The 287,348-nt window shown below is 46.5% G+C and overlaps 4 protein-coding genes and 2 long non-coding RNA genes across 14 annotated transcripts; 3 read left to right on the top strand and 3 right to left on the bottom strand.

Moving 5' to 3' along the window:
* Positions 1-10,064: 10,064 nt before the first annotated feature.
* On the top strand, positions 10,065-15,364 carry LOC123384410. 2 transcript variants are annotated; one of them, XR_006595457.1, is made up of 4 exons: positions 10,065-10,697; positions 11,140-12,035; positions 14,461-14,685; positions 15,229-15,364. It is a non-coding gene; the product is annotated as an uncharacterized LOC123384410 (long non-coding RNA). The 2 variants fall into 2 exon arrangements; XR_006595456.1 differs by having other exon boundaries at positions 10,065-12,035.
* A 53,935-nt stretch (positions 15,365-69,299) lies between these two features.
* On the top strand, positions 69,300-70,829 carry GPR45 (G protein-coupled receptor 45). Its single transcript, XM_023250916.2, has one exon. It carries the CDS (start codon positions 69,334-69,336, stop codon positions 70,618-70,620), a length of 1,287 nt encoding a protein of 428 aa, XP_023106684.1. The 5' UTR covers positions 69,300-69,333; the 3' UTR covers positions 70,621-70,829.
* Positions 70,830-85,104: 14,275 nt separating this feature from the next.
* Positions 85,105-153,838, bottom strand: TGFBRAP1 (transforming growth factor beta receptor associated protein 1). Of its 3 annotated transcripts, none has more exons than XM_045053986.1 (12): positions 153,653-153,838; positions 126,984-127,685; positions 116,566-116,760; positions 114,099-114,253; positions 102,894-102,976; positions 99,498-99,839; positions 97,716-97,773; positions 95,741-95,884; positions 93,661-93,804; positions 92,918-93,077; positions 89,417-89,850; positions 85,105-87,751 (listed from the first exon to the last, which is right to left on the bottom strand). In XM_045053986.1, exons 2-12 carry the CDS (start codon positions 127,669-127,671, stop codon positions 87,575-87,577), a joined length of 2,580 nt encoding a protein of 859 aa, XP_044909921.1. In that variant the 5' UTR covers positions 127,672-127,685; positions 153,653-153,838; the 3' UTR covers positions 85,105-87,574. The 3 variants fall into 3 exon arrangements, with proteins under 3 accessions (XP_044909921.1, XP_003983927.2, XP_023107315.1); XM_003983878.6 differs by lacking the exon at positions 153,653-153,838 and adding an exon at positions 146,795-146,817; XM_023251547.2 differs by lacking the exon at positions 153,653-153,838 and adding an exon at positions 146,494-146,638.
* Positions 153,839-153,922: 84 nt separating this feature from the next.
* On the top strand, positions 153,923-169,031 carry CA3H2orf49 (chromosome A3 C2orf49 homolog). Of its 3 annotated transcripts, none has more exons than XM_006930029.5 (5): positions 153,923-154,206; positions 156,695-156,861; positions 159,650-159,776; positions 159,903-160,025; positions 163,697-166,846. In XM_006930029.5, the coding sequence occupies exons 1-5, from the start codon at positions 154,108-154,110 to the stop codon at positions 163,751-163,753; spliced, it is 573 nt and encodes a 190-aa protein (XP_006930091.1). In that variant the 5' UTR covers positions 153,923-154,107; the 3' UTR covers positions 163,754-166,846. The 3 variants fall into 3 exon arrangements, with proteins under 3 accessions (XP_006930091.1, XP_044909923.1, XP_044909922.1); XM_045053988.1 differs by adding an exon at positions 168,884-169,031 and having other exon boundaries at positions 153,931-154,206; positions 159,650-160,025; positions 163,697-163,771; XM_045053987.1 differs by having other exon boundaries at positions 153,932-154,206; positions 159,650-160,025.
* Positions 169,032-179,877: 10,846 nt separating this feature from the next.
* FHL2 (four and a half LIM domains 2) lies at positions 179,878-246,699 on the bottom strand. 4 transcript variants are annotated; one of them, XM_045053984.1, is made up of 7 exons: positions 246,559-246,658; positions 211,731-211,942; positions 202,888-203,067; positions 193,844-194,018; positions 188,204-188,373; positions 185,086-185,272; positions 179,878-180,490 (listed from the first exon to the last, which is right to left on the bottom strand). In XM_045053984.1, the coding sequence occupies exons 3-7, from the start codon at positions 203,044-203,046 to the stop codon at positions 180,339-180,341; spliced, it is 843 nt and encodes a 280-aa protein (XP_044909919.1). In that variant the 5' UTR covers positions 203,047-203,067; positions 211,731-211,942; positions 246,559-246,658; the 3' UTR covers positions 179,878-180,338. The 4 variants fall into 4 exon arrangements, with proteins under 4 accessions (XP_044909919.1, XP_019682516.1, XP_023107314.1 ...); XM_019826957.3 differs by lacking the exon at positions 211,731-211,942 and having other exon boundaries at positions 246,559-246,699; XM_023251546.2 differs by lacking the exons at positions 211,731-211,942; positions 246,559-246,658 and adding an exon at positions 215,204-215,339.
* Positions 191,630-193,167, bottom strand: LOC123384409. Its single transcript, XR_006595455.1, has 2 exons — positions 191,931-193,167; positions 191,630-191,859 (listed from the first exon to the last, which is right to left on the bottom strand). It is a non-coding gene; the product is annotated as an uncharacterized LOC123384409 (long non-coding RNA).
* Positions 246,700-287,348: the final 40,649 nt, after the last annotated feature.

Here is a 287,348-nt window from a genome sequence, read left to right as displayed (position 1 = left end):
GAGGGAGAGAAAGAAAGCACAATGATTTATGCCTAAGGAAATAAACCTGGCCACAATCTGTAGAACAGTAGACACTGGAAGAAAGGGAGAGACTGTCGGTTTAGAGACCAATTGGGGAGCCATTTAAATAATTCCAGCAAGAGCTAGTGAACAGTTTCTGAACAAGACAAAGGCGTGGAACATGGAAAGGGACATACTTTTAACTCCAGGAGTATTGAGGGGGTGGAATCTTCAAATGTTGTTCCAAAATCAGGAATGGAGAGAAATGAAGGAGCCAGATATGACTCCTAAAACAAGGGGAAATATGGTTTAATTAAAAGAAAAATGAATTTCTGCTTCCAGAAAGATAGAGTGTAAGTAATTATCTTTGTCTTTTCTGCTAAGTAGAGCTAAAACTCACTGGGAGTTGGGTATAAAACAAACATAAAACTCTGAAAAGTGGAGAGATGGAGGGAGATCCACTAGAAACCTCAAAGCTTGAAGAAGGACGTGGTGGTGAGTTCCCTGAATTTTATCTTGCCTTTTGTATCCCAGAGCCTCATAGCATAACACTCAAAACATCTAGGCTTCAATCAAAACTCACTCATAACGAGAAGAATCAAAAAAATCTCAACTTGAGTGAAAGAAATCAAGCCAACAGATGCCAACACTAAGATGATACGTATCTTAGAATCACCTGACGAGGATTTTCAACCAGTCCTCATAACAATGGTCTGAACAATTCTGAACACATTTGATACAAATGGAGGAGAGAATCTCAAGGGAGAAATAGAAGATATAAATAAAAATGAAATGGAAATTTTAGAACTAAAAAACACGAGAAGTAAAAGACAAATCTCAGTGGATACACTTAACATCGAAATGAAGGAAAGGGAGGAGAAAATCAGTGAACTTGAAATAGGTTAATAGATATTACCCAGTCTGAATAGTGGAGAAAATAGAGAAGAAAGGAAGAAAAGCAAGCAAGCAAGCAAGAAAGAAAGAAAGAAAGAAAAGAAAGAGAAAGAACAAAAGGAAGGAAGGAAGGAAGGAAGGAAGGAAGGAAAGAGAGAAAGAAAGAAAGAAAGAAAGAAAGAAAGAAAGAAAGAAAGAAAGAAAAGAAGGAAGAGAGAGGAAGGAGGGGAGACTTAGACACAAATATATTCCAGAAAACAGAAGAGAAAGGAACATTTCCCAATTATTTTTATAAATTTATTATTACCCCGATATCAAAACCAGAAAACAGCAGTACAAAAAGGAAAGACAAACCTGATGAATACAGGTGCGTAATCCCTTTATGAAGTATTAGCAAATAGAAATCCACTATATATAAAGAGCATTGTATCATCTCTAAGTGGGTTTATACCAGGTATGCAAAGCTAGTTCACTATATGAAAACCAGTCAGTGTAATCTGCCATATTAACAGGTTAAAGAAGAAAAATCGCATAATGGTATCGATTAATGCAGAAAAGGTGTTTGACGAAGTCTAATACCCATTCACAATTAAAACTCTCAGAAAACAAGCAGTAGAAGAGAACTTCTTCAACCTGACAAAGACATCTACAAAAACTCTACAGCTAACATTGAACTTAATGGTGAAAGTGCTTTTGCCCTAAGAATGGGAGCAAGGACGTCCACTTTCATCACCCCTGTTCAACACAGTAGTGAGAGTTCCAGCCAATGTAACAGGGAAAGAAAGGGAAATACAAGACACACAGATCATAGAGGAAGGAATAAAATTGTCCTTATTTGCAGATGACATCAATGTTCCACGTAAAAAATCCCAAGGTATTCCCAAAAACTTTTCTGGGACTAATAAGTGACATCACAGGACATAAAATTAACAAACCAAAGTCATTTACCTTTCTAGACATTAGTGAAGAACATTTGGAAACTAAAACAAAAAATAGAACACTATAGTCACTAAAAAAATAAAATACTTAGGTATAAATCTTAAAAATGTATACACAACAGTTACATGCTAAAAACTGCAAAACCCATGAAAGAAATAAAAGAAAATCTAATAACTGGAGAGACGTACTGGGTTAGACTGGAAGATACAACTTCGTAACAATGTCTATTTTTTCCAAATTGATATGCGTGTTTAATACAATTTCTGTCAAAACCCCAGGAAGATTTTTTGTGGATATAGACAGAATTATTCTAAAATTTATACAGAAAAGAAAAGGAACTACAATAACTAAAACAATTTTGGGGGAAAAAAGACAATAAAATGGGTAGAATTAGCTTACCCAATTTGAAGATAGTATACAGGTGTGACTATTTAAGTCTTTGTGGTATTCACAGAAGAATGGATACACAGATCAGTGGTACAGAATAGAACCCCCGGAAAGTGTGACACAAGTCTAGCACTGATTTTTGACAGAGATTCAAAATTAATTCAATGAAGGATAGTCCTTTCAGCAAATGGTGCTAAGGCAATTGAGTATCTACAGGTTAAAAAAAAAAAAGAGAGAGAGAGAGAAAGAGAGAGAGCCTTGGCTTAAAACTCATACCTTATCCAAAATTTATCTCGGGGCGCCTGGGTGGCTCAGTTGGTTAAGCGTCCAACTTCGGCTCAGGTCATGATCTCGCGGTCCGTGGGTTCGAGCCCCGTGTCGGGCGCTGTGCTGACAGCTCAGAGCCTGGAGCCTGTTTCAGATTCTGCGTCTCCCTCTTTCTCTGACCCTCCCCTGTTCATGCTCTCTCTCTCTGCCTCAAAAATAAATAAATGTTAAAAAAAAAAATTTTTTTAAACCAAAAAAACAAAATTTATCTCAATATGGATCACAGATTTCAATGTGAAACACCAAACTATATAAAACTTTTAGAGGAAAACATAGGAGCGCTTGGTGAAGCATTCTTAGACATGACACCAAAAGCATAATTCATAAGACAAAAATCAATAAATTGGACTACATCAAACTTTGAAATGTTTGCTTTGTAAAAGACCTTGTTGAAAAGTTAAAAAGACAGGATACAGACAGGAAAAAAAAATATTTGCAACCACATATTTGACAAAGGACTCTTATCTAGAATGCATAAAGATCTCTCAAAAGTCAACAGTATAAAAACAATCTTGCTAAGAAACAAGTTGCCTGAAGAGACATTTCACTGAAGAGGCTATATTTATGGCAGATAAGCACATGAAAAAATATTCAGCATCACAAACCATCAAGGAAATGCAAATTAAGACCCTGATGAGCTATCACCACACACTTATCAAAACAGATAAATAAAATATATGAACAGTATCAAATTCTAGCAAGAGGTGGAAAAAAATGTATCTCTCATACATTGCAGATGGGAATGTGAAATGTTACACTCAGGAAAATAGTTTTGCAGTCTGTGTAACAACTAAATGTAAATGGAATAAACCAGAGAAAGACTATGAAAAGAAATACTGTATGATCTAACATATGGATGGATAGATAGATAATAGATAGATATTTTTTGTATATTTTCATATATACACCAGAAAAAAGATCAGATTTGTGATTATCAGAGGTAGGGGTTTGAAGCGTGAGGGAACTGGATGAGGTGGTCAAAATGTACCAACTTCCAGTTATAAGATAAATAACTACAAAGAATGTAATGTACAAAATGATGACTATAGTTAACACTTCTGTTTGGTATAATTGAAAGTTGCTAAGAGAATAAATCCTAAGAGTTCTCATCACAAGGAAAACACTTGGTGTTTTTTTTTTAATCTATATTAGATGAAGAATTTTTTTTAAATTCATTTATCTGAGAGAGAAAGAGAGAATGAGTGGAGGAAGGGCAGAGAGAGAAAAGAAGAGAGAGAATCCTAAGTAGGCTCCATGCTGTCAGTATAGAGCCTGATACAGGGCTCAGTCTCACAAATCGTGAGATCATGACCTGAGCCGAAATCAAGAGTCCGATGCTCAACCAACTGAGCCACCCAGGCACCCCAAAGAATGTTAACTAAATTTATCGTGAGAATTATTTCATGATACATGTAAGTTAAGTCATTATGCTGTACACCTTAAACTTACACAGTGCTGTAGGACAATTATATCTCAATAAAACTGAAAGAAAAAAATTTTAATGTTTCTTTATTTTTGAGAGACAGAGAGACAGACGTGGTGGGGGGGGGGTGGGGGCAGAGACAGAGGGAGACATGGAATCCGAAGCAGGCTCTAGGCTCTGAGCGGTCAGCACAGAGCCTGATCCGGGGCTTGAACTCACAAACCATGATATCATGACCTGAGCACCTTTCAAGGTGCTCCTTGAAAGAAAAAAAAAAACAAAAAAACAAACAAAAAAAATTAAACATATGCTTAACATATATCCCAGCAATCTCATCCTGGGCCTTTATCTCAGAGTGATGAAAACCTGTCCACACAAAAACCTGTACACCGTTGTTCATAGCAGCTTTGTTTGCAACCGTCTAAAACTGGAAACAAAATGTCTTACAATAGGTGAATAGTTAAATACACTGAGGTATGTCCATACCATGGAATACTAGTCAGCAATAATAAGAAATGAACTAATGATGCAAAAAACAAATTGGATGGACGCCAAGGGCATTGTTCTAGGTGACTTGTATGGCAAAAACAAAAAAAAATCCAACCTCCAAAGATCATGTAATACATGATTTCGTTTGAATACTATTCTCAACAAATTACAGAAATGGGAATCATTTAATGGCTGCCAGGTTAGGGATGGAGGGAAGGGAGGAAGACGGGTGTGATTATAAAGGAGGAACACGGGGCAGAGCTTTGTGCTGGCGGAATAGCTCTTTATCTTGATTGTGGTAGTGGTTACATGAATCCACACATGTGACAAAATGACACGGAACTATATACATCCACCGTTCCAATGTCAGTTTCCTGAGTCTGACACCAGCCACACAAGATGTAACCACCTGGGTAAAGGGTACAAAGGAATTCTCTGGGCTCTCTTTGTAACTTCTTGCGAACCTATACTTAATTACTTCAAAAGTAAAAAGCGAAAAAATATCGTAAAGAAATGTACAAGTCTGGAGAAGAGCCGTTTGGGGAAGAAGACGGCATCTGATGGGAAGACACAGAACTGGGAGAGCTGGCGTGATCACTGGATGGATATGTGAACAGACAGCCTGCAATACTGGTCTGAATTTTGAGAGCATCTGAACCCGAGATGAGGCTAAATTAAGCCGCAGGCCGTAGTGTGGTTGCTAAGGGAGGGAGGGGAAAGAAAGGAGAAAATAAGGATATTTATGAGGTAGGAAGAGGAGGACGAATTGTTGGCAGGAAGAATGCGGACTCTGGGTTGTCAATGGAGCAGAACTGATATTAACATACAGCTCCCCGGAGTCTTTTTATTTCACCAGAGAAAACAAGCGTTTTCAGACTATTGGGAGGCACATCAAGGCTACTGGATTCTAGAACGAGATCTTCCATTAATTAGTTAGACATGTTATGTTCGATAAACCGCTTCATTTCTGAGCCTCGTTTCTGTAGCAGAACAGCATAAAGTCAATGTTCTTAATCAGGTCATTTGGGGTTTGGATCTGCCCCACCTGTGTTCATCGGGGGGGCCCAGGCTGAGGGCCGTAGGTGCTTAGGCCACATCTCAAGACAGATTTCCAGAGCATTTTTTTCCAGACTCTGCTTGCTCAGATCAGCTAACATTCCCTCCCAAAGCGAAAGAATAACACAGAGGTTGGGGAGGAATGCCCCACCCATAGTGAATGGGGATAGAAAATGAATACTTGCTGAACAGTCCAATCTCGATGCGGTTTGAGCTTTGTGTTCGGCCAAAGTTTGGTTCAGGGTACCTGAAACTATGTAACGCTGCCTGCTCAGACAGATACTAAAACCGTGTTGGTCTCTTCATCAGATCTCAGCTGAGCTTGATTTCCTGCGGTGGCTTCAAGCTGGGAAAATTCCCAGATTCCCCTTGGGCCGGCATGGCCCGCTTCCCAGGAGACTGCCTGGCCTGGCGTTAGCTTTCGGGAGCTGAGGCCCAGGTTGGTCACCAACCTTGTTTTCTTCACAGCTTAGAATACCTTTTGTCTGCCCGTCCGGACCCCCCCTCCCCATTTGCTGAGTTTGGACTCTACAGAAAAGGGTTCTCGTGCATTGTGTCGTCTGCTTGGGTTTAGCCCCTTAAGGAACTAGCAGGGGATGAGAGTAGAGAGGAGAGTGAGGTTGAGTATTTACTCCCTGTAGGATAGTCTTGGAGCAACTGTGGGTACTCTTGGGCTGACAATGGGTTAGCCTTGGGGAACTGTGGATAGCCTGGGACTAACATAGCCCTGAACTAACTGCGGGGTGGCTTCGGGTGACCGTACGGTAGCCTTGGGTGACTGTGGGATAGTCTTGAGTAACGGTGGGGTAGCCTTGGGTGACTGTGGGATAGTCTTGGGTAACAATGGGGTAGCCTTGGGTGACCGTGGAGTAGTCTTGGGTGACTGTGGAATAGTCTTAGGTGACTGTGGGATAGTCTTAGGTAACCATGGGGTAGCCTTGGGTGGCCGTGGGGTAGCCTTGGGTGACTGTGTCCCTCCACCAAATTCACTGTTGCTCCCATGACAGCCTTTCTTACCGTTTTCTTCCCCTCTTGAGTTCCAGTATCCACTTTCTCCTCCCTTCTGCTATTCTGCCTGTAAGTGGAAACTAGAGGTCTATGATTTCTGGGCTTCTGAACCTTCCCCGTGTGGTTTCCCTATATCTGTGCATATCATTGGAAAGAGATAACCCCAGTGCCTAGAAAAGCACCCGGCACATAGAAGGTGCTCAAAAAATATTCAGATAATTCTTGAATGAATGAAGATAAATGAACGCTACATCTCTCACAGAATTTGTTTGCCTTTGTTTATCTAAATGAGAAAAGAATGCTGTGCTCTTCAATGGGAGAAAGGGGAAAATAACTCAGAAGGGTACTATCTCGGACATGAAGAGTCTTTTCTAATTTTTTAAATTGTGGCAGAACAGGGGTGCCTGGGTGGCTCAGTCAGGTTAAGCACCTGACTTCAGTTCAGGTCATGATCTCACAGTTCATGAGTTCGAGCCCCGCACAGGGATCTCTGCTGTCAGTGTAGAGCCTGCTTCAGATCCTCTGTCCCCCCACCCCCTCTCTCTGCCCCTCCCCTGCTTGTTTTCTCTCTCAAAAATAAATAAATATTAAAAAAATATTTTAAGGGGCGCCTGGGTGGCTAAGTTCATTGAGCATCCGACTTCAGCTCAGGTCATGATCTCATGGTTCATGAGTTTGAGCCCTGCATCGGGCTCTGTACTGATAGCTCGGAGCCTGGATCCTGCCTCGGATTCTGTGTCTCCCTCTCCCTCTGCCCCTCCCCTGCTCATTCTCTGTCTCTCTCTGTCTCTTATAAACAAATAAATGTTAAAAATTTTTCTTTAATGTATTTAAAAAAATAAATTGTGGCAAAACATAAAATTTAGCAGAAAACACAAAAGATAAAATTTAGCAGTCTAACTGTTTTGAAGTCTACAGTTCAGTGGCACTGAGTACACTCACATTGTTGTGCAACCATCATCACCATCCATCACTAGGACTATTGTATCTTCTCGGCCTGAACCTGTACCTATTAAACACCAATTCCCCATTCTACAGCCTTTGCCAACCATCATTCAACTTTTTTGCCTCAATGACCTAGACTACTTCAGGGATCTCATAGGTAAATTCAGATGATTTTTTTCTTTTGTCTGACTTATTTCGCTTAGCATAATGCGCCCAAGGTTCACCCATGTTGTAGCACGTGTCAGAACCCCCTTCCTTTTTCAGGCCGAGTAATATTCCGTTGTATGGATATGCCACATTTTGCTTGTCTGCTCATGCACCAGTGGACACTTGGCTTCTTCCACCTTTGGGCTACTGTGCATAATGCTGCCATGAATGTGGGTTTCTGCTCTCAAATTTTGGGGATCTCTACCTACAAGTGGAATTGCCAAATCATATAATTCTAGGTTTAACTCTTTGCAGAACCACCGTACGGCTTTCCACAGCGGCTGTAACCTTTTCATGTCCTATCAGCCATGCACAAGTTTCCGTTCTCTCCACATCCTTCCCAAAACTTGCTCTGTTCATTCGTTCTTTCTCTCTCTTTTCTCCTTTCCCTTCCTTCCTTACTTCCCTCCCTTCTTTCCTTTCTTCTTTCTTTTCTTTTTCTTTCTTTCTTGATCATAGCCATCCTAATGGGTGTGAGGTGGCATCTCATTGTGGTTTTTATTTTCATGTTGCTAATGGTTAGTGACGTTGAGCACATTTTCATAGGCTTGTTGTCCATTTGTGTACCTTCTTTAGAGAAATGTCTATTCAAGTCCATGGCCTATTTTTGAATCAGGTTGCTTGTTTTTATGGTTGAGTTGTGGGAGTTCTTTACATATTCAAGATATTAATTCCTCGTTTGATATATGTTTTACAAATGTTTTCCATCGGTGGCCTTTTCACTCTGTTGATAGGGTCCTTTTAAATTTTGATGAAGTCCAATCTATCTGTTTTTCTTTTGTTGCTGGTGTGAAATCTTGAGATTTGGGGGAGCATCACTACTATGTGGAAATAGGACCTCTTTTCTCAATGAGATGACACTCTTTTGTGCCCCTCCCCCCCCCTGCACTCTTAACCCACTTAGCAGAGCCTGGGGGGCACAGTGTTGTGCAAATTCTCTTTACCACTCTTGTATCCCACCAGACTACAGAATTCCTGATGGTAGGATGTTTCTATTCATCCTGGAACCAAGTAAAGTACTACACAGCACAGTGAGGGGCTGAAAGAATGCTGGATAAGTAAATATCGAGGTAACTGAATAAATGGCTGTAGGAAGGAAGAAATTGGCTTCTCAGCAGGACGACAGAGCCTCAGACCTGACTGTTTTCAAAAGCTCTTTATTTCTTTTCTTTCTTATTGTCCTGGGAGGTTGCTTCTCAGTGGGACCTGGCTTTTATACAATTGTTTGCAGCATAACAATACTGTTATATAGCTGTAAGGCAATGGCCTAATTTCCCTCCTTCTTTAATGAAAGAGACATGTCTTCTGCGGGGAAATCGGTGATTTATTGAGTGACCGAAGACTCTTTCTGTTCCTAATAGAAACCGGTGTAGATAAGCGACTTGCTGAAGGTGAGGAAGGAACACGACCAGCTATTTTTGACTAGGAAATTAATTTCATCGCCCCTGGTGTGTCCTTGCTAATTTGGAGCTGGGTTCATCCTGATGTTCTCCCTCAGATGGACAGCCCTCCTCGGGACATCCAATCCAAACACCTTCTTAATGAACTTTGTGCATGTAACTCTCCCGTGTGCCCCCAAGGCCCTTGGAACACAAATTCAATATAAAATCAAAATTGGGAGAATGCATTCCAAATTAAAAGAAAACCCACCGAATGAAGCATGAATAGTTGTTAATTATCCTTTTCTAATTTTTTATTCCTTTTAGGACTGCTGATGCCATTCTCAGATAAGGGGGTATAAGCAGGCACCCAAGCTTGGGAAATTAGTAGGAGAAAAACACGGAATTAAGAAAATTCTCTCAATTAGCTTTTTATGCAAATTGCAAAAAGGCTATCATTATAAATTATTATTATTGTTTTGTTTTGTTTTGTTTTGTTTTTCAGCGAAACATCCCAGTCAAGCTTAGGCCTTTCTTGTCCTGCTGCAGCACGTTTGAAAAGTCATGACATTCTAGAAAGAGCAGGGCTTTGAACTCAGACCATTATGTAACCAGTTTTAGCCTCTATCTGCTCATCTGTAGAAGAGGGAAAAAACGGAGAGTGCCTTACAGAGCTGCTAGAAGATTAAATGAAACAGCATGTGTAAAACACGTAGCATGTTCTCAATAAATAACCCCTTCCGTCCCCCTCCTACTGTATGAGACATTTGCTGTGGACAGAGCAGTTTCAAGGGTGGGGTTACTTGTTAGGAGGTTACTAATTTATTTTTTTTATAATTTTTTTTTCAACGTTTTTATTTATTTTTGGGACAGAGAGAGACAGAGCATGAACGGGGGAGGGGCAGAGAGAGAGGGAGACACAGAATCGGAAACAGGCTCCAGGCTCCGAGCCATCAGCCCAGAGCCTGACGCGGGGCTCGAACTCACGGACCGCGAGATCGTGACCTGGCTGAACTCGGAGGCTTAACCGACTGCGCCACCCAGGCACCCCAGGAGGTTACTAATTTAAACAACAGACTAGTGGTAGACCACATGGCCATGACCCCGTGGACAGAAAAAACCACTTCTGCTTTTTGTACGACATCACCCGCGTTCTCCACGTCTTTTTTCGTCAAACACGCACGTGCACCTTGAGAAAGGAGCTGGTGGCAGGGCAGGACTGAAAACCGGGCTTGTTTGTCCTTGGAAGCTCGGCCCGATTTGTAGTTTGCCTTTTCTTCCATGACTTATTTCCAAATGTCACAGCGTGAGGGGCCGTTTTTCGATGCACCGGAAGCGGAACACTGACACCGGTTCTGCCTCCCGGAGGATAAGGGGGAAGGAGAGTATTTATGGGATTTTACGAGGGGGGCGGGGAGCTGGAAGGTGGATGGAGGTGATTGGAAGTTGGGAAGTGGGGAGGTACAGGGGAGGCCCTCACCGCTTCTGCGCAGGCGCCGCCCAGCGACCCAGGCTTTTATTTCCTATGTGCCAAGGGTGGAGGCGCTGGCGTGACCTTGGTGGGGAGGTCTCGCCTGTGTGGTCGCAGAGGTTACTTTTGTTCCCTCTCGGTCCCTTCTGCGCAGCTGCCAGACTTCTTCCCGGTTGGTTCCTGTCTTCCTTGGTCTTGTGACCATCGGTCAAGTTTCTGCAAAACAGGCTCCTAAGTCAATTAGGTTGAACAGAGTGTGCTTGGGGTCGAACGGTCAGGCGCGTGTTCATGTGTCGGTTTCACAGATCGTCCCCAGATCCCGGGGTCGGTCTGGGAGAGCTGTTGTAGCCACATTGGCCAGTGCCTGTATTCCCCGTGTTACTCTGAGCTCCAAGGAGTTTCCGTGGGTTTCTTTGAGGGCTGCGTCCCAGCGCCCAGGGCGCCACCAAGAGAGCCCTCGCCAGTCACAACTGGCCACTGACCTGCCTCCAGGAAATAACGTTTTTGCCTCATCTGATTCGATATAATCTCCTCTTTCTCAAGTCCCGAATCTGAGAAGAGAGTGAGGCAAGACCTGGCACGTTTGGTCACTTAGTTTTTCTCTTGCCTTTCAGTTGGTCAGGAAGTGAATGGAGTGGCTTCCTCTGGGTGCTGTTTCCACCCCGCATGAAAGGGCAGCGGCTCGTGGCAACATATGTGGGAGGAACTTTGCAGACTTAAAGGATTTATGGGAAATTACAAACAGACTGGCCCGTGGAGCCCAGAGGCAAGTGAGGATAATTGGAATCCTGTTCACCGAAGAGATATGAGGCGCTTCCATATTTGTTAATCACAAATTTCTCCCTTTTTATTCCCCACAGAGCAATCTGTCTCCATAGATATTTATAGTTCAGACTCCCAGAGGGTGCTAGCCTCCCATCCTTGCTGCTGGGTAGTTTTCTTCTGCTGACGGAACAGACTAGAGGTGCTAACCCCTGTCCGGAGGGCTCCCGTTAGAGAGGGCAGACAGGCCACCTGCCTGTTAGGTGGCCCAGAGCCACCTGGGGCTTCCAGGAGGAGGGGAAGCGTCTAGTCTCCGTGTTGGAAAAAGCAAATTCGTAGCAGAGACGTTTTCCCGGTCTGCTCTCCTCACTTTGGAAGAAGCTTGGCAACCCAGGTTAGTGTCTTTTTTAAAACGATGCCGTCCCCACTGTTAAAACCCCCAATTCAACTAAGTGAAAGTTAAAGGGTCTTATTGGCTTCCTGGGACAATTCATGAAGAGGGCAGCATTCCACCCAGCGGACAGAAAGAAGATCTGAGGGCCTCTACAGTTTGAAGGACGTTTACAGGCAGAAGGGGGCAGGAACAAGGACGTTATGCTAGCAAAAACAGATTGGCTGTGCCAAGTCATTTTCCTGTAGGGGACAACCGTGGTCTATCAGGCAGATAACCTCACCAGTGGTGACCAGATGATTCCCGATGGACCGGTTTCAGATCACACTTCTGGAAGAGGCTGAGACCATAACGAAGGTAAATCCTGGTTTGGTGACGTGGAGCTTAGCGTGAGTGACTCCATTCGGGGCCTGTTGTCTTCTTTTTAAAGCCAGGTTGGAACTCTTCCCCCTACTTTGGGATGACCAGAGGTGGTTCACTTACAACCAGGAAGCCCTCCTCTAGCTTGTTGCCCTGCATTTCTTCACGGGCGCTTACCCGTGGTCGAAGTGACGGCTCACTTGGCTTAGCCTTTTCCCCCTGAGCTCATTCTGTTCCTGCCCTGAACACCCGGCGTACTCTGAGACAGTGTTAGCCCTCTGGGGACACTCTTCAGAGGTCATAATTGCCACCTCCAAGGAACTGCAGCTGTAGAAAGAGAGACAGCAGAAAGCAAAGGGACTCAGAACTGTGTGGAGGGGGTTGCCTTTGAGGTGTTGTTGGGCCACTCTGGGAGGAGAGGATGGGGCCCTAAACAATGTGGAGGTGATGGGGGTGGGGTGGGGTGGGGCGTGGAAAGGCACACAGAGCCCAACAGAGCCATTGAGGGAGCAGGGGAGAGCAGACAGGAAAGAATGTTTCTAGTAGGTACGAGAATGTTTGCAAAGTCCTGGGAGAAGCAGTGGGCTCCGCAAGGCTGGAGGCCCAGATGGGTAGGGGGAGTGACGGGCGTCCGGACGGCAGAGGTTAGGGATGAGGACTGGCAGCCTGCAACGCTTGCAGGGCACCCTCAGTACTTGACCGTGAAGGCGGTCGATTTCATTGCACACTTGCTTTTTTAATTTCAAAAATGTACTATGGAAATGTTAAAACACGTGAAAAATAGAATAGTATAACGAACCATCCTCATAGCCCTTGCTGACATTGAACTGTATCAATATATAGCCAGTCTTGCCTCGTTGATATTTTTCCAGTGCCCCCTCCCCCACCCCCCCGGATTATTTTCAACCAAACCCCAGATATATCGTTTGGGTCAGTATTCAGTATGTATCTCTAAGAGAAAAGACTCTTTTTGAACATGCCATCATACCATTATTACAATTGAAAAATTAACACGAACTCCAAATATCATCGAATATTCAGCCAGGTTTCAAGTTTGCCCAGTTGCCTCAGAGACATCTTTTAACAGCGGTGTGTTGGGTCCAAACAGAACCTACCCATGGCACTTAGTTGATATGCCCTTGGGTCTCGTTAAATCAGTAAGAGTTGCTCCTCTCTCGTCTTGCCACCCCCCACCCCCCCCCCCCACCCCGGCGCTCATTTGTCGAGAACAGGTGATTTGTCCTGCAAAATGGGTTTGGTCATTGAGGGGATTTGAGCGGAGGTGAGTCATGGCCCGGGTGCCTACCCACATGAAACACACACATACACAGCGACGGGATTCAGGACATACTACCCCCAAAATATGGCTCCTTGACATACTGCACATTTCAAGCATAAATTAAGTTGAGAAATGACGTGTGCAAGGGCTGTCTGACCTTTCCCTGAAACGCATCATAAAACCCTCGTGTGAGAAGTGCCCTCCCTATGCTCAGAGAAAAAGAGCATCTTATCTTGGACAGCCCCAGGAATCGGAATGAACGGGCCTTGCTAAGTGTCCCCCAGTTTAGCACACTTGGCTCATACCCTTCATCCGATCATATTTTTTTCCCCGACCTTCCACTCTTCGTCAAACCCAGCATAAAAACACTCAGAGTTAACCATTTCTTTGGGTCTTCTTTTCCCCGTGAAAGCTCCGTGTCATGTAAAACTTAGGTTAAATAAATTTGTATGCTCGTCTCTTGTCAACCTGTCTTTCGTTTTAGGAGTCCCGGTCAAGAGCTTAGAAGGGTTGGGGAAAAAAAAAAAAAAAGATATTTCCCACCCCTACAAGACACAGACGAAATGACTTAGAAGGGAAGCTTATTTATTTTCCACGTAGATGTGGAAGCGTTAGCAGTTTAGCACTAATATGGTAGCTCCATTGTGTTGGGACACAGGCTCCTTCTCCCTTGTTCTGTCATCTACGTGATCCACAATGGCTCACCACCAAAGTCCACCTGGCTCCAGTGAAATAGGAGAGAGCATACCTCTTTCCTGAAGGCCATGACCCCAGAGTTCCCAGATCCCTTTTGCTCACATCTTTTTGGCTAGACCTGAGTCCCATGGCTGTACCTCACTGCAGGGAAAATGGGAAATGTTGTCTCGTGCCCAGCTAACACTCCGCGGACAAAAAAAAATGGGGCAATGGATAGGGTGAAGGGAATGTTTGCCGTGGGAGGTGTGGTTCGGTTTGAGGCATATTGAGTTTTGGGTGCCCGTGGATGAATGCCAGGGGACATACCTGCTACCCAGAAGAGAGGTCTCAGGGGAAAATGAGACTTAGGATTCGTGATTTTCATTAGGAAGCCATAGGCCCTTGAGCGAGGGAGGAACCCATCAGACCCAGCCATTTGGGAGGGCAAACATTGCATGTCATTTGCAGGATCAGTCGGAGAGAAACGAGGCCGAGAGTGGGTCGCATGGGAGCCGTTACATTGATCTAGAAGACTTTGCAAGGGGATAGTCACAGAACTCAGAAAGTGATTACACGGGATGGAGGAGGCAGGGAGAGAGCCAAAGACGAATCAAGGTGACAAGTCAAAGTGGCGGAGAGAGTAAAGATGCCATTGTACAGAGAAGACAGAAAGAGGGACAGATCTCTGATAGGGTGAGTGGATGAGAGGAGAAAGAAGAGCTTGCTTTTAGGCACTTTAATATTTTAATATGGGATGCCCAGGGCCATCCAGGTGGCCATGGAATGGAGGGTAGTCCAGGGCCCAGACTTGGTATCAGAGCTCAGAGTTCAAATCTGGATTCTGCTACTTCTAAGTCTTGTGACAAAGATCAAGTCGTGTAAAAACTTGCACTTTAGTGTCCTCAAAAATGGGGCGCCGGGGCGGCTCAGTCGGTTGAGTGTCCGACTTCGGCTCAGGTCATGATCTCACAGTTCGTGAGTTCGAGCCCCACGTCAGGCTCTGTGCTGACAGCTCGGAGCCTGGAGCCTGCTTCGGATTCTGGGTCTCCCTGTCTCTCTGCCCCTCCCCCGCTCATGCTCTGTCTCTGTCTCTCTCTCTCAAAAGTAAACATTCAAAAAAAATTTTTTTAAATAAAATAAGTAAAACGAACAAGAGGACTTATAAGAATTGCATAAATATATGTAAAACATGCACATAGGAAATGCTTGATACCTGTTTGATTTTATTATTACAAGGGATTGGAAAATGCAAGCTGGGGGTCGCCTCGGTGGCTCAAGTCGGTTAAAGTGTCCAACTCTTGATTTCGGCTCTGGTCAGGATCTCACGGTTGGTGAGTTCAAGCTCCACATCAGGCTCTGCTTGGGATTCTGTCTCCCCCTCTCTCTGCCCCCCTCCTTGCTCTCTCTCTCTCTCTCTCTCTTTCTAAATAAATAAATAACAACTTACAAAAGAAAATGCAAGCCGGAAGCTCCGATAGGAGTTAGGGGTAAAGATTTGGGAATCCTTGCAACAAGGTGGGAATGTGTAAGATCCCCAGGGGAGAAGCGGGCAAGTGTAAGCACACGCTTGGAGAACATGCACGTGGGGAGAGGGAGCCCTCCCCTGACCCCACCGCACGCCCGTGCAGCTGTGGTCTCTGCACCATAGATATCACTTTCTCAGGTCTTACCATCCTTGTCACTTTTCATTAGTTAACTGACTGTTCCATTAAAAGTCTGTTTCCCATCATCCTCTGTGAGGGTAGACCCCATGCTGCACCCTAGCACCTAATAACAGAGCCCAGCGCAAAGTAGGTGCTCAGTAATTACTTGTTGTTTGAAGGAATCATGTGCGGGAGTAAGATCTGTTGGGGGAGGAGTCTGCAAATATTTGTGTTGCCATGGAAGAACGCTTGATGGAGAAGAAAACGCTACAAAGGGGTTGAAGGAAGGGTCAAGTTTAACTTGGCTTCTTACGATTTACAGCAGCCATCCTCTCCCCTTAGGCTTATTAAATGGCAGACCGGTTTTAGTGAGAATGAAGCTTTAAAATGCAGTCAGCCAAGCAGATCTAATCACATAAAGCAAGTGAAAAATAAACAGCCAATGTCTGGAATGGTTAATCAGAAGCCGGAAAAAAAAAAAAAATGAACGTATGCGATTTCCTCCGAGGTCTGCCAGTCACCTTCTGGGTGCATATCCATGAAGCTTCATGGGGACATCCAACGATTCTGAGTACTTATTTATTTGTGAGGGACTGCCGACTGTTTTATGAACATAATAAATGATTCTCAGGGCAGAGAAACAATCCTATCTCTCTTCCAAGAAGGAAAAAGGCACGGGTGGGCACTTGGTGCCCTCCTCCAAATAATCCATCATTGTCATGACAAATCCAGTGTCAGACTCTACAATGTGACTGTATAAAAGTCTTTCAGTCTATCATAGAACGGGAGCAGGAGCAGCCCTTGGAGACCATCCAGTCCAAACTCATGACCTCATTTTAATGATGAAGAAACCAAGGCCTTGGAGGGAACCAGCACGTCAGAGAATGTTTTCACTGGGCACCTACTATGTGCTTCCCCATATGCCTTTCATTGAAGCCTCATAAATATTTTCTATAGCTTATTGGAAGCGTGATATGTACATCTTACTCAGCGAGGGCAACTAACTTGCTCAAACCCCCAGTTGGTGGTAGAGGTTTGGCCCTGAGTCCACGTCTGCTGGTGGGGCAAGGTTCTGCTGTGGCTAACAACCCCCTAGAGCAACAAAGCGTTACTGCTGTTCATCCCCAATGTTGGCCATGGACTGGCCAGGGGTCTTCCTTTTATCACGTTCATCCAGGGATGAATGAGAGACCCAGACTGTGGGAGGCTCCACTGCCAAGGGCCAAGGGGGAAGGAGGAGTATATCAACCCACATTGCCCTTCAAATCAGCCCAGCAGGGTACAACTCACAGTCCGCTGGCCAACACAAGTTGCTTGCCATTCGCAACCTCAAGGGAGCAGAGAAGGCAGTCTTATAGTGCACTGGAGACCCACAGAAAATACCTGGTGGGCTCCACCAATAACCATCACCCATTCTCTGTCCACAAACCCTCTCTGCCCCACCCAGGGAAGCACTGAAGGGTTCCCTGGATGGCAAAGCCCCTTCATGGAAGAGTCTTCCCATTCATGTCTTGCACACCTCACTTTCTGCTTCCCCAGGCTGCCTCCCTCCACCTGGCTAAGAAGGAGCAAGATGTTCATTCTTTCTTCTGTGGCGGTTTAAGCATGCTGGCAAACATTACCAGACCCCAGGGCAGGAAGATGATAGGCAAAGAGAACCAAAATTACAGACTATAAGATGTAAGAACAGGGTTTCGGTTTCCTCACATCCTGATGTTAATGTTTACTTTCCTGCATGATATGCGGCGGTGGAAGAACATTCTTTTCTAGTCTATTTCTTTTTCCTTGCCTCCAAAATGCAGGTAAAACTTTTATATTACTTTAATTTGAAACTAATTTAAGGAAGCAAAGGGACTTCCCCAGTAGCATTTTATAACTCTCTGTTTGGGAGGGTGTGTGTGTGTGTGTGATGATGGAAACATTTTGAACATACACAAAAGTAGAGACAATGGCATTGTGGTTGTTTAAAAACAGGTCCGGGGGCGCCTGGGTGGTGCAGTCGGTTAAGCGTCTGACTTCAGCTAGGTCACGATCTCGCGGTCCGTGAGTTCGAGCCCCGCGTCAGGCTCTGGGCTGATGGCTCGGAGCCTGGAGCCTGTTTCCGATTCTGTGTCTCCCTCTCTCTCTGCCCCTCCCCCGCTCATGCTCTGTCTCTCTCTGTCCCAAAAATAAATAAAAAACGTTGAAAAAAAAATTAAAAAAAAACAAACAGGTCCGCAAGTCATTTGACATTCCTCTCACTATCTGTGTCCCTCTCCTGTGTTCCTGCCTGGACATTTGTGATTGCCCCTACTGAAGAGTGTGATGGAAATAATGCTGTGTGACTCAAGCTAGACTAGAGAAGGCAGTACACAGTCAGCGTGGGGGTCTCTCTTGGGGCATGCACCTTGGGAGCCCTGGCTACTGTAAAAGGACTCTTAAGAGCTGTTGTAGAGGAGAGGAAAAATTAGTTTTCCCTCTACCCATCTAAGGTTCATTGGTTGGCGCCCTCTAAATTAGGTAGATTAACAAGAGAAAAACAAACAGAAGTTTATTAACATGTACAGCACACACACACACACACACGGAACAACTCTGTGATGAGTTGCTCAAAGGGTCGTTGAACTTGGACTTATATAGCATCCTAGTAAAGACCTATAATATTATAGAAAAGTGGCAAGACAAAGGAAAAGGATTTTGAACTTCTGAGGGCAGCAAATTGTGCAAAAGCAGATATATGAGGACACCAATGGTAAATAAGAGCTACTTTTAGCAAAGTTTACGTAGGGGCCCCTGGGTGGCTCAGTTGGTCGGGCCAGTGACTTCGGCTCAGGTCATGATCTTGCAGTTTGTGAGTTCAAGCCCCGCATTGTGCTCTGTGCTGACAGCGCGGAGCCTGGAGCCTACTTCAGATTCTATGTCTCCCCCTCTCTCTACCCCTACCCTGCTCACGCTCTGTGTCTCTCTGTCTCTCAATAATAAATAAATGTTTAAAAAAAAGTTTATGTAGATTTCTCTCATGCCATCTTTCAACCAATAAGGGTCTAGAGCTGCCTCTGGTGATTACCTTCTGTCCTTCCTGTGAGAGAGCAGAGAGGGAAACGCCGTTACAAATTTCTGTCCTGCCTTTAGGGAAATAGGAGGAGGGCAGAGACCTTTTTTTTTTTTTTTTGTATCTGTTTTTTCTTCATTGCTTTCAGCTCAAAATAAATTCTCATGCCAGAGTGGCGTATTTTGGGGTGGCATAGTTTGCTATTGCTTCACTGTCATAGGAGAATCATACACACAGAGAAACAGAGAGAGACAGAGAGACAGAAAGAGTAGACAGAAGAACCCAAGGAGCTCCAGGTGTTGGAGTCTTCCCAGCCCACGTACCAGGCAGGCACATTAGTGAACCTTGAGCTGTTTCCATCACAACCGCCATCTGACAACTGTAATTGTATGCGAGACCCAAAGCAAGCCCCATCTTAGCTGGGCGCATTCAACCCTGAGCACCTTGAAAGAGAATAGTAAGCGTTGTTGTCCTAAGCCTCTAAATCTTGTGGATTTATGGATAACCACAACACGTATAACAAACCCCACGTATAACGACATCACTCGCCTTCAACAATTACCAACTCTTGGCCAGGTTTGTTACAATCTAGACCCCCACCCGGTTGCCCCACTTCCAAATATTTAGAAGCAGACCCCCTGTGTCTCATCACAGTCTTTCATCTCTAAATAGTCCAACATTTCTTGAAAAAGATAAAGGCTCTCCCGACAGTTGTGGGTTGAAATGTGTCCTCCAAAAATACGGGTTGAAGTCCTAACCCCTGTGCCTGTGAACATGATCTTACTTGGAAATAAGGTCTTTGCGGATATAATCAAGGTCAGATGAGGTATCCCTGGATTAGGGTGGCGTTGATCCTCTGACTGATGTCCTTAGAGGCGGAGAGAAAAGTTGGACACAGAGGCACACAGGCACAGAGCGAGAGTGCCACATGATGGTGGAGGCGGCAATTGGAATGAGGTGTATACACGCCAAGGAACGCCGAGGATTACCTACGAGCACCAGAGGCTGGGAAAGAGGCACAGGAACAGATTTTTCCTCAGGACTCCAGAAGGCGCCAATGCTGGCGACAGCTTGATTTCAGACTTCCAGCCCCCGGAACCGTGAGAGACTACATTTCTGTTGTTTTGAGACACCCAGTTTGTGGGAACTTGTTCGGGCAGCCCTAGGAAATGAACACCCCATCCAAGAGGCACTCTATTTTAAGATGAGAATTAGGTATTTCTTTTCCTCTCATGCATTAGCTCTCATCTTTCCAGAGCTTGTTGAAGCTTCTGGTCGTGTGTGGAGTTACGATTTTGTACCTCATAAATATAGACAGACCGCCCTGGGTCTGTCATTCCAGTGTCCTGTTGCCCTCAGATTACATAACCTCCTGTAAGCAGTTGTGGCCGGGACCCAGTCGTGAGAACTCAGCCACCGTCACGCGTTCTGGAACAGGAAGTTGTACTTGTAGGGAAAGAGCCTATGAGCTTTGGCCCCAGTCAGACTGGGATTCCCTCTCGTGCTATGAGGCTTCAGCAGGTGCGTGTGGCCTCCAGAAAGTTTATTCTCATTCTGAGCCTTGTTCACCCGGTAGTAAAAAAAAAAAAAAAAAAAAAAAAAAAAAATTAACGCTTTAGATTCCAAGCTATTACCATGGGAATAAATGGAAAGGTTGAACAAGCAAGCTGGCCCCACACCCGGCACATGGAAGTCTCGTTTCTGCTTTGAGTAGCCAAAGTGGGAAGAGAGCCCAGGGTGCTGAGTCTCCTGGTTTCCTCAAAGGGTTTCAACAGCTGCCAAGTCTGTGCTCTGAAAGCACGAGATGGTTCCCGCCTTCTCCAACTTCAGGAAAGAAAATGGACGGGCTTGAGAAGCTGCCCCTTGGCCGGTCGTGGGCAGAATACACGGGGCCTGATGTGGTGTGGTTTTAGGGGGCTTAGGAAGGGATTCTAAACAAAGGTCCTGAAATTCCAGCGCAGGGAAGTTACTCCTTTTATTCTGAGCTGTGCACTTGAAACTTCCAAAGTGTAAGGGGTACCTCAGTAAGTCCCCACCACCCTAGAGAGAATTAATTTGCTACAGCGCTCCCCTCTAAGACTGGAGGGCCCCGCATGGTATAAAGGGCACCGAGGGAGCCGGAAGGAGGGGTCAGTTCAGACAGGCACGTCCCCAGAGGCTTTCCTGTCCTCTGTGGTGGGCGGGGGCTTGGCTGGAGCCCAAAAACGGACAGAATGGGTGGCTGGAATGGAGGTGCACAGCCTCTGCACCCCACACAGGCAAAGGGTGGTTCTTCCTGCTGGCTCTTCCGTGCAAGGCACTCCATCTGCTCGACCCCGGGGTTCCTCACGCGTTAACTGAGGGTGTCAGGCTAGATAAACCAGAGACCCTTCAGGCTGTGGCGTCCTTGACATCACTAACCAGAGCTCTAACCATGCTTTTCCAGCCTGGTGTTGGCCTCTCTGTTACTTGTGTGCTTGGCCTCAAGGAAGACAAAACTGAGCCAAAGGTGGTGTTAGCAATACAGACACGTGATTAATGCAGGAACGAAAGGTCCCAGGCTCGACTGGCCACTTATTAGCAACCCCCAGAACATCACATCCCTCTTCTCTTGGGTGCTTCTCTGGTTTTCCAGTCCTGTGTAGCCACAAGAGCACAAAGTAGCTTCATTCCTGCCTTTCCTGCCCTGGATGTTGATAGGAGGGCATATATCTTTCTCCACAAGCACCCCAGCCAATTCGCCTTGTATCGGTCGCATTGGCCAGGACTGGGTCATGCGTCCCCCAGACCAGGGTCCAGCTCACTTCCCAGATGCCCCGGTATGTCTGGACCAAACCCGAGCTCCGCCGGCAGAAGAAGAGACACCTGGTGAGGACACTCCAGCTCAACGGGGTCGTATCCATGGCTTCTCTGAGACAGAATCACGGCCTTAACAAGAGCATCATTCTTGTGGAAAAGAAAATTCACTTTAGGATAACCTCCTTTTACAAAACCACGCTGGGGAATTTCACTGGCACATGTGGGGCTTGCCTCCGTTTTACTCCCTCTTCAAACAAGGGCCACTTCATCGGGGGACCTGTTCCGATAGAGCCGTGGGTTCGCTCAGGACACTGGTCTTCGCCGGACCTCGAAGGTGGATCTGGTGAGAGCCACTGCCCCGAGCTTTGCTGCAGGTGAGCGAGACAGAGGAAGCAGCAGACGTGTCTCCATAGAAACTTCCAGAGACTCAGCACACCAACTGCCCTGAAAAAAAAAACAAAAGGATCTGCTGTGGCCCCTCCAACCCCCGGGCTGCTGACAGAAAGCTTCTTCCTGTTTCCACCATATTCTCTCAGAGGCCTCAGCTGCTCTTTTTGACTTTTCCCGAACAAAATAATTTCCCCATCACTAGCCTAGCGTTGACTCTAGAACCCAGGCAAAAGACGTGAGAAGGAAACGTGAGAAAGAAGAAGTGAAGGGGATGTGCTTCATGACATCCTAGTAGACAGAAGAGACATGGATGGATAACAGAAGTTGGGGGGTGACAATAATCTATTAAAAAATTGTTGAGTGACAGCAAAGGGATCTATCTGCACAAGGCAGCCTGCTGTGTGGCCCAACCCTGGATGAGGTCACCAATAACCCTGGCTCTGGCATTTATTGCTTGTGTGAATTGGGCAAGTTAGCCTAATTTCTCTGAGCCTCAGTTTGCTCATCGGTAAAATGGAGCTAACAGCACTTTTTATGTAGGGCTGTTATGAAGATTACAGATAATGCAAAAGCCCTGGGCATGTGCTATACCAAAATAAAGGACACATTTCCATCTTGAGAGTTGGTATGCTGGACCAGAAAGAGCGCAGCTTTAGGGCAAGAGAGACTCCTACGTTACATCCTGTTCTGCTGCTTCCCTTGTGGTCACTCAACAAATGTCTCTAGAATCTGTGGAATGCTATCTCCCTTGGGAGGATTAGGGAGACCGGTATTAAAGTATTCAGAGTGGGCCGGGCAGATAATTCGTTCTTGTAAGTGGTGCTTGCGGTTGCTTTTTAAAATTATTATTACTGCCGAATTTTGCGTAAAAATGTCGTCAATTCTTGGAGCACATGGGTGGTTCAGTCGGTTAAGCGTCCGACTTCGGCTCAGGTCATGATCTCGCGGTTTGTGAATTCAAGCCCCGCGTCGGGCTCTGTGCTGGCAGTTCAGAGCATGGAGTCTGTTTCGGATTCTGTGTCTCCCTCTCTCTGTGCCCCTCCCCCGCTCACACTCTGTGTGTGTGTGTGTGTGTGTGTGTGTGTGTGTGTGTCTCTCTCTCTCTCTCTCATAACATAAAATAACATAAAAACATAACATAAAATAAAATCTTTAAAAATTTGTTTAAGGGGCGCCTGGTTGGCGCAGTCGATTAAGCGTCCGACATTCAGCCAGGTCACGATCTCGCAGTCCGTGAGTTCGAGCCCCGCGTCAGGCTCTGGGCTGATGGCTCGGAGCCTGGAGCCTGTTTCCACTTCTGTGTCTCCCTCTCTCTCTGCCCCTCCCCCGTTCATGCTCTGTCTCTCTCTGTCCCAAAAATAAATAAAAAACATTGAAAAAAAAATTTTTAAAAAAAATTTGTTTAAAAAAATAAAAATAAATAAAATAAAATAAAATAAAATAAAATAAAATAAAAGGCAGTCAAGTCCTTAACCTGATCTTTGGTATCACATTTACCACTGTGCATAAAAAAGCTCCTGGTATATAATCAATGCTCCCAAAGTATTTCTAAATGAATGAATGAATGAATGAATGAACAATCGCTGAGAGGAAATGTACAAAGCCCCCCTGCCAAGTGCCCCGCAGCAGCCGACTCTCAATCAATGGCCACTCCCTTCCCCTGGGTGAGGCCACAAAATTTAAGATGGCCAAAAAAAAACCCCTCAGTAGCCAACATAAATAATATTTTAATGCAAAATGTTTTGGGGAATCCAAATGTAAAAAGTCAGCAATGAGCAAAATACCAAAATGTTTAAGTAAAGACAGGATCCTTGACAGTGTTGAGTCACATTGGAGCCTGAGGCAAAAGGACGAATCAGTCATTCTGATCCCGACTTTAGACAGGAAGGCCTCAATCTCCTCCCCACAGTCCCCCCCTCCCCCTCCTTCCCAGGTCTTCTGGGGTTCTGGTGGGTCCCTCCCCCACATTGGAAACAATTGTTGCTCTTTTTAAAAAAGACAATGCCCTGACTTACTCCTGGGGAGCAAACAGCTTGTCAGGGGGCGGGGCCTGAGTATCTGTATTTTTTTAATTCCTCAGATGGTTCTATTGTGCAGCCTGTGCTGGGAATCACTGTTACCACCAGAGCCTGGGGGTTCCCTGGAAAGCCAGTCATCCCTCCTCTGGGGGCTCTCCTAGCAGAGAGAGGAGGAAGCAAGTAATTATAGTCTTATTTTTTCTGTGCAGACGTTGGAGAAGAGCCAAAACGCTAGGCGTCTTTCTGCCAATCCGAGATTCACTGGTTCCTGGAGAGCCTCGTTGCCGAAGCAGGCTGCCTGCCGGCTCATCCCCGGCTCCCCCGGCTGCCCACCTGGACAGTCCAGAGTCTCGCTTCGCAAATAGCAGGTCATTAAGATCGCTGGGCTTCAGTGTCCCCTTCTCTCCCAGAGACAGCATACCTCCCTAGTAAGGTGTTTGGGAGAAACAAATTCCCTGCTAACAGCATTCCTAGTGCCGGTACCTGCTAAGTCCTCCACAGTTGGGGCTGTCATTCAATGCTAATTTTTATCAGAGTGATGGTGTAGATGGAGGAATATATGCATTCCTTTAGATAAGTCAACAAATTCTGCAGAAGCATTTGTTATATGCTTGTGGATAGATTGACTGTGTTGTCCTCTGGGAAGCTGTGTTTATCTGGCCAGTCAATAAATACTTATTATTCCCACACTTCCAGCCAGACACTATTTTAGGCATGAGGGAAAATGGTGGGCAGTAAAAGATGAAGCCCCATCCCTTTCAGTGCCTGTGGAGAGACAGAGAATAAGTCAAAGAACAAACAAATGTATGATGTAGGGTTAAGTAGAGGTGTGTGCTGTAAGGAAAAAGGCAGCAGAGTAGAAGGAGAGAGTTCTTTTCACCAGGGGGTGAGGGAGGTGACATTTGAGCCGAGCTGTGAATAAGTGAACCATGGCATCATTTGGAGAAACTTCCCGGCAGGGAACGACAGTGCAAAGGCCCTGGGGTAGAAACACTCTTGGCTGTTCTAGGAACCATAGGCTCACAGGGCGGCAGAGAAGTGAGGGGAAGCAGGGCTGAATATGAGAGTGACGTTGGGCTCTCGATGTTTATTCTCAGCATGGTTGGAAGCCTTGGAAGATTTTGAAGGAGGTCGAGGTAGCACAAAATGTTCTAGAGATAAAAAGGCCTAATAAAGCCTTGTGAACTGGGTTTGTGTCTGTGCATGTGAGGGGAGGATGCTGTAGAGGTCCCTGCAGAAGGTCACAAGGGTCTGCCTAAGCCACAGAAAGCTTCCATGCATCCCACTTGCATCCTCCACCCCCAGAAGGCAAACAGCTTCCTAGAACACTTTCCTGAACTTTGTAGGATCCGTGAGAGCACGGCTCACTGCTGTTAAGAACCGGGTTCGGGAGCAGCTCTCGGTGCCCTGAGGCAGGCCACCAACCAACGAGAGGCATCCCATGGGCCTCTTGGGGCCTTGAGCAAGCTGGAGCCAACACTCGCCTTTCCCCCAGTGATTCTTTTCACAGCAACCAGGTGAACGGCTGGGAATTCAGCTTTTCTGTTTTCTCTGTTACAAGAAAGACAAGAAGGCCAGAGGAGTTAGAGACAGAATTTCTAAACCAGTGGATTATTGAAATGACCTCAGTGTTCAAGGTATTCCCTTCTGCAAGGTTGCCTAAGCTTCAGGTCAGGGATGTCCCTCTCTTCTGTCAGTGGTGGACAGCGACTGAATACCTACCCCCTGTGGCTGGGGGGCCTCCCGTCCTGTGTTGATTCTGGATTTTTGCTTTTTTGCCTTTCCTGAAATAGCGGCTCACTTTTCTGATATTTGCCAGTCTGCATGCTCTGAAGACATACATAGGCCAGGATAGCTGCAGGTGCCAGGGAAGCAGGGTGAGAGTCTCCAGAAGCTTCCCGCATGTGGGCCCAGGAAAGAGGGCTGGCATCTGGGGCAGAGGAGACACAAAATCACTTTCACAGGTACATCAGACTATGGTCCAAAAGTGTGTGTTCCCCCACAGCCCAAATTCATATGTTGAAATCCTAGCCCCCAATAGGATGGTATCAGAAGATGGGCCCTTTAGGAGACGATTAGGTCATGAAGGAGGAATCCTCAAGAATGGGATTAGTCACTTTCAAATTTGGTTAAGCGTCCAGCTTCAGCTCAGGTCACGATCTCACAGTTCGTGAGTTCGAGCCCCGCGTCGGGCTCTGTGCTCACAGCTCAGAGCCTGGAGCCTGCTTCAGGTTCTGTGTCTCCCTCTCTCTCTGCCCCATCCCCATTCATGCTCTGTCTCTCTCTGTCTTAAAAATAAATAAAACATTAAAAAATTAAAAAAAAAAAAAGAGAGAACCCCCGACCACTCTCTCCCCGTCTTTCTACTACATGAGGATTAAGGAAAAGTCTCTAATCTGGAAGGAGACTCCCAGCATCCGGCCATGCTGAGACCTGATCTCAGACTTGCAGGCTCCAGAACACGGAGGAAGAAATTTCTATCGTTCGTAACCCACCCAGTTCGTGGCACTTTGTTACCGCAGCTCAGAGGCGCTGAGACACGGGTTCAGCTTCCACTCTGTGTGAGACTATTCCAGGGCCATGGAGTGTAGGGAACTAGTCTGGCAGAGGTCCCTGCCTCTGGGGTACTTCTCCACCAGGGGGAGACTCTTCGCCAAGCCCAGCGCCTATCCCTTCCTTCCCAAATAAATGTTCTCTCTCTCTCTCTCTCTCTCTCTGTCTCGAGAGAGAAAGAGAGAGAGAGAGAGAGAGAGAGAGAGCGCTCAGAGATGTTTCACCAACGGCTTCGGCTGCAGCCTCTTCCTACCTCTTTACAAAGTCAGTTCCAAGGCCTCTAATGATAAAATCACCCTCCGGCATCCATTCCACACATACGCAACAGGTGTCTGCTTTATCCTGGGCACCGGCAGGGGCAGAAAGTTTATTGCTCTTTCTTCTTTGATTTTCTAAAATGTTAGCATTCGATCTATGTTGGATTTGTAGTTTTCTTGGGTTTTCTGGCTGTGTGAGAACCACAGCACAAGTAGTTCACGCCAACGTCAGTATCGGTGCTCATTTAAATAGGTTCTAATTAGGGGCGCCTGGGTGGCGCAGTCGGTTAAGCGTCCGACTTCGGCCAGGTCACGATCTCGCGGTCCGTGAGTTCGAGCCCCGCGTCGGGCTCTGGGCTGATGGCTCAGAGCCTGGAGCCTGTTTCCGATTCTGTGTCTCCCTCTCTCTCTGCCCCTCCCTCGTTCATGCTCTGTCTCTCTCTGTCCCAAAAATAAATAAACGTTGAAAAATAAATAAATAAGTTCTAATTAAAGTAACTTAGGCCAAGGAGGTTCTGTACCTTCCTCTCGTCTAACGCTGTCTGAACTTGAACAAAGGGCTTGAGGGAAACTGCAGACCGAAAGGGGGTCTGGGCCAGATTTCTCACCAGGGGCACCTTTATGGCCCTTCAAGCAGACCTTGTGGTGAGACCCTATCTCAGCAAAGGCATAGACAACTTCAGTCTTGTGTGATGCTCGGTAACGTGGACACCTCCATCGTTGTTTCCTTTCCTTTTCTTCCCTTCTCTTCCCTTTCCCTTTCTTTCCTTTCCTTTCGCTCACTGAAGGGGCTTCCTCCAAGGGTCTTAAGTGACAAGGGCCAAGCCCCTTATAGCTCTGTCCCCAGAGCTCTTAACCTCAGGTTTTATGCACAGTTGCTATTTAATGAGCCCATGAAAACGGAATTTCACACACTTTTGTTTATTTGTTCTTAGCAGCCTTAAGAGAACTCAGCCTTCGGGGATGCTGCTGGAAAAGTAACCATTTGCTCTTTGAAGTGACATCATCTTTGCTTTTGGTCTATTCCGTTTTGGTCTATTTGGCCTCAACTCTTCTTATCGGGGAAATCAGTCAGAGGTTGCCTTTTCTAATCTTTCTCATTCTGGTTGATTTCGCTATTTATTGGACCATCTTCATTTCTTCCTAAAGTATTCAGATTTAATTACATGTTTTTCTGCTGCCTTTGGTTCAAGTGTGCTAATTATGCAGTATTTAGTCTGTCTCAAGTTTATTATTAGACTTTGCATTGTCCCTGCATTTGCGAAATTGCAGAGAATTTGTATTTTTAGGGCTCTTTCCATTCATGGTTGTTATTACTTGAGGAAACTAATATATACATATGAGATATATATATCTAGTATATCTCATATGTATATATAAGACCACACTTAATATTTCCAGTTTCAAGGGCAGCATTCTACTGACTGAATCAAAGTTGGTTAATTCCGTTGGCCAGCTTATGAGCATTGCTTTAGTAAAGTCAACTCAGTGCTACAGCTTTTCCTTAGAATGAATGCTGGAAAAATCAGGGGACCTGAGATACTGAAATGTTGTTTCGTTGTTGGCTTTTGGTAACTTCCATGTGGCTACTGCTTTAGAATTTTGCCTTGAAGATGAATGTAAAGTTATCTGTGTGTATAGCTGAGGGCTTACTTCAAAACCCTACTGTGGGTTTCCGGAACAAGGAGGCAGTTGGCCATCAGGTGTGGCAGTGGCCCATCTCTTCTGCATCAAGGGAGCCCCAGCTGCCCGCCTCTCCCCTCTTTTCGGCCATTAAACACCTTATTGGCAGCTGAGAGCTATGACTACATCACTGCTGTTCCTACTTGGCTAACGCATTCAGTCATTCGCACACTCAGTTGACAGATACCTGCCCTCATGAAATGCATAGTAGAGGAGCAGGAAAAGTACTCAAGATAAAATCAAAGGAAAACAGGGGCGCCTGGGTGGCCCAGTCGGTTGGGCGTCCGACTTCGGCTCAGGTCGTGATCTCGCGGTCCGTGGGTTCGAGCCCCGCGTCGGGCTCTGTGCTGACAGCTCAGAGCCCAGAGCCTGCTCCGGGTTCTGTGTCTCCCTCTCTCTCTGCCCCTCCCCGCCTCATGCTCTGTCTCTCTCACTCTCAAAAATGAATAAATGTTAAAAAAAAAATGTTTTTTAAAACAAAAAAACCAAAACCAACGAAAATACACTGTGTCACGCCGTGCACCAGATTGGCGCATCATTTCGGAATTCTTCACGCCGTGCTCCTCTTAGAATTGCGCGTCACACTTTGCCACTGACAGTGAAGGTTCCCTGACTGAAGGTAGATACCTTTCTCTCGATGTTGGCTTGGTCACGTGACTCACTTTGGCCGACGGGATATTTGTGGCCATGTTGTAAGCAGAGCCTGAAATCTGCCTGTGGGGTTTGGGCCTGCTTCTTCTGCTTCTGCCGTTGCCAGGAGCACATGCCCTGAAGTAGTTTCTGGACCCAGAATAATGAGACACTGCAGAGCTGGCTTGAACCCAACCCACAGCCTGGAGGCAAGCCCAGAAGACTAAAGACGAAGCAGAGGCACTCAGCTGAGCCCCGCCTGAGAGCCACCAATCCAGCAGGCCTGCAGATCTGTGCGCATGAGAAGAAACGTTTGCTACAGGAAGTGACTTGAGTTTGAAGGGCGATTTGTTACAAAGCAGTATCACTGAAAGAGCTGACTGATAGAAATGGTGGTAAAGGCTAAAAGAAAAACAGAGCAGCATAAGGGACAGAAAGTACCCATGCAAGAAAAGAGGAGTAACATTTTCTTTGGGACAGCAGTGCCGACTCTCTGGATATGGTGACATTTGAGCAGGAACTTGTGGCACTCACATTTATGGAGCAGTTATATGAGCCGGACATTGAGTTGTCTCACTTATTATTGTGCACACATCTTACGGGGTGGGTACGGCTGAAGCTATCATTTTTTAAGATAAGGGAACTGAGACACAGAGAGATTTTGGGACTTGCCCAAGGTCTCACACTTAGTGAGTGGGAGGTTTGAGATTCTCTTTTATGTCAACTGCATCTTGATCTATCGTAAGGCAATCTGGCACTAACCACCTGGAGTTAGCACAGACCCCAGAAGTTCAAGGGCACGGCCCCAACAACACTACCCTTATTTTAGATGCCAGCCACACTTTGGGTTATACAAACTGACTGGCTATACATCCAGGGGTTTTCATGACCCCCTCCAGGTTCAGGAATTTGCTAGAGTGACTCACCGAACTCAGGCAAGTGCTGCACTATGATTACAGTTTATTGTAAAGGATATAAGTGGGGCAGAGGCTACAAATAAAGGGACACATACAAGCGTGTTCTGAGGGATACAGAGCTTCTGAACTCTCTCCCTTTGGTGTCAGGACACATCATCCTACCAGCACATCAATGTATTCACCAATTAGGAATCCTTGGTGTCCGTGCACTTTTTCTCAGGGGTTCAGTAGGGAGGCATAGTTGATAGAATCATTGACCATGTCATTGAGGTCAATTTGCATCACCCCTTTCCTTCCTGAATGCCAGCTGGCTGAAAGTTCCAACCCTTTCCTCACAAGTTGGTCCTTCTGGTGACCGGCGCCCATCCTGGTCTCATTAGCATAACAAAGACGCTCCCATCAGAAATTCCAAGGGGGATTACAGCTCTCTGCCAGGAACATGTGAATGAAAAAAAGTAATAACTGAAACTCCCTGGGCAGATTCAAGAGCAGAATCCACTCAGCAAAAGAAAGACTTCACGAGTTGGAGGAAAAAACCTGAAGAAGTCACCGGGGAAGCACAACTGGGAGATGATGAAATGGAAAATAAGATGTTAGGAGACCAGAGAATAAAGAGAACTCCCCTCAAATGTCTAACTAAGGTGGCAGAAAGGAAAAAACAGAGAATGAGAGAGAAGGAACATTTGGTGACATCAATTCTTGAGAATTTCTAGAAATGATGGGAAAACTAGCTTCCTCGGTCTCAGAAAGCCCAACTAACGTCAAGTAGGATATTTAAAATGACAACTGGGGGTGCCTGGGGGGGCTCCGTCCGTTAAGCAACTGACTTCAGCTCAGGTCACGATCTCACGGTTTGTGGGTTCGAGCCCCGCGTCAGGCTCTGTGCTGGCAGCTCAGAGCCTGGAGCCTGCTTCAGATTCTGTATCTCCCTCTCTCTCTGCTTCTTCCCCTCCTCGTGCTCTGTCTCTCTCGTCTCTCAAAAATAAATAAACATTTTGAAAAAATTAAAAAAAAAAAGACCACTGTATCTGGTCATAACAGAGAAATCCCAAAGATAAAAGATCTTAAAATCTTTTAAGAGCATGCGACTCTTGATCTCGGGGTTGTGAGTTCAAGCCTCACATGGGGTGTAGAGCTTACTTAAAAAAAAAAAAACAACTTGGCGCCTGCGTGGCTCAGTTGGTTAAGCATCAACCCTTGATTTCAGCTCAAGTCATGATCTCAGGGTCCTGGGATTGAGCCCCACATCAGGCTCTGCACTGACAGCTCAGAGCCTGCTTGGATTCTCTCTCTCCCCCCTCTTTCTCCTACTCACACTCTCTCTCTCTCTCTCTCTCTCTCTCAAAATAAATAAATAAACTCTTTAAAAAAATAATGATATCTACAATTTTCCGTAGGCTGGTATTCTGTAGTATTTTTTTTTAATTTTTTTTTTCAACATTTATTTATTTTTGGGACAGAGAGAGACAGAGCATGAACGGGGGAGGGGCAGAGAGAGAGGGAGACACAGAATCGGAAACAGGCTCCAGGCTCTGAGCCATCAGCCCAGAGCCCGACGCGGGGCTCGAACCGACGGACCGTGAGATCGTGACCTGGCTGAAGTCGGACGCTTAACCAACTGCGCCACCCAGGCGCCCCAGTATTTTTTTTTTTAATAACGTAACACACGCCCATGGAAGAAAATGAAGAAATTTCCAAAAAGCACCAAGGCAAAATTTAACCATTCATAACTAAAGGGTTAACTACCCTTCGGGATCATGACTACCTTCGTGTTGTGGTACCAGCAGAATACCCAGGCAGGCATTTAAAGCGTGGGGCGAGTGTAGATGCTGATTAATTTTTGATGGTTGACTGAGCATTTGTTTAATCTTTGGTTGAGATGTGCGCACTTCATGCCGAAGACGGAAAATGCACGAAACGATGTTCTCAGCACTTTTCCTGCATGCTATATGCCTACTGCAGTGAACCGGGGCTCACAAGGCAAATGTTAGTCATGAATGTATTAACCTCGTTTCCTTGGGAACCACTGAGCAGAGGGGAGAATGCTGGTCACATTTAGCAGCCTGCCATGTGTAAGGCAATTAGTTCCAGAATTTGTCAGATGACAGTTCTATTTTTGAGCACTTTCTTATCAATTAGGAGAAAAAATATCTGACAGGCAGGGATTTCTCAGCAGTTTGGGGGGCGAGTTAGTTTATAAGCAACAGGAAAGCGAGTTTAAAGTGCCTCGTACCAAGATCGTTACCGTTTGTTCCTCTCTGTGGAAGGTCTTGATGGATGGGCTCAGGCTTAAGAGACACACAAGGAGTGAGAGGCTGATGTTCTGCTTGTGCCCTTTGGAATAAACACAGATCGTGGCAGACACCCGGCTTCGTCCTCAGAGTCGGCGCACACAGTGCCTCATCATTTCGCCCTGGAAAGCACCGGTGGTGCGGATCATGGGACAGTTCTTTGCTGTGAATCATGTAGGTTTGGGAAAGCTTTGAGCAAGCATCATAAAAGTAACCAGATCGATGCAGCCATTCATGGAGTACTATGAGCCAGGCTGCGCGCTAAACCATCGGCCAGTCACCCCAACGAGCTCTGTGTGGAGGGTCAGAAGATAGCAGATTGGCCTGTCGTATGAGCGCTGTAAAGAGAAACAACGGAAGCTATAAAGAATTCACGATCTAGGAGTTCCATTTATGTATGTATCGTATATCTCGTACTTTCTTCCTATTTATATTATGATGTTTTGTTATCCTACAAGACCCTCCTGGCGGGAGAGGGCGGCCTCTCCCAGGGCCAGCCAATTCTTGGAGATGGCAAAGGGCCAGGCAGGAGCCGACCCTTGATATGCAAGCTGACCAGTCCAGAGCTGGACGTCCTCCATCTGGCCCCACACAGCCCGGGGCTGCGTGAATCGTCCCAGGGCTACGCGTCAGGAACTAGAAACCACCCTGATAGCCCACAGTCTGCCAAAATTATTCAAACTAGCCATTCTACGATGTTCACCCAGCCCTGCTTGTCCTTCCTGTGGAAACGCCAATAAGGGTTGTGTCCTAAACCTTCGCTCCTGTCTTCTGCCTCCTGACCACCCTGGTGTTTTTCCCGTGTGGCTTTGATTGGTGTGCCTTCCGTCCCTAGGACCTGTGAGCGTAGTAAACTTTGTTCTCCTGAGCCTCCCTGTGTCTCCTCTTGTGGCCACACCTGGATGACTATCTCCTAAAAGAATACCCGCTGGGACCCAGCAATTGCACTACTATGTATTTATCCAAGGGATAAAAAAAGTGCTGATTCGAAGGGACACATGCACCTCAATGTTTAGAGCAGCACTAGCAACAATAGCCAAATTATGGAAAGAGCCCAAATGTCTATCAACTGATGAATGGACAAAGAAGATGTGGTATGTATACACACACACACACACACACACACACACACACACTGGAATATTACTCAGTGTTCACAAAGAATGGCATCTTGCCCTTTGCAACAACGTGGATGGAGCTAGAATGTATTATGCTAAGCAAAGTAAGTCAGTCAGAGAAAGACAAATACCATATGACCCTACTCATATGTGGAATTTAGGAAACAAAACAGATGAACATAGAGGAAGGGAAAGAAAAATCAAACAAGATAAAAACAGAGAAGGAGGCCAACCATGAGAGACTCTTTATAAAATATAGAGAACAAACTGAGGGTTGCTGGAGGGGAGGTGGGTGGAGGGTTGGGCTACATGGATGATGGGCATTAGGGAGGACACTTGTTGGGATGAGCACTGGGTGTCATATGTAAGGGATGAATCACTAAACTCTACTCCATTATTACACTCTATGTTAATTAACTTGGATTTAAATAAAATTTTATTTTTTTATTTAAAAAAAATTTTTTTAATGTTTATTTTTGAGAGAGACAGGGATAGAATGTGAGTGGGTTAGGGGCAGAGAGAGAGGGAGACACAGAATCCGCAGCAGGCTCCAGGCTCCGAGCTGTCAGCACAGAGCCCGACGCGGGACTCGAACTCGCGAGCTGTGAGATCATGACCTGAGCCGAAGTTGGACGCTCAACCAACTGAGCCCCCCAGGCGCCCCAAGACTTAAATAAAATTTTGAAGAAAACATATGCAACACTGTGGAGAATAGCCATTGTCCACAAACTTACCACGTGCGTATGCCCATTTTAAATTAAGAAAATTGGGTGGTAAAGAGCTTAAGCCTGCATAGGTTGTTAAGGGGAAGAGTAGAATGTGAGCCTAGGTTCGTCTGTCTGAGGGCCACACTCAATCCCCTGCCCACTCAGTACTCAAAGCACGGGCTCTGACCAGCCACATGGGCTTCCCCTGGGAGCCTGGTGGCAGTGAAGAAACTCAGACCCTGCTCCAGACCTAGTGAATGAGATTCTGCCTTGTAACCAGACCCCAGGTGGTTCCAAGGGAAGCTGGAGAGACTCCGTTCTCCACCCGCTCGGCCAAGCACCACTGAGGGGAGAAGTGCTAACCACAGGGCATTATGGGAATGACACAAATGAAGCCGGATAGAGAGAGCCTGGGATTCTAGAGAAAGAAGCTGGTGTTGCGGGCTGGGATGGTCAGGGACATCTACCCACAGGAGGTCAAGCTGTAGGGAATTAGTTAAGATTCAGATCCATCAGCACTTAAAAAATTGTACAACATCCCTCTCACTCAACCACCCCACTGTCTCCATACCCAGAAGCCCCTGAGGTCTCTAAACTGCCCCAGGCGCTATGTTTTCCCGCAGAGCAACATTTTATTTGTGACGTGGTGACTGCTAAACTAGGAAATCAGCGGCACCTGGGTGGCTCAGTCGGTTGAGCGGCCGACTTCGGCTCAGGTCATGATCTCGCGGTCCGTGGGTTCGAGCCCCGCGTCGGGCTCTGTGCTGACAGCTCAGAGCCTGGGGCCTGTTCCAGATTCTGTGTCTCCCTCTCTCTGACCCTCCCCCATTCATGCTCTGTCTCTCTCTGTCTCAAAAATAAATAAACATTAAAAAAAATTGTTTTTAAATAGGAAAGCAGTACCTGGTTGAGAAGACAGTCCAGGCGACGCGAGGGAGACTCCCGGCCCCGGCCCCGCTGCCACAGAGGCCGTCTGCGCCACAGTCTCAAATCCTACGTGGAAGTGGGTGTCCTGGGGAGTCGTCCGCCTCTCCGCTCCTGTCTGTGTCTCTCTCAGATCCGTCTCGTAGCCAAAGTTAGGAAAAGCTCGTCTCCAAGTCGCACTTTCTCCATTTAGACTCACAGATGAGATCAACATCTCTTGAAATGCTTATTTCAAGAAAACAGGCACGTTTTTAGGCACGGGCAATGATTGCAATGTGTCTGCTAACACCGGCATTTTTTTTTAAGCACGTGCGTCCTTCTCTGGGCACGCGGAAGGGGGGCTGACCCACATGTGTTCACATGCCCATTTACAAAAGAAAGAAAAGATGCCGCTACCGATGCCAGCTGACTGTTAAAAGGCCAATCCTAAAACCTTGGATGGTTTCCACGGCACCTGCGGTCCATTAGCCTACACGGGCCTCCGGTTCCCTCGTGAGATCCCAACCCCAGGCAACCGACCTACCCAGCCTTCCTGGACAACCCCCTGAACCAAAAGATCCAGGCCCTTCCCTCAGCCTGCAGCCCTCCTTTATTTTCCTTCGTAGCACTTAACACCCCGGGACTTTGTTTTCGTAGTTTTTGTTATTTCTCTGTTTATAGTCTATCTCCCTGCTACTTGAATGCAGGGATTTCGATTATTTTGTTCAGCGCTGAGTTCCCAGCATCTAAAACAGTGCCTAGCACCACAGCCACTGGTTGAATAAATAAACACATGTGTAAATAGACACCTAAATGAACACGCTAGTTAACAATCGCCGAATGAGTGAATGTCGTTTAGAGATCGGAGCGCCAAAAATTACATGCAGAAGAATGTGGAGCGGGCCGGCTCACCTCCCTGGCCTGGGGACAGGCGTGGGCCTTAGTAAATGTACCCCTACAAGAAAAAAAACAATGTAGGCATGGAGGGAAAGAAAATAGAGACAGAAGCATCTGAGTAAATGGTCCAACAAGTGTTAGGAAGGCTGGAAGGGCACGTTTTCTCTTTTTGGCTACATGTCACTGCTCGTACTGGCCAGAAAAGTGCTCAGGCCTGCTGTCTGAGCCTAAAGAGAACTTCCTGGTGCCACTGCTGAAGGGCTGTTGATCAAAAACGACAAGAAGCTCCCAAACATTCGATGTGGCTCACATTCATCATGGCAAGAGTCCCCGGAATATGTTCCATGTGAGGGGTTCAATGACTTCATTCCTTCTCAAGGGGAGTGAAGGAAGTGTGCTAAGGCCAGGTGACACAGCTTCGGTAGGTGGCCTCGCCACCAGCGGTAGGGTGGCCTCGCTCCTGATCAGGACAGAGTAGAAATGCAGTAGGCCTGCCCGGAGAGCCCGGAGATATCTCCCCAAGAACATTCCATGGCACAGTCTTGGGAGATGGCGTGCAGATATCAAGTGCAGATCAAACATGATTTAGAAGGCTTCAGTGAACCAAGTTACAAGATTTCCTTCTGTGCAGAACTCCTCAGATCTTTCATATGCTAATTCAGATTGTGATTGACCCCTTGGTGGTGGTCTGGAGAGAAAGGGGCAGCAAAACAGTGACTGGGGGATATGAGCAACAGGCACTGGTGATGAGTTAGAAAGAAATATGGAATATGGTCCAGCCACCCCCCCCCCCCCAAGGTCCTCTGGCTCACGCAGTGGGTGGCTGATGGGGCCATTTGCTGAGACTGGGAGACAAAAGCTCTTGTTTAGAAGGGACGAGCATGACTTTGGTTTAGGCATGTTGTGTAAGGGGAGCCTTTGAGAGAGCCAAGCAGAGAAGACACTCAGAAATGGAGATTCTGAACTCCAGGGAGAGTATTTTTCTGCAGAATTGGGATGAATGAGGGGTCTTGTGCTGCTCTGAAGGCCTCCGGGGAGCCCCGTTCTATAAGTCATCTCTGGAAGTGGCCATTTAGGGACTCCAGAGATGCCATCTCCCCTTACCTCACCCCACTTAAGTCTCCTGACCCTTCAGATAAATGCAGATTTCAGTCACGAAATATATTGAATTCGAATAGTCTTACAATGGAAATTTCTTTTTTTAATTGTTAATTGCTTTAAAACTAGAGAATGAATCAAGAAAACGGTGATTATCACTGAATATAATTGTGTGAAACAGTGGAGCATTGCTGAAACGATTCGTTTGGTCACCAAACACGCTAGGAACATCTCTCTGCGGAGGTCACTGGGTGTCCTCCAAAAAAAAAACAAAAAACAGTTTTGCTGAATGGGAATGATTCAGTAGTGAAGGAAACTAGGTATTGCAAGAGACAGAAAGGAGAGTTGCTGGACAGAGTCCTATTATAAAGATGTGATGACCTCAAACCGAGGACAGCTCAGCCCTCGTCGTGAGGGGTCAGTCTGTGCACAGACGCACGCACCGTGGTGCTCTGGGAGGTGGCCTGGGGCCGTTCTGTTCTCCTTTACTTCTGCTGACCTGCAGCAGAAAGCAGGAAGTGACATCACAGGAAGTGACAGGATTCCAGAGAGGAAATGGATCATGGGAGAGGGAAGCTGGGTGGACCAGGAAAATATGGCCCCTCGCCACCATTCCCCAGACTCTCTGCATTGACTCTGAAATGTATACTCCCTGCAAATGTCCAATCCCTATGTGTATACCTGAAACGAATATCATATTATAAGTCATTTATATCTTAATTTTAAAAAGTTGTTTTTAATGTGTACTCATGGTGCACAAGAACCATCACTCATCCCATCTTGCAAACAAAAAAGCCTTGTAGCCCGCCTCCTTCCCCATCACCCAGCTGGCCTCACAGCAGTACCAGAGACTGAGCCTCACATCTGGGTGGGAAAATGTCACCCAGCTGGCTTCTCTGACTGCCCCACAGGATGATGCACTAGTTTATAGGAATGGGCTCGCGGTGAGATCTCACCCAGACCAGCCATTTATCAGCAGGATCATTTAAGGCACATTACTCAAGCTTTCTAAGCATGTGACACTGGGCACATTGCTACCCTCTTCGTTTTATTTGCTTCCTCTGCAACACGAGTTAATAGTCTCAACCACAGCAGGATGCATTGCCGTGATTAATGTGAAATAACACCGGTGAGGAGCTTTATCTGTCACCTGCTACGTGGTGATCAGTAAATGGTAGTATTTTTGAATTGTGAAATGTTTCCATTTTTAATTGTGCCACATAACATAAACTTTGCCATCCTACCCAGTTTTTTTGTTTGTTTATTTGTTTTCAGTTCAGTAGTGTTAAGTACATTCCCATTTTGTGCAGGAGGTTTCTAGAACTCTTTTCAGCTTGCAAAACTGAAAGTCCTTGCCCATTGAACAACTTTCCACTTTCCTTTCCCTCCCAGCCCCGGGCAACCATTGTTTTACTCTGTTTCTTTGAGTTTGATTACTTGTAGATACTTCATATAAGTGGAATCATCAAGTAGTCGTCTTATTGTGACTGGCTTATTTTAGTTAGCATGGTGTCCTCAAGGTTCATCCATGTTGTAGCATATGACAGAACTCCCTTCTCTTTTAAGGCTAAATAATACCTCATTGGATGCATATACTACATTTTTTTACCCATTCCTCATTGATGGATCCTTGGGTATCCCAAGTATTGCTTTCATCTCTTGACTGTTGTGAATAACGCTGCAATGAACATGGGTGTGCAATAATCTCTTTGAGATCTTCCTTTCAATTCTTTTGGGTATATATCCAGATATAGGATTGCCGAATCGTATGGTAATTCTATTTAAAAATTTTTGAGGGACCTCCATCTTGATTTCCATTGCAACGACGGCAGTTACCAACAGTGGATGAGGGTCCCACTTTCTCCACATTCTCATCCACACTTGTTACTTTCTGTTTTATTTGGTTTTGGTTTTGGTTTTCCAGTAGTAGCCATCCTCTGAGCGTGAGGCGATATGTCATTATGGTGTTGAATCTCATCTCCCCGGTGATTAGTGATGTCACGCATTTTTCCATCAGCTTCTTGGTCATTTATAACTTCTTTGGAGAACTGTCTATTCAAATCTTTTGCTTCTTTTTTAACCTGGCTATTTTTGTTGTTGTGTTGAGTTGTGGGAGTCCTTCATATATTCTGGATATTAAAATCTTGTCAGATACACGATTTGCAAATATTTTCTCCCATCCCATAGGTTGCCTTTCCACTCTGTTGATTATAGACTTGGCTGTGCAGAGATTTTTAAGTTTCCTGTAGCCCTGTTGGTCTGTTTTGGGGTTTGTTGCCTGTTCTCTTGGTGTCAAATCCAAGAAATCATTACCCAACCCAACGTCATGAACATTTTCCCCTATGTCTTTTTTAAAGAGTTTTATGGTTTCGGGTTCTATGTTTAGGTCTCTAGGGTGTAGTTATTATTTATATTGTTGTTATTACTTTTACCCGGGTTATCCACAAATGTTTCTGCCATTGATGTGGAAAATTAAGAGCTTACTATCATGCATTTTAATCTAATAAAGACTGTTTGTGCTTACTCACATATAAATCTCTCTACTAACTCCAGTGGCAGGAATACAAAAGTAGAAGGACATATGTGTACTCTCAAATAATGTCTAGTCCAGAAGATAAAATATTCACCAAGCCAACTCTTTCTCACTCGCAGTCTCTGCTCTTGCTAAGGGTGCAATCACTAATTCCATTTGCGATTGTTAACTAATGTTTTGCTTGTTTCCCGCTGGGCTTCATCCACAGTCATTTTGTGTGAGACGCAGAGGTGCTTCGTTACCACTGTAACTCTAGCAATTAAGAGGGCATTTCCATCAGGCACTTGAGCCAAATGAAAGGACTCTGAAGAAGACAAATTACAAATGTTACTAATGCTGGATGAAGCCTCACCTTTCAGGAACAGTTAATAATGGCAGAGTAGGCCATCACTTTCTACTCAGTGTGGGCAGTCTTAATTTCCATGAAGTCATTGGCAACAGAGAACACTTTCTGTTTAACTCAGAAGTCCCATTGCTGCAAAGCCAGCCCCGGGCTCTTCCCTCTGGTGATTTCTGCATAGACCACAGAGAACATAGTAGTTTAACTACTTGGCTTCTTCCAGTCTGATTTGCCCTCCCTGCCAGGGCTCCAATGTTAAGGTCTCCCTCTTTCCCATCCTCTTAATGGACTTGGGGTTTTCGATACAGGAGAAAAATGTTTCCTACATCTTAGACTAGAAACAATGCAGCCCTGCGTGAATCCACATCCATGAAGGAGGCAGCCTTGTGGTCTGGATTAACGCAGTAGGTAAAGACTCCAGGAAGCAATGCCCAGAGAGTGTCTGATCCAAGAAGGAGCCCTTGAGAGCCCATCTGGAAGGGCTTCACAGGTGCACGAATGTTCCCTCGGGCAGAAGGCCCGAGGAAGGCTATCCCTGCTGCGAGGCTTGGGGGCCGCCTCCTCCAGGAACAATTCCTCAGTGCCCCAGGGCTCTTGATGGCCTCGCGGCATGCTGCCTGGTCCCTATACAGAGCTTGCGCTTTAACTGCCCGTTAAGTAGCTATCCTATGGCAGGAGACTGTAACCTCCTTGAGGGCAGGGCTTGATTTCCCTCACTGTCCTGGCACAGTGTCCGCTACATCGAAGACCTCCAAGAGAAGCAGCCCATCAAACTTCATCCTTTTACTTTACTTCTCTTCTTATCCTTAATTATCTATTTATCGTCTCCTTCCCCCTAGACTGTACTCTCTAGGAAGGCAGGATCTGTCTTGTTCACTGCTGACTCCCCAGTGCCTAGAGGGTGCCTCGTAGTCAGATTTTGTCATGTGAATCAATGGGTGAATGGATAGATGTGTGACTCTGGACCTTTCGGAAGCAGCTTGCCATATCCTAGCTTGGTGGGGGCACGTGAATCTCTTTTCACTCTCGCTACTCAGATGTTAACCTAACTCCACCTGTGCCATCAACAAATATTCTAGATCTGTAATTATCACAGCCCCCTCCTTGGCTCCTTTCTCACCTTGACAACATTCTTCACATCTGGGTTGGGTTATTAATCAGTGCTCTCCAGAGAAATAGAACCCATAAGATGTATGGAGGGGGGGGGGACGGTTATTTTAAGGAATTGACTCACACAGTTGTAGGGGTTGGTAAGTCTGAATTCTGCAGGGCATGATAGCAGGCTGGAGACCCAGGGAAGGGCTGATGTTGTGGCTCAAGTTGGAAGGCAGGCTGGAGGCAGAATTCCTTCTTGGGGAGGAAGGTCAGTCTTTTTCTCTTATGGCCTTCAACTGATTGGATGAGGCCCACCCATATTATGGAGAGTAATCTGCTTTACTCAAAGCCCACTGGATTAAATGTCAATTTCATCTAAAAAAAAAATACTGTCACAGGTGCCTGGGCAGCTCAGTCGGTTAAGAAGCTGACTCTCAATTTCAGCTCAGGTCATGATCTCATGGTTTATGAGTTCGATCCCCACGTTGGACTCTGTGCTGACAGCACAGAGCCTGCTCGGGATTCTCTCTCTCCCTCTATCTCTGCCCCTACCCAGCTTGTGCTCTCTCTCTCTCTCTCTCTCTCTCTCAAAAATAAATAAATATTTAAAAAATACTGTCACAGACACATCTAGAATAATGTTCAACCAATATCTGGGTAGCATGACCTAGTCAAGCTGACAAAAAATTCAACATCACACCCACTTTGGTCTGGAGGGAAGACCTACCCACCCTTCTACTCCTCTCAATGCCATCTGCCCCACCTTTCACCAATCCTCCCCAAACTAGAAAGGCCGAGAGGGCCTCTCACTTTTCTTACTTTTGCAAATTTCTTAGAGAAACTCCCTGAAAATCTGACCTCCAGACTTCTCTGCAGAGAACAAACGACATTTCTTTCAAAGCCCAGTGACTATTTTGTGAATGTTTTATATCAAATGTTTGAAAAGATGCAAAGACTCCCTCGCATGGTTTGCATTAGCATTCTCAAAGGTATCGGCTAAAATTATTTTGAATAAAGGCGACGGGTATTCGATTTCCCTGGGTCCAGCTGGCTCGGCCTCCCTTCTCATTTCCTTCCAAGCTTCCAGCACATCAGGAAATGGAGAACACGCCGTCCCGGGACGCTCCTGCCCGCGTTTACATCAGATAAGCAGCTTGACTGGAGGGCTGACGGGGAATAATAAAGCAGGAGTTATTCACTCCTTAATTATTTCCTCAAACTGATGTGGTCACTGAAGAAAACTTTTATTGCTGGGGGTGGCTGTTTACCAGACACAGAAGCTCACAATATACATAAAGGAGAAAGAAACAGAAACAAATGAACAAGTATGTCATGTGGCCTAATGGTTTTAATAAGTTCTATTTCCTTAATCCTGGGCAGTGCGACTTTTCATTGTCATGGCCGTTGCTCCGAACCATGCCTCAGCCCCGGGTTTTGGCAGTTGCCTGATCCTAGTTCCCCACCTCCTTGGCTTGGCGAAGTTTTCCGGGGAGCTCAGGGACTCCCTCTCTGTTTTAGAGACCCCACCTGCCCCCTGCCTCATCACCAGTAAGGATATTTCCCCAGCCAACCCTGCTTGCTAGGGGCACCTGTATTGAGAACCTACACTATAGTTAGCCTCGAAGTTTTGTCTGTCTTCATTCTTCTAGCAAGTTCAGGCACAGACCATATTGCCCCTCCTTTCATGTAAGTAAATGTGGTTTGGGCAAATTAAGTGCCTTGACCGGGGTGAGCCAGGCAGCAGGGCAGGGCAAAGCTCAGGACCCCAGTCCTGACCCCAGCTGGCTGACCCCAAACCCTCAGTCTCCACCATACCGAGGCCGAAGTCAGAGAATATCCTTCCAGCCCCGCTTCCTCCTCTGCCCCACTCTCAAACTCCTAGTCACAGGGGCAAGAATTTTGTAGACCCTTCCCCTTCTGCTCAACACCGTTTGACTTTGGAAAGAATTTGGGGCTCCTGGGTGGTTCAGGTGGTTGAGCATGTGACTTCGGCTCAGGTCATGATCTCACGGTTCAAGAGTTCGAGCCCCACATCGGGCTCACTGCTGTCAGCACAGAGCCCACTTCAGATCCTCTGTCCCCCTGTCTCTCTGCCTTTGCCCCGCTTGTACTCTCTCAAAAATAAATAAAATGTTAAAATAAAAAAAGAAAGAAAGAATTAAGAAGGAATGAGTGTGAATTAATGAGGTGTGAATAACTGATATGTAGAGTGTATTTTTCCCCCGGGTAGATGCATTAGAAGCTTGGCAAAGCCCTTGTGTCTGGCTTAGGCCTAAGGACACCTTACCATTGCCCCAAAATATTAAAGTTAGAGTAAACCACGGGTTTCGTGTTTATTTACTATGTACTTTTTTATGGAATATAACTTCCATATAAACATTTCATAGAAAATAATCTATTTTCAGGCTGGAAATCTCATGCTGAAATCATGTGAGCTGGAAGTTTGTTTTTTTATTTGGAGCACAAAAGAGTGTCCCTTATTCCTCCAGCATCACCCTGGAGGATGCTCTACTCATGAACTTGTCTCTGAGCCATTCTCTAGGGGAGACACAGTCCTGCTGTAGATGTCAGGACGTGTTATCTTTGAATTCAAGGCAATAATGCTGTCTTGTCTGTTTCTATATGTCCCTGGGGTCTTGCACCTGAGAGGGGCTCAAGCGACCTTCGATAAATAACCCTTAGATTAATGACTTTTGTTCTACACGTAGTCCCGGAGCACCTGCTATATGTTAGACGCTCTGCCGTGCGCTGGGCACACAGAGGTGAAAAGATCAATGTAATTCTTGCCCTAATGGAGGCAACAGCTAGAAATCAACATGAAACGGGGACTGTGCTGGTGTCACCTGTGCTACGTGGGGGCAGAACGGGATGTTGGGGGAAGAAATGGCAGGTGGCCTACCCCTGCCTAGGGATCAAGGAAGTCTTCCACGAATGAGGGACATTTAAGCTGAGATCCAAAGAGTAAGCACTAGCCATGCAAAGCCAAGGTGGAGTGGGGAGGAGGGCGCAGGGCAGGCAAAGGGCTTCAGGGAGACTCCCATATGTACCGAGAGAATGTTGCAAGCGGAGGGAGAAGGCAGAGGGGGAATCCGGAGAGTTTGCCCAAGGCCAGATCATGAAAGGTCTTGAATCCTCGCGTTTTTCAATCCTGTCTTCACTGCAACCCATGGTAAGAAATACATGTGATGTCATAACCCAGGACACACACATGTGCATGAAACAATGGTCACGAACCGCTCACCCTTACCACGTGCAAAGTACTCTATTTCTGTTCCGGGTTGTTTTGGTTTTTTTTTTTCAGGGCTGACTATGACCCCGAAAGTTGAGTTTACAACCTTCTCGTGAGTGTCTGCACACCCTTATAAATCCTGATCGGGAGCTTGGACACGGTTGGTAGGAAACCGTTGTTGGGCTTTAAGCCATGAGCAAGCTGGCCTACTTTCCTTCATGGAATGATGCTCCAGCTGCAGCAGGGGGTGGGCTGTGGTGAGAGTGAGGAGGGGCAGCCTAGGGCTGGTTGGCAGCTGTGACACCCTAAATGCAAGCAGTGGCAGTACGGACAGAGAGTTGGCAGAATGAAGCGGGGAACAGGAGGCCAGTGGTGACTCCAGGGTTCTGCTCTAGTCACTGGGAGGACAACGGCGCTGGTTGTTGAGATAAAGAGCAGTGGGGCCGAGTCCCATTTGGGGCAAAGGATGCGGACCTCCGGTTTGGGATATCTGGTGGGAGATACCCAACAGTTGATGTTCCGTGGACTTTGGAGCTCAAGATGCGGTGGGGGGTTGGGTTTGTAGAATCGGGAACAAGCAGTACCTTGAGGATGTTTGAAAAGTTGGAATAGAGGATATCTGTTAGGGAAGATCCACGAAAAAAGCAAAGACAGACCCTGGGATATTCACAGTCCCTTCTCTAGAATAATCTTTGCCTCCAAGTAAGAGTCAAGTGATCATCTTCTATACACTCTAGACCTTTGGATAATACTATCCAGATGAGGTTAACACAGAACGGGTCTGTGTGTTTGAGCTGGTTGTTAAACATTATCTCAAGAAATCTGAACTGAGCCTCCATTATGGTGAATGAACCTCTTCTCCTGGCTGAATATGGGGGAAGCCGGCATGGAATCGCTAACCTGGGGGCCGTTTCACCCCTGTGGCTTGGCCACGTAACTCCAAATGTTTTCCATCTTGGCTGCTTTTGAACTAAATGTATTCCTCATGCTGGAGAAGGCCTGTGTTTGATGTTATTAGAAGCCTGAACAATAAAAAGATGTTGAAAATTATTAGAAGTTGGAGCAGCCGGTATTGAAATACTTTGGCCCTAGGTTTAAATTGGTGAGTTGGCTTTCTTGATAAGGAGTAGTATTAAATTCCAGCCCCTTGATTTAGCAAAGGACTTGGCTGCTGTCTAGGAAGGGGCCCGAAACGGTAGGTTCTGCCTGTCTCTTTCTCCCTCCCTCCACCTCACGGTCCTTGTCTTCTATCCCTGTCCATCACATCCATGTATCTGGAGTTCAAAACAGAAATGATATCAAATCAACGTGTACACATACAACGTTACTGATCTTTTAAACCAACCTTTCTTCTTATTAGAAAAAAGCTAAGGTGAGTTCCCTGCAGAAAGAGTCAAACATATGGAATAGTAATGGAAGCAAATGAGCACTAGTCATCCATTCCATAAATATTTACTGAGCAGCTATTAAGTTCTAGAAACTGGAATGGTACTGGGGATACAACAGTGACCCGCACCGACAGGATCCCTGTCCCATTTCTCGTGATAAGTGCTCAGAAGGGAGACGGGACACAAACAATCAGGGGATGGTTGTTAACATTGTGGATATGATGGACAGGGAAGGACCCCTGCCAGAGTGACTGTGGAGAAGATGAAGGGAGAAGACGTGAGGGTCGCTGGGGCAGGAGTTTTTCAGACAGAGGGAAAGGCAAGTACAAAGGTCCTGAGGCAGGCGCATACCCCATTTTTTGGTAGCACAGCAAGAAAATCAGTGTGGACGAGCAGAGTAAGAGAGGAGGGAGAAGGGGGAGAGGGTGACACGGAGGAAAGCTGGGGCTGGAGGTTGGTCTTTCTAGACTTACGTTTTACCAGGAACCCCAGGCTGCCGTGCTGAGGAGGCGATGTGGGAAGTGGAGGGTAGAGGCAGGGAGATAGCCAGGAAGACCCGCTGTAAAAGGTCTTTGCCTTTAACGCGTACAATTATGAACGAAGGATCAGACTTTGTAAACTATTCTTTAGCTTCCAATTCTCATTTGATATTTCGTGAACATTTTTTCCTTTCCATGCCATTGAATATCTGTCGACAGCATGATTTTTGATGCCTGACACAATTCTGGTTTAGGACATTGTATGGCAAAAGCAGAAGTAATAAAAGCTGGCCTGATCTAGGATCACCGTGTTCAAGGCACTGCACTAGGAGACAGGGAAATCTCACTATGCCCATTTTCAGACGAGGAAACCAAAGGCGTGAGACTCGCCCAGCTGCATAGAGATTTGCAAACGGTAGAGTTAATATCCAACCCAAGGGCTGAGACTCGAGGTCCCACCCCTCTGACCCCCTTACTGTTCCGCCTTTTATGAATAACATTGCCATAAGCATCCTTGTGGCTAAGTCTTTGTGAATATCAATAATTGTTTCCCGAGAATCAATTCCTAGAGGTGGCATTTCTAAGTCAAGCCTTTCAAGGTGACCACAGGGTCTATTTGTTTTATAAATTAAACAAGTATGAGCAAATTGTGCCACATACTCAGAGGGACCATGTATCGTAGTCCATTTAAAAGCAATAATGGGGGCGCCTGGGTAGTTCAGTCATTTGAGCGTCTGACTCTTGATTTCAGTTCAGGTCATGATCCCAGGGTCGTGGGATCGAGCCCTGCATCTGGCTCCACGCTGGGCATGGAGCCTGCTTGGGATTCTCTCTTTCTCTCTCTCTTTCTGTCTAAGAAAGAAAGAAAGAAAGAAAGAAAGAAAGAAAGAAAGGTGGGAGGGAGGGAGGGAGGAAAGAAGAAAGAAAGAAAGAAAGAAAGAAAGAAAGAAAGAAAGAAAGAAGAAAAAAGAAAGAAAGAAAGAAAGAAAAAAGAAAGAGAGAAAGAAAGAAGAAAGAAAGAAAGAAAGAAAGAAAGAAAGAAAGAAAGAAAGGTGGGAGGGAGGGAGGAAGGAAGGAAGGAAAGACAGACAGACAGAAAGAAAGAAAGAGAAAGAAAGCAAGGAAGGAAGGGAAGAAAGAAAGAAAGAAAAAAAAAGAAAGAAAGAAAGAAAGAAAGAAAGAAAGAAAGAAAGAAAGAAAAAGAAAGAAGAAAGAAAAGAAAGAAAGGAGGGTGGGAGGAAAGAAAGATCGGCCACTTATCAGCCCCGCCTCCCTGGACAGGCCAGTTCTTCAATCCCTCTAAGTAGAAATAACTCCTAGCTGGGGGGCTTTGTCAGGGTTAAATGAGACAGTGTATTCGGCTAATACCTGGCCCCATCCAGGCTCTGGGTAAATTGTAGCTAATATCACCAGCAGCCCCTTTCGGATTTACATCCTGAGACCCTCTCTCCTCTTCTCGGGCTTGTTTTGCTCTGCCCAACCCACTCCTACCAGAAGAGAAATATGTGTTGAAAGGAAAGAATGCGTTTATACGGAGTCCCTAGAGCAGTCAGGTTCATAGGAACAGAAAATGGAATGGTGATTGCCAAAGGCTGAGGGGAGGGGAGAAAGGAGAGGTGTTTAATGGGTACAGAGTGTCAGTCTTGCAAGATGCAAATGTTCTGGAGATTATACAACAATGTGAATATAGGTAACATTGCTGAACTATAACCCTTAAAAATGTGTAAGATGCTAACACTGTGTTTTGTGGGTTTTACCACTTTTTTTAAAGGACATCATGAACTTCGTGTCGTAGTTTTCCCTTTACAATGTTAATTTGGATGGTCGAGGCAGGAGGGCTCATTATGTTTTCTGGGTCTAATTTCCAAAGCTCTGTCACGGCCACCTTCTTAGCGGCTCAGCTACAACCACAGGAGACAATTGTCACGTTCCTCTCGTTCTGTATCCGGGGGAAAGGCAGTGCTGAGCACTTAGCTTGCATTTCCCTATTTTATTTATTTTCTTAAGTTCATTTATCTATTTTGAAAAAGAGAATGTGCACACAAGTTGGGGAGGGGCAGAGAGAGAGAGAGAGAGAGAGAGAGAGAGAGAGAAACACAGAATCTGAAGCAGGCTCCAGGCTCTGAGCTGGAAACACAGAGCCCGATGCGGGGCTCGAATTTCCAAACTGTGAGATCATGACCTGAGCCGAAGTTGGATGCTTAACCAATGGAGCCACCCAGGCGCCCCTCATCTCCCCATTTTAAACATTAGAGGTGTTTTATTATCAGGGGTGGTAAGGCCAAGTTCAAGAGATGACCGCCATTGCAAAGGTAGTTTCTTGCTCTCAAGTCCAAAGAGGAGGGGGCACGTCACAGCAAGGGAGGCTGCCTGGGGAAGCACCAGGGTCGTCCAGGAGGCAGAGGGATTGGAAGAAAGTGGAAAAGAGCTTTTCTTGTGGTTTCCATGGGAAGGAATGGGAGAGGCAGGGTGCGCAAACTTAGGATTGGCTAGTTTGAGCGACCTGAGGGGGCTCTGGGACACAAGGGCTATCCAGTACCTGGCCTGGGGTGATCAGGGCAGGTGGACAGGGGCCCAGAGTGTGGGAGCCCCATAAAGGAGATGGTGTGGGGTGAGCTCTGGATTGGTGATTTGTATTTGAAATGCGTGCTCATGGATGAATTGTTTGCTATCTCTAGGGAACTGGCCAACCTTGGGAGAGGCGGTCTCCCAGGGGTCAGTAGGCCAGGCCCCAGATTCCAGAGCATCAGAATATAGAAATTAAGAAAATCTAGTTCATACGTTCCCCTTCTCCACATTGTTACTGAGTCCCCTCTCTCACGGAGCTGTGTTGCTTCCTAAGGACAAATCCGTTGTCTTCTTCCGAGTTTTCACGTTATTTGATATCCTGTAACACGGGGTTCTCGTTCATTCCTGGATGCCCTCCAGGACATCACCCAGGGGGAGATTTAAAAATCCCAATGTCCAGGCCTCCCCTCTGGCAATCACGTCTCCCCGGGGAGAGGCACAAGTCACCAGAGTGCAGCCGACATTGAACCTCACCCTCTGCTCGTGCCCGGAACCTCCCTCCTCCCATTTTGCTTCTGTTCCCATAGCTCCTAGGTCACTCCTTCCCAGAAGTGGGGTGTCAGCTCTAGAGCAGTGTAAATTTCAGATCTGCTACAGGAGCTGTAGCAACAACGTGGGCACTTGGGTGGGGGCTGGAAATGCAGCCCCTGGAGCCCACCCTCAGCGCTGATCCCGGAGGTCGGGGCTTGCCCCGGAATGTGCTCTTCTAACTACCCAGAATAAGTTTTGGAGAGGTAACGTACAGCAGAATGACTTTTACGACGCAGATGGTTAACAATACCATATTGTATACAGAGACCCCTGCTCCTCAGGTTTGGGGTCCGCCACTTCGCTTTCATGAAAGACCCGCATTCGTCCACTTTCACTAACCAAGAGAAATCCAAAGAGGATTTCCCAATTTTGAAAAAAAAAAAAAAAAAAAGCAAAACGCAAAAATAGCATCCATCACGTCCGTGGATTGCTTTGGGGAGTACAGACAAATTAACAATATCTGTTCTTCCATATCCTTGTGTCATCTTTAGTTTCCTTCATCAGTATTTTATAGTTTTCAGAGTATAAGGCTTTCCCCTCTTTCGTTAGGTTGATTCTAGGTACCTTATGGTTTTGGGGAGCACTTGTAAATGGGATCGATTCCTTGACTTCTCTCTCTCTGTTGCTTCATTACCAGTGTACAGAAATGCAACAGATTTCTGTACATTGATTTCGAGTCCTGTGACCTTACTGAATTCATTCATCAGTTCTAGTAGATTTTTGGTGGAGTCTTTAGGGCTTGCTATACATAGTATCGTGTCATATGCAAATAGTGAAAATTTGACTTCTTTCTCACCAATCTGGATGCCTTATATCTCTTTTTGTTGTCTGGATGCTGGAGCTGAGACTTTCAGTAGTAGGTTGAATAAATAGGGTGAGAGCGGACAGCGTCTGTCTTGCGGCCCCTAGAGAGGCAGAATTCACTTCTCTTGGTGAGAGTGGCGCCTCCCACCTCCTTCCCCATAAACTATACTCAGCATCTCAGCATGAAGCACCCAGAGCTTTGAACTGTATCTGTGAGCATCTATGCTTTATCTCTATTTATTTTCTGCCTTCATTAGCAAGATGTGTCCTACCGTATAAGAAAAGCCTAAAAGAAGCTATTTTGGGGGTCTAGGAATACTCAACATTTTTTCCCCATATAAATTAATGGCATGGTTTCTTAGCTTTACACTGTTTCAACTTAAGAAAGGTTTCACAACAGGGCACCTGGGTGGCTCAGTCGGTTAAGCCTCTGACCTCGGCCAGGTCATGATCTTGTGGTTCATGAGTTCGAGCTCCGCATCGGGCTTTGTGCTGACAGCTCGGAGCCTGGAGCCTGCTTCGGATTCTGTGTCTCCCTCTCTCTCTGTCCCTTCCCCACTCATGCTCTGTCTCTCTCTCTCTCTCTCTCTCTCTCTCTCAAAAAATGAATAAACATTAAAAAAAAAAAGAAAGGTTTCACAGGAACAATCCGCTTTCAGATAGTGGGGGACACCTGCATTTGAAAGTTGGGGAGAGTAGATCTTAAAAGCTCTCATTATAAGAAAAAAATTGTAACTTTGTGATAATGGATATTAACTAGATTTATGGGTGATCATTTAGCAACATATGGAAATATCCAGTGGTTATGCGGTACACTGGAAACGAATACAATACTATATGTGAAGCATATCTCGCAAAATTAAAACTAAATAAATAGCACACCATTTGTCCCACGCCGCCCCTCATCCTATAGTTGCTTTCTGCTTTCTTCCTGATTGAATCAAGATCCTACAGGAGGTCAGATGTTTTGCTAAGAACTTCCTAAAACCAAAAACAAATGCTGATTAGTACTTGTGGCAAACACAGGAGCTCGAGCCCCAGAGTGACCACACATTTAAAGAGGTAGCCTTAAGACTGGAAGAGCCCGGGGCGCCTGGGTGGCTCAGTCGGTTAACCGTCCGACTTTAGCTCAGGTCACAATCTTGCGGTCCGTGAGTTCGAGCCCCGCGTCGGGCTCTGGGCTGATGGCTCAGAGCCTGGAGCCTGCTTCCCATTCTGTGTCTCCCTCTCTCTCTGCCCCGCCCCCGTTCATGCTCTGTCTCTCTCTGCCTCAAAAATAAATAAACGTTAAAAAAAAAAAAAAAAAAAAAAAGACTGGAAGAGCCCGGAGCAATGCAGCCACAGCCAAGGCCATCAGAAACAAAGAAGAATTCTTCCCTAGGGCCTTCAGAGGGAGCACGGCCCTGTTGACAACTTGACTTCGGGCTTCTGGTCTCCAGAAGATAAATTCTATTGTCGTGAGCCACCCAAGCTTGTAGTAATTTTGCCACAGCGGCCACAGAAACTAATAGAATCCCCAAACCAAAGAGCCAAGCATCCACAGGGCCTCGGGTCAGATTCAGTAGTTGCTTGAAGGGAAGCGGTCCCACCAAGTGTTTATGGTGGGTCGAGAGCACCGAGTCTTTATGGACCGCAGAGCCTAGGATGGGGAGCAGCGGGAGGAGGATGAGAATTGGGAGGAGAAGACAGAGAAAATTATATTATCATAATAATATCAGTAATAGCGTCACTTGCTCTTTTGAGCATTTTATAGGCTGCTTTATTTAATCAATTCCTTACAACACTCTGGGTAATGAATATAATTGTCCATATTTTATACAGCAGGAAAATGAGCTTGGGGAGGCTAAGGGCTTTCCTTGCAGTCCATTGATTTTGTAAAAACCAACTCCAAAGTGCATAGCACTAACCACTGTGCTACACTTCTAGAAGCTTTCCAAAGCAGCCTACCAATGTTAACCCCTAGAATAGCAACCGTTGTAACTGGGGTCGCTTCTGGGTGACTTTAGATGACCATCTGATGAGCTAGACCATGGGACATCCCACCTCTAGCTGTGGGGTGTCCGGGTGGTCAGAACAATAGAGGAACTCCCCAGGGATGCGGTCTTCCCACCATTGGCCAACACCCAAATGTCGCCTCCTCTGTCAGCCTAGTGTGAGCACTTTCTAGCTAACATTTTTGGTTTAACAAGTGTGCACAGCAGAATTCAGCACGCCTGTCTCAGAGCAGGAGGAGCGGGTGATGGATGCCCCAGCACAACCTTGTGAGTTACGATCTTCGAAGCTTCTCATTTCCTCGGGAGTCTGGCACAGGTATAAGGCTGTACCATAGATCACGGATTCCCTTGGCCCAAGGCGGGAGACAGATTGTGCAGTGTGCCGCAGAGCCAAATGCGTCGTCTGCCTATTATCTGTTACCATCCACTGCCGGTCTCAAAGACTGGGGCACTGTGAGTCCCATGGGAGCAGAGTTTTGGTCCCCAGCCAGAGATTTTGCCCTAGTGGGGTCTGAGGTTGGGCCCCAGAATCTGCCCTTTCAACAAGCAGCCCCTGCCAGCTCTGGGCAGCTCATCCACAGACCGCATCTGAGGAAAAACAGACGAGACCATAAATTCCTAAAAGGCAGAGATCACCCTTGGATGCCCCACGCCTGTTCATGGCACCCGCTCACTAAGTATTTCTTAAACAAATGAATAAATTAATTTCTTGCCCGTGGTTTTGGAAATCTGGCCAAAGGCAGGATTTTACATCCCAGTTCGCTCTTTCTTTCTTGTGAAATGACCGAGAAAGAAAACAGCATAGTGTGAGAGTTTGTCTCTTTCTTTTTTTTTTTTTTTTCAACGTTTACTTATTTTTGGGACAGAGAGAGACTGAGCATGAACGGGCGAGGGGCAGAGAGAGAGGGAGACACAGAATCGGAAACAGGCTTCAGGCTCTGAGCCATCAGCCCAGAGCCCGACGCGGGGCTCGAACTCACGGACCGCGAGATCGTGACCTGGCTGAAGTCGGACGCTCAACCGACTGCGCCACCCAGGCGCCCCTGAGAGTTTGTCTCTTTCTAATGTGTACAGAGAACTTACTAACATAGCTCATTTGAACTGATGAAATATACATACATTTGACCCTTGAACGAGGCACTTAGGGGAGCTAAGCTTAACTTCTGACTCCCACAAAAAAACTGAACTACTGATAGCCTACTGTTGACCGGAAGCCTTACTGACATAAACAATTAACACATGTTTTGTATGTTATGTGTATTATATACTGTGTTCTTACAATGAAGTAAGCTGGAGGAAAGAAAATGTTATTAAGAAAATTATAAGTAGAGGTGCCTGGGCGGCTCAGTCAGTTCAGTTAAGCATCCGGCTCTTGATTTCGGCTCAGATCACGATCTCACGGTTCATAGGTTCGAGCCCTTCACCAAGCTCTGCAGAGCCTGCTTGGGATTCTCTCTCTACCTCTCTTTCTGCTCCTCCTCCCACTCATGGGCACATACTCTCTCTCAAAATAAATAAAAACTAAAAAAAAAAAAATCATAAGGAAGAGAAAATGCATTTATGGTACTGTACTGTATTTATCAAAAAAAATTTGCACAGACCCTCACAGTTCAAACCCGTATTGTTCAAGGATCAAGTGGATATTGAATGGCACCTGTTCAAGATGGCAAGGCCGACTTTATCCAGGACTGTTGAGATAGGTACAGGGTCTGGTGCAGGGGGATTTTGCAGTAGGGGAGAGAAATGGCGCTCGGTCTCTAACACAGCAAGGTCGAGGTGGAGGAGGAGGGTAAGGCTTGCAGCCAGGTAGCAGGGTGGGGGTCAGTGTGTGGAAAATTCCTGAGAAGAAACATCAGGGGTAAGGGAGGTTCCGGCTAAGCCCACCTGACAGGAATCTTGCTGAAGGCAGGTCAGGGGGTCAGACATCACTTGGGGAAGGGCGGAGGGTGACAAACCTGGTCAGATATTGAGGCGATCAGACATGAGGTGATCAAATATTGAGGGTGGGGGTTTCCTGCTAAACTGACTTAGCCAGGTTCTTGCAAAAACCAAGTTTTACAAGGAAGTGTGCAGACGGGTCTAAGAGGAGGTTCCGGAGCCTGACTAAAGTTTGGTCAAACAAAGAATCTGTCAGGACTAAGACACATGTTTTTTTTTTTGGGGGGGGGGGGGCGGGGAGGAGTTGTTGTTGTTTGTTTTGTTTTGCTTTACAAGTTTTCTTTTTTTTTTTTTTTTTTTCATATTCTAACATCTCTAAGACTGGGATGCATCTTACAACTGTGGTCGTTGGCATAACTGTGGTGGTTGTCACCTACGCGCCATTGTCTGCGGCCGGGTGGGGGGGCGGTGGTCACAATGGCTCATGGTGTTATCACTCCAATGCGCAGTCCAGTAATGAGCATCGCTGGTACCAGGCTGTTTAAACTGCTTTCAAAAAGGTTACATCCTAATTCTGTGCCAAAACAGAGAGTTCTGGCATGCACACGAAGTTACACAGGAAAACAGCACAGCGGGGTGTGCATTTCGCATCAGTATCCCAGGAATTACTTGAATTCCACATGCTCCCACCACACAGAAACCAAATACTTCATAGGGCCTAAGAAAGGAAGAAGTGCGCAGGCAGATGGCTTTGTATTCTTTATGAGAAGGTGAGTCAGGTGTGGCCACCAAAGAAGACAGAGGGGCTCGGGAAGACAGTGTCTTATACTCCCAGGTCCTAGAAACAGGTACCCCACACAGGGCAACACAGAGAAGACACCAGGTAGTCAGGAGGCAGGAGCAAGAGGAAGGTTTAGGCCACGGCCTATATTGGGGTTTCCTGGGAAGGCCAAGGCAGGGCAGTGTGAACACCGCAGGATTGGCTGGTTTGAATCATTTGGGCGGCCTCTGGGCTATCGCGGTGATTTCTAGTTCCTGACACATCTAGCCCTGGGACGATTCACGCAGCCCCGGGCTGCGTGGGGCCAGAGGGAGGACGTCCAGCTCTGGACTGGTCAGCTTGCCTATAGGGCAGGCTCCCGCCTGGCCCTTTGCTGTGTCTAAGAATTGGCTAGCCCTGGGAGAGGCAGATCTCCTCCCCCAGGAAGGTCTTCTAAGACATCAAAACATCACAATACATAGAAAATGTTAAATATTTGTAATACACATAGGAAGCTGCATTGCGTTTTGCTAGTAAGACATAGGCAAAACAAAAACTAACACGCCAGTTCTTGCGTGGCACAGGACGGCCATTAAGACACTGTGGGACGCCTGGGTGGCTCAGTCGGTTAAGCGGCTGACTCGATTTCGGCTCAGGTTATGATCTCACGGTCTGTGATGGGAGAGAGCCCCCTGTCACACTCTGCGCGGGACATGGAGCCTGCTTAAGATTCTGTCTCCCTTCTGTCCCTCTCCCCTGCTTGCACTCTCTCAAAAAACAATTGAAAGGGGCGCCTGGGTGGCTCAGTCGGTTGAGCGGCCGACTTCGGCTCAGGTCATGATCTCGCGGTCCTGAGTTCGAGCCCTGCGTCGGGCTCTGAGCAGACCGCTCAGAGCCTGGAGCCTGTTTCAGATTCTGTGTCTCCCTCTCTCTCTGATCCTCCCCCGTTCATGCTCTGTCTCTCTCTGTCTCAAAAATAAATAAACGTTAAAAAAAAATTAAAAAAAAAACAATTAAAAAAAATTGAGAATTACCAAAGACGCTCTGAGTCAGGGTTTACTTGGAAGTGTTTATACCTTGCTAATGTAGGTAAAATAATAAAGCCTCTTAAAATCAGTGGCCCTTAGAGTCAACGAAAGACAAAATGTGTATGTTTTACACACCTTTTCTCATTTAGTCCTTACAACACATAGAGATGAGTGTTATTCTACCCATGTCACAGATAACGTAGTTGAGGCTCATAGAATACAAATACTTAGAGCACCTGACGAATGACTTCACAGGAAGACCAAATGCTGAGTCTGACCCACTCTGAGGTCCCCCCCACTTAGAGTGCTACCCCCATGTCACACCCCAACGTCTTGGATTCTAGAAGCTCTGCTTCACGGGAGACACTGCCCTTCTATCCAACACATCATTCAAGCAAGAACACTTCCAGTTTGGTGTTTGCTATTAGGTGGAAACCCAGGAAGCAATGAAATGTCACCTTTGTATTCACAGCCATCCTATAGGTGGCCTTCGTTTGTATAACAGCAGGAGAGCCATATGCAGCTGGGCTCATTTGAAATTGTCCCCTGGAAATCATGTAGGGCTTACAAAACTTGGAAGCTGACAAATCCCTTTTTAAATGTTTTAATAATTTTTATTTTTATTTTTTTTACATCTTATTTATTTTTGAGAGAGAGAGACAGAGCACGAGAGGGGGAGGGGCAGGGAAAGAGAGAGACACAGAATCCGAAGCAGGCTCCAGGCTCCGAGCTGTCAGCACAGAGCCCGACACGGGGCTCGAACTCACAAACCTTGAGACCATGACCTGAGCCGAAGTCGGCCACTTAACCGACTGAGCCACCCAGGCGGCCCTGGTTGTTTTACTTTTATGTAGACCCTCTTAGCTCATTAACCATGAGCAAAGCCACAGGCAAATTGGCTCCTGTCACAGGACACACCTTAAATACCAGTGGGCTCAAACTCTGCTGACAGAAGGGGTCGAAATTCCAGAGCTGTGCTTTCTGCCAGACCTCCGCCTCTGTTGGAGAAGAGCCACCGAGATCCCAGTTGGAGGAACTGAAAAGAGAGGACCCGCGTGCCGCGTTCCCGCTTCACTCTGCACACACTCTGTGACCTCCTGAGAGTTCAATGGCACCGGTGATGGAGTCAGGAAACATTTCGCAAAGCATAAATGCCAAACATTCAGACACGAATCGATTCAGGAGTCCCTGGGTGGCTCAGTTGGTTAGGAGCCCAACTCTTGATTTCGGCTCAGGTCATGATCTCATGGTTTGTGTGATCGAGCCCTGAGTGGGGCTCTGTGCTGACAGTGTGGAGCCTGCTTGGGATTCTCTCTCCCTCCCTCTCTTTCTCTGCCCCTCCCCCATTGTCTGCCCCCACCCCCACCTCTCTCTCTCTCTCAAAATAAATAAATACACTTTTTTTTTTTTAATTTTTTTTTTCAACGTTTATTTATTTTTGGGACAGAGAGAGACAGAGCATGAACGGGGGAGGGGCAGAGAGAGAGGGAGACACAGAATCGGAAACAGGCTCCAGGCTCTGAGCCATCAGCCCAGAGCCCGACGCGGGGCTCGAACTCACGGACCGCGAGATCGTGACCTGGCTGAAGTCGGACGCTTAACCGACGGCGCCACCCAGGCGCCCCTAAATACCCTTTTAAAAAAGAATTAAAACATGAATTTATTTAGACGCAAAACCCTCAGGAGAACCTCAGGACAGCACCCCCAGGGACCCACGTACCCACAGTTGACTGAGACTGTCCCTCCCATCTAGCATATTGTGCGATGGGATTGTACTTGCCACCTGCCTTGATAGGGACCCCCTCCCTGACCTTGCCTACTGCCTTGTGATTTGCAAGGGGCTTTTATAAACATGTAATGTTCACAGCAGCCCCGGGAGGTAGGTACGGAAGTAGAATCAGGGGCTGAAAAGTTGGGAATTGTTCTCCAGATTCCAAGGCCAAGGAGCAGAGCCCAGGGTCATAGCTTAGATCTTCTGGAGTTTACCTTGTTGCCCAGGCTCCACTGCCCCTTGCACCTCATTTGTTCATCTTGACTTTTCATTAGTTGGTTAGTATTTTGGTAGAGGCATGGGTAAATAAGTTAAGTTTGCCCGGCTCCCTACCCAGCTAATACTTGTTCAGTCAGGGTCATGAATGTCAACATGGGCCAGGGCCAAAGGACTAGAATGATTTAAAATTTTTTTTCTTTTAAAGTTTATTTATTTTTGAGAGACAGAGACAGAGCAGGAGTGGGGAAGGAGCAGCGAGAGATGGAGACACAGAATCCCAAGCAGGCTCCAGGCTCTAAACTGTCAGCACAGAGCCCAGCGTGGGGCTTGAACTCACGAACCGCGAGATCATGACCTGAGCCGAAGTCGGTCACTTAACGACAGAGCCACCCAGGCACCCCAGGACTAGAATGATTTAATTGATTTTTCATCTTGATTAGGAAGGTAGACTCTTCAATACCATTTTCCACCATATGTCATGGGCCTGGGCAAGAACGTAAGGGCAGAGGCTTCTAGGGTGACCAGCCTTCCGTTAGAACTGGCAAGTTCTTGGGTGGTTTGGGGAACTCACCTTTGGGAAAAAAAAAAGACTGAAATCACTATTAAAAACTTCAATCAGTTGGGGTGCCTGGGTGGCTCAGTTAGTTGAACATCTGACTCTTGATTTGGGCTCGGGTCGCGATCTCACGGTTCGTGAGATCAAGCCCCATGTCGGGCTCTGCACTGACAGCATGGAGGCTGCTTGGGATTCTGTCTGTCTCTCTGTGTCCCTCCCCCACGCTCTCTCAAAATAAATAAATAAACATTATTTTAATGAATAAATTAAGAAAAATGAAAAATTCAATCAAGTGACTGCGAACAGACATGAGGGATCTTTTTGGGGGGGGTGGAAATGCTCTACATGGATGGTGAGGACAGTCACACATTATAAATTGACTAAAAAAAATCACTGCATTATAACCTTACAATGAGCAAATTCTATGATATGTAAATTATGTCTCAATAAAGCTATTTGGAAACAGGAAAATACCATCAAAAATAATTTTAATCAAATACACAAGCTGTGTCTGTCTTTATTACAAATGAAAAGGCACACTTTTACCCAGATTTAGGGTTTGGTTCTGTTTTCAGAATAGAGGCGTGCCATGTTAGAAAAATTGCAGAAGATGGAGAAAGAAGTTCGAAAATGGCTTTACTGGGGGGCTTATTCCCTCCCAGTAAAAGTGGAGGAAGGGTGCCTGCAGATGTGATTTTCGAGAAGGAAAAAGTTTGTGCAAGGCAGCCCTGTCGCAACCTGAGAAGTTGGAAGTGCTGGCCTCAGGTTTTCTGCAACACGAGTAAGCCACTGCGGTCCTGGGAGCCCCAGGTGCAGGCTACTTGGGACGTCACATGTTCTACCTGGAGGAACCCGGCATTGGCAGGTCTTCCTTCTGGCATCTTGAAGAAGCGCTAAGTGTCTCAGATTTCATTAAAATACCAAGCTAGATCCATTTTTAAACAAGTGCCATATGCTTTGTGCCTCCGGCAAAATCTTCATACGCGGATCAGGGACTTTAAAAACCCTACCTTCGATGCAACACCTCGAAACTAGTTCAGAAGGCAAAATAAGAAGTTGGCTTTTCACAGCTAAATGCACAAATAAAATTCTCAAAGATGCGCTTGGTAGCTAATGACTCTAAGCAAGTAATACACGGTGGTTTCCTCTAAAGAAAGGTGGTAACACACCTACGTAGAAACACAGTTTGTGAGTGTCGGGTGGGTTATTGGGGGCTTTTCAGAAATACTTAAAACAGCAATCGTTCTTTCTCGTAACTAGATCGAGAGTAGTTGATCTGAATCATAATCTGCATCTGGAGAAAGGAATTCGTGCACACAACAAAACCCTGAGGACACTAAGGTATCCTTGACCTGGGTCCTACCCAGGACAAAGGAAAGGGGATAAGAGCCTATGGGGAGAAGACAAGACGTTCTCTTCCACTTGTGCAACCTTTTTGTTTTTTATATTTATTTTTGAGAGAGAGAGAGAGAGAGAGAGAGAGCGAGCTCGAGTGGGGGAGGGCAGAGAGGGAAGGAGAGAAAGAATCCCAAGCAGGCTCCACACTGTCAGCACAGAGCCCAGCGTGGGGCTCAATCCCAGAAACCGTGAGATCATGACCTGAGCTGAAATAAAAAACCAGACGCTTAACTGACTGAGCCGCCCAGACGTCCCTCTGCTTGTACCGTTATAAGCAAATTGCTGAATGTCTATGGTTTCCTCATCTGTAAATGGGAATAATAATCTATGATCAGATGGCTATGAGAAAGAAATGAGAACATACTTTTAGAACATTCTGTATATTTTTTTATCTTATCCAAATACGAGATGTTGTTATTATTTCTTTGATCAGAGCAAAAATTCAGTCTGCATTAGATGCTGTATATATATGTGGAACCTTAAAAGTTAGCTACTTAAGATTAGAGTTTCCCGACTAGGGTGCATGGCCCTGGAGCAGTGAATGGGCTACTGGTGTGTCTAAGGCATTTACCTTCTTAGCCCTCTGATGGTCATTCTAGTATTCCATACAAATATTTTCTGTATGTGTCCTGGGGAAGAAGCAAGGATTGAATAGAGACTGGTGAGGGGCCAAATCCCCAGGCTACACTGTGTCTCCCACGGATCTAGCATTAAATCCTACATCTGCGGCCAGCAGAATTTCAATAGAGGGGACAAGTAGGTCCCATCCACATTTGCTCCAAAAGCATCAGTGGGAGCTCGTCCATCTGGGCCACAGAGTGTAATCCGGGTCAGAAGCAGCCTGGTGTTCACGACTGCCTGGGGCGCTGCTACACTCCAGCCCTTGCCACTCTTACAAAGAGTCCCTACGTCCACCGCCCTTGCTTCTTCTCTGTTCCTGCTGAAACACATCCTTGCCCTTGCTCCGCAATGCTAACTTGTGGCAAATATTAAGTCTTAAGTAAACCACCACTTATATCATGGAAGTGGAAGCCAGGGATTAAACCAGGGCTCCGGGGTTCTAATGCAGGTGAATCTACTACTTTCCAGGTAGGGAACAGGTCGTCGGTTTCACTGGGTCAAAAGCCAGGTTCAGTGCGATAAGCTATGGTTGTGGTTCCCACAACTGAGAACAGCTAACTCCCTGGGCACTTTGTTAAAACGCAGATTGCGGAGCCCCGCCCCCAGAGCTCTGAGTCAGTAGGTCAGGGCAGGGCCTGATAATCTGCATTTGAAACAAGCCCCTGGGTGATGCCCATAGTGTAAGTGCAGAGAACCCCTTCGCCATGAAAATGGCTTAGCCTGGCACGTAATACATTTTAGGCACTACTAAGAAAAATAATCAAAGACTTGCTCCCTTAAAAAGCTTCCCAATTCTGTTCTATTTGAAAACGTCCCCCACGAGTCCTGCCCGAGTTGAGAAACAAACAAACAAAAAAAAAAATCTGGTCTCCTTCAGCAACCTTTTCTTAGAAATTCAGCCACGCGGGGTAACACCTGTTTCTAAACACAGCTCCTTGACGTCTTACCTTTGGCGGCTCTTGCATATTTTTTCATTGCCAATAAAGTTATTGAAATTGAAATATACCATCTGTTTGAGAGTTTGCATCAAAAAGACAGGTGACAGGGTTGCAGGGAATGACGGAGTCAAGCTGTTTCAACAGCGAACTTTCCCATCTGCCAAAATTGACTTTGTTTCTTAGATTTGGCGCTTGTGGACCCGACACATTCTTCCGGCGTAGGAATTAAACATCCATTATTACAAACATCAATTGGTTCTCGAAGCAATATTAACAACTACAGAGAAAGGGCCCACCAAACTTCCTGCCCTTTGGCTTGATTAGAGCCAGCAAAACCAGAAAATTCTATTGGAGATCTATATACATGCTATAATATATATTGTATGCATATATACCTATGTGTATATATGTAAATGTGTATTTTTAAATCTGTGAATTAAAATCTAGATGTGCCTGTGCATACAATGAGTACCTGAGTTCTTTACTGTTTGTGTAAAATAGTTCAAAAGAACTACTTCTCTTTGGCATGGCGCAAGGAGCCTTTCATTCCCTGAGTAGGTCACGGCCCCGCCCCCAGGAGCATACACTGGGCAGGGCCTCAACCACACAGTCAAGTCTCAAGGGCGCCCTTGAGACTTGCACAGGCAGGTGCAGATGGGCAACTCACCCTGAGAAGCTTATAGCCAGGGATGTCCCGCTAGGTACAGGTACAAAGCCACGTGGGGAGAGGGAAGGGCCAGTGACTGTGCTTGAAGGACAGGCAGGTGTCATCGCAAAGGAGCTCACTTCTGGCATACCGGGTCACTGCCCTGTAGGAAGATGCACTCACTTTCCTAATGAGCCTGATGGTGGTGACATGAACTTTCTGGATTGGTCTGGACTACTTAATGCTTTTCACTGCTGCAGGGAGTGCATTCTGTTTTAAAGGCGTCAGGGAAGGAGGTCGGAGCCCTCCACTGCGAGCCCATGCTTGTGCTTGACCACCCCAGTTGCCAGGAAGTCTTCCTTGTACACGTGGCAACTGCCCAGTGCTCTACCAGTGTCCGCCCCCTGACTCCCACCATCCTCTGCTCAGTCTTTCTCATTCGGCCCACACACTGTTTTCCCCTCTTCCCTCCAGGCTTGATGGCTTTCCGGGTTTCAAGTTTATAGCCTGATCGATCTTTTCATAGCTGACCTCAAGGATGAGAAATGAAGAAAGACCCTGGGGGCTCTGTCCTTCCCATCAATTTTAAGCCAGGCCTATGCCCAGCTAAAGATGAGATTCACTGCCCGAACTTGGAGCTTTGCAAAACAGAGGGCAACAGCCTATCAGGGACTCATCTCCGGGTTAGGTCCATCCTTATGAGATGAGGTCAAATCCTCGGAAAGGCTTGGAGAGGCGCCTCCTGGAATCCTTACTCCCCCTTCTGCCGTCCTGTCCTCTAGAAGGCTCTCCTCGGTGTGTCCTCTCCTTGCTCATCAGGGCTCTCCTCCACCTCATAGCCTGGCCTCGTCTCTCCAAGAAGACCTGGCAGAGTCTCTTTGCGGGACTGAGAACAAGAGCCTGAAAAGGAGATGTATAGGGACAAGGAGTTGCAAAGCCGCCTCCCACATAAATGGAAGGGAGTGGGAAAAACATATCTGAAAAGCTCAGTTAAATGGGGCATTGGTATACTATGTTTTCTATGTTTCTATAGGTTTGAAACATATCATAATAAAAAGGTTCAATTTTTTTTAATGTTTATTCATCTTTGAGATGAGAGAGAGAGAGCACAAGTGGGGGAGAGTCAGAGAAAGAGGGGGACACACAATCTGAAGTAGCTCCAGACTCTGAGCTGTCAGCATAGAGCCCGACACAGGGCTCGAACTCACCTGAGGTGAAGTCAGACGCTTAACTGGCTGAACGACTCAGGCACCACATAATTTAAAAAAGGTTTAAAAGTTAGTAAGGAGGGGCGCCTGGGTGGCTCAGTCAGTTAAGTGTTTGACTCTTGGTTTCCGCTCAGGTCACGATCTCCCAGTTCGTGAGATCGAGCCCCGTGTCGGGCTCTGTGATGACAGCACGGAGCCTACGTGAGATTCTCTCTCTCTCTCTCTCTCTCTCTCTCTCTCTCTCTCTCTCCCTCCCTCTCTCTGACCCTCCCCTGCTCACTCGTGCTCGCTCTCTCTCTCTCTCAAAATAAATAAATAAATTTAAAGAAAAAGCAAAGACAGACAGAAGGGGATGGCATCGCGGAGGCAAGCGGGTGTGACAGCAGCACTGGCAAGCCATCAGAGTCACCAGTGCTTCCCAGCAACCTGTTGAGGGTCCTTGCCCAGGGTGGCGCCTCAGGGCACCAGCTGGTGATTCCACATTGAGCTGCCATATGCAGAGGGCAGAGGGAAAGATTCCTTCCTTCCCCTCATGGTGGTTATCAACCACCAAAGCTCTGTTTGGAAAGATCCACGCTTCAGCTGCTGGAAAGGAGAACGGTGTGATTGCATCACAAAGCTTTCTGCACCTCATCTTGGATGGTTTGGGGTGAGGCATTGCTTTTCTTTTCCCCGTGCTTGCGAATGTCACAGACCTGAAACTGCCCACACTCTCGCCATCGTCCTGACCAGACTGGTCCCCCTTTTGGGGTCTTGGTACCCAAAATCTGGTTTCCAGCCCTGGCTCCATGTTTTTAGTGCTTTGAGGACCTTGAGATCTCTTTACTGTATCAGAGCTACTCTTCCAGGCATGAAGATGGCAAGATAGGGCATCCCTGGGGGCTTGGGAAGAAGTCTTTGCTGTGTAGAGGCAAGGTGACAGGACAGCGGTGGTGGGGGTGGTTGAAGGAGCTTGAGGAAACATTGCAGTAAGGTCAGTGTGTGGATGGCAGCATTTCCTTTTTGCTCAGGGTCAAAAGCACCTTCTGTCCTTTGCACGGACTCAGCTCATTGAGGATATCATCAGTGTGCTTCTGCTCACCCCAGAGCACACAGTCAATGCACAGGCTGGTTGTCCTTTCCTTGGCTTGTTTGTCTTCCAACACCTGCATGACCTCCCCATTCTCGAATGAGATGGTTTGGATAGGATCTATAATAAGTACCTCAAATCAGTTCTGTTCCCAGCTTGCTTCTTTCTCGGCTTATCATTCACACCATGGTTCCCGTTCCTCAGAGTGAAAACCACCAGGGCGATGGCGAGTGCTGTTTCAAATTTAAAAAATCAGTAGTAGAACACTCCTTGTTCACTTGTTACCTGTTACGTTGATCTTTAACTTGCTGGTAAAAGTGCTGTTGATTGGGATATTAATAACAAGGCTGTGACCGAAATGCTAAATTATCCTTTTTTTTTTTAATCTTTATTTTATTCTATGTCCTTAGAAAGAGAGAGCATGCGAGAGTGCAAGTGGGGGAGGGGGGCAGAGGGAGAGAGAATCTTAAGCAGTTTCCACGCTCAGCACGAAGCCCGATGTGGGGCTCGATCTCACGACCCTGAAATCATGACCTGAGCAGAAATCGAGAGTTTTGGTTGCAGTGGATTGTACATCACCACTCCCTTCAGTTTGAGATATGGGTGTCCCCCACTAGCTGGAAGTACAGTGTTCCCATGAAACCTTTCATAAGCCGAAATGCTGTCCAGAGGAAGCAATTATTTGTAGTTTCTATGGGAACAACTTTGCGGTGTTCCCAGACCTTAAAGATAACCGCTGTTGGGCTTTTCGGGTACCTGAGGACACATCTTGCTGGTGGATGCACAGAATAAATGGAGATAAGGCCCAGATGCTCACAGACACAGGTCAGAGCTCTGGCGGTGTGATGCTGAGATGCTGAGGGTAGCTCCGGAGAATGGGGTCCATTGTGCACTACCTCTGGGGTGACTCTCTAGAAAACCAATGAAAACAACAGTGAATGCTGTTGTCGCTTTTGGCTTGTTTTGGTAAAAGCAAACTCCTCTTCGGATTTCTTTCCGTTAGCAAAAACCCCGACTAATGTAGGTTTTACGCAAAAGCAAGGTGGCTTACCGAAAACTTCCAGAAAGCGGGGGGATCCCTTTCTCTCTAACGCGGACCATAAGGAGCTTAGAAGAAAAGACACTTCTTGCAGGCACTTGAAGAAGTGGGGGTTGATCAGCGGAAGGCAGGATGAGGGCTTCTGAAGATGAAGACGAAACGCAGGTCAAGAGTGTCTGCTCAGGTCATGATTCCAAGGTTGTGGGATGGAACCCTGCACTGGGCTCTGCTGTGAGGGTGGAGCCCACTTAAGATTCTCTCTCTCCCTTTGTCCCTCTACCTCTCTTTCTCACACACACACACACACACTCTCTCTCTCTCTCTCTCTCTCTCTCTCTCTCTCTAATAAAAATAAATAAACTAATAATTTGAAAAGAGGTACTCAGGGACGCCTGGGTGGCTCAGTCGGTTGAGCATCCAACTTCAGCTCGGGTCATGATCTCACACTCCATGAGTTCGAGCTCCGCGTCAGGCTCTGTGCTGACAGCTCAGAGCCTGGAGCCTGCTTCGGATTCTGTGTCTCCCTCTCTCTCTGCCCCTCCCCTGCTCATGCTTTGTCTCTCTCTGTCTCAAAAATAAATAAAAACATTAAAAAAAATTTTTTTTAAAGTAAAGAGGTACTCAGTGGGGAAAGGATAGTCCCCATAAACATGCTGGGAAAGCTGGATATTCACAAACAAAAGAAACAAATTGGACCCCCATGGCACACCACTCACAAAAAATTAACCAGAAATGGATTAAAGACTTAAATGTAAGACCCCAAACTACTAGAAGAAAACATAAGAAAATGGCTCCTTGACATTGGTCTTGGCAATGATTTTTTGGATATGACACCAACAAGCGACACAAAGCAAAAAGAAACGTGTGGGACCCTGCACCAAACCAAAAAGCTTCTGCACAGGAAAAGAAACAATCGGCAAAATGAAAAGGCAACCAGCAGAATGGGAGAAAATACTTGCAAACCGTGTGTCTGATAAGGGGTTAATATGAAAAATGTGTAAAGAACTCATACAACCCAAGAGCGAAAAAACAACCGGATGGGAAAAAAAATAGGCAAAGGACTTGATTATACCTTTTCCAAAAGAAGACATACAAATGGCCAACAGGTACACGAAAGCAAAAAGCTAAAAATGCAATAAAACCAAAGGAGTACATATTGATAGACATATGGAAATACAACTTTAGGGGCGCCTGGGTGGCGCAGTCGGTTAAGCGTCCGACTTCAGCCAGGTCACGATCTCGCGGTCCGTGAGTTCGAGCCCCGCGTCGGGCTCTGGGCTGATGGCTCAGAGCCTGGAGCCTGCTTCCGATTCTGTGCCTCCCTCTCTCTCTGCCCCTCACCCGTTCATGCTCTGTCTCTCTCTGTCCCCAAAATAAATAAAAACGTTAAAAAAATTTTTTTTTAAAAAAGAAATACAACTTTAGTTGGAAACCTGTCAGGAACTGAGGTAGATTTCCCTGTGTTTGTTTCCTTATACACACACATATGTAACCTATGTAACCTTTCTCCACCTCCTAATAGCTACTTACTCTTAGTTTCTGTTTCCTGGTAGCTTTGGTTTGCCAGGACCCCTTGTATCTATCAGGGTACAGATAGGAAAGAGATCAAGGGATTCTTGTCAAAGGAGAGGCCAGATTAAGGGAAACCCAGGAGGGCTGGAGAAGTATCCTGGGCTAGCAGCCGCGGGAAGCCCAGTCACCCCTAAACCTACATGTTGAGGCAGAGAAGAGCAGGGAACCTGCAGAGAGGGCTGGGCTGTAGGAGAGGCTGCCTGGAGAGGCTGAGAGCTTTGGAGAAGAATAAACCACTGTCAACCACAACCCGGTAGAAGGGAGCCAGAGCAAGAAAGACCGTCCGTCCCTCCCCTCATACCAGCGGCCAAGGGAGCCCAGTCTCCCAGGCAGAGGTAGGGGAGAGAGTGGCCAGGAACTCTAGAGATGCAATGGTAGAATATCCACCATACCCTTGAGGCCTTAAGGCTTCTTTCTGTGTATTCTTTTGTTACATCCCTCCGGGCAGTTGCTTTAGTGACCCACTATTTCTTAGGTCACATTTCCCGCTGAGCGAGTGAGAGCATTTCAGCTCTGCCATCAGTGGCCAGGCTCTGGATTAGCTGCCCTTGGGTCATCTGCCCAGTCCAATCAGGTATATAAGCACACCTCGAAGCTATTGCAGGTTAGGTTTCAGACCGCTGCAATAAAGCGAATATCGAAGCAAAGTGAGTCAAATGACTCTTTTGGTTTCCTGGCATATTATAATTTCCTGTAAGCATATTAAAGTTATGCTTACACTAAACTGTAATCTCTTAAGTATGCAACAGCATTATATCTGAAAAAAACTATGTACATGCCTTAATTTAGCAAAATTTAATTTATTGCTTTTATAAAAAATGCTAGCCATCATCTGAGCTTTCAGTAATTTACAATCTTTTTGCTGGTGGAGGGTCTCGTCTCCATGTTGATGGCTGCTGGCTGATCAGGGTCGTGGTTGCTGAAGGTTGGGGTGGCTGTGGCAATGTCTTTTTTTTTCCTCCTCTTGTTCCCCACCACTGCCATGCTGGCCACTGTAGCAATTTCTTAAAATAAGACAAAGATGAAGTTTGCCACATTGATGGACTCTCTCTCACGAACAATTTCTCTGGAGCACGTGATGCTTTTTGGTAGCAGTTTACCCACAGTAGAACTTCTTTCAAAATTGGAGTCAATCGTCTCAAACCCTGCCTCTGGTGTATCTACTAAGCTCATATAATATTCCCAATCTTTAGTTGGCATTTCAAAAATCCCCACTGCGTCTTCACCAGGAGTAGATTCCATCTCAAGAAATCACTTTCTTTGCTCATCCGCAAGAAGCAACTCCTCACCCATTAAAGTTTTATCATGAGAGCGCAGCAATTCAAACACAGTAATAATGAAAACGTTGGAAATGTTGCAAGAATTACCAAAATGTGACACAGAGACACAAAGTGAGCAAATGCTGTTGGAAAAATGCTGCCGATAGACTCGTCCCACACAGGGTTGCCCCGCACCTTTGATTTGCAAACAAACAAAACGGCAGTGATCTGCAAAGTGCAGTAAAGTAAAGGGAAGTGCCGTAAAACAAGGCATGCCTGTACTGGAAATGGTGAGGAGTGAGGGAACGGGAAACGTACTATAAGCATCCTCGCTCTGGGTAGAGCCACGTCACCTGTTGGCAGGTATACGGCAGATTCAGGTGCACCCGCAGGTATTACCTATAAATGAAGCAATAGCCATTTGTAACATTGTAATTGGTTTCCCTCAGGGCTGTGGGTGATCGAATGCCGTCTGGGATCCAGGCGTGGTGAAAATCACTTCGTGGGTATTCTCCCAATCTTTGCAGCTCCTCTGTAGGGGCCTGATTATTACTCCTATGTTACAGATGAGGAGGTCTTATCAGCCGAGGTCAAGCAGAGGTTAACCTGTCAGACAGAGGGTGCCAGAAAGTAGCAGAGGCAGGCTTTACCCAGCCCAGGCAATCTGACTCCATTCCTGAGCTACCGAACACCGTTCTGACCACACCTATGAGAAATGAAATAAAACTGAATGTTGTCTTTGAAAAGAGCTTATTTTCAGGGAGAGTTTCCTCCTTCCCATCGGCAGTTCCAAAAGTAATCCTCTGCAGCACTACAGTTATCTAAGATATTAGCATTAGGGGAAAGCGGGTGAAGGGCATCTGAGAGCTCCCTGGATTTTTTTCTGATGACTGCATGTGAATCTACATTTCTCTCAAAATAAAGTTAAACAAATATTATAGTAGCAGCATCAACTACCATTTATTCGTTAATTTCAAGTCGACATTGGGCATCTTCTCTGTGCCAGGCACCGTTCTTTCTCTGCTGGGAATATAGCGGAGAACAACACACACACACACACACACACACACACACACACACACACACCCCTGCCCTCATGAAGCTGGCATTCTAATGGAAGCTGGTCTGTGCAAAGCTCATTTGGCCAGGTTCCTTGTCATAAAAGTTATTAAATGCATGCTCATCACAGAAATATTGGCTAACGCTGGATTCACGTCCTTATCCCCATAAAGTAGGTCTGATTAGATTTCCCTAGGCTACTTGACAAGACTCATAATATTTGTGAATACCAAGCCTTGTCCTGAATGGCAAATCAACGAGCCGTTCTTTCTCTCCATTCTGTTTAGAATACTTGTAAAATCTAAACACTGCTCTATTCAAAACGTGCTTGGAAAGTCTCACTCCCTTCTCTCCCCTGCTCGTCTTTGCTCTAGGCTACAGAGAGCATCCAAGTAGGAGGCTGCAGACGCAGTCGGCTGTCATGCAGATGATGAGGCTGTGATTGATGAATTGCAAATCCTGGCTAGTGCTCCCAAAGAAAACGGCTCTCTCTACCATTCCAGTATCCTCCAGATCCAAGACATGCAACCCGCAGACAGGAAATGGCAGCCACCAAAGCGCTGAGGGGAGCCCTTCCAGTCGTTTCTGTCCCGGCTCCAAGTTTTTTCCCATGATGGCCTGCAACAGCTCCACCGTCGAGACCTACCAATACTTGCTGCTGAACGGGAGCAATGTGTCCGACTCCGGGGCCACCCCACCACCCGCCCCCCTCAGGATATCCTTGGCAATAATCATGATGCTGATGATCGTGGTGGGGTTCCTGGGCAATGCTGTCGTCTGCATCATCGTGTATCAGAGGCCAGCCATGCGCTCCGCCATCAACCTGCTGCTGGCCACGCTGGCCTTCTCCGACATCATGCTGTCCTTATGCTGCATGCCCTTCACGGCCGTCACCCTGATCACGGTCCACTGGCACTTTGGGGATTACTTCTGCCGGCTCTCCGCCACCCTTTACTGGTTTTTTGTCCTGGAGGGCGTGGCCATCCTGCTCATCATCAGCGTGGACCGCTTTCTCATCATCGTCCAACGCCAGGACAGGCTGAACCCGCGGCGGGCCAAGAGGATCATCGCCGTCTCCTGGGCGCTGTCGTTCTGCATCTCGGCCCCCTCGCTGGCAGGCCGGACGTTCGTGGAGGTGCCGGCGCGGGCTCCCCAGTGCGTGCTGGGCTACACGGAGTTCGCGGCGGAGCGCGCCTACGTGGTGGCGCTGGTGGTGGCCGTGTTCTTCGTGCCCTTCGGCGTCATGCTGTGCTCCTACCTGTGCATCCTGCACACCGTGCGCAAGAACGCCATCCGCGTGCACAACCAGTCCGACAGCCTGGACCTCAGACAGCTCACCAGGGCCGGCCTGCGGCGGCGGCAGCGGCAACAGCAGGTCAGCTTGGACTTGAGCTTCAAGACCAAGGCCTGCACCACCATCCTGATCCTCTTTGTGGGCTTCTCGCTCTGCTGGCTGCCGCACTCGGTCTACAGCCTCCTGTCCGTGTTCAGCCGGGGGTTCTACTGCAGCTCCTCCTTCTACACCACCAGCGCCTGTGTCCTGTGGCTCAGCTACCTCAAGTCTGTCTTCAACCCCATCGTCTACTGCTGGAGAATCAAAAAATTCCGCGAGGCCTGCGTAGAGTTGCTGCCCCAGACCGTCCAAATCCTCCCCAAAGTGCCTGAGCGGATCAGAAGGAGAATCCAGCCAAGCACCGTCTATGTGTGCAATGAAAACCAGTCCGCGGTTTAAGGGACGGGAGGGAGGATTGCGCGGAAGGTTCCAGGACCGAGCTCAGAGTCCTGGCACTTTAGCCCTAGCCAGCATTTCCGGTGGCCCTGTAAGCACAAAGGTACGCCTCTGTTACCAGATAAGCTGCTGCTTCAAGTTGGCAAGATGAATTATTTTTTTTTTCTTGCTACAGGAGAGCAGTATGTGGGTCTGATAGAAACTGGAAGGTAGTTGGGACAAAGTGGGGATGGGGTGGGCTGTGTGGGCAGGAAGTTAGGGAAGAGGAGGGGTCAGGGAGGAAGGCTCTGTCCAAAGGGCTCCCAGTACTCCTGCTTAAGAGAAACCCTGTGGTGCCATATTCTGACATGAGAAACCCAGTAGCTGTCATCTCACAGGTTACCCCTCATTTTATTTGATGCCAGTATTCTTAACAGGTCCTTATGTTTGTGGCAGGTGGGGAAACAAGCAAGGATCTCTGTGTTGGTCGGCTGTACATCTCTGATCATGCCGAATCATCCTTTCTATAAACCAGAATCATGCTGGGAAGCAGAGCGAGCCCCTGTGCTAGTCAGTTCCCCAGTGTGACACATGGGAGGCCTCAGTGGCTTGAAGCCCAGAGAATGATCTGGGGCCGTTCAGCTGAGGGCTCGTGCATGTACCGAGCCCCTCCTACCTGGCCCAGCTCTGTCCCCTGTGCCCTGAAGCCCTTCACCCTGCCTGCCTGCCGTAACTGTGACTGTCCTCTCTCTTTCCCTCCACTGTTCCCCGCCTCTCCCTTTGTTTTATCCCATCCATCCATCGCACAGGAAAAAAAAAGAAAGAAAGAAAGAAAGAAAGAAAGAAAGAAAGAAAGAAAGAAAGAAAGAAAACCACTCCTCCCGTAATTCATCTTTTCAGCAAGTGTCTGTAGTGACTTGCTTTCAGTTTCAGAAGCGGTCAGTAGGCTTTGTTTACATGTTTCCTCTCAACTCCCTGAGGCTGCAGGTTTTGTGAGCTGCTACATGGACTTCAGCGCTGGGGCTGCCGGCAGGGGGCATCATACACACAGACCCAGTTCCCCATTGAGCTCTCCTCCTACCTCACTCAGAGCCGCCCGCCCGTCTGACTGCTGCAGTCTGGGCCACCTACCCCAACCTGGGGCTTCCCACCCCAGGCGGGCCTGGGAGCCCACGACTAAAGCTGCCTGGAGGGGGACCTTTCTGCTTGTGCCGCACACTTGGCCGCCGTGCACAGGGCCACCCATCGCTACCAGGAGCTTCCGATGTTGGCGGATGATTTTCAAGTTCAGGCAGGCCGCTGACTCCACCGAGGTCTCCTCAGAGTTTCAGATCCGAAGAGAACGGGAAGTTTAAGGAGAGATTCAGAAAATCTGATTCCGAGTCCAACTCAGCAGGGAACCAGTCACGCGAGCGTGTTCATTTTACCTCGCTTCTCTGGGTCTCAGTGTCCCCATTTGCCAAGTGAGGAAGGAAGTCTAGATGATCTCCAGTGCCCCTCTCTCAGATTCCAAATGTATATGTTTTCTACTCAGAGTCACCAGATCCCCTGCATTTATTAAGTGCCTACTGGATGCAAGGCACTGTTGGGGGGGTTAGTGATGAATATGGCATGGGCTACGAGCAGAAGCAGCTGTCCAATTTATTTTAGGATGATGGTGACTCCCAACTTGGCCTAACAGCACAGAAGCTCTCTTTGTGTCTCTTTTCTTATTTCCTTTCCAAGATTGTGTTAAGAGGCCAACTAATGCTCTCTTCCTGCAGTACTGGTGACAGAGGCAAAGAAAGAGAACATAATTTACATTAATCTAAGCCTAGAGGAAGGTCTGTGAAGAAAATAACACTTCTTTCCCACCCACTCCCCATCCTTTTGTATTCAGACGAGACAGAGAGATGTAGAGACTGAAGTCTGGCAATCGGCGTGTGATTGATTGAGGTGGGTCCCATCGATTCTGTGTCCCTAGTGCACCGAGTAAGGCCACGGTTTGCCTTCAGTTCCCACGAGGCAACTAGCGTGGCCTCCGTGGTGTCCAAAAATACAGCCAGACCAGCCAGGGTAACAGGCCACTGGGCACCTCCCCTCTGGGGGGCATTTAAGAGAATGTTCTTGAGGAGCAAAAAAGAAATCACACACTGAATGAATGAAGGTATCGAAATTTATATCACTCAGTGTTATATGACGTATGCTGGACAGTAATATATATGTTTTAAAATAATAATTTTGTATATATTTTAAATAAAGTATTACTGCTCTTTCGGTGTATAAGACTATGTCCTTACCAAAATTAGCACCAGGGCCATCAATAGTAAGCCACAAATCTGGTGTCTACCCCTCGTAGGACAACTTCAGGAAATCTAGAACCTTGAAATTGCTAACCAAGCACAAATGACTACAGGATATTAACGCGATAAGATGACCACGGGGAGACTATTTAAACAATGGGGGGGGGGGTCACAACTGGAGCTCCCAACTAAAAATCATTCATGGCCCCACTAAGTAACTCCAGCTAATTAGTCTTCACCTCTGACTTCAGCCTGCCACCTTCAGAATTCTCCCCCACTTCAATGAGCCCTTAATGAACTTCGCTTTCCTAAAATAGTGCATAACTACCAAGTTCTTACATCTTTCCCTGAGGCTTGCGGTCAAGCCCTCTGTTGGCTTTTGGTTTATATCTTCTCTTTTTTAAATTTTTTTTTTCAATGTTTATTTTTTTTTTTTTGGGGGACAGAGAGAGACAGAGCATGAATGGGGGAGGGGCAGAGACAGAGGGAGACACAGAATCGGAAACAGGCTCCAGGCTCTGAGACATCAGCCCAGAGCCTGACGCGGGGCTCGAACTCACGGACCGCGAGATCGTGACCTGGCTGAAGTCGGACGCTTAACCGACTGCGCCACCCAGGCGCCCCGGTTTATATCTTCTCTTTAGCCCTGGGGCACCTGACTTTTTTTCTGTGGGGCCTGGGCAGTGACTGTGGTAACAACTATCTCAGAAGCTCCTGGGGAGAGCCTAGCCTCAGACTGTCAAACTAATACTGACTACCCCTAAAAATCCAGTCCCTCCTTGTCTTGAATCTTGATTCCCTGTGGCTGGGGCGAAATAAAAGCAAAGTTTCGTTAGGACGTTCTGATAGCCAAGCTGAGCAAGAAAAGTCTAGATCAATTCCCACGTTGCTGCACTGAGCCCTGGGAACGTTTTCCCCAACATCATTTACAGCACATGTTTTTTTTGGACTAAAACCCCCACCATGTTTGGTATTTCCTACATGGCTCTGCTTGCTTCAGCTGAGAGTGATGGATAAGGTACGGGCTGTGCCACAAAGCAGTGTGGCTCGGACACTCGAAGTTGGGGGAATGCCCAGAGACCAGGCATTTGCTGTTATGGAAACGCACGGGCAGTGGCGTGCGGAGGGCGCGTGCTCTGGGATGGGACAGTCCAGACCCCAGGGCCACCTTGCTCTCCGTGGGATTCTGGGTAAGTCATGGAGCATTTTTGCACCTCAGCTTCCTCATCTCCTAAATGGCAGAACTACCCCAGCCAGGGGGCCTCCATGAAGAAGAAGTGAAATAATGTGTATAAAGGATCTAGCTCAGGGCCCGGTCCAGGGTAGAGGCTGAATGAACGGTGGCCATAATGATCACGGTTGTATTGCCAACTTGTTTTATGGCGAAGATTTGTTCTTTGGGGGCAAGCGTAGAAATTTGTTTCGGAGACTGGCTCTTCAGTCCAAATCCTAAGATTTCAGGGCTCAGCTGACAAGAACACAGCACGCAGCGAGGCCCGGAGCATGGGTTTGACTTCAAAGGGCAAATTTCTCAGTGGCCGGCACTGCACCATTTCATTCCACTGGAAGCTCTCCCTGGGCGGTGAGTTGGCCTCCCAGCCCTGCTGGTGGAATGGGCTGGATGGGAGTGGGGGGGGGGCGGGGGATGCACCCCCATTCCCATGCCTGGGAAAGCATCCTAAGGTGCACATGCGGCTGTTCCGAGGGCGGTTCTGAGGTCTGCAGAGAGCAGAGTGTCATAGTTAGGACCACAGGGAGGCAGGAAGGAGAAAGGAAAATGGCTTTAAGACAATAACCTTGCTTCCCTTGGTCCCGGGGCAGCTAGGTGAGACCTCCGCTTGTGGGGTTGCTCAGTTATCAGGTTCCTTGGATCCAGTTTCCCACTAACCCTCCAGGGCACTGTCCTTATCTTTGTGGTTGGCCGAAGCCAGGTTCGGGTTTGCCTCCTGAGGAGAGGAACAATGGCATAAGACACATCACACTCCCCTGATCTTTCCTGGCCAAGAGCCGAGTCACGTGACCACAGCCAGCTGCACAGCAGGCTGGGAAATGGAGTCCCTGCCTAGTGGGGAGAGAGGATGTGCCCAGCCACAGCTTTCTTAGCATGGAAGGGGAGAAGGATTTGGTGGATTCCCAGCAGTTTCTGCCAAAATATTCCACGATTTTGAAAAACAAGGGATCCTAGCACACAGACAAATTCTGAAATCCTGAGCACAAATTTCATAAGTGAGCTCTGCTCGTTGTAAAATAAAAACACCTCTACTGCATCAACCCAACAGTGGTGTCTCTCCACCTCTAGCCGTCAACATAAAGGGACCTACATCCACAGAGAAAACCCGCATGCATTTATGCCTGTGCCATAAGGAGAGAAAGCGGCCACATTTAATATTTCAGGCACAAAAGAAGAACGACATGAGAGCTAAACTATTTGAAAATTTGCAGCTACGGGGCACCTGGGTGGCTCAGTGGGTTAAGCATCCGACTTCAGCTCGGGTCATGATCTCATGGTTCGTGGGTTCGAGCCCTGAGTCTGGCTCCGGAGCCTGGAGCCTGTTTCGGCTTCTGTGTTGCCCTCTCTCTGTGCCCCTCCCCTGCTCTCTCTTTCTCTCTCTCTCAAATGTTAAAAAAATAAAAAGAAAAGAACATTTGCAGCTACAAAGAAATGAATTTGGTCAGGATAAAAAAAAAATTACTATTTCAAACAACAGTCAACAGTGATGGAGACCAACTCTAAGAAGTTAAATATGTTCAAGGCAAGAGCATAATTTCAAAATTGTGCCTATTGCAAGGTAGAGACTGGTTGCCCGTGGCAAGAGGGTGAGGGCGGGGGCACAGGCTGGGCTGAGGCGATTGAACTCTCCACGGAAACGGAGGGCCCGGGCACCCTAGCTGGGAGGCTGGCGTTTTGATTCTGTAAGAATAAAAGGAGGTTTGAACGCAAAAGCATGGTGTGTGTGTGTCTGTGTGCGTGCACCCGCATTACTGAGGCAGGTGTCCAAAGTTGCTTTAGCAGACAGTTCCAGTCTACCTTCTGCTCCCTCGCTTTTCATGCTGGAGAATCCAGGACAAGATATTAGAGGAACAAGAGAGCTTCCTGAGACTGCCTGGCCCAGAGAGAGAACCAGGAGGGGCTACTGCACAAATATATTTTCTTTTTTTTTTTTTAATATTTATTTATTTATTTATTAGAGAGAAAGAGAGAGCGAGCGCGCACAGAGGAAGGGCAGAGAGAGGGGGAGAGAGAGAATCTTAAGCAGGCTCCATGCTGACAGTCCAAAGCCCGACTCTGGGCTCTGTCTCATCACTGCGAGATAGTGACCTGAGCAGATATCAAGAGTCAGAAGCTTAACCGACTGAGCCCCCCCAGGTGCCCCTACAGATATTTTCTTCTGATTAGTCTGATAGGAGCAGAACTTACCCGTATGAGAAACACTTGAATGTGACCAGAACTTTACCTTGTTTCGATCACAAATCTGAGGGTACTAATACACAAGTTCAGCCTTCTGAGGTGCTCAGATAAATGCCCGAAGACCCCGGGGTAATAAGAACAGATCCTTGGGGCGCCTGCGTGGCTCAGTCGGTTGAGCGTCCAGCTCTCGATTTTGGCTCAGGTCGCGATCTCACGGTTCGTGGAATTGAGCCCCACGGTGGGGGGGTTCTGCACTGACAGCACAGAGCCTGCTTGGGATTCTCTCTCTCTCTCTCTCTCTCTCTCTCTCTCTCTCTCTGCCCCTCCCCCCCCATGCTCTCTCTCTCTCAAAAATAAATAAATAAACATTAAAAAAGAAGAAGAAAGAATAGATCCCTTGCATTGGATCTGTGCTTTCCACCCCCTCTGTGTTCTTAGCTGCTGCCTTCGCCAATCACTGCAGTTGAGGGGGGAAATAGCCAAGCTCATCTTCAGAAACATTTTTAAAGACAGATTTGTTGCTCCTTATTAACTGTCCTTGAGGGACTGTATTTCTCATTTCCTCCCGCACTGAAATGCTGCTGCCCTATTCCCTTGTCGCAGTCTTTTTCTGTTGCGTCACGAAGTCTTCCAATGTTTTATTAAATCATGAAGAGAGGGTCACTAACCTCGCCATAAAAGACAAACAAGACTGAACAATTTAAAAAATGCATATGGAAAAGTTGAAAACGGAGTTTGCTTTCAAAGTGTGAACAAAGGCAAGGGGGAAACATTATGGGAAACAGGAGGCTCTTTCTCCCCAATGTTTCCCACACTTTCTGGAATTTGCTGGGCCTCTCTGGAAGCGGTCAGTCCAGGCTACTCGGAGGGTTTCATCCCCCTTGTGGAGAGCCCTGGGGCTTCCAACATGCATCCACCTGAGACCTGCATGGTGGTTGGGGGAATTCTGGGTTCACTCAGGCCCAGTTGAGACTCCTGCCTTCTTCCCCATTCCTGACAGGGAGGATGTCCCATAATATTTTGTCACCTGGAGTTTGATCTCTGTTACACTTTGTGTGAGCCTCTTCTGCCTAGAGGTCTTCTTCATTCCCTGATCCTTTCTCTAGTTTTCTCCAATCTTTCTTTCTCCTTCTGACAATACAATAGATACATATGGGTAAGCTTTCAACTAGATATGAGAGGATACTATTAAAGTTTAGATTTAGATTCTGTAAAAGAATGATATAGTCTCCATCCTAATGAATGAATGTTTGCTGGCCTTAAGGAAAGTTGTAAACATCATATCTACTAATTTTTTTTTTTCAATTGTAGATTTTTTGTGGGGCACCTGGGTGGCTCAGTTGGTTAAGTGTCCGACTTCGGCTCAAGTCATGATCTCATGGTTCGTGAGTTCAAGCCCCACGTCAGGCTCTGTGCCGACAGCTCAGAGCCTGGAGTCTGCTTCAGATTGTGTCTCTCTCTCCTTCTCTCTCCCTGCCCCTCCCTTACTAGTGCTCTGTCTCTCTCTCTTACAAAAATAAACTTTAAAAAAATCTCAATGATAGGTTTTTTATTTCAGTTATAATTTGCTGCTTGTAGAGATGAAAACAGTAATTGAATTTTTTTACCCCAGCACAAAGAAAATTAAACATGTTCTAATCTTTTGTAATAAAAAAACACAATTGTATTCATATGTGATAAATATAAAAAGTTATATTTTCTTTTGCAAAGCTCAGATCATGCTATATACCACACTAAAAGTCTGTAGCCTAGTATTTTTGGTTTTTAAAATTTTGTTTTTGTTTTTGTGGGTTTTTTGAAGTGCTTTCTAATGGCTGGAGATCTTCCATTGTGTGGATGCACCATAAGCTAATTACCTGAAGTACTCCCTGTTTTTTGCATAATTTTTTTCTATTTTTCATTATTTTTTAAAAATGCTATGGGGCGCCTGGGTGGCGCAGTCGGTTAAGCGTCTGACTTCAGCCAGGTCACGATCTCGCGGTCCGTGAGTTCGAGCCCCGCGTCAGGCTCTGGGCTGATGGCTCAGAGCCTGGAGCCTGTTTCCGATTCTGTGTCTCCCTCTCTCTCTGCCCCTCCCCCGTTCATGCTCTGTCTCTCTCTGTCCCAAAAATAAAAATAAAAAAAGTTGAAAAAAAAAATAACCATTTAAAAAAAAATGCCGTAATGAACATCCTTGGCATAAATTTCTCCACCAAGCCACTGACTGTTTTCTTAAAATAAACTCGAAAAGTGGAACTCGTGGCTTTTCGGGCAATAATAATTTTTTTTTTTTAGAAAGTCTATGGCAATTTACTCTCTCACCAGATGTACTTAAGAATTGCCAACAACTTGAGAAACTGCATGGGCAGGTCATAAAGCACTTCCCATTAACCACCAATGGCCCCTCAGCCAACAAGCTGGGCAGAGGCTCCTTTGGGCCTCACTTGGGTTATGAATTGGGGCATCAAGGTTTCTGGGAGAGAAAACACGCAGCCATTTTGACCAAGGAGGCATTATTCAAGAGCTCTGCACTTTTGCAAAGGCTAAGGCCAATGAATACATATTCACTAATTACATATGGAAAAGTGTCACAGAAATAACTGTTAAAGATATTACACCTCTCCGGGGTGCCTGGGTGGCTCAGTCGGTTGAGCATCCGACTTCGGCTCAGGTCATGATCTCAGGTCCGTGAGTTCCAGCCCCACGTCAGACTCTGTGCTGACAGCTCAGAGCCTGGAGCCTGCTTCGGAGTCTGTGTCTCCCTCTCTCTCTCTGCCCCTCCCCCACTCATGCTCTGTTTCTCTGTCAAAAATAAACATTAAAAAAAAAAAAAAAAGATATTACACCTCTCCAGAAACCAATTTGGGCTGACAGGATTATTTGTGGCAATCTCAGGCCAGCTTGAGTCAGCCAGACTCGAGACACCCTTTGAACACAGCAGAAGTCTGGCTGGCTGGTGGGCCGGGCCTAGGAAGCGTTTCCAGACCCTTCTGTTTTCCGTTTCTCACCTTTATATCTCTAAGACAACCTTTTTTACCCTGCTGTTAGAAGCATATTAAGTGTTTAAGTTCAATTCTCTGAACTGAGAGGCAGAGTAGAATACAGTTGTGGCTTCCCCTGGTGGCCTAAACAAAAGGCAGTATTAAGCTCATCTCTTATTTTCTGTCTTCTGATGCTTTGCTGCCCGTGGAGAGGATGCCACTTTCAGGGCTAGTTAATTCCCAGAGGGAGTATACTGCTCGCCTACCAGTGCATCTCTTAGATACAAATCACCAATTCAGAGCCCACACCCACCACCTCCTCTCGGGCTCTCATGCTCTGGACCACTGTCCCCCTGCCCTGATCAGCCCAGCACCTGGGACCAGACATCCAGCCTCTATACCCCCGAGCCTGCTGAAATCCAAACTACCCGACCCTAAGCCTGTTTCCCCTGCCTGACCCATTCCTTCCCTGGCAACCACAATAAAGACTCTTTAGTGCCCACAATACCCACCCACGCACTCCTTGTACATCCTGACCAACGCTGGTGATTCCTCGTGTGACCCCTATGGTGTGGCATAGCCCCTCTTCCCGGGACCTGAGTATCAAAACTATCTTTTCTTTCTTTTTTGTTTTTAAAAATTTTTTTAATGTTTGTTTATTTTTGAGAGAGAGACAGAGCACAAGTTGGGGAGGGGCACAGAGAGAGAGACACACACAGAATCCGAAGCAGGCTCCTGGCTCTGAGCTGTCAGCACAGAGCCCGACGTGGGCTCGAACTCACAGACTGAGAGATCGTGACCTGAGCCGAAGTCGGTTGCTTCACCAGCTGAGCCACCCAGGCGCCCCCCAAACTATCTTTTCAATAGCAATCATCTCCTGGTCTGCCGGCTTTACCATACCTCAAATCTTCTGTTCATAGAGTATATTTTATTTTATTTTTTTAACGTTTATTTTTGAGAGCGAGAGCATATGCATGCGTGAGAGGGGGAAGAGCAAAGGGCGGGGGAGGCAGAGGATCTGAAGCGGGCTCTGCGATGACAGTGGACAGCCCGATGCAGGGCTTGAACTCACAAACCGTGAGATCATGACCTGAGCCGAAGTCGGACGCACAACCCGCTGAGCCACCCAGTAGCCCCAATACACTACATTTTAAAATGAAGGATTCTCCAAATAAACTGGCTAAAACAATTTGTGTTGTCTTTTTGGTGGAGTCCCTTCCCCATCACTAGGAACTATGTGAAGATTAAGAGTTGGTGGTGGTTGGACAGTTGGTCTTCCCACAGCACAGTCACTTGTGTTTTTGCTTCTGCTGAGAAATGGGATGAAGCCTCAGCCCCCAGCCTCATCTGGCATCACCCGCTGCCTTCTCCCCGGGCTGCAAACTGAGTCTCTATTTTTAAGGGGCAATCATCCTCCCCACCTCCAGGCTTGGCTCTGCTCTTCCCTCTCCCCAGAGCGCTGCCTTTCCTACCGAGGGCTCCTCGTCTGTGCCGCGGACCTGCACTGCCTCCTCTTGGCATTCGTCCCACTGGGTCGTAATGATCTCCACGGTGAGCTCCGGCAGGGCTGAGACCGGATGTGTCTGTTTCGCTGTTTTATCCACAGCGCTTAGCACAATGCCTGGCACAGAGCGATCTTCCAACATGCGCTTGGGGGACGAGTGAATGATTGAGTGTTATGAATGACGGAATCATGAATTGAGAAGGGAAAACAAAAGTCCCCAGCCCCAAGCCTCCTCACGGCAGCCGGAGCCTTGACCAACGGAAACAGGCTGGTTCCCATTTGCCGCGGCAGTTCCCCGGGGTGCGTGTGTTTGGAAGAAGCAGGGAATACAGCTCTCACCATCCCAGGCCCCGACGCGTACTACACACCGCATGCTGTCTACACCCGTATGCTGTCGCTTTCTTGCTCTCCCAGGAAAGTGAGGAGGAGAGTGCCCCCCTTCCTTCCTACCCTGAGTTTAAGTTCAGGCTCCACACTCCTGGGACCTACTTGAAGCAGGAAGGGGAGCCATATTTGAACAACAGCCTAAGGGGCATGACCAGGAATCTGGGGGCAGGCATACCTCCTTCCCTCCCCAGAAGACGTTCCAGAGGTTTGTGTAAAGAGAGCTTGGAAAAATCATGGAAAACGAGCACACCTTCGATAGGAGGCCTGCTAGGGAAGCCCCCTTGCCCTCTGCCGGTCTGCTCATCATAGGCTCTGGCTTGTAGGACAGCTGCTCTGGCTTTGGCCACTTTGTCACATAAGCTAGTCTGGGCCTTGGTTCTGAATCAAGCTTTACGTAGATTCTTGCAAGTGAACAGTGTCACCTCACGCTGGGGAAAGCTGCGTCGTTCCTTGACCAAGATCTGTGTTGATTCTGAACCCATTTTCAAAGGATCCCACATATGGCCATTTGTGAGCTGTTTGTGGGTCTCTCTGAACCCAATGGAAGAGATCAGGACAATAAGTGGGTGACTTTTAGATGATTGGTACAGGGTTGTATCTTAGATGTGGATAAGAATGTATAAAATTGTTATTTTATATAGCAATTCTAATTTTATATAAAATACATATCACCAAATGGTCTATGTACGCACACTTCGTACAACTAAATATACGACTTAAAAGCCATTAAGCTGAGGATTATTCAGCCTTAAAAAGGAAGGAAACTGTGACACATGCTACATGGGGGAATTTTGAGGACATTATGCGAAGCGCAATAAACCAGCCACAAAAGGACAAATACTGTGATTCCACTTACACACGGTCCCTGGTTGTCCAATTCACAGAGACGGGAAGTAGAATGGTGGTTCCCAGGGAGGGGGAGGGAGGACAGGGAGTTAGTGTTTAATGGAGACCGAGTTTCAGTCTAGGAAGAGCAAAGAGTTGTAGAGATGGATGGTGCGTGCATCGTGAATGTATTTAATGCCACTGAACGGGTACACTGAAACATAATCGGTTAACGCTATGTTATGTGAATTTTATAACTAAAAATTCCAGGAGGGGTGCCTGGGTGGCTCAGTTGGTTGAGCAGCTGACTCTTGCTTTCAGCTGAGATAATGATCCTAGGGTCATGGGATCGAGCCCGTGGTGGGCTCCACAATGAGCATGGAGCCTGCTTAAGATTCTCTCTCTGCCCTCTCCCCTGCTCTCACTCTCTCTAAAAAAAAAAAAAAAATTTTTTTTAATTTAAAAAAAGAAACGCAAAAATGACAAGCACATGGAAAATGTATTTACATACAGCCATTTTAGTAACATGGTAACCTTTTTTTTATAGAAAATTGAGTTTGACTATCACATTAAAAAAGTGAATACATTCTTATAAATTAAATGAAAGCAAAAAAAAAAAAATCAAATGCCTTTAGACGTGTATAGCAACTGGGGAAAAGCTAACTCTAAAAAAGCAAAAGTTTAGCATTCTGGTTTATTTATAAGCTTAAGTCAACAGGTGACCGTAAATCAGTGTGCATTGAAAACCACTTGAGGAACAGACGTGGGGATTGATACCACGTTGATGGCAGAGGTGGGGGGGGGGGCAGTCGCGTGTGTGGGTGGAAGAGGCAGAGGCCAGGAGGAGTCAGTCAGACGGGCACCACCCGTGCCATGGGCTGCATCGTCACTGCTCACGTGCCTGTTGAGATGAGGTTAGGGACCTGCCTCCCCGGCTTCGTTGGGGACACCACTGAAAAGCGGGTCAAGTGAGACAAATGGAAAACGCTCACTAGAGGAAGAGAACTGTTAACGGTGAACAGCCTGTGTTAACGGCACAGCCTGAGACCCCACAGCCTCTGGGGCAGCTCAAAGGCTGGACCGTACCTGCTCCGCTGCCGATTTCCCGAAGGGTCCTCGGATGCCACCCAGCTCCAACTCCAGTCTACCGATGACACCATCACGGTCTAGGGGATGTGACTGGCCCAGGACCACAGCTGAGTGTCGGAGCCTGACGAGACCGAGGCTCCCCTGCGTCCAGTGGTGACATTTTCCTTCGGAACCACACCTGGCCTGTTGACTTGTATATGCTGCTTTCTAGCCCCAGCTTGCCACACGTCTCATTTAGCTAATTTACGGCTCCGGACTGCAGACTGAATTATAGCTATTTGTTTCCCTTCCCTGGCTGCAGTGCAAGCTAACGAAAAGCAGGCTTCATTAATTCCTGTGCTTATCACCGAACAAGGTACTAACAAGCGTTTAGATGATGCTCCAGCCATTTAGTGTTTTTGAGAAGGTGAAAGGGCCTCTGGTCCATATGGTCTAGCTTCTCGTACATTTTCCTTTCAGACGCTGAGGCTGACAGACCTGCCAGGAGCAAATGGGGGTGGTAGTTGGTATTTAATTAATCTAACACGAGTCACAGCCCATTTCACGAAGTCAGGCGCCAGTCTTTGCCTCTACCAACAGTCACATTTAGGACATCAACTCACGCTTTCTCTCTCAGCCACTTGGCCTTGCGATGTTCTTGTAGGCAGTGGGAACCTACCACTTCTCCCTTTCCAGGCAGGTTTGTAAGCCTAAGCATGCTCCCCTCTACTCTTTAATACGCTGAGCCACAGGATACCAATAATACAGAAATAAGAAAAGGATCTTTCTTATGCTTTATGACTTTCTGAAAGCAGTGACATCACTGTGTGAATACTACAGTCAAGGCTGGCTAGGTTGCGGGTTCTCGTGGCTTGAGAAGCACCAGGCGGGGATCTCTGCCGGCAGAGACTTGAACTCTAGCTGGCTGGACTTGTCCTCCCAAGAAGATCATCCCACCAACCTGTGCCTCAGTGTCTTCAGCCTGAGATGCGGATGATTTGACACCTCACCTCTACTGTCACCCACACGTACTTGGAATTTACCAGCCGGAATGCCATGCGGTACAGGGTTAGAGCACTCAGGGACGATCAGCTGTGTTAACACAGCCTCTCCTCAGGGCTCACACAGCACCTATAATGAAAAAGGAAACACGGCAGGGGCGCCTACGTGGCTTAGTTAAGCGTCTGACTCTTGATTTGAACTCAGGTCATGATATCGCGGTTGTGGGATCAAGCCTAGTGTTAAGCCCTGCGCTGAGTGTGGAGCCTGCTTGGGATTCTCTCTCTGCCCCTCCCCTGCTTGTGCTCTCTCTCTCAAAATAAGTAAATAAACATTAAAGAAAAAAAGAAGAAATATGGGAATATGCTGTGAAATTCATTTGACAGGGTTTCTCGAAGACTTGCTATGAACAAGGATGAAGTAAAATTTTAAAGGTGAGACAAACAAAAAAGTTCTACTCCTTGAATATGTTCAGAGTTAGAAATCCACTGGCAACAGGTCTACTTAAAGGGCATTTGGCTGAAAGGTGAAGTATGTGGGAAGTTGCCAGAAGTCTCCTTGGCTAAATTCCTCAGGGTATGATTGATCTAAAGGTAACAGATGTCAAGGAGCACCTTGAGAATATGCAGGAGATAAATACAGAAGAGGACCATTTAAAACTCAGTAAAGTGGTAACGGGGAGCGTGGGTGGCTCAGTCAGTTAAGCGACTGACTTTGGCTCAGCTCATGATCTTGTGGTTTGTGGGTTTGAGCCCCGCTTGGGGCTTTGTGATGACAGTGGGGAGCCTGCTTGGCATTCTCTCTCCCTCTGTCTCTGCTCCACCCTCGTGCACTCTCTCTCTCTCAAAATAAATACACTTAAAAAACATTTCAAAAATTATAAAATTTAGTAACGTGATAACAAAGAATTTCAGAGGTGGCCAATGTAAGTTCTCTGCAGGCGCAGGTAGGAGCCACGAGGTACGGATGAGTAAGTTCCGGAACTCCTTGGACTAGGTATTGCACCAAGTGGAAAGCACCACTTCACCGAGATCATTTTTATTAAAAAAAAAAAAAAAAATTACAGAAAGAACAAAGAATTAAAAGAATTTTAATAAAATCAACAAGTTTACATCTGTACATCTTGTGTATTTGGGACCCGACCAGGGGTGAAGGATAAAGTTGCAAGGACAAAAGTTTCCGTAGGAGAACAAGCGAAAAGCAAGGGCTACCCTCATTGTGCGACGGGCATGGGTTTGATGGTGTGACCCCACGGCCTCCTGAGCTGCTCTGCACTCACCAAGGTCATGGGCAGGAGGCATCCTGCTCTGAGCTCAGGCCCAATGCTCCACACCCTACAGGACATGCCCATATGAACACCTGCGGGGCAACAGCAGAGAAACAGTTCATAAAATCTAACAGTATTGCCCCTCGAATATTAATGCCAACTGGGTTCGGCTCATGCTGTTTTAACTAGAATGGTTACACGGAACCTAATGAGGGGAGAAAAGGGCTGAGCAATGTTCTAATTGTTCCACTCAATGGCACAGTCACAAAACAGCAGGCCTTTAGAGAGAACTATGTCTTTTAAAAATCTGATTTGCAAAAAAGGGCCCGTGGACGTCAGAGAAAGAGGAGAACGAGGTACGGTTCTGAACACAGGAGGCCACTCAGCTTTAATCCCCGTCATTCTAAAGGACGAGAAACGTTTCAAAAAAAAACCGACCAGTGTTCGGAGAGAGCGGAGACTAGTGCCCCCAAGTTAGGAATGAGCAATCACAAGGTGCTCTCAAGATTTTACCCACGTCGTGTCCAGCGAAACAGCGCTTTCGGAAGCGTGACACGGTACGTGCTAGGGGCTTGTTCTTGGAGGAATAAACACGAGCTCGTGAGTTGTAACCATAACGTGCACAGTATATATGACCATCCCGGAACAGTCATCCACAGGGTCGAGCTGTCAAACTCATGACCGGACTTGGGCTTCATCCCCACGTACGCAGTGTGTGGCTGAGTTGCAAGAGTTTCTTCATTTATTCTTTAGACGGAGACACAGGAAGAACGCGGAGGCGCCTTTGCTTTCTTGGGCCACTCGGAATCACAGAAGGACGAAGAATACTGACCATTATTAGTACAGGAGAGCACTGTTCAGACAACGGACAAGGAGCGCTTCACCCCCGCTCTGTGAGGCCCGGGCCGACGGAGAGAGGCTCTGTTCCAGGGTCCTCTCCTGTGACACACGAGCTAATGCTTGTTTCCCTAACGCTACAGCAGGGGGTACAAGTGTCTAGTGTTAGTTCTTAATAGAATCATTAATCCCAACGATGAAATTCAAAACAGGGCAGCGAAGGAGGGACGGCTTCGGCTCCTCCACGACGTTAGGCGGAGACACAAAATGACTCAGTCTGTGGTGAACAAGAGGGACTCCTCCTGTGAGTTCAGGAAACCTCAGAGCAGGCGTGTAAAGTGCTGGGAGGTAAGGCAGCCTGACTGGACTTCCTCATCGGGGTGTGCAGAAGCACCCGGCAGGAAAGATGATAGACATCTCGGTCACGGGCGAAGGCAGCTGTCACCGCTGCCCGTCCTGCTGAGGGTGTGAGGTTAAAACCGGCCTCTCCTGAAATTCTGCTCGGCTTGTGCTCGTAACGTTTCCCTTTTAATTTCCCGAGTGTTCAGTAGGAGGTACATTTTAACAAGGAAAAAAAAAAAAATGTCCCTAACGGATATGACGGATGAATTTCTAAACAAGAGAAAAACTGCAGAGATGACAGAACTTCAAATAAAACTTTTTAGTCAAACATGTCAATTGCGGAGTTTCAAATTGGCAGGTGTTGTGACAGTACAGGGACCGAAACCCGGGCCCTCACCTGCCACAGGTCTCCCGTCCACTGTCCTCTTACAGATGGGGCGAGCGGCTTCTCTCTTGGGGCTACACCGTTTTCCGACAGGTCCTCACTGGCGAGGCAGCCAGAAGCGTACAAATTCCCCCGAAAGGGGGTGCTCGGGTAAACAAGGCAGAATCCTTTAGGGGTTGAGAGTCACACGGGAAGTAGGAAGAACAAAAAGATTTCCCCAAGGTCAGCTAAGGGCAAAGGCGGAGCCCACGAGGTAATCCTGGAAACAGACAGCCCCCCTCCGCCCCAGCCCCTGCTCGCAACCGTGCGGCTCCTCACCCTGCCGAGCGAGCTTTTCATCCCTGTGCCACCCTGGAGCACGTTCCCAGTGCAAATGCACATCTGGAGACTAGGGCACCGGAGTGGGGGAATCCAGGATGTCCACACTGCAGAGAGAAGGCTCAGTTTTCTTTCAAAGTAGGCATTCGTTTTGGATTACAAAGTACCGGGACGGGCGAACCCTAACATGTCTCTGTTTGTGGGATTTTCCATTTACATTCAATGTAGAGTGGTCAGCAGTGAAGAGCCCCTGTTTCACGTTGACCGACGTCTCCCCAGCACCCAGATGTCACCCCTTCGTCCTGGCTGGCACAAGTGCAGCGGCTTCTGCTCTCTGCACCCAGCAGGCTTGGTAAAGAGCTCAGGGTCCTTCTCACGCCCTCGGGTGGGCCTCCTCAAGTCCGTGCGCCAGGGCCGGGGGGGCTGGGGTTCGTGTGTCTGCCGGCAGCACAGTGGGTGTGGACGAGACCACCATTTGGATACCTAACAAACACGGGCTCACGAAAGGGATTTTGGCACATCTGGCAGAGCTTTTTGTCCGAAAGCCGAACTGAGCTTCCTTTCAACTTCATCTGCAAAAAAAAGACCGAGGACACTGTCAGCTAGAGTTATACCAGTTTTTCAGAGTGGACGTGCGTTACCCCATGGATGATTGCTACTCATGAGGACTGCTTTAACGTCCATTTCTTTGAACAGAGTATTAGAGGAGGGGCACCTGGGTGGCTCAGTCGGTTAAGCATCTGACTTCGGCTCAGATCACGATCTCACAGTTTGCGAGTTTGAGCCCCATATTGGGCTCGGTGCTGGCAGTGCAAAGCCTGCTTTAGATCCTCTGCCACCCGCCTCAAAAATCATAAACATTAAAAAAAAAAACCACACACACCAGAATAGTAGAGGTGAAAATAAACAAAAACGTCCCTAGGAACCGGAGAGATAAAAAAAAAAAAATGCTACAAAACTGCTTTCTTATTTTATAAAAGTAACTGCTGCTCGCCGGCCACGGGCATTTCTAAACAGGCCCTCTCTCAAACGTTCTCTGAGCTCTGTGTTTGAGCCAACGCCTGTTGGAAAGTCATGTCATGTTAGAGCTGAATAAAGCTGTGTAAATCCTCCAATTCCTTGGCCCTCTCATTTGCAAACAGGGAATGTAAGGCACAAATAAGGGACTCCATCAAAGCCATATGGTTCATTCATGGCACACTCCTGCCTGGTCCTAGAAAACATAATTTCATTTTTTTAAAGGCAGCGAACAAAACCGGGCTGTAACCCCCCCAGTTCTGCGAGGTAAAAAGCCTTTTTGCACCATTCACTGGTGTCAACCCAGGCAACTCTGCCTACCGGCAGGACCAATTACCAATTCAGTGAATTCACCCTGTACTTATTAGTTTCATCAGTCACTCAACAAACACTTATTAAACACTTTTGAGATGCCAGGCTTGGCTCTAGGGATACTGAGATACACAGATGAAGTTCTGTGCCCTCAAAGAACCCAGAGTCTAATGGTGAAGGGAGACAATTATGAATGCATGCCGGAATGTGTGGTGGGCGAAGGAGGGGAGTTATCTGCTTGAAGGGATATGAAGGTTTCACAAAGGAAAAAATACCGAGGCTGGGTTTTGAGTAGGCGTTCACCAGGCATAAAAGGAAAGGTTAGGACCATCTCAGGGAGCACCGCAGGTACGAAGCCTGTATGTGTGAAGCAACCTATCACATCTGGGAGATTCCACACGTCCTGGGAAGCAGCAATAGACGGAAAGGGCCAGACCAAAGGAGAGGAGATGGAACCCTCCAGGCCTCAATTCTTCTACTGGGGACTCACGAAGGCTTCCACGGGGGAGGAACACATCGGGTTCCTGCTCTGGAAAGATCCCCCTGCCGGCTGCATAGAGTGTGGGTCTCACAAGAGAGAAGTCTCCGGAAAGGGATATAAACTGGGGACTGTCGGGACGGAACATTTGTATCCCCCACTCCCAGCCCCTTCCTATGCAGAAGTTCTAATTTTCAAAGTGATGTACTGGGGGCCTTTGGGAGGTGACAGAGGTTGGGTGAGGTCATGAGGGTGGGGCTCCCAGGACGGGATTCGGGCCATGACAGGAAGATGTGTCCTGCTGGTGGGAATGCAAACTCTTGCAGCCGCTCTGGAAAACGGTACAGAGCTTCCTCAAGAGTGCAAAAGCAGAATTCCCACACAGTCCGCTATTCCACTTGTGGGCGTTTCTCTGAAGCCCGGCTCTCACCTTGTCGTACTTGTAGATCAGGTTTTCGGACTTGGCCAGGCCGAGGGCCACCTGAGTGGTCCTCCGGGCGTGCACGCTGTCCCTGACGGCCCCGGTCAGGAACGGGCGCAGGAGCTGCACCGACCAGGTGCCCGGCAGCAGCTGCAGGACGTGGGCGGCGTCGAACTCGGCTGCGTGGTGGTTCAGGAGGTCCGTGGCGGCCACGGCCAGCTCGGGCACGGAGGGGCCGGGCTGGAGATACATGGCCAGCAGCGTGTGGAAGAGCCGCTGCCGGTACGGCGGGTCTCTGCCCTCGGAGCGCCACAGGCAGTAGTCCTCAGCCGCTGAGAAGTCCTGCAGCTCGTGCACCAGGATGCGCAGGGCCTCCTCGTGCTCCTCCAGCTTGCCGTGCAGGATGGCGCTCTCCATGGGGAGGTCGGCGCCCCGGACTCTATCTGTGCGGCAGCAGCCAGCGGTTAGAGCCAGCCCCGGCTTGCCCCCAACCCCCGGGGGCTCTCAGCCTAAGAAGGGGTAAAGGGGAGCCGGCCACCTAGACGGTTCACACGAGGCCTGCCTGTACCTCTGTGCTGCAGATCTGGTGTCCCCGAAGGGGAGGCCGGACCCTACTTATAGGTAGAGCCTAACGGCAGAATACGTTATTTTTCATAATGCTTAGCGGCTGAAGGAAACAAATGACCTGTCATCTCAGCGGGCCCTGGTCAAACGGGAGTATCACGGCTTCAGGCTTCTAATTAATCCAGCACTGTTCCCATTTTCCCAGTACGGGATCTTCGACCACAGTGGAAAGGCACTACGCTGACTTACGTTCCGACAAGAACCCCGCCCTGCCAAAAACGTGTGGCGAGCCCCTTTCTTCCAACTGAAAATATAGTTCACAGAAAGGAGTATGGGTCCCTCTTGTTAACCATCCATATCGACATTACTCTAAAGCTGTTGTGTCTCCTGCAATTTAAGGTGCCAGGCTATGAGCAACACGACACCACCACAGAAAGTTCTGACCGAGGCCTTGCCCGCAGCGGGCTGTGTCTCACTGGTAGAGGCCCCTTGTTTTCCACTCCCTCGGCAACCGAGGAAGGTAACGTCAGATCTCTTCCTACTGTAGTAGGATGTTCGAGGGACAGCTCCTATTTCAGAGGCCAACATTAATACTGGAATTCTGGGCATTCGGACTTAGGAGCGTGGCCACACTCTGGCCTGAGGCACACGGCAGACACCTGCAGCAAACGGCTGGTTCCACAACATGTGTCACCTACAGCACTAAACACAGAAGCTGCAACGTGTATCCTTGTCATCCTCACAAGGAAAGGTCACCAAATAATTGCTAAGTGGCAACCACATGTAAGGCACGGGAGAGGCGCAGATTGGTTGAGAAAAGACCACGGCAGTGACTGCACTTTCCACATCTATCATCCCGTTTGTATTTGATTCTCGGCCACCCCGGGCGGGCAGGCTGCACAAGAAATGCTACTACAACGTGCCCAGGCTGACGCCGCCGAAGTCACCCAACGAGGGCAAAGAGTGAGTCTCTCAGCTTCCAGTGTTCTTCCACAGTGCCCTGGCGGACACCCCCTTTCCTGCAAGCTCCCCAGTCTTATCTGCAAGCCCTGACTTATCTCTGTGACTGCTCAAACAGCGCCTTCTCCGTGCTCCCTCCCCTCCACCCCACGCAGAGCTGCTATCGGCCGCTATGTGCATGCTCATTAAACTGAAGGCCAGAACCGAGTGACATCCACCTTTATATCCTCGGTGCAGCGTCTGATACTCTACACATGCTCACAAACGTTAGCTGACCGAGAACCTGATCAACAAACCCATGACTAGCGTGAGATTTGCACGAAGAGACTTGTAAAGCATGAAGCATGACGGACGTCAGGGGTGACAGTAAAACTGTTTAACAACCATACAGCATGGGCACCGCCCAAAAAGCACGGACAGCGGCCATGAGGGACCAGGGTGGCTGGCGAGCATCACGGCCGAAGGTCAGCCCCGGTGCAAACACAGGCCACAACGAGTTTCTGTGGTTCATGTGAGGTGGCAACCACCCCGGTCCACGCTCTGGACCTACTGTCCGTGAGCTGTGTGACCGGAGGCAAGTTGGGTAACTTCTCTAAGCTTTGACACCCCTGTAAAAACAATAGTAAAAATAATTTTTAAAAATAGGACTTATTTCAGAGGGTCGTTGTGGAGAGCGTCCTAACGCACGCTAAGCATTCTGACCTGGGCCTGGTGTATACAGTCAGTCCTCATTATTCAGATTCTGTATTCGTGAATTTGCCTACTCACCAAAATTTATCTGTAACCCCAAAGTCAGCAGTTGTGGTGCTTCTACACTCATTTGCGGACATGCACAGGGCGGCACAAAATTCGAGCCACCTGACACGCATATTCCCAACCGAGGGCCCTTAAGGTGATGCTCTGCCTTATTGTTGAAGCCCTCATTCAGTAAACGGTCCTCTCCATGGTGTATGCAGGGCCACGATTTTTGCGTTTTTGTGCTTTTTGTTGGTAATTTTGCCATTTAGAATGGGCCCCAAGCACAGTGCCCAAGTGGGGCCTACCGTTTCCAAGCACAGGAGGGCTGTGACGTGCCTTCCAGAGAAAATGTGTGTATTCAATGAGCTTCGTTCAAGCCTGAGCTAGAGTTCTGTTGGCCTTGAGTTCAATGTTAATGAGTCAACAATACCTATTAAATGAGGTGTCTTTAAACAGAAGCACTCATAAAACAAGGTTATGTACTGATCAGTTGACAAAAATGTGAGCAGAGGTTTGCAGGAAGCTGACCCTGTATTTCCTGGATAGCACTGTTCAGGATTCAGTAATTTAATGTCTGTGGAGACTTTATAGAACGTAACTACAGCGAATAATGAGAATCAACTATAGTTATGGTCAAAAAACACTGCACGTTTAAGGAGAAATACATTACTAATCCCAGTAAGGACCAATCTGAAAACTCTACTATGTCAAGCACATCGAGAATCTAGTTCATTCTACCAGGTGCAAGCACTATGCTGCTTTGTGGCACTTTATGCAACACAAAAACCGTGGGCTCTGCACCCCAAGGAAACGAAAACCAGGCTCCCATCCAAGACACCTGTGGCTTAGAGCTCACGGTTTGGAGCCTCGAGAAATCTGAGTGGGCTGCTGGGGGCGGTGCTAGCTGGTACAGCCTCGCCCAAACGCTGGTGCCATCAGAAGGAACTGAGAATCAAGCGGGCCGAAGAGGAATAAGGCAGTCTAGCGAAGGTAGGCTCGACAGATAAGCGGCCTTCCAACCCCCGCCCCTCCCCGCCACCGGCAGCTTTGTGTCCCTGGCTAAAGGGCCAACGTCCCTTTCTAGAAGGTGGAGGCCTGAGAGGCTTCGCCCCACCCTCCAAGACGGCTGACTTTGGGCCAGAAGAGGCCCAAGGAATCGCCCCATCAAAACGAGGAGCTATGGCAGAGCCTTCATCCGCGCCTGCCAAGGTGAGCAGGTCAAGGAGAGGCTGGCGGGATGCTGCTCACCTATCAGGAAGTGGACTCGGTACAAGTCAGACTTCTGGAGCAGGTGTCGCAGCTTCGCCTGAGTCTCCGTCGCTTCCGCACCCTTGCTGTTGGCGCCGGGCCTCTGCTGCAGCACCTCGTCCAGGTAGAGGAGCGCCAGGTGTGTGTGGTACTCTTCCTTCTGCGGGAGATGACGGCGTTGGCAGGCGGGAAGCCGGAGCGCTCCCAGCCAGCGGGCGCTCCCGACACCAGGCCTGCGCCCAGGCGAGCCGGGGCAGGGGCTCGAGGGCACTGAACGGGACATATTTGTTGGATCGGAAACATCTCAGAAACCGCCAATACGGGGAAGGCAGACTTAAACTCTGCGAGCAAAATATAAAAGGGTCACTTCTCATCCGAGAAGGGCCACGGGATTTAGGCATTTCCCAAAAAGGTACGGCTCCTCTCATTTCCCTTGAGGACAGTAACAAAGAAGGAAAGGAGATAAAAAATAGGAGCTGGATGGATACAAGTTGGAGGGCAAAGAAAAGGCGACATGCCTCTCCTTCATTAGCCTCCGGGCCTCTAGACCATCCACGAGCACAGACTGAGCATCCGGGGAGCCAGGCATTTAAACTATTACGTTAGAACACCGAAAACATCTACGTTTAAGATATTACATTAGAACCATCTGCCAACACGCTTTCCGGTCAAATTCTCTCTCTGAAGTTACTACTAGGACATGGCAGCCCTGCTCGTGGTAGTCCAAGTTCAAAAGCGCTCACCTGCAGTCTCCTGTCTATGACCAGATGTTCCAGATACTTAACAAGGGCTTTAGGGTATTTCTTAAGGCAAGTGATAATGCTGTCGGGATTAAAACTGTTCTGCTGTTCATCCAAAGGTCTCCTGGTGAAAACTTGAACTCCAACCTGAAAGGAGAATGGTAATTTAGCTATTTCCTTCTCCGGATGCCATCTTATGTTTATTCTAATCGATGGACATTTATGTCTGGGGAAAATTGTTGTCAAAAACACGGAGATACAGCAACACAGTATGGGGTGGGGCACTGGCAAAGTCCAAAGAGCACGGCACAAAGACGGGAAACCTCATACACCTCATCGGAATTTCTCCTAAAAGGGTCAGAAATTAGGGGCGCCTGGGTGGCTCCGTCGGCTGAACATTTGACTTCAGCTCAGGTCATGATCTCACAGTTCGTGAGTTTGAGCCCCGCATTGGGCTCTGTGCTGACAGCTCGGAGCCTTGGAGCTGCTTCAGATCCTGTGTCTCCCTCTCTCTGCCCTACCCTACTTGCGCTCTGTCTCCCTCTCTCAAAAAAAATAGATAAACATAAAAAAAAAAAATTTAAAGGCGAGAAATTAAAGAATGAAACATTAATTAACCGGAGAGGCACCAACTCTGTAATATTAAGGCAATCTGCAGACAAGGATGGTCACTTGCTGGCCAGTTAAGTGAAAGAACAAATACAGTACTGAACGTTCAGTAAACTCAGTTCTCTGCACACAGGGATCCACTATGTGGATCATCTGTGTAGATCCAAGGCCCGTCCCTGAGCAAGTTTCCAGACGGCCTTCCTGTGCCTGTTGAATGGAGCTCCCTGTGGCAATTCCATCTTCAACAGAAACGCTAATCGGTCAGGTAGGCAAGTAAAGGCATGCTGTACTTCCCCTGGGCATTCTATCACACACATGTGCGCGCACACACACGAGAAATACAGCACCGCTCTCCTGAGTGTGAAGTCTGAGTTCTATAAGCCTGGATTTGTGTCTGTGCTGTACCAACTATTCGACCTTGGGGAAGTTTCTAGAGCTGAGCTTTGCTCTCCTCGTAATTCCCCCTTGTGGCGTTGTTGTGGCATTTGAAAGAAATGATAGAGGTTGAGTGGCTGGCTCATCACCAGGGACACAGAATCCTGGGAATGACATGCTGATACCATCTATTAGCACTGGGAGGAGCCCAAAGCTTTCAACCGTTTTGGATCCATGTTGCAGGTGTGCCTGAGTGTGTCAGGGTATGTTGTAGGTGTGTGTGCACAGAGGCCAAGTAAAGATGGAGTTAAAAGCACGTGAAGCCCATGGGCTCAGACCTCCCAGTTCAGAGAGTACCATGGAGAACATACCCCAGCTCGGATTTTTCAAAGGCAGATGTGACATGCAGAAAACTCTACGTTTAAGACGAAGGTCCCGAGCCAGGAAGCTAAGTTTCTCTCCTCCAAGGGGAACCAAGGAAATGTGTGTTTTTAACGGTGACGGCTGAGATGCTATCTCTTTTCCAGTCCTCCAGCGGCTTCACAGAGGAGTCCTGAGCTTATGCGCTACTCCCCCCACGCCCTGCAGCCAGCAGGAGTTTCCTCGGGGTGCTTCCTCACTGCTGCCCTTCCTCAGCCTCCAAGATGGCAAGTCCTGAGCAGGGCTCCCTCCTACCTCCAGAGCCACGATTGCCACGCCAGGGGGTGCGGCACAGAGACAGGACAAGGGTCTGCCTGGTGTGGCCCAGGCGGGGTACCACGCCCTGCAAGGCGACCATCTGATCCTGCGCCAGCCCACAGAAATCAGAAGGGTCACACTTGGTCAGGCATGGGGGTTCACACACACACGTTTTTCAGAAGATGCGAAGGAACCCCGGCCACGCTTTCTGCTTTTCTACAGAAGGGGCCTGCCCCACACTGATGTGCGGAACAGTGTATCTCAGAAGTGCTGAAATGCAGAACTTCCTAAGACTGGGCATTCCAAAGGCTCAAGATGAGCCATTAGAAGGGGAGGAACAACATGGACGGTTGTTGTTAAAATCAATCATTTAAAATCACTCCCCCCACCCCCCCCCCCAATGCATTTATGAAGCACAAACCTCCTCACTTTTCTGCAGGACCCAATCAGCGTACTTCCACACGAGTTCCTGGTCTAAACTATAGGTAAGGAAATCAACGACATATTCGTATAGGTCTGAGCGAGTGGAGTCGTGAATGTCCCCGTTCACAATGTTCACCCATAACTGGAAAGGAGTAAAGAACAAAAAGAAACGGAAGGTTACATACCTTTCAGAATTACCTACGGAAGGGCACACGTTTACTTATTTGGCCTTTGGATCCTTTACAGTAGTAGGACAAATTTTAAACTTTGAAGGCCTAAACGAATTTTAAGTTTTTCAGAGGAATAAAGCAATATAGAAGACGGGGTCCCGGACATCAAGAAAATAAAGCACCAAATTCTTTTTCTTTCCTTTCTAATGAGATCATAGTAATACGAATAGTAAACACAACAGGTGGAAAGACGTAGATGTATTAAAAATGTTTCTTCATGAGATAAAACGATCACTGACAGCATCTTGATGCAGAGGAAACTTAACTGCCTCCATTGGCAGGGCTGTTTCCACCTTCCCCACCACAGGGATCCTGGACTTTGACGTCCTTTGTGGACCAGGAGGGTCAGACACTGTGCTTTCAAAAATACTGGTGATTCTGTCCCCTAGTGCTCTGTCTTGTGCACAGGGGCTCATGACAGCTGCTAATAATAAAAGTCCCTTGCTATTTCATCCAGAAACTTCCCCGCTGTGTAAACCAAAGCTTACTTTCAGAAACCTGGGATGAGGCTGCATCACAAGGGAGTGGAAGAGATGACGGAGGCCCCTCAGTCCGTACCGCATCTCCTGGACCTCACCCGCCTGCCCAGTGCGCCGTACTTCAGGACCATACCACCCGCAAGAGGCCCAAGAAGCAGGGCTGCTGGTGTAGACTGTACTTCTGATATTAGCATATGAACCTTTCTTATGGTCCCAGTTTCTTCCACACTGTATTCCTCAAACCAAATAACCTAATCACACATACACGGAACCGTGTCATTTTCTTCACAGTAGAGTTCTGCCATATATAAAGATTTATTTCGTATCATTGGATTTTGCAAACCCCACTCTATAGCCCCGCTGTTATTATTAGACTGCCATCAAGCTATAATTCTTACAGCCATGTGTTTTACAATATAAAAACGTTATTCTTGACGCCCAAATCTACTCTTGGCCATTGGGTGTGTTGATAGAAACCTTTTTTTTTTTTTTTTAACCTCATCTGCCATCAGGTTAATGACAGTGATTGCATGTGTAGCTTTGCCAAAGTCATAGGTCTGACGTTAGCCTGGGGACTACTGCCAATGTTCTCGGCCACTCTCAAAACAACAGAAAAAGAATGATACCAGTGCATACCAAGTGACAGAAGGGGAGAAGGTCTCCTGACAGTGTGAGATGACGTTTGTCACAAGGCGTGAGAGGCGAGACGAGACAGAGGGGACTAGGGACTGATGCCTTTTTATCTCAGGTGCAGTATCCCTGCCAGGGCCACCTGGAATCGTGGTTCAAATCCCTGTTCTACCACGGAGCAAGACTGTGACCCTGGGCCAGTGACTGGCCTTGATCAGCTTTAGTTCTGTCACAGGTGACATGGGGATAATGATTTACTCTCCCCACTGGCAACGGTTGGTGTCATTAATGGCGGAGGTTATAAATAAGCTGATATTCGCAGGCTTAGTTTTCGAATAAGGCAGTGGTGCCCCACGCCTTGTGGCTCAGTAAGAAGTCGTATTTTTAGTTCTTAAATTTTCAAAACTCAATCTTGAAAATGTCCTCGAAAGAGACGTAAAGACAAGAAAAAGAAAGCCCTTGGCTGACATTTGTCAAGGAGGTCACTTTCTAAAACAGCTGTTGTTCTTATTCTGTAAAAAGGGGTGTAGACCGGGCAAAAGCAGCCTCCGCCAACTTGGGAACCTCCTCCCCAGGTCACACGGAGCTAAATGACAGAGGTTTTTAAGTAATGCTGAAATGCTTTTGCACTAACCTGCACTGCCGCAGCGTCTTGGTTATTATAATGATAGAGCAGTCCAAGTGCAAAATACCTGAAAGGAGACACCGCGTTAAGTGCACCCTCTTCCGCCAGCGGCTGCGCGTGGCGCCCACCCAGCGACAGCCTCCCCGCGCCCCCCGACCCCCGCCCCTCGCCCCGGTCCCTCGTATTCGTATTGAGTTCAACAACAAATTTCCAAGGACAAAAAGATCCTCATTTCTGTTTATTTACTTCGGGTGTGCAAACGTATGCCCCCTCAACTTCCAAAAAGGATCGTATTCAAGTCTAGCATAAGCTGAAAAATAAAACAATAATTGTGCTATGGAAAATCGTGTTTGGAATGGCTTCACAATTTCCTCAAATGTTAATACGATTCTGTATCTTTTCAGATAATCACCGTCAACCATCACAAGGTATTAAAAGAGTGGTCGGAAAGTGTGCCGTCTGAGCTATTACGGAAAGAAGAGGTAAGGAGTCTGAATACGAACGACAGCAATACGGGCCAAGAGCACCCAGCCACCGTGGAGGACAGCAGGGAGGGGGGATGAGCCCTGGGAGAGGGCACCCAGGGTTCTAGGCTCTGAGCTTCAATTCAGGTTGTATGACTTAGGGCCTCCATGGCCTTGAGCAGGTGGACTGTCTCCACCACCCATTTTCTCCCTCGTGAGTGGAAAAGACTAGCGATGGCACTGACACTGCCCGGGTGGTGAGCCGTTCCAGCCTCCCGAGTTCCACTGGGGTGTCCTGCTCCCGGTCATCCCCCTCCCCAGCTGGGGACTGGAAGAAGCGAACACAGGGGGATGCTGGATTTCTTCCCTCCGAGAGCAAACTCGTAAGATGACGAACTATTCGCTGGTGCCCTCCTCTTTTCCTTAGCCTCTCAGGCAGTTACCCTGTCTGCTCCCTACCATTCCAAGTCACCACCACGAGGCATCAGTGTTATTTTCTGGTTCTGAAACAAAATAACGCCCTCCCATCGCGTGTTTGGGAAACTGAGGGAAAGTGCCAGGAGGAGCGAACACCCACGCTGAGGCCGATCACAAGCCCCGAGTTGTCTCCGGCATTTGAACGGGATCCAGCACTGCAACCCCTGTGGTTTCCGTGGGATTTCGTCAGTACTTCTGCTACTTCGAATACACAACAGAAACCACAGACAAAGCATCTTACTGCTTTCAGGACTCTAGGGATCATCCAACACTTTTGAAGAAAGCCCTCTCGCACCTGCCCAGAATGAAGACGACACGGGCCCTTCTTCCCACGTCAGTCACTACAATTAACCGCCCTTGTGCGTACGGCAAAGGGCGGCTGCCTACCATCTCGTGCTCATAATAAAAGCAGAGTTTTAAGCCATAAACTTTTACCAACAAGACCAAGTCCCCTTTTTTATTTATGCGGGCGTCTATCTATCTGTGCAATCCGGTCATCAATGACTCAAGTGTGCTGCTGATTTTACCAATACACACATGGCGTCCTGCGTGGGTGAGTTCTATGTGCAACGCTACGGATATGAAGGCTAAGAATCACTTCCTTTACTAACTGGGCCTCTGACTGGCTGGGGTCAGTATCATTAAAGAACTGGTATGAGACCTAATGCCTTCCAAGACCCTTCCGGTTGGTCTGCAGACTGTGCCGGGGGGATCTACCCTGAGGGGCACTGGGCTGTCACCACGGTGTCACAGGGGTCCTGTGACGAGTCTCTGCTTCCCAACAGCCTCCCTGTGGTGGCGGAAAGGCTAGCGTGCGGTCCCTGGCCGCGTGTGGGGAGGGAACACTCACTTCTTGTGCTTCTCGAGCCAAGCAGCGCTGTCCGTCAGAAGACAGGAGTTCTCGGTGACCAGGAGGTCCAGCAGACTGTCGTGGTCGGCCTCCGCGTACAGCTTGAGCAAGGCCGTGTCGATGTCCTCTTTGTAGCCATTTGCGACCTCTGTGCTGCGGACTTCGTTCAGGTAGCTCATGAGGAAGCGCTTACACTTGGCCATCTTCTCCTGGTCCCCCTGGGTCAGCTGGTTCAGGTCTGCATACTCGTGGAGAGGAGGGTGGGACCGTGTGAATGAGGAAGAGGTGGGCAACAGGAAGGGGTAGAGAGAGATCAGCTCCCGGACGTCAAGCTGGCCGCTTCTGCAATTACAGTGTCAAACTAAATGAAGCAAAAAGAGAGAGAGAGTACACATAGGCACACAAAACAACACGGGGAGTGGGGGGGGGCGTGCACGCCCGCACACGTTAATGGGGAGCTGCATGTGTGGGGGAGCACGTCAGAGCGAGCGTCCGGATGCGCGAGCCCAGCAGAGCACTGCCGAGGGGAGTGCCACCACGCGATTCCGACAGCAGAGGGGGGGCCACGGCGAGAGACACACACGCCCCCCTCCAGTGCCGGCATGCAACATCAAGACACCCGAGGCGGTCCCGACACCAAGGGAGCGCCGGACTCCCTGGAAACCGAGGCCAAGAAAGGAACGTGAAGGGAACACGTCACTGTCCGGTCAAAGGCGAAGTACAGTCCGACGTTTCTCCTGGCACAAACTATAACCAGGTGTGCTGCACGGCCCACAAAGAAGGGACTTTGCGAGAACATGACTTACAACATCCCCTTCAGAGATCTTCTAACAGGAGCCGCGAGAGCATTTGCGAGGCCGCATCCGTGGTGACTCTCGATGGCCTCTCAGGGCATAAGATGAGGCTGCGGCTGCAATGGCCAGTGTGGTGTCCTACCCTCGGAAGGCCAGGGAGCCCATCTGGTGACATCCCACCTCAGCTTCACCACCGACCCTGTCCCCACCACGCCTGCTCATCTTGTCCACAACAAGCCAGCGGTGGCATTACCGAGCTGCGGGCCTCAACCTTGGCCCAGAAGCAGCCCTACCTGTGGGGCCCCTCTTGCAGAAACAGACGCAGGGCCGCCAGACAAGAATGGGAACCTCAGGTAGGGCCCGGGGTCTACGCTTTCTGCGATGTTCGCTGCGTCCGCCTTCCTTCAAGCTGAGTCTCCTCCTCCCCAACTTCCGGCCTCTGGCCCTCCTTTCTTCCACTCCTGCCCTCTCCCCACTTCCTGCGGTTCTGGGCCTCCCCAGGATGAACGTCAGACCTCTGAGCTCGGCATTCAGGGCCCTTCCTAGCTGCTCCCGATGACCTTACAGCTTTGGCTTCCACTGTCCCTCTCATGTTCTGAGGCTTCAACGCCACCTCATCACCTCTCCAGTTTACACACTTCATGCCTCTCAGCCTTTCCTGCGTGTTCCCTCTGCCTAAAGCAATGGTCCTCCAGGGAAGCAGTTTTGCTCCCTGGGGAAGTTAGCAATGTCTGGAGATACTTTTGGTCACCACTAGAGGGTGCTATTGGCACGCAGTGGGTAGAGACCAGGGCTCCTCCAATGCACGAGAGCGCGCCCCTAACAAATTATCCAGCTCAAAAGGTCATGACTGCATGACTCCATTTGGGAAGCTTCTCACCATTTGAGATCCGGCCAAATCCCGATCCAAGCCCATGCTCTGCACTGTCCCCCAGAGCACCTCCACCCGCACCATGAAGCCGCACCTGCACTGCCCAATGGGCACAGAGCCAGATTCCAGACTTGTATGGGCAGGCCGCAAAAGCCGGGTGCAGTCTTACCCTGCGGCTCTGGCTCTGGGGCTTGGGCCAAGTGCTGGCCTGACTGGACACAAGGACAGGCTGTGTAACATCTAGAGAAACAGACACAGAGCGTACGGACCCCCAGCGTGCCGACCATGATTGGCTGGCAGGTGGGGCTTCTAGCACTGAACTGAGAAGGAAGTCTGAGGACACGTCCCACACCAATGAGAAAAAAAAAATTCACGTTATTAGCAACATCTGTCATGGACACAGGAAGGGAAAGTGGAGTCACGTCTGTCTTGAAGTGTCTTCCTCAAGTGTCAATTTCCTCGGCCACACTTGTCTTTTTTATTAATTTTTGAGAGAGAGAGAGAGAGAGAGCGCGCGCGAGCAGGGGCAGAGAGAGAGGGAGACAGAATCTGAAGCATATGCAGGCTCTGAGCTGTCAGCACAGAGCCCGACATGGGGCTCGAGCCTACGAACCGAACCGTGAGATCATGACCTGAGCCGAAGTCGGACACTTAACTGACTGAGCCACCAGGCACCCCTCGGCCACACTTTTGACAAAAACTGAGCAGCAGTCAATGTAAACCAGTAAGAGGCTGAAGCATGAAAGACAGGAACCTTCTATTAATGACTGACAGGCCCTACACGAGTCTATTACAAAATCCACAAACTCTTCTATGAATATATTGTGACCATTCGCCCACTGTTGCAAATTAACCCAAGAAGAAAGATGTACCCGTGACCAAGTGAGGAGGTTTTCGACACTGCAGGGACAAAGCAGGCAGGATGGAAAAGCACCCAGGTCCAAAGGGACAAAGAATCTATTTAAGCCCCGAAGTGACTGATCCTGCCAGGAACCGATGGTAACAGCACACAGAATTTACGAAGTGTAAGCTACATTGGGCATCGTGATTCGCTGAGCGGTTCCTTCTTTACTCAGATACCTGCTCCTACAACCAAGCATGTGCCAGAGGAGGAGGTCGGAGCTGTGGCGGGTCTGATGCCTAACAAAACAGCGGTGCCCTGCTCTGGTTGTTACTTGGATGTGAAGGATCTCTTCCGGTGCTTAGCACACATTTTATCTTTTAGAAGGTTCCAGACTACACAGAATCTATTCTAGTTAGACATTTTGAAGCGTATGTCCCGAGTTGTTCTTATGAACATTCTCCTCGTGAAGTCTTTGGAAGGAGTTTTCATGAGTCTACCCAGAAGCACCCGCTCTTTTCCTAAGCTCCCTGATTTCCTGTGAAATCTCCAAAGGAAAGGAAAAGTGGGCAACAGTATTTTCCTAGGAATTCTTCACATTATTAAATTCACTCTTCGGGATTCCCTTCTCCTCTCTTCGTGGGATTGTTAGGGGCATGCCCTCGTCAGCCTCTGCCCTCCTCAGGACACAGGGCAAGTAAACTGAGGCTAAGGGGTGGGGGCGAGGAACGAGTGTTGGTGATGGCTGCCACTGTCAAGAAGCCTCACCACTTCCCCGTGAGGCACAAGCTAAGCGCGGCGACATCTCCCATCACGGCCACACAGTCTAGGTGAAGGTTTTGACCACAGAGGGACACACAGGAGGGCTTGCTACCAACACCTCAAATTACCTGAAGAGCTCTTTAGCTTCCAGAAACTGAAGTTGTGCGAACTGTATGAACCCCGCCTGCTGCAGAATCCTTCTGTACATTACCTGCAAGGAAAGACAGGTTTAATCTCTTAGACGTACCTTGAAACCAACGCGGCGGGGGGAAACTACCTTTCTAATCAGAACCCAAGCTAGATGAGCTAGATGCTCATTATTACACAGAAACTGGAAGTTATAAGGTAAAGAGAAAACATGGCGTATATTAAATTGTTTTCAACATAGATGAAAATATTTGTGTGTGTGTGAGAGAGAGAGAGAGAGAGAGAATCACCCCTTTGTTCCTGAAATAAAATTGTTCTCTATTTGACCATTCTTCCTTCACCTTCCCCACGGATCTTTTCTGTAAATCCTATTTCCTTCCCAAATGTGTTCTTTTATCTTCTGTTCTCCTCCTCCTCAGCTCACGGTGCTGCCGTGATCGCTTCTCCTTCTGGTTGCTCAGGAGGGTAATCAAGAGCTCCAGTGTCTCTGGCGGTCTGGGAGCAGCTCGCCCTGCTTCCATTGTTCTAGAGTTGACACTTCACTTCTGAGTATCCCCAGGGCACAGGGCCAATGCCAATCGATAAATGGATAAATGAACCAGTTTTCCTACTAAGCTGCGGAAACACTGCACATTTCCCTCTCCTGGAGCTGTAAGACCCACAGTCACACACTACAGCCTGACAATTCCAGCCATCAAGGTGCCGGGTGATTTTTTATAATCCAGTACTACCCAGATTTCCTTGACCACTGAACTCCTTTGTTCTTGGAACATCCGGCAACAGCAAAGCACGCTAAAGGGAGCTGGCCTGTGTGTTTTAGTTCCACCCCTTCCACGTCTCTGTCCAACTTGGTCAGGGTTGGGGTTTGAAGCATCCTCTGTTTCAAGCTCACTTTGGACATACCTCTCTGCTCTTTTCTTACTGGTGCCATCCCACAGCCAGGCCGTCACCCCCTCACGAACAAAGACTCCAATTGTGTCTCAGACCCTGTGAGTTCAATGCCTCCCCCTTCCTACCGCGGTGCTGTTATAGAAGCCACGAATTCCTGGGAGGCACGGCATGTACATGATTCATCTTTGCAGCCCCATGCCCCAACACCTGCCATTCAGGAAGTGCTTCTGGATCTGAAGGGCTCTGTCCACCATACTCGTGAACCCTGAGGGAGGGACGCTTTGCTCAGAGATGTTAAGATCTCAGGGATCTTAAAAAGAGCCGGGATTTTAAAAGAGTAGATCTTTCTGATGCTAGAGCCCAATTCTTTCCACTCACGGAGTCGCCCAGGTACACGGCAGGCAGTTAGTGCTGTTACCCCCTGAAGAAGCGAGGAGCTACAGATGGTCAGCACCTGGACGCTGTCACTCCTGTGCCCTCACAGCAGCTTTTCAAGGGGCTTTCGCTATAGTTTCGAAGAGTCTTCAAAAGTGTAACATTTCCTCCCTCTCCCCACAGAAGTTCCTTTAGAGAAGTCAGAAGAGGTAGGCTGCTTTTTCATCTTCTTACCACCTGCCTTTGTTTTTCCTCCCTGACACCAGCCATGTGTGGCCTAAAAACTGGCCTGTTCATGCCCCCCCCCCAACAGTAAGCGGCGGACAGGAGTGGGTCAAGGTCCTGTTGCATAGGGATGCCAGCTCCTCTGGAAGCAGAGGTAATAAAGACCATCCACTTAGCAGATCACACCCTGGCCTGTTGATGAGAAATCAGCCAAAAGACAGTGGACTCCTCGTGGTTGCAGGACTCAAAGGCCAGCTATCTACTCTTTCCCTTCCTAGAGGGAGACGAAAACCACTTTTGTGAACATTCCCAATCTCCAAGAATCTGGGGTTATTCTCTGTAGTCTAGCCCGCAAATGCCATAGGTGGACTAAAGAACAGGCATGCAAAGAGGTCCCATCATCCCGAACACAAGCACACAGATGTGGAGCTGTGGATGGAGCACAGGACAGAAGCGCGAGGAAGCACAGCCAGCTCCGGGTGCTCTGAAAGGGACTGTCTCCTTTCCAGACCTCTCGCTGTGACTGACAGGTCCCTGGCACTCTGCTCCGGTGATGCTGAACTACAGACCTGGGGCCTGGCTGGCCACCAGGGGACAGACCAGGAGGATGAAAGTCTGTTAATCTCCCCAACATCACAGCTAACTCAACAGTGGGATTTTCAGCTGTTTAACTTACTAATTTGTCCCCTGGAGTAAGGCAGCTGCCAGAAGTCCCAGGCCAAGAGAGTACATTAGCGAAACATATCTCTAAAGCAGTGCCACTCAACACCTGCTCTGTGCGGAAAAGAAGACCCCCTCCCCCTCCCCCGCCCCCCGCCACAATCAGCTAGGTGTAGGAGGTCACGTGTACTCTGAAACTGAGGTCAAAACCTATGTTTTGACTATGATATTTCTGAATTGAGATTTCTAGCTTTGGGTAACTAGAAATTTTGTGAAACAGAAGATTCTATTCAATTCAGAAAGAGGCTTGTTTAAGGGCAGAAAAGCCCACTTCTAGGGTCAGGCTTGGCTCCCCCTCCCACCTCAAGTGCTCAGCACTTTGGCTTTGCCAGTGGGCTTATCTCCAGGAGAGCAGGGCCGACGGGCACAGCCCCTTCCTACCGAAAATGACCGCAGATCTGTTGGGGACTGCCAGGTGCAGCCATTACAACCAGATACAAATGTGGAGGACAGCCTACTCTTGACATGAGACTACCCGCTAATTAGGTTATAATGCTCTGTTAAGACCAAGAGGACTTGGGATATATGGTATATACATTATCATTCCTGTAACATGAGTACAGCCAACACTTAAACAAAAATTGGTATGAATGTTATACTTTTAACTGTATTCATACCTTTTCCTGTAATGCATACTTCAGTGCTGGGTTTTTGGCTTTTTCAACTTATCTTAAAACTCCTCTTACTTAATTATTGCCTAAATAGAAACACCTTTCTCAAAATGTATTAGGTGAAACAGTAGCCTGCCTAAGCTTTCAGGACGTTCTCTCCTTATTCAAAAGGCAATCCAAGGGCGCCTGGGTGGCTCAATCAGTTGAGCATCTGACTTCAGCTCAGGTCATGATCTCACACTCATGAGTTCGTCAGGCTCTGTGCTGACAGCTCAGAGCCTGGTGCCTGCTTCGAATCCTGTATCTCCCTCTCTCTCTGCATTCCCCCACTCACACTCTGTGTCTGTCTCTCTCAAAATAAATAAACATTAAAAAAAAAAAGGCAATCCATCCTGATTAAGCTTGGAAACAGATGTGTGTGTGTGTGTATACATACATATGTGTGCGTGTGTGTGTGTAGTAAATGTTGATATGTAAAATATATACCTAAAAAGGACTTACATGCCATATATATATACACACATACATGCCCACACCTGCATATATAATACAAATACATAATGTATAAAATAACATACTTTACATATATCCCTTTTTGGGAATTCACAGAAAGACAATAATAAAACTATATGATATATGCCTACTTAGGGATCACAATAGATATTAGTATAGTAAAAGCTCTGAGAAATCCTCCAGTTAAGAAACACCATTAAATACCTGGCTGGCTTGGTCTGGTGTAGGGATAAGAAAGGGAAAAGAAAAAGGAAGGAAGGAAGGAAGGAAGGAAGGAAGGAAGGAAGGAAGGAAGGAAGGAAGGAACCCAATTAATGTGAACTTGTAAAACAGAACCTCTTCCACCCCACACCCATCGCTGTCCCAGAGCAAGGGTCTGGAGAAAATGCAAACTGGAAACCCTGGTCCAGAAGGCAGCTGTGCAATGGATATGCATGCAGAGCAGGAAAAGTGGTCAGTTCCAAAGGTGGGGATGGCGGGGCCAGGGGGGCGGGGCAGTGAGGGCGGGGCCAGGGGGCGGGAGGCCTGAGGAACTCATCATGCATTACGAAATCTACCCAAAGCACAGGTCCAAACTCTCGCGAAGGATACACTAAGAAATAGTAACATAAGGCTCTTTAGGAAGGAAAATGACGTTCTGGGGGCAAAAGCCGACCTGCTCGTCGATTTTTTCTTTCTTTAAACACATGCATGTATTTTTTTTCTGCTGTATATTTTAGGATTTACAACGTATGTGATACAGTCATATGGCTCAAATTTGAAAACATTCGAAGGGGCTTTCTGGAGAGTCTCCTTCCTACTGCAGCCCCCACCCAGCAGCTCCCCAGAGGTCATTGATGCTATCGATTTCTCGGGCAGCTACACAGAAACGTGTTAGGTATTTATGAGCAAACCCTTTCCCCCAATTTAGTAGTGCTATCTGTCTGCACTGTCTTTAGACATCCTTCTGCCTTGACACACAAAGTGCCTGGTTCTCGTTCCTGGCTCTGTGGCACCCCAACAGCCTGCGCGACCCAACAACTCCTCCACCGGCAGCATCTGGTTGGTTGTTTTTTTGTTTTGAACAAACAATGTGAGAACGAAGTCTTCTACACTGGTTATTTTGCGTTTTTGTGATTAGATCCGTGAAATACCCCTCTAGGAGAACGGTACCATGTAACTTGGACAGATATCATCAAAGTGCCCTCCTGCAGAGGCCACTTCAGTTCACATTCTCAGAAGTGATACATACGAGGGCCCAATTCCGCACACCCTCAATGAGGGCTCATCAAACCCTCTGGTCTTTAACAATCTGAGTGAAAAATGCATTAGTGAACATTTAATTTGCACATCTCCGTATGAGTGAGACAACACATCTTTTCATACATTTGTAAGACAGGTGATTTCATTTTCTAGGAAATATCCGTTCATACTCATTTTTCCATTGGGCTATTCATGTTTTTCTTATTTATATGTTGACGGAGGTCCTGACATTTTAGAGAAACGAGCCTACCTTCTGTGCTTCAAACTGCAAATACTGCAAAAACTCGTGTTTTTCATTCATGTATAGTAGGCTTTGCCATGCAGAACATGTTTATGAGTGGATGTGCATGCATGTAAATTTATTAAATTTCAAAAAATTACTTTAGAATGTTCCAGAACCAAGGTATCTAGGAAGAGAGTGGCAAGGCTGTCCTTTTAACCTTGCAGCCTCTGCATAAAAACAGAACAATTACTTCATAGCAGCTCACAACAGCCAAAAGGTGGAGGCAACCCACGTGTCCACCAGTGGATGATGGATAAGCAAACTGCGGTACATATATACAATGGGACGTATGATTCAGCCTCAAAGGGGAAGGAAATTCTGACATGTAGGCACTATGCCATGGAAGAGCCTTGAGGACACCACGCTAAGTAAGCCCAGGCACAAAAGGACAAGTCCTGCATGACTCCACTTACACGAGGGGCGTGGGATGCCACAGTCATAGACACAGAAATCATGGAGTTGCCGCGGGGAGCGGGAGGGGGAGTTAGTGCTTAATGAGGACAGAGTTTCAGTTCTGTAAGAGGAGAAGACGTTCTGGAGATGCCTGGTGGTGACGGCTGCCCAACGTACCTAAGGCCACTGACCTGTAAACTTAAAACTGGTTAGGATGGTAATTTCTATGTTAACGTGTATTTTACCATGAGTTAAAAACAAACACACAAAAACAGCTGGGACAGCAAAACCAGAAACTCGCTGACACATTTATAACAGCACGAAGTGGCACACAGCGTACCAACAAACCCAAAAGCGCGAGCCGCTGGGGAGAAGTCACCACCCAACTACGGGAACTGGGTGGTGTTAGAAACTGTGGGGAGAAGCAGAGAGGAAAAGAGGCTGTGGGGCCACAGAAGCCAGAGTCCCCAAGCCACTATCAGGAACCACCCGAAAGCCTGGCAGGCCATCTGCGGATGGCAGTGGAAGGGGCCATGGCCAGCTCCAATGTGCCAGTAAGTGCCAACGATGAGAAACTGAGCTTTAAAGACAAGGAAAGACTTCTCTGGGCATTCGAGGCAAAGGACCAAGTCCCAGGAGGGAAAGGAATTCAGACTGTCACCCAATATTCGCCGATGCTTGATGCCGAAAAGTAATGGTGGAGTTCATTTCAGTTCCTCATTGAAAGATAGTGTGAGTCAAACGTTTTCTACCCAGCCTCGCTGGCCTGCAAGCATAAAGGCTGCAGGTGAACTGTTAACCAACATGCAGAGTCTCTGGGACGGTGTTCCCACGTGCTTATCCTGAGATATCTCCCGGAGGATCGATCGCTTCAAAACACCAGAAGACTGGAGAATCAGCAGCATGAAACGTGTTGGTGAGCGACTGGTACACACCTCCCCTCAACGGAGACAGATAAAGATACGGGAGACAGTAGACGGCTGTAGGCTTTGAAAGAGACAGTAGAGAAAATACGACCACCGAACATGAGGGGGAAATGGGGAGATGAAACCGAAGTGCAATATGCTCGCTGACCCGCTGGGAACAGAGGGATGCTACCTGAACACAGATGCTGGGGGAGAGAAGGGGAAGGTGCTAAGAGGTTACCAGCTATTTCCAAAAGCTGCTCAAAGTGGGCAACGAGCAGACAGCAGGAGCTCTCCCCAGCAAGAAAAAGAGAAAAGCAAAAGGCTTTTATAAAGTAAATACTATTACAGTCACCGTTAGAACAAAATTTGCAAGTTTCACACCAAAAAGACAGGGAAGAATGTAGCTTCCTTTAAATGGACTTCGGTTGATCTGACTTCTGAATTAGGTAAATATTTTACATAATTCTGAGACAAAATTAAATTTCCAAAAGCAATCCCTAGGAAACAAAAGGCGAATGGAACCAAGGGCCCTGGGCACATATATGAAAGATGTGGCGGCAATTGGAGGACAGGACCCTCCCAGGTGGCTCAGGCACAGTCACCTGACCACACAGCCTGGCGGGGGGGGGGGGGGACCCCCAGGGACAGAAATAATGGTGGGACATAAGCACTTATGGGACAACTGGGGAAATGTCAATGTCGATGGGACATTGGTCCATAAAGGACTTCGTTATGACTTCAGGGAGTTCTGCAGACCGTGCAGTGTTTACATTTCAAAGGGGACATTTTATCTCTTAAAGAGACATACTCGAAGAGTTTCAGGTGAAATAGAAAAAAACAAAAAAACAAAACCACAGGTATCAGGAGTTCAACCTTAATTATGAATACTATCCATAGCACACAACACAAATCAAGAGAACTTTCTGGTACAAGCCTTCGTCTATAATATAAGGTCTCCTTACTGCTGCTTTCTTTATGACGTCTTAAACTTTACTATAATTTAAACATGGCTTTCTTTTTTCTTTTTAATTTTTTTAATGTTTATTTTTGAGAGACAGAGCACGAATGGGGGAGGGGCAGAGAGCGAGGGGACACAAGGATCCAAAGCTCACCGCAGGCTCTGAGCTGTCCGCACAGAGCCGGACACGGGACTCGAACCACCAACCGTGAGATCATGACCTGAGCCAAAGTTGGACACTTAACCAACTGAGCCACCCAGGTGCCCCTAAACCTGACTTTCTTAAAGATCTAAACTCTCGCCCTTCAGGATCTCTAGAAGCACTCTTCTTTTAATCCCGGTCCCAGAGTTAAACTTCTTGACAAATCCCTCCCTAGTTCAGAAGTCAGTAACACAAAACTGACATGCTATTTTTTATTTATCTTTTTAAATTAGAGAGAGAGAAAGAGAGAGAGAGCGAGCGAGCGCAGGGGAGGGGCAGAGATGGAGAGAGAATCTTACTGTCGAGTATAGACGTGCACCCCAGTAATGGACACGAGCATAAATACTAAGGCAAAGGAGAAAGCGGAGGTGTGTGAAAGCACGCAGGGTGAAGCACTGTTTTAGGGGGCCAGCGCTGATGCAACCAGATAGGTGTCACACACGAAACCATCTCAGCTGTCCTGCCTCCCGTCTTTGGACAGCGGTGTGGATTACTTCTAAATCGTTTTGAGAATTAAAAATGTTTTGAAATGCCTCGCTGAGTGTTTGCATGCTGAAGGGCTCAAGAGCTGTTGGCTCCCTTGCCCCCTCTACCCTTTCAGGCAGAATGCAGGTTCATGGAAGTGGGTCGGGCCAGACCACAGGCGCTTCAAGGGTGCGGATGAGGGGCACCTGCGTGGCTCAGCCGGTTGAGGGTCTGACTCTTAGTTTCAGCTCAGGTCATGATCCCAGGCTCGTGGGATCAAGCCCCACGTAGGGCTCTGCACTGAACATGAAGCCTGCTTGGGATTCTCTCTCCCTCTGTCTCTCTGCCCACCGCCCCCTACTCACGCATGTGCTCTCTTTAAAAGGGGAAGAAAAAAAAAGTGTGGATGAGGTGCCCACTGGATCACTCTGGGCAAAGGAGTCTGTATTTCAAAAAGATCATTCTCACAGTGGCATGGAGTATGGACCAAACACACACACACACACACACACACACACACACACACACACACACACACACAAAGGAGGCAGTTAAAATAATTCAGACAAAATAGGAGAAGGGTCTGCATGTCAGCAGTAGCAACAGACACTGGGAATATGGGGTGAATTCGAGATCATTCTGAAGGTGTATTTCCAGGTCTGGATATACAAGGTTGCAGCAACCAGGAGACGGCAGGGAGCATGTTAGAAAGGAAAAAACTTCAAGTGAGAAACTAAGATGACACTCGGATGACACCTGAGCAAGACGATGACTAATATGAGCCAAATATTGACCAGACATCGCTACTTGGTGAAAGGAGAGGCGAGGGAGAAAAGATCACACAAAGAACACTGCACCTTCCCATAAGAAAATGCTGCACACTTAACGTGTGCACATGTGTGTATGCAAAGAGGGGGCACCCCGATTTGTGGCCCACCTAGACACCCAACATGTCCACTGGGGCAGCTCACGGGGCCGAGAGCAAGCAGGGAAGGGGCAGGCCTCAGAGTCTCCGGAGGTCTGATCTTGACCCTTCTTAGCCCGGCCACCCCACCAGGAGCTGATGCACAGGCTGCAGAGGCAAGTATACTCAGCACAGCACCAGTCCTGAACTGAAGAGCTCTCTTCTTTTTGCCTCTGCTGCCCCCTGCTGAACACTAGGAGATTGGTCTCACTTTCAAAAATCAGGAACACAGGGAAGGAAACCATCAACAAAATCAAAAGGCAACCGACGGAATGGGAGAAGATATTAAGTTAGTATCCAAAATCTGTAAAGAACTGATCACACTCATCACCCAAAAAACCAAATAATCCAGTGAAGAAATGGGCAGAAGACATGAACAGACACTTTTCCAAAGAAGACATGCACATGGCCAATAGGCACATGAAAAGAGGCTCAGCGTCATTCATCATCAGGGAAATACAAATCAAAACCACAATGTCACCTCCCACCTGTCAGAATGGCTAAAATGAACAACTCAGGAAACAACAGATATTGGCGAGGGTGTGTAGAAAGGGGAGCCTCCCCTTTTTTTGGTAAACTATGAAGCTGTTTATTTATTTTTTCATTTTGAGATAGAGTGGAGGAGGGGCAGAGAGAGAGAGGGAGAGAGAGAATCCCAGGCAGGCTCCACACTGTCAGCACAGAGCCCAATGTGGGGCTCAAACACACAAACTGTGAGATCATGACCTGAGCCGAGATCAAGAGCCAGACACTTAACCGGCTGAGCCACCCACGTGCCCCAAAAGGGGAGCCCTTTGGCACTGTTGGTTGGAATGCAAACTGGTGCAGCCACTCTGGAAAACAGTATGGAAGTTCCTCAAAAAATTAAAAAGAGAACTACCCTACAACCCAGTAATTGCACGAGTACGTATTTATCCAAAGGAGTGTTATCAACAATCATCAAATTATGGAAAGAGCCCAAATGTCCATCAACTGATGAATGGATAAAGAATTTAGTATATGTATACTATGGAATATTACTCGGTGATCAAAAACAATGAAATCTTGCCATTTACAACAAAGTGGATGAAACTAGAATGTATTATCCTAAGCAAATTAAGTCAGTCAGAGAGAGACAAATATATGATTCCACTCATATGTGGATTGTAAGAAACAAAATAGATGAACATATGGGAAGGGAAGGGAAGGAAAAGATAAAAACAGAGAAGGAGGCAAACCATAAGAGACTCTTAAATACAAGAGAACAAACTGAGAGGGCTGATGGATGGCCTCAATGGGTGATGGGCATTTAAGGAGGGCACCTGTTGGGATGAGCACTGGGTGTTATATGTAAGCAATGAATCACTAAATTCTATATATGTTAACTAACTTGGACTGAAATTTTAAAAAGTCGGGAATAAAGAGGGAAGGTTCATCAATCTTTCAACATAGAAAAGACAGCCTCTTCACTTTGGTGAGCACAGCATAACATTTAGAGAAGCTGAATCCCTATGTTGTACACCTAAAAGTAACATAGCATTATATGTCCACTATACTCAAAAAAAAAAAAAAAAAAAAAAAAAAAAGCTCTCTTTCATACCCATAACCATAAATTACACGTCTGGTCTTCTTTCATTTGACAGCATAAAGCAATTGAGGCCAGAAGGCATTACTTCACTCCACAACAATCACTTAGTCATGTGGAAATCTGACTGCTGGGTAACCATCAAGGGATCATGATTAAGTCATGAGAACTTTTCATGATCAGTTTCCATATTCAATGAAGCATACACACACCCTACTATGTTTCATTATTTTCAAATATGTAGAGTAATGTGAACTAACTAACGACTGACCGAGAAGCAATTTTTAGGGAACCTGATTCCACTGGATGTAAGAATACCTTATGATTCTTGGATTGGTTTTATTTATCATACCAACCACATTAAAGCTGGTGCCTCAAGGGCATTAAAAGTGTCCTTCTATGGAAATTAACCAGATGGATTTCTGCAGTCTTAGGTAGTTTAAGAGCATGGCTCACAAAGCTTTTCCTATAGTTTAGATAAATCTAAACTTTTAAAATTGAACCCCATCCCAACAAACACAAATTCTAAATTAGGAGACAAATGAAGCTGGCGTCGTTACCCTTTATGAGAACTATCCCCCGACCCCTCTCTGAAGGCCCACAGAAGAAGAAAGTTGACTAGAAACACAACGTGTTATATACGTGAGACACAGGAATTACTCGGCCTCTGTTAGCAGTGAGACCTTGGTTCAGCTGTCCGACTGCAACTTGCCTCCATATCTGTATGATGTGAACGGGCTGAGGAAGTAAACTAACAGACATGAAAGCAATCTTGCGGTGCATCGGGAGGGCCGACGTACGTTAATGAAACCTGAGTGTTTCTTAACCGGTGGCTTGGAGGCATGCTTTCTTGTAACCAGCTAATTACAAACCTGAAATTTTTCTTTTGGAATGTTCCTCCGGGCTCCTTTGGCTAAAACCAAAGCCTCTTCCACTCTACGGCTTGCTAGAAGATCCTGTATTTGCTTTTCCAGGGGTAACGGAACCAAGATGTAAACTCCTTTGCTTGTGGCGACAATCACTCTTCCTGGGAAAAAAATCAACAGTGTTGGAAAGAGAAAGAACACACGCTCTTCCCAATAGGATCGTTACCGATCTGATGACTGATTTCATCACAGTTCTCTCAACACAGAATCCCTTCAGAAATTATCAATTACAGTGCTTCTCTTTTCTTCCTCACATATTGCCAATGGTCAGAAAAAGTGGGGGGGGGGGACACTAATACCACATTTCCAAAGTACGAGACAGGCTTTTTTGCCGTTTATGCAAAATTTAAAATCAGTTGAGTAGATACATAACAGAAAGCCCAAAGAAGCTGTACAGATCAATTACGGCAAATGATCAGTGAAGATTATGACCCTAAAATGTTTTTTAAGAATTCTTTTCTTTCCATGATAGTTTATAGGAAACTAAAATTATATGACACAACATTCTGAACCGTACTTCATACTCACCTCCCACCCTAATACGCCCAGGTCTTGGCGTGACCTCAATCATTTCCTTGCAGCCCCGTGAGTTCACCTGACCTGTGGCCAACCCCATCACCCATTGCCCTCGTTTTACTTGGGAGACCCGGTGCAGACAGTCCACAAAGCTAGAGCTGCAAAGCAAGTTGCGCTCCGGCTCCGAAGCCTTGAGTTCCGCTCCTGTCTGGAGATGCTCTTGAAGCAAACCATCACCTGTCCGCAGCAAGCAACAGAACGATCTTCTCTTCCTGTCTGAAGGATGACTGGGTATCAGCCAACCCTTCTCTGATTCTCCGCTTTTCTCTCCCGGGAACCCACTGTTCCATTCTGGCCCCACTGCCTGAAGGCCTCATCTTTCCTTGCCTGGATTACTGTCACATCTTCCTAAGTCTTTCCACTCTGCTCTCTTGTCCAGGTTATTTGCCTTCTATATCACGGCCGAAGTAACGTTTCTCATACTCAGAGGAGATGCTGTCCCTTCTCTGCACTGGGGTCCCCTTTCCCAAGGAGTCTCCCCTTGGTTGCACCTACGGTGGGTTATGTCGGCAGCCTCTATGTGCCTGTGACCCCGTGCCCACCTCTGCCACTCGATGTACACGGCACCGTGATATTGTTATGAAACACACACTCCTGATGCATGCGTCAGGGCCCCCGACTGGGTATGCCATGCTTAATGTGGAGGCCGAGAGTCTTAGTAAGTTTATATCCCCAGCATCCAGAACAGGAAGGGCGATGTTTGGTGAGCTAACATCCTTAAGTGGCACATGTAACATATAAATCTAGATCAGTTCCTGGTTTGAAGAAAATATCATATAAGGCATTCATAGGATGACTGGGGAAATCTGAACATGGCTCACTTTCTAAGGTGTGAAAAGGGCTTTGTGGTTACATGGGGAAATACCTTAATTCTTAGGAGATTGTGCACTGAAGTATTTCGGATTAAATGGCGTGATGTCTTTTACTTATTTTTAAGTAGCTCAGCAAAATGTTTATAAGTGTTGAGTCTAGGTCAATGGTACATGGTGCCTCACTTTGTTTTTCTTTCAACTTTTCAGTACATTTAAAAATGTTCATAATAGGGGCGCCTGGGTGGCTTAGTCGGTTAAGCGGCCGACTTCGGCTCAGGTCATGATCTCGCAGTCCATGGGTTCGAGCCCCGTGTCGGGTTCTGTGCTGACAGCTCAGAGCCTGGAGCCTGTTTCGGATTCTGTGTCTCCCTCTCTCTGACCCTCCCCTGTTCATGCTCTGTCTCTCCCTGTCTCAAAAATAAATAAAACGTTAAAAAAAAATAAAAAAAAATGTTCATAATAAAATTTAGGAAAAGTAAAATAAATCCTTTGCCCAGCTCACGGCTGCACACGAGGGGAGGTCCCTCCCGACTGCCCGGGTCTGCCCCAGCCTGGTGTCATGCCAGGCCACCTCATGCATGATGTACTCCAGTGACACTGAATTGCCTGCATGTCCTGAAGCCCAGGGCTCCCTCTCAGCAGGCACCTTTCTCTCTACCTGAAGGTTCTTTCACACCAAATCTGCTCGGCTGACTCCTACTCATCTTCAGAGGTTTGGCTCAAATACCATCTCCTCCAGGAAGCCATCCCTGATTATTTCCAGGAAACAATTCCTCCTCTGCTCTCCCAATTGGCCTTGCTTTGTGTTTATCAAGCTCTTAAACTGGCGCAGCTATTTGTTCAAATATCTGTCTCCCTTTAACCTCGGGGCCCCTGGAGCACAGAGACTGCACCACCATCACCTGTGTGTCTTCCAAACTTACCATGAGGCCCGGCTCCGATGGACCCTTAATAACGTTTACTGTAGAAATGTCACAAGAGGGTTGATAACGAAATTCCATTATGATTTCTGTGTAAAGTGGTACCTTCAAAATCCTGGAGAATGTGGCCCTCCTTAAAGGGCAGGGTCTGCTTTTGCTGCTGGTCCAACATGCTGTGCACCGTGATGAATTCGTTATCCAGAGCTATGACATACGGGAAGCAGATGGCTGCCCCAATCACGTTCTCCGACCAGTGCACGGGGGCTCGCTGAGATATACCGGCAACCGTGGCAAACATGCCTGTAAAAATAGGAAGGGTCAGTCGGGCCTCCAAATAAGTACGGCATTTTTTTCTGTCCGTAGACGTGTCTGGATGCAGAACGCACACCACCCCCTCCTTTGTTATGTTTCGGGAGAGGAAGGATGATGTCCTACGCTGCAGGTGTGAAAACCCCTCCATGGCTTCATTTTTGTGTAGAAAACCACCTCCCCCTGAATGTCTACCTTGTATTTACTTCTAACTTAAAATGAACTTAGGGGCGCCTGGGTGGCTCAGTCGGTTGAGCGCCTGACTCTTGATTTTGGCTCAGGTCAGGATCCCAGGGTGGTGGGACTGAGCCCCGTGTTGGGCTCTGTGCTGAGCGTGGAGCCTGCTTGAGATTCTCCCTCTCTCCCTCTGTCCCTCTCCCCCGCTTAAGCTCTCTTTCTCTCTCTTTAAAATACAATTTTAAAAAATGAACTTGAAAAAAGTTTACATATACCCACACGAAGGTATATAAAGCACATGTCGTCACCTGTGGGGAAAAAGTTACCTCCAAACAATTTAAGCAGCTTCGCAAGCTCTCTCTCATATCCAGTCTTCCAACTGGCTTGCATCTCCAAGTTACAGCTCTTCCTTGTCAAATGAATACTGAACACTGTCACTCAGATATTTATTGAGCTCCTACTATGTGCCAGGCGCTCCACAAGGTGTCCCATAAGGAGCGGGCCCTGCTCAGAGCTGAAGGCTACTACTGGACATACGTACTCTACAATGCAGGGAGAGAACCAGATTTGCACTTCGAGACAGACTGCTGTTAAGTGTTTGTAAGTTCCACGTCAAATGACTGCTTATCTGTCGTGTACATAAAGCACCAAACTAGCCATTTCTAAATGAGCTACACATATACAGTCCACAGATACTGGGTTTACCAAAATTAATACATTCACGAAGGAAAGTCAATTCATTTTAACTTGGTTTTCAAACGAGTTGACATAAAACACCTTTAAAATAGCACGCTGGTGCCTGCAAATCGTCAGCTGCTACTGCAAACGACAAATGGTTTCTACCATACAGGATGGAGAGAGGGGCAGGGGAGACACAGGAAGAGATCTGGAGACAGCTTTAAGATTAAGGACAAGGGGAAATATCTCAACTATACCATATGAGCAAAATTCCTAAACCCATGAAATCGTCAACTCACCTAAATTTTCTGTAGTTACAAAGACTGAAACATACTGCAGCCAACCAGGTACAGACATAGCTCTGTTCCTCTAAATTAGGCGGTTGCTGAAAATGGGTATCACGCAGGACCCACAGGGGTGTATGCGCCCTGCTCTCAACGGACACACGCTGAGGCCCTCCATGAAGAATGACACTGCTCTGAACACTGCTGGACCCTGCTTAACATGCTACTTATGGGCTCTGGGCAAGTGGTAGCAAGAACCGAAACTCTGACAAGAGGACAGAACACTGGGGTGCCTGGGTAGCTCAGTGGGTTGAGTGTCTGACTTTGGCTCAGGTCAGGCTCTTGCAGCTCATGGGTTCAAGCCCCATACTGGGCTCGCTGCTGTCAGTGGAGGGCCTGCTTTGGATCCTCTGTCCCCCTCTCTTTGCCCCTGCCCCACCTGCACTTTCTCTCTCAAAAAAGAAATATTAAAAAATTATTTTTTTAAAAAAGAGGATAACACACTAAGCCTACTGTGTGTGTGTGTGTGTGTGTGTGTGTGTGTGTGTGTGTGTGTGTGTGTTATGTGTCCCACGAAGGAGTTACAACTGCCTAAGGTAAACCATTCTGACCTTACATATTTCCCTTTGACCCTTCAAAGTCTCCAAAGATCATTCTGAAAAAGACTAACTCAGGGCGCCTGGGTGGCTCAGCTGGTTGAGTGTGCAACGCTTGGTTTCAGCTCAGGTAATAGTCTCACGGTTTGTGAGTTCGAGCCCCACATCAGGCTCTGCACGGACAGCGTGGAGCCTGCTTGGGATTCTCTTTCTCCCTCTCTCTATCTCTTCCACTCCCCCTCACACTCTCACTCTCTCTCTTTCTCTCTCTCTCAAAAATAAATAAAATAAACATTAAAAAAAAAAAAGAAAAAGACTAAACACAGAAAGAGAGGCTATAAATTAGTAATTCACAAAAGACAAAAAATGCTAATGGTTGAAAATTCATAAAGAGATTCTCATATTCATTAATAACCAGGAGCACAAATTTAAATGAAAAAAAAAAAAGCAGTCAAAAAACAACTTTTATCCATCAGACTGGCCAAAGGTTACAGACTGATGACACCAGTATCACTATAAGGAAAACACACTGTGGTGAATAATTTGGCATTACCTACCAAAACTGAATATACACTTACACTTTGTTTTATTGAAAAAAAATTTTTTAATTATTTTTCTTTATTTTTGAGAGACAGAGAGAGACAGAGCTCAAGTGGGGGAGGGGCAGAGAGAGAGGGAGACACAGAATCCGAAACAGGCTCCAGGCTCTGAGCTGTCCGCACAGAGCCCGATGTGGGGCCCGAACTTGTGAACTGTGAGATCATGACCTGAGCTGAAGTCGGACACTCAACCGACTGAGCCACCCAGGCGCCCCTGAGTATACACTTACACTTTAATTGATTCTACTTTTAAATCTAGCGCCAATTAGTAAGTACCAAGATGGTCACTGCAATGTTTTTAGTAACAGCATAAAATTGAGTATATAACACATTAAAAGAATACATGGCTCTCGCTGAGCGCATCACGCACAGAGAAGAAAGCTCGCCTATTAACTGTGGATATGAAAAAAGGGCAAACACCAAGTAGCGATTTCAATTCAGTGAACTCTTACTACATGAAGCACAGAGATAGCTACCAAGTGATAGACCAGCGTTTCAAGGATTCACAAGTGGTGAAGGGGTACAGGGAAATTCGTAAAATAAAAATTACCACACAGGAGATAAAGACCAGGGCACAGAAAGGTGTAAAAAGCTTTCTGAGTGCTGACAGAGTTCAAGTGTAGACAGAGCCCAGCGATCAAACAGCAGCCTGCACCAGGAAGGTGACCGGGACAGGGGGCAGCAGTGGGGGAAAGCATGTGTTGCCAGAACAGGGTGAACCCTGTCTGAAAGTCAAGTCGGGATTGGAATGGGACGTGCGGGCTGTAGTCAGGCTGAGCAGTAAAGCGGTAAGTAACAAAACGTGTTTGTCACACGTCACAGGTGCTTCGGAAGGCCAGCCTGGCAGGAGTGGGGACGGGGGCTGTGTGCAAGGAGTGGGACCCAGGGGAGGCCAGGCAGCTGCCCACCACCAGGAAGGAGGCCTCGGTCAGCCCAGCACTGGAGCAAAACGGAGGGGAAAGTGACTTCCAGAGCTGAATCAGGGAACCTGGCATCTGACTCAGTGGGAACAAGACAGAAGGTGAGTCAAGGGCCACCATGCGGCTGTTGGCCTCGGGATTAACACGACCACGTGGAGTCTAAAATGAAACAGAGATTAGGATGTGGGTAGGAGGCGATGTTTGCACTTCACGAACTCAAGGTCACAGACTTCTGGGAGAAGGGAGCCTGGGGTTCCAGCGCTTTCTCGGGCGATAGCAGCATGCTTCCTGAAGGGGAACAAACTGGTGCACTGAGCACACCCAAAGCCACAGCGGAATACAGGAGGACAGGACAGAAACCAGAAAATGTCTCTGCAGAGCGCAACCAAGGGCTGGCTGCTCCTGAGGCTGGTGAGGCCCCTTTGATCTCAGCTCTTTCCAAAGCAGGTAAGAAGTCAGGATCAGTGGAGACACGGAAAACTCCACCGAGAAAACTCAGAGCTAGAAGGCAGAACCGATCAGTAAGAGCCATCTGCTACTGTCCCAGAGGTAGATGAACTTGGGACTGAAGGCACGGGGTTTGGCGTTTCCAGTGTTTTACAGTAACAGAGAGGACATAATTACGGTCTGAACTGGCCCACCAGCTGCATCGCCCAAGTATTCAGCCAGCATTAAAAAATGCTGGAGACACCCGAGGTGCAGAGCTCTGGGAAGCATGAAGAATCTGGAATGAGGACTTAGCTTTGGAGGAGGAAATTCAGTTAGCACTATCCTGACTTTTCGGTGTGTTGAGAGCCAGCCAGCTGAAAAGAACCCGAGGGCACAGGTGCTGGCACGCCACTCACCCAGGCACTTGGCCAACGTAACCCCCCAGAGGGACCAGCATACAGCGAGCCTGAGGATGCTGCGAAACTTCCCGTCAAGTAACCGTGTTCTGAACAGCACACTCTCGTGGGAACATGGACAGCAAGACGTGGTCCAGCCTCATCTTGGCATTAAATCCGGGTGACTGCATTTCCCGCTTACGGCTGGGTATCGCCCGACCTAGGAAGTATGCAGCGCAGAGGCCCTGACATGAATGTTTCTCGAAATGAAAAGGGCAGAAACCAGAGGCCAAGAACAAAGGCTTCTACACACCCAAAAAGCAGAAGACATCACTAGAATAAAAGAGCAGAGCAAGAACTGGCAATTGAGGGGCCCAGGTCAAACAGCATAAGGTGCCACAAAACCACGTAGGAACAGAAGGCACTGTTATTAACACACACTAATTAACTATACACTTGCTAAGCAGGTGACAAATTCTACTGTCTCTATATTGTCAGAGTCAAGTGCAAATGTAACAAATGTGTAAATTGTACATCTTTTTAAAAAAAAGCATTATTTTCAACTTGTGCACCCTTTAAATGTCAGAGGACCCCCTTCTCTGAGCTGGGAGCGGGGAGGGGGCCACACGGAGTCAGGAGTAGCTAAACCGTCTGCATTTTCCAAGAAGGATTAGCAAAATACAGAGTTGAAAGTGACAGCGCTCAATCACAGTATGAAAATTTCAACCAAGTATTGCTGAAAATGGGAAGATGTAAGCTAACACAAAAAGGGAAGAGTGGTTTCTCAGGACACGGGGGGTGAGCACATACCGTCTTCAGGGAGAAACGACAGCAAAATGAAAATATATAGCTTTCACATGTTGAAAGGTGCATTTGCAGTCATTACACTCATTTATTTGAACTCAGTTTCTGAAGTTGCGTAACGATGGTGTGACGGCTATGCCGTATACAGAAGCTGTATACAGGTAACGTACGAAAGCACTTACAAGTGACACTAGTCAAATGTTTTCACTATAAAGCCTTTATAACGGAAACAGTCAGCTACTGGTTTATAAGCAGGCAAGCACACTGACAGAACAAAACAGAAAATCCAGAGACAGGCCCAGTGGCATAGATTGAGAGTGCATTAAAGGCAGCTGCCTAAATCAGTGATAGAAAGGTGGGTTCTGCCATCAGTTTGTGGACATAACAGACAGTCATACAGAAAAAGATAAAATTGAATCCATTCCTTATACTCTGCCTATAAAAAAAAGGAAGCCATAAAAGTACTAGCAGAAAACATGGGTAAATCTGTCCATAACCGGAAGAGAAGGAAACCTCTAACAATGACTCAAAATTGCTTGGATTGGTGGTTCAGTGGTAGAGTTCTTGTCTAATTATGACTCAAAATCAAGAAGCAATAAAGTGAAAAACAAGGTTAATACATTTGATTATATAGAAATGTTGAAGAAAAGCTTTTATGTAGCAAAAATTGTAAACAAATATTTGAAACATACACCAGACAAGTTGGTATCTAAATAGGTAAGGAACACAAAATAAATGGGGAGAGAAAAGAACAGATAATTCCCATCAAAAGAAATGCAAATGACTCTTAAATGTATGAAAAATGTTCACTCTTACTCCTAATAGGAGAAATGCAATTAACTACATTGAGATCCCATTTCTTATGTCCAGACTGGGAAAAACACAAAAGTCTGACAACATACTCCACTCTGTTGGCAGAGCTGAGGGGAAACAGGCATCGTCATATGTTGCTGGGGACAACAGAAAATGGGACGATCTTTTAAAAAAAATTTTTTTTAATGTTTATTTATTTTTGAGAGAGAAAGAGACAGAATGCGAGTGGGTTAGGGGCAGAGAGAGAGGGAGACACAGAATCCGAAGCAGGCTCCAGGCTCCAAGCTGTCAGCACAGAGCCCGACGTGGGGCTTGAACTCACGAGCTGTGAGATCATGGCCTGAGCTGAAGTCGGACGCTCAACCAGCTGAGACACCCAGGCGCCCCAGAAAATGGGACAATCTCTAATCAAAGGAATATGGCAATACCTAGCAAAAGTCACATGCATATCTACTTTGACTCAATGATCCTACTTATAGAAGGCATTCCCACAGATCCATCAGGAAAATACAAAAAGATAAGTCCTTATTAATACCATAAAACTCGCAAAAACCCATATGCCCCAATAGGGGATTTAAAACAACCATGGTGCCCCCACACGACTAAGGAGCATGCAACTGTGAAATGAGGAATATTTCTGTGTTATAGGGCAAAAGGATCTCCAAAATACATTAAAATAAAATAAAAAAGCCAAGAAGGGGGGAGATGCAAATGTTTACACATCTGTTTGTATTTTTCCCTTAAAAATGAAAGGATAAACCCTAAAAATAAAAGTTACCTACGGGAGAAGAAGAGAGTAAGTGAAGGGGACAGGATAGCAGCTCTCTGAATATACCTTGCTGCATCCACCTGAGCTGGAACCTTATAAATATTTACATGTAAAAATATAAAATAAAATAAAGCAATTCCTAAATATCCAAAGTAAAATAAAACAAATTAATCGAACTGTATATCCAGGTGGTGGCATAACCACACAGAGGGGAACTCTTCCAAGGGACTTTAGAACACAGTAATGTGACTGCACATTCCTGACAGGTTATATATGCCCTACCCTGAGGACAAAAAGAACTATAACAATCAAACTTTTTCCAGCCATTACACTATGGGAACAATGGTGTCAGTACTGTCATTCTGTTGTGTGTCCTGTGAGATAAATCAAAGGAACAGCCATGTCGGGCTAGGGGTTTACTAAGAGACAGATGAGGTCAATGCCCTTGCAGCCCTGAAGTGGTTCTATCAATAGGATCTCAGAATGGACTTTACCATTAAAAAAATGCATCCTTCTAACTCTGTCCACTGAAGAGACCTCAAAACAACGCACAACAAGCAGCTCTAGCACCCAGACTGTGGTCTCTAAACATCAGGGGTCCTTAGAGAAATGGCTGAAACCAGATCTAGGGCAGGAAATGCACAAAATGAACCTAGAACCCCTTGTCACACCAGAAGGCAAGGGAGACATCAAAGTTCTAGGGTCATGTGAAGGGGGCTCAGCAGTCAACCTGGATAAACCCTCACCAAGCACAAATAGACTGAAACGTACCATATGGGTCTGAATCCATGAAGCGTAATGATACTTTTTAAAGTGTCATTCTGGATGAGAAGGGATCAACCTTCTTGTTCTGCCTGTCTTACACAATGTACCTGGGGCGACCAAATACAAGAAGTTTTTCCTCACTGAGGCAATCTAGTTAAGGTATGAAGGAGGAATGGGCAGAAACAGAATGTTGCCATTTAGCAACCGCCCCCGCCCCCGCCCCCGCCCCCGCCCCCGCCATGATTTAAGGATCTACATCTCACTCATCAATAGCTACTGACATCACGGAGAGAAAAAAAAAGAAACTACACAACCGTATGGAAGTCCTACCGCGAAGCCTTTTCTCTCCCCAAAACAAGCAATAAAAAACACTTGAATCTGATAAAACCTGTCACCCTAATTACAGGCTGGCAGGAAACATGAAGGTCAGCCTGACATAGTAAACAATATAAGGGGTTACAATCATCAGAATGCAGGCCGTGGGATGCTATAGGTGAAATGATCCAACCTCTTCAACCAAAAATTAAGGAAAAATCAAAAGGGAAGGGGAGGGGACCTTAAGAGGACTCACAGACCAAGAGAAGCTTAACACATCAGTCAACTGCAGTATACTGGCCTCAGGCAGAGTCTGATTCAATCAAGCTGAAAAATAAACATATACTTAAAACATAAATTTATGTAGATAGGTATTTACATGTTTCTCTGCATATTTGTAACTAACAGGAGAAATATGGCATGACTTGATATTTGATGATATTAAGGAATTACTGTTAAAAATTTTTAGATATGTAATGGTGCTGTGGCTTTCTTTCTTTTTTTAAATTTTTTAATGTTTATTTTTGAGAGAGAGAGACAGAGTGTGAACAGGGGAGGGGCACAGAGAGAGGAAGACACAGAACCCAAAGCAGAACAGAGCCCGACACGGAGCTCAAACTCATGAACTGTGAGTGAGATTATGACCTGATCATGTCCCGAAGTTGGACGCTTAACCAATTAAACCACCCAGGCACCCCTCTTTTTTCCTTTTTTTAAATTTTTTTTTTTTAATGTTTATGTATTTTTGAAAGAGAGAGACAGAGCATGAGTGGGGGAGGGGCAGAGAGAGAGGGAGTCACAGAATCCGAAGCAGGCTCCAGGCTCTGAGCTGTCAGCACAGAGCCCGACGCAGGGCTCGAACTCACGGACCGCGAGATCATGACCTGAGCCGAAGTCGGACGCTCAACCTACTGGGCCACCAGGCGCCCCTCTTTTTTCCTTTTTTAAGTGACTTAGAACTACATACTGAAAGGTTTATAGGTAAAGTGCTATGATGCCCAGGATGCTAGGATAATCGAGCAAACGGTCAGGTGCATAAATCAAACAACTAGCAAGGAATGGGAACATTTGAGTTCATTATAATATTCTCTTTACTGTATATATTTATGGAGGCTTTCCATAATACAATTTTTTTTCATTAAAATTGAAATTTTTGTTAAAGAAGAAGGTGGTTGGGATAAAGAATTTTTTCCCAGAAAGTAAAAATTTGAGGTATCAAGTCATGAAAAGCCATGGAGGAACCTTAAATGCATACTACTAAGTGAAAGAAACAGGTGGACAGGTGGACAGGTGCAGTACAATTTTAAAGACAATGAACATACTCTGCATGGCACCATAAAGATGGCTCCATTTGCCCAAACCAATAGAATGTACAACTCCAAGAGTGAACCCAAATGTAAACGTGGACTTTGGGTGATGTTAATGTATCAGTGTAGATTCATCCATTATCATAAGTATACCACTCTGGAGGGGGATGTGGATAGTGCAGGAGGATGTGCACGTATGGGGGCAGTGGGCATATGGGAACTCTGTACTCTCTGTTCAGTCTTGCTGTGAACCCCAAATTTCCTTAAAAAATAAAATCCGTTGGGGTGCCTGGGTGGCTCGGTCGGCTAAGCGTCCGACTTTGGCTCAGGTCGTGATCTCACGGTTCGTGGGTTCGAGCCCCGCATCGGGCTCTGTGCTGACAGCTTAGAACCTGGAGCCTGCTTTGGATTCTGTGTCTCCCTCTCTCTCTGCACCTCCCCCACTCGCACTCTCTCTGTGTCTGTCTCTCAAAAATGAATAAATGTTAAAAAAAATTTTTTTTAATAAAAAATTTAAAAAAATAAAATCTGTTTAAAAACATAAAAATCAGCCAGTGTACGCTCACTAGCTCATGACCTCAACTTTTGTTGTTACCAGAAAATATGTTTGTGCCCATCACCCTGAAATGAGACATCTACACCCAAACTATGGTTAGCGAATACCAGCAGTCCCGGGACCCGCCCTCCCCAGCACCTGTATGTCCCAGACGCATACTAATGCTGAAATGAGCCATCCACGGCAGAAAGAAAGTACAAGCCACCCATGCCATTAACCGTTATGAGTCTTAATTTCGATTAGGCAGCACAGAGAATTAGCAAGGCCATACAACAGAGCCCTTTCCAGGAGCTAGCTACAAGAAACTGTGGTGGAATCAAACTACAGTCGATAAAATTGGGGACAGAGCACTGAGGTTTTCGCATTTGAAAATGCCTCCGAGAGAGCTCAACTCCTCTTTATAAAGGAAAGTAAAAGCAATCCACTGACAAAGCCACACACGTGAGAAAATCGTGTAAGGCAGGCTTACAGACTCTTATTTGGTAGTTATTTACTTTGAGGGATTTTCTCCCTGGAGCCACCTGCAGGCTCCTCTTTGGCACGAAATAAGGCTGCCTTTCCTTTATGACGGGCCTCCGTTTATTCCATTAACCCTCCATTCACAAAACAATCTAAGGAAGCTGTAGCAAATGCTGGTTACGTGGTTCTGTTTGCATCTTGCCACATATCCTCAGTGTTGCAAACACCCTTTACGAGTGGAGTATCTATCGTCACAGCTAACCGCTCCCTCTCGGATCTCCACAAGGGCTCACGGAGATACGGCACAGGGAACGGACAGACGGGAGGTGAAGGTTGGCGGGGGCTCACCCAGTCCTCCGGGGCCTGCCAGGAGGAACTCCTGTCTCCCGATCCTCTTGACGATGGGTCGCTTCTCGTCGCTGCAGTAAGGAAACAGGTCCTGGGCGACGCCTGTGTTGTAATTCAGGATGATGTACTGGGTGGTCAGAGCCAGGCACAGGAAGTGGCCGTCCACAGCCACGGCCAGGGGCTGCTCCGGCGTCGACACCTCCCTGACGATCTGAACCCGGTCCTCGTACACCAGGAACACCTGGATGGTCCTGCGCTTGACCGAGATGATGCAGACTTCCACGCAGAACGGGTCTCCGCTCACAGGGTTCTCGTTCAAGGCCAATGCCACGGCCCCTTTGATGCGAGCCCCCGAGGGGACAGGCTCCAGGCTCATCATGTTGACCAGGGTGATGGAGTTGTCACAGAGCACCAGCAGCCTGTTGAGGGCCGAGGCCGCTCGCAGCTCACTCACTGGCTTCCTGAAGCCCAGGTGCCGGTGCAGCTGCTTGGTGGCAGAGAACGTGGCCGTCCCTGCAGGCTGCGCCCTCTCCTCCAGCAGGAAGTGGTAGACGATGCAGTCACTGGTGCCCACGTACAGGTTCTTGCCACAGCACTCCACGCATTCGATGTGCCCCTGCTCCTTGTCACCTACCAGCAGCTCCCGCTCCACGGCAGAGACCAACGTGAAGGCCTTGGTGCTCATCATGTCTGCTGGCCGACCTGCGGGGAGAGGGAAGGGAAGGTTAATTCAGGGTAACGAACAATAAGCAGAACCATGGCAGGTCACAGGGAATGTCCCTGATTCCTCAGTTACAACCTCAGTGAAAGGAAACCATTTGACACTGGTAAGAAACAGTGCAGAGAAGAAAAGCTCTCCTTCCTGGTCTCCTTCCACCAGGCAAATGGGAGACCCCAGCAGGAGAGCACACGCGTGTGCTCCTAATTGAGGCCACCCTGCCCATTCTCAACCCAGCTGGGATTTACACGGAGTTTCCTCATTGTTCTTGGGAGATGAACCTGCAGGCGGAAGACAAGCACACGTATTCACCCGGAGACAACACGACAGAAATGTTTTCGAAAAAGGCCAAAATGATCCTCATTAATCTTCCCCTGAGCTGCTCTGGCCCCTTTTTAGCATTTAAGGGAATGGTGGGACGCAACTATGCCACGTGGTTAAATCCTGCCCCTCGGATCTTGTCAGAAACACGGAGGCAGGGACCACACCTTGAACTCCTCTGGGTTCTTCCCAGCACCCTCTCTGGCTCCCCGAGGAAATGTGTTCATGCAGAGTGGTGAAGACGTGCCTCAAATCTCCGTGTCTGGCAGGTAAGGAGGGGGGATACCTAGTAGGTTTGTGAGAAGTCACTTGTCAGTTCACAGATGACTCCCCCTGCACGACAGACTGCCCCGACCTCTCATCCCTGCCTTCCGACTTCCTCCTCTCAAGAGGACTCTGGTTTCACGCGCCACAAAGCTAGAGGCAGCAGAAATGAGCGAGATGGCCTTTCCCTGATCTCTCGGCCAGCAGGAAGGCAACTCACACAGGGTCCCCGATCTGCTCAAGCAGGAGGGAGAAATCTAGTTCCAAAGCGACGTACAGTCAGTCAGGAGAGGCTGGGTGGACTTTTCCATCACTCCAGGCTGCCCAGAAGTAGGGCTGCCTCCAGACAGACTAAATTCCTTAATCCTTTGAGGCGTTCTAGCCAAGGCTGGAAGACCTCTGAAAACTATTCGAGAAAGAATGGAGAATGCTATGATTTCTCATACCCCCCCCCCCCATCTACAGGGGCGGCAACAGCTGCACTCTGGTCCCTTTCCTTGAGTCAGTAAAATCCCCAGGGAGGAGGGTATCTCAGGTCTGGGGATGAGGTATTTCCACTGGACACCATCAGAGTTATCTTCCTGTCCCCTACTAGCTATGTGACCTTGGGAAAGTCACTCGGCTTCTCCATGCCTGTTTCCTCATTTGTAAAACGAACGTAATAATGGCACCTACTCCATACAGTATTTTGAGGTTTAAGGAAGTCAGCTCACACGAAATACTTCCTGTCTGGCACATGGCAAGTACTCGATAAAAGATTGTGATCTAATCTTTAATACATCCCTCTCAGAGCCCCAGCCTACGTTCAGTTTTTATTTCCCAAGCCGGGCGCCAAGAAATGAAATAATGCTGTCTTCTGCCCTTAGCTACGTGTAACCTGTGTCCATCTCCTCTGAAGGACAGACTGAAACATAAGCCAGACACTCACTCCACACACAACCTCCTCCAGCCCAGGCAGTTTCACACTCGTTTACGCAAGCTCATCCTCACAGAGACTATGGAAAAGAGGCAAGAAAGTAAAGCACGAGGCTCAGAAGGCACCACAGAGAAGGAATCGTGTCCGTCTATCTGGGGCTGAGGGAACTCACAGGGTCCCAGGGGCAGTCCAGGGTTGAGGGAAAAGTAGGCTTCAGTCTCTGACACCAACAGTTTTTCAACATTACCATCCATTTGTCGTGACCGAAAAGAACCACGAAACTAAACCCAGGCGATAATTTTTTTTTCCCATTTCAACACCAATGAATGGTAAGTCTCTGAAAGCTAAGTATTATGGAACACTTCTGCCTTCACTGATTCATTAATAAAGACTACCCTTTAAAATGGCAAGATACGGGCGCCTGGGGGGCTCAGCAGGTTAAGCGCCCCACTTCGGCTCAGGTCGTGATCTCACGGTTCGCGGGTTCAAGCCCCATGTCGGGTTCTGTGCTGAGAGCTCGGAGCCTGGCGCTTGCTTTGGATTCTGTGTCTCCCTCGCTCTCTGCCGCCCCCCCACCCGCTCCCACGCTTTCTCTATCTCTCAAAAGTAAACAAATAAATAAATAAATAAATAAATAAATAAATAAATAAATAAAATGGCAAGATAGAGTGATTCTACTGTTTAAACTGTGAATTGTACCTTTCCCTTTGCAGAAGGAATGGGAAACAGGCCTCGGGCACTCAGAAGCAAGTTCCTCGATGTAACTCTTTGAAGGTGTAGTGTCCATACATAATCCTAACCTGTCTTCACTTCGCACAAGGGATAAACTAAACACATCTGCGGTGAAGAATACAGGAAAACAAACACACACCTCATATTTAGTCTAACTACGGGGTGGGCAGAGAAGGAGGCAGGGGAGAGGCAGAGCTGTAAGAAAAGCATCTGGTTTATTAAAAAGTCACGGTTTTACAGTATTGAAGAAATGCAATAGTGTTTCACTACCTGGTAACTACAGCTCCTCAAGTCTTGCTAAAGTTCCCTACAACAGGCCTTTAAAAAACATTAAATGTAGTTTCTAAGAAGCGGGAGACTGATGTCAGCATCATGGTGGTTAAGATGTTCCTCCCTTTAGCCCCCTTTTTTCAGTAACAAATTACACGTTCATGCACAAAGGCCCCTTGATGGGTGTTGGAAATCATTAAAAAAGAACCCAACAGAAATTCTGCTGCTGAAGAGCTCGGTGAGTAAAATGAAAAATGCAATGGGTGGGCGGGGGGCGGTATGCCTGGGTGGTTCAGTCGGTTGAGCATCTGACTCTCGGCTCAGGTCATGATCCCAGGGTCGTAGGATTAAGCCCTGCAACTGGCTCTGAGCTGAGCATGGACCCTGCTTAAGATTCTCTCTTTCTCCCTCTGCCCTCTCCCCCACTTGACCATGTGCTTTCTCTCTCTCTCTAAAAAGAAAAATGCAACAGAGCATCTGCAGTAAGGAGGACGGAGGCCAGAAAACGTGGGCTAGAGGGTGAGGATTCTCAAACAACCCAGTTAGGGGAGGACAAAGAGGAGAGAATGAAGAGTGAAGAAAGCCTAAGTGATCAATAGGATTCCTTCAAAAGAACAAATCCTGGAAAACCTGGAGTTTCAGAAGGAGAGAGAGGAAGGAGCACAAAATTATTTAAAGAAATAATAGCTGAGGATTTCCCAAGCCTGGGGAGAGACTGGGACATCCGACGTCACAAAGCAAACAGATCACCCTATTATCTCAATACAAAAAGACACATTACAAATGAAACTGTCAAAACTTAAGGACGAAAGGAAGAACTCTAAAAGCAGACAGGGGAAAAAGCACTGTAACCTTCAAAGAAACCCCATTAGGCTATCCAGGGATTAATGCAAAAAGACACATTACAAATGAAACTGTCAAAACTTAAGGACGAAAGGAAGGACTCTAAAAGAAGCCAGGGGAAAAAGCACAGTAACCTTCAAAGGAACCCCATTAGGCTATCCAGGGATTTGGGACTTACCCCTCACAGGCCAGGAAAATCTTTCAACTGAGGAATGGACAAAGAAAGTGTGGTATATGTATATACAATGGAATATTATTCATCCACGAAAAAGAAAGTAATCCTGCCATTTGTAACAACACGGTTGGATCTAGAGGGCATCACGCTAAGTGAGATCACTCAGAAAGAGAAAGACAAATACTGCACAATCTCACTTGTATGTGGAATGTAAAAAAGTCAAACTCATAAACAGAGAGTTAAATGGTTCTTAGCAGACGCTGGGGGTGGGGGAGCCGGGGAGACGTTGTTTAGGGCACAAACTTGGAACTAGGGGATAAATAAGTCCTGGAGAACCAATGCACAGCTTCCTGATTATCAGCCACACTGTATTATGAACTTCACAGCTGCTGAAACAGAATCACATGGGGGTTTACTGAAAGCTGAGAAAGTAACATTCTAATACTTACAAGTGGTTTATTCCTTTATGCAGCAGGGAAGTTTTCTCCATGCTCTCACAGGATAAACTCACTTAAAAATAGAAATCATGGGGGGCGCCTGGGTGGCTCAGTCGGTTGAGCGTCCGACTTCAGCCAGGTCACGATCTCGCGGTCCGGGAGTTCGAGCCCCGCGTCAGGCTCTGGGCTGATGGCTCGGAGCCTGGAGCCTGTTTCCGATTCTGTGTCTCCCTCTCTCTCTGCCCCTCCCCCGTTCATGCTCTGTCTTTCTCTGTCCCAAAAATAAATAAACGTTGAAAAAAAAATTTAAAAATAGAAATCATGAAAACAAACTATAGGCCATGCTTCTCCTGATTATCATTAAGTCCAACTTGCTGGGGTTGAAGTCAGAGAGATTTTAATTCACACTTTATTATGGGATCTCACACTGACTTGAAATTTCAACTTTCTGACAGAATGTCACCTTAAAAGAATGGTTATTAATTGAAAGATCAACTTTTTTTTTAAGGTTTATTTATTTTTTGAGAGAGAGAGAGAACAAGCAGGGGAGGAGCAGAGAGAGGGAGACACAGAATCCGAAGCAGGCTCCAGGCTCTGAGCTGTCAGCACAGGGCCTGAAGCAGGACTCGGACTCACGGACCGTGAGATCATGACCTGAGCCGAAGTCGGACGCTTAACCAACTGAGCCATCTAGGCACCCCGAAAGATCAACTTTTTAATATTTTTTTCAAAACTGCACAGTACAGACCTGGTGAGGGAAAGAGACTTAAAAGTATTAGTACATTCACGGGCAACAGTTTAAATACAGATACCATTATATATGCAACAAACACTTCTCAGGGTACAACAACAGCAAAAAGGCACTCTTCCATTTTCCAGGAGTATCCCCATCTTATTAAGGAAAAAGGACGAGGAAAAGAAGCATGTAACAGTGCAAAGCAATATGTAATGACCAAATGAACAAAATTAAAACATTAGCAACGACTTTCCACCAAACTGAGGGCATACACATGCCACGGGTGACATCAGAATCCAAGCGAGCATCCTTATAAACACTAGTGGAAAAATACTAATTTTCTTGTGCAGGTGTACAGAGAAAATTGTCTTTTAGCTCATGACTGTAGCCACTGGTGAAGGGCCTTCCTGCTTTAGCATCTTGCCTCGGGTTCTTTAGGCTTCTTAAACCTCAGCTCAAAAGTGACAATCCCGTTCTTTCTGCTACATACCGAGCTGGGCAGCAGAGACTCATAAGCCTCAGAAATGTTTTCCGTGTTTTTGACTTAAGACCTGTGACAACAGTTAGACAGGCTTCTGGGAGCCCAGGAGAGCTGATTCGGATGAGTTTATATGCAATGCAAGAGTACCGGCTAGGTTCTGCTTTCATGGGCACTGTCTGTCCCATAAAGCAAGCACCGTGTCCATATGGCTCTCTTAGCAAGTTCTACCAAACATTTAGGAATCAGATAATACCAATGTTAAATAATAAATCTTCTGGAGAATTAAAAAAAGGGGGGGGGGGTGGAGGGGGCACATATCCCACTTCATTTTATAAGCCAGTATAAAGTAGAACTGTAATATCCAAACCAGATAAGGACGTGGGAAGAAAGAAAATCCTAATCATTCTCACTTATAAATCAACATGCTAAAGTATTAAATATTAGCACACCGAATACACAGACACACAGTATGAATAAGATGGCATGTGATACTGCCATATCACATGCAGTAATAAAATCTGTTGGTTTAATTCACATTTCCAAAATAAAGGCAAAAAGCATAGAACAAGGAACAAGACTATTACCATCTGTTTGGGGTAGATTACATCCCCCCAAATATGTTAAAGTCCTAACTCCCATTACTTGCAAACAGGACCTTATGTGGAAACAGGGTCCTTGCAGATGATCAAGTTAAGATGAGGTCATTAGGGGGGTGCCTGGGTGGCGCAGTCGGTTGGGCGTCCGACTTCAGCCAGGTCACTATCTCGCGGTCCGTGGGTTCGAGCCCCGCGTCAGGCTCTGGGCTTATGGCTCGGAGCCTGGAGCCTGTTTCCGATTCTGTGTCTCCCTCTCTCTCTGCCCCTCCCCCGTTCACGCTCTGTCTCTCTCTGTCCCAAAAATAAATAAAAAACATTGAAAAAAAAAATTAAAAAAAAAAAAAAGATGAGGTCATTAGGAGGAGCCCTAAGACAATGTGACAGGTGTCATTATAAACAGGAAATCCGGACGCAAAACGGACACACATAGCAGAAAGACACGTGAAAACACAGGGAGAAGGTGGCCACGTATAAGCCCAGGAACGCCTGGAGCTACCAGAAACAGGCGAGAGGGCCTGCAGCATAGTGTCTCTCAGAGCCCTCAGACACCCGGACCTCAGACTTTTCTACCTTCCAGAACTGTGAGGCAATAAATGTATGTTGTTTATTTTTTTTAATTTTTTTTAATGTTTATTTATTTTTGACAGAGAGAGAGAGAGAGAGAGAGAGAGAGAGAGAGACAAAGTGCGAGCAGGGGAGGGACAGAGAGGGAGACACAGAATCCGACGCAGGCTCCAGGCTGTGAGCTGTCGGCACGGAGCCCGATGTGGGGCTCGAACCCACAAACTGTGAGATCGTGAGCTGATGCGAAGTCGGACACTCAACCAACTGAGCCACTCAGGTGCCCCTAATGTATGTTGTTGAAGCCACCCAGTCTATGGTCCTTGGTTACGACAGGCCCAGCAAACTAATGCACCATCTCTACTCAACACTGTGCATGGGGTCTTTGCCAGTTAAAAAGGAACAATTGTATAAAACTGAAAACAAAGACACAACACTATAAATATTTATAGATGCTATCATTGTTTACATGGAAACTCACAAATCTATTAGAATTACTAAAATTTTAGAAATGTCCTTTATATATATTATATATAATATATAATGGAATATTATTAGTCAGCTGTAAGAAATGATATCTTGCCATTTGTGACAACATGGACGGACCTAGAGGGTATTATGCTTAGTGAAATAAGTCAGACAGAGAAAGACGAATACCACGTGATTTCACTTACATGTGGAACCAGAGAACAAAAGCAAGCCTCCCCAAAACACAAAACACAGAGACAGAACCGTGAAACAAACTGGTGGTTGCTAGAGGGAAGGGGATTGGGGGGGATGGGCGAAAAAGGTGATGAGGATTAAGAGGTACAAACTTCCATTTACAAAATACATTAGTCAAGGGATGAAAAAGTACAGCATAGGGAATACAGCCAATAATATTGTAATAACGTTGCATGGTGACAGATGGTGACCACACTTGTCATGGTGAGCACTGAGTAATGTACCGAATTACAGAATTGTGAAATCATTATGTTGCACACTTAAAACTAATATAATATTGTGTGTCAATATACTTCAGTTAAAAAACAAACAAAATGGTGCCATCACGTTGAAATCAGGTGAGTTTTTTATAAAGTTAAACATGCATTTATCCTGTTATTCCACAATATTACTCTGAAGATTTCCAGTTCTCTTGAGTATCTATCAGTATCTGCAAAAAGACTTTTATGAGAATGTGCATAGTAGCTTTATTCATAATAGCACCAAACAGAAAACAACTCAGTTTCACCCATTTGTACCCATTTCTATGTGGGGTGTTCACACAACTTGGAAGTAAAAAGGAATAAACAACTGCTAGGTAACAACACAAATGAAACAAAAAAAGTATACACATACTGTATGTTTTCATTTATATGAAGTTCAAAAGTAGGCAAAACTCATCTCTAGCGACAGAAATCAGAACAGTGTTTACCTTGGAGAGAAAGGGGTGACCAGATGGAAAGGGACACAAGGAAACTTTCCGGGGTGACAGAAATACTCAAGATGTTGTTTGGGGCATCGGTTACACAGGTATATACATTTGTTAAAATTCACTGAGCTGTACACTTAGGGTCTGTGTATGCAATTCCAGTAAAAATTCTCACTGGTGTGTGTGTGTGTGTGTGTGTGTGTGTGTGTGTGTGTGTGTGTGTAACTCAAAAAGCAGATTATAAAATTCATATGGCAGAGGAAGGGCAAAAAAAAGCAAGACACTTCTGGAAAAGATAAGTAAGGAGACCTGACTCAACAGACAAAATGTAATGTAAAGCTATGGCTATTAAGATAACAGGGTACTGGTATGAGGCAAGCCTAAGAGAACAAGTCTGGGTGCCAGAAACTGACGTGCGCATACGTGCGCATACGGAATCATGAACTATGACAAGAGAGGCACTGTATATCATGGGGTGTATATAGAGTCTATACGTGTTCAGTGATCAGTGCAGGATAGCTGGATATCCACAAAGAAGGGGAAAAAAAAACCAACTAGATTCCTATCGTATACCATGTATTGAAATTATTCCAGATGGATTAAGATACTTAGGTATAGATCTTTAAAACTTTGAGAGGTAAATATGGAAAACAATAGTTTCTGATCTTGGGGCAGGGAAGAATTTCTAAAATAAGATCTAAAAAGGGGCGGCTGGGCTGCTCAGTTAAGCGACTGACTTCCACTCAGGTCATGATCTCACAGTTCGTTGATTTCAAGCCCCGCGTCAGGCTCTGTGCTGACAGCTCAGAGCCTGGAGCCTGCTTCAGATTCTGGGTCTCCCTCTCTCTCTGCCCCTCCCCTGCTCATACTCTGTCTCTCTCTCTCTCTCTCAAAAAAAAAAATAAATAAAATAAATAAATATTTTTTTAAAAATATCTAAAAAAAGCAGAAACCCCAGGAAAAAAGTTTGTTCGCATTAAAATGTAAAACCTGTGTTCTTCAAAAGACACCCCAGGGGCGCCTGGGTGGCGCAGTCGGTTAGGCGTCCGACTTCAGCCAGGTCATGATCTCGCAGTCCGTGAGTTCGAGCCCTGCGTCAGGCTCTGGGCTGATGGCTCGGAGCCTGGAGCCTGTTTCCGATTCTGTGTCTCCCTTTCTCGCTGCCCCTCCCCCGTTCATGCTCTGTCTCTCTCTGTCCCAAAAATAAATAAAAACGTTGAAAGAAAAAAAAATTAAAAAAAAAGACACCCCAAACAAAGTGAGGAATTAAGATGGGAAAAGACCCTGATGTCACATATCTGACAATAAAAGATCCCTGGATGATACAGGGAACTCCTACAGAAAGAAAGTAACAGCAATCTCATAGACGAGTGAGCAAGACACGTGAACAAGCGTCTCACAGAAGAGGAAACATGGTCAACAGACATGAAAGAATGCTCAACCGGATTCATCATCTGGAGTTGCAAATTATAACTACCATGAGACTTCATTTTATACCCATGAAACTGACAGAACATTTGATATCCGATGACAGCAGCTGCTTGCAAGAACACGGAGCAATCACTCTCTAACGTGGCTGGTGGAAGCTTCTAAACTGGCAAGACCATTCTGGCATTATGCAGAAGCCCTTGACATTGGGAGTAAGACAGGGACTCTACTTTTAGGCATATGCCCTACAGAATTTATGTTTACCACACCATAAGCAAGAACGTTGGCTGCAATCTTCTTTGAGAGGGAAGCTGGGAACTACTCACATTCCCTGGACAGGGTGGAATACCCAACAGCTGGACAGCCAGAGGTGCAGCTATCCACAGACATCGATCTCAAGCTCAAGGGCAAGTCGCTGAACACTCTACACTGAATGATAGACAAGGCTCTGTATGACTCAAAAACCTGACCATCCATCTAATAAAATGTTTAGGGTCTCAGCCCTACATAGTCAGACCATAAAGCAACGTAAGGGAATGATAAACACAAATCTAGGGAGGCTACATGGAAAATAAGGATAGGCTGGGTTTCAAAGGTATTAACGATGTTCTGTTTCTTACACTGAGGTTGCTTTTATTATTACTCCCTATATCTTAATCCAGACTGTAACTATTTCTTTAAGGTTATTAAATAGTAATTAAATTACATGTGCATACACACACACACACACACACACACACACACACACACACTAAAATTCTGATTGCCTCAAACCAGCTTACTGTGGAAATAGATACAGAACCTCAGCTTAATAAATTCGGTAAGATTCACAGCATGCATGTTCCTTGTTTAAAATGGCACCAATGAAAACATTTATCACAGATGTAAGTGGTTTACTTACAGTTTCTCAGTTCATCTAAACCCAGTGCTTACTTTACTGTACCCATATTTACAAAGTTCAATCGAGGGCAACCTATCAGGTATTTTCCACAAATCCCCCTGGATTCTTAGAAGGCAGAGGAAAATACTAACATGTGACGGAATGCCCAAGAAGGTAAATGCCCTGGACAGGGTTGGTATTTGCACCTTCTGGAGTTCCAGCTTCCAAGAGGCCAGCCTCTTACCTTCTGGACCTCTCCCTAGCCTCAGTTTTCATACAAGTACAGCTGACGCTTGAATAACCCAGGTGCTACCCCCGCCCCCCACCCCCCCGTGCCAGCACAACCCAAAATCCATGTGGAACTTTTGACTCCCCACAAAACTGAATTACTAGCAGCCTACTGGTGACCGGAAGGAAGGCTTACAGATAACATACTCAGCAGATGTACACATATTTTGTATGGTATATGTGTTATATACTGGATTCTTACGATCAAGTAGGCTAGAGAAAAGAAAATGTTACTAAGAAAATCATAAGGAAGACGAAATATATTTACACTACAGCACTGTATTTGTGGGAAACCATCTGAGCGTAAGTGGAACGGTGTAGTTCAAACCTGTGCTTTTCAAGGGTCAACTGTAACTCCACTCTTATTTTTCAACTGGGTGAAGACTGGTATTACTAACTGCCTCGTTCCCCTTTTCTTTTTCTCTGCACTAAGTCTCACCAAGGCCAGGCCTCGTTTTAAAAAGTCAAACAGAAAGAATAAGCGTGGAATAAAAGCCAGGTTTGAAGCAGATCATCTAGATGTAGAGAGTGGCTTGTAGGTCCCACATTACAAGATTAAAAAAAAAACAAAACAAAAACACATATAGAGACCCCTGACAGAAAGAAAGAAGGAAATACATTCTGCCACAAGAAGGCCATGACAAAGGGACACTTGCTAAGATCAGATCTTTTCCAGTAATTATTATTCTTGAGCCAAAAGAATGACGCTCTGTTATCTCTGGTCACAGAATGTGCACAGAACAGGAGTACAGCCTTAAGGTGGTGAGGGTATCCTGTGCGTCTACAAAAAAAAAAAAAAAAAAAAAAAAAAAAATCTCACATCGGAGGGTGACGTCCACACTTGAAAACGAAGCAAACTCTTGAGTGCAGCTAAATGTGCCCCAAGGAGCCATCACTAAACTCAAAAACTCACCAACGTGTATGACAGCCTTTTAGCAGGAGATGCTTTCCTATGAACAAGCTAAGGATTAATTCTTCCTCTACATTTTAAAAAGGACACTCTACCTAAACTCAGATTTGCTATTTTTCTCAATTCATATTAATTTCTTTTGAGTGTCTGATGGTCCATTGTGAGCGAACAGAGATCCAGCGGTCATCCTTATGTTTGGGCCGAAGGCAGAGCAGGTTTGACGTCATACATGAGGAAGGGCAAGGACGTGGATCTCATGCCTAAAACATCACTATACTGTCCTTAAAACACTTCACCGAGTATACCACTGCCTAAAACATGAACTCCAAACTCAGCATAAGATAAGCAGCCCTTAAAAATCCAACTCCAGCCAACCTTTCCGCTCTTATGTATAAAGTTATAGCTATTAACCTCTTCATATTATCCACATTAGTCTCCTGTTTTATTATTATGTAGCTACATTTGGTTCTGAATTCTTGAGTCCGCTAGCTGCTGCGAGTGTCCAAGGTGCTCTACAAACCAACCAGTTGTGAAGAGGGATCCTGAGCCCAAACTACTCTCTGGGTACCTTTCCAAGGGACTGAAACCATTAGTCAGAAAATAGTTATCATTGACTACAATGGTTTGTTTGAATTTAACAACATAATAATCCGTAAGGTAGAAAACACTGCCTCATTCCCACTGGCCAAATCTAGTCATTTGCACACATGCACAGAAGTAATACGGGGTCAAGTCGGTGTCGGACATGTGCATGGGGGGGACTGCAGACTTACCCGCAGCCCTTCACTGGCTGACCACAGGAATTCAGGCATCAGGTCGAAGTGTGCCTGCTTTCCTGAATATCCCTGTGATTTGCAGTATTTCTATAAAAAACAAGAACTTATAAAAAGTTTGTATTTTGCCATTTTAATAAAGGTCTTTCCTTTTACAGGGGGGGGGAATGTTTCTTAAAAAGTTTCTCACTCATCCTAGGTAAACATACTTATTAAAACTGTGAAGCCATAGGCTATAGCCAATACCTATTACAGGGGAAAAATCTGCGAAAAATAAAAAAAAAATCAGCTCTAAAAACCAAACCTAGAAAGGAGTAAGCAAAGCCATCATCCATTCTCACACTCTTGGAGAGGGGGTGGGAGGGAACACAGAGCCTTCCAGGCTTCATCAGCTGTTTTCAGCTCCATGTCAACGGGTCATGACGTTGGTCCCCTGTGATCAGGAGAGACAGTGGAAGTGCAGAGGGCAGAGCTGACAGCACAGCATCGCGGAGGGGAGGAAGGGTCCAGAAGGGAGTGCTCTGCAACACAGCAAAACACTCTGCCTGATTCCTGTGACGTTTCAGGCTGGTCCTGAGGGATATTTCAGGTGGGAAAAGTTAGAAGCCAGTGCAGAGGCCCATTTTCTTGGTCCCAGCCATGGAGGCTGACCTGATGCCTGGACTGGGCCAGCCAGAAACATTAAGAGATGGACTCGGGTGGGTGGAGGGCACGTGCTGGTGCCAGCCCCACTCGGGTCAGCTTGCTTCCTAAAGCAGAAAGTGTGGGCAGTGGCTTGGGACCGCTGTTCAGTGTCCAGCCTCTGTCTCTGTACCTGGTGGCACTGAACACCAACCCTGACCCGCCCATCCTCCTCCCTCCCACCCCACACTCATCGTGGCCATCAGGCAGAGCAGGTAGGTGGGACTGGACACTCACTTCTCCTCTGGCCTGGAAACGTCTATTTCCTATGTTATGTTCCTGAACGAATGAACAGCCAAGTCACAGACTGAAAAAGTCTCTCTTGGGTGGGAAAAGGCAAATCTTGCTAGCCAAAGTTCTTCCACTGCAAGCTACCTTCAGATGCTTTCTTAGTGCTGAACTGGCAAAATAAAATGTTAATTGTTAATTGTTAATTGAAGTCCCCCACTAAAAATAAAGTGCTAAACACCCCCAATTCCTATGGGCGCTGACAATCGCCTTTAGTCCGCAGATGTAAGATGTTCAATTAAAACACACCGGTGTCTCCAAACTTTAGTTCACACCTGAAAGATGAATTTTGGTAGCCTTGTGGGCCAATCAGCATTCTTCTTGGGATATAAATTGACTCTTAACTACAATTGAGATCAAGAAAAATATATGACTTATCTTACTGACCACTCTAGAGTCAGATGAGCTTTGATAGGGCTCGAAGGCTCCTTGACAATGACTTTATTTACTTATTTTTTATTTTTTTAATATAATTTATTGTCAAGTTAGCTAACAGACAGTGTATACAGTGGGCTCTCGGCTTCAGGAATAGATTCCCACGAGTCATTGCTTACGTACAATTTTTTAATGAAAAGAAATCTTGACATTTTTGTTTTTTAAACTGCAAATTGGCTCCTCTGACAATCTCCCCAAAATCCTCAAGGAATATAACAGGGTAATCAGGGGACTGTACATGTAGAAGCAAGAGAGGCACGATGGGGACAAAGAAGACATTTCTGTCCTGGCTCACAAGGGACACGGGCAAGGGGAATCATGTACTGGAGCCTGGGCAGAGTGTGAGGGATCCAGTAAAGTTTCAGCATAGTTTCTCCTGCTGTTTCGGGGGTGGGAGGTGGAAACATGGAGTGCATCCCCACATTAAGTCAAAATGTAATTGAGGCACGTCACCACTGTGGTATTCTACACAAACATCTATCACTGCAACCTAAGCGTGAGACAACACCAACAAGCCCACACTGAGGGACAGTCTACAAAATCCCTGACACTTTGAGAGTGTTAAGGTCATAAAAAATGAAGGCTGAGACCAAGGAGACATGACAACTAAATGCAATGTGGGGAAATGGGATCAGAAGCAGGACCATGGAACAGAAAACAGATGTCAGGGGAAAAACTGAACATAAGTAGAGCGTGTAGTTTGGTTAATAGCACTGATGTTAACATACCAGTTTTGATCACTGTACCATGATCACACAAGGTGTTAACAAAAGTGGAAGTTGGGGAAGGGTGCATGTGAGATCTGTACTATTTTCTCACTCTTCAGTAAGCCCAGAGTCACCTTCAAAACAGGAAGTTGAAAAGACAAACGTAATCCCAGTTTATTGGTTTATTATCTTGCCTTAATCTAACAGAGAATGAGAGACCTCCAAGAATGTCCTTTTTCTAGCAGGAAAGGAGACGCTCAGAATGCTCTTGAGTGTCTGTAACCAAACAGGACTTAAAGGAGCACACAATGGCCAGCACTCCAGCAGAACGCCCCGCGTGCCTCAGGCTACTGGGGCGATTTTACCAGCTGTTTTATGGAGTTACTTTTGGAAACGATTTTTCTCAAGTTTGGTGTCCTAGCTTAAAATGACAGGTATGGAATAATACCTACAAATTAAGTTTTGTTTTGGTTTTGTCCTGAGAATACATTTCAAAAAGGAGAGTTTTGGACTTTTGCTCATTTGAAGTACTTCTTCCCATAGACAAGTTCAGAACTGGGGTAAATGTGAGCTGATTCCCACTGGGTCCAAAATCTGATATCCTACGAGCTTCAGGAGAAGCAGGCAGGCGAAGGACTCTGATAGAGAACAGTAGGGCTTTGGGTCAGCAGAGCTGGAAAAGAGCAGAAATGTAACCTTCCAATGCCCTCTGTAAGAACTGAGACTCCAGGGCTAACCCAGCAAACAGTGGTAAGGCAAGCCTGATCCAAGGCAGGCATTCTCAGTGTTAATCTGGGGATCCTGAGCTCTCATGGCTTGGGCACCTGTTGACGATCTTAAAACCTCTGGGCCCAATGCGTCCTTGTAAAAATAGGAATTTGGACTGGACTACATACTTACTCTGTACTATTCTCAAGCTCCTCTGGAGGAAGGGTATTAATAACAGTACTGTAGGCGAGTACTGTAGGGTAGAGAAGACTTCCAGAATGCGCACTGGGTGCCAGACTCCGTATCAAGTGCTATCTCCATACTCACAAGGAGCCTACAGGCAAGTACTATCGTTATTCCATTCTGCAGGAGAGCAAACAGGCTTAGAAAGGTTAAACGACCATGGAGAGCTGATTCCAACCCAGGCAGCTTGACTCAAGAGCCCACACCCGGAAGCACCGTGCACACAGCCTGCCCAGGGGTAATGACTGCTCCACGTCTGGACTGAGGACGGGCACCTGCTCTACGGCCCCCTAAACAACTTTTGTCACAAATAACTGACTCCTACCAAATGGGGTTCAGTCTCAGCACTGCCTTGCTACATTTCAGGCACAGATACGATATCTTTACACTTTTCCCCACTAACCTAGTAATCTTATCAAAACAGGGTATGTGTTCGTGTGACGTAAATTGTTCTTCTGCAACGGCACCCCATGCTGGCCCCTGAATTCTTCACCAAGTTCTCATGGCCACCTGCTGAATGACTCAAACGTGAAATCTGCCAGGAATCAACAGCAAATTTGCTGACTTGTGCCACAATGTTTCCTGCTATCGGTTAGGACACTACCTGACAACCATTTCATGTTATCTTTGCACTCGTGTGACAGAGATAGCGTAAGACTAGCTACAGCACAGTAAACCTGCTCCAGTGACCCAAAAGTGTACCTGACAAAAGGAGAAACAAACAAAAAAACAAAAAACACAGCTAAGGTCTAACATCTCACTTGTCACCTTGATATTATCCTAGCACATACCTATATGTAACTATTCATAGTTGGTATCCTTTTCCTTGGCAACACTAATCAAAATTATTTAGATACGTGTAAACGTAACATACAAAAGTATATATATACATAACTACTTATATATACCACATACACCCACACGCCCTATATGCCCATATGTGGTATATAGACGTCATATGTATATATATACTACAAACATATAGGTATCTATGTATGCAGTTACACACACACACCATTGTGCATACACGTGGTGTGTGTATATATACGTATATACGTATACGTCCTACCATCAACAGTTATAACTGAAGGGATTTGGGAGGGGAAGGTGGGGGGAAGAGGACCAGAGTGGGAGTATGGGTCTCAAGGGCATCTCCTTTAGAGCACTTCCTCAATACCTTTAAACAGCCATAAAGAATTACCAAGCACCTGCTGGAAGCTAGGCAATTGGTCTCTTTCACATACCTTATTTTCCTGAGTCTTCAATTTACTCAACAGTGGTGGACTATCGAGACTAGATCTTGCTTTCAATTCTGCAAGATTTCACAAAATGCTCAATGAGTGTGCCTGTTCTTTTGCACGAAGCACCCAAGCTCGTCTGGGGCAGCCCCAAATTAACTCGTTACTTCTACATTCATTTAGTAGCCACGCGTTTTTTAATAAAGAAAAACGGGTCAGGTTTGCCACAGAGGAGATGAGTTGTAAAGTCCCGGCCAAATTATTCCAGCAGTATCCAAACACCTGGCCACTACCAATGATTACTTTAATGTATTTCTAATGAGGACTGGATTCAGACCAAGTTGAAGATGCTTAAGCCAATAAGGAAAATTCGCTCAAGTTTTCTTAAAGGATCACAAATGTTTAATATTAGCGTGAAGAAGCCATAGTAACTACTTTTTTTTTTCCTTTCTCCCTGACTACAAATGCTAGCCACGAATCAGGCCTAGAAAATGTAGCATTTTTAGAATAGTGAGCTCTGTGCTTTTAAAACTTGTCAACTAGAGGAAGATGCCCTGTTACAAGCTGCTGTGGCTGGAGGGTCAGGTGAGGCTGAAGCAGCCCAGAAGCTCGTGGTGGTTGGACAAGATCCCCGCCGATTGTCAGACCGCAGGGCTGCCATTCATGGTCATGAGTAGAGGAGGAAAGGCAGAGGACTCGAAGGCGAGGGGCACACCTCTCATCCGATTTCTTTGTAAAACGTATCCTGTGATGTGTACAGCAAAACTGGGAATTCAGAACCCACAAGGAGCCTAACCCGGAGTACAATACTCATTGGGTTGACAATTTCTTAGAGCATAAAACCACTGCTTTTCAGAGCTGAGAGACCTACAGCTCCAGATCCTTATTTATATTTCTTAATAATTTATCGAGCACCTACTAAGTGCCAGGCCCTGTGCCAAACGCACATTTTCTTGTCAGAACGCATGCAAGCTTTCCAATATTACCACTATTTTGATTGACGAAATCGAGACGCAGAACATCCAGTAAATTGTCCAAGGCTCACAGTTAGGAAGCGGCAGGCGCAGGGCAGCGGCAGCTCCCAGCGGCAGCTCCATATTCATTACCATCATGGAGCAGCTCTGTCCCCATTTCAGAGAGGAACTAGAGCCGGGGAAGGCTAGTTGTAGACAAGTTCCAGGGGATTCTGGTCAGTACTCTTCCTGGTGCCACACATCAAAGAGGCCACTTCAATGACTGCTGAATCTGCCCGGCTAGCAGAAATGGAAGGAAAAAAGCAAAGGAAGCAGCCAGCCAGAAGTTCCTTCCTATCTGACCCCAGCTCTGGGAGCTTCCAGCTGAGCAGCAGAGAGAAGCAAGTCCACCAGGAGGGAGCAGGGGGCACTGGCAGGCCCCTCCACGACCTCCATTCTGGTTCTGACTCGGGGTTGGCCAGCTCACACTGCCCTAGGACCCTCCTCACCCACTTCTGTCAGTGTCTTAACGTGTCACTAGAATCACAATGGCAGCCGCCTGCCCTCACTCTGGATGGACAGGTGCCTACCCACAAGCACTTCATTCAGGATTAAATCCTGATGGGACACGTTTTGACCCCAGCGCCCAACACAGTCCATTAGCAATAAAAAGCACTGTAGGAACCCCCATTTCCAGCAGCCAGATAGAATTCCCAGGGCGACTAGCCTGGGGGGCTTTCTCAGGGTCACCCAACAGGCCCTGGACAGAAGGAATGACAGGTGCACACAACTGAAGACCACAGCTTCTGTCTTGAAAGTCGTCCCCATATAACGCACAGGAGGCTGGCGGAGAACCCAACTTCAACCTACACCTCCAGACAGCAATGGAAAGGAAAACTCCCACAGGGATGGCACCTTCCAGCACCTGTGGTCTCTTCCCTCCTCCCCGACACACCCCTGCCCAGTCTCCCACTGCGGGGCAAAAATTCAGGCCCGAACGTGACCCGGAATTTGAACTCTCAAATCCCAAGAGCTCCAGGAAAACATCTATTAAAGCGACAAAACCATTCCTTACACCGGGTGGCGGGGCTTGGGGCGCCGGGGTGGAGTCCTGGGCTCCTCCCCTCGGAAAACCGAAAGCCTACCCCAAACCCGGGACTGGGTCCTTTTCGATCTGTCCCTACCCCAAACACACGCACACCCCACACCATCCACACCCGTTGACCCCACGCTTGGGCACATCTGCCCCAGCCCACACGCACGTGCACACCTGCTCACCCCCAACAAGCCCCCGGCCCCCCAAGCCTGCACACCTGCTCCCCGCACACGCGTGCGCGCGCGCGCACACACACACGCACACACACACACACAACACCCCTCTGCCGGCTCGCGCCCCCCCCGCCAGGCACCACCTAGCTGCGCCCCCCCCCGCAAGGCCACTGCCCTCCAGCCCACCCCGCTCCGCGCGCGCCCCGCCACACCCCGCGCCCGGCCCTGCCGTCTCCCTCCGCACTCACCGGCGCAGCGCCCGTCGGCCTCCGCCGTCCCGCGCAGACCCTGGGGCCTGGGGCCCCGTGCCGCCCGCCGCCCGCTCCCGGCCCGCCGCTCCTGGGCTGGCCCGGCCCCGCCGCCGCCGCCGCTTCCCGTCACGTGGGGCGGCCGCCCGGCGCCGGCAGAGGGCGGGAGCGCGGCCGTCCCCGCGCCGTCCAGCCCGGTCTGCGGCCCCCCGCCGCCCATCCGCCCCCGGGCCTGGAGCGACCCGGCTCGGCGCGCGACTCCCACGTGGGACCGCCCCCCTGGGCCTCAGTTTCTTCCAACCTGCCGGGATCACAACGGCTCCTGCCTCGGGGCGGTGCGCAGGGTCAGAGGAGTTAATTCGTGTAAAGCGCTTAGAACACTGCCTGGCACAGAGCGGGTGCTCCACAAATGCTGGCCCGGGACTGTTGTTAATGTATTTTCTCCTCCCCCACCGGCACGCAGAGCTTCAGGAAAACCCAGGCCTTGCCTGATTTGCTCACCGCTCAATGTCGGACACCGACACGGCGCTGGGCGGACTGTAGGCTCTCGGGAAATCCTGCTGAATGAATGAATGAAGCAATCAATCAAGGAGTCCTAGGAAAGGCCTGACCACGCTATCATCTGACAAAGTTGGGCTTGAGTTGACTGGCTGGTGGTGTTCCCTGTGGGGCTGAAATGTCCCGTTGGGCCTGCGCTGCCCACCCCGAGCCCACAGCTAATACAGGGCCCCTGGGGCCGAAAAGGAATCCCTAGAGAGAGCAGTATATTTGCATGAGGTATTTATTTTAAAAGGGAGTCCTGGGTCTATTTTATCCAATCTCTTTAGCAAAGTCCATCAGCTCTTCCAGCCACAATGAAGTATCCTGGGGTACCATGAATCCATGAACCTCTCTTTTCAACATATACAATCCAATTTTAAGATGAATAAGGAAGCTCCCTCCAGATTTGTCAGCGTTCAATTATTAGCATATAAAAGGCACATTTTCTCAGTGATTTTCCCTGACTTTAGAACCCACCAGTGACCTGTGGCCTCAGCTTTCTTCTGGCCTCCCAGGGATTGTAAAACAAAGATGTTATCCTGAACCTGGAGGCAAATACTGGATTCTTCTTTTTCAAAGGGGAACAAATGACCCCGCAATAAAGTTAAATAAAGGAAATAAAGAACCATCAAGAAGCAATGTTCTGCGACCTGTCCTTCACCTTTCCCTTGTGAGTTCATGGCCACACACATGCCCCAACCCCAAACAGTGCTTGTTCTGCTCAGTGGTACCCATGTCCAGATGGGGAACGGGTTCCCCAGAAGTGTAGAGCTATGGCCAGCAAGTGCACTTCAAGGGCAAGCGGCAGTGAAGGGACGGATTCAAGTCTAAGGAGGCCAGCAGCCAGGGGAACCCAAGAGCAGGAAGGCATCAGAGCAAATGCAGCCCAGTCTCATTTTGCCCTGGCCCACGAAGAAAATGTGAGTGGTCGTCAGCTAATCACTGACCCAGCTGGGCCTAGAATTTGTGCTTCTCCATTTTAATCTACCATCGTACAGAGAGCTGCACAAAACTAGCTGCAGAGGTGATATCTCCTGACTGCCAGATACTGGCCTAACAGCAATGACCTCATTTAAGCCTTGCCATATCCTTATAAAGTGGGCACTGTTAATTTCTCCATTTTAATTTTTTTTTAACGTTTATTTATTTTTGAGACAGAGAGAGACAGAGCATGAACGGGGGAGGGGCAGAGAGAGAGGGAGACACAGAATCGGAAGCAGGCTCCAGGCTCTGAGCCATCAGCCCAGAGCCCGACGCGGGGCTCGAACTCACGGACCGCGAGATCGTGACCTGAGCTTAAGTCGGACGCTTAACCGACTGAGCCACCCAGGTGCCCCAAATTTCTCCATTTTATAGATGAGTTGCCTGAGGCGAAGAAAACGGAATGATTTGTCCCAAATTCCATGGTAGTAAGAGTAGAGCGGGCATAAGAACCCAAAATTCAACAACATAGTGAACATCTGTATATATAAAATTAAATTCTATTGATTGAGTAGTTTATGGAACCCCTATGTTCTTGCCTCGATGTGGAAGTGAAAACGTGTATTAACAAAAAAGAGGGGAAAAGGGCAATTCTGAAATAATTATTTCCTTTATGAAAGGTTTACCATAGGATTCTTAAAATGGCAAGCTCCACATGCACACATTATTCCGTCTAACAACATTTGCTCTGGAACTTTCTGAAAAGTCCGTTTCACATATGACAGATACCTGGATATAAATAGCTGTTTCATAAGTGTGCAAGTATCTGCATCAGACTAATTCTAAATTCCTCATGTTGTTTTGATTGGTTACACTGAAGAAGAAATATCAAAGTCCTAAGTTTTGCAAAGGAATTATTAACCTCATTTATTAATATTTAGTAAATATCCCTAGGGCCCATACCAAACACGTTAGGCGTATTTCATAGAATATACAAAAGATGAAATCTAACAGATTAATGACAATTAAGAGTTGAATAGATACAACTGACTCCTTTCATAGTTCCCAGCTACTCCCCAAATTTAATATCCCCTATTACACCTCCTCACACTTCCTCTGGGTTCCTTACTTCCTCACTGGCTATAAGCTCCTGAGGGCAACTAATGTGGCTACCATGTTCTTGCTGTGTCTGTCTGAATGTGGGAAGCACTCGACCAGTTTTGAAAATTCCTGATGCTCGGGGCTGGGTTCAAGACCCGCCTTAGGCTCTGTGCTGACCGCTCAGAGCCTGGAGCCTGCTTCGGATTCTGCGTCTCCCTCCATCTCTGCCCCTCCCCCGCTCATGCTCTGTCTCTCTCTCTCTCTCAAAAATAAACATTAAAAAAAGTTTTTTTAATTCCTGATGCTCAATATTAATAAATTACGTTATTTTTAAAAGAGGCTCTTACTGCAAAGATTCTGTTGCTCTCATTTATAAGCAGACTTGCTGCGTACACCTCTCGAATGTTTGGGTATCATTTTAGAAGATGAAGTTAAGCAAAGAAAGGTTACAATAATGATTTTTGTTTTTATTTTAGCAGACAGAGCTCACTACACTATGTATCAGCTCATTTAAGGATACGTGCACATACATTCATATACCTATAATCTAGATTCAGTACAACAAACTTTTTGAACTATTATTCAAGTCAGCTATTTCTTGAGCAACTCCTATGTGCCAGGTACTATGGTAGAAGCTGCAGGGGATCCTGGAATGAAGAAGGCACAGCCCCCACCCTCAAGCAGCTTAATTTAGTGCGATGGTTTATAAAGTATGGTCGATACTCAACGGTACCCACATCATCTCCAAACCTGCAAATGCAAATTCTTGGGTCCCTACTCCAAAATTCCTAAATCAGAAACTGCAGGACAGGGCCCAGCAAACTGTTTTTCATAAGCTCTCCAGGTCACTCTAATACTCTCTCAATTTTGAGAAACCCTGAGTTAGTAGAACATGTGGAAGAAATACCCACCTAAACAGCCCCTAACGCAAAAAATAATGTGTTCTAGAAGTTGGGTGACAGGAGAGAACCCCCAAATGAAACACTGTTTCAAGGAGCTCATGAAGGGGTGACCTATGAGATGAGTAGTTTAAGTATGCAAACGCATCTTAATTATGATCTGATCGTAAAAGGAATAGGAAGTGACAATAAAACTATAGTCATTATTATTGTGGTACTGAAGGTAGTTATTTGAAATTCAAAGCAAAACTGGGGTTTTAAATACCTAAAAACAGGGGTCAAAATGTGAAGTATTCTTTAAATTGTTACATTCACTTTGAAGCTCCTTAATTTTATTTGTGCTCAGATATGTTTTTCACAACTAAAATATTTGGAACATAATGTGCTCGCTTCGGCAGCACATATACTAAAATTGGAACATAAGTATCTTATTTCTTTTTTAAGGTTTTATTTATTTTTGAGACAGTGCAAGCGTGGGAGGGACAGAGAGACAGGGACAAAGGATCTGAAGCAGGCTCTGCGCTGACAGCAGGGAGTCCGATGTGGAGTTTGAACTCACAAACCGGGAGATCATGACCTGGGCTGAAGTTGGACGCTCAACCAACTGAGCCACCCAGGTGCCCCTGGAACCTAAGTATCTTAAATATTACACTACCAACAAGAAGAATCAACACCCAAAGTTTTCAGTCCATATTTTGTTCATGACCCATTCATTCAACATTTACTGAGTACCTACTAAGTGCAGGCATCGTGTGTGCTAATGACCAGGTAAGAGATTCAAAGGAAATGTATGGACCTTGTCCCGGAAGAACTCATAACCCAGTGAGGTGATGATGCCAGGCAGGGAAGTGTTTGTTGATTTCCCTCAGTTTGTTCTTGTCAACTATAGGCACCAAGTAAAAATGTTAAAGAATAAAACCCTATGATCTTTGAGTAAAGGGAAAATTCTTGTATTACTGAACTTAAAAACTAGTGGCTACTAGTTCACACTCACAGGTAACAGCATAGCAGGAATGAACTTCAGTCTACAAACTCAAATGGGTAACAAATAGAAGTTTTTCTGTAACTGAGCTTTCTTTCTTTTTCAAGCCCTCACTCAGCTGCAGTGACAATAATCTTATCAACTGAGGCCCTCTCCCTTTCCCAGGGCTGTGTTAATCAGGTTGGGGAATTTCTGAAGTGCCGACAGGGGAAGCAAGAGATGTCAGGTCCTAGCATCACGGGGACTTGGAGATGTTCTTTGTCCACTGGGATATTTGGTTTTCAGTTTTATGGCTTCCGTATTGACAGGCCTGGCTTGAGGGTCAGGGAATGTCTGGGTTTTCTTGTTCTGGGATGAGGCAGAAATCTCTGTGAGGTGGCTCTTCAGCCTGGAATATTGAAAACATCACATCAGAACTTGTCAGAAATGCTAATTCTCCCCTACCCCAACTTCCTACATCAGAGACTCAGATTAAAGCACAGTCACCTGACCACAAATTCTCCGAGAATCCACTCTCCCAGGCTCTGCCCAGGATGGAGTGTGCCAGGCTTTACCAAATAGCCTCTCCTTCCTTTGGGGAGTGTTAGAATCTCATTCTACTTCCTCCACTCTGAATCTCGATGGTTTTATTTCTTCCCCAGGGGACACTCCCTCTAGAGATTTTTGATTCCGAGGCAACTGGAATTATCTTAACGGATTGTTTTTAAAGCAGAGAAGTACTTCTGGGAAACTAGGAAAAACAGGGAGAGAAAAGAACAGATCTTACCTCCTGCAAAACATTTTTGCTGATTAAAAGCTTGAGGCTTTGGGTTAGGTGATTGGTTCAGCAAACCACAGGGAGAAAGAGCCCAGCAAGAACCTATAATCACATTTTCAGACTCTTAAACTCAATTTTTTCCCCACCTACACCACCATCATGCCACATGCCTCCTTCGCTGACGGTCAATAGGCTACAACAAATCTCCAGGTAATGGCTACAGAGGAGGCACTTTACGGACTCCAGCTCCAATCTCAGCACAATGTGGGGTGGCCTTACAATTTCCATTTTACAGGTGAGGACACTGCAGCGGAAAGACATGGAATATCTGTCCTAGGTGAGTGCTGAAGCCAGGCTAGAACCCAAGTCTGAGCCACTCCAAAGCCTTCCCTTGGTCCAATTTGCTAGACTGCCTCATAATTATGGTCGAATACTTTCTAAAAACCAGCTACCAGTTAATGAGTACCCTGCTCTGTGCCAAGTGTGTTATATAATCTGTACTCCTTTGATAATTCTTCACAGATGTTAGCACAGCATTTGTTTCTGATAAGACTGAGGCTGAGAGACTTGAGTAACTCACCCAACGTCTTGTTTTGCAGCAGAACAAAATCTGAACTAAGTTCTAGTTTTCAAGGCCAGGTTCCTTCCAAGACAACTGCTTTTGCCATTAAAACAATGTGCTTTCCGGTGAAGGAAATGGGGATACCAGTCACACTAATTTCACTATTGTTAGGGAAACGTAGGGGTGCCTGGGTGGCTTAGTCGGTTGAGCCTCCAACTTTGGCTTAGGTCATGATCTCACAGTTCGTGGGTTCGAGCCCCGTGTCAAGCTCTGTACTGACAGCTTAGAGACTGGAGCCTGCTTGGGATTCTGTGTCTCCCTCTCTCTCAGCCCGTCCCCTGCTCACGCGCTCTCTCTCTGTCTCTAAAAATAGTTTTTACAAAATATTTAAAAAAAAGGAAATGTATTCAGATTTTGGTTATAAAATACCATGATCCTAATACCATGAAGTTAATGCACTTAACTCCAAATTAGAACATTCAAATGCCTGCCTCAACTCGGGTCTAAACTCTGTTCTATTTTGGGCAAGTCATCTTAAATGTCTTTCATTTCGATCAGCTTCCTCATCACTAATATGAAAGGACTGGGCTAACGTTTAAGTTTCTGCCCAGCTCTGAAATTCAATTTCTAGACGGAAGTAACATATACATAAATGATTAAGAAACATTGCAAAACATCTCCCAGCTTTGCCTTATCTTTTTAAGCTGGCACCTCATTTATTTCCCAACTTTTTCAAGGTTTATCTTTTAACATCCTCAGATTTGGTCACATTTTTTACTGCAATAATTTCCAATAAAATGATACATCATAGAGTATTTAGAATAAGCATTTACAACATGCCTGCAAGTTTAAGTGTTAGATGTGCCCAATGTTTTGGAACATGCATCTCTTCCACAAAAGATGAAAGAAGTAGAAAAGATGTCTTGAATTATCAAGGTTTAGATCATATTTGAACCTGCAACAATCCATTTAAACTACAACTGTTCCTTCATTGTAGTTATAAGTACAGAGAAAATGTACTTGTCATTTGTTCAGAGCAAATGTATAATAATATACATAAGTGTAGAGAAATTAGTGCAGAGAAAATGTACTTGTCAGTGTTGCTACTTCCTCATTCTCTGATCTTGAGCAAATTACCCTGTTTCCTCACCTGGAAAATAAGCATTCTAGTAATATACACCTCATCGTGCTGTTCTGAGGAGCAAGATTATCCATGTAAAATCCAGTACCTGGCACATCGTAAATGTCTAACAAGTGTTTAGCTGTTGTCTGTCACCTGCAGTTTCGTTATTTTCATATGCGAGGTCAGCTCGGAGTATTATTATTTCGGGGAATACTTGAGTGCCTACTATGTGGGAGGCCATGGGGTTACAAGGAATTAAAGTCTCTGGCCTTACCTCATATTGGAAGAGGATTAGGGGACAAAGAGGTCAAAAAGAAAAACTAAGACAATTTCAGAGGCGACCAGAGATATACTTTGGGTAACGGACGTCAGGCTGCCTCGCCTCTTTCCCGCGAGACTGCCCTCGGAATCCCTTTGGCCTCTGCCATTGGACGTCACAAGAAGCGCGACCAATCGTGACCCTCTCTGGGAACTTGGTTTTCCCCTCTCTTCTTGCAAGGCGTCAAACGCCAGTCGTCTCCTCTGCGGACGTCCCTTTCGCTCCTACCGCCCCCAGGAGTGTCCCCTCCGCAAGATCTCTCCCAGCACCCCGGCCGGCCGCGAAAGGCGGAGCGGACGCCTGGCGCACTAAGAGTGACGTCAAACGAGACCCCGCCCGTTACATCACTTCCGGGACGCTTCCTTCGCGGAGCCTTGTGGGTAGCCGGCCGGGGTCTCCTGGCGACGACGATGGCGGGGGATGTGGGCGGTCGCAGCTGCACTGATTCGGAGCTGCTGCTGCACCCGGAGCTGCTGTCCCAGGAGTTCCTTCTCCTCACCCTGGAGCAGGTCGGGCGCGCCGAGGCGGGTGGGCCTGTTTGGGAGAGAGGTTCGGACTTGAGCCGGCCCCAAGTAATCCTGAGTGGCAGCGGACACACCCGCCGCCGTCGCTTGTCCCGCCTGGTTTGTGTCAGCGTCCACTCCACACCGACCTACCAGGTCTCCCCACGCCCCTGTCCGGGAAAGAGACGTCCTTAGACTATCAGGGATTCCTGGGAATTAGGACTTCTCTTTTTTTGGGGTCTTTGATGGCTCTGACACAAAAGTCCTAGGCGACCCCCACGGCCTGGATGTGAGCAAGGGCCTGGGGAAGAATCGTAGTAGCAATGAAGGGTAGTAATCAGAGACTGTCAGGGCTGGAAAGCATCGGAGAAATCGCCCTTTTTTCATAGTGTCACCTCGTTTAAAGATGAAACTGAGTCTCGGAGAGGTGAAGTGACATATTTAAGGTCGCACCACCGGTAAGTGGTGCAGCCAGGAGGAGAAACCAGGACTCCTGGCTCTCAATGTAGCATATCCTCTTTTCGAGCTAATGTGGCCTCTGATAGTCAACAAAAGATAAGACAAAAGAAGTGATGAGTTCGGTTTAAAGTGGTAGAGAATTACTGAAAGTTTCCTTGTGGTTTCAAGTAGCTTGTTTTGTGGTTTTCCTTGTGTTTTCTCCTCAGTACTCTTTCTCTAACTTCCTCAAGTGCCCTACAGATGTATTGATACCAATTACCTTTCACCTGCAGTTCTCAAACTTTTTAGGTACATCAGAATCACTCTAGGGTTCATTAAAATACAGATTGCTGGGCTCCATCCCCAGAGTGTCTGATTGAGTAGGTCCGGGGTGTGGCCTGAATATTGGCATTTTTAACAAGATCTTGCTGCTTGTCCAGGGACCACAGTTTGAGAATCACCACCCTGGAGCAGTGCGTCCCAAACTAACGTGCCTATGAATTCCCTAGGAATGTTATCCAAGAGACTCTCCAGGGTTTTTCCGTATCTCTTAAGTGTATAGAGGGTGAAAATTGATAACAAAGGGTGGTCAAGTATAAGAGAGGAAAGTACTACTTGTGCTTTTAAATTTGGAAGGGAACAGTAAGTGGGATAAGTTTATCAGAGCACAAAGATTGGGCTTGTTTTGCCAGTTAAGCTGAGCACAAATGTTTCCAAGCTTTTCTGAATTGCAGTTGCGGAGTCCATGATCTCATTACCATCTTCGTTTTCCTTCCTAAATCCAAACTCTGTCCATAGCTACTCCTTCTCTTTATGCTATATGTTTTCCGTGATGTTGAGAGCAAATTGGAAAATGAGGGAGAATGAGGTAATATTGACAAGGTTGATGGACAGTGACTGGAAGCTACTCGAAAGGACTGGTGATGGGCACCTGAGTGGCTCAGTAAGTAGGGCCACATTCTCTCTCTCTCTCTCTCTCTCACTCAAAAATAAATAAACATGAAAAAAATTTTTAAGTACTAAAAATAAAAAGAAAGGACTGATGGAAACGTAAAAGGGAGGTTGTAATGACGCACTGTTGTGATGGTCATCAGTAAGGGACTGCAGTTTCCATCTGTAGGGCCATCTGAAATCTTGGTGGTTAACTTCAACTTAAGCATTATTAGGGAGACATGGGAAACAATATACAGCCCACGCTTTGATCATGATGGTAACACTCTGGGTGACCTTTGACAGCAGGTAGTAAATTGTCATCACTGTTGGAATTCTTTTGTCCGGTTTCCCCAGGCAGTCTCCCATTTTCAGTTTCCGTCCTAGATTAAGATGATGCTGCTGGGGGGCGCCTGGGTGGCTCGGTCGGTTGGGCATCCGACTTTGGCTCAGGTCATGATCTCACGGCCCGTGAGTTCGAGCCCCGCGTCGGGCTCTGTGCTGACCGCTCAGAGCCTGCAGCCTGTTTCAGATTCTGTGTCTCCCTCTCTCTCTGCCCCTCCCGTGTTCATGCTCTGTCTCTCTCTGTCTCAAAAATAAATAAACGTTGAAAAAAAAAAAAAAAAGATGATGCTGCTGGAAATGGTCTTCGCGCCTGGTATGCTGGCTGACCAGATGTGAGCTGCAGTCCTTGTCACAGTGAACGTGTGGCCATTGTCTTTAAGATGCGGCTGAACCTGATGTTTGCAGAGCTGAATCTCTTAGTAATAGTACTTCTTAGAGAACTGTATAGGACTGCAGTGTACTTGAAGTCCCTGTAAGTCCGTGTAAGACTTAGGTAACAATCTCTGACTTAAATAACAAATTTTGTAATTATATTAATATATAATAATTGGATATTTAAATTATGAGTATGTTATATTGATTTTTATGGTTATAAATTATAAATAAGATTATATATTATACGATACATTTTATGATTATAAATAAACTATATATTATATAATTACTAAATTTTATTATTATAAAATTTGTTATTTAAACAGAAACGTTCTACTGTGTTATGTAGGTAGTAATTAAAACAAAGGATGTTATTTTGAAATTACTTTTCTTTCCTTCTCCACAGAAGAACATAGCTGTTGAAAATGATGTAAGAATAAACAAAGACAATCTTACTGATCTTTATGTTCAGCATGCAATACCGTTGCCTCAGAGAGATTTGCCAAAGAACAGATGGGGGAAAATGATGGAAAAGAAAAGAGAGCAACATGAGATGAAAAACGAGACTAAAAGGTACTTTTCAGTGGTTCTGGTTTATATGACTTAACAGTTTTGTGTTTCTTCTTTTTCTCCAGGTAAATTTAGGTAAGAAAAATTCATTTGCTCAACAACTATTTATTGAGCGCCAGGCACTGTGCTTATAGCACGAATAAAACTGACAGAATTCCCTGCTCGTATTTTAATTGGGAGAAACATAATTTAGAAAGTGAAATAAAATATACGGTATGTTACGTAGTGATAAATGCTAAGGAGAAAAGGACAACAGGGAGAGAGATTACCATTTTAGGTAAAGTGGCCAAGAACAACCTCACTGAGAAAAGACATTTCAGCAGAGAAACCTACAAGGTAGGGAGCAAGCTACCATTCCAGACAGAATACAAGAGTCAGGAGTGTGCCCATCATAGACCAAGAACAATAAAGAGGCTATCAAGGCTGGTGTGGAGAGAATCTGAGGGAGAGTAGAGGAAAGAGGTTTATTGGAGGGGAGCAGCAGAAATTGTTGGCTACATCCCATAAAGCTGTGTAAGTCGTTGTAAGAACTTTGGCTTTGCTCTGAGATGAGGAGCCATTGGAAGATTCTGAGCAGAATGATGACACCATATGATGTACATTTCAACAGCCTCACCCAGGCTGTAATTTAAGGTGGGGGGAGGGAGATAGGGAAGTCAAACAGGAGACTATACTGTGATCCAGGCAGTAGATGGTGGTGACTTTGAGTGAGGTAGTGAATTTGGTAAGAGGTGGTCAGAGTCTGGATTTATTTTGGAGGTAGAGCCAACAAGATTTGCTGAACTGGGAGACAAGGTAGAGTCGAGTTAAGACATTAAGGTCTTTGAATGATGCAGGAACGAAGGAACGGTCATATAGCTTCGGGGGCACTATTTAAATTTTTTACATTTCAGAAAATACTTGATAAAACCACAGCAAATAGATTTCCTTTTTAAAAGAAGGCTACCTTTCTTTAACAGTGATAGCTTAATGAGGACAAGGTGTCCTAACATCCCTGAGTGGGCTAGTTATTTCTCTTCCTGTGTCTGTTGTATCCCACGTGGGTGCTATTGATTAACTACTGAACTTATTTTTGGAGGTTTCTGTTTGTAAGGTAGTGTCTATAGGCAGTACACCAGTGATTGTTGAAAAAGATGCAGTGAAGGGTGGGAGCGAGGGAAGATGCTAGTGGTGAGTTGAATAGAGGTTTTAATTTTTAGTTATGAAGAAAAACTCATGATTGACCAGGAGATTATTCCCCCAAGTGTGGAAACCGTTGAAGAATGTAACACGTATGCTCTTAGTCTTTTGGAAAATACAGTCACTCTTTTGATCAGGAACACATTCAGTTCAGATCGAGGATCCTTTTAGCTTGATGGTTATATACTGGGATAGGCTACTTATTAGAGTTAGCTTTTGTAAATCTTTGGGTTAGGCCAAATATATTTTCAACTTCTGTTGATTCTTAATAAAGTATTTTCTTCTTGCTCTGCACATTCAGGCACACTGTTCTAAGAAAAGCTTTCAATACTGTTATACTTCGTATAAACATCCCTTTAACCCCTCAGTATCCTTTTAGAAGACATCTTCGGTTCTTTAAAAAAAAAAAAAAAAAAAAAAACACCACAATTTGACTTTAGAATCAAAACATTAAAGCTGGAAGCATCTAAGAGACAATCAGGTTATTGTTGAATTGTTTATTAATTTTTTTGTGGACAGACTGAGCTCCTGTGATGTCCTCCAGACCACACAGAGCTGGGACCAGATCTACAGCACGGTGCCCAAGTTGGAGCGGGCCTCTGGGCTCTTAGGTTGAACTCTCACAAGCTGACGTGCTGTTTCCCTTCTGTGGTGACAGTGGGTGTATAGTGAGCTTATTTTTTACCTTCTACCAAATAATGTTCAGTGGTGACCTGAGAATTGGTGAGTTTGGCGAATCACCTAGGGTCTGGTTAAAATGCAGATTCTGAATCAGTACAGGTTGAAGCCTCAGATTCTGCATTTCTTAACAGGCTCCCCAGAGGATGCTTAATGCCCCTGGTCCCTGGACCACACTTGGAGATGTAAGACTAAAGTGTTCTTCCTAATAAATGGCCGCTCAAATTCTTACGTGTTTAATTAAAAGGTTTTGGTTTTTTTTTCCCCCCGAGAACAAATGTGTTGTGTCCCGAGGTGTCATGAATAATGGACAAATGAACGCTCTTATCATTTGTCTTTGTGATTCAGAGTGGAAATTTGGTTTTCAGAAGCTAAATGTGAAGACTTGCTGAATTTTAACATTAAAACTTTATAAATGTTATAGTTACAGTTGAGAAAATGCCTTGGCTTTAGAGATCTTTAATGAATAGAACAGAATGTTCTGTCTCGTTTGTAGACTGCTACTGTAGTAGTCTTGCTATAGTTTTCTAGGTTATTATCCTTTTTAAAGTAATAATTGATACATAGTCAAGATAATTCTGTCAATTAGAGGGTGATTTTTAAAACTTTAAAAAATTTTTTTTAGTTACTTAGGAATCTTGTTTTTAAGTCCTAGGGTTAATTTGTCGGCTGATGTTTTCAAAATATTTGTATCTTGTGTGTACATTAAAGCTAACTTACGTTTCTTGTCAATAAATACTTTAAACGTCAAAGCCCTAGAATATTACCATTTCATTTAGGGTGAACATAGAAAATTTGATTCCCAGTAGTCCTACTTAAAATAGATTAGTCTTAGCAATGTTTTTTTGGCCATTGTTTTAGCTTTGAGTTCCTGTGAACGAATGGGTTTGCTGTTCCAATTATGTTTTCCGTGAATACATCTCTGTGATTGCAGGAGTGGCACCGTGGATGGGTTAAGGAAAAGGCCCCTCATTGTGTTTGATGGAAGTTCAACCAGAACAAGCATCAAAGTGAAAAAGACAGAGAATGGAGATAATGATCGACTCAAGCCTCCCCCTCAGGCAAGCTTTACCAGTAATGCCTTTCGAAAATTACCAAATTCGTCTTCCAGTGTTTCACCCCTAATTTTGTCTTCCAATTTGCCTGTGAACAATAAAACGGAACACAATAATAATGACACTAAACAGAACCATGACTTAACGCATAGGAAAAGTCCTTTGGGTCCTGCAAAGTCCCCACCTTTGTCCCCTGTTGGAACTACTCCAGTGAAGTTAAAGCGAGCTGCTCCTAAGGAAGAAGCGGAGGCCGTGGTAAGTGTACAGAAGTTTCTGGGCTCATGGGAGATGTGAATGAAATCTTCGAGCAGTCTGCCTCATAGCTGAGGTGGGAGAGCAGTGCCACAAGCAGATCTTGAACTCTTAAATGATCTTACTTTTTACATGTCCTTTCTCGTGTTTGAATCCTGGAAGTATAAAATCCATGATGATAAGTTAACATCTTTTAAAGTCTACTCGATTTCTTTCTTTTTTTTTTCTATATTTATTTAATTTATTTTTTAATCTACATCTGAGTTAGTTAGCATATAGTGCAACAATGATTTCAGGAGTAGATTCCTTAATGCCCCTTACCCATTTAGCCCATCCCCCCTCCCACAACCCCTCCAGTAACCCTATGTTTGTTCTGCATATTTAAGAGTCTTATGTTTTGTCCCCCTCCCTGTTTTTATATTATTTTTGCTTCCCTTCCCTTATGTTCATCTGTTTTGTATGTAAAAGTCCTCATATAAGTGAGTCATACTGTCTTTCTCTAATTTTGCTTAGCATAATACCCTCTAGTTCCATCCTCATCATTGCAAATGGCAAGATTTCAATCTTTTTGATTGCTGAGTAATATTCCATTGTGTGTGTGTGTGTGTGTGTGTGTGTGTGTGTGTGTGTGTGTGTGTATACACACATGTATCTATATATATATGTATATGTATCTATATAGGTATATAGATACACATATATATATATATATACACACACACACACATACATACATACATACATACATACACACACCACATCTTCTTTATCCACTCATCCGTTGATGGACATTTGGACTCTCCATAATTTGGCTTTTGTTGATAATGCTGCTATAAACATTGGGGTGCACGTGCCCCTTCAAATCAGCATTTTTATATCCCATGGATCAATTCCTTCTAGTATAATTACTGACCCTTAGGGTAGTTCTATTTTTAATATTGTGAGGAACCTCCATACTATTTTCCAGACTGTCTGTACCAGTTCACATTCCCACCAACGGCGCAAAAGAGATCCTCTTTCTCTGCATCCTCACCAACATCTGTTGTTGCCTGAGTTGTTAATGTAAGCCATTCTGACAGGTGTGAGGTGGTTATTTCATGGTGGTTTTGATATATATTTCCCTGATGATGAGTGATGTTGAGCGTTTTTTCATGTGTCAGTTAGCCATCTGGATGTCTTCTTTGGAGAAGTGTCTATTCGTGTCTTTTGCCCATTTCTTCACTGGATTATTTGTTTTTTGGGTGTTGAGTTTGATAAGTTCTTTATAGATTTTGGATACTAACCCTTTCTTTGATATGTCGTTTGCAAATGTCTTCTCCCATCCTGTCGGTTGCCTCTTAGTTTTGCTGATTATTTCCTTCACTGTGCAGAAGCTTTTTATTTTGATGAGGTCCCAATAGTTCCTTTTTGTTTTTGTTTCCCTTGCCTCTGGGGATAAGTTGAGTAAGAAGTTGCTGCAGCCGAGGTCAAAGAGGTTTTTGCCTGCTTTCTCCTCGAGGATTTTGATGGCTTCCTGTCTTACATTTAGGCCTTTCATCCATTTTGAGTTTATTTTTGTGTCTGGTGTAAGAAAGTGGTCCAGGTTGATTTTTCTGCATGTCGCTGTCCAGTTCTCCCAGCACCACTTGCTGAAGAGACTGTCTTTATTCCATTGGATACTCTTTCCTGCTCTGTCAAAGATTAGTTGGCCATAAATTTGTGGGTCCATTTCTGGGTTCTCTATTCTGTTCCATTGATCTGAGTGTGTTCTTATGCCAGTACCGTACTGTCTTGATTACAGCTTTGTAATACAGCTTGAAGTCTGTGTACACTCGATTTCTTTCTGCTTAAAATGTGTGAAGAGAGTGTCTTAGGCACTTTTCCTAGCGTTTTCTCATTTAGATCCTTTATCTTGGAACTAAAAGAGGAAAATATTCCTTTATTAGCAAAGCTCAGAATGTTAAGCAGTTTGCCCAGGGTCACATATTTATTAAGTAGCGTTTTAGAGCTTGACCTTTAGTCTGTCTGTTTTGCACTTATCTTAAACCACACTAGAGTGTTTAGGATTTATCACTTACCTCCCCTTCTCAAATTTACCTACCCTTGGAGGGTAGAGGAAGTTTAGGGGAATCTACTGTGTTGGACTGTGTTATAGTTAACCATTTAGATGCTTGGATTTCATATACTGGCAAATTTGGTAGAGATAGGCAATATATTTAGAGTTTACTTAGGGTTTAATTGTTGAGATTGTGTGTGTGTGTGTGTGTATATTTGATCCTTCCCTAGACATGTCAGAAAATTATTTTACTTTTAAATATCCAGTTTTATAGCTTTTATTTCTTGTCTTAGTCTATTTAGGCTGGTATGACAAAAAAAACAACTTTGATTGGGTGGCTTACACAGCAAACATTTATTTTTTATAGTTCTAGAGGCTGGGAAGTCCAGAATCAAGGTGCTGACAGGCTCAGTGTCTGGTGAGGGCCCACTTCCTGGTTCATAGCTGGCTGCTTTTCGCTGTGTTCTCACCTGGTGGAAGGAGCTAGTAAGCTCTCTGAGGTCTCTTTTATGAGGGCCCATTCATCAGAGCTTCTCCTTGTTATTTAAGCACCTCCTAAAGGCCGTGCCTCCTCATACCATCACCTTGGGGGTTAGGTTTCAAAATGGGACTTCCGAGGGGACACAGGCATTCAGTCTCTGTAGTGTTCCTGTAGTATACAGTGACTTTTTATCCTCTTGGAATTGTGTGTCCAAAGGATCAAGACTCAGACTAGTTCCAACATTCTAAAATAGCAGACCCTGAAAAAAAAAACTATTGTGAGTGTGACCAGCTCATGCTTCTTATGTTAGTTCATCCTTTCAGTGACCCTGTGACATAGCACAGGTCTTTTTCTCATCTCGCAGATGAGGAAATAGAATCGCAGATAATTTAAATAAAGTTGTCCAGGGTGTCAGAGTTACTGAGTGGCCAGGCTGCAGTTGGAATTCAGGTCTGTCTCACCTCAGTGCATGCACCTTTGACACCGGGCTGCCTCTAGACTGACGGACTTCAGTCACTTCTGTGGGAAGTGGGAGAAGGGCGTCAGATAAGAGAGGGAAGAATAAGAGAAAAGGTAGGAGGAAGAATCTAGACCTCAAAAATAAGAGTTAGCCTCGAGGATCTTTTCTTTCGGTCTGTTAGAAAGCATTTTTCTACTCAAAAATTTTACTCCTTCAGAGGTTTGTTTTATTTATTTTTTTAATAATGAGTGTTAAGATCTTGGATTGTGAATTTGAGGAAGGCGATGGGGCAGGCAGGAAGGAAGCAGGTCTGGAGCCTTCAGTGCTTTTCAGTTCTGAATACACCTTAGAATTACCTGGAGGAGCTTCCTGAAAACCCAGACAGACGTCAGAGCTTCATTCCTGCCACCTCCCGTGGATTCTGACTTAATTGGTTGTGGGATAAGGCCCCGGTCTGGGCATGTTTGTAAGTGCCGTGGGCGATTCTAATTTGCAGACGTTAGAACCACAGCTGGAAAAAAGGGTGGCAGGGGGCTGGCTTTTTTTCCCCAAGCTCCTAAAGTCTTTTCCCACCAGATGGCAGCAGTGATCTACTGTGCATAGATTAGTAGTACACTTTGGTGGTTTAGAGTGCTCATTTCAAGTTATTCTCTGCCATTTCTGCAAGTATATACTGATTTCTGTTCATGTCTTTTCAGAATAACCTGAAGCCCCCAGAAGCAAAGAGGAAGATACAGCATGTTACATGGCCATGAAGGAAAGTTTCCAAAAATGTAAATATAACTGTAACTGTAGTTTTTCAAGCAAGTTCACATATATTGACAGTATTTACAGAGATCCTGATTATTGTGGAATTTTCCAAAGAGGTTTCAAATTAGGTTTGAAAAAAGTCTTTCCTTTTCCCTTCCTCCTTTTTTGTTTTTTTTAATTTTTGCATTTTGTTCCCTGATTTGGAAGGAATTTCTTTTTCAACAAGTGGCTTAGTGTGAGTCATTTATAGCGATCCTAGTCAATTATTAGCTGCAAGTCTGGTATAAAGCATCTGATGACTTTTAAGAATTATTCTCATTAGCCTGTTTTAGTCTTTGGGGAAATTTGAGGTTTTGTTTAAGCTCAAATCTTCTGGAAGTTCACCATTTTTATTTCTTTTCCCTAGCAAAAGAATTTGACAGTTTATCCCAACATTTTAGTAAATACTGCCAGACTCCTCAAGGTTCACCAATAAAGCATATTTGTAGTGCTGCCGATAAACTATTCAGAATATACAGATGAAACTGCTGTTCTCCAAGTGCTTACATTGCCTTTCCCCATAAAAATCAAAAGGTAAATCAGTGCTTGCTGTTGCTCCTTCCCTTGAAGTCCCGACAGGATTGGTCTGTTAGGAGCCGACTGGTCATTCTCACAGCTGGTCTGCCCTTTAAGATGTCCTGGCCGTGTAGTAGCCCTACCTGCTGTTTTCGTGAGCAGTCTGTGATCTCAACTCTGAGCGCAGGGATCGCTCCTTCCCTGGTGCTGCAGCTTTTCAAAAAGAAGCCAACTGTAAAACCTTCAGGTGTGGTCATGTTCAAGATGGCACCCGATGGCAGAAGGTTTAGAGAGTAGGAAGAGGGGGATGGAATTCTAGAACTTCAGAGAGTCCAGGAAGGATAGCGGTGAGAGGGAAGCTTAGTGTCATCTGGAGTAGGCAGAAGACGAGAAGATACTGAAGCCAGAAGTCACCCCAGAGTGGCAGCATGGGAGACGAGTACCAGCTGGACGGGGCTCCCTGCTGGGGTGACGGGGACAGCTCCCCGCAGGACTGTCTGTCACACGCACAAGTTATCCACTGAGGTTGCGTGTTCCTGTTAGAATGGTGTCACCATCCCATTTGTGTGGTGGGAATCAGTGGGAAAGTAGGGTATACCTTAGAGCCGTGAGTTCTCATGTCCACGTTTTGCCTTGTATTTCTAACCAAGTGCAGAGGATACTTTATACTTTTTTCCTTATGTGGTCGATCTTCAAATTGGGCTTTGCCTTTTCTTTACTTCTGACAGCAGTCTCGTTCCTCTTTTGATTTGTTAACGCAAGTATTTTAGTTCAGCTCTCAAATAGCCTTACAAAAAATTCATTCAGCCTTGCAGGTACATATGGTACTAAAACTTTAACCCTACAGTTTTTAGCCGTTCTGCCTTTATCCAGTCGATAAATCTATACATACGAGACAAAATTGGTACATACGATGTGCTGCATGTTGTGCTAAATCAGTAACTACATAGTTACCTGCGGGGCTGATGCGTGTAATACTGTTGAAGGACAACTGTAACCCTCTACATAACTGTAAAAGGAGATTTTAAAAGTGCAGATTTTAGAGTAGAATGACAGATTTTTGTATTCGGTTGTCCCTGCTGCTCCCATCTGCATTCTCTCTTAGTTAAGAGAGAGTTAGCCATTTGACAGTTTTAAGTCAGCGGAAACTTATTTTTAGTTACTCAAGAAAATTAATTTTTAATTTGTATATTTAACTTACAGAGTAGGTTGGTAATAACAGCTGAACTGTGTAACATTGTTGCTTCAAATTGAAGTTTATATTACGAACATTCAGAATCAATGCTCATATAGCAGCATATTATTGGGCTATTTTGAGTTTGAAATGTGGAGAAGTGGGAAACCATGGACCGTGTATTACCTAATGCTGACATCTCAGAGCGCTGTGCCTTCTCAAGGTGTTTACATACAGCTGGTCTTGAGATGTCTTCCTCCACATGACGAAGCCTACTGAATGATGGGACTTTGAGGCAGAAGTGTCGGCAATCTTAGGTTTTGAAGGGTTGCTTTGGTGTGCTTTAAAGCTTACAAGGAATTGAGTTGAATGGCAAACGACTTTGGAATACTCTTGACTCACGATCATTGTAATATTGTTACTTTCGATTTCCTGTTTCAACAGAGCCAGCTTTTTGGAGGGGGGGGGGTGGTAGGCAGACGAATGGCATTCGAGTCAGTGAGTGGCTTCTGAGGTGTAGCTATGAGCACTTGACCACTTCTGCCACTGGCAGGTGGTCTTGCTCTTTTCTTCCCCAACTTCTTTGTTCTCGGTTTCTTTTTTCTTATTCTCCTTTCCCATGTTTTAACTTTCTTTGCTTCTCTTCTCCATCCTCCTTTCTGCAGACCCTAAGCATCAGGCTTAGGTTTGCGGGTCATAATGCCTGGCCCTACGCATTCATTGAGGAGTGAAGATAGGATAACCCCTGTTCCTCTTACATTTGAGGGATCATAGACTGCCGCGTGAATTCTGGAAGTCTCCAGCCCCTGCAGCACCAAAGGCCCTAAATTGCTTCCCAGTGGCCGTAAAGGCAGTACAGTTTACCAAAATAGCTTCATTAATCTAGACAGCTACGAGACACTTTGGAAAGTTGGTTCAACTACCACTATGAGGCCATAATATTTTTGCTAGTATTAAAATTCCTCAGAATTGTAATTATTATTTGAAATAATATTTTGGTTGACTTCGTTTTCTGAGAGATGATTCTAAAACTGGTCTAGAGACTCATTCAATAGCAATGACCTTTTAAAAACTTACATTAAGTAAAACTGCCAGTAGCTTAAATCATACACGTGTAAGAGCTTCCTCTATTTACTACTGTGGAACTTCAGTAATTTTAAGAGGTTACAAAACGGTCAAAATGTTTTTAAGCGTGCTCTTTTATTAAATGCTTGTGCAGGTTTTGTAATTCAGTACAGAGAGTTTAACCTTGTAATGTACATTTTTGTATGTAAAGGTCTTTTAAGTAGCCTTATCCTTATTTAAATAAACTGAATAAAATTATTGAGTAGGTCTGTCATTCATAAAAAAATAAAGTGGAAAAACATTCTGTAATGACTTGGTCTCCTTTTATTTGAGCAGACTATCCAGTGGAAAAGTGTCATTCTTTATAGTACGACCTTCTGTACCAGAATTGACTGGGATCAGGCATGATCCCCATAGTCCAGCCACGTCTTGGGGACCCTACCGTGAAGTGCTGGGGGCTACAGTGGCCTGGCGTTCAGGAGAGCCTGACGCCACAGGGGCTGACACACCGACTGCCACTATTCTTTGGTAGATGGGAACAAGTCCCTCAGACCTTATCCTGTGTAAGCTTTCTTAACAAACTGGAACAAACCAGAGGTTCAGACGAAAGGATTATTTGCGTTTGGGGTGGTCTTTAAAGAGTAAATCTCTAAACTGGTCATCTTAATGTTGGAAACCGAAGGTCTAAGTTAACTGACTTGTAAAAACACCTCAGGTTACTTCATCTACCTTGAATTTTAAAAAAATAGGTCATTTTGGGGGAGGGGACAGAAGAGACAAATTTATGTTCATTTACCTTGTTTTTCCTAAAGTGCTATTTACTAAATAAAAAGCTCTGCTTTTCCAGCTGTTAAACCTGGTTGTCTATAGTGTTGTGGCAGAAAAAACAAAGGTGTGAGTTAATTATGTTCCTGCTCAATGAAATAATGGATGATCGTAATGACAGAAAGAAAATCAAACCGAGAAATGAAATCGTGAGAAATGGGGAATGTAGGGTGAAGAGCTGCTTTAAATATAGTGGTTGCGGGGTGCCCGGGTGGCTCAGACACTTGAGCATCTGACTCTTGATTTCAACTCCGGTCATGATCACAGGGTTGTGGGATCGAGCCATGTGTGGAGCCCGCTTAAGATTCTCTGTCTCCCTCTGCCCCCTCCCCAGCGTGTGCTCTAGCTCTCTCAAAAGGAAAAAGAGAGAGAGAGAGAAAGAAAAAGGAAGAAAGAAATGTATGTTAGGAAAGACTTCTTTGAAGAAATTTAAAAACATTTTTTAAATTCTCTTTTAATTTTAAGTAAACTCCACCCAACATGGGGCTCCGACTCACGACTCCAAGATTGAGAGTTGCATGCTCTACGGGCAGCCAGCCAGGTGCCCGCCAAAGAGATTATTTTTAAGGGGACAGTTAAGGAAAGCTTTCAGGAAAAGCATTGTACACGTGATAGATTTTAAATGTCTACATATTCTTTGTTGCTCCTTCTGTCAGACATGGAGTCTGTTTCCTGCTGCTCGAATATAGATTGGTCTTGTGATTTGCTTTCATCAGTTGAATGCTCCTCTCACTCTGGGTCCCCTACTGCAGCCCCCTGAGAGAGCCACTTTTCTAGTATGCTAGAAAAACATACTAGCCAACAGCACTGACCACCAGGTGTGACTTAATCCCCCGTCCCCGCTCCAGCTGCCCCATGAGTGTCCAAGGTGAGACCAGCCCAGATAGACTCTGAACATCCTGAGTGAACAGAATAGGGGCTACATTAAAGCCACGCCAAGTGTCGCGGATGGTTTGCTGCCCGGCATTAGATAACAGATACCGGACAAGAAGAGTGAAAGCAGAGAGACTTAATAGGATTTTAGAATGAAAAAAAGAAACGATTTCAGAATAGAAAGACTGTGCAGCTCCAATCAGTGAAAATAGCAGGAAGCGTAGTTTAAAATGCAGCCAAAGCAGGTAGGCAGGAGCCGGATTCTGTGAGCCACGCTAAGGACTTTGGATTCGATTCTAAGAGCAACTGGAAGCCGTCAACTGTTCAGACTTGACCAAGCATTTAGCCAAAAGACAGAAATAAGACTGGCTCAATAAAGTATGTAACAGCTCTAAGCATCTTTTTCTCTAGTAAAATTATCCAAGTTTTTTCATTTTGTTTTTCAGTCCATTTGCACTAAAATATTTCTGTTTCTTTGGCTAATGATTAAACCTTAAGAGACTAAAACACCACTTGTGGCAAAAGAGATTTTTTGTAAATGTAGAAACACCGTATCTAGCCAAGCTTTCTGTTACGTCCGTCCTGCCCTGCTATAGGATTTTTTTTTTAATAAACTTAAAAAAAAATCAACCTTTTATTTTAGGAACGTTCGAGATTTGTAGAAAAATCGCCAGGAAAGGATAGAGACTTCCCGTATACTGCACACCCAGTTTTCCCTATTACTGATCGACATCGGTCTGGTACGTTTGTGGACTTCCCGTCAATACCGGTCCGTTATTGTTAGCTGAAGTCCGTAAGTTTATTCATATTTGCTTAATTGTTTACCTAATGTTATTTTTCTGTCCCAGAATCCCATCCAGGACACCACCTTATCTGTAGTATCTGATACCCTGCATACATTAGGAGTACGTATAGACTCCTCCGTAGGGTCTCCTCAGACTCCTCTTGGCTGTGACAGTTGCTCAGATTCTCCTTAGATTTTGGATGACCTTGACTGTTTTGAGGCATGCTGGTTAGATAGGTGTGGAAGGTCCCTCCGTTCAAATTTGTCTCATGTTCTTCTCATGACTAGACTGGGGGTATGGATTTGGGAGGCAACATCACCGAGGTAAAGTTCCACTGTCATCCCACGTTGAGGGTACATGCTGTCAACGTGACTTAACTGCTTTTGCAGTGTTAGTCTTGGTCACCTGGCTGAGGTACTCTGTGTCGGGTTAATGCAGAGCTACTCTTTTTCCTCCTCTTCCTACTGGACTCTTTGGAAGGAAGACCTGAGGAGAGCATTATTCTCCACCTTATGGGCCAAGTGTTCCACATAAATGACTTGTGATTACTCTGTGCAGATTGATCTATTCGCCCTTATTTATTTACTTAATAACTTATGTCAGTGTCGACTTGGACTCTTACACTTTGGGTTATTATCTAATGCCTTTTTATTTTTTTTCTCCAGTCGTTCCAGATTTGGCCATGGGAAACTTTCAGCTCATCCTTGTGGTTCCTTTCTTGGCTCATCCTTGTGGTTCCTTTTGAGCCCTTCCTTACTTTCTAGTGCTTCCAGCTGCTGTAGGTTCATCTTGTGAGGTTCCTGCCCCCGTCCTAAACTCAGCCATTCCTCCACAGAGTCTTGGTTCCTTTTACTGACGAATGGTGTTAGCAAGATCTGGACACTGAGAGTGGGGCGTCGTTGCTTCTAGATCTCAACTGACAGAGCAAAGAAATAGATGTGTGTACTAACCATGTAGATACACGCATCTTAAACATCTCTCTGTAAAGTAAATTTAATATAAGTTCATACTGATATCTCCAACTTGAATTCATTACCTATGGATCATTCCAGGCTTCCCTTGCTTGTCTGTAACCTCCCACCCCAACAGTGAGAAACTTGGCTCCCACCGTCCACCATCCATTTCCTTCATCGTTCAATTCCAGCACTCCAGCAGCTGCAGAATTGTTAGCCTGAATCCGTGTGCAAAACGTTACCAATTAGAGTATGGCGCTTATGCCTAGTTCCGTTTGCTTTTATTTTGACAAATTCCTCTCATTTAAGTCATTATCACTTGATGGGTTTGCGGTTTTACCATTGTAACGAAAAAGAGACTGTCAAGTTAACTTTTCTCTATTTTCTTAATCGCAAACAAAGTGAACTCCCTGGAAAAACGTATCATTCATTCAACAGGTGTTTGCTGTGTTTTCACACTCTTACAAGGCATCCTTATAAGACACGGCCCCTGCCCTCAAAGGGTTTTATCCTTTGATCAATCCCAATTGTTTCAGTCTAAGTATTCAAATACCTTGAGAAGGAATCTGAAGAACATTTAATAGTTCAAGTCACGGTATTCTGCATTCTAGATAGTTTACTAGTTATGTTTTTAATTCTTTGAAACCTGAGGAAGCCAACCCAAAACAGAATGGATTTTTCTTTTAGAAGATCCGCCGGGGGAAAATAATGAGTTAAAAATTAATTTACATGCCCTGTGTTTGAGGCAAATCAAAACATAGGTTAGTGTTGGATTGGGTAGTTGAAGGCCCCACATGTGCGGGTATGGCGTTGCATGGGCAGGGGGGCCCTGAGGAGGGGCCTGTCCTGTTCCCTGGCCTCTCCACCACCTCTCCGGTGGGGAGCAGAAAGTGTAGGGGGGCAGAAGGAAGAGAGGCTCGGGTTTTTTGGTTTTTTGTGGTTTTTTTTTTTTTTTGATAGTTGACCTATATTAGTTTCAGATGTACAGCCTAGTGATTAGACAATAACATATATTATAAGACGCTCACAGTAAGTATAGTCACCATACAGCGTTATTACGCTATTGGCGACCATGTTCCCTGTGCTGTACTTTTCATCCCCATGACTTCTTTATGTTACAACTTATTTATTTATTTTATACCTCTTAATCCCCTTTACCTATTTCCCCCCATCTCCCCACGCCCACCCCCTCTGGCAGCCACCCATTTGTTCTCTGTATCTAGGAGCCTGTCGCTGTGTTTTGTTGTTGTTGCTGTGTGTTCGTTTGTCTTGTTCCTGGATTTTTTTTTTATTCATATGCTTTTTTTTTTTTTTTTAAGAAGTGTGTTCTTTTTTTTTTTTAAGTTTATTTATTTTGAGGGAGAGAGAGAGAAACAGAGAGAATGGGGGAGGGACAGAGAGAGAAGGAGAGAGAGAGAATCCCTGGCAGGCTCTGCAGTGTAAGCGCAGACCCTGATGTGGGGCTCAAACTCACAAACCATGAGATCGTGACCTGAGCCGAAGTCAGATGCTTAACTGACTGAGCCACCCAGGCGCCCCTTTATTCACATGCTTCTAACTGTAATTGCTGATAGATGTCTGGGGAGAAAGTTACACCGCTCCTATTTTTGTCACAGGGTTTTATTTGTCATTCTCTCCCAGTTGCTTTGCCACTCTTAAGAAGATCATTTTCGGGGTGCCTGGGTGGCTCAGTCGGTTAAGCGTCCGACTTCAGCTCAGGTCATGATCTCACGGTTCGTGGGTTCGAGCCCTGCATCGGGCTCTGTGCTGACAGCTCAGAGCCCAGAGCCTGTTTCCGATTCTGTGTCTCCCTCTCTCTATGCCCCTCCCCTGCTCATGCTCTGTCTCCCTCTGTCTCAAAAGTAAATAAACATTAAAAAAAATTTAAAAAAAAAATAATAAAAAAAAGATCATTTTCTTAGTTTATGCACATTTTGGCATAGGTATCACCCGGACGTTTCCTCAGTGTTTCAGAAGAACTGCTATGTATTCAGAGATGGCATTTCCCCCATAATCATCTCTTCATGTATGAAAATAGTTTGTGTTTTATTTTAGATAGATTACCCTCCCTGAAACTGATTAAGTCCAATGATGGGTTTTTCTAGTTCTTCTCCAGTGGAGGTTATTCCGACTGTAAACACAGTCTAATCCAACTTCCTGATTTTACAAAAGAGGACGCTGATACCTGGAGGACGAGTGGCTTCTCTGAAGGCGGGCAGTTTGATGGTGGGCCGAGTGGTGACTGAAACCTACGCCCTTCTGTATTAAACCAGGGGTTGGGTCCCTTTCTGGAAGCCGCCCCACCCCTGCCCTGGGAACGACGTATACAATGGTACCAGCTTTTGGAAAAGCAGTTATTCAAAAGGACAGTCAACTTGGCTGCCACAGGGACGAGATGTAAGTATTATAAAAATGTATAGCAGCTGGCTTTTTACTGCCATCAGAAAATTCTCAGTGAGCTAGGAGTCGGGAGACCTGGGTTCTAGTATGTTGGCCTCTGTGTAGTCTCGAGTCAGCTTTCTTCCTTCTGTGCTCCCCCATTTCCTCCTCTGTCAGGAAGCAGACTTTTCTCTGACCCTCAAGTCTCTTCCAGATCTTATTTCCCCATATTTCTACCTTATGCGGATCCCAGAGCCCCCATTCTGTCATTTAGTGGCCAGGCAGCAAATGAGAGGTGCCCTCAAGTTCCAACGGGCATCACTAACGATGTTTGAGAATTGATTTTATGTTTCGCCTATTTTACGTTTCCAAAGGAATATGATTAACTGACAATACAAGTTAATCCCACTTTTATTCTATTTTAGCTAATTTTTTAAAAATCTTCTCAAAGGGAATTAGAATTTATTTATTAGGCTGCTTTATGACTTGTGGGCAGCCCTCTGCTTACAGACTGGGTTGTGTCCATCTGTGATGAATCAGTGATGTGTTTTTTTTTTTAATGTTTATTTATTTATTTATTTTAATTTTTATTTTTTAACATTTATTTTTGAGACAGAGAGCATGAGCAGGGGAGGGTCAGAGAGAGAGGGAGACACAGAATCCGAAACAGGCTCCAGGCTCCGAGCTGTCGGCACAAAGCCCGACACGGGGCTCGAACTCACAAACTGCGAGATCGTGACCTGAGCCGAAGTCAGACGCTCAACCGACTGAGCCACACAGGCGCCCCAGTGGTGTGGTTTTTTGTTGTTGTTGTTGTTTTTAACGTTTATTTTTGAGACAGAGAGAGACAGAGCATGAACAGGGGAGGGGCAGAGAGAGAGGGAGACACAGAATCCGAAACAGGCTCCAGGTTCCGAGCTGTCAGCACAGAGCCCGATGCGGGGCTTGAACTCACGACCATGAGATCATGACCTGAGCCGAAGTCGGTGGCTTAACCGACTGAGCCACCCAGGCGCCCCATCAGTGATGTGTTTTAAATACACTCTGGCTTCACCTCTGTTGATGACCAGGCTTTTTCTGCTGACCTCTAGGGTTCTGCTTCACCGCCAGCACTGCGGACTTTCACAGACATGTCTTTGAAGTTTTATCAGAGATGAAGCTGTCACTAAGGACAGTATTGAGACGGTGGTCATCGGCCTGGCTCCAGGGCTCATTGTATCAGAGCAGGTACATTTACCGAGCTGTTTGCTACGGTCAGGGTCCATGCAAGGTTATGTGTGTTAGTCACCATCTCAGGAGATTCCCCGGGTGGAATCTGAAACTAGCCCCCTTGCAGGAGGGCAGGGAGAGACTGAAGAGAAAGGCCGCTCCAGGTTGGTAGGTGGCAGTTTTAATAAGCAAAGGGAACTTCTATACGAGGCTTGTCTTGGGTAGCAACAAAGATGAATGGATCCCGGTGCCCAGCCTCCAGGTTGTAAAAGTTGATAAAGAGCCCTTAACGGGGTTCCGTCACATATACCGTGTGGGTGTTCTCAACCCCACATCACTATCTCAAGGCCGTGTCCATGGGGCAGCCTCTGGGAGTGGGAAAGGCAAGCTATATTCCCACATTCCATGGACGAGGGAGGGAGCAGGGAGCCTCCGAGTGCCCAGGCCTAGCTCACGTGCCAAACGGCAGTCACTTCTCTTTGATGAGTTTCTACAACAGGTGACTGCCTCATGAGGAAACCTGTTTGCTTTCAGTTAGTCTGGTGACTGGATTTTCGTGGTTTGGGTTGAAGGTAAACTAGTAAGAATTTTCCAATATCCTGGGACATCCGGGTGGCTCAGCTGGTTAAGCCTCTGACTCTTGATTTCAGCTCAGGTCATGATCTCGTAGCTCGTGAGATTGAGCCCCGCGTGGGACTCTGCGCTGACCGTGCAGAACCTGCTTGGGATTCTCTCTCTCCTCTCTCTGTGCCCCTTCCCCCCCCCCCAAAATAAATACATAAACTTAAAAATTGTACAGCATCCTAAATACTACCGCCAAGTGTAAGTATGTAATTCTAATAAATATATAACTTGTTCTACAAGATAGTTCTACATTTTTAAATCAAAGCTCCAACATACTAAAATAGGCAAGATTAAGGTAAGTCTCAACATTGTAGACTGAGTCACAAAGAGAGGAATTAACACACGTTTATCGTTTTCTTATGCCAAACCGTAGAGAAAGAAGCTGACTTTTTAAACGTAAGGAACAATCCTGCTGGAAAAAATGTTTGAGGGAAAAAAAGCACTGATGAGCTGACAGTCACAAGTCTAAGAGGACACAAGAATCCAGGGAAGCAGGCCACTTTGATGTTCTCTCGAACGTGAGCCATGGCTTTGATGACGGTGATGTAAAGTACAGAGACGTCAATGTCCCGTGTCCCCCAAAATAGGAAACCTAACAGCTACGACCCCAAAGAGCAATCCCACATGGTACAGATAAATGAGAAGAAAACCTGCCCTACCGAGGGAGGGCGGGAAGACAAGAGGGAAGGAACAGAAGGAAGAACAGGAAAATAGGAAGGAAGAACAGGAAAGGGAGCAGGGCAGGCGGCGGAGGCTGGAAACGAGCAAGCAGGCTGACATACAGATCTGTAGCCACAATTTAGACCGCCAGCGTGGTGAAAGAAACACAGTAAGTGACTGGGAAGCGGTTCCAGTTCGAGGGTGCTCCAGGTGCGTGGCAGAGGCAGCAGAAATCGTCTGTGGGAAGACAGGCTCATCCTGAGCCCGAGGAAACCCCCACAGATGATTTTTCTAAAGTCAGTGACTAGCTAGCCCAAGTCAAAAGTGCCCAAGCCTACGAGGAAACACTGCACCAAGCATGAGGCGCAGTAGAAGCATCAGGTGATAGGGACTGACCTCCAGACGTTTCGTGTATTAGAATCACCAAGTAAAGATCAGGCAAGTTCGCTTGCTTTGTTTCAAGGGAAAGGTGAGCTTGAAAATAATTGTTCGGTAGAGGAAACTATAAAAAGTATAACTTACTTACTTACTTATTTATTTATTTGAGAGTGTGAGCAGGGAAGGGGCCAGGGGGGAGAGAAAGAATCTTAAGTAGGCTCTACCCCCCAGTAGGGAGTCCATGCGGGGCTCAGTCTCCCACGACTGTGAGGGCATAACCTGAGCCCAAATCAAGAGTCAGATGCTTAACTAACCGAGCCACCCAGGCGCCCCCATATTTTTATTTTTATTGAGGTATCATAAACCACTGTAGAGTTTAAAAAATCTTCTACAGAGCGAATTTATATATCCCTAAATATGTAGCCACTCTCCAGATCAAGGTTTAGAGCAAGGGTTGGCAAAATTTCCGTCAAGGACCAGGTAGTAAAAATGTCTTGTGGGCCGCACGACGCGTAAATGAGTGGACATGGGTGTATTCCAACAAAACATTGTTTAAGGAGGGGCGCCTGGGTGGTGCAGTCAGTTAAGCGTCCGACTTCAGCCAGGTCACGATCTCGCGGTCCGTGAGTTCGAGCCCCGCGTCGGGCTCTGGGCTGATGGCTCAGAGCCTGGAGCCTGTTTCCGATTCTGTGTCTCCCTCTCTCTCTGCCCCTCGCCCGTTCATGCTCTGTCTCTCTCTGTCCCAAAAATAAATAAACGTTGAAAAAACAAAACAAAACAAAACATTGTTTAAGGAAACAGGCAGTGGGGCAGGATTTAGCCATGGACAATAGTTTGCCAACCATAATACAGAACATTTCCGGCATTCCAAAAGCTTCTCTTGTGTCCCTTCCCTGAGAGGTAACCACCATTCTTACTTCTATCTCTATGGCTTAGTTTTACCTAACACCTGTATGATACACTTCTGTGTATGTTTTACTTCATAATTTAATGGAAAGTGTTGTTTAATAAAAAGTAGTATCATACAACTGTGTTATTTAAGAGCCAGTTAGAAATATCATGCAGTGTCATGACTCCCAATTGATAGAAGGCTGAGTAGAGTCAGGCTGGAGGCAGACCCAGGTTTTGATGTGGTTGGACTCAAACATCAAAGTCTCTCCCCTAAAGTTTGTCCAGCTTCTTGAATGGGTGAGTAGGTTAAAAAATTTTCATCAAACTTGGGGAAGTTTTCAGCCATTAATTTTTAAAGTATTTCTTTCTGTCCCTTTTCTCTTTCCTCTCCTGATGCTCCCATTATACCTATGTTGGTTCTCAACATTGTCTCACATTGCTCTGAGGTTCTGTTAATTTTTCCTCATTTTCCCCATTTTTCAAATTTCATAATGTCTGTTGATCTATCTTCAAGTTCACTGATTTTTTTTTTTTTTTCTTCTCTCAACTCAAATATAGTGTTGATCCCCTCTAGTGAATTTTCCATTTTGGTTTTTATACTTTTCAACTCCAGAATTTCCATTTGATTTTTAAATAATGTTTATCTCTTTATTGGTGTTCTCTGATGAGAGTTGTTATTATATATGTTCCTTCAGTTTTTTGAACATGTTTATATGTTTGGCCAGCATTTGGTTCGAGGTTTCTGCATAAGCACTTTGAGCTAATAAGATGCTCTTTGCTGATGATCTGTGTGTGACTTGGAGAATGCTTTCAAGTGGTCTTTGGGTCCCACTCTGTTTGCTCCAGAGTGGGTAAAACCCACGGGGTACATGCCCATGGTCTTCTGGACCCCCCCACTGTTTGCTCCGGAGTGGGTACAATCCACGGGGTACATGCCTATGGTCTTCCAGAACCCTAGGGGTAAGTGGGATCCCAGGAGGGCTCTCCCTACCTGTCTCTTTCCCTGGTTCTCTCCATTAAACTCCTGGCTCATCTGCCATTTTGCTTTTTGCTGCTAGTATCCTATACCTACCATCCCCCTCTCAGTCAGTTGCCACCAAGATCCCCATTGTTTCTGATAATCCCCTTAGGCACAGATTCCTCCATTCTTGGTACCAAATAGTCCCTTCCTGCAGAGCTGTGGAGCTCCTAGTTCACAAAGCTGCCACTTACACCCACACCTCGGGGCTGGACGGTGTCTGGCTTCACCTCTATGAGTAGGTGCTCGACAGAGAGGACCGGTATCCTTAGCGGAACATACCAACATCATCCTAATAAATGTCTTCACACAATCCTCTTCCTAGGAGTAGCCTCTGCTCTTCTCAGACTGCCCCTCTTAACAGGGAGCCTCCACCCTGTGGGCAGGCTGGAGCAGGAGTGATGGGAATCCCAGGGTTGTCAGACTGTCATGCCTGGGGCACAGCCCTAGAACAGTAGAAGCCTTTACCTTCTTGGCTGCACTTGCCCAGAGTAGAGCTTTTGTCACATAAAACTGGGGGCAGGGGTGCGGTGGGATCAGTCCGTGGTCAAATGCTGTAGACTCTCACTCTTCTTACTATAACCTATAGATTTCCCTGCATGTTTCTCCATTTGCTGCTCACCTTTAGGGTAATTTTCCAAGAGTTGAAGGTATTTATTTGGTACACACACACGCACATAGTTCTCCCAATTACATGGTTGCACTGGGAAGAGAGTCTCTGAGCTCTGCACACCACCATCCCGAAAATCCCAACCTTTGAGCTTTGGCTGGGCTACTCGGAGTCTAGCCTCTGCATGTGATTTAGCTGTCAGCCAGAGATTGGTAGGGATTTCATGAGAACTCGGGGTTCTTTTTCATACCATTTTTCACCCTTACCTCCCAGAGACAGGTTGTGCCAAGCTCTGGCCTTTGGGTCTTCAAGCCAGTAAGACCGTAGGTTCTCTAACAGAGTTTTAGCTCCCCTTTGGGACCCGCCCCTCGGTAAAAGCCATGAAAATGGGAAACCTACCCACCGTCATTCTCTTCAGGTATCTGCTCCCCTCCCAAGTGTTCCTGCTTTGGGTCGTGCACCAGGGTTTTCGGAGATTTTTAAATATTTTTGTCCAGAAGGTTATTGGAGTCCCATAGGAACTCCTTACTAGAAGTAGAACCTCCCCTACCATTAATTTAAGGTTGGGCGCGTCCAGTGTCTCTGTTGGTCTAATGAGGAAGAGGTAAGCTGCTCCACAATGAGATTCACAAAGCTTTTACCTTTTTATTTTGAATTTTGTTATTTTTGTTTCAAAAGGCACACTTGCAGGAACGTTTTCACTTTTATCCCATGAAGTAGGAGGAGGCAAAACGACTCGCGAGTCGTGGAGTCCTCAGATGGCCTGTCTCAGACATTTCTCACGTGCACTGGCACTCAGGTTAAGGGACGGACTTCACACATGCTCAGCATGGGTGGGACTTGATTTCCACCAGAGTTTTCTGTTGCATGGCCTATCGTTTTATGGTACCGCGCTCAGAAAACTAAGGACAAAAATCACTAGTGTTACCATTCTGTAAAGAGAAATACACATTGCCGTGTCCCGTAAATTGGCTCAGTGCTTTCCGGTCGTATACTATGCTTTCACGGATGGTTTTACAGACTAATGCCAAACTAGGAGCTCACATCTTTATAGCCACAATTCCCTCTCTCTCCTTTCCCCCCTTTCAGAAACACTGAAGGCTTCCAAAGCATGCCCTAAATTGCTAGGGTGTTGGGAATACCCAGATGAACAAGAGGTCATCTCTGGCCTCAAGGTGCCTGTATCCTTTTGAAATCCTTCACTTTATGAACGAGAAGGCGAGTCAAGGTAGGATATGGACCCATGGCATTGGGAAAGAACTCAGCTCTGTTAAGAAAAGTGACCCCAATGGGGCACGTGGGTGGCTCAGTCGGTTAAGTGGCCGACTCTTGAATTTCGGCTCAGGTCATGATCTCACAACTCGTGAGTTCCAGCCCCGCATCGGGCTCTGTGCTCCCAGTGCAGAGCCTGCTTGGGATTCTCTCTCCTCCTCTCTCTGCCCCTCCCCTGCTCTCTCTCTGTCACAAAAATAAAAATGTTAAAAATTTTTAAAAAGAAAGAAAGGAAGGAAGAAGAAAGAAGAAAAAGAAAGAAAAGAAAAAAGAAAGAAAACCCCCAATGGGCACCTAGGTGGCTCAGTCAGTTAAGTGTCCAATTCTTGATTTCGTCCCAGGCCATGATCTCACTGTTTGTGAGTTTGAGCCCCTCCTCTGGCTCTGTGTTGACAGCGTGGAGCCTGCTTGGGATTCTCATTCTCTCCCTCTCCCTCTCTCTCTGCCCCTCATGCTCACTCTCTTTCAAAAGTAAACAAACTTGAAAAGAGTCCCTCCCTTTACTGCTTGCATCCTCTCTCTCTTTCTCTAAAAAGAAAAAGTGACTCCCCGCCCCCGAATGCCTTCACTGTCATTAGTTCATTTTCTGCTGCTCATATTCTGGAGTTTATGCTGCTGCATCCAATGCAGAGCAAGAGAATTTGGGAGAGAGGCACAAAGAGAAGGTAGCAAGAGAGAGGCTGTGCTGCTGACTGAAGGCCTTCTTTGCACTGAAAGGTGTGATGTAATTTCAGTGAACGCTGACCCAGCCCGTCTGAACGTGCACTTCAGACAGCGATCAGCAGAACATACGATAAAGCGTTTTATACCGCGGTGCTCAGAACGTCAGTGTTTAATCATTGTTTCACACGCTGTGTGGCCATTTTGTTCTGGATAACTTTATTGTAAGCTGTATAATCTTGCTTTAGGGCTTACGTGACAGAAAGTTACATACTTGTAAATACTCTGCATTATCTCGTGTGGTTTGGGAAACTCGAGTTCGTGACATGTTAATTGCACTTAAAAATTAAATATGCAGTGAAAGAAAGATACATTTACAAAGCTGTCATTCGAAAGGATTTTTGCACTTGGATCTGCCTTGCTTGATTACAAAACTCCAAAACCAGCTTCCCACCGAGGGTTTACACAGGGGTTTCCTCCTTCCCTGGGACTGAACTAGTACAAAGGATTAAAGGGTTTAAACAAACGTGGATATCACTGAGAAAAGCACAAGAGGAGAGTCTCAACGCGGCCAGTGGAGACCAGACACAATACTGCCTGGCTGAGAAGGAGAGCGTACATAAATCCGTGAGTGTCGCCAGCAGTCAGCGGTGTGGACTTCAGATGTCTTTCCCACAGTCCGGGCACAGGATGTCGTCTCTTTCTGTGAGGAAGCCTCGCCCCACCAGGGAGAGGGAGCACTTCTTGCAGTTGAAACAGTCGTTGTGCCACTGTCGCTCCTCAAAGGAGATGTACTTTGTGCCACCCAGTCCTGTGAACAGACAAGAAAGAACACCGGGGGTGGGGGGTGGGGGGAGGACATTGCTAGTCAGAACCAGGCTCCTGGCCCTGCAGGAGGAATTCTGGTTTGCTCCCGTCTCAAAGCTGGATTGTGCAGTCCGGGGAGCGGGGAGTGCGAGTTCTAACGACTGGGTGCTGGGGGTCCACGTGGGAATCAGACACCCCGCACAACCTTGAGGGATTCACAAACCTCAGCAGAAGCAGGTACATAACTGGCTCCACATCTGTGTGATCAGTGCTATACTTACAAAGAGCCCACTGTGTGTGTGTGTGTGTGTGTGTGTGTGTGTGTGTGTGTGTGTTCGTCCCATCGGAAGGGAACTCCAGGAGACAGGTCGCTGATTTCTCTTGTTCCTTCGCTGGGTGCCTTCTGCCTGGAGCTCAAATAGTTTGTGATTTGATGAATGAAGTGCTGAAGGGTGGGGGGAGAAGGGGCATAGGCTAATTTTCTCTGGAATGGCCAGGAAAGGCCTCACAAAAGAAACGGTATGTGGTAGGTGGGTGTGGACATTTCTTGCGGTGGGAATGTCAGGAGATCAGCTACGGCAGCATGAACTTCGGTGTGAGAGGTGGAAGGTGGGCTGCTAAGGTGGGTGGGGGCACATTATGATGTGTGGGCAGTAAACCATCTGATACTTTAAGCAAGAAAAGTGGTAAGTCAGTTCGGCGCTCGACTCTTGTTTGAGGACTGCTTCTCACCAAATGTTTAAGGTACACTGGCCACCTATTAAAATACGGTCGCTCTGTGCTGTCACTGAGCCACCTGGAATAAAATGGAATGAAATACACAGGGTCATTCACAGTTGTGATCGAGGGGCACCTGGGTGGCTCGGTCAGTTAAGCATCCGACTCCTGGTTTTTGCTCAGGTCATGATCTCACAGTTCGTGAGTTCAACCCCCACGTTGGGTTCTGTGCTGATAGTGCGGAGCCTGCTTGAGATTCTCTCTCTCTCCCTCTGCTTCTGCCTCTCTCTTTCTCTCAAAATAAATAAACTTAAAAAAAAAAGTTTGTGATTGATTCTGGTGAAATCTGGATCATGAATTCCAATTACAAAGAGTTCTTTGTAGAAATAGTGGTTCAATCTACCCCAGTAAAAAAGAAAGTAACCACACTGACTGCTCCATTTATAATGGCTTGAAGTCCATTATAATAAAATAGAGAGCATGAGAAGTCTGTAATTCACTCAACAGCTAGTTCCTTTTGTAACTTAATTGGCTAGGTTGGCTTGGGGCATTAAGTCCTTTCACCTGGGGGAGACTTATGAGCTAATCCCCCTCAGCTAATTAGACACCAGTTCTGTGCTCCTTCTAATGCCTCTCTAGCCCTGCGGGGGGGGGGGGGGGGGATGCACTAGGAAAGCTTTTTGACTCTTTTCCTGAATACCCCATAGCTTTAAAAGCAGAGGTATACTGGGGGTGCCTGGGTGGCTCAGTCGGCTGAGTGTCCGACTTCGGCTCGGGTCATGATCTCGCAGTTTGTGGGTTCGAGCCCCGCGTCGGGCTCTGTGCTGACGGCTCGGAGCCTGGAGCCTGCTTCGGATTCTGTGTCTCCCTCTCTTTCTCTGCCCCTCCCCTGCTCATGCTCTGTTTCTCCCTCTCAAAAATAAAATAAAAAAATTTAAAAGCAGAGGTATCCTGAACATGCAATGTTATTAAAACGCCGATTGCCTTTACTAATACTAGACCCGTGGTCGCAGAGTGCATGCCCTGGCCCTGCGGCAGAACCAAGCCAGTGATTTAGGCCCAAGGGTCTCAAACTTTGCTGCAGATCTGAATCACCCGGGAAGCTTTTCAAAATCCTACCACCCAGGTCATAGCCCCTACCAATTAAATCACAACCCAGGCAGCAGTAACTGTTTAAGCTTCCCAGGTGTTTCACATATGCACCCATGTTTAAAAACCAGAGGCTCAGGCAACCCTTTAACTTGATTCAGGGGCGAGGGCTGCAGAACAGTTAGAAGGTACTTGTGTTTCTTCTCGGCACTGAGTGAACCGAAGAGGATGAAGAAGGATGTTAGCGTAGGAGCTATGCTGGGTGCTGTTCCAGGTGGGTTAGAAACTCCACGGTTGCCTTGAAATGCCAATCAATGGGGCAGGTCACAGAAATGAGAGCCCAAAGCAGCCCAAGGAGGACGAATCCTTCTAAAGGCAAGAGGTACATACGTCAACTCTCATTATTTGAGGTTTGCGGCCAATGGCACCATGGCCCCGGCCTGAAGGCAGCTCCTCTAACACGTGTTATTTTCTCCATATGAGAGCCTTCCCGCACTCAGGAACACAGACAGCACATCTGCATTGCCCCCTGGGGGCAATTTTAAGGAGCGAAATTGCCAACAAAAAGCACCAAAATGCTAACGACATGGCACCTAACGGGCCAGGACATGGCGCTAAACAGGTCATGATTATAGTATGCTAGTCGAAACAAGGCAGAGCGTCAACCTCGTTCCGCCTCCATTGGGGGTGCACGTGTCAGACAAGTCAAAATTTTCACCACTCTGGGTGCCTGGGAATGGCCATGAAAGCAACGTGGTGTTGATTTTGGACTTTCAAACAAAGGTCAGTGAATTTGCAGATACGGACTCAGGGTAACGAGGACTGTGCGCATGTGTGGATTTAGCATCGCTGCACATAGGATGTGCAGTGATTTATTTGCAAAAATCATTTAGATTTTGCTGACGAGAAAAAGTGCTGAGTAAGGATCTATTAAAAACCGAATCTAAATGCACAATCTCCTGCAAATGGGGATTCGGCTAAAAGTACATTTCAGCTGCAACTTCAAAGTTCCTCCGTAGGTTCCAGAACATTACTCTCTGCACTTCAGAGAAGCAACGCTCCTCACTGTTTTCCTAGTGGTGTTTCTGTTTTTCAGTGCTACCAGGGGAATAACGACACATATCTGATACTTTCTATTTCAAAGCGCTTTTAGCTAGATTATATTGCTTCATGAAGCCTAATTTTATTGTTTTAAAATTTTTGTTAGCATTTATTTATTTTTAAGAGACAGAGCATGAGTGGGGTTGGGGCAGAGAGAGAGGGAGACACAGAATCTGAAGCAGGCTCCAGGCTCTGAGCTATCAGCACAGAGCCCGATGTGGGGCTGGAACTCACGAACCGCGAGATCATGACCTGAGCCGAAGTCGGATGCCCAACCGAGCCACCCAGGGGCCCCATATGAAGCCTAATTTTATAAACATTTACTTCCACAGATGTTACTGTAAAAACAGTATTCAAGATTAATCTGTTGGATTAATCAAAAGACTGCTTTTCTTCTCTCTAAATGATTCTAAGGGGGCAATCTGGTATATATGGCTGGAATCGAATTAACAGAAAAATTTAAATGTTGGGCTTCTTTTCTTTACATTTTAATTTCATATGGAAATACGAGCTCTGGATTACGCATCAAGGATTATTTTAGTGACCTGGGGCTTCCTACATCGGGTGAGCTGGCTGAGTTAGATGCACTGAGTTCTAGGGCCGCTTGGGTGGCTCAGTCGGTTAAGCGTCCCACTCTTGGCTTCGGCTCAGGTCATGATCTTGCAGTTTCGTAAGTTCGAGCCCTGTGCCAGGCTCTGCGCTGGCAGCGTGGGATTCGCTCTCTAGCCCTCTCTCTCTGCCCCTTCCCCACTCAGGTTCTCTCTCTCAAATAAATAAACGTAAAAAAAAAAAAAAAAAAAAAAAGGTGCATTTAGATGCACTCCGTTCCAGACCCCAGGAAAAAGAAAGTCACGGACAAGCACACAGGAGTTGTGAAATCTGTGTGATTACACTGCAAAGCTACACAGGGACGCCATTTGGCCACGCAGCTATATTTACATTACGCGTGTCTGCCATCTGCCACTGACAGGGATCAGCCCGTCACTCGAACGTAGCAGAGCTGGGAATCCCAGGTCACGGGACTTTTCCTCCGTCAGTCTGGAATTTTCACGGTTCCCTCCGGCCCAGTCACTGATTCGTGTGCTGATGCGTGGTGAACATTTACAGGACTTGAGTCTGACCAGCCATCTGTCCTCCACGCTCCATTTCCCGGCACGTCTAACCGTTTAGTACAATGCCAGCCTGACTTTGGGCTCTTGCTCTGCGGGAGCCTTTGGGGGCTAAGGGAGAACCGCCTCGAACACTGCCCTCTGCCCTCGTGAAGCTATGCCCTGGTGGTAGACAAGTCCCTCGAAGGTGCCAGGGAGCACCTTTAGAAACACAGAGGAGCGGCTCGCCTGGAAATGCCAGTTTCGTTGTGCCTCTCCGGGTGCCATAGACTCACAGACTGCTATGTGGAGATAACCCAACCAAAAGCAGAAATAACAAACCTCTTGAGAACAGGCCGTATGGGTTTCAGTGATCAGGTGGGCTAGGGGGGCAGCGTCCCCTGCCCAAGTGGCCCCAGTGTAACGAGGACAGGAAAGCAAGAGAGGCAGAAAGTGTCGGCCTGTTCAGAACCTCAGCGAGGCCCGGAGTCTTGGTAGGTAAACATATTCGGGGGCCAGAGTCCGGTATCTTGTCCATCCCTGGGGTGGCTGAGTGAGGGAGAGCAGGTGGCCGTGCGTGAGTCGGGGCCTGGGGGACACTCACCGCTGATGGGGTTGGTGCAGCCGGCGCACTTCTTGGCGTACAAGTCACAGAAGCAGCTCAGGCAGTAGGCGAACTCGTCCCGGGACGTGAAGCGCTGCCCCGACAGCGGCTTCTTGCAGGCCGTGCACACAAAGCATTCCCGGTGCCAGGGCTGCTCCCGGTACGTGACGCCTCCCGTGGTGATAGGCTGCAGGAGGAAGGAGGCAGAGGCTCAGGTTCCCGAGGCCGCACAGCCTCTGGGGGATGCGACGTCCCCATCCAGAGCACGGCCGGTGTTGGCTAAAGGTCACCCAGAAACCGCTCCCCTGACTTGACAGTTGCTCTGGACTCCTCTTCTGTATACTCTCAGTGCAGTGCTGCGGATCCCAGCCGTGACCTCAGCCCCTCGGGATGCTGGGGCATCTGAAGGTACAGGTGCCACAAGGCAGCTCCACGTGGCCGCTGTGCAAGGGGCCGTGCTGGGGAGGGGTGCGGCCAGGGGCGGCCTCAAGGAGACTCAGATGTGAACGCTCACCTCTCCCCTCACCAGCCCTGTGCCCGCGGGCAGGTCATGTGTGAAGCTCCCCGCGCCTCCCTCTGGGTGCTAAACTTGCAAACACCACTTACAGCGCGGTTCCTAGTGGTGGAAGACGGGAGAGGCCTAGACACCGTGGGCCCGGTGCCCACCGAGGCTGCAGTCAGGGGCGGCCCCCTGGACAGAGCGGGGGGACAACGCGCCCAGGGCCTGCCTTCTCACGCCGTCCTGCCGCTAAGAATGCAGTGAGAAGCCACATGTGATAGAACTGGTCATCAACACCCCAATTTTACTCAGTGTTTTTCTTTTCATGTTGTTGCTTTTCGTATTTATTTCAACAGTGGGCGAGGGACGGGCGGGTCTCAGCTCCACAGAACCATGGAGAATGGAGTGGAGACACCTGCCCTCGGCAGGTTCATGCGTCTTGTTTCCGTAACGCGGCCCCATCATCCACTGCCACCTCTCGTCCTTACAGTCAGGACAGTCTTGTCCCCGAGCAGCGGGTTTGAACTGCGCAGGTCCACGTCTACGTGGATCTCTTTCGATAAACATGGTATGGTACTATCAATGTATTTTCCCTTAGAATTTTCTGAATAACATGGTCTTTGCTCTAGCTTACTTTCTTGTAATAACATAGTATACGATGCATATAACATACAACATACGTGTTAATCGAGAATTTAGGTCATCAGTAAGGCTTCTGGTCAACCTCAGACTATTAGTAGGTAAGTTTTTGGGGAGTCAAAAGTTTTATGTGGATTTTCAACTTGCACAGGGGGGTTGGTACCCCTAATCCCCGTGTTGTTCAAGGCTCAACTGTATAAAGACCTTGAAATAACACAGATATCATTTTCATTTTACAGACGAACAAAACTGAGACCTGGAGAAATTAAGCCACTTGCCTGAGAATTCATAGCTAGTTAAAGACAAAGCAGGTGCCAGTGTTTAGGACTCCCTTTATCATATCTTTTCATTAAACTATAAAGCACTACTGATCTTCCTATAAATTTCACCGCTGGGGGGCACCTGGGTGGCTCAGTCAGTTAAGAGTCTGGCTTTGGCTCAGGTCATGATCTCATGGTTTGTGGATTCGAGCCCCACATAGGGCTCTGTGCTGACAGCTCAGAGTCTGGAGCCTACTTTGGATTCTGTGTCTCCCTCTCTTTCTGTCCCTCTCCCACTTGCGCTCTCTCTCTCTCAAAAATAAATAAACATTAAAAAAAAATTTTTTTAAATTTCATCGTTGGAACAGGACTTATGCAAAGTATACTCTGTTGCAAGGTATCTATGTGAATGCAGAAGGCGTGTGTGTACGTAAGAGGTTTGCTCAGGATGAAACACACATCCTTCTCCTCTCTGCGCCTGGACTCCAGGTCCCATGCCCCCACCCCACATCCCCACGTGGCTAGCTCTGACATGCTCAGCACAGGGTCACTCTCTCAGAGCGCCCCTCCCTCAACACCAGCCTGGCTCCCACCCCTCAGGTTAGCTTACGTCCTCCCAGTACACACTCTGTTAAACTCTGTTCTCCTCCAAAGCCCACTTGGCAGTAAGTACTCGAATATTTGCCGCTGGACTGCATCTCCCTCCCCCCACCCCCCCACCGCCCCCCGGGCCCTGGTAGCCTTGGGTGCCTACTTCACTACAGGAGTGATGGATGTTTCTGGCATGAATGCTGTCATGTGTCCTGATGAACACACACAGGGCCGTGCTGCCCAGAGGATGTGTTACCATCACTTCCGCAACGAAACGCGGCGATGAAGGTGGGGAGGAAAAGAGGGCAAGAAAAGCAAATCACATGAACTTTCCTTCGCTCTTGGTGGGAAAGAGCAAACCAAACAAAAAAGGGAGAGAGCGGAGAAGAAGCTTCCTGAAATAAACACGGGAATGAGAGTTCCAGCTAAGGAGGAAGAAATAAACAGTAGATAAATAGTATAACCAGAAGAGCGGAAATCGGGAGACGTGGAATTTAAAGTGGTAATAAAAAAAAAACAAAAAAACCAGGACAGAAATAAGACCTTAGGAAATGAGAAAGAAAGGCTGAAAGGGAGTTAGAAATACTGCGCCCTTTGAAAAGTGCCACAGGCAGAGACCAGGCTGGGCCCCCAAAGGCCCAACAGCAGAGTTGGTAAAGGGGCCGGAGCCAAAGAGGGTCTGCAAGCGCTCGGGGCACAACTTTCCTCCGTTTCTCACATCCCTCCCTCCCTCCCTCCCTCCCTCCCTCCCTCCCACTAGGGTTATTAGCAGCTGGTTTCTTGTCTACTGGTGGAAAGCGAGCATATCAGGAGAGCTCTGGGACAGTAAGTTTTCCTCCCCTTTAACATGAAGCCATAAACGGGGGCAAATCTTGGACAATGCTGCCGGAGGGAGGCGACCAGGATTTTTCTCTCAGGTCACAGGGGCACTCATGTCCTTGAAAGAAGGACCGGGACGGGGGTCCGTCCAGCAGGTAAAATGCACATGCGCTCGTGAGGATTTTGCAAGACTCTTGTGCCATTCCAGTCTTACAGGTGTCTGTCTGTCCGGGGAGGGAGGACTCCCAGCCAGGGGCCGTGGGGGCAGACCGAATGGAGCGCGCAAGGTCCGAGGGAGCATGACAGATACCTTTTTACACTGAACACACTGCAAGGCATACTGTTTCTCGTAGCAGGGCACACAGAAGTTCTGGTTGTCCTTAGGGATGAAGCTCTTGGTGCCAATTGGCTGCTGGCAGCGGTGGCAGATGAAGCAGGTCTCGTGCCAGCTGCTGTCCTTGTACTCCATCTTGCGGGTACCTGTCATGAGAGTCCAGAAGAAGCAGCAAAGAGTGGAGTTGACAACACGACCGGCTCGGGGCCCCTACGATCTGCATTGAGAACCTGCCACCATCGGGCTTTGGGGCTGTAGGAAGTCACTTCAGCTCTCAGAGGCTCGCCTCTTAAGTGGGAATGTTTTGGAGAGGGTGGGGACTTTGTCTTTTGGTTCACTGCCATACACCCCACTTCTAGAACAGTCTCTGTGCATACTTGGCATTTATTTGTCCAGCAGGGTGGTTATGAACATTAACTGGAACAAGTATTTGTCTCTGTCTCTCAGCACTGCATAACAGAAAGAGAAATCTGGCATAGCTCAGACCAATCCCGGATGGAGTGAGATTCCCAGAGCCCGGGGGCCCGTGAACGAACACCCTTCGGCTCTCCAACGGGATGGAAATTGGTGGGGTGTAAATGAACCTAGAGTCTCAAGCCTGATTCAAGTGAGGAGCCTCCACGTCGCTCACTTTATGTGACCTGCTGTGTAAATAAACCAAGCTGTGATGTGTCGTAGCGGTTTTATGCACTGCACTGAGCGCTATCGTTAAAAGCCAAACGTAACACTCATACGTTCCATTTAGCGATTTTCTGATCTTATCTTGTGACATCCCATTTCCTTTCGAATGGCTATTATCATTTGATAGGTTTACATGATTTCTTCGAGTAGATTAAGAAGTCTAGAGAACGGAAATGCTGTTTGGTTCACCCCCCCCCCCCCGCCACACCACCAAGCTGGATTCATAGCCAATGTTCGCTATTTGTTGACTGATGTTTCCCCGTACTTTTCCCAGAAAATAAAAGGGCGTGTGTTTACAGGAAGAGATGATTCAAGACACATTGCATGCAAGAGTCCTTTGCATGCAGCAGAAGGTAAGTTTTGGGGGGACAGGAGGGTAGGGGGTGAAAAACAAGAAAAGGGCTCCAAATATCGGAGCTAGCGCCCGGGGCCAGTGCGCTACCCAGGGCCTGCGCGCACAGTCTCATCCACCCCCATTTAACAATTGAAGGTTTACTGGAGCACAGCCGCACCCATGCATTTATTTCAATGGTCTACGGATGCTTCATCCTACAATAGCAGAAAGGAGCTGTGACAAAGTGTGGGCTTCAAGGCCCCAAGTATTTGACTCATTCTGGTAACCTGTTGGCCAACCCATGGGCTCACTGAAAGTTTGCAGTTGTAGAAGGAAGGGCGCATAAGTTGGACTTCAACGTGGGATCAGAGCATGGCGGGGGCCGGGGGTGGTTACGCTGGGAGCAGGACTGCCAGCTTTGAACCAGGATGGCCGCATGCTGGCATCAGGCAGGCAGCGTAACTCGGGCATCTAGAAACTCGCCTTTAGCCTAAGTCCAAAGATAATATGGGCGAGATGACAGGCTAAGGGTTTGTGTTTTGGTTGCTTCCAAGGTTGACAAAGAGATGTCCGTATCTCCAGGAATTAGGATATATGCAGAAAACCGTTGCAAGATTATTTTATTAGATGTCATTTTTGGGTCACTGTCTCAGCTTCCTGTACTTCCCAGACAGGACATTTGGGCACTAACTCCCACAGAGTATATTAAAATATTCAGGGTAAGTATAGGCGCTGGAAGGTGGGGATGTGTGTGAGGGAATTCATGGAGGGGTACATAATGATCTTCAAAGCTATGGAACCCAATCACAGGGTGATGAACCCTGAAACAAGGAAAATTACATTCAGTGACTGAATTTCAGGTAAAAATAGAAGAATTATGATATAAATCTGGAATGATTTTCCTTGTCTCCAGGGGCTTATTTTTCCACGTATATTTTTGCCACTTGCTCTTTTTTTAAATGTTTTTTAAAAATGTTTTTAAGTTTTGAGAGAGAGAAAGAGAGAGAGAGAGAGCGTGTGTGTAAGCTGGAGAGGAGCAGAGTGCTGTCAGCACAGAGCCCAATAGGAGGCTCGAACCCACGAACTGAGAGACCATGGCCTGAGCCAAAGCCGGACGCTCAGCCGACTGACCCACTCAGGTGCCCCTGCCACTTGCTCCTTTAATCTCTGACCTTCCCTCTGGTTAAACAGCTAAAATACCAAAGGATTTTTATCAATGAATACATGGCAGTCAGATGATCACTAAAGACCACAAGCAAGACCGTGTAAGTGCATTCTTGGCGTGTTCCAGAATAACCATCTTATATCAACACCGGCCTCAGGGAATTGTCTTGTCTCTAGGCGGGAAGCTGGTGGGCACTCGCGGCCCAATCGGGACGGTGGGTGCGCATCCGAGAGGTACCAATTATTTACCGCAGTCACACCTGCATAGCTTGTTGTACAACATGGCCAGCAGGTGGCAGCAAACTTCCTTCTTTCTAACAATGCCCAGCTTCTCCGGCAGATGCCAAGTACACGGTCTTGGTATTGACCAAGGGGTGTTTGTTTGTTGTTGTTGTTGTTTTCCTGATTCAAATAAACAAGTGAGGAACCAGAAACGTAGTGAAGGGTTGGCAACAGTTGAGAGGCTGCTCAGAGGATTCTGCAGAATCCTCTGCGAACAGAGGCTCGCTGTGGTTTGTGACGGACTCTAGTTTTCTGACTACTTTGGGAAGTTAGCTTTTGTCAGGGTTGTGGCCAGTGGGCGGGTTTGTCAGTTAGTACCCGCCTCTTGTTCTGTGTATCTAAGGTCGTTGCAAAAGCTATGCTGATGATCTGTACTCCTAGTCATCTTGATTTGGTAGCCCTTTAAAAAATGGAACCAAAGCAAGGAAGGTCGTGCTATGATGTAGCGCTTTTCTTCTGTTTCTTTTCCCTTTCCTTTTCTTTTTTCTTTCTTTTCTCTTTCCTTTCCTTTTCCTTTCTTTTCTTTATCTCCTTTTCCCTCTCCCTCCCCTCCCCCACCACCTTTCAACCAAGCTTTTTCCAGACACTCTGACGTTGGTGCTGCGTCCACTTCCTCTGCCAGAAGTGCCCTTTTCTGACTTCTCCAGGGGTGAAACTCAGCTCATCCTTCAAGAGTACTCACATGCGACATCCCCGGGGCCCCTTCCTGACTCCTCTGCTCTGGGTCCACCATAGCGGGTAGGAGCCAGGCTTATCTAGTGAAGTCTCGGTGAGGGGCAATGATCAGTGGAAAGTCAAAGCCAGCGAACAGCCAACCAAACCTGTCGGTTTCTAGGTTTTCCCTGAGAACCGATGGTTCAGGGAAGGAACGCCGAAGTGAGGGGGAAGCCGGGACAGACATACGGTGGTGGCATAAAACAGCATCTGCAGGGCTGGTTTTGAATTTAAAGTGCAGGCGGGGGCGGGGAGACCAAGGCTCCCCCAGCTCCAAGTGGCTAAGGCCACACAGCTACTGTGCAGCAAAGCAAAGACCCTCAGGCCTGCTAGAGCTTGGACTAAACCTAGTTGATTTGGACATGATCCCAACACGTCTGTTTTGCTCTCCTTCTGGGGAGGCTGTGAGCACCTCCGTTCTGTGAAGGTTCATCCTGTGTGTCCTCTGTGACTCTACCTTCCTTCTGGGGAGGCTGTGAGCACCTCCGTTCTGTGAAGGTTCATCCTGTGTGTCCTCTGTGACTCTACCTTCTGAATTAACCACGATTGCCAAAGCAGAAGGAAGTCAGTGATTGTCCATACCCGTGACCTCAGGTCAGCTCTGCTGTATGTGGGCTTTGGTTTTCATTCCATGGCCCCCACGTTGGGCCCTTGCCCCACAGCTGCAGCATGGACGCATCTCTGTAAGAGGCCTTGCTCTGGGGGTTTTGTTCCTTGTAGGAGCATGGAGTCAGTTATCTTGGAGATGTATTAGCCAGAGAAATGTAGTAGCCAGGAGAAACCATCTCGTGCCCTCGCCTTTTATTTCTTATCCAATATATCTTCCTAAAATTATACTTCCTGCCCATCAGTCTCCGGCTCCAAACTCTTCAGTATCTCTTCACTGCCACAAACAAAGCAAACCAAAAATAAAAAGAAAACTCTGGGGCATGGCAAGCAGTTTTCTGCTAAAGAGTCAAGAGTCTGGCTCTAAATGACCTCGGGAACCCTAATTCCCATTACATGTCAGCAGGAATCCAGCTGCTGTGTGAAATACTGTGACTCAGCAGGCTACCCTGGGCTTTAAAACTTACAGGCACCTGGGTGGCTTAGTCGGTTAAGTGTCTGACTTCAGCTCAGGCCATGATCTCACGGTTTGTGGGTTCAAGCCCCACGTTGGGCTCTGTGCTGACAGCTCAGAGCCTGGAGCCTGTTTCAGATTCTGTCTCTGGCTCTCCCTGCCCCTCCCCTGCTTATGCTCCGTCTTTCTGTCTCTAAAATAAATAAACACTAAAAAAATTTGTATTTAAATTAACATCAACCTCCTAATGCAACCAGCCCGAAACTCTCAAGGTCCATTCGTTTCGCACGTCTTGTCTGGTGTTCGTGACTACAGCGGGTTTTAAAAATCACTTTGAAGGGGACTTGGTGCTTTCTTCTATTTATTACGGTCTGGACCTCAACTCCTTCAGAACTGCACCTGAAAGTTTCACATATTTGACGTCCCTCTAAAAAACCTCAACTAACAAACCAAACCTCAAGTTCTTAAGTGATTGTTGTTGAAATGAATTGAGCTTATAAATACGAACCATAAAATACTTCAGGCATCACAACAGTTGATAAATTACGAAAATTCCCATTGTATTCAACTGTGTACTTCAGGGGCGCCTCGGTGGCTCAGTCAGTTAAGCGTCCAACTTCGGCTCAGGTCACGATCTCACGGTTTGTGGGTTCAAAGCCCCACGTCGGGCTCTGTGCTGACAGCTCAGAGCCTGGAGCCTGCTTCGGATTCTGTGTCTCCTTCTCTCTTTGCCTCTCCCCTCCTTGTGCTCTCTTAGAAAAATATTTTAAAAAAATTGTATACTTCAATTTAGTCTTTTGTGGGTTTTTAAATTATTTATTTATTTATTACTATTATTTTAATGTTTATTTATTTTCAAGAGAGACAGAAAGCAGAGTGTGAGCAGGGGCGGGGAGGGGCAGAGAGAGGCAGAGAGAGGGAGACACAGAATCCGAAGCAGGCTCCAGGCTCTGAGCTGTCAGCACAGAGCCTGACAGTGGGGCTCGGACTCACAAACTGCGTGTTCACTCAGTTTTTTTTTAAATGAAAGACCCACAAAACAAAACAGACCAACTTGCCCCAAGAAACTTCCCCCAAGGGACACATTCCCACCTCCCCCATCACAGACAAGCCCCCTCACTACTCCTCTGGCACCCGACCCAGCCGGGGTCAAGTCTGGGTCTGTTGAAAACGAATGTCTGTGTGTGTAGGACACAAAGTCCAGGAGGACAGGGGGCTCACTGCTTTGCGAGCACCCGGCCCCCGGCCCAGCGCCTGGTGCACAGCGGGGCACCATGCCCATTGCTGCAGTGACCAGATTCGGACAAATTCAGCCAGGGGAAGGGCAGAAAAGGGCATGCCTGCTGTGAGGCATAGCGAGGGAGGAGGGCGCGCTCCTGACCTGGCATGATGGTCTCCTTGCATTCCTGGCACTTGGACGAGTACTGGTGGGAGTAGCAGTCCATGCAGAGCAGCTGGTCCTCCTTGGCAGCGAAGGGCTTGTCCACCAGCGAGCTCTTGCACCGCGAGCAGTGGAAACAGGCCTCGTGCCAGTGTCGGTCCTTGTAGGACAAGTCCTGCAGACCCAGAGCATGAGACAGTGAGAGGGCCGGAGCGGCCACGGCTGCTCTGCCTGACCCACGGCACGGGGCAGTCGTGCAAATCCTGGGGGCAGACGGGGGCTGAAGCCTGTGGGCGTTCCTGGATCGTGACCCTGCTGGTGAAATGAGGAAGGCTGGGCTTTCAGAGCAACTATTTAGATGTGTGTGTGTGTGTGTGTGTGCGTGTGCGTGTGAGTGTGTGTGAAAGAGATGCTTCCCCAAAACAAATGGATTCCCCTCAGTATTGTCTGTAAGAAAGTGAAACACAAAACATGCGACTCGTCACTGCTTCTCACTGACAGCTGGTGAGAGAAACAGAGCGCAGCCCTCAGCTCTTGAGGGAGCCCAGCAAAACCAAGTGTGACAGCAGGGTCACTGGGACACCTGGCTGGACAGAGAAGCCTGGATGTAGGGAACTTCAGAAAGACAGCCACGAGGACAGGGCTCTGGTGTCACTTGGTGGGAAGCAGGTTGGGAGAGAGTTCTGGAACAGGTGGCACAGGCTGAGTGTGGACGACCCACGGACAGAAGGAAGGTGGGCAAAGGGGGTCGGAGAAGGACTTCTGGGCAGAGACAGAGCATGAGCACAGCTGAGGTGTGAGTGAGAGGGGTCCTTGGCTGGAGGGACAGCCCAGGGCACCAGGCAGGAAGGTTCAAATCCAGGTCGGGACAGGAGGGCCCTTTAATGTCTGCATGGAAGTTAAGATTACCCTGAAGGCAGTGGAGGGGGCATGAGCTGTTTAAACAGGGGCGTGAAAGGCTAAGACGATGTGGGACATGTGGTGGGGGACGTTCGGGGGGGACAGGAAGGAGACCTCACAGAAGGCACCGCAGAGAATCAGGCCGGCTGAGGCTGTGCACAAGAGTGGGGCACACAGTCGGGAACAGACGGCAGGGGTTACTAAGAAGGCAGAATCCACGCTTTCTAGCAAAGGCTGAAAAGGAGAAATGAATCCAGGAGAGAACATCGTGTGGTCTCTGTGCTGCTCCTGACCTCACCTGAGGAATCCTAAGTAATCTCATACTTTTTTTTTTTTAAGCTTGTATTCATTTATTTGAGAGAGACAAAGACAGCATGCGTTGGGGAGGGGCACAGAGAGGGAGAGAGAGAATCCCAAGCAGGTTCTGAGCTGTCAGCACAGAGCCCGACGCGGGGCTCGGACGCATGAAAGCGAGATCACGACCTGAGCCAAAGTCGGATGCTCAACCGACTGAGCCACCCCGACGCTGAAAGAGTTGGGAGGTTTTAAATCATGCTATCATTGTGATAATGCTACAGAATACATGCATTTAACTTTTTTTGTTGTCGTTATGGAAAACAGTGTTGGCATAAAGAATTGAAAGCAGGAACTTGTACACATGGGTGCATCCAAAGCAGCATTGTCCACAGTCACCCAAAAGGTGGGAGAAACCCAAGTGTCCATCAACAGATCAACGGCTAAGAAGAATGTGGTACATGCATACGATGGAATATTATCCAGCCTCAAAAAGGAAGGAGGCTTTGACAACAAGCTATCACGTGGAGGAACCGTGAGGACATTACGCTCAGCGAAATAAGCCAGGCGCGAAAGGACAAGTCCTGTACGACTCCGCTGAGACGAGGTACCTAGGGGTCAAATGCGCAGAACAGAAATTAGAGCGGCGGCTGCCAGGAGCTGGGGGAGGAGGGACGGGGAGTTAGTGTTTCACGGGGACAGAGTTTCGGTTTTGCAAGATGAAGAGTCCCAGAGGCTGGCTGCACAACAACGTGAAGCCTCGTGGCACTTACTGAACTGCACGCTTCAACAGGGCGAAGCTGGCGGATTTTATGCTAGGTGTGTTTTACCACAGTTAGAGCGATCGGTTTGGACTATTCCGTAGCAGGTGGAAAAGCCTTTTCAGATGTTAGGTAGGGGCCCCCTGTGCAGGCCAGTCACCTCAGAAAGGACTGCCGTCGTGGGAAAGCTGGAAGCGTTTTCCGTGCTCCGTGAATCGCCCACCGCCTGGCTGAGAAGAGAAGCCCCGGGGAGGTCTCGAGGGCGGAAGGGAGGCCATCCCAGGCCTGCTTCCCGGAAGGTGGCCCAGTGGGGCCGGGGGCTGCCCTGCCCGGGGCATCCACGGCACACACACAGCGCCTACACAGCTCATTAGTGCAATGAAAAGGAAAGGAAACATGGGTTCAAGGAAACTTGCCTTTGGGGACCCATCTTCAAACACACTGAGGGAGGGACCTCTATGGGCGACACTGCGAGAGCAAAGCCACCAGATGTCACCACGGTCCCCAGCCCGCTTAGCGAGTACCCAGATGGGAGGAAAGAGCAGCGGCGTGGTCAACGTGCACGGACAGTCGTGGGAAAAGCTGCTTTAAATGTGCTTGGGGCTCCGAAGCACCGCAGACGCCCAGTGTTTCTACGGTTAACCTGAAAACACACGTGCAACATGATAGCTACGCGGTGGCAGATGTTAGGCACTAGAAAGTGTTCCTCCACATTCGGGGTACCGTCCACGTGACTTTAGCAGACCTTACGCATCAGAGCAAGACTTCCTGACCTTCCAAAGCCCAGCTCCCAACCTTTCACACCTCTGCACCCTGGCCCTTGCCGCGCCTTGCCTCACAAGGCCCTGCCCCTCCTCTCCAACTGGGAGAACCCTGTTCCCTATAAAGCCCAGCTCACACGCCACCTGCTCTGAGCTGCCCCGGCCCAAGGCAAGACATGCGCCACCCCAGCTAACATGCCTGTGTCGACATCTCCTTCAAACTCCTGCATGGAAACCCTTATCTAAGTCATTAGGCTATCAGGTTTCCCTGTAATTCTCTTTCCTGGGCTCTTGGCTTGTGTTCTCTTTGGAAGTCTGAGTTAAGCTAATAAATTCATGTCACAGCTTCCTCTTGGACTCACTTCTTAAGAAAGCCCACAATACATAGGAAGCGAGGAAAGACTTTATGGCAAGAGGAAGGTAACTGAACACTGCCAGCTTTGCCTTCCGAGGGCACGGTGAGGCTTCTGGCCAAGACAAATTTCTCCTCTCGGTGTGGGGTAGGAGTTTAGGCACAGGAGTCCCTGGAGCTGAGAGCTGGGCCAGAAAATACCACCAGAAGTACAAGAGGCTATTATAAATGGGCCACAACCCTGTGCCTGGACCTGAGCTTCATGTCGTGTTCTAAATCCTTCTCTCAAAGCTTTGGTACCTGGAGGCCCTTCTCATTTCTTGCATTCACAGCTCCAAACAGATGGTGAGTTTTCATTCTTAGGATTGAGCTAGTCCATCTAGCTTAATTCTGCTATGTATCAAGTACACCACGTGGTCCCCAAAGGACACCATTTAGATGCTGGAGGCACAAGGTTAAGAAGTATAGACTCACTGATTGACGTTCAAGAAGCTCAAAATGTCCTAGAAATATGCTGGTTTTAAAGTCCTCTATAGAGAGAGAAGGACAAGGAAAGAAAGACCGGAAGAAAGAAAGAAAGAATCTTTTACACGTCCCAGGAAAAATACCATGGCTAACCTTGTGCTCATAGAAATGTCATAAATTGCAGTAATGTGTTGATAAACAATGTGAGATTAGGACCCAACACTTCCTTTCAGATTTTATATTTTTCCATCTCAGAAACATTCCCGATATGGGAAGTGCTTCTCATGTGACGCCGAACGTGCCTTGTTGAGATGCCAGCTGAGCCAGGGGGACGACCAGGTGGCCAAGAGGGGCCCTCGTCCCCTCGGCTGACTGGAGGTGACCCTGGGCAGCAGGGGCTGGCGCCACCCCTCCACCACGTTCCACCTGTGCCAGGACTGGTTCAGATGAAGATCTCCCAAAGCCACCGCTCCTCAAATCCACCAGATTTCATGTGGTAAGTGGGTGCTCACAACCCTTCACACTCCGCACTTTGAAAAGGCATTCTATGCTTTGAGACTGTCGGGGCATCCTGTTTCCAACTGGATGTTCCTTCCAATACTTAAGAACAAAAGTCCTGAAGAACGGATGATGGCAGAAAAGACAGCACTCGATCTACGTGGCCCTATATCAGGTGTCCCAACTACAGTAACTAAATTCCCGTGACAGTCGCCAGGCCGGCAGCCCTGTCTTCAGACGTGGAAACAGAGCCCTGTAGGCGGCATAACTTACCCACATCTCAGCAAGTCTGGCTCGAGGCCCACCCTGGTGGGGGCCGACTCACTGCCAAATGTCCTGTGCCTTTGGTGGCGTGCCTTGCAGGTGCCCCTTTGGTTTTCCAGGGCCCCGTGTTACCCACATGGCTAGCCTCATTCCCACGTCTAGTGATCCTGCGTAGTGAGTGGATCGGCACTCACTTCCCCTTAGAGACACAGTTTTCTCTTACAGGAGGATGTCTAAACAAATAGACATATTTTCAGTGCCCATTACAAACCCTGTGAACAAATTACATGGAAACTCTAAAACGATGATTCACTCACTAAGCACTTAAAAGTCACCTCAACAAATAAAAAATAGTGCCGGGTGGGGGAGTTGGACTGTGAGGACGTGTCTGGAACGTGTCTGGAATAGTAGCCTTTCCCATGACGGCCTAGAAAGGTGGGCAGGAGAGGCCTGCGTCCTGCTCCAGGACAGGACAGGTGTTTCCACTGTAATCTCATGCCTCCTACACCAGCCAGGGTCAGGAGCCTTCTAAAAGTGTACCAGAGGGGCGCCTGGGTGGCGCAGTCGGTTAAGCGTCCGACTTCAGCCAGGTCACGATCTCGCGGTCCGTGAGTTCGAGCCCCGCGTCGGGCTCTGGGCTGATGGCTCAGAGCCTGGAGCCTGTTTCCGGTTCTGTGTCTCCCTCTCTCTCTGCCCCTCCCCCGTTCATGCTCTGTCTCTCTCTGTCCCAAAAATAAATAAACGTTGAAAAAAAAAATTAAAAAAAAATAAATAAATAAAAGTGTACCAGAGACATCTAGATCTCACTGGAGGGGTAAGAGCCTCTGTCTCCCCCTTCAGTCCCGACTGCTTTCTATCAAAGGATCCCAGCGATTTTCTGTTCCTTAAGAACTTTCTAGATGTTTGCTGAGAAACTTACAGTTTGGTGGGTGGACTTGGGCCTGATTATCAGTTTGATGTTTCCCACTTAATTACTAGGAAGCTTAAAGTATGCTCTAGAAACACACCGAGCCAGGCATACGGCCCGGAATTTGTTCGCTGCTTTCTTAAGTGCACGGTACTAGCAGCCATCTCTGAAGTCAGGGGCCCTGCCTACGTTGTCCTTCGTTTCTTGACTTTTTGAAGCCCAGAGCATAAGTGGACCCGTCCAAGACTATCTGTAATCAGGCTAAGACATTTTTTGCTAATAACCACAGATGTCCAAGAAAAATTTCAGGAACAGGGTCATTCAGAGGATCACGACATTTTATTTGCATTGCCTGTTCTCAACTATTCCACTGGTCGTGAAGTGAATGGTTTTTACCCTTTGCGAGCACATCTCCTCGGAGTAACTAAGCAGAAATAACAAGTACAACTGAGCAACCACGCCGAAGTGTTTTCACACGTATGTGAGCTGACTATGAAACCTGGCGCTGTGGTCTCATCTATGTCATATACAAGTCACTCAGTACCCACAAAATGGGCCTAAGTCCCATTGGTGTGCCAATATCTGAAATCTGTACCCCCACGCATGTCCTTCAAAGGAGGTAGGCGGGGCTCGTGGTGCCCCTGCTCTTTTAAGAAAAGAGAATGGTCACCAGGTCTGTCGGCTCAATTGCTCGATCAAGCCTGCCAAGATTTTTGGCTTTACTCCCTCAAATAACAGGAATGTTTTTCCTATCATTGCTTCCTCCACAAAGTCAACTACATAATTCCTTCTGAAAGTCAAGCAAACCATTCCAAATATTCAGGAGCCCCAAACGGCCAAGGCAAACTTCGGGAAAGAATCTCTTTTTCTTCCAAAATGTAGAAAAACCACATGGCTCAACTCCACGTGTAGTAAACCATGAATCTGGGTTGAAAAGTTCAGCGTGATTAACTCCTGGCTTTGCAGCAGCCTTGTTGATTTTGGCCCCATGTGGGGGATTCTTGTTTATTTGCTCATCAAGTATGTGCCGAAGGGTAGCCAGTTGGAAGGGTCTTTCCATTCAATCGTATTGGAAAAAAATGGGAAGTGCCCTTAGTTTCTCCTTTAGCCGCCAGTCGAGGGTGACTAGTCCCAAACATCCAAAACATTTCCTCTAAACTACGGTTGTTCTTTGTCAGAAGAATGGCTGAACCTCTCACCTACTGAAGCCTCTTCCAGGTTACATTTTTATTTTTATTTATTTAAAACAAAATTTTTTTTTAACGTTTACTTATTTTTGAGACAGAGAGAGACAGAGCATGAACGGGGGAGGGTCAGAGAGAGAGAGAGAGAGGGAGACACAGAATCTGAAACAGGCTCCAGGCTCTGAGCTGTCAGCACAGAGCCCGACGCGGGGCTCGAACTCACGGACCGCGCGATCATGACCTGAGCCGAAGTTGGCCGCTCAACCGACCGAGCCACCCAGGCACCCCTCAGGTTACATTTTTATAGGAGAATCATTTTTTTTTTTAATTTTTTTTTGAATGTTTATTTTATTTTTGAGACAGGGAGAGACAGCATGAACAGGGGAGGGTCAGAGAGAGAGGGAGACACAGAATCGGAAACAGGCTCCAGGCTCTGAGCCATGAGCCCAGAGCCCGACGCGGGGCTCGAACTCACGGACTGCGAGATCATGACCTGGCTGAAGTCGGACGCTCAACCGACTGCGCCACCCAGGCGCCCCTAGGAGAATCATTTTTGTCTTCTGCCTCTCGGTTCTTCCTCAGACCAGACATTTTTAGTGATGTTTCTATAATGGAGATGGAGCAAGAGAGAGAGAGCGCGAAGCTTCCAAGGGTGGCGTGGAAGAAACGTGTTGCAGAAAGAATAGGGGAGTAGTCAGATGGAGCTTATAAGACCATCAGCTGCTCTTTGGAGTGCTGAGGCTTCGTATCCACAGACCGCCGTAACCCCATGAAACTGGCACCTGTTTCATCGGCGATTCATAAAGGGCAAGACGGACACAGAGGGGGCAAGTAATCAGCCCAAGCTCACACAGCTAGCGAGCCACAGAGTGAGGACGGGGACAGGGCTGTTTGGTGTCTGAGCTTTGATGCTTGGCCCAGTAAATAGAGGAACAGGGACGAAGAGCCCTCTAAGAACCCACTAGGGACCGTGAGACCTACATCAGTCGACATTAGAGACAGGATGGTGTCTAGCCTTTGGGACTAGCAAGATCAGCCACTTTTCTCTGCTCACAGCAGCCCCGCCTCTCTGCACGTTCGGAAGTTTACACAGGACTACTGCTGAGTTTGGTTTCTTTCACTCTTGGCAGGCCTTGCCTGTTCTGTAGCCAAAAGATACATGGCTGTGGCCTGGTTTCAGGTGGCCCGGGCTGCCCACTGGGCCCGCTCTGGGCGAAGGCTTCGCTCCATACACGATGGAAGTTATTCCCCAACTGTCATCACCAAATACCCAGCAACAGAAGGTGACGGTGCAGCGCTCTGCTTCCTGCCTTTCCTAGGAATGATGTAATCAAGGGAAGAAATGTAAGGAACAGGGGCCCCCGTGGGGGGGGGGGGTCTGTTAAGCAGCCGACTCTCGATTTCGGCTCAGGTCACGATCTCGCGGTTCGTGGTTTCGAGCCCCGCGTCAAGCCCCGCACTGGGCTCCGTGCTGATGGTGTGCAGCCTGCTTGGGATTCTCTCTCCCCCTCTCTTTCTGTCCCTCCCCCACTCGTGCTCACGTGCTCTCTCTTTCTCAAAATAAAGAAATAAAAACTTAAAACAAAAGAAACATATGAAACACGGACTGTGTTAGAACCGTCCAGCTGCAGATACTGCCCAACCTAATGAGGCAGCAGCTACGTATCGATATTCATGACCACAGAGGAGAGTGCCAAATTCCCTAAAGCATATAAGGGAAGAGAGCAGAATAGAGACACCAAAATGCCATGAATTGCTTTGAAGTCCACGAAGCTGGGAATTCCTTTGGAGCTGCCCCAAGGGACCCCATTTTGTACCAATTCTGTGACTCTCAGGATGACAGTCACTTAAAGTCTTGTCAAGTGCGTTTTGGCCACCGTTTAGCAGGTGAAGATATCAGAGGTCTTAGAGACACGGGTGGACCTCCAGGGGCGTTTCTGGGTGGTCCAGGTTGGACTAAAGATACGCTGAGAAGCACGGGCTAGGGTTCTGGACACTCAATCCCACGCAATCAGCACAAATGACCGGTAACCTCTGTTGAACCTGCTTTCCCACCCACAGTGGGAAAGCTGGTAATTCCTTAGGCGTGAGCTTTTTCCCTGGAGAAAGAAGCGGTACAAATTCTGCTCTTCTCCCACTAGGAAGAAAAGAGCCCCTAATGGTCCAATGAATGTAGTGCTTTATGTGCCCATTTATCTGGGAATCAGCTCCAATTCACTCATGTGCACATGCATTCATCAAATATTTACTGAGCAGCACCGACTGCTTCTGAGTCAGCACGGGACAAACATGAGTAAGAGAGCGCTGCCTTCCAGACAGTGACAGTGCTGGGAGGTGGGGGGAGGGGGGTGGTTAGATCAGGACACCACCAGCCAGAATGTAAGAGGTGTGCTCAGGACCCTCAGCATAAATGTCCCGGAAACGCACCAACCAGTGCTATGGAATTAGGAGTGGGCACAGACCAGCCAGAGGGAGGAGGCTCAGAGAGGCTTCTTGGAGGGGACAAGCCCATCAGAGGGGGCTCAAGAGACGGAATTTCAATAGGCCCCATGGGTCCGGGCTCCAGCGCAAACCACACAGAGAAGCTCGTGGTTTCGGGGGAGCACAGAGGGATCCAGGAGTGCTCGGCGCTGCCCGGGGCAGGGGGAGCAGGGGTACCTTGCAGTCACAGCCGATGGGCTTCCCACACTCCTCGCAAGTGCTGGCGTAGAGAGCCTCAAAGCACCCAATGCAGTAGGGGCTCTCCTCCCTCAGGATGTACTTCTTGCCAAAGAGAGATTCTTCACAGTGGTGGCAGTCAAAGCGCTCCGTCATCATGACGCCTAGTTTTTCAACGACCTATCAGAAAGAGAAAATACAGGTTCCTGTGAGCACACTCCCGATGCCTTCCTGCTGTCATCTTTAGCCAAGGGATGGGATCCCCTCTGGGCAAAGAACTGGAGCTCACCCTTTCAAAGGTTGGAATTTTCGGTAATACTTAAAAAAAAAATTAGTTTGGGGGCCATTTTGTTGCTTGAACGCATTTCACTGCCTTAAACACCCCCTCTCTCGTTGACTGTGTCACAAAAAGCTTTGTCAATTTTGGACACAGAGCTCTCATCCGGGCAGGGCTGGGTCTATGCTTCAAACGTGTGACGCAGCCTCACATCTTCCCTTTCTCCCTGCCCCCAAAATAGAAAGGCCGAGATAGAAACAATATGTTCATTTCTATAAAAAGATTTTCCATGAGCTCCCCTTTATCATGCATAAATTTGAAGAGTAAGAAACCAGTGCCCAGAGGGAGGGGCCTCAGGAGTTGGTAAACCTGAGAGGCCAAAAGAGCATTACCCTTGACCTTGAAAAGACACTGGGAAGCAAAACCTGCCCTTGTACTAGAGAAACTGCCATACGTCCCTGGGGACGAGTCACTTCTTTCCTATGAAAAGATAACCCTTCCGAGGCCCAGGTAATCCAGACAGCAGGATAAAGAGGAAGGCCAGCTTCCAAGAACAGAGATTATCACACAGTGGGAAATGCAGTGACTGCGGTCAATGGCTTTCCAGGCAACACCTCGCGCCTTTCGGAGAGGAACAAGAATGCATCTGTGTGCCAGTCACTCTGCATTTTTTCCAGGGTGAGCATAGAGTGTGCACAGGCAGAAGGGGACGAGGAGGGGCAGAGGACGGCAGGACGAGCTTCTCAGCTCACCTCATGTGCTGTTCCCCTACAAGCATGTTAGAGCTGCCCCCCAAAACAAGCCACTATGGGTGTACTTGGGACGAGACGTGCCTCTGGGGCGTTAACAACACAGACTCGGTCTTCTTCAGTATTTTCTCAAGTGGCAATATGTAATTTGCTCAGTGTGCACAGTTTTACAAATTGTTAAACAGGGAGACTGACGACTGTAACTCTGAGCCATGTTTCGCGAACTCTAATTACACTGGGATCGATGTCCAGGGCTTTCAAACCATCTTAAGAGTGAAATTCGGGAATAATAGCCTGTGGTGCAAAAAAAAATATCGCTGCCTGGTTTATGATCACGGCAAATTTGATAGCGTTTATTAATTTTGTGCTCTTGTATGTCCAAGGTCCTGATAACAATAAGCAAAGAACTAAACCTCCTTCAAGCACCCGTACTTGGTTATTTCTGTGTTTTTAGAGCAATATTTTTCCAAGAGCGTTAAACGCGCAGCTGGACACATGTGGCAGGATTCAGCCTTCTAAACGGCTCTTCCCGGAGTTAAAGAAAACATTGTCTGGATATTCTTGTGATAACATTACAATACGAAGCGCTTGTGCACTTGAATTATTCTTCTGAAACCCAATGTATAAATATCCTTTGTGCTCAGGCCATCTCGGGTTGCGGCAGCTATGTTGGCTGAAGATTCAATGCTTTCCTGTAATTCCTTAGCTCTTGGCTCTTGAAAGTGGCAATTGTTTATATCATCATAATTGGGAGCTGTGTTTCCAACATTTATATTTTTCCAATAGACATCGCCGTGTACCTGCGGAACCAGAGGCGGCCTGCCTGTTCTTCTCACAAAAATGTAACAGCAAGGATTTGAGGGCTTGAAATAAGAATACTGGAAGGAGACAGAACGATAAACTGTACAATTTTAAAAGGTGGAAACGCATCTCGAGAGGATCTACAACAACGGCCTCCTTTTATGGATGGAGGAAACCAGGGCCCAGGAATATTAATGAGAAAAGAGGAATCACATGAGCTTTCCCCAAAAGTTAGGAAGTTAGAGAAAAGCCATCCAAGTTAGAAAACAACAAACTCCCAGTCTAAATAAAAAAGTGGTTCCACGTGGGTTCGGACAAAGCACAGATGGTGCGAGGGAAAGGATGCAGACAGCACCAGCCCCTTCTCCAGAGACCTTCCCTATGTTCTCGAGCCAGTGAAGGGGGTGAATTTCCTTCAAGGTAATGATCATGATGCTGTTCAGGTACCTGCCACATGTGCTTTCTACCTCCTCCAGTTCCACGGGCCTGGGACAGAAATCATCTATGGGAGTAAACTCTAAGAACTGGTAGGGCTCTCCATCTGCTCGAAGTATGACGGAGGCTCTCCAGAGACAGATGTCATTGGCACTGACACCTACTCCCAGCAGGACTAGAGTTGTAGCGACCACCTGCTCAGAGGGTCCAAATGGGATTCTCACAATGGTGGATCGCTCTCCCACCTTGTTCCTTATCTTCCCTCAGAAGTCACTGCAATTTTAAGGATCAGGAGAGCACTTGTCAAACCAATGGGTTTAGGTTTAAAATGAGCACCCATCACTGTTGAGGAGCGGAGAAAGGTACACTTGATCTGAGATGGTCCTCTTGAGGGTTCCCAGAGAATTATGTGAAGCACAGACCCTGAGAGTCAAAGTAAGTTGCTCATAAGCTAATGAGAAAACAGAGAGCTTCCCTGCTTTTTTTATTTTATTATTATCTTTTTAAATTTTGGATACGGAAAGAGAGAGAGAGAAAGCAAGTGGGGGAGAGGGGCAGAGAGAGAGAGAGAGAATCTCAAGCAAGCTTCGCATTCAGTGCAGAGCCTGACATGGGGCTTGATCCCATGACCTTGGGATCATGACGAAATCAAGAGTCAGACGCTTAACCAACTGAGCCACCCAGGCGCCCCCAAAGAGCTTCTCTTCTATCACAGAGTATTTAATACCAATTTTCCCTTAATTAACTGCTACCAAATAGAATATTCTTTTTCCTTTCCTTTCCTCTCCTCTCCTTTCCATCCTTTCTTTCTATGGCGTGGACGAGTGGGAGAGGGGCAGAGAGCGAAGGAGAGAGAATCCCAAGCAGACTCTGTGCTGTCAGAACAGAGCCTGATTCGGGGCTCAAACTGACAAACGGTGAAATCATGCATGACCTGAGCTGATATCAAGAATCAGATGCTCAACTGACTGAGCCACTCAGGCGCCCCGTACAACATTCTTTTTTAAAAAGTGTGTATTTAAAGTTACACTATCAATCTTAAGCTTCTTTTTAATAAAAAAAAAAAAAAAACCCATATATCTATCGTCCTGCATTAGAAGGTTCCCGTAACTTTGTATTTTTAAATCTATAGAACACCTGATTATTCATTCCAGAGGCATCAGTGGAACTGGAACTGTGTGTCAGAGGTTGTGGAAAGTGCTGGAGATACAAAGATGAATACGATACAGGCCCTCCCTGAAAGAATGCGTAGTCTAGTGTGGAAAACAGATACACAGGTGATCCCTGAAAAACGCGGGGGTTGGGGCACCAACCCCTGAGCAGTCAAAAATCCACGTGTAACTTTTGATGTCCCCCCAAACCTAACTACTAATAGCCCACTGTTCACTAGAAGCCGTGCCAATAACACACAGTTGCTTCACATGTATTTTGTATATTATATGCATTAAATACCGTGTTCCTACAATGAAATAGGCTAGAGAAAAGAAAACGTCACTTAGAAAATAGTAAGGAAAAGCAAATACGTTTACTGTAATGTACTGCGTTTACTGGGACAAAAAAAATCGGTGTACAAGTGGACCCATGCAGTTCAAACCCCTATTGTTTAACAGTCAACTGTGCATCAGACGATAAAACTCCATGCTAGGGGCAGTGATGGAGAGACACAATGAGGGTCCTCTGGGAGGGCAGGAGAGGCTTCCCAGACATATCTCTCTCCTTGTGCTGGAGAAGGATAAGCCAGGTGATGACTGTAGGCCAGAGGGCAGAGGGCAGAGGGGTGATAAGGAGCAGGGTAGGGTATTTGTAGAGGAAGCTGTAAAGGTAGTCAAAGTTCAAAGACAGGAGGGCCTCTACTCTTGACCGTGAACTTGGCTTTGCCCTGTAGGCAATGGGTAATAGGAGGCCCAGCTGAGGGTTCACCGCGTAAAGGCCCAACTTTGCCAAGTGGGGGTGAGGAAGACGAAACTGAGGGGTAGTGACTCCTTAGAAAGTTTCCAGGGTGTCGGGGTCTCCTTCCGAGTCATTTCTTTAAATAAAAATAGGACACCCCGGTTCTGTAAGGATTTTTTTTTCCCCCAACCTCCTCGTGTACCATGGCTTCCCCCCTCTGAACCTGCGCGTCCCCCTGACGGGTTAGACTGGGTTCCCGGCCATTACCTGGGACACAGAAGTGCTGAAAGGTGAGCAGCAGGGTGCAAGGACGTACCTGAACACAGGGCGTGGCTGCTGACTTGCTGTTACATTGAACCTGGAGTTCTCATCCCTTCCCAGGGGGAAGCCGTTCTCTGAGGTCATTCCCCCTCCAGCTCAGAACGAGCCGGGCATTTGAAAAAGCTGGCTGGCAGGGTACAGGCGTGGCTCCAGGCCCAGCTAACTACACTGGGTGAGGCGAGCCCCGGGCACCGGGTTCTCAGCGTCTCCCCCGAGGGCCAGCTTTCGGGCAGGTATAAAATGAAAGGCTCCGAGTGCACTGGAGCCGTGATGCACAGTCCATAGGCTTAGGGGGTCCTGGTGGTTTGGTCGGTTAAGCGTCTGACTCGATTTTGGCCCAGGTCATGATCTCACAGTTTGTGAGTTCGAGCTCCACATCGGGCTCCTCAATGACGGCGTGAGGCCTGCTTGGGATTTTCTCTCTCCCTCTCTCTCTGCCCCTCCCCTGCTTGCGCTCATGCTCTCTCTCTCTCTCTCTCAAAATAAATAAATGAACTTAAAGAAAAGTCCACAGGCTTATATAGGTAGGTTATTTTTATCTTTGCAGATTTATTTAATTTTATTTATTTAATTAAAAAAAATTTTTTTAAATGTTTATTTTTGACAGAGAGAGAGAGAGAGAGAGAGAGAGAGAGAGAGAGACAGGGCATGAGTGGGGGAGGGGCAGAGACAGAGGGAGACACAGAATCTGAAACAGGCTCCAGGCTCTGAGCTGTCAGCACAGAGCCCAACACGGGGCTCGAACTCACAGACTGCGAGATCACAACCTGAGCCGAAGTCGGACGCTCAACCGACTGAGCTACCCAGGTGCCCCTATCTTTGCAGATTTAAAAACCATGAAGCAAAGTTTGAGAGCGGGGGTGTCAGAGCTGGGAACACAGAAGAGAAACACAGAAAAGGGGAGAAAGAACGGAGGATAAACAAGGTAGAAAAGACACAAGGACATTAAAAGCAAGTTCATGCCTTTTTTTTTTTTTTTAACCAGAGAAATGTCTTGGGAATAGAGGGAGGTGGCTGGCAGGCTGGCCAGGTGCCTGGCCTGGCCTTCCCGGAGGGAGGCTGGGTGGGCCACAGAAGCTTGCCTAAAAAAGCCGGGTTTGTAAAAGAGGTTGCCCTTAGGCATTGTCTTCTAAATTCCATTGATTCAGCTACCAACTCCGAACTGACCAACTGACCGCTGAGGTGCCATTTTCCTCTTCCCCTGGAGACCCAAGTATTTCTCTGCATTAGCCCTGGTTTGCAAGACTTCTCTAACAGTCATTCCTAAAAAATGAAATATCTGCAATATTCCCCAATCCTTCTCACAACACTGAGCAGCAGTGCCCGTAAGTCAGTCCCTGCTGAAACCGTGTCCATCTTTAAATGACCCAGGCTGGAAAATTCCATCGCTTGTCAACAGTCAAACAGAACTTTTTGCAGAGAATTCAGAACAGAAAATCAGTCGGTTGCATGTGGGCTCTGCCTGCTTAACATTCTCTCTCCCTCCGTCCCCATCCCCACTTGCTCGCTCTCTCTCTAAAATTAAAAAAAAATTTTTTAACACAATGCTTTCACGACACTACGTGACATTGTGATCACCTGTGTCCCTCACCAAACCGTAAGTGCTGTGAAGGCAGGCATACTGCTGTGGCCTCGCCAGCAGGTGACAAACACAGGGTCAGGTGCTTCTAAAGACTTGTGGAATGACTGAAGAAATGGATGGAGAGTACAAATACGTGGGCCAAAATCGACAGTGAAAACGAGGAACGTGTTATGTGAACGATCCGCGTTGCATACCAAACCCAAAATGTAATGCGGTTTGGCATCTGATGCCGTGAAAATTTCCTAACGTCACTGACCCTGAGCTTCATTCCTCCTCCTCTGTCTCTGGCCTCTTTCCCCCTTCCAGATAAACTGCTGCTTCCACAGCAGGCAGAATTTTTCCTACTGGGTTTGGATTCTACATCCATGTGTACACACAGCTGCACAGCCCGGGAGAGGCCTGGTGGGGTCAAGAAGCAAAAACCAGCCAGCTTGGACGCTTCCAAGCATCTCTGCAAAGAACGTGCTAGACACCCTGCCACAGGTTCCAGATATCAGGGAAAGGTGCTGGATGTTCTGCACAGACACATATACACATCCAAGGGCCTCGTCCAAGGGCCTCGTCCAAGGGCACAGGCTCTCATACCTGGAACTGCAGCCAGAGAACATTCTGCACCAGTTTGCTTTCCTATGGACAGAAGTATTGACACACAGGGCACCTGGGTGTCTCAGTCAGTTGAGTGTCCGACTCTTGATTTCAGCTCAGGTCAGGATCTCACAGTTCCTAGGTTCGAGCCCTGCATCAGGCTCTGTGCTGACAGCACGGAGCCTGCTTGGGATTCTCCCCTCTCTCTGCTCCTCCCCCTGCTCACGTGCTCTCTCAAAATACGTAAAAAAAAGTAGTATCGACACACAGTCATGGCTCACTTCTAACACTGTTTATAAAACGCGTCTAGCTGAACTGTTTCTTTCCAATCAAAATTCTGGTGGACGAGAGCAAGGTGCAAGTTCAAAGAGCTTGCTATTGGAAAGAATATAATTATGTATTCAGAATCAATGTGAAATCGATTTTTAGATGGTTGGTAAGGTGTAAGATTGACAAGGTCTACCACTATGTGATATACGTACGGATTAATTTAATGAGCCTTTATCAAGTATGTGGGCCGGGCTCAGGGATGTTTTATAATTTGGTTATAGAAACTAGTAACTTTCCAAAACTTAAAATCCTGATTTGTCTCTGATGGTTTTACGAAAGGTTTTGTGTGAGAGACAATGCTTGACTCAGGTAAACCACGGTCTTCCAGGTTACCTCTGGAATACTGAATAATAGAACGAAATGGGAAAATAATAAATGCCCAGTGTCTGACCTTAAGTCCATGATACAAGAACGGTAATACTGCTTTGATGTCCTACGGACTTTTAAATCCACTCGATAAGAATGCATTAAGTAACCACTATTCTCCACGTACTGTTTTAGGCACTGGGAGACTGCGATAGAACATACGATCTCTTGGGGCGCCTGGGTGGCGCAGTCGGTTAAGCGTCCGACTTCAGCCAGGTCACGATCTCGCGGTCCGTGAGTTCGAGCCCCGCGTCAGGCTCTGGGCTGATGGCTCAGAGCCTGGAGCCTGTTTCCGATTCTGTGTCTCCCTCTCTCTCTGCCCATCCCCCGTTCATGCTCTGTCTCTCTCTGTCCCAAAAATAAAAATAAACTTTGAGAAAAAAAATTAAAAAAAAAAAAAAAAAGAACATACGATCTCTTAAAGAGTTCCAGAATAGATCTAGCTCCAAAGCATTCAAATCACTTTCAGGATACTAGCTTGTAATTTAATCTCAAAACACATCAGTTCAGTCAACGGGACACAAGCATAATTATGGCAGGCTGCCTCAGGCTCATAAATCACCCCAGGGTGGGGCTCCGGGGGAGGCCCCACCTTATAGTTCTACCACCACCTTCCTGGGAACATAGAAACACATTATTTATGCTTTGTTCCCACAGGAACAAAATGAGATCCGCTCACTCTCTCTCATCAGTCTGCCCCAGTCTCCAAAAGGCAGCTCATTGTGTACTTTCTGCCTGCCCGGCCTTCCATCTGCTATGAGCCCCTACCAGCCTCTTTCTGTAGCGAACCCCACCTCCCATGACGCCCATGGGCCTTTCTCCCAGTCCTTTTCCTTCATGGTGTTTCTTCAGCACACTGCGTGGGGATCCTTCAAGGACAGGCTGGCACAGTTCCTACGACTTTGTCCACAGGCTGGCCAATTCTCATTATTCCAAAAGCTGTATCAACGAACCCAGATGGACCCATTTTCTTTTTCACTAGAAACCTAATTATTTCCAGACGTCAAGGATGCCCTGTGATTATTCGTTTTATTTACCCACAAAAAACAGGGAAGCCACCTCTCTTACTGTCACAGGCATCACTTGCCTCACTTAGTACCATCAGCCTAAACATCCTTAAGCCACAGACTAACTCGAAGTAAACTTAGGGATTATGAAGGCCAAGGACGAGCGTGATGACACATGACGTCCAAGTTCAGACGAGGTGTGAGAATCACCCATGAGAACCATGACACGTCAGACGCTGCCCAGACGTGTCATTAGATCTCTAGGAGGGGATCACATTTTATAGCAGAAAGAAAATCAATACCACCGGTAGCAAAGTAGCCACGGAATCTTAAAAAAAAACAAGACTGATTGCTGGTGGGAGAATTTTTAAGCAAAATTACTAGAGAACTGCATTCGATTCTCTAGAGAAACAGAACTCATAGGATACATATACATACACATATACACATACATATATATTTATATATACACAGAGATTTGTTACAAAGAATTGACTCACACTATTATGGAAGTCCCAAGATCTGTGGAAGGCCGGAGAGCCAGAAGGGCCAATGATGTCAGTTACAATTCAAAAGTCAGCAGGCCCAAGACCCAGGAAGAGTTGAGTTTCAGTTCAAGCCCAACGGCTGGAAAGGACCAATATCCCAGGTCTGCAGTCAGGCAGGGAAAGTGCCCTCTTAGGTAGTCTCCTTTTCAGTCTGAGTCTGAAGGCTGTAAAAGATTGATATCCCAGTCCAACAATCAGGGAAGAGGAATTCCCACTTGCTCAACCTTCATGGTCAGGTCTTCAACTGATTGGATGAGGCCCACCCATATTGGGAGGGGCAATCAGCTTCACTCAGTCTACAGACTCCAACGTGAATCTCATCCAGAAACACCCTCATAGATACACCCAGGAAGTGTCTGAACACTTGTCTGGACATCCTGTGGCCGGCCCAGTCAAGTTGACATAAAATTAACCATCACAGGGGCCAAAGTTGAAATCCACAATTCAGGATAACAGAGGTGCCTGGTAACTTGCCCCAAAGTCACAGTGCCAGCTTGATCTCTTGGAAGACCAGGCTCTCGGTCACTAGAGAAGAGCCCGGAAAATTTTGTGTCAAGGTGGTCGTCTTCAGACAGTGGGCTCTCGGTATAATCCCACATGATAAATGGGCTTTGATAAAATTCTCATAATAAAACTACACGGGAAGTATCCCGTATCTGTTTTTGTTCACTCAAGTTCAAGGAACTTTGTATCTTAGGGCCTCTGAGCCAGAGAGCAGCTTATCTACTCCAGCCCCCTTGTTGACAAATGAAACAATCCCAGCCCCAGAGGCTGGGTAACCCACCCTTGATGCAAGACAGAAATAGAACCCAGGCCTCCTACTGCCCAGCCAAACTGCTTTTCAATATCCGACAGGGCTTTTTTTGTGTGCAAACCAGATTTCCTGCAGTACTGGAAGTAATTTACAAGCACTCATGGGTCAAAGTATGCAGCATAAGGCCTCACTGAAATATACAGGTATGCTCCCAAACTCAGCCTCTCCAATTAAGCTGCCTGGGGTCAGATCAAAGGACCACCATTTACTGTCTGGGAAACCTTGAGCCAAAGTTATTCTGATCTCTCTGTGCTTTACTTTATCTGCAAAGACAAAGATGATGTCAATATATACACTGCTTATGGCATGCAGCCTTGATAACAACCCTTCAAGCAAGCCACTATCACCTCCCTGTTTCCCAGTTGAGGAAACTGAGGTACGAAGAGATAAGGTGACTTAGCTAAGGTTGTACAGCTAGACTCCGAGGAATGTGATGTCAGGGAGCCTTGTTCCAACCGCGCATGTCCACCAGCCTATCACACCTGCCTTACAGCATATTTTTGTGAGGACTGAATGAGACTGAATGTCAGTGCCTAGAACAGTGCCTGATCTATAATAAACCACTTTAGCCCCTCCCCCCTTTTTCAGTAGGCTTCGCGCACAGCACAGAGCCCAACGCGGGGCTTGAACTCACGACCCCAAGATCAAGACCTGAGCTGAGATCAAGAGTCAATGCTTAACTGACTGAGCCACCCAGGCACCCTGATTTAGCCCTTGTCAATGTGCTGCTGTGCAGAAGCATGTTAAAACATGGCACCATAATAAACACTGTAGAAACCCAATTCTATATACAGTTGGCCCTTGAAAAACACAAGTTTGAACTGTGCGGGTCCACTTATATGCAGCTTTTTTTTCCCCATAAATAAAGCGCTGTGAATGTATTTTCTCAGGATTTTCTGAATAACATTTTCTTTTCTCTAGCTTACCTTATTGTAACCATACGGCAGTCAATACATACAGTATATAAAATATGTTAACTCTTTACGTTATCAGTAAGGCTTCGAGGCAACAGTAGGCTATCCGTAATTACACTTCTGGGGAGTCAAAACTTATACGTGGATTTTCAACTGCATGGGGGGGGTCAGCACCCCTAACCCCCACATTGTTTGGGGGTCAAATGAAATAACTGATAACCCTTAAAAATTCAGAGTGAGCGAATTCAGAGGAAAACACTGTGAAACAAATTTACATAAATGTACCTTGGTTTTATGGAAGTTGAATTGTCAGACTAGAAATCCCTGTACTTCTAAGACTTGCTTCAGATGTTCCGGATATCAGAACTTCCCCCCTCTAACATATTATTGCAAAACACAGGTAAGCAAAGCTAGTGCAAGAGGTAGCTGGCCTCGTTTTGAACACAGTTCTCCTGATTCTAAGCCCAAACTGTGATTTATTACCTCCCAAAGTAAGTGCAAGGGAGCACAGCCCCCTAAGTGCACATCATGGAAGGCAGCTGAATACATTTCATTTAATCTGGGCTAGACCAGTTACAATGGAAGCCCAAACTGGGGTCCGAAGATAAGATAGGATTCATTGTTGATTACCTAAGAGACAACATTTAACCCGAAATTTCAGGTGTGCTAAAATATCATACAAGTGGAACTTAAGATCAGAGTGTTTCTCGTTTAAAATAGGCCCATATTTTAAAATCTGATAGTTCAGTCTTTTAAGTTCTGCCCAAGTCGGTGCCTGAGGTCCCATCGCAAGCTGCACATCTTTGGACCTAAGGGAAATGCCTCGGACACCCTCACTGGTGGATGGCAACCAGTTTGCTGGCCCCGACAACTCGCTCACACTCGCTCACACTCCAGAGTCCTGGCCTCCGGGAAGGGCGGGGATGGTCACCTCCCCGCGCTCGGACCCGCGGCCAGCCCTCACCCAGGGCCCGCCGGGAGTTGGCTGTACCCTCGCTCCCACCCGGCGACCCGCCTGGCCAGGACTCGGACCAATGTTTTCCCTCCCAGGATCCGGCGATGGGTCTCCCCCCACCCCTAGGATCCAGCGTTGCCCCCTCCCCCCCACTACAGCGCCCCAGCCGTCCCTAACACAGTTCAGCTCCCCTCAGGCCGGCCTTTCTCGGGGTCTACCCCGCGGCTTCACTTCCCTCTCCCCAGGAGTCCCCACGGTTCAGCTTCCCTTTACCCGGGTCTCCCCCAAGCCTTGGCTCCCTTCTCCCTGAGCGTCCCCAAGGCTCAGCTCCCTTCTCCTGGGTCTCCCTCCAGGCTCGGTTCCCCTCTCCCAGGTGTCCGCACGCTTCTGCTCCGCTCAGCCTACGTCATCCCTCAGCTGTGCTCCCCTCTCCCAGGGGTCCTCACGGTTCCGCTCCCCCTCCTCCGCCTGGGTCTCCCCCGCCTGGGTCGCCCCCGCAGACGCCCCCCTCTCCCCGGATCTCTCCAAGGTTCGGCTTCCCTCTCCAAGGGTCTCCCCCGCGTCCGGTCTCCAGGTCGCCCCCAGGGCCGGGGTCCCCTCCCCAGGTGTCCGCACGCTTCCGCTCCCCTCTCCCGGGTCTCCCCCGCGTCTCGGCTCCAGTCTCCCCGGCCCTCACGCGGCCTGGCCGCCTGGTCCCCAAGCTGTGGGCTCCCCGAGGAGGGCGCGGACGGAAGGCACTCACGGCGCGGCGCGGCGCGGGCGGGCTCCGGGGACCCGGCGGGCGTGCGTCCCGGGGCGGCGGCGGCGCGGGCGTGCGGCGGGGCGGCCGGCCGGGTGGAGCGCGGCGGCTCCCGCCCGAGAGAACCCCCGCCGTGTCATTTGACCATATAAGGAGACGCACGCCTCCGAGGCGCCGGCGGCGCGGGCTCGGCGCTGGGGCAGCCGCGCGGGGGTGCGGCGGCCGGGGCGCGCCCGCGGACCCCGACTCTTTGTTTGCTTTGGGCTACGCTCCCCCCCTCCCCGGGTCTCTGGCGCACGGGGGCTACGGGAGCTTCGGCCCCGGCGTCGGCTCACAGGGCCGAGTTTGGGGCCAGAGCCGCGCGCGGGCCGCCGCTGCCGCCCCCCGGGGCCCGGCCGGGGCGCAGCGGCAGGGGTCTCCCCACGCCCGGGTCCCGGGAACGCCAGGCCCGCGGAAGCCTGAGGGGGAGGTGGTGGGCCGGGCTGCTGAAGCGGGGGCCGCCGATCAGCTCGTGCGGCGGCAGTAGGACAGCGCCTGGGGTGTACTTGCGCCCTGGGCCTTTTCCTCCTGACCCCGCAGACCCCCCTCGGTCACGACCTGCGCCTAGCAGATGGCCCGAAGGAATGGATAATGCCAGGTTCTTTGTTCCACGGGCCTGGGGCCCGGGGAAGGGCCAGCCTTCCCCCCCGCCCCCCCTACTCCTGGGGCCCGAGGGCTGTTTGGACTTTCTGTCCTTCCCTTGAGGGCGAGAAAACAAAGGTGAGGGGGAGAAAGTGCCTCCCACACTGAAAGCCCAGCCCTTGTGCCTGAAGCCCACACTTAGTAGGGACAGATGGCACCGCTCAACCTGCAGGACAGGGGGCACAGGCTGCGTCCCACGCCTGGGGAAGGGGGGCATCGAGACAGAAATGTTGGCTCTTGAGTGGGTGGCCAGCCTCCGCCCGCAGACACGCGGGAAGATGAGCGGATGGGGCCGCCGCAAAGGCAGAGCAGAAAGACGGTGGGCAGGCATGCTATATTTAACAATCTGTGCTCCTCAAAGGAGGAAGAACGATTTGATTGTTCTCTCTTTGTGGATGCTCAGGGTCTGCTGGTATTTTAGACTCCCAGTGGGTCTCCATCATGGAATCACAGAACTTGAGAGTCCCAGCCGCTATCACTCTACCTGAGATCTCCTTTGATTCTCACCCCCTTAAGATAAGGATTAATATTCCAGTTTTATGGTGAGGAAATCTCAGCTCAGAGAGATTTGTTCAAGGCCTCCTGAGAATAATTACGCCAGCTGAGATTTGACCTGGAGTCTTTCCATAGGCAAAGCCACGCAGGTAGCTTGCGGGAAGAGAAAGTCACTCCAGTGCCCCCATCCCCCCAACCCGGAGGGCCGAGACTTGCCACAGCTGTGAGCCTACCCAGCCTTCCTTACCCCATTCCTCCCGGACTCTACAGGTTCTCAACAAGAACGGGAGCTTGGGCTCCAGACCTGCATTCCCACTGATGGAGCAGGACAGTATCTTCAGCAAAGTGTGTATAGACAGTTATCTAGATTTGTTGTCTGTATAGTTGCAAATTACAAAATGATCTCGGGGGGGGGGGTGCGTGGGGGAGGGATCAAAAGATTTACCTAGCTGCAGTGAACAGCGTGGACTTGAATGGATTCTGAAACACAGAAAAAACTATTTCAAAAATCAATTTTCATGAGACACTTTGGGGTAGTGTGGCCCTAACAAGATAGTTGATGATGTTGATACATTAGTATTTATTTATTTTAGGTGTGATGATGAAGTAATACACATATTTTATAAGCCCCTGGTTTTCAGAAATAGTGCCAAAATATCTACCAATGAAATAACATTATGTCTGAAATTGTTTCAAAATACATTGAGGTGGGGGGTGGGGCCAGTATATGAAATAGCCATGGATTACCGGTAACTTGAAGCTGGGTGACGGGGTGTGGGGTTCATTATACTAGTCTCTTTCCTTTGGTAATACTTGAAAAATTATGTAATGGAACATTTTTTTAAAATTACAGATGCACATACCATTTGGTTTTGACCCAGGATTTTCCCTTACAGGAAATTATCTTACAGATAGACTTGCTCATGTGTAAACTGATACATATACAAGAGTAGTCCTTGTGAAATTCTTCGTATCAGCAAAATATTGGACCATGCTATATGTTCATCAACAGGGATATGGTAAATATTTTAGAGTTATTTCTATTCATAGCTCTTAAAAGGAACAAAGTAGCTATATTTATTGATTTGGCCTGATCTCTGAGTTATGTCCATAGAAACAACAGTAGATAGTAACCAGCCGTTTGTGTTGAGAAAGGAAGAGAGGAAGACCACGTATATTAGTAATAGCGGTCTCTGGGGAGATCTGGGGAGCTTGGGGTCAGGAGGGGAAGGGCGATTGAGTTTTACTCTATACCCTTTTGTTTCTTTTAAACTTTGAGCTGTGTAAATATTCAAAACATAACAATATTTTTCCAATTAAAGCAACATGTGCTCCTTTTTAAGACAAATAGGAAGCAAATTTGTTAAATAGAATTGATAGAAAATCAAGGTTTGCTGGAAATAGTGGCAAGAGAAATACAATTCTAAGCTGAATGATATGTACTTTCCTGAACAATTTTAACCAAAGGACAACTATTTTAAAAACAGTTTGCTCACATGTAAAATGGGTGAATAACATACTTGGCAAAATTGTTGGAAAGATCCTTTGAGATGACTCATAAACCACTAACCAGTATTAGGACAGTCCTTGGCCATAGTAGGCACTCAGTAAATATGAGTTTTTATTCCATGGTAATTTTTTTTTAAGTGTATTTACTTTGAGAAAAAGAGAAAGAGCGCACACGCACACGCATGCGCAAGTGGGGGAGGGGCAGAGAACAAGAAGGAGAGAGAATCCCAAGCAGCCTCTGTACTATCAGCACTGAGTCCCACTTGGGGATCAAACTCTGGAGAGATCATGGGATCCTGCCTTGAGCTGAAATCAAGAGTCAGCTACTCAACTGAATGAGCCACCCAGGCAGCTCATATTCCATGGCATTTTATTTGATGGTAAAGTGGAGATGAATTCGGAATAAGAGGGAAATGTGAAGGTGGTGAGAAGGTACAATCTTCTAGTTGTAAAGTAAGTCCTGACGATTGTGATGTACAGCATGGTGACTATCGCTAATAATACTGTATGGTATATTTGAAAGTTGGTAAGAGAGTAGATCATAAAAGCTCTCATCACAAGACTAAAATGTAACTGTGATGGATGTTAACTTGACTTATTGTGATCACTTAGCAGTATCTTTGAATATCACATCAGCATGCTGTCCACCTGAAACTAACATAATATTATACGTTCCATATATCTCAATAAAAAAAAGGGAAGGAAACAGACTTAGTTCTCATTCAGAAGGAAGGAATAAAGTTGAGGTTGTATTCTAAAGATAAAAGATTTGTCTTTTTGAGAGAAAAGTTCTCTGCTGCAGATACAAGTCTAATTCACGGAGGAAAGAAATTAAGAAATTATATTCTCCAGGAAAGGCACAGTGGCAACTGTGATAGGTAGTTCACGCTTCTCATGTTAATTTCAACTCTCCTGTAATTCCCTCCGCCACCAGGCCTTCAACTTCTTCCTTTGCCGCGGGGGGGGGGGGGGTGGGGGGTGGTTTCAGGGATGGGGGAGCTAGGAAGCAGGGAAAGAGAGGGAAGGCTGTAGAGAGTGGGCCAGCGGTTCTCAGAGTATGCCAGGGACCAGCAGCATCAGGGTCAACCAGAAAATGGTTAGAAGTAAACATTCTCTGTGTTTTAACAAGGCCTCCAGGTAATTCTGATGACTAATAGTGCCTTGAGGTAAAATACTCCCTAGGGGTTCCAACTCTGGACACAAGTAATTTACCAGAAACCCACATGTTAGTTTCTAGGGGTGGGGGAAGTGGAAATAGATTCACTAAACATAGACTGGGCTTTGGAACTCTAAAATCCAATTAAGGGCAAGTATTACTCTGCCAGGTACTTACAGGAGGGAAGTACAGGCAGAAAATTCACAAGGCAAACCCTTGCAGCCTGTGTGTCAGTGATACAGATCTGAAGCCTAATTCCTCTCCTCTGAAAGGCCCTGAGAGGAAGGCACTGCTTCTGGGAGGGTAGTCAGACCTGATGGTGGGGGGAGCAGGTGGGCGAGGGGCACACAGGCAGGGGCCTTCTCCTGACCTTGGCCACCTCCAGGGTACTAGGAGACCTGACCATCACCGGGAAGAAAAGGACAACACAAAAACATGGGTGGAAGGTCAGACCTCCCTATGTCCTTACCCTAACTGGCCATTTCAGTGAGGATTTTTATAGCACTTCTCACAGGCAGAACTCTGCCCACTCAAAGCCTGGGCAGGAAGCTGTTGGATGATTTGCCCTTGATTCAGAGGTAATCATTCTTAATTGCCTCAGATAGTTGGAGGGTGAGTGTCTAACATCATAAAAGCTGGCGGTCAGCCCTGAGTTCTTGCTATGCTCCCAGGAGGGAAAAGGGGTCGGGGGCAGGTCTGTGCGCGTCTGCCTACCCATGACACAGCGCCACCCCAGGATGCTGGCTAAGGCACATGGGCTCACTTTTTCTAAAAGTATCATTTGCCTGGATAGAATAGGAACACCTCTGTCAAAGTCGACCGTGCAGGCAGGACGCTCACCTGTCTGTGCCCATGAGCTTGGTCCCAATGTCCCCTCCAGCAAACTGAGGAATTTGGTCTGGTTACACTACAGCTCTGTTCTTGTAGCTTGTTCTAAACGTTGCCCCTTTGCCTGTTAAGACTTTCAGGAAAAGCCCAGCCCTTCATAAAAAAGCCAACTCTTTCGCTTCCCCTCCCCGCTCTGGCTGTGCTCTGGTTAGGAGGGAAAGGCTTGGCTCATTCTTAAGATGCAGAGTTTCCATATCCCGTTGCTTTGTTCTCTCTTTTGCACAAACTGATTTACTGGATGCAAATAGTCACAAGTGTTCAAAACCTCAAAACATGTCTGGCTTCGAGCCAAATCCACAAACTACTCCATGCTTTTCTGAGCTTGCCATTATTGGTTAAAGCTTATTTGGAGCATTTCATACAAGTTTCCACTGTGGCTTTGATAACTCATTTAAGAAAGGTTCTGTTTGGCAGCCTAATGGCCAATAAAATGAAACCGTCCACACCACAGTTCACTTCTGTCAGGCTCAAACGGCAGTTGTGGATCAGGAAATGTTACTGAACTGTTTCAGATGAAAACTTTCTAATGTGGGCCCTGAAAACATTTGCTTCTTGTCTGAGATCTTCCTGTCTCTGAGTTCAGCTTTTTTCTTCAATAACCCAGTCACTTCTCTGGCTGCCAACAGTTTACTCTTTTTTCCTCTGTCTGCTCTTCCAAAACCCATTTAAAAGAACAGTGCACAAACCTGGCAAAACCCTATTTTGAACGCACCATGTTTTCTTCCCTAAAATACCGGAAGCACTTGTCTGTGTGGCCTCTGACAGTTCTTCCTGGGGTCCCTGAAATGGGAGGGTGCTCCCTTCTTTTTCAGAATGTTGACTTTGACCCACACTGAAGTCACAGTTCTTCTTTGTGAATCAACTTTGACCCAGCACCGTAATTTTTAATCCCCGGCACTCTCTCTCCCTGCCACCAAAGTCCTCTCTGTACTATTTCCACTTTGATCAGGGTCATTAACAGAAAATCCAGTGTTCTAGCAAAGACGAACCTGGGCTGCCCGGAGGGGATGGTGGGGCAGGGCTCTAGCCCAGGGGGAAGCTGGGTACGTGTGCCACACGTGACCTTTGTATGTCCTCTTTACTTAACCTCTAAAACAGACGATGACCTCTCTTCTCTCCTCCAAAAGTTATTTGAAATTGTCTAGTCCTTCTAGAAGTTATTTTTATGGCTAATCAACCACTGACAATTTTCTAAAAGGCCTCTTGTCATAGAAATGACTCCACAGCGTGTTGTGTGACGTTTGTGTGTGATGAAGAACTTTATTTTATGTTGCCTTATGTTCTTCTGAAAAAACAAGGGGAGGGCTATCTTCCGCCTGGTTCAGAAAGTGCTTTAACATCGGTCCTGAGAGGCTCAACAGAGCTTTCTGGAAGGGCCGGGCTTCGTGCTCATCCTTGTAATGGTACTTCACCTCTGGAATACCAGGAACAGATTTCCTAAAATGTCTGACCTTCGGAGTATCCTGGCAGTACTATTTGTCCCCCTCCCCCCAAAGAATCTTTTAAAATTCTGGGCCATCCTAACCGCACACATATTTTTGGAAACTTCTGCACAGTTAGAGATGCTGAGGAATTATTCTGTAACAGTTCCAGATTAGTCATTGCCTCCTGCAGGGATCAGGGGCTCCAGTGGCAAATCACTGTCAGATACCCGAATCCTTCATTAGCTTTCCTTAAACTCTTAGTAAATGCCTCTTCGTTTCCCTGCCTTCCTGCCTTCCTCTCTCTCCCTCTCACCTTCCTTCCCTCCCATTATTTCTCTCTCCCTTCCTTCCTCCCTTCTTCTCTCCCTCCTTCCCTCTCTCTCTCCTTCTCCCTTTCTTTCTTTGTTTCTTTTCCTCCCTCCCTCTCTTTCTCCCTTCCTTCCTGCCTTCCTCTCTCTCCCTCTCTCCTTCCCTCCCTCTCATTCTCTTTTTTCTCCTTTCCTTCCCCCTCCCTCCTTCCCCCCTCCCTCCTTCCCTCTCTTTCTTTCTTTCTTTCTTTCTTTCTTTCTTTCTTTCTTTCTTTCTTTCTTTCTTTCTTTCTTTTTCTCTTCTCTTCTCTTCTCCTCTCCTCTCCTCTCCTCTCCTCTCCTCTCCTCTCCTCCCCTCTCCTCTCCTCTTTTCTTTTCCTGCCCTCCCCACTGTCTTTCTTTTGCTTTCCTTTCAACAATTTGAAATTACACTTTCCTCTTGCGGATGACCTTATCATAACCACCTGGCTCCCTGACCTTGTTATCATGTTATGGACCCAGTTCTGTCTCCCACCCTGTTTGTGTGACATGTCTGTTTCCCTGAATCAACACAGGTCCCTTGAGTTTCCAGGTCATGCTGAAAGCAGATGAAGGTATTTCTTCAGAGGTTTTCTATTTCGAAGAGTATGGTTGGAAAGTCAGGTCGGGAGGACAGGGACTTCCCTCCTAAGTCAGGAGGTCCTTGAGACCCCTTCCTACCCAGACTCTTGGCTGCCACATGCTTCACCTGCCACCAGTGAGAAAAGATGGCTTTCCTCCCTCTGTTCTGCCTGGCAAACTCTTGTGCCTCCTTTGAAACACAGGTAAAGTATCTCCTCTGGGAAAGCTGCCTGGAGTACCCATCAATAGCCTTGCTTTTGACCATTCCATACTGTCTCGTCCTTCCCTTGTTTATAACAATAGAGGTAAGACTGTGAGCCCCTTATGGCCAAGGTTGGAGACATTCATTTCTGCGTTCTCTGCAACTTGGTCATTATCCACTGAATTCAATTCAGGTTTCCTGAAAATGCCTAAACCAATGTGGGGCTGCCATGCAAGGGCTCATATGGGCCTCCTGGAACCAGCCAAATTCATCCCATGGCCCATTTGGGCAGACCAGTTATCTGGGCTTTGCACTGCGATCAGACTTGCAAACCCTTGCATTAAAGCGAAATGCAGGGCCTGTACTCCCCGGCAGTGACAGATGTGATCCCGGAGCTGCTCTTCCAGCATTAGCTGGAGTGCTCCCAGGGCTGTCTTCCAAAGGGACCTTAAGCAGCTGAAATGAGACTGCAGGAGGGTCCACAAGTGGCTGTTGAAGGATAGCACTTCTGCCTCTGAGTGTCTAGCTCTTCCTGCTGAGGGAGCTGCGTCTCCTGGCCTGCCCCTGTCACCCCCTGCCTGGGCCTGCCTCAACCTCGGAGAGAGCAGCTCATCCGTGGACAATGAACAACCTCGAAGTTTCCATGCAAAACGGAAGCCACAGTTTCGGTTGCTAATTTACAATTGCAGTTGCTAATTCACATTCGCAACCGAATTAATGAATTCATTGGCTTAAAATGATGCTTGGGACATGCTTGATTTGCTGTTAAATGCGTTAAGGAAATATGTCTATACAAATGGGAACATACAAAACAAAGGTTCTGTCTCCCACAGAAATTGATAAAGGTTCTGTCCTCTGCAGCTGCCTGGGCATGTCTGGCAGCCCATTTGTCAGAGGGTCTAATTGCGGTAGCCTATTTAGCGATATCCAGCTCTGCTGGGGAGGGGTGTCCCCACCCCAGAAATGTGCTTTAGATGAGCAGGCTGCAGAGATGAGCCCACATAGGATCACCCTTTCCCACCAAATGTGCTTTACAGCAGAATCACACATTAAGAAAGACTGGTGTATTTCCCTCATTCACTCGTATTGCCGATGTATAAACATTACCAAAGTAGACCAAGTTAATAAGCTTGTACTCTCCTTCACTGTGGCCATCCACACTCCCAAGTCATGGGATCCACATGTTGACTTCCACATCGCCAGACAATAAGATTGGACATCTCCCAGCCGAGATTAGAAGCAACACCCTGCACTTGCAGAACCTTCTGGGAAGCGCCCTTTCCCACAGCTGGTTGGGCTTGCCGTGAGAGCTCATTTACTTTGGATGGGTCTCTCTTGCTCACTTGCAAAGGGCATGCACGAGCAGAGGGAGGACAGCGGCTCCTTGCTCGAGCAGAACTAATCAGGGCTAGTAGACAATGAATGTAAACTTGACATCCCTGATTCTGGAATGCAGAGTTTAGAGGAGCCATCATTCATCATCACTGTTTCAACACATGTTTTCTTTTCTTTCTTTTTTTTTGGTTGCTGATACGGTGGCATTTTTGTGTGTGTGTAGGAAAGTGAGGTGGGTGTAGATCAGAGGCAGAGTCTTGGAAGATTCGTTTCTTCTCTTTTCTGTCTCGGACTCAAGGAGGAAGGGTGGTTTTAGGGGGCTCTGTATCCCACATGGTACGGCGGGGGGGGGGGGCAGGTAGCAGAGCACTGGTTCAGGGGAGGCCAGGAGAGCCGGCAGCAGTCACCAGGAGTGTGGAGAGCCTCCCTGCGGGCCAAGGACGCAGCCGGAGGTGGTGGCCCGAGGTGGTGGCCAGGAGGGCTGAGAGGGGGCTGTGACTCAAAGGCCAAGAATGTCTCTGCAACCGAGCTTTGGGACACAGAGAAGGGGCCTCGGAGGCCTGCTGGGTAGACTAGTCCAAATGAGAACAAAAAGACACTGTGGGTGAGACAACAGAGAAGTGAGGGAAGGAGAGAGGAAGAGAGGGTAAAAGCAAGTGAAAGCAGGCTTCCACCTGGGAAATACACAAGAAGCCCTCACGTGGCTAGTTAATTCACGTGGACAGACAAGGTGCAGGCTACTGTTCACCTGCCGATCCCTGGAATTTGGGAATGGTTTCAGAGGAAGAAGCAGCAGTTACCCCCAAACTCTCTCCACGACACAGCTTCACACTTAGTTTCGGCCATTCCAAGGGAGGCCATGACGTTATAAGCCCCGCAAGGGAGCAAATCAGGGAGGGGCAGAGGGCATTTACCAGCTCCTTAGGTCAACCCCCGAGGTCACGGTAAATGGTACATTTTGTTCGGGAGTTGTTAAAGTAGCTGTGTGTAGGACTAACAGAAGTTATCCTTTGGTCTTGCTACTCTAGCAAGTCCTATTTACGATGCAGTAGTAAATGATGATGTTCTTGTTTCAATGCCTATGGAGGTTCTTGGTCCCAGAGAGAAGAGGCAGAGGGGTAATATCAGATTCAGCCTGGAGCTGCCTCTCGTCCAGTGTGGACTCCCTGGGGCAGGGGGTGGGGTGGGGCTGGAGCTGCCTGGGGAGTCAGGCTGGAAAAGCATGTGACTGCACTTTTCCACGGGAGCAGGTAACAAAGCTGTAGCTCCGTAGGAGTGTCTCTGCCAGGAGGACAAGCCGACTCCTGCCTTGTTCCTACCACAAGGGCTTGAGGCCAAGTTAACTGGAATGAAGGGACATTCCAGAGGATGAGGAATACCAGGATCCCTGGCCTGGTCACCAGGCTGGGGTGGGGACACTGCAATTACCATGCGCCCCCCGGCAGAGCTGGGAGCAGGGTGCGTGCTTTGGGAAGCAGAGCGCCAAAGATGACTGTTCGCACCAACGTCAGGACACCGGGAAGCAGGAGGGCAGTGTAAGAGGTTCGTCTCCCAAACGGAAGCAGCTTGCCAGCTACACAGAGACCTGAGTTTTAAACCCAGGCAACTCCTCCACTTTCTAGAAGCCTGGAGTCATTCTCCTTTCATCATCCTGACAATAACGGAGCCCGTGCCCCGATGAGGGAAATAACCCCAAACAGACGTGGGGCCACACAGCCGAAGTGGGCATCACTGTAGGGCTAGTCCTTCAATAGCTAGTGCTCCGAATGTTGGTAAGCTGCCCACCAGCAGATTCATTAGGGCAATGCCTTTTCAAGTCTCTTCTAACTGCTCATCTCTGGGAAACATGTCATCTATCACACTGCCAGATGATGTTGGTGTCGAAAACCACACGTTGGATTGCCTTACTCAGACCAGAAGGATTTCTTGGCACAGGTAAGCAGAGGGAAGTTTATGGTATGTACATTTTCTTGTATCAGCTTGTGTTTCTGTTATGCTGGCAGCCAAGGGATCCACTCAGGGAGAAGGAAATGCTGAAGTGCTCAGGAGAGGAGCAGTGAGGTGAGTAGTTCTTTGGGATAGAAGCTTACAGCGCTGTGAAGCTGAATGCAGAAGGCAGTGGTCACAGCTTCGAACATTCGAAAACGTTACGTGATAGAAGCACGCTGAGTTCTTTTGGGAATGGGCACATTGCATATTAAGCCAACCTCAGGTAAGGTGTCGTGGGATCCATACAAAGAGGATTTTTATTCTAAGGTTTCCAAGTTCCGTCTCATCGTTCACAAAATGTCTGCCATTTTGGCCCTGAACCCATGGCTCATTTATGAAATCCGCATGGAATTTAAAAGCAGGAGATGAGGAATATGAACGTCCATGAAGAACTACACAATGGGCCCCGTGAGCAGCACATGTGTGCACACTGCCATCATCACTTTATTTGTTTATTTTTTTTTCAGTGAGCTCTGTGCCCTATGTGGGGCTCAAACTCGACCCTGAGATCAAGAGTCCCATGCTCTACCAACAGAACCAGCCAGGCACCCCCGCCTTCATCACTTTAGATGTTCAGATTCATTCATTCTCATTTCAGTCATAAAACTGATCCAAAAACTAAGGCAGACTGACACCCTTTGTATCCTAAACTGTAGAACAAAATTAAAGGTCATCGGCGTAACTTCCTAGTATTACCTTTGAGTTAGTCTTAAGATGTAACTTTCAGAAATAAAAACAAATTATAACTATAGAAAGAGTATTACCAAAGATCAATGATGTCTCATTCAGAGCAACTTTTAAAGAAAACAAAATGTAACACGCAACATTTTTTTCCTCAATTCTTTTCAAGCGCATCATGATAGCCCTTGTCCCTTACTCTTGGTTTTAGTGAGAATCCTTTTCCCCTGCTCACCCAGATTCCTAATCTTTGAAATGGAGAATTTGTGAATGATCCTGGAATGTGGGACTGTCCTGACATTGAAAGCTCACAATACCCTCCTCGTGGCAATCGCATTGAAGATGGTGGGCACAAGGAAACTACTGGACAAGAAATTGCTATTTGCTAAGTAATTCACCCTCACCATGCTGCCAGCATGAATCAAACTCAGCCCCTCCCTTCCAAAGCTTAAAGTCCAGTGTGACCGGAAGGGAGGGAGTCAGCTGGGTAAAGACGAAATTCCGATAAGATCTGGTCTGATTTAAGATATGAAAACTGTTCTGGGTATGTATCCCAAAGAATTGAAAGCAGAGTCACGAAGAAATGTTTGCACCCTCATGTCCACCGCAGCATTGCTCACAACGGTCTCAACGTGGAAGCCACCCATGTGTCCACCAACGGATGAAGAGATAAGCAAAATGCACACACTGGGATATTACTCAGCCTTAAAAGGAAAGGAAATTGGGTCACATGCTACAACGTGGATGAACCTTGAGGGCATTAAGCTATATGAAAGAAGCGAGTCACAACAGACAAATAAGTGAATAATTTCACTTACATGAGGTTCCTAGAGTCTTTGAATCCATAGAGAAAAAAAAATAGAATGGTTGGTGCCAGGGCTGGGAGCAGGTGGAAGAGGGAATGGGCAGTTATCGTTTAATGGGTACAAGGTTTCAGTTTTACAAGATGAACATGTTCTGGAGGTCTGTGGCACAACAGTGTGAATACACTTAACATTACTGAATTGGACACTTAAAAATGGTTAAGATGAGGGGCACTTGGGTGGCTCAGTTGGTTAAGCATCTGCCTCTTGATTTTGGCGTGGGTCATGATCTCCTGGGTCGGGAGATTGAGCCCCTCATCGGGCTCTGTGCTGATGGCGTGGAGCTTGCTTGGCATTCTCTCTCTCCGCCCCCCCTCCCTTTGCCACTCCCCTCCCCCGCTCTGTTTCTCTCTCAAAATAAATAAATAAACGTTTAAAAAATGGTTGAGATGGTAAAAAAATGATGTAGAAAAAAGTGACGGGAACGCAAGAAATACACTTACATCCGTGATGGTTAACTTTATGTGTCAGGTTGACTGGGTCATAGGGGTTACCCAGAGAGTTAGGTGATCAAAGATCATTTTGGGTATTTTTATGCGGGTGTTTTTGGATGAGATTGACACGTGATTCAGTAGACCGACTGAGTAAGGCAGAATTGCCATCCCTAATGGTCCACAGAACAGAGAGACTGACTCCTGCAGAGTAAGAGAGAATATTTTCTGCCCTATTACCTTCAAGCTAGGACATCAGGGTTTTGTTTTTGTTTTTGTTTTTGTGTTTTGTTGTTGTTGTTGTTTTCTGCTTTGGGACTCAAACTGAAACATTGGCTCCCCTAAGTGTTTAGCTTGCCTACTCACCCTGCAGATCTTGGGACTTCTCAGTCTCCATAATCTGGTTCGGTTTCTCTGGAGGACCCCGACTGGTGCAGGGTCTCAGGAAGGCTTCCTAGAATGGATGTCAACAGACCTGAGCTGTGACGGCAACTCAGCTGCACAGCACGAATGGGACACAGAGGCCCCTGTGACGTGACAAGGTCTGTGTCAAGGCTTGGTGCACAGTTCAGCATTACTAGAGCCAGGGATGAGGCTGAGAGGAGGTGAGGCCAGCCCACGGAGAGCCTCATGTGCTATGCTGAGGAACTTTGTCCTACAGGTCAGCACTTCCCACCCAGGTCTGCAGACAGTGGTGTGTAGGAAGTGCCTCCCACAAGACACACACAAGCAAGCACTCAGGTTAAGGTCAGATTGGGCTAATAATTCCTTGGCTGAACTAGTGAACAGGTTTCTTTACTGCAGGACTTTTCAGAGCCTTTCATGAGTTGGTGTGCAGCGTGAATCTTCAGGAGACTATGCTGTATTTTAACACAGACTCCCTCCCCCTGTCTAGTTCTGATACCTATTAAGATGGGGAAGAAAACCAGTTTTCACAGAGTGCTCCTAAGAGATTAGAAGTCTTTGAAAGAGTTTAAGTAGTAGGCTGACCTGGCCAGTTCTTTGACTTTGGTAGATAAATGTGGCTGAAGTATAGAAATCTACCAAGGGCTCATTTAGGAGGTGTAAGGAGATATTGTCAGCATTCTGCCTAGATCCCGTTGGGTTCCTGTGGGTCCCTTTTATTGCCTTTGGGCTACTGAGGCTCTGTTACTCCTCCTGGGGTGTCCTTCGCAAAAACTGACTGGCATAGGAATGTGAAAGCCCACCTCCCTTCCTCAGGCCGGGTCAAACCCAAGGCATGGTCTACACCCAAGAGCGTCTATGCGGGATCAGGCTGAAGCTGGCACTTGACCTGAAACCATGTCCTTCTGTACCTTCTTCCCCTTCCCTATCCCATTTCTCCGCTTCTTCCCAGACCCTACTGCTGGGAAAGCCAACCCAGGACAGCAGGCTGCTGTGCTGGTACTGTGAAAAGAAGGCAGGGAGGTAGTAGTAAGAATGGGGAAAGAGTATGAGTTTCAAGAATTTTTTAAAGATGTCAAATCAGTAGAAATTGGCATAGATGACTGGATACTGAGGATGAGTCTAAGACAATTTCAACCTTCTGACTTGGGTAACTGTAAGCTACCACCATCATCAGGAAAATAGAAAGACGAGTTTGATGAATTCACTTTTGACCTACCGAGACTGAAGCACTTTGGGGATGGCCATACAAAGAGCTTGTTCAAACCTGTCTGAACCTGAGATTCAAGGGAGAAGGTTAGAACTGGAGAGATGGACGTAAGGGCCATAAACCAAATGGTAATTTAAAACAAACAAACAAACAAACAAACACAGTAGAATAAGTCTCCCAAGAAGGATGGTGGATTGTGGGGAGTGGGTCACAGATCAAGTTCCCACAACCTCTAAGGTTTAAGGGACAGGCAGGGAAGAAGTCCACAAAGACTGAGAAAGGTGGGGTGGGGGGTCCGGGGAGACAGCGGTTAGGCTGACCACTAAAGTATTTCTAGGAATAGTGCCAGTAGTGTTGAATAAACTAGGGGCTGCTGGGAGTTCCCTGGACGAGGCAATATGGAGGCTGTTGGTTGACTTTTGACATCCATTGCAGTGAAGTGACAGCAAAGCCAAGTTGAGTCAGGTTGAGTCAATGGCGATTGAGGATGTGGAGATGTCAGTCTAAGAAGTCTGATGAGACTAAAGGAAACAACGTAGAGGGGTTTCACAGATGAGAAAACCGAGGCACAAAGGCTAACTAATGTGCCACAAATCCGAGTTAATGGTGTGGGCAGCATTCAGATCAAGAGAGTGTTTGACCCGGGTCCTGCTGGATCCTTTCGCTTCCCTCATACTGCTTCCTGAGCAAGCCATTTGGCTGTTACCAGTTTCTGAACACCCACTGTGTCTCCTTAAAGTCTCTCCTTCTCAACTAGCAAAAGAAATAAACTCCCAAAAGTGCAAAGGCAAAGCCTCTCCACTGTCCCCTTTCTCTCTGTGTGCTCCCTCCTGCTTCACCCTTTGACAAAAATGGGCAGAAATTTTCCAAGATCAAGAAGCATAAAATCCGATTTTTCTTTCCCTGTCAGAAGAAGGAAACTTTCCACTCTTCTTAGAAAATTTCCACTCTCTTTTTAAAGAAGAGAAGAATACCATGTCTCCCTGGAGCTACTCTAGCAGTTAGCAACTAAGCTAAATGCTGCTTACTGTATAGCTTTTTAATTACTCAGTAACCTGTCGCTTATAATTTTCTGTGATTCAACAGTAGTTGAAGGAATGTCATATTACATACCTTGTCCCTAAGGTTATACTGGCATATATTTGTTGCACGTAAAAACAAATGCACAATGATTTTTTATTCTACTCATTTAAGTTAAATAAATCCAAACAATTCACCTATTTCTCCTATTCTCCAACCCCCACCTCTGACAACCAGCAATCTGTATAGATATGTATATACATATGTATATATGTATTTACATATGTATATATGTATTTACATATGTATATATGTATTTACATATGTATATATGTATGTATATACATATATATGTATACATATGTATATATATGTATATGTGTATATATGTATACATATGTATATATGTATACATATGTATATATGTATATATGTATACATGTATATACATATATGTATATATACATGTATATATGTGTATATGTATGTATATATGTACATATATGTATACATGTACATACATATATGTATATGTATACATGTGTATATACATATGTATATATGTATATATGTAATATGTATATATGTATATACATATATGTATATGTATACATGTATATACATATGTATACATATATATGTATATATGTATATATGTATACATATGTGTATATATATGTATATATGTATATATGTATATATGTATATATATGTATATATAAGAGAGATCATATGGTATTTGTCTTTCTCCACCTGACTTATTTCACGTAGTATAATGCGCTCAATGTCCATCCATGTTGCAAATGGCAAGATTTCCTTCTTTTACATGGCTGAGTAATATTCCACTGTATCTGTATACCATATTTGTTTTATCCATTCATACATCAGTGGACAATTAGGTTATTTCCATGTCTTGGCTACTATAAATAATCCTGCAGTAAGCATGGGTGTGCATATATGTTTTCCAATTAGTGTTTTCGTTTGCTTTGGATAAATACCCAGAAGTAGAATTGCTGGATCATATGGAAGTTTTATTTTTAATTTTTTGAGGAAACTTCCTACTGTTTCCCATAGTGGCCACACCAGTTTGCATTCCCACCAACAGTGCATGGGGGTTCCCTTTTCTCCACATCCTCACCAACACTTCTTATCTTTTTGATCATAGCCATTCTCATAGGTGTGAGGTGATATCTCGTGGTTTTGCTTTTCATTTCCCTGATACTTAGTGATGGTGAGCATCTTCTCATGTGTAAAAGACTCAGTTTCGACCCCGGGAGGGAGAAAATACCTTGCAAGTTTGGGATGTTGTCCTGTGGATAAAACATATGCATGGAACCAGCATTCAATATGCGGTGCTTTGTCACCATTGGCCAAAATACGTAGATTTAGGGGTGAGAATAAGGGTGTCACCTCTTGTGATTAGAATGTCTGAAGGGTGGCAGAATAGGCCACTCAAAATATCCCACTTGGGCATAAGGATTATTTTAAGCTAAAAGCACTTGAAAAACAGCAGGTGCAAGAAGAATGGTCTCCACTGTTTTCTTCCTGAAAGCAAGAGATGTACTCCCATGTGAAAGATGTCCTCCCTGTGCCGGGAGGGAAAAAAACATTCTCATCAGCAGATGGGGAGCTGAGGCAGAAAAAAATCTATTCGAAGAGACCTTGTTAAAATACCTCTTATCTTTCTTCAGGTTCCCCATCTATTCTGTTACTTTGCCACAATTGCCTCTCTTTGTACAACCTGGCATAGAAACATATGCCCAGCATCCCTGTTGGGTCTTCATTGTCCTGTGGAGGCTCCCACATACATGTAAGAATCTGTGTGCTTCTCTCCTGTTAATCTTTTTATGTCAGTTTAAGTCTCGGACGCAGCTGGAGACCCTACCAAGGTAGAGATAAAGTTTGGCGGGAGCCGCCATCTTGATTCCTGCTAAGGGACAAGAGTCCCTCTGCTTTTGTGCCCAAAAGTCCGCTCAGTGAACAAGTGTGAAGAAAATAGTTTTGACTTTGCAAACCCTTTTTGTTGTTCGTTTGTTTTTGCAAACCCTTTGAAAGGGATGCAGGGAGCAGGAACCACACATTGAGAACCACCGAACCAAGCCACTGCATGTTGGGCAGTTATTATGTTTTGTAATAGAGGTGGGGGTGGCATAATTTCAATCATCCAAGTGGATGGTGGAGATTTATAGGCAGCATGTGTAGCTCGTGTCTCACATCTGTTCTTAGTTCTGACTCTGCAAATGGCCGTGGAAGGCTGCTCAACGTTCATGGAGACAGTGCTGGGCTGAATGAGCTGACCTTCCTGAATCCTTGGCCTAGTGTGATGCTGTGATTGCCTGACAGCTGAGCACCAGAGTGAGCTTTCTGGACCATAGGGATACACCCCCCCCCCCCCCGACAGAAACCACTCATTTTCTTCCAACTGAAAATAAACCATAGAGACCCATGGGCTAAACAACACCAACAAGAACCAAGAGAGCACTGTGATCAGATGATCAGGTAGGTCCGAGTTGGCAAGTATCAAGAAAATTGGGTCCATAAACCTAGATACCATTGTGTGTTCATTTTGGGTAGGATAGTACAGGGAGCTGTGTCAGCTCTGCACTTGCCACGTTTATGAGTATAACCGTGGCTGAGGTTGTGCTGCTGAGCAGTGTGCTGTGTCTTGTTTGAGGACTCCTCTCTCAAAACAAAAATAAAATAAAACAAAATAGAACAAAATAAAATAAAATAAAATAAAATAAAATAAAATAAAATAAACAAGGGGCGCCTGGGTGGCTCATTCAGTTGAGTGTCTGACTCTTGATTTTGTCTCAGCTCATGATCCCAGGGTCGTGGGATGGAGCCCCGTGTCCGGCTCTGTGCAGAGCGCGGAGCCTGCTTCAGATTCTCTCTGCCCCTCTCCCCTGTGCGTGTGCACATGCTCTCTCTCAAAAATAAAAAATAAAATAAAATAAACGAAAACAGAAGGACTCATCTCTCTATGAAGTGTATTTATACACATAGCCCCGGGTCAGGTTCCAGAAGAGCATGTCTTGTCTTCTGAGAGAGATGCCACCAATTCCCCTGAATTACTTTGCTAGGATTATAGGAACAAAATGTCACGTGTCAGGGAATGGGGGGCATAAACCACGCAAGCTTATTGTCTCAGTTCTAGAGGCTGCGAGTCCAGGATCAAAGAGCTGGCAGGGTGGGGCCTTTCTGAGAGCTCTGAGGGAGGGTCTGTCCCTTGCCTCTCACCTGACTTCTGATGCTTTGCTGGCAAGCTTTGGCCTTCCTTGGTTTGTGGGCACATCGCCTTAATTTCTGCCTTTGTGCTCACATGGCATTCTCTGTGTGTGTTTGTGTGTCCCAGTGTGTCCTTTTTTCTTTTTTTATAAGGACACCAGTCATATTCGATAAGGCCCCTCCCCCCCACCAACTTATCTAATCATACTTGCAACAAACGTATTCCCAAACAAGGTCGCATTCTAAGGTACAGCGAGTTAGGACTTTGACACAGGGATTCTGGAGGGACACAATTCAACTGATGACACCTCTACTAATAAGAGGAGCAAATTGCTCACCACTAATAGTGGCAAGAGGGAGAATCGGAGGGACTTGGGTAGAAAGGGGGATGGCCAAGGAAGAGCTAGGCGGCAAGGTTTGGGAGAAAAGGGAAAATGCATGTGTCTCCCAGAGATGCCAAGACACTCAGCTGCAGGAGTTGTATCCACATCCAGGAACGGGGCCATTGAAGTTGTGCAGAGCCCGCGGTGGCCCAGTGGCCCGGTGGCCCTGTGTTATGTGTAGGTCAGACCCACGGGAGGGCTGTGGATTCTGGTTACACTGCATGCCGTCTGGGCTCTATTGACGAACAAGGCTCTCAGGTGGGAATAAAGTGAATATAGTCCCTGCCTCAGAGCTGCTAGCTTGTTACCAGCTTGGAACAATGGCCAGCTTCACGTGGAGTGCCTGGGACAGAGTCCTCATAAATTTGATTCGGTGCTTGTGATCTGGGGCTTCATGGCGGTGTTTCGCTCTCCTTGAGGTTATCGGCCAGGGCTTCAGGAGGAGGAGGCCAGCAGCCCGCAAGCCTGGTCACTGGATGCTAGGTGTCGGACGAGAGTGTTCACAACGAGTTCACGGAAAGCGAATGCTTCTGAGCAGCAAGATGAATCCGGTCCTCGTTCTACGGATACGGGCACTGTTAAATCAAGGCGTATCTACCACTGGGAAGCATGGCTCTGTGCTGGCCTCATAAATCGCAGTCCCTGCCATCAGGGACTCAACGTGCTAGGATCCAATTTTCCAGATTTGTTTCTTTGATTGAATGGAAAATACATTTCTATTTCCTCACCACACTATTTTTATATTTGGACCAGAGTTCAGTACTCAATCTTCTTGTTCCCCTCGGCCCTCCGCCTCTCCCGGAGTCCTGTAGTTGAGTGAGGGTCGGCCAGAGGACCTGCTCCGGTGCAGAGAGGCAGTGAAGGGTTGTCTTTCCTAGTACGCATGCAGGTCCTCGAACCCCGGGCTGGCCCAGCAGCGATCCAGGCCGCGATGAGGATCGAAAAGGAAAGGTGATCATAAGAAATAGCTGTTTTGGCTTCCTGTCGTGTCATTATGCTCCTACTTGTGACTTGGTTGCCTTCTTACTTTGGATTTTTCAGATGCTCGTGTCCTTGAGGAGGAGAACAGGAGTTTTGTGTACTATCCCTGATTCCTGGCTTTCCCAAGCTGGTGGCCAGATGAGTTTGGGGATGGGCGTCAGGTATGGACCTGTGCACGGGGACTGCCCGGGGCCCGGAGGAGATGGATGGCGGGTGCTTCTCAGATAAGATAAAGCCAGGGAGGAAGTAAAACTGTCACGGGAACAATGAGTCACCTACCAGGACAAGCATGGTTTGTTTGTGTGTGTGTGTGTGTGTGTGTGTGTGTGTGTGTTTTAATTTATAGTTTCCTCATGTTTGATTTACTTTTTTTTTTAATTACCACATTGTAACTCTAGATGAGACATGAAGCGACAGACTGAACCATAAGCCACTTAAAAACATCAGGACTCTTAAAATAAATTTTCTGCCAATTTTTTTTTTTTGTCCTGCCAGATGTGACTTATCTTTGACAACCTAATGACCTAGTAGCCTTGTACAAATATAATTATCTGCATTTTAGAGGAGAAGAGCTTGTGGTACAAAGAGAGGAAGTACTTGCTTCAGACCTCAGATGCCTCCACCCCGTTTTTGTAGCCGGAAGGCTGTTTATGCGACACCCTGCCCCCTCTGGTGGAAAGGTGTCTGCTCCCTCGTTGGCAGTGTAATGGCCACACCTTTTTAAAAAAAATTTTTTTTTAATGTTTATTTATTTCTGAGACAGAGAGAGACAGAGCATGAGTGGGGGGAGGGGCAGAGAGAGAGGGAGACACAGAATCCGAAGCAGGCTCCAGGCTCTGAGTTGTCCACACAGAGCCCGACGCGGGGCTCGAATTCACGAACCGCAAGATTATGACCTGAGCTGAAGTCGGTCGCTCAACGACTGAGCCACCCAGGCGCCCAATGGACACATCTTTTTATCCTTGGAGCAGCCTTTTCCTAGTGGACGCAAGGTTTTCCCATCTGCATTTGTCAAAGTGCTCCGAGCTCTTGGCAACAGACTGTTCTTTACTCCCATAAGGAAGAGAAAAGAGAAAACATTTCCAGCTTTCTGAAAGGCAACATGCTTTCTGTCTTGGCCACTTACCATCATCCCCAGCCCCACCCGAAAAGATCACCATTCATTTGGGATGTACAAAAGCAATTGCGTCTACATTACCTTAACCAAGAGACAGAGTTCCATAATTCAAGTCAAAAGTAACCGAAAACAATGAAAAACACATGGTAAAGAATGGAAACAGCATGTCTGTTAAAATACCTTTGCAGTTTGCTTTATCTCTCCTTCCAGACATCCTCCCTAGGGTGGCTCCCTTCTTCTCTCCCCCAACATCCCCGCGTCCCCCTTTCCCTAGCCAGCAGTCATGAAAAGCAGCCTTTGATGTGGGGGTAACCGCTTAACCACCTACCCCCACCCCTTCTGCCAAATTGCAGGGATCGGCTGGAAGCCCAGCGCTTGCTGCAGAGACTCTGAAACAACGCAGAAGGGGCCAGGGCCTCAGGCTGTGATTTGTTTTACATTTTCTGTGGTACAGAAGGGAGGTGAATTAGGGGGTGCCTGGGTGGCTCAGTCGGTTGAGCGTCCGACTTCGGCTCAGGTCGTGATCTCGCGGTCTGTGAGTTCGAGCCCCGCGTCGGTCTCTGTGCTGACATCTCGGAGCGTGGAGCCTGCTTCTGATTCTGTGTCTCCTGTCTCTGCCCCTCCCATGCTCATGCTCTGCCTCTCTCTCTCTCTCTGTCTCTCAGTAATAAATAAACATTAAAAAAAAAAAGGAGGTGAGTTAGAATACACTGCACAATCTGCGCTTGCACACTTAGACACAGAGAGGGTTCGGGTAACAGATGCTCCAGAAGTGTAGACTTCCTGACCACTAGCCACGTTGTTGTTGTTGTTTTTTTTAAGCTTCTCAGAGATTTCTACTCACATGTCCCTTCCACTCTTTGGTGAAGACACTGGCTTCTGTTGTCATTTTTTTTTTTTTCACAAAGACTCCCATTTGTACAAACGATCAGGGAGGAAACCATTTCACTGGTTTCCTAGCCTCAAGGATCAAGTAGCCACCTGCAGAGGGAAGGACGGCTGAGAAGTGTGTATGAGGAAGCAAGGTGCCCCCGCCACTGTTAGGGTCCAGGAGAAAGGAGAAAGGGAATCTGCAAATTCGGTTACAGCAGTGAATCTCCAACACTTTGACAGCAACCCGCCCTAGGAAGTGCATTTTTAAAGTCACAACCACATCACCTAACCCCACACGCCGCCCTGAAAAAACACTGTCACGAAATAATTCTTCTCCTTACGATGCAAGATGCATTCTGTTCCTTTTTATTCTTTTTTAAAAAAATCTGGTCAACATTATGTTATTTTTAGAAATATGCAGGTCTCAATCTGGTAAACAAATGTTATGGCTCACGGTGAAATTATGAAATGGTCCCTTTGTTTGAACAACTCCATTGAGGGCAGGTGCAGGCAAGGGAGAGTTTCTTGTGAACTCATGGTTCCCACATGACCTTGTGGAATGACGGGGAAGAGGAAAAGCACCTAAAGGGAAATCAAGCTGTGAGTTGGGGTCTGCAGCTCTCAAACGTCAATCATCTCCTGGAGAAAGACACACACGTGATTCTAACTTGGTGGCCTGTATCCTAGCATCTTAAAAGAAATCCTGCTTCTGGGTTTCTTATCTTCCTGGTGAAAGTAATAAAAATGTCTGTGGTTTCAGGAAATTTACGAGCATCAAATAACCCCTCTACAGGGTCGTTAAGTTTCCAGCAAAGGAACCGCACGGCGGGGGACCTTGGTGCATATGAATGAAGCCTGGGGCTCAGGGACTGCATTTGCCAGTTACACCTGTTGACCTGACTTACCTATTAAAAGCGCTCTCTTTCCATTTCGGAGTGCCCCAGTTTGCATCATAAATTCTATGGTCACGCTAACATGGATAATTAAGGAAGTACGTCTATAGCACACGAACTATATTATTATTATTGCTTGGTCACAAAAACATATAGACCATGTGTTTATTCGCCCCTGCTTTCTAACCTGTGAATACTTTAAGGCAAGTGTTGGAATAATGCAAATAGGTACCCGCTTCTAAAATTCAAGGTCATGGTAGTCATGGAGACAGAAGCCTCCTGCAGTCTTTGCCCCAGCTCCGCCTACCTGGAGGCACTGAGCCCTTTTCACTGTGACAGCTCCTGAGCCGTCCTCAAGTGGAAGGGGGGAGTATGTGTATATTTAGGGACAGCCCTGTGCCACTCAAGGTGAGTTCGGGATGTAGTTCAACTGCCACAGATTTGGGAGTCAAGGGCTTGCCGAGCCGTGGCCACCCCATCTTCCCCGAACTGCAGTCCGTTCCCAGCTTCTGCTCTCCCCCCCGCAATCCCACTTCTTCTGCGTCCACATAAGGCTTCTGCCTTATTTCCTACTCCCTGGTGGAGGAGGGCTCTGTCCAGACCCTGGGAGGTTGAAACCATCATGGCCACCAGCCCCACGTGGAGGCCTGCCACCACCTCGTGTGGCTGACACATGGTCTCACTGGCCCAGTCCCTTTGTTCCTGGTGCATCAGACTGCTCCACAGCTTGTTGACTTTCCCAAGGTCCTTGTGGTTGAGACCTGGGCCACCTCCCTGTCCCAGGTCACCTGAATCCCTGGGCTGTGTGTGCCTCACCGGAGCACCCTGAGCTAGGTTGCCCCAGCTTGTCCCAGAACCTCTGGGGTGTCAATGGGTTCTTCCTGGTTTGCTGCCTTACCAAAGGGCATCCTGGCTCCAGCCCACCCTGGACTGCCCGGACCCCTCACTCCCGTGGGGGAGCTCGGACTGTCTCCAAGCAAGGCTTTCGTTTCCTGTTGGCAACCACTTTTATCAAATGTCTGTGGTTTCTTGAGAGTCAGTAGTTATGTTTGAGGATGAGGCAAGACTGGTTATCTTTAAGACAAAATGTCTGTTGGAGTTAACCGTGTTTGGCATCCCATATTACAGGGGAGCAGGGTGGAAAGGGGCAACACTTTCTGTTTACCGTCATATACAAAACTCAACTCTGGGATCCAAGCTTTCCGTTTTCCCTTCGTTACAGCAAAGGAAAAAAGAGTTACTAAACACCAAAGGGCTTGCTGTGTAATACAGCAGTGTAGTGGTCAAGAAATTGGCTGAGACTCAAATCCCAGGTCTTTCTCTTCGCAACTGGCAGGCAGAATAATGGCTTCTCAAAGCCATCCACGTCCTCGTGTCCAGAATTTACGAAGGGATTTTGCAGATGCGATTGTGCGAAAGGTTTTGAGATGAAGAAATTATCCTGGATTATCCAACTGGGCCCCGTGTAATCATAAGGGTCCTTATAAGGGGAAGAGGAAGCAGGAGAGTCAGAATCAAGAGAGACTGAAGATGTTACGTTTTTGGCTTTGAAGGTGGAGAAAAGGGCCATGAGGCAAAGAAGGCAGGCAGCCTCTAGAAGCCGGAAGAGGCACAGGAACAGATTCTCCCCCAGAGCCTCCAGAAGGAGCCCAGCCCTGCAGAAACCCTGATTTTAGCCCGCGGAGACCCTGTCAGACTCCTGACCTCCAGAACTGTGAGATCCTCAATTTGTGTTGCTTTCAGACAATAAACGTAGGGTAATTTGTCACGGCAGCAATAAGAAACGCATACGGCAGCTACGTCTGCTCAGCCAAGGTACCTCCTCGGATTTCTGTCTGTTTCTTCACCTTCACACACGCGCCTGCACCACGTGGCTGTTGTGAAGACAGGACAACATGGAGCCAGTCAAATGCACAGTCTGCTCCCTGGCACATGGTGGGCGGTCACTTAATGATTGCCTTACTGCCTTGTTCAAGCCTTACAAGGACTTGCCTGCCGGGAGTTGTTGCTGTCATCCCCATTTTATGAAGTGGGGTTCTGGGAAGTTGAAACCTTGCCTGAGCACCTTGTAAGTGTCAGAGCTAAAATCCGAGCTCTCTTCAGTGCCGTTTTCCTCCCTTCACAAAACGCAGGTGTACCGGGAGTTTTTAGTGCAAACGAAATATACGAAAATGGGTCGTTGGAGCCTCCACCTTTCAACAACACACTTATGTAGCACCTACTGTGCCCCATTTACGGTTGCAGGTGATGGGGATACCTCAGGGAACACAACCAAGACTCTCTGCTTTAATTGGAGCTTACATATTATTACGGCAGAGACAGATGCCAATACACGTGTCCCTTTGTGGGTGTATATGTGTGTGAGATGATAAGAGCTTTGGAAAAAAAAAAAAGAAAGAAATCGGGGTAAGAAGTAAATCAGGGCAGGGAGCTGGAGAGTGACAGAGAGTGTAATTTCAGATAGTATGTTCAGGGGTGGTGCTTAGATGTGGTGGGAAGGAGATGTGTGGTTTTCTGGAAGGAGAGCCTGATCGATCAGTGGCACCAGCAAGTGCAAAGGTCCGGGGGCCGGGTAACTATCTGGCACAGTTGGGGAAAGGCAGTGTGACTGGAGCATCCTTGACGGAGGGGAATAGGGAGGAGGTGAGGTCAGCTGGACCATGTCATGCTCTGTAGGTTACATAGCATTAAGATTTTATTTTGATTTGGGAAGCCACTGGAGGGTTTATGAGCAGGCGAGAGACACGGTCTGATTTAAGTTGCAATTAAGATAACAAATTTTGAGGGGCACCTGGGTGGCTCAGTTGGTTAAGCGCCTGACTTCGGCTCAGGTCACGATCTGGCAGTCTGTGAGTTCGAGCCCCGAGTCGGGCTCTGTGCTAACAGCTCGGAGCCTGGAGCCTGCTTTGGATTCTGTGTCTGCTTCTCTCTCTGCCCCTCCCCCTGTCTCTCTGTGCCCTGTCTGTCTCATCAAAAATAAATAAAATATAAAAAAAAAATTAAAAAAAAAAGCTAACAAATTTTGAAAAGAGACTTGTGGTTCAGGTGAGCTCATGTTGGCCTCTGGGGCTGCCTTAGCTGTTCCTGCCTGAGGCTGGCAGAGGTTTGAAGAGGCTTCCCAGGAACTGGTGAAGTGTTGTGTATAAAAGTAGAAACAGCCCCCGGTGGGGTTCCAGGATCCTGCCGGAGCGAATTCACAGCCAGACCCGAGGATTGGCTACTGCAGCTTCTTAATAATGAAGCCGAAGGGTTTATCAACTCTGTCCAAATTTCATTATTTCAGTGATTGTTGAACATGTCACTGTGAGTTTCCAAACCTTCTGACTTAGTGAGAATTCTATTTTAATTAGAAGATCCTCAGTCTGCCATTCTTGCTGCCGTCTGAGTTTCTCCATCGGAGAGTATGTTAGACATGGCATTGGGTCGTGAATATTTCTCCCCTCACTCGGATGATTGCCCATGCTGGTTAATTCCAGCGACAACACATTTGCAGCTGCTCATTGGATCTTTGCATTTTCAATTTGCAGGAGTAGACAGAGGGGTGCCTCAAAGGAGTGTGGGCACTTTCAAAACCGCTTGGCTTTCTTTGCATTGCGTACACGTTATTCTGTTTTCTCGGCACCTAACTGATGGGAAAGTCTCGTTGACGTAGGGACCGGAAGGGCATAATCTTTGGTTCATCATTCTGTGTAGTTAGAGGCGGGGTTGTGAAATAAGGAGACTGTTCTTTCTCACCTGCTTTTTTGCTTACTGAATTATGTTTAAAGAGAGCAAAATTGTTGTTGTTTCCTGAAAAATTAATTGATTTTGAACAAAGTTGGAGAGATTTTGACGAAGGAACTTCATGTCTAGAATTTATACAGCATCTCCAATCCTCGTTCCCTTCCTTCAACAGCTCCCCCCCCCGACACTTACACATACACATACATCACACCACACACTTAAACACTCACTTTAAATTCCATCTAAAGAGGCATTATTATGATCATTAATTATGTCTTTGTGCTGTGTATCAAGGATGGAAAAGAAATCTCAAACCTCTCTCCAGGCCAGTATTACAGAAGGGAAACGTACTAGCCAACAAAGAAAACTTCTGGCTCCTTCCTACACATCTTAACACTTCTTACCCCTGAATTAAACACAATTTAGTCCAGCAAATATTTTTTAGGCAGCTGCTGTGTACAAGGCACTGTGCTAGCTTTCAGGAGTATGGCTAAGAAGAGTAACACTCTTCCCATGCTCTTGAGAAGGTGCTGAAAATGAAGGAAGAATGTAAAAAAGAAAAATAAAGGGTAAGTGGAAAGCCCTCACTCATTTTTTAAGGCGAGGTTCTTTCTCCATCGTGGAGACTTTTCCAGCAATCTCTGGTCGGATTCCTGTCAGCCCTGGCCCCCGTACTGCCTGGGTTCAACTCCCAGCTTCCCCACCTACTGGCTCTGAGCACCTTACTTCTCAGCCCCTGGCTGTCCTCATCTACACGCTGGGAAGCCAGGAGGGCTCCTCACAGAGCTGCTGTGCGGATCACACGAGCATGTGTGTGTGTGTGTGTGTGTGTGTGTGTCACACACGGTGGCTCTCACAACAGTGACCGCGAGACAAACACTCACTCCCAGTCAGCTACTGTCACCTGTCTAACCCAGAGCTTCATTCTGTTTTAAGTTTGGAATTCAAATTGGTCCCAGTTCAGATTCTTTACAGAGAGGTTTCTTTTTCTTTTTTTCACTTTTTGACTTTGGGGAGCCAGGATACCTCTTCGTTTTTAGAAGTCTTTAGGTTTTGGTTTTTAGAAGGGTTCAGAGAGAAGAAAAAGCAAGGATTGTCCCTAAACCATTGTCCCTAAACTACCCCTCCCTGCCCAACACACACACATTTCGCTCATCTTTTACCTGTAGGACCACCCTTCACTCTGTGGGCAAATCCCATTTATTTCCATCTCCATACTGTTCACATTCTTCCCCACCTGTCTCTGCCTTTTATAATTCCTTACTTCCTCTAGGCCCCATACCTCTGTCAGTATAAACTTTACCGCATATATCCTTCCTGCAGGAATATTGCCCACCATTTCAGCTAGTGCATATGCCTTTCAAACCACACTATTCATTGCATATGACCTTAAGATTGCTCTTTTGTGATTCAAATGCCAACCAGACTACCAACCTGGAAGCCAGACCAGTTTAAACTTGGTTGCACCTTCTGCAGTGGATAGCACTGTTCTAAGTCAGTTTCCTTGTCTAAAAACCAGGACTAATATGCTTAATTGACTGAGCCACCCAGGCGCCCCGGGCATACTCTACTCTTGAGCAGTTGCACTGTTGATCATTTTCATTATTATATACATGTTGTCACATTGCTCTTTGTGCCTTTGTATTATCCATTTTGTCTTACTATGAGGGAAATGAATTAGAGAGAAGTAGAATAATCAACATCACATATTTTGTGTGTTTTTGTGCTCATGCTAAACCGTGGACTGACATTTTGCAATTAGTCTAGATTTATCAGACAAAACAGCCCAGACAGAAAGCACTCTGGTGGCTTTTACTTAACATGAAAATAGTCAGTTCCTCCTGCCTCTTCAGATACCCTTACCAGCTTCATGCTGACTAGACACTCCCAGGAAGGGAAAGAAGGCTCACTTCCTAAAAACCAAAATGAAATTCTTGCACTTTCCCCTTAAAATCTAATTATACATATCTTCCTTATTAAAATTTTTTTTTAATTTTTTTAACGTTTATTTATTTTTGAGACAGAGAGAGACAGAGCATGAACGGGGGAGGGGCAGAGAGAGAGGGAGACACAGAATCGGAAACAGGCTCCAGGCTCCGAGCTGTCAGCACAGAGCCCGACGCGGGGTTCGAACTCACGGACCGCGAGATCACGACTTGAGCTGAAGTCGGCTGCTTAACCGACTGAGCCACCCAGCGCCCCTTAAAAATTTTTTTAATGTTTATTTATTTTTGAGAGATAGAGAGAAACAGAATGTGAGGGGTGAAGAGGCAGAGAGAGAGGGAGGCACAGAATCTGAAGCAGGTTCCAGGCTCTGAGCTGTCAGCACCGAGCCCAAAGCGGGGCTCAAACTCACGAACCACAAGATCAGGGCCTGAACCGAAGTCAGCACTTAACCAACTGAGCCACCTAGGTGCCTCCAGATTATACTTTAAAATTAGTTATATTCTGATAAAAATTGCTTATCTAAAGCTCAGTTTATGGGTTTTTTTACTACCCATCATTATTATTCCCAGCTATTATGGGTATGTTAATATTCTGGCTAAATGAAAGAAGTCACAACATCATGTAAAGATCACCAATTTTCAAAGAATTAAAGTTTGAATACATGGTAAAAGGACATCAATCATAAATTGAACAAAAGGTAGATTAGCAAATAATCTGAATATATATATATATTTCTTAATTATAATTTATATTTCCCTGTGTAATTTGTTTTCAGATCCATTTTAAATATATCAATCTGGATAACATAGTGAGAATTTTTTTTTTCCCTCTTTTGTAAAGCTAGTATTAAGTTAATGGCTGGTCTTAAAATCAAGGACCTCTTAGAATCAAGAAATTAAGATAAAAATGAATGTGCTAAGACTACACATAAGTTTTCATTTTCTTCTCTCTGCTGGTCTGTATTTTCAAGGGTGAGCATGTGCACAGTAAGAAAAAACAAAAGAAAACATAAACACTGTGAATATAATCTCTTCACCTCTTTGTTTAGTGTTGTTAAAAGCAAAACAACAGGCCCCAAAATGGAGTCACTTATGCTAAACTCCACGTCACCAAACTGAGACTTAAAATTAGTTACGATACCGGCCCCTTCCAAAAATGGAATTGTAGACCAGTCGATCAGGAATCCCTTAAGCAGCAATAGTTAGGTCATCTGCTGGATTGACGCCTGCCATTCCCTAAACGAAAGTAGCCTTGCAATAACCAGTCTCCTCCCCCCCCCCCAAGTGTAACTTCCTTGTTCCTGCTCCCTTCTGTCTAGAGAAGCCTTCCATTTTGCATAACTCCTCAGAGCTCCTTTTTACCTGCAGGATGGGATACTGCCCAGTTCATGAATCGTTGAATAAAACAATATGATCTTTACAATTTACTCAGTTGAATTTTGTTTTTTTGACAGTGGGGAGAGGACGATTTAAACTCAGTTTCTTGGCCACCTATTTTAAATATGAAACCCTTTAGACACCAGTAGATAGTTTGTAGGTCCCTGTGTTAAGGGCTTATCAGATTACAGAGAGAATATGACATGGGCTAGCCTCAGGGATCTGGAACCAATGGAGAATTCTGGAAGCATTCAATGGGATGATGAAATTTAATAGTGCAAAATGTGTTCAAAGGCAGGCAAGACTGAGTGAGAAGTTGGGGAATATGTTTAGGGGAAACTGAGCAACTCTTCATGGAAGTTATATATTGAAATATTTTCTTTTTTTTAATTAAAATTTTTTTAAAAATTTATTTATTGAGAGAGAGAGAGACAAAGAGAGAGAAAGAGAGAGAGAATGAGGAAATCCCAAGCAGGCTCTATGCTGTCAGCATGGAGCTGACTCAGGGCTTGGTCCCACAAACTGTGAGATCATGTCCTTAGCTGAGATCAAGAGTCAGACGCCTAACCAACCCAGGCAGCCTAGAAATATTTTCTCAATATTGGAAAAAAGCACCCCAAATGTAATCGTCTGAGTTGGTTGATTAGTTGGCTATGTCATTAAAAACAAAAACTCTTGTCAGATTAGCTAGATCTCAAAATGTAATCGGTTTTCTTACAACACGCCTTGTTATAAACCTAGCAGTAAAAAATTCAAATAACATTTCTCAAGAAACAAATAAAACAACAAGAGACCTATACAGAGCAAGTACGTGATAAGACAACATCAGCTGATAACCAAGTGTTAACACTGTCTTTGGACCTCGAAGTATTTAAAAAAAAAAAAAAAACTGGTCTGACAATATATTTTTTTTAGATTGGCCCTGATACGGTGCCTTGCAAAGATTATGACTCTAGGACATTTGTATGTATGCTGCCTATCTTCATAATATGTCATTCCATCAGCATTAACATCATTGTGCAACCGGCCCAGCATTACTCAGTCCTGCGCATTTGCTCATATCCTGCTCTAGAAATTAGTAAAATATTAATGCGGTTCCTTCAAGCACACAACAGCTATCTGGACTTCTGAGCCATCAGCCATAATAAGTCACCTTGCATAAACATACTTTCCAAGGGTAATCAGACTCGTCAATCATTTGCATCCTCACCCCAGGCCATCCGAAAATTCTGTCAGGGAGAAAAATCTCCCGGGCACTGTAGTTTTCCCCCTCCAGTGTTTATCTTATAATTGTTTTCTTTTTCTTTTTCCTCTTAAGAAAAAGCTTTCTGGTGTTCCAAACTCAGTGTAATTCCTGATTTGCACTCAGAGAGGGGAAGATGAACAAAGGGTTCTCTCCAAGTTCTTTATATTCCCGGAGGCACCTGCTGCAGATCTGGGGAGGGCAGGTTCTGTTCTCTCCCCATAGCAGGAGCTGGCTGCTGGTGGGAGCCAGCTGCCGGTGCCACCTGGGTCTGTGCTTGGGGTCCGAAAGTCCACAGTGCTGGAGAGCTCCCTCCAAGGGCACAAAGGCTGCACGGCTGGCATCTAAGCCTGTGCAGACATGGGAAAGGAAGGGTGGCAAGGGAGAGGAGGAAACTTACCTGTCCTGTCTTCTGCCCTCCAGCCCGACCAAAGGGGACCACGGCAGCACAGGGCCAACGACCCTGTTGGATTGCCCCAACCGTGTATGCAGCTGCTGGCCAGGTGCCGCCTCTTGTCAGCAGGGCTATAAATAAGGCACTGTCCAGAGCTCAGGAGATAAGAACCCAACCCCTTGCTCCCGCAAGCCTTTTAAGGTATCCAAATTAAAGGAGCCTCAGCCCCCAGATGGGAAGGGGCTGCTGGCTCCCCATTTGGCCTGCCCGCCTCAAGGACATCCCAGGCTCTGCATATGTTCCAGCAATTCAAAGAGCACTGGAAGGGGGAAGCCACTGGGCTGGGAAGGGATCTCACTTTGTCTGACAACCGGCAGAGCCTCTGGGCAGGCTGCCCGAGGCTCCATTGCTGGGAGCCCCTCAGATTAGGGGGCTCGCCTGGACCACACAGTGCCTCTGTAGGGTGGTGTGGATTTTTATCACCGCCTCTTGGAAGGAGCATACTGACCATCTCCCCTGGCTTCAGGGGCATTCGTTTGGGTGAAAGAGATTCTAGCAAGACCAAGGGATCGGCTTAACACTGGGCATGTGGGAAGCTAGAAGAGGAGTGCATTTACAGAAGCCCTCTCTCCCCAGCCTCCCCGCTCATGCATGGTTGGGAGGGATGCTTGGGCTGCCAATCCTTTTCTTTATAGAGTTATTATAGAGATTTTTAGAACCATAGGCTAGAAGAGGAGAAAGAAGACAGACTGGGGATGCAACAGTTCCTGAGTCACCCCTGAATTTCTTCTTTCCGGAAGGTGTTTCATCCATGGCGAGGGGTGGGGAGAAGGACAGCCGGGGTCGGCTATTTGGCAACCGCCGTCCGCGTTACCACCGCAGTGGCTCCACGTCTGGGAGTTTATCCCGAGGAAAGAATCGTGGATGTGGATGGGGATACAGCTGCAGGGACATTTCTTGCAGCTCTTTGAATAACTGGGGAAAGTTGGAAAGAGCCAGAATGACTAACAACAGAGACTTAAGGTTAAACGAGGAATAGTATAGCTATAAGGGGAACGCTGCAACCTTTAGAAATGTCATAGAAGAGTACTTAATAGCATAGCAACAATATTATGATATACTCGTAGTAAAAATGCAGGTCACTTTAAGGGAAGGTTGCTGGGTGTATGTGCAAAAAGTTGCTCCACACGCATACTCTGGAAGAAACGTGTGCCTAATGTGGCAATGTGGCTATGGCTGGATGATGGGATTACGGCTGATGTCGTTTTCTTCTTTGGCTTAACGTCATCTCTAAATTGCTCGCGGTGATCTTGTGTTACTTTTATCACAGGAACATTCATTTCTTTTTTTTTTTTAATTTTTTTTCAACGTTTATTTATTTTTGGGACAGAGAGAGACAGAGCATGAACGGGGGAGGGACAGAGAGAGAGGGAGACACAGAATCGGAAACAGGCTCCAGGCTCTGAGCCATCAGCCCAGAGCCCGACGCGGGGCTCGAACTCCCGGACCGCGAGATCGTGACCTGGCTGAAGTCGGACGCTTAACCGACTGCGCCACCCAGGCGCCCCAACAGGAACATTCATTTCATTTGAAACCCAAGTGTCTGAAAATCAGAAAAGAGCTTTCTGTGTTTCTGCATTAATGGACCCGACTTGATTTTAGGATTACAGAATTCCTTGGGGTCTCCCCAGTATTTGGAAAAACCTGTGTTGGAGTCAGTGGCCTTTTTTTTTTAAATACCGATACGAACAATATGATGTAGAATGCCAATAGAGTCCCTGAGTGCCCCTGTCAGGGCGAAGGTGAGTCAAGAAGAGAGAGAGGAGAAAACAACCACAGCCACACAAAAGAAAGTAAAGTATGCACAAAGAGAAAGAGGAATCTGAAAATAAGAAAGCTTATGTAATAGGGGGTGATAGAAAACACCCATCTGCCCTTTATCTGACCTAACCTGTCCCCATCTATGCTCTGACTGGGACATAATAAAGGCTCTCTGTGCCTTTTATTCGAAGAATGTGTCCTCCTCAAGGCATTTGAGGGGGGATTGTTGGGATGGAGGCTCATTGTTGGGATGAGCGCTGGCTGTTGTATATGAGCCAATTTGACAATAAATTATATTAAAAAAAAAAAACATGCATGTCCTGAAGACGCCTTCTTTCTTTTTTTTTAAAACTTTTTTTTTTTTTAATTTTTTTTTTTTCCAACGTTTATTTATTTTTGGGACAGAGAGAGACAGAGCATGAACGGGGGAGGGGCAGAGAGAGAGGGAGACACAGAATCGGAAACAGGCTCCAGGCTCCGAGCCATCAGCCCAGAGCCCGACGCGGGGCTCGAACTCCCGGACCGCGAGATCGTGACCTGGCTGAAGTCGGACGCTTAACCGACTGCGCCACCCAGGCGCCCCATGAAGACGCCTTCTTTTTTGATTGTATTGGACTTAAGGAATGACCTCCACCTTGACTGTGTGGAGGGAGCACGTGTCACTGATACGTGTAATTGGAAGAGGGGCTCCCCTCCCCCTGGGCTCCCAGGGCTGGAGGTACAGCAGGGCCCTAACACTCTAATGTCGGCTCTTCTGGCTGCAGGCACTAGACTGGGGTCCCTCTATGGATAGGACCTGGTCTACAGCCCACAGTGGGTGGTGTCAAAGCTTTCGCGTCGCGTTGCTGTTACAGGAATAGGCTCTCTCTCAGACACCACCGAGTGACAGAGCCTGGAATCTGAAGCTGAGCGACGCTCAGGACTGTTCTTTGGAACTTGGGGTGTCAAAGATCTTCTTGGATGGCCCCGTCTGTGTTAGCTCTAGCCACCTTCCTCAGGTTTCAGCCGGCTTACTCACGGGCATGTGCCCTGCAGATATCTGATGAGAAGGGAGACTCTGGCCTCAGGTCAGGCCCTGCGGGTCGGGGCACAGTGTCCCTCCACAAGGGAAGAGATTAGTGCAGGGGAGGGTGAAGGGGGCTCCTCTTGGAGGAAGTTGGGCTGAAGCCAGGCACTGGAGCCTTCGTGACAGGCAGCCTATCAGGGCTGCTGTACGGGCTCACCAGCCTGTGGGGCTCTGGCCTGAACTCCAGGAACAGCTGTTGGAAGCATCCCAGTGTGCCGTTCTCCCTCCTCCATGCTGACTCATTCCCGCCCCTTCACAGGGGCATACTGCACGCACACAGTCTTGGGGTGGGTGGCACCTGACACATTGTGCCTGCTGACAGTCACCCCGGAGCAGACATATGTGGGAGGGAACAGCATCTGCCTTCGGGGGCTGCGTCCCAGGATCTGAGCGGCGGTCCGGGACAATCGGATGTGGATGTGGCTCTTGCTTCTCTTCCACAGTAATGACAGAAAAGGCTGACAGGTGTTTCTCGGTCCCATTTCCCAAATCCCAGAGACCAAAGCCAAAGGACATATAGGTCTGGAACAAACACTGAAAAAATTTACTTTTTAATATTTATTTATTTTTGAGAGAGAGGCGGAGTGCGAGCAGGGGAGGGACAGAGACAGAAGGAGACACAGAATCTGAAGCCGGCTCGGATGACGCCGCGGGGCTCGAACCCATGAGCCATGAGGTCATGACCGGAGCTGAAGTCGGATGCTTAACCGACTGAGCCACCCAGGCGCCCCTGGAACATTTTGATTTGATTCAGCAAATATGCCTTGAGTTGCCGCCCAGGAACCAGAAACTGGTAGGCTCAGGATGGCAGGAAGATAGAGACCCCTCCAGAAGATGTGCGAGCCCTAGAAGTGTGCTCCTGGCCATCTCTGCTCCCGGGGCCCATGCTCACAAGGCCTTCGCCCATGGGGCTCATGACATCTCATTCACTCATCAGGACTCTTCACTTTTTGTGAAATAAATATTCACTGAGGATGTTCCATGTTCCAAGCACTTGGCTAGATCCGGGAGCCTCAACTCTGAACACATAGAAGACCCTTACCTCGAGGAGCTTAGAGTCTGTCTATCAGGGGTTGTACTCACACAGCCCGTGAGCCTGAGCCTCTCACCTTAAACCCGGACCATCTTTCTCTCGTGGTCACTGTAGACGCCATTGACTGTTGCTGCCCCATACTCACCCCTGTCACCAATGCTCCTTGCTGTGGTTGGGTTGGGCAGGCTTAACCTTTCCGTGAAGCTGCTTCTGCTGCTTCTGGAAGCTACCAGAGCTGAGTTTTATAAGTGGGATAGGATGCCTCCCTCAGCCACCTGAGTGGGGCACCAGGCCCTCTGCTGTGGATCTGGGAGCCAGAAACGTGTGCCTTTCATCCGTCTCCAGGGCCAGGGTGGCCTCCTAGCCTGCTTGCTGCCGGGACGGCCTTTTCCTCCTCACCCTCCCTGAGATGGGAAGGCCCAGGGAGCATATGCCCCTGACCCTAGCTGGAAGGAACTCGTCTCCTTCACCCCACACAGGTTTTTCCCCTGTTGGATTAGTAGATTCTGTGGCAGAAGAAGATGAGCTAGTCAAGGAGCCAGAGGATGAGGAGCCGATCAGGAGAGGAAACAGGGTGGAGGCCAGAAGCCTGGAGGGGACGGACGGTCTCGGGAAGGAGGGCCTAGACCAGCGTCACCTCTTGTAGGCTGGGAAGAGCCAGGGTGAAGCAGAGTCCTGTTCTTCTATACGGAGAAGTCCTCAGACGCAGACCCAGCATGCATCACGGGTGCCACAGAGAGTGGTTTCTGAAATGTGTTGCCTACTGAGTGCTTATCCGCAGCAGCGGGGAGGACGCGCCCGATCCTTGCTGCCATGTCCTTGTTTTCCAATGAATACTTTTCGTGATCTAGCGACTCCATTTGCTATCGCTGAAATCTCTACATAAACATTCCTTCTGCACTTCCCAGAATAATAAACAGGCCAGAAAGGCTGCATAAACGTCCCATAGTGTAAATACGTCTGCGGACGGCCCTGGAACGTTTCAACCTGTAAAACAGCATCACCATTTGTTGGTGTGATAGAGTCCAGGCAGCTCTTCTTTTTTGGACTTGGCTTCTGCTGAGCTAGTTTGGGTATTGAAATAAACCACGTTACCCAGCCAGACAGTTAACTCAATAAGGACGGGGGTCTCAGTGTCCTTCCTGTTAGCAGGCACATATGTGAGAAGAAAAAAGCCTCAGCTTTTCTCAGCTAAGGTTCCCTTGATCCAACAGGTCACCTGGCTTCAAGACAGGTGACAAAAATACACAAAAATGCCTATCAGATCTGCTCTGGGAATCTTTAGCATGTGGTTCACGTGTTGAGAGCAGCTTGGTGATTCTTTGCCTAAAGTTACTTGTGGTTCAGTAGGCACCAACAATTTTGATCAAAGGGACGGACCTTTAACTGATGGCCAGTTGAGACTTAATTAGGAGCTGAAGGAGAATTTGGGTCCCTTTCTAGCCTCTGCATCCAGACATGAAGCCTCTCCCAGATGTGACCCATCTGTTGCTGTAGATAATCGGCTATAATTAGGTCAGCAAGCCTATAATTCTAGAACCATTTACAATAATGGAGACATTTGCATGGTGGAGACATTGGAAAAGCCCTCCCTGTCCCCCAGAAGGGTGATGTTAGGATTCCTGGAGTGGCAGCATGGAGGGATGTCTTCTGTTTGCCCCCCCCCCCCCGCGACCCCCACCTTGACCTTTGCTCTGCGCCCAGGTGGCTGATGTGAACAAGCATCAAAGGGTTCATTTGTTCTCTGGGTTTTGCTTGGATTTAGCCAATAGAAGGAACCAGCAAGAAATCAGAAGACAGGACAGTGATGTCAGATCCTTGGTGCGTGGATCCTCCCTGCAGGGATGCCGCAGGTGAGCTGTCTCCCTCTGGGAAGACCCCTCTCTGGGCTGTGGGAACAGTTCCTTCTCCTTGACCTAAGGATGAAGGGCATCATGACTCTCAAGGTTCTGCACTGGCCCTCATTGGTTTCCCCAAATGCTCCCCACACCTCTGTTAATAGTTCCTTTGTTAAAACTCTCCTCCTGGGATGCCTGGGTCGCTCTGTCGGTTAAGCATCCAACTTTGGCTCAGGTCATGATCTCCCGGCTCGTGAGTTCGAGCCTTGCGTTGGGCTCTGTGCTGACAGCTCAGAGCCTAGAGCCTGCTTCATATTCTGTGTTTCCCTCTCTCTCTGTCCCTCCTCCACTTGTGCTCAGTTTCTCTCTCACTCGCAAAAATAAATAAACATTAAAAAAATTAAAACAACAACAACTCTCCTCCAATGACCTCGGTTGGGTGTGGCATCTCTTTCCTGCCTGAACACTGACTGATGCAGAGGAGAAAGACTGGATGTCTTTGGAAGCAGTGAGAGAGACAAAGAACTGGCTCCATGTCTCACCCCTAGCCCTCATCCCACAGAGCCGTGAATGAAAAGGAGGGGTGTGGATTCTCTGACAGGTGGGAACCTCTGTGTTGCTGCCACTGATGTGGCCAAGGGATTGCCTTGGATGATGGGATTATCTGACACTCACTGTATGGGTCACATAAGCCTCTAGATTCTGGTGCAGTGACGGTCAGGTAACCACCCAATGGTGCCAAGGGAAGAATTTCCTACCGTGTTGGTGGTGGTAGGTACCCAGAATCCTAATGAAGTTATTTTAAGGGAGATAAAGCAATATTTCCCGTAACCTGCATTTCTAGACTAAGATACACGCATGCTTTATTTAATTTAATTTAATTTTAATTTTAATTTTATTCTAAAGATTTAAGTAATCTCTACACTCAACATGGGGCTTGAACTCACAACCCCAAGATCAAGAGTCGCACACTGCCCTGACTGAGCCAGCCAGGTGCCCCCACACGTGTTTTGGCAACAACATACCTGCCATTTATCGACCTCTTAAGATGTGTGAGATGCAGTCTAAGGGGCTGTCCGTCCCTTTCTCTCAGTGAACCTGCGAAACACATAACAATTTTTATGGTGAACTAATCTTTGGGGAGCACGGGGTTAATGTTCAATGTTATTATTATACAGTTATTCTACTCTGTTTGTTTATTCTTCCTCCTACAGAGGTGGAGGTGGGACCTCGAAGCTGCAGGAGTCTGAGAGTCTGAAGGCAGATCCAGCTTGTCCCCAAAGACAGGGGCTTCCAAGAGCGGGAGGGTCACCAGTTCACAGGCACTGCCCCGGTTGCTGGAAACTTTCTGTTTTCTTGAGTGCCAGTTGCTTTCGTCAAGTGGCTGACTCGTGGCCAGAAAAGGCAGAGGGGAGAAACAGCAGGCCTTCAGCCAACCTAGCCTTCAGCAGATAGACATTCTTTTCCCACCACTGAGCAAGCCTTACCCTTCAGTGCTGCTCACTCATCAAAATGGAGACGAAGAGCACAGAGGAAGGGAGGAGAAGAGTCATTTGTCTTCTGTTTCCCTCATGATCAGGTGAGATGCATTCCTCACTCCTTTCCCAGATGACTAATGGGTTATCAGTGTTATTAATGCAATAACCCCTGTCAAACTATGTGTGTCCGGCTCTCTAGATCTAGACCTGACTTCCTTAGGGTCCAGGATAGCGTCACCTTGCTTCAAAAGGTCAGAGGATCCAACCAATTACGAAGCAAGATGGTTTTATGAGTCACTCAGAGCCTGACCCTTATGACTCACTTTGGACTTCCAAAGGTTATTTTGAAATGTTCTAAATGCCGAGATTTATGGGTACAAGTTCCAGGGGAAAACGACAAGGTAAATGTATATATACCTACCTACATACGTATATACACACACACATATATATACATATTTAAGTTTATTTATTTATTTATTTATTTATTTATTTATTTATTTTGAGAGAGGGAAAGAGCACGAGTTGGGGAAGTTCAGAGAGAGAGAATCCTGAGCAGTCTCTGTGCTGTCAGCGCAGAGCTGGGTGTGGGGCTTGATCTCGTAAACCAAGAGATCATGAACTGAGCAGAAACCAAGAGTCGGACGCTTAACTGACTGAGTCACCGAGGCACCTCATAAAGTAAATATTTACTTTTTTAATCTTATTTTTTTTTTATTGTAGTAAAATACACATAACATGACATTTACCATCTTAACCATTCAAGCGAACAGTTCTCACACTGACGTGCAACCATCCATTTACCTCCGGAACTTTCCACCTTTCCAAAGTGAACCTGTGTGCCCGCTGAACTGTGACTCCCGTGTCCCTCTCCCTGAACCTGGAAGCCACTGTTCTTTCTGTCCCTGAATTCGAAAACCCTTGGGACCTCATGCAAACAAAATCCTACAGGATTTTTCCTCTTGTGGGAACAACAGATTGTTTTCGTTTATATGCTCACACAAACTTTGAACACCAAATGTGTGGGGTTTTCTCTACACCAATCAATTCTCCAGTTCTCTGTGACACCAACAGTGTCCTTCAATCCAGTTCAGTTCCGACACCATCCACTTAGAGCAAGTGTCAGATCCCACAGGTTAAGGGCTCAGTCCCACCAGACTGACTTGACTTCAGATGCCAGTCACGAGTCTGGGACTTCCTTCTGACTTCTGTCCAACAGGCTATACATCAGAGGTTCCTACACCCCCCCTCCCCCTCGCTTGGGTTCTACAATTTGCTACAACAGCTCACAGAACTCAAGGAAACACTTCATTTATGTTTATCCCTCGAGTATAAAGGATTCAACTCAGGAACAGCCAGACGGGAGAGATGTATAGGGCAAGATCTATGGGCAGGGGCACAGAGCTTCTATGCCCTCTCCAGGGGCACCACCCTCTGGCATTTCCATGTATTCACCAACCCAGAAGTCTGCTCAACACTGTTCTTTTGGGATTTTTCTGGAGGCTTCATTATGTGGGCACAACTGATTAAATCATTGGCCATAGGGAATTAAGTCAAAGTCCAGCCCCCTTTTCTTCTCCTCAGAGGTTGGGGGGTGGGGCTCAAAGTTCCAACATGGTGGCTTCTCCTGGCAACCAGCACCCCCCACCCTTAGGGGCTTTCCAAAAGTCACCTCATTCACTTAAACTCGGGTGTGGTTGGAAGGGGTTGGTTACGAATAACAAAAAGTGCTGCAAAGTTGCTGTTTCAGAGCTCAGGACAAAAGCCAAATATTATAACAAAAGGCGCTCCTTTTGCTCTGATCCCTTAGAAATTACAAGGGATTTAGGGGACGAAGAGCCAGGGACAAACACACCCAATGTCCTCAAGTTTCACCCATGTTGCAGGTGTCAGAACTTCCTTTTTTTTTCTTTAATTTTAATTTTTTTTTTGTTTTTGAGAAAGAGAGACAGAGAGAGTGGGGATGAGGGGCAGAGAGGGAGGGACAGAGAGACTCTTAAGCCCAGTGCGGAGCCCCACAGAGCCGACATAGGGCTCAATCTCACGGCCGTGAGGTCATGACCTGAGCCAAAATCAAGAGTTGGTTGCCTAACCCACTGAGCCACCCAGGTGCCCCAGCATTTCCTTCCTTTTTCAGGCTCAATAATACTCCATCGTATGGACAGAGCACGTTTTATTTATCCACTCGCTGGTGGATGGACCCTTGGGCGGCACAAGGTAAATGTTTGCTTTTTCCATTAAGTCCCCTCATACTCTTCAAAATAAACATGGGTGAATATAATTTAAAAATCCGAAGAGTTCAGCCCTTGTACCTCAGTTAGGATGAATATCAGAAGAGCGGGTGCTTCATGACTGTTTCCCTACCTTAAAGTCTCCAGCACCAGTCAAGAAGCATCAACCAGTTTGTTGAAAGCTACGCCACCGTGAGGGGCAGTATGTCTAAGACCTTGCCTATGGAAGCACTCTGTAAGGGGAGGTGAGACTGTCATTTTCTCAATCCAAAGGACATGGAGCGCTGTCCCGCCACCCGCCAGGCCCAGGGGCAGAATGGGAGGGGCGCCGGCCCCGCTCTCAGGGAGCTTACGGTGGCCTCCGCTCCCCGCGGCATGGGGACTGCACTGGTCCATGCAAAGACGGGAGCCTGGGTGGCCCAGGTCCACTCCTCAGCCCTTCCCCTGCCCGCTCTGCTCTGCAGCTCCAGGGTCATGTCACCGGGGACATGTCCCAGCTCCTGTCTCTGGTTGCTGCTTCCAGGGGCTCAGCTGGGGGGGGAGGGGAGCTGGCTGCAGGAAGGGAGAGTGGAAGTTTCTCCCCTCTGCCTATGGCAGTGTCTCAGGCAGCAGCTACCGCTCTTGGTCCGTGTCCCCAGCTCCTGGGTGCCCTTGTGCCTCCTCTCACCGAGGCCCATGGTGGCCTCGTCCTGCTCATCCCAGTTCTGTCTCAGCTCCTCGATGGCCCTCCGCATTATATCCCCTCCGTTGAAATTACTTAACGTGGATTCTGTCTTCCTATTTAGACCTTTTCAACTCTTTTTAGAAGGGCACACAGAGTTTGTGCCAACTAAAGTCATTATATATAAATGTCTGGACAAATGAACTAAAAATGTATCTTAGTCTTGTGAGTCGACCTAATTTATCGTCTCATGTTTAAGTTAGCTTCTCATCCTCCAAGAGCAGGAGAGAGATGCTTCGAGAAGGCCTGTTCCTTACTTGTCCCTACTCAGTGACTAGCAGGTTGTAGGCGGAATTAGCTAAATGTAGCCCACATTTGGGAGAAACGGGGAGGTGGGACTATGTATCTGGAAGGAGCAAGAGTATGTTTAGTTAAAAAAAAAAGCTGCTCAGGTCGTTCTAATGAATCTTTGCTTCCACATCCAATTTCTCTGAGAACTGTCCTCAAAGGCGTTTAAAACAATCCTCCCTTAAGAAAAACCTAGAGGGGCGCCTGGGTGGCTCAGTCGGTTTCGTGTCGGACTCTTGATTTCAACTCAGGTTATGATCTCACCGTTCGTGAGTTTGAGCCCCGCATTGGGCTCCATGCCGACAGTGCGGAACTTGCTTGGGATTCCCTCCTTCCCTCTCTCTCTGCCCCTCCCCACTAGTTTTCCCTCTCTCTCTCTCAAGATAAATAAATAAACTTAAAAAAAGAAAAGACTAGAGAGCAGAATCTCTTGTGTTCCTTTATCTTGACCTGCCATAGACGTATTATTGAAGACTTACTCTATCCAATAGCAATGTACTTTGAGAGTTTTGTTCTTTCAGTCATTTGTTCATTCATGGATGCATGCATTCATTCATTCATTCATTCATTCATTCAATAAAATCCATTCAGATTGCCTTGTAAGGGCAAGGTGCTATGTCATTACACACGACCCTCAGTATTCATTTCTCCCAGTGGCTTCTCCTTAGCTTATAAAACCTCTGTTTTTGCCATGGTAAGGGGAAATTTCCAGATGAAATCCATGGTTAGCGATTCATTCCTGACTCCCTTAACTGACTTTTAACACCTTGTTTTATCTTTATTCACTCGTTAGCTTTGTGGAGTAGAATTAAAAGTTTGGTCTAGGGGTGTCTGGGTGGCTCAGTCAATTAAGCATCCGACACTTGTTTTTGGCTCATGTCACGATCTCATAGTTGTGAGATCAAGCCCCGCATTGGTCTCTGTGCTGACAGTGTTTGGGATTCTCTCTCTCTCTCTCTCTCTCTCTCTGTCTCTTTCTGCCCCTCCCTGTTCTCTCTGTCTCTGTCTCTCTCTCTCAAAAAAGTCTGGTCTAGTACCATTTGGAAACTATTATCTCATGTACATCAAATCGTTAGCAAAGAAACAAACAGCTTTAAAACTAGCAGCTTTAAAATCCCAGGAGAGGCTAACCTTTCAGACTGCCGTCACTGATACTAACTTGTGCTCAGCACATGTGCACAGTTTAGACATCAGACCCAAGTGAGAAAGAAGTCTTGGAAACACAGTGCAACAGCTGTTGCTGTGATAACTGATGTTTATTTTCTGTGACCATCTCAGAGTCACTTTTGGCACCTGGGATCCCAGCCTCTGGCACTGGTCTGGCCAAGTGCTGATGGCGAGCTTCTAGAACTACGGTGAGGGGAACAGGTTTATTTTGATCTGCTTAGCACTATGAAGAGAATTTACGAATGGGAGTAGAGACTGGTTCAAGAGGCAAAGAGTAGAATGAGTGGTGAGTTACCAAGTAAAACATACAGAGTTTCCGAATTTGGAAGCTGGATGTCCAACTAATCGTCAGGTGCTGAAACTCATCCAATGGGCTATTTCATACGAGTGGGATAAGGGAAGACATAACATTGAAACTGACGAGAAAACATTGAATCGGGCCACATTAAGTGGCAGAAAATACCATATACAAAGGTTTATAGGTAAACACAAGCTAGAGGAGATATTTACAATAGATATGACAAAGTATTAATATCCCTAAAGTAGATTTTGTATAGATTACTATGACTAAGGTAAAGCATCCACTAGAAGAGCAGGTCAGCTTCATAAAGCTGGTCGTTCACAATGCAACGCCCAAGGAAGAGCCAATGACATTATTAAAATGTGCCCGACCTCATTCATCATAAAAGAAATGCAAATAAAACCAAAATGGAGACGTCATGTTTTTCTGTCAGATCGGGAAAAATAAGAAGTTGCTGTTACTCAATGTTGACGGGGCCAGAATGAAATGGCACCTCCCGTGCACTGTGGGTGGGACTACAAAATTAGGTCAGATTTCTGGAAGCTGTCTAACAATGTTAACGTTTAAAATGAGCATGCCGGGGCGCCTGGGTGGCACAGTCGGTTAAGCGTCCGACTTCAGCCAGGTCACGATCTCCCGGTCCGTGAGTTCGAGCCCCGCGTCAGGCTCTGGGCTGATGGCTCGGAGCCTGGAGCCTGTTTCTGATTCTGTGTCTCCCTCTCTCTCTGCCCCTCCCCCGTTCATGCTCTGTCTCTCTCTGTCCCCAAAATAAACAAACGTTGAAAAAAAAAATTTAAAATGAGCATGCCAATTTAATGTAGCTATCCCTTTTCGGGAACTCTGTTGTAAGAAGATATTTGATATGTTCAATAAGGTATAGATGTGAGGATTTTCATCATAGATTCACCCACAGCAGAAAAAATGGGAACAGCCTGGACGCTCATCTAGGGTTTTACCTAAAGCAATTACTATACATTAAAAGCCATGTAATCCCTTGCACACAATTCAGTTCTTAAGATGAAATAGCGCTATATATATTGACTGAGTAAAATATCTACAACATATGGTAAGTTAAAAAATGCCTATTATAAAATAGCATGAAAAGCTGGATTCCACTGATGTGAGATAGCATATTATCTGCTGTGTGTTTACACATGTACTGTGGCGACAGCTGTCCAGAGATGTGTTCAGTAGAATGTGAACATTAAATCTGGTGGGTCTTCTGTGTGGGGTGGAAAATTGGGTAGTTTTTATTTAATGCTTTATACTTTTCTATATAATTTTCTATATACTTTCTATATACATTTTTTCTATATATTTTCTCTATACTTTTCTATATAATTATATATACTTTTCTATATAATTTTCCATGATCCATTCTGTTAGCAATTGATTATTTTTTTTATAACGAGCACGTATAATTTTGGTCAGGAAAAAAAAGGAGGGTCATTTTATTAAAATGACGAATCTTCATAGAGATTCACTGAACTTCCCGGATTCTCTGTCCAAACTTTCCCCCACATTCTTGTACTGCCGTTTTACCCTCCATCAGCACCCCCAAAACCTTGGGTTCTGCCTATGAGCGGTTAGTACGGTGGGAGGCAAGGAATGGCACACTAGAAACTTCTGGGGCTCCCGTGTTGAAAAATGGGATGGTTGCCAGGGTCCCCCTCCGTCAGTTTGCAGAAATTTTCCCCATCCTGTTCTGAACACTCCCGTGCCAACAATGGCAACAATGTCAAAAGTGTCTGCCATCCGAGCGGACGCTTCATTCCCAGCTCAAAATTCTGTTTTCACAGAAGCACGAAGCTAATAATTGCAGGGTGCAGTCATCTTCCTGGACCTCAGCCAAAAAATGGTTACAATCCTCTTGCCGAACCTCCAGTCTTTCCTTAATGATCCATGTTCCAGCTTCCAAATGCCCACATTTAAAAAACTGAATGAATCTTTTGGGGCGCCTGGGTGGCTCAGTCAGTTGAGCGTCAGACTTTGGCTCAGGTGCCTGGATGGCTCAGTTGGTTGAGCGTCCGACTTCGGCTCAGGTCATGATCTCGCAGTCTGGGAGTTCAAGCCCCGCGTCGGCCTCTGTGCTGACAGCTCGGAGCCTGGAGCCTGCTTGGGATTCTGTGTCTCCCTCTCTCTGTTCCTCCCCTGCTCGCACTCTGTCTCTCTCTCTCTCTCTCAAAAATTATTTACATGAAGATTTTTTAAAAATTAAAAAAAAACCCTACTGAATCTTTTTCTCTACAGCTTTTATCTTGATGAAAATTCTCAGGTGCTGTATTTTGCTTCATGTGGCAACTTTCCAGTTGCTTGATTCTGGTTGCACTGAGTCTTTTCTGACTTAGAGCAACCAGAATTCCCAAAGACAGAATTCACCGTGATTTATGCGGGAATGATGTTCAAAGATGTGCACCACTGTAACGGTGCACATTCTAGAATAGAAGTGTGCCCAGAGGCCTCCTCTTGTGCCAAGTATCAGGTGTTACCTGTGATCCATCGCCCTGGAACTGCGTGACATCTGATGGCCGACAACCCCAGAGATTGTGGATTGAAGAGGAGAAGTTTCTATTAAGAAATGTTGGTCTTCATTTCCTTAGCCTATGATTCCAGGCTTTCCTGTTTTGCTCATTTCGTTTTTAAAGGTAAATCCACTTCACCCTGCCCCCAGCTTTATTGAGATATAATTGATGTATACACGTTGTTTAAGTTTAAGGTACACAACGTGATGATTTGATATAGTACAAAATGATGACCACAGTAGGATCATTTACCTATCCATCACCTTATATAATTGCCCTTTGTGTATGTGGTGAGAACACTTATAATTCATTATTTGTTATTATTATTTTTAAAAGATTTATTTATTTTTGAGACAGAGAGAGACAGAGAATGAATGGGGGAGGGTCAGAGAGAGGGAGACACTGAATCCGAAGCAGGTTCCAGGCTCTGAGCTGTCAGCACAGAGCCCAACATGGGACTCGAACTCACGGATCATGAGATCATGACCTGAGCTGCAGTTGGACACTTAACCAACTGAGCGACCCAGGTGCCCCTATAATTCATTATTAAAAAAAAAATGTTTATTTATTTATTTTTAGAGAGAGAAAGAGAGAGAGAGAGAGAGAGAGAGAGAGAGAAAGCAGGGGATGGGGCAGAGAGAGAGAGAGAGAGAATCCCAAGCAGGTTCTGTGATGTCAGTGCAGAGCCTGATGCAGGGCTTAAACCCACAAACTGTGAGATCATGACCTGAGCTGAAATCGAGAGTCAGAACTTAACTGACTGAGCCACCCAGGTGCCCCATGACCCATTCTGTTAGCAATTTTCAAGTATAAAATGTAGTATTGTTAATTATTGTTAATTGCCATGTTGGACATTAGTTCCCCAGAGCTCATTCATCTTATAACTGAAAGTTTGCATCTTTGACTAACATCTCTCCATTCCCCCACTCCCAACAACTATGAATCTACCCTCTGTTTCTCTGAGTTTAGCTTTTTAAGATTCCACATGATCATACAGTATTTGTCACTCTCTGTCTGGCTGATTTCATTTAGTACAGTACCCTCAAGGGTCACTTGTGTTCGTTGTCTTCATTCATTCGTTCATCAATGGACACTTAGGTTGTGTCCGTATGTTGGCCATTGTGAATAACGCTGCAGTGAACATGGGGGTTCAGATATCAGTTTGAGATAGCGATTTCATTTCCTTTGGGTATGTACACACAAGTGAGATCAGTGAATTGTAAGGGAGTTCTAGTTCTAGTCTTTCGAGGAACCTTCATACTGTTTTCTACAGTGGCTGTGCCAGTTTATATTCCCACTGGTAGTGCACCGTGGTCCCTTTTCTCCACATCCTCGTCAACACTTGTTATCGCTTTTCTTTTTGATAGTTCTTCTAGCAGGTGGGAGGTGATAGCTCATCATGGTTTTGGTTTGCATTTCCCTCAAGATGTTGAGCACCTTGTCATGTAGCTGTTGGTCATTTGTATGCTGTCTTTGCATGTATGTACAGTTGAATGTATGTTTTCTTTGGGAAACTGTCTATTGAGTTCCTTTGCCATTTTAAAAGCAGATTGTTTGTTTTTTTTGCTGTTGAGTTGTATGAGTTCCTTATATATTTGGGACATTAACTCTTTATCAGATACATGACTTACAAATACTTTCCCCCATTCTGTGGGTTGCCTTTGCAATTTGTTGGTAATTTCCTTTGTTTTATAGGAGTTTTAAAGTTTGATAGAGTCCTACTTGTCTATCTCTCTATTTTTGCTTGTGCTTTTGGTGTTATATCCAAAAAAATCAATCCCAAGACTAACGTCAAAGAGTTTCTCCCCCTATGTTTTTATTCTAAAAGTTTTATAGTTTCAGGTCTTACTTTTAAGTCTTGAAGCCATTGTAAGTTCATTTTTGTGAATGGTGTGAAATAGAGGTTCATATGAATACCCAGTTTTCCCACCACTATTTAGTGAAGAGACTACCCTTTCCCCCGTTGAGTGTTCTTGACTCCCTTGTCATATATTAGCCGACCACATGGGCATGTGTTTATTTCTGGGCTCTCCATTCTATTTCATTGGTCTGTGACTCTGTTTTTATGTCTGGACCATACTGTTTTGATTACTTGCATTTTGTAATATAATTTGAAACCCAGAAGCGTGATGCCTCTGGCTTTTTCCTCATGATTCTTTTGGCTATTTGAGGTCTTTTGCGGTTTCATACTAACTTTACAATTGTTTTTTCTACTTCTGTGAAGCATGTCGTTAGGATTTTGATAGGAATGGCATTGAATGTATAGATAGCTTTGGGTAGTATGGACATTTTAACAACCTTCATTCTTTCTATCCATGACCACAGATATCTTCCATTTATTTGTGTCTTCTTCAATCTCTTTCACCAGTGTCATAAAGTTTTCAGTGTATAAACCTTTCATTTCCTTGGTTGAATTTATTTTATTGTTTTTCATGGTATTGTAAATGGATCGTTTACTTGGATCCATTTCAAGTATTGTACATGGATCGTTTTCTTTATTTCTTCCTGAGATAGTTGCTGTTGGTGTATAGAAACTCAAGATAGTATGGGAAGTCCTAGCCAGATCAATTAGGCAAGAACAATAAAAGGCATCTAACTCAGAGAGAAGGAAATAAAATCATCTCTGTTTGTGGATGCCATGATTTTACAGAAAATCCTAAAGACTCCATCAAAAAACTGTTAGACCCCATAAAGGCATTCAGTCAAGCTGCAAGATACAAAATCAACATACAAAAATGAGTTGAAGTTTTTTACTTAATTTTTATTCTCCTCTCCTCAGGCAGCCATCGTAAGGGCCATTTACCCTCTTCCTATATTTCATTCTTGCCATTTCCCACTAGGGTGTATATATTCAGGGCGGTGTCATGGGCAAGACACACAGGAGGTGGGAAGTTGCTTTAAGCACCAGAGAAAGGCTCTGAGGACTTCCAGGAAACAAGTGTCAATAATAAGGCATTAGTGTGAATAATTTTCCTTGGCATCAGTGAACAAATACCACTCCTCTCCAGGCTTTGCCTCTCTTGTCCATTTGGATGGACAGAAATTGGGCTGTTGGCCATACCATAAAGGGGAGATTAGAGGACAAGAATTGGGTTCTTAAAGGATGGGAGAACAAAATCCTACCTGGGATTACTAGATTCAAACTACCTGGGGATAGTCCTGGGCCCCACGTCACACAGTGACATTCCTCTTTATTAGGATTGGAATAATGGTGCGAAAATTTTAACATCAGCTTTGGCCCTTTCTTGGGATGGAGTGAAAGGCATGTTGGGCTCATGAACATGTGCGAATGGATAGAAAAAGTTCTATGTGCTGTATTTGTGTGCACATGCCTTTGTGCTTGTATGTGCGTCGTGCATGTGTGCGTGCGTGTATCTAAGCACACACACCTCCAAAGGAAGGCTCAGGAATTAAGTGTGAACGCTTTCCTAAGTGAGTTGTTGACACACATAAAAAGGAAGCATTTTGACCAGAATCACTTTCCATGAACGTGCCAGCCAAGGGATTCTGGCAGGAAGATACACTTGCTGGAATCTTCACCAGGAAGATACACTGGCCACAGAATCTTCCAGCTGAGCTGAATTGAGGACACCGTATCCTGTCCTAGCTCAGAGATGAGCTGTGGAGAAAGGCACTAGCCAGTCAGCTGGATTGTTAGAGAAGGGTAAAGAGTAAATTCAGGGGGCGCCTGGGTGGCTCAGTTGGTTAAGCATCTGGCTTCGGCTTAGGTCGTGAGCTCACGGTTTGTGAGTTTGAGCCCTGTGTCGGGCTCTGTGCTGACAGCTCAGAGCCTGGAGCCTGCTTCAGATTCTGTGTCTCCCTCTCTCTCTGTCCCTCCCCCACTTGTGCTCTGTCTCTCCCTGTCTATCAAAAATAAAGAAACGTATAAAAAAATTAAAAAAAAAGTAAATTCAGGTGTTTAAGTACATGGTAATACCTACCTCCACTTGATTAGATGCACAAAGATTTCCAGTTAAATCACGTCATTTAAGGGAGCAAAGGGACATTAAGACACAGGCTTATGGGATGCTGCAGGGACTTTGTTAAGGGCTGTGTGTTTGATGATACAACTGCCTTTTCTTCGTCATGACACCATGATTAAGACGCCATGAAAGGCGAAAAGAGGGTTGACGGTTTTTGACAAAGATCTGTAAACTACGCATGAAAATTATTGAAGTTTGAGGTGCATAGGTCTTGAGTAATATTAACATGTTAACAGAAATTTGAATCGTTAGGCAAAGAGAGTATTGAGCCCCCCAGCATGCAAGATCTAAAGGAGTGGTCCCCATGAAGCAATGTATATTATGTATAATATATTGATCATTTACTATATGTAATATATTTATGTATATATAGATGGTTATAACTACATAATTATGTATATGATTATTTATATGTTATAGATGTGTACATATTATGTATATATTAGATATAATTATGTATATGTATGTATATAGCCTAGATAATTATAAACTTGTTTGGGAACTTCACATATGCACACTTTTGAACCAGAGGGAACAGAAGACATTTTGTCAAATTCAGAAGCCTCTTTAATCATGTTGGGTGCTTGGCGTGCAGCCACATTTGAACTTTGGAAATGATAAAATGTGTTTACCTTTAGTAAAATACAGTTTCCTGTTTGGAGGTCTGAGAGGAGGAAAGACTTTAAAAAGAAACTTATTAAAATCCCTCGGAGTGTTCTTGGACGTTAAAAACCCCCACAGTTGGCTATACTAAGTGCAAATGTACCAGAAACATATGGGTTATATTTCACCTAAAGTACACACGAATTTAAAATTCCAGGAAAGGAGGGATTTGGTTTTGCTGAACTAAAATAGTTGAAAAATAATCGGTGACACTTGACAAAATCAAGATGTTACCAGATTTGTCACCTCCCCTTGAACTGAACGTCCTACCGACATAAAATAAGAGGCTTTAATTTCTAACTCAGGTTATGGTGCCAGATTGGTGTTATTTATGAAAACACGGAAGGTTTTTTTTTTTGTTTTTGTTTTTGTTTTTTTAAAAAAATTTTTTTTTTCAACGTTTATTTGTTTTTGGGACAGAGAGAGACAGAGCATGAACGGGGGAGGGGCAGAGAGAGAGGGAGACACAGAATCGGAAACAGGCTCCAGGCTCTGAGCCATCAGCCCAGAGCCCGACTCGAGGCTCGAACTCCCGGACCGCGAGATCGTGACCTGGCTGAAGTCGGACGCTTAACCGACTGCGCCACCCAGGCGCCCCTGAAAACACGGAAGGTTTTAAGGCAACACGATTTCACCAGTGAAACTCTCCAGACACACAGGACGTGACCTTGGCATGGATCGACTTCTCCGAGGACTCACTGGTACCGTAGTGAAGACATTTTAGCAGAGGCACAGAGAACTGACACTTTACCTATTTGTTATCAAGAGGTTATCAGCCACTTCCTGGGCTGGACCCCTGCCATCAGGAGGGAAACTGTGGGCTTATGGTCTAAGGCGGAGTGAAGAAAGGATGTGGGGGAGAAAGTGGGAGTACAAGAGGAGAGGATAGGGGGAGAACAGAGGGAGGGAGCTAAGGGGATAAGAAAAAGAAATGAAAGACACACAGCCAAGGGGGAAGTGGGACGGGAGTCATCTTCCTGATTTAGGAGATAACCACAAAATGAAACATCTCAAGAAAACTCCACCAAACTCCCCACCCATTCACTTGACCAGAAGACAGATCTGTTCCTCAAAGAAAAAGTCAAAAAGATAAACGAGATAATGAACCTTTCTAACTAAGGAGATGGTAAAGAACTAGCTCAAGAGGTCCCCTTTTCTTCGTACACCTTTATTTTTGCATGTACAGGTTTCGTGTTGTCTCAAAAAAGGAAAGGCAGTAATTTAACAGGTGACAGCTCTCTATTATGACACACAGACTCATAAAGTCCACAGTGTTCACCCCGCATGTTCACCATCCTCTATTTTTGCCCTAAAAAGTCATGAGAAAAAAAAAAAAAGGCATCCCAAATTACTATTCTATTTTGCACAGGACTCAGAGAGGAAAGAGTCAAAAATCTGTCTTCTATTGTGAAGAAATGCATTGGTTTTAAACCCGTTAGGTTAGCAGGAAGTAGAGGAAGGCGATCAGATAAAAGCAAAACAACAACAGAATGAAAACATCCTATTTCTTTCTTTCAAAAACCAGTCCCTCCAGAAAGGGTTGGGCAGCCAGTGGTTGGCCAGTGTGAGCAGTGGGGACAAAGGCCACTTCTGTGTGCTCTAAAATCCAGGATGGGAAAACCAGCTAATCCATAGAAAAGGAAGGCTTTTTTATTTTTTTTATTTAAAAAAAATTTTTTTTAATGTTTATTTATTTTTGAGACAGAGAGAGACAGAGTATGAACGGGGGAGGGGCAGAGAGAGAGGGAGACACAGAATCTTGAAGCAGGCTCCAGGCTCTGAGCCATCAGCCCAGAGCCTGACGCGGGGCTCGAACTCACGGACCGTGAGATCGTGACCTGAGCTGAAGTCGGACGCTCAACCGACTGAGCCACTCAGGTGCCCCATTTTTTTTTTTAATTTTTAATTTTACTGTGGCCAGAATATATAACACGAGACCCACCCTCTTAACAAATTTTTCGGTGTACAATGTAGGATTGTTGCCTACAGATACAATGTTGTATAGCAGATTCTAGAGCTGAAACTTTATGCCTGCTGATGAGTAAGCCCTCCTCCCAGCCCCTGACAACCAGCATTCTGTGCACTGCGTCTACGAATTTGACTATTTTAGGTACTTCATATAAGCAGAATCGTGCAGTATTTGTGTTTCTGTGACTCGCACAGACTCCCCAAGGTTCGCCTATATTGTCACATATGGCAGGTTTTCCTTCCTTTTCAAGGCTGAATAGTATTCCATTGTATGGCTGGGCCACATTTGCTTTATCCATCCGTTGATGGACATTTAGGTTGTTTCCGCACATTGGTTATTGTGCATGGTATTGCAATGGATATAGGAGTGCTGATATTTCTTCGAGATCCTGATTTCAATTCTTTTCAATAAACACTGAGAAGTGGAACGTGCAATCATACGGTAGTTTTATTTTTAATTGTTTGAAGATCCTCTATGCTGCTTTCCTTGGTAGCTGTATCTACCAACAGTGTTTAAGGACTCCAATTTCTCCACATTCTTGTCAACGCTTCTCTCTCTCCTCTTTTTAAAAAACAGCCATCCTGGGGCGCCTGGGTGGCGCAGTCGGTTAAGCGTCCGACTTCAGCCAGGTCACGATCTCGCTGTCCGTGAGTTCGAGCCCCGAGTCGGGCTCTGAGCTGATGGCTCAGAGCCTGGAGCCTGTTTCCGATTCTGTGTCTCCCTCTCTCTCTGCCCCTCCCCCGTTCATGCTCTGTCTCTCTCTGTCCCAAAAATAAATAAACATTGAAAAAAAAAATTAAAAAAAAAATAGCCATCCTAATAGATATGAGGTGGTCTCTTTGTGGCTTTGATTTGTGTTTCCCTAATGATTAGTGACATTTTTTTTTCCCATATAGCTATTGGCTATTTGTATATCTTCTTTGGAAAAAAACAAATATCTATTCAAGTCTGTGGCCTGCTTTTTAATTGGGTTATTTGTTTGTTTGTTTACTATTAAATTGCAGGAGTTCTTTTATATTTTGGGAATTAACCCCTTGTCAGATATGCTGTGTTAAAAAGAAAACCACAGTCCCCAAATGGTGTCACTATTTAAGGGCCCATGACGGTAAACCAAGACTTACTACTAAGGTAACTACAGTTTCAGTCCCCCACCCTCCTCCGGAACGTAATCTCTAACCAGCCAAACTGGAATTTCCTGGTCAACAGTAGAGCAATCCCCTGAGAGACCCCTTCCATTCTCCTGAGGAAGGCAACCTTGCCTAAAACAATGCATTCCTTGCTAATAAATTCCTTTTCTCTGCCCTCTCTTTCTTTAAGAACCGTACATTGTGTATGCCTACGGCTCCTTGAAGTTCCCCTCTACTTTCTGCAAGGGATGCTGCCTAACTCATGAATCACTTAATAAAACCAGTTAGATGTTCAAATTTACTTGGTCTAATTTTAACAATGATTTGTAAATATTTTCTGCCATTCCATAGGTGGCCTTTTCATTTTGTTGATGGCTTCCTTTGCTGGACAGAAGCCTTTCTAGTTTGATATAGTCCCAAGGAGCTTTTTCATTATATTTTCTTCCAGGAGTTTTACAATTTCACATCTTGCATTTAAGTCTTTAAGGGACGCCTGGGTGGCTCAGTTGGTTAATCGTCCGACTTCTGATCTGGTCATGATTTCACGGTTCGTGGGTTCAAGCCTTGCATCGGGCTCTGTGCTGACAGCTCAGAGCCTGGAGCCTGCTTCTGATTCTGTGTCTCCCTCTCTCTCTCTGCCCTCCCCTGCTCATGCTCTGTCTCTCTCTGTCTCTCAAAAATAAATAAATGTAAAAAAAAAATTTAAGTCTTTAAGCCATTACATTTTTTGTGAGTGGTTTAAGATGGGGGGGCAATTTCCTTCTTCTGCATGTGAATATCCAGTTTTCCCAATATTATTTATTGAGGAGACTACCTTTCTCCATAGAGTGCTCTTGGCTCCCTTATCAAATATTTGTTCACCATATATGCATGGGTTTACTTCTGGGCTCTAACTTAAGCTCCAGTGGTCTATGTGTCTGTTTTTATGCCAATATCACACTGTTTTGGTTACTTTAGCTTTGTATATAGTTTGAAATCAGGAATTGTGATACCTCTACTTTTGTTTTCTTTCTCCAGGGTGATTTGGCCATTCATCATCCTTTATTGTTCCATACAAATTTTTGAATTGCTTTTCCTATTTAAAAAATGCTGCTGTGATTTTGATAAGGGTTGCATTAAATCTGTAGAATGCTTTGAATAGTGTGGACATTTTAACAATATTAAGTCTTCCAGTCCATGAACATGCAATGTCTTTCCATTTCCTTGTGTCTTGTTTAATTTCTTTCTTCAATGTTTTGTAGTTTTCAGTATACAACTCTTTTGTTTTCTTGGTTAAGTTTATTCCAGGATATTTTTTTTCTTTTTTTTTGTACTATTTTAAATGGAATCGTTTTCCTAATTTCCATTCAGATAGTTCATTGTTAGATCTTTCTTGACTTCCAGTGGGGTTATATCCCAATAAGCCAAAATGTAGTCCAGTTGTAAGTCAAAAATGCATGAAATATACCTAAACTACTGAACATCCTAGTTTAACCTAGCCTTCCCCAAATGTGCTCAGAATACTTCCATTAGCCTATATTGGGCAAAATCTCTCACACAAAGTTTATTTTATAATAAAGTGTTGAATATCTCATGTAATTTATTTAATACTGGACTGGAAGTGAAAAACAGAATGGTCACATGGATACAGAATGGTTGTAAGGGTATCGATCATTTACCCTTGTGATGGTGTGGCTGACTGGGAGCGGGGTTGGCTGCTGCTCCCCAGAACCACAGGGGAGGGTTGCAACACGTATCACTAGCTCAGGAAAAGATCCAAAATCAAACTTCAAAGTACGGTTTCTACTTGACTGCATATCACTTTCACATCCTCACAAGGTTGAAAATAATAAGTTGAGGAGCCATTTGTATAGAAAAACAATGGATTTTTGAATGATGATTTTGTATACTGAAACTTTACTGAATTTTTAAATTACTTCTAACAGTTTTTTTTAATGGAGTCTTTAGGATTTTCTATTTATAAAACTATGGTGTCTGCAAACAGGGACAATTTTAAGTCTTTGTTTCTGATTTGAATGCCTCCTGATTCTTTTTCTTGTCTAATTGCTTTGGCTAGAACTTCCAGTACTATGTCGAACAGACATGATGAGAGGGGTATCTTTGCCCTATCCCTGATTTTAGAGGACAGCCTTCCAGTTTTTCGCAAATGAGTATGATGTTAGTAGACTTTTTATATATGTCCTTTATTTTATTGAAATCATTTCCCTCTATTTCTAGTTTTTTGAGAGTTTTTATCATAAAAATGTATTGAATTTTGTCAAGTGGCTTTTTTGCATGTATTAAGATGATCATTATTAAGATGATCATGTATTTTTTTTTAATTTTTTTTAACATTGATTTATTTTTGAGACAGAGAGAGACAGAGCATGAACGGGGGAGGGTCAGAGAGAGGGAGACACAGAATCTGAAACAGGCTCCAGGCTCTGAGCTGTCAGCACAGAGCCCGACGCGGGGCTCGAACTCACGGACCGCGAGATCGTGACTTGAGCCGAAGTCGGCCGCTCAACCGACTGAGCCACCCAGGCGCCCCAAGATGATCATGTATTAAGATGGTTTTTTTTTAAATCTTTATTCTCTCTTTTTTAAAAAATTTATTTATTCTGAGAGAGAAAGAGAGAGCACGAGCAAAGGAAGGGCAGAGAGAGAGAGAGATAGAGGGAGAGAGAGAATCCCAAGCAACCCCACACTCAGTGCAGAACCCATGCGGGGCTCCCTCTCACGACCACAACATCATGACTTGAGCTGAAATCAAGAGTTGGTCTCTTACCTGACTGAGCCACCCAGGCAGTCCTATCCTTATTCTCTTAACATGGTGTGTCACATTAATTGATTTTCATACATTGAAATTGCATTCCAGGGATAAATCCTACCTTATCATGGTGTATGATAGCTTTAATGTGCTCATGAATTAGATTTGCTAGTATTTTGTTAAGGATTTTTGCATTTATATTCATCAGAGATATTGGCCCATAGTTTTCTTGTGGCATCTATGTCTCTGGCCTTGGTATCAGGGTAACGCTGGCCTCATAAAATGAGTTTGGAAATGTTTCCTTCTTTTCCATGTTTTGGAAGAGCTCGTGAAGGGTTGGTGATAAAAAGGATCACAAAAGAATACTATGAATAATTGTATGCCAAGAAATTGGAAAGCTAGAAGAAATGGATAAATTCCTAGAAACATACAACCTACCAAGACTTAATCATGAAGAAGTACAAAGTCTGAACAGACCTACAACTAGCGTGGGGAGAAATTATTGAGTTGAATCAATTATTGGTTGAGCCAATAATCAAAAACTTCCCAATCAAGAAAAGCCGAGGACCATATGCCTTCACTGGTGAATTCTATAAATTAGTTCCTAATTCTAGAAGCTTTCTAGCCTCCAACTGTGCTAGCACATTGTAGACGGGTAAGGGAAGTATCAAGATAGGTCATTTTTCCTGATTTAATGTTTTGTTTTGATGTATTTAAGCATAACAAAAAGGAGGAATTTAATCCTGAGTGTCATTAACTTCATGTTGTTTATATGGATGACAATTTTTCTCTTTGTCAGTGGGCTGCGGAAGAATTGTTGATTGCAAACCCCTTTGGCTTAAGGAATTTTAGTCAATTCTCCAAAGCTAGCATGCAGATCTGAAAAGAATGTGTATATTAGATGATTGTGTCCCTGAGAAAGTCAAGCAAACAAAGAAAAACAAATTAGGAATGTCTGCAGCTTCCCAGTTATCATCTTCTCTCATTTGGAAATCAGTGTATTTATGGAAAGTAAGCTTTTCTGAGTAAGCTGTTTTTTTTGTAACATTCCAGAAACAAGAAACTCAAGGTCTGTTTTGCTTAAACCAAAAAGAAAAATGTAGCAGGGAGGGGAAAAGGGGAAAAAGTGGAGCAAACAATCGAGCAAAAGACTGATGAATGTAACCTGATTTGGTGGAACCAGTATTAGGCTTAAGGTTTTGTCTGGAAACCTTGACCGGCACTGCTGGAGCCAATGCCTCCAGTCCTGGCCTGATTCTCCAGTGACTTCATGATCTGAATTGATCAGACTGGCCTTGGATTCTCCTCCAGGGGGCTGCCTCTCTGCACCTCGAGGGCTGAGTTCTGCTGCATCTGGTTTCTGTGGTTCTATCTGTTCAGCTCAGGGTCTCGCCACTCTCCCTTCACCTGTTTGCTTTGCAGATTCATGCATCTGCCTGGCTGCTGGAGCCATGAGTTTACTACTCCTGGACACTCTCTTAAAGACTATAAATTCAGTAATGAATTCAGTCTGAGAAGTTTCCAAAGGGACCCAAAACCAGGGACAGAAAGTTAGCTGCCTCCAGTACATCCCATCACTACCTTGGCACCTATCTGGTAGGGTTTCTTGTGCACACAGCTTTGATTTTGTCCAGTTGACCAAATCATGCAAGCCCACCCACTGGCGACTCCTAGCTTACTCTACTCTCATGGCATGAACGTATAGGGTCCTCTAGAAACTCCTTGGACGAAAGAGGACAGTCCAGTCTTGAACTAGAGCTTTTCTTGTGAGCTAGAGCCAACACCTCCTGTCCCACCTGCCACAGCTATACGTACCCTCTGAATATCAATCTACACGTTGTTGATTTCCCTCCTATCACTCCCATGACACTCATCCTTCTAGTCAGGGGCTGTTTGGTATTCTTACAGAGACATGGAGACCACAGTGGGGACCCTATTGTCTTGGAATTTGATAGGAAAGCAGCTTATGGAAAAGTAGTGATTGAGAACTTGGACTTGTCTCTGTGACCAGGGCATGGCTTTCAAACAACAGTTGGCTCTGCAGCTTGAAAGGGGAATACACAGGGGTTCTTTAGTGCTGCCTGGCTGGTGGCAGATATCTATGTCTTGTCCCAGTTATCACCCATACCACAAGGGCTAAGACGGTGTTTCCAAAATCTCAAATACTCCCAATCCGAGAACTAGAGAACGATGGTTACCATAGGGGAGGTGGGGAGGGGGTAAAGTAAACAGGTGAAGGGGCTTAAAAGTACACTTATGACAAACACTGAGTAATGTATGGAAGTGTTGAGTCATTATACTGTACCCCTGAAACTCATATAACACTGTATGTTAACTATGCTAGAACTACGAAGCTCAATTAAAAAACCTCATATACTGAAAATGTCTCTCCCTGAGAAAAATTCTGGTACCAGCTCTTAAGACAAAATGTTTCTAATCATAAAAGTGATATTTTTCTGTTTTTAATTTCAGAGGTTAAAAACACCAATGTTCTCCCCATCCAGAATTAGCCATTACTAGCCATTACTAGTGGTTTACTTCTTCCAAATAATTTTTGTAACATATGTTACAACTAGATATGTAAAGTATACTGGAATCTTATTATACAGTACAGTTGACTGTTGAACAACACAGGGTGTTAGGGGTGCTGATCCCCCAACGCAGTAAAAAACCCACATGCAACTATGACTCCCCCCAAACTTACCTACTAATAGCCTACTAGTGGGCAGAAGCTTTACTGATAACATAGTCAATTAACACGTATTTTATATGTTCATATGTAGTGTATATTGTATTCTTACAATAAAGTAAGCTAGAGAAAATAAAAACATTTTAAAGCATCATAAAGAAGAGAAATGCATTTAAAGTACTATACTGTATTTATCAGAACAAATCTGTTTATAAGTGGAGATACAAGATTCAACACCAAGTTCTTCAAAGGCAACGGCATTATTTCAGATACCGTCCTTTCCACTTAACATTTGGTGAGCATTCTCTTTCTTTAAAAAAAAAATAATTATTTAAAAAATAATAATTATTTAATAATTATTAAAAAAATAATAATTTTATTTATTTAATTCTTTTATTTTTGAGACAGAGACAGAGCATGAGCAGGGGAGGGACAGAGAGAGACACAATCTGAAGCAGGCTCCAGGCTCTGAGCTGTCAGCACGGAGCCCGATGCAGGGCTCGAACTCGTCAACCGCGAGATCATGACCTGAGTTGAACTTGAAGTTGGATGCTCAGCCTACTGAGCCACCCGGTGCCCACGTTTTCTTTAGAAAACAAAACTTCAATTATGAAAGCAATAAGGGCAAATAATTTTAACGTTTATTTTTGAGAGAGAGACAGAGTGCAAGCAGGGGCGGGGCAGAGAGAGAGGGAGACAGAGTCCGAAGCAGGGTCTAGGCTCTGAGCTGTCAGCAGAGTCCCAACGTGGGACTCAAACTCAGGAACTGTGACATCATGACCTGAGCCAAAGTCGAATGCTCACCAACGGAGCCACCCAAGTGCCCAAGGGCAAATAATTTTAAAGATCAAGATAAAATAGAACGCTAGCAAAGAGGAAGTAAAGGAATCTTGCTTTCTCCTGAAACTTTGCTACACACACAGTAACCCTCCCCAGAGAGAGACATGTTTCCTTGTTTGTTGTTTTTCTGAAACAATGAAAAGGCACATTTTTTTATTCCTCTATTTCATAAATTATCAGATTTAGTCTGTATCTGATCACTCTCCAAAGTATGGGTGAAGAATCTGGCTCACTAACATTTCCCCATCTTTCCTGCCCTTCCCCATTTTAAAAATATTTATTTTAAGGTTTCCATTCTACTTGTATAACTTTAACAATGTACTTGGACTTCAATTTCTTATCCCACCGCATTTACTCATTTCCTCCTGGTTTTCCATCTGGAAAGTGGAGGAGAACAAAAGCCACACACCATCTCCTACCTCTGTCTGCCCTTCACCTCTCGACTCTTCAGCGATTCCATTACCCTTCTTTTGGGGTTGACATCTGGCCCGACCCACGTGGACAGCTAGCTCGAGGTCACTTGTCGTTTTAGTGCTAGACGGAGTTCTGTTCTTTGTCAACAACACTGTAATAAAGTTAAAAGAAAAGAAATGAGTGATGGTGTATTCGTTTGCAAAGGTGGCTCTAATACAATACCATAATCTGGGTGGCTTAACCAGCAGAAATCTATTTTCTCACTGTTCTGGAAGCTGAAAGTCAGAGATTGAGGAGTTAGCAACGTTGACTTCTCCTGAGACCTCTCTCCTTGGCTTGCAGGTGACTGTCGAAAGGGATCAGGCTATATCACCCCAAAATATGCCACTTCGGCACAGGGACTATTTTAAGCTGAAGGCAATTGAGAACCAGCAGATACAGGAAGAATTGTCCGTCCTCGTTTATCCGCCCAAAAAGCAGGGCGTACATTTCCCTTTACGGAAGCGGTGGCATGCATGTGGAGGAAATGACAGAGTGTAGAAGAGGGAAACCAGGGAAGCACAGTGTCCTGAAAGCCAAACAAAGGAAGGGTTTCCAGTGGAGGGATGGATCGGGGAGACTAGTGCTGCAGAGATGAGGAGAAAGGACGAGGTGTGGAATATAGTGAAATGGTGGGCACTGTGACCTTGACAGAGTGGTTCCAGAATCTGAAGCAGGCTCCAGGCTCCGAACTGTCAGCACAGAGCCTGATGCGGGGCTCGAACTCATGAACCGTGAGATCATGACCCGAGCTGAAGCCGGGACGCTTAACCCACTGAACCACCCAAGCGCCCCTATTTATTTTTCTATGGAAGACTGAAGATAGAGAAAGCATGCTGGTGAAAGGAAAGACAGGATGTTAGAAGAGAGGAGGAGAATGCAGGATGAAGTCTTGGGTAGGAGAGGGGGCCCGGGGCCCGGTGCACTACCCGAGGGGCTGGCTCAGATTAGAGCAGGTCGCTGTCTAGCGACGAGGGTCAAGAGGCGGGTGGTGGGGAGACGTGGTGGCTCCCTTCTCAATGGCGTCTCTTTTCTCACTGAAATAAGAATCGGGGCCATCAGCTGAGGACCAGGAGGAGAAGGGGAGCTGGAGAACAAAGAGAGGGGCCATCTCACTCCTGCCGCACCGTGCTGGTGCGCTCTGCTGACCCCACGGTGCGATGTGGACCCCAGCAGGAAGGGAGACAAACATCAGATGACGGAAAGATGGCCCAGTTGCCCCATGCAGCCCATAGAACTTTCATCGGAGTCTGTTGTTCTTCTGTTTAAAAAAAATTGTTTTTTAATGTTTATTTTTGACAGAGAGAGACAGACAGAGCATGAGTGGGGGAGGGGCAGAGAGAGGGAGGAAGAGAGAGAGAGAGAGAGAGAGAGGGAGAGAGAGAATCTTAAGGCTCCACACTCAGCGAACAGCCCATTGCCGGGCTGGATCCCATGACCCTGAGATCATGACCTGAGCCGAAATCAAGAGTCCCACGTTCAAGCGACTGAGCCGCCCAGGTGCCCCACGTAAAACTGCATTTTTAAATAGCGGCCTACATTTTCCCCGAGTGCTCCAAAAGCAGAAGCAAAGCCATCTGCAGGCTGGATTTGGTCCGTGGGCCCCCGGTTTACTGCCTCTGGGTAGGCGCTGCCCGCTGCCCCCCGACTGGGCCTTAAATGCTCTCTTCTCGCACCCGGAAGACACCCCAGTGCCCCACGACTTGTCTGGCGGAGGTGTGTGGGCAGCCCGAGTCTGCAGGAAGAGGACCCAGGTGCCAAAACTGGTTCTACTTGTTGGGAGCAAGGAGCCCACCCTTGCAGATGCCTCTCGTAGACTGGTGTTAACGGAGCAGCGCTTTATAACCTGAGCTGAGAGATGGTCAGTGAGGTTTGAATGCAGTGTCAGCAGGACGAGGGGGGCCCACGCTAGGCGGCAGTGAGGGGGGCGTTACCCCTCAGGTGCAACCCTAGCCTTACACGAGCCGACGGGAGCGCCTCTTCCAGCTTCACACCCTGGGCTTTGGCCAGCCTCGCTGGATCCTGGGTGGGGTGAGCACCCGGACGGCACTTGGAAGTGCTCAGCAAACAGTCTTTATCTTCATTAGTCTCACCATCCTTTCGTGGCTCGGCTGGCAGATCATCAGCAGGGGAGGGCCTGACTCACCTCCTCCTGGTGGGCATGACCCCTTGCTCCCTCCTTTGGGCCCCTTCTGCATAACTTTCTGTGGCCTCCGATGCACGTTGCACGTTCCACGTCCTCATTTATACAGTGGTGGGGACTGTAGGCCAACTAGACCCTAAGGCGCAGAAAGCAGGGCCCGAGGCTTAGTTGATGGTGGATCCCTAAGACTCACCCAAGTGGCCACATGGCATTGGCTGATGGATCTAATGTGACCCCTGGGGACGCATCTGTGATGCCAGGCTGCTTTCTGAACTCCGCACAGGACCCAGTACTAAGTTTTCCGTTGCTGTTCCCTAGCCCTTCTGTCGTATCGCAGGCAGGTCCTCTGGCTTCAGATCGGACCTTGCAAAACTCCCACCTCCCGCCCCCCGGCGCCCCCACCCCTTAACATTTCTACAATTCTTTGGGGAGTCGATGGATTCCAGATAACCCGATGTCAGACAACACTCATGGGAAAAACTTTTTGTGCTAACTGTTCTATTTTGGTTCTGGTTCTCTTCCTCTCTCCCCCCAGCAAACGTAAATTGTACCTAAATCTTTGCCAAGAGGACAACCTTCTTAAACAGAAGCAGGGAGACTGATGAGCGGTGGCTGGAGGGAGTAGTCTGTGGGATCGTTCCAAGGGCACCCTACACCTGGGGTTTGGGGGTGCCCACGGTCATCAGAAACATACAGAAACTAGCCCCGTTCTAGCAGCCCTGCTTTAAGGGTGGCAGTGATGGTCAAGCCCAATGGCGAATGGAAAGGCAGTGCTTGGCCAAGAAGGACCCACTCACTTCGTGCTCTGCGGTGGGCCCACAGCTGCTTATTTGTCCCGCAGGGCACTAGGGAGCCAGGGACACACCACACCACGCTGCCCCGAAGGGCCCCGAGGGGGACGCAGGCGAGCCTTCCAGTGTTGCCTCTTTTGCTGTGTGTCAGAAGACCACTGACAACAGAGATTCCAGGGGAGCTTGGTAGGACGCCATTTTCATCCACGTCCAAGAGCAACGTGGCCGCGAGCCACGAACAAGTAGCAAAGGCTTGTTCGCTTTGCGTACTTTGAAGATGTATTTGTAACCTGTTGCCTTTTTCTGCCTCAGGGATCGTAGGCAGCAAGTGCAAGAAATCATATTCTTTTCTAAAGCCGCGCGTACTCTCGCTGCGGTGTAGCGACAATGGCAAAAAATGGGAAAGAGCCTAAATGTCTCATAGTAGGAAATGTCTGAATAAATTATGATACATGCTGAAGATAGGAGCCATGCAGCCAGCAACCCAAGAATATGCCTGCCAGTTATAGTAAGTGGAAAAACCTGGAGGTAAAAACGGACTCATGGGTTTGTACCCGTGGTTGTCGGATAAAAACACGTGCACATGTGCGCAGAAAAGTGACTGAAAAGTTTCACATGAAGATGTTAAATACGTCATCCTTGGACGATAAGGTTGCAGGTGATTTAATTCTTTTTCGTAATATTTCTTTCAGGTTTCCTCTCTTTAACCATGAATATTTGTCATTTATACAATAAAAACTTAAAGAACACACATGCATTATGATTATATACACTTTCATAGAACTCAACAGGAAATATTTTTTTTTATTTTTATTTTTTTTATTTTATTATTTTTTTTTAATTTTTTTTTTCAACGTTTATTTACTTTTGGGACAGAGAGAGACAGAGCATGAACGGGGGAGGGGCAGAGAGAGAGGGAGACACAGAATCGGAAACAGGCTCCAGGCTCTGAGCCATCAGCCCAGAGCCTGACGCGGGGCTCGAACTCACGAACCCAGAGATCGTGACCTGGCTGAAGTCGGACGCTTAACCGACTGCGCCACCCAGGCGCCCCAATCAACAGGAAATATTAAAGAATTTCAAGAACATCTCATCATATGTTCTTTACTGGATGGGAAGACGGGCTCATTTATATACTGAATTTATATACATGAATTATATACTGAATTATATACTGAAATACTACCCAAAGCAAGTTTTTTTTTTTTTCCTGAGGTAAGACAAAAACAAAAAGAAAGAAATGGGGCCAAGCAAGATTTCAATAGGAACAAATGCACATGTTCATGCAACAAAGAATGTGAAAGCGCTTGCTGTGCTGAGTATTTTCTCTTCCCCTCCGGATCCCCGTCTCGCCCAGTCTCCAGCCTGGTCTGTGCCCAGGAGGCCGGCCTGCGTGGATTGAATCAATGGACTCCGTGGACCTGGCTGCCAGTTGGGTTTGGCCAATGGGGAGCCTTGGCAGGAGATCAGAGAGAGTAAAGTTGTGGTGTTTATTTCCCTGTCCCTGCCAGGGTGCTGTTGTTCATTCTGGATTTCTTTATGGAAAGCCACAGCTCTTGCCAGGTGGCCTTCTGTGCAACTATCAGCTCTCTCTCTGGGTTCTGGTGATCACTTCTTCCCTTGGCTCCTCAAGTCCTGGGGGGGCTTCCCCTTGTTGCTGGCCCTGAGGAGCTACCCTGTCCCTTTTGGACATCCTTCTAAGAGTAGTCCCTCTATTTTATGTTGTTATGTTATGTTATATTATGTTATTTTAATTTTTTAATGGTTATTTATTTTTTAGAGGAAAAGATGGGAGCATGAGCAGGGAGGGGCAGAGAGAGAGAGGGAGACACAGAATCCGAAGCAGGCTCTAGGCTCTGAGCTGTCAGCACGGAGCCCGACGCGGGGCTCGAACTCACGGACAGTGAGATCATGACCAAAGCCGAAATCAGACGCTTAACTGACTGAGCCACCCAGGCGCCCCTAAAAATAGTCCCTTTATGAAACTCACTGCAAATTACCCTCCTTCAGAGTGCTGTCTGCTTCCTGCCTGGCCCGACTGGCTCAATTACTCATGTGCCCAGCCCCCAGTCTTCCCATCTGTGCTTTTTCTGGAGTTTGGATTAAGCCCATCAACGCACATGCTCTGCGGATGGGGGAAGCAATTCTACCAAATGTAAAACTGGACACCGCGAAAGGACACACACCACACAGGAGGGCAGGCATAGAAAGTAAAAGTCAACTTCTTTGGATAAAAACTTTTGTTCTGCCTGAATTCATAGACATACAGAGCAAGCAAAACACTAGAAACAGAAGGAACAAGATCGCATTTTTCAAGCATTATTTCTTTGGCAACAAATTAGAGATGAAAAAGGAGCAGCCGCCAGACTACGTTCCTTCCCTTGGTTATGCCCTGGGAGTGGCCCAATGTCAAGCCAAGAAACAATTGTTCTCAGGCTTCACTGCCCTCACCTCCTAATCTGGGGTCTTCACCCTAAAGGTGACCCTATGGGTCCTGGTGTCAGGGTTGCTCTGGCATGATGAGGGATGTGGGCATGAGGCCAGGGAGGAACAGGCTTGGTGGACTGGTGGGACTTATACGCTTGCTCAGAAACTCCCCCCAGATTCCACCTGCTCTTCAAGGTGCAGCTCAAAGTCCTTTCTGAGTTCCGATGTAATTCATCATGACATGCTTTTTAAATGTATGTTTTCTTTCTTTCTTTTTTTTTTTTAATGTTTTTTAAATTTATTTTTGAAGGAGAGAGAGAGAGAGAGAGAGAGAGAGAGAGAGACGAAGCATGAGCGGGGAAGGAGCAGAGAGAGAAGGAGACACCGAATCGGAAGCAGGCTCCAGGCTCCGAGCTGTCAGCACAGAGCCCGACGTGGGGCTCGAACCCATGAACCGTGAGATCATGACCTGAGCCGAAGTCAGACGCTCCACCGACTGAGCCAACCAGGCGCCCCTGTGTTTTCTTTCTTTCTTTAGTCTATAGAGTCCAGATCACCTGGATCACCAGGGATGTATCTTTCATCACCTCCCAGGGTGCTGGGTACCCAACAGGTGTTCTATAAATGCCAGCTGACTAACTGACAGGTGGCTCGCCCATCATGCGTAGCAGCAGAAATAACACCTGGACATAATAACCAGCCCACACATTACCGCACACCAGCCACTGTGCTGTGTGCACCTGCCTTATCTCATTCCATCCTGACGAAGAGCTTGTGAGCCAGGTGTCCCCATTTTATAGATCAAGAAACTTGGGCTTGGAAAAGTCCAGTAACTTGCGAATAGCCCCACGCTCATAATGGCAGAGACCGAAACCAGTTTCTTAATGTTTCCGCCATTCTGCCCTTTCTCTTTGGTGAACATCCCCATGCTCCAGTAACAGCGATGGTCATTTCAGTGATCTGGTCCATCAAGTGGCTTTAACAGGCCACCGATGTCTACACCGGTGAGAGGAATAACAGCCCTTGTTCAACACTCCTTCCTGTTGTAGACTGCCTTCCTTGCTCCCACTTGACCTTGACCTGCTCCACCCTCAGAACACTCAGGGTGAAACCAGAGGACCCATTAATATCTTCTCCAGGGGCCCTGCCTGAACTCTTCACAGTCTGGAGCTGGCCATTTGTCTTCCAGGCTGTCCCTCTGCTTTCTGCCTTAGATCACATTCGAAACTCCTTTGAACTCCCAATTTTAGAACTCAACAGAAAAGAGACGACTGCAAAAATTCTGTTCACTGTGCATTTTGGCCAAGCAGCCCAAGGGCATTTCCGAGGTCCAGAAACAGCCCGTTCTCTGCCTGTCCCACTGCCCAGTGTTCTCACTTAGATCAATAAAATGAGGCGAAAATAGGTCTTAGGGCTTGTGGGTAAGATCTGGACCACTAAACCACAGTAAAATATTTGGTCACCGAATACTTTTTCCCAAAGCCCTGGCATGGAAACTCTGACGTCAAGTTCATTGAAGTGGTCCAGAGATTTTGATTTTGATGCTGGAGTCGAATCATGGTCAATGTTCTCTGTCACTGAAGGGTGTGAACACAGAAATCAGGACATGGGGCAGGGTATGAGAAAACTTCCAAGCTACACACACGATGCCCTTGACGATTTGTGGTTGGTTAAATTTGGTTATGTCTGAGTATCAGAGCGAGCCTGAGGAAAAGGATTTGGGGTGGTGGGGTTTAGTGTAAAAACATACCTTTTCTAAGAACTTGGCGGTTTCCATCCCAGCCATCATCAATCACATCCCTTATGCTCCAAAAACATGGAAATGGGTGCAAAATATTTTGTTAGTTTTTCCAGAACAGGAAGGAATTCTTCATGATGGAAAGTAAACAGAGCTATCAAGAATATCGACCGAGATTCCCTTCTCTTTTTTTTTAGTAACCGAAAGAAAAAAAATACATTGCTCTTGTTACTTTGCTTGCTTGATGTGAAGAGCACCCTTGGAGGGATCCCACCAGACACGTCTGTGATACCTGCCCTTGTCCATGGGAGCCACGCAGACGTCCATGTCCCAACTGAACCAAGAGTCGCATCAATCAAACAACCCCCTCAGTCCGCTTCCAATTTGTGCCTTTTTCAAATTATGGTAAAATACGCATGACGTAAAACTCACCTTTGGTTACGCATCTAACTCTGGATTTTGGCTCAGGTTCATGATCAAACCCCCCATCGGGCTCTGTGCTGGTGTGGAGACTGCTTGGGACTCTCTCTCTCCCTCTCTCTCTTTGATATCCCTGGGATACCACGTTGAGAGTAAATAACTCTTTTACTACACTGTGAGGAATTGCAGGACACACACAGAAAAGGGCAGGGTGTTTACAGGGCCGTGCATAGTTATAGAAGCCAACACCTTTCTGTCTCGCTCCTGTTCCTCCCAACTTCTTAGAAACCAAAAGCGTTAACCACCTGTGAGCACTCCACTGTCACTGTGGGAGGTGAGGCTGAGAGAGGTAAAGTCACCCAGGAGGCAACCCAGACAGCACAATGGAGCTGAGTTTTGTTCTGCTGGCTTGGCCTGGAGTGACGAGTGCAGCGGGAGGAGTACAGTGTCCGTCGTGGGTACCAAGCACACTCCCGCCCTGCCCTAGATCTGGAAGGTTCATGCTCCAGTTTTGCCTCTGAACTTGAGTGCTGTAGCTCTGAATCAGAAGACAACCCAGGGCATTTGTCTCATTCTGCATCCAGAACATCGCCTACCTGCCGCTGGGTTTGAGGAATCGGCACTATTGCTTTATGTCAAGTTGGTCAACGAAGCCAGTTCTCACTGCATCAAATCCACACTTACTTTGTTGCCATTAACTAGGTGTGAAAGTTGTTCAAATCAAGCTATTTAACTTTCAGTTTCTTTAACTATTTCAAGATTCCTGAGATAATAGAACATGCTTGCTTCTTTTTGGCACACATACCATGCTTGGAACAGTTGACTTATTATTTAAAGGCTCGTGTTCTGTCCTGTATAGTCTTTGGGGCCCCCGCTCCCCACAGTCACGCTTTCTTTCTGCGTATGCTTAGGCGGGGTTAGGTCTGTCATTTTATCTTAAGTCTAGACAACGTAAGCAAAGCCGAGAACCTCGATCAGGTAAAAACGCATCATATTTGGTATGTAATATAATCATACAGACATCTTTTGATCTCCAAATATTGAGATTTGAGTGAAGTAATTTTTTTTAACGTTTATTTTTGAGAACGAGAGAGCGCGTGCACACGTGAGCAGGGGAGGGGCAGAGAGAGGGGGCGACAGAGGATCCGAAGCAGGCTCTGCGGAGAGCCAAGAGCCTGACGTGGGGCTCGAACTCGTGAACCCTGAGATCAAGACCTGAGCCGAAGTTGGACACTTAGCCAACTGAGCCACCCAGGTGCCCCTGAGTGAAGTGATTTTTAATTAATCTGTGTGTCTACACATGGATATAGACTCACAATCACCATGACATAGCATAACTTCCCTTGAAGTTTGTCTCTAACGGATCACTAGATCTAAATCAGTTGTGCAAATTAAAATGGATCGTTAGGGGGCGCCTGGGTGGCGCAGTCGGTTAAGCGTCCGACTTCAGCCAGGTCACGATCTCGCGGTCCGGGAGTTCGAGCCCCGCGTCAGGCTCTGGGCTGATGGCTCGGAGCCTGGAGCCTGTTTCCGATTCTGTGGCTCCCTCTCTCTCTGCCCCTCCCCCGTTCATGCTCTGTCTCTCTCTGTCCCAAAAATAAATAAACGTTGAAAAAAAAATTAAAAAAAAATGGATTGGTAGGCACACACCCTGGAATAAATATATTGATTTGTATTAGTTTGCCAGGGCGGCCATAGCAAAGAAGCACAGGTTGGGGCGGTGGGGGGGGGGGGCTTATACATAACAGAAACTTATTTCTCTCAGTTGTGGAGGCTGCGAGTCAGGGGTCAAGGTGCTGGTGTGGATGTGCTCTGGTGACAGCCCTCTTTTGGGTGCAGAAAGCCAGCTTCCCCTCGTGTCTTCACACGGCAGAAAGAGCAGAGAGCAGAAGCATGCTCTCCTGCGACATTTGTAAGGGCACTAATTTCATTCATGAGGGCTCTACCCTCATGACCCCAACTGTTCCTAATTACCTCCCAAAGGCCCCAGCCCTTAATACCATTATACTGGGGGGGGGGTTAGGGTTTCAACATATCAATTGAAGGGGACACAAACACTCAGTCCGTAACACCTAATTTCTCCTTCTTACAAAAATTCCAGTCATATTGGGTTATGGGCCCACTTAATGACCTCATTTAACCTTAATGACCTCTTCAAAGACCCTCTCAGTGCAGGTAGGACTAGACGTGGGGCAAGCCCCGAGAGAAGGAAATGCATCAGAGCGAGTTCCACAGTCATCCTGCTCTTTCCTGACAGTATCTGCCAGCTCTCTGAACGGGCAGACAGGGTCACAGCATTCTCTGAGAGTTCCTGGATGGAGGACAGAGGCTGGAGTTCAGAGCTACAATAGTGGCTACTTGAGAGGCAAAACTACACAAACACATACCTGTAGAGCAATGAACTGCCAAATCGCACACACTTTCCCTTGAAACAGTTGCCCGCTCCTAAAGGGAGCGTGCATTAGGCAAACCTAAGAAACCAGCAGAAAGTTGCCGCTTGGAGCATAAAGAAATGATCAGGGATTTTGACAGCCTGATCAGAGCGGTGGGGAGAGAGAGACTAGAGTTTAAGACCCACGAATGAGAGGAGGCATTAGTAAATAATACTGAATCTTGACTGAGCTCCCAGAAGAGCCCAGTCTTAGGAACAAAGCCTATATCACAGAAGAAAGGGCAAAGCTTAACCAGACCAGCCCTGACAGCATGAAATCAGCCCATGACAGGATCACGGTGATCAGTGGGCATGCTCTCTGCCTGCAAGCTGGAACATCAACACAACTTACAGGAAAACAACCTCTTTCAGAGTCTTTCATAGGCCATGTCCAGAACTTGAAACAAACCACAAGCCATACTAAAATTAAGATCAAATGACTGAAAACAAAACAAAAAAGTATTGAAATAGGAAGTCTCATGTGTTACTTAGATATTAAGTTATCAGACAGAGATTTTAAAATAACTATCTTTGACATCCTCAAGGAAACAGTGGGAAGACAGAATATTTTACCAATGTGTGTGTGTGTGTGTGTGTGTGTGTGCACGCATTCCATTTCCAAGTATCTCAAATGGTTATTCTAAAACTGAAAAGAATACTTTAGGTAAAATTCATAGTTAAATGAATGGTTCTAATATACGATTAGACCTAGCAGAAGAAAAGATTAGGAAACTAAAGAAATAAAATAAAAATAAATAAAATAAAATAAACAATAAAAATATCCAGATTAAAGTACAGAATGGTAAAAGAAAGATGGAAAATAATCAAATGGTTACAAAGACAGGACACATAATAGAAAGGTCTAATGTATGGATTGGAATTCCAGGTGAAAATGATGGGGCGGCAGGGGGAAGGGGGGCAGAAACTATATTTTTGAAGGTACTATTTTAAAAAATACAGTCTATAAAATTACTAAAAGACATCAAACCATAGATTCAAAAATTTTAGAGAATGTCAGCAGATAAATACAAAGCAATCCATGCCGAGTCACATCACAGAGAAAATGTTGAAAGTGAAAGACAATGAGAACATTTTAAGAGCAAGCAGAATAAAGAGACATATCCCCTTCAAAGCAGCAACAGCAAGACTGATGACTGATTTTTTGATAGTCAGAGGGCAATGGAATGACATCTTTACAGTGTTAAAAAAACGCTTATCGGACACTTTCGGACAAATGGAAATTCTCATTAAGAAAATACTAAAGAGAACTTTCCAGAAAGAAGGAAAATGATCTCAGATGGAAGTACAGACACATAGAATGAAAGGGAGAGTGCCCCAAAGGGTAAATATGAAGATAGATAAAAATTAATAATGGATTATGGGGTTTAATATATAAATAACATAGATGACAACAATAGCACCAAATTTAAAAAAAACCAAAAAAAAACCAGAACAAAACAGTGCAGTGTAAATGAAGTTAAACTGTTTTAAGTTTCAGGCACTGTTCCGGAAGTGGTGAAAGTACTAATTTAAGATCGATTGTACTAAGTCAAGGATGTATTTTTTAAATTAGTTTTCCTTATTTTTGAGAGGCAGAGAGAGACAGAGCGCGTGTGGGGGAGGGGCAGAGAGAGAGGGAGACACAGAATCCTAAGCAGGCTCCAGGCTCTGAGCTGTCAGCACGGAGCCCGACGCGGGGATGGAACTCACAAACTGCAAGATCATGACCTCAGCCAAAGTCGGGCACTCAACCGACTGAGCCACCCGGGTGCCCCAAAGACACATTTTAAAAATAAAAACATATAAAATGAGCGTAAATGATGATAACAGATACCAAGCACGCTAGTATACATAGATTGCCGACAGATAAAGTAAACTTTAAGAAAAAAAAATCGTCAGAAATAAGG

Source organism: Felis catus, chromosome A3 (assembly GCF_018350175.1).
Source record: "Felis catus isolate Fca126 chromosome A3, F.catus_Fca126_mat1.0, whole genome shotgun sequence".
Taxonomy (NCBI): Eukaryota; Metazoa; Chordata; class Mammalia; order Carnivora; family Felidae; genus Felis; species Felis catus.
This window is presented reverse-complemented; position numbering and strand designations above follow the sequence as displayed.

What these genes read in the sequence shown, in the direction of transcription:
- GPR45 (XM_023250916.2), top strand. Translation starts at nt 69,334, where the DNA reads ATGAATTGCAAATCCTGGCTAGTGCTCCCAAAGAAAACGGCTCTCTCT.
- TGFBRAP1 (XM_045053986.1), bottom strand. Translation starts at nt 127,671, where the DNA reads ATGATGAGCACCAAGGCCTTCACGTTGGTCTCTGCCGTGGAGCGGGAG. An exon ending in GAAGCTAAAGAGCTCTTCAG is followed by an intron (nt 99,840 to 102,893) that starts GTAATTTGAGGT and finishes CTGTAATTGCAG; the next exon opens with AAGCGGCCAGCTTGACGTCC. An exon ending in TGATCTACAAGTACGACAAG is followed by an intron (nt 87,752 to 89,416) that starts GTGAGAGCCGGG and finishes TTTTTTTTGCAG; the next exon opens with ATGAAGTTGAAAGGAAGCTC.
- CA3H2orf49 (XM_045053988.1), top strand. Translation starts at nt 154,108, where the DNA reads ATGGCGGGGGATGTGGGCGGTCGCAGCTGCACTGATTCGGAGCTGCTG. An exon ending in TTCTCCTCACCCTGGAGCAG is followed by an intron (nt 154,207 to 156,694) that starts GTCGGGCGCGCC and finishes CCTTCTCCACAG; the next exon opens with AAGAACATAGCTGTTGAAAA. An exon ending in AGGAAGAAGCGGAGGCCGTG is followed by an intron (nt 160,026 to 163,696) that starts GTAAGTGTACAG and finishes ATGTCTTTTCAG; the next exon opens with AATAACCTGAAGCCCCCAGA.
- FHL2 (XM_019826957.3), bottom strand. Translation starts at nt 203,046, where the DNA reads ATGATGACGGAGCGCTTTGACTGCCACCACTGTGAAGAATCTCTCTTT. An exon ending in CAAGGAGACCATCATGCCAG is followed by an intron (nt 188,374 to 193,843) that starts GTCAGGAGCGCG and finishes CTCTCATGACAG; the next exon opens with GTACCCGCAAGATGGAGTAC. An exon ending in CTGCACCAACCCCATCAGCG is followed by an intron (nt 180,491 to 185,085) that starts GTGAGTGTCCCC and finishes GTCTGTTCACAG; the next exon opens with GACTGGGTGGCACAAAGTAC.